The 288,358-nt window shown below is 39.1% G+C and overlaps 5 protein-coding genes, 1 long non-coding RNA gene and 1 pseudogene across 9 annotated transcripts; 6 read left to right on the plus strand and 1 right to left on the minus strand.

Moving 5' to 3' along the window:
• Positions 1-18,969: 18,969 nt before the first annotated feature.
• Positions 18,970-43,744, plus strand: LOC142102238 (cytochrome P450 2C11-like). 3 transcript variants are annotated; one of them, XM_075186971.1, is made up of 9 exons: positions 18,970-19,188; positions 23,347-23,512; positions 25,295-25,444; positions 28,143-28,303; positions 30,339-30,515; positions 32,095-32,236; positions 35,632-35,819; positions 38,214-38,355; positions 43,243-43,744. In XM_075186971.1, exons 1-9 carry the CDS (start codon positions 19,006-19,008, stop codon positions 43,422-43,424), a joined length of 1,491 nt encoding a protein of 496 aa, XP_075043072.1. In that variant the 5' UTR covers positions 18,970-19,005; the 3' UTR covers positions 43,425-43,744. The 3 variants fall into 3 exon arrangements, with proteins under 3 accessions (XP_075043072.1, XP_075043074.1, XP_075043073.1); XM_075186972.1 differs by lacking the exon at positions 18,970-19,188 and adding an exon at positions 20,555-20,650; XM_075186973.1 differs by lacking the exon at positions 38,214-38,355 and having other exon boundaries at positions 43,243-43,423.
• Positions 43,745-43,833: 89 nt separating this feature from the next.
• Positions 43,834-45,957, plus strand: LOC142101538 (protein FAM200C-like; annotated as a pseudogene).
• A 9,959-nt stretch (positions 45,958-55,916) lies between these two features.
• On the plus strand, positions 55,917-88,910 carry LOC142102239 (cytochrome P450 2C16-like). Of its 2 annotated transcripts, none has more exons than XM_075186974.1 (9): positions 55,917-56,112; positions 64,476-64,641; positions 67,272-67,421; positions 69,663-69,823; positions 69,899-70,075; positions 70,743-70,884; positions 73,979-74,166; positions 85,294-85,435; positions 87,487-88,910. In XM_075186974.1, exons 1-9 carry the CDS (start codon positions 55,930-55,932, stop codon positions 87,666-87,668), a joined length of 1,491 nt encoding a protein of 496 aa, XP_075043075.1. In that variant the 5' UTR covers positions 55,917-55,929; the 3' UTR covers positions 87,669-88,910. The 2 variants fall into 2 exon arrangements, with proteins under 2 accessions (XP_075043075.1, XP_075043076.1); XM_075186975.1 differs by lacking the exon at positions 55,917-56,112 and adding an exon at positions 61,188-61,439.
• A 9,757-nt stretch (positions 88,911-98,667) lies between these two features.
• Positions 98,668-105,234, plus strand: LOC142102258 (uncharacterized). The gene is made up of 3 exons (XR_012679230.1): positions 98,668-99,733; positions 100,702-100,753; positions 102,178-105,234. It is a non-coding gene; the product is annotated as an uncharacterized LOC142102258 (long non-coding RNA).
• Positions 105,235-105,260: 26 nt separating this feature from the next.
• LOC142102257 (cytochrome P450 2C11-like) lies at positions 105,261-116,062 on the minus strand. Its single transcript, XM_075186996.1, has 7 exons — positions 115,908-116,062; positions 114,527-114,676; positions 108,803-108,963; positions 108,511-108,687; positions 108,040-108,181; positions 107,118-107,305; positions 105,261-105,427 (listed from the first exon to the last, which is right to left on the minus strand). Exons 1-7 carry the CDS (start codon positions 116,035-116,037, stop codon positions 105,275-105,277), a joined length of 1,101 nt encoding a protein of 366 aa, XP_075043097.1. The 5' UTR covers positions 116,038-116,062; the 3' UTR covers positions 105,261-105,274.
• Positions 116,063-125,748: 9,686 nt separating this feature from the next.
• Positions 125,749-209,929, plus strand: LOC142101539 (uncharacterized). Its single transcript, XM_075185992.1, has 20 exons — positions 125,749-126,005; positions 131,196-131,358; positions 131,953-132,102; positions 133,024-133,184; positions 133,277-133,453; positions 133,804-133,945; positions 134,260-134,447; positions 143,053-143,194; positions 145,305-145,481; positions 161,675-161,711; positions 161,907-162,068; positions 181,642-181,817; positions 183,183-183,305; positions 190,613-190,762; positions 195,357-195,517; positions 198,159-198,335; positions 199,373-199,514; positions 202,777-202,964; positions 205,931-206,072; positions 207,945-209,929. Exons 1-20 carry the CDS (start codon positions 125,835-125,837, stop codon positions 208,124-208,126), a joined length of 3,111 nt encoding a protein of 1,036 aa, XP_075042093.1. The 5' UTR covers positions 125,749-125,834; the 3' UTR covers positions 208,127-209,929.
• Positions 209,930-226,859: 16,930 nt separating this feature from the next.
• LOC142102259 (cytochrome P450 2F3-like) lies at positions 226,860-267,563 on the plus strand. Its single transcript, XM_075186997.1, has 10 exons — positions 226,860-226,881; positions 230,710-230,894; positions 233,826-233,988; positions 235,512-235,661; positions 254,522-254,682; positions 260,448-260,624; positions 263,305-263,446; positions 265,419-265,606; positions 266,014-266,155; positions 266,765-267,563. The coding sequence occupies exons 2-10, from the start codon at positions 230,718-230,720 to the stop codon at positions 266,944-266,946; spliced, it is 1,482 nt and encodes a 493-aa protein (XP_075043098.1). The 5' UTR covers positions 226,860-226,881; positions 230,710-230,717; the 3' UTR covers positions 266,947-267,563.
• Positions 267,564-288,358: the final 20,795 nt, after the last annotated feature.

Raw genomic sequence — 288,358 nt, forward strand, 5'->3', positions numbered from 1 at the left:
TCTTACTGTCTCTGTAGCTCTACTTGGCTCTTACTAGTCTCACCATCAGAACTCAACCCGACTGTCCCTCGACAACACTGTAAGCATTGGTTCTCTACTTGGCACACAACCTCAGTCAGCTGCTGGACAATTTCAGGACTATCTCAAAGGCTTGGACTTAACTTGGCTTTTCTAGTTTCAGTTAAGGATGAGTTATTTGGCTAAATAAGGTCTGACTATTGTCTATCAGGAAGGACAACTATTCTCTTAGCATATATCACAGGAGTATATTGAATTTCTCTCTCTATACTTTTCTCTACAAAAGCTTTCAACTGGATTGGCTCGGTTGTATTTTAATTAGAGATGCTCGGGCGTGGTTCCTTGAGAACCGAACACACCCGAACTTAGGGGATCCGAGTACCGAGCCGTGCCGCTCAGAAATGTCGCGTGCCCTCTAAATTGAAAACGAGGCAAAACGTAATCGCGACGTCATTGGATATCGGATCTCGCGAGTTTTGAATTCATTTTAAAGATCCAACATCACATAGGGTGGGAGGGAGGGCAGACCCCAATTTATCTTTTCTGCCACTGCTGTGTGCCAATGTGTCCCAGATGTGCTAGGAAGTGCCGTGTGTTTGTGTCATTGCTCTGTCGCTTACCATCCAGCCAGGTTGCTGCAGTCTTTGTTTGAAAGTGTATGAAAATAATATTGTGACCTGTGAGGTGGTCTAAATTGACTTCAAATGACTTGAAATTAGGGTTATTGAGGTTAATAATAATGTAGAAACAAAAATAAGAGCAAAATTATGTGATTTTAGCATATTTTAGGATTTTTTCTAAAAAATCCAAAACCAAAACCAAAACACACGAGGGTGGTTTTACCAAAACCAAAACACGAAGCTAATCCAGAGCAAAACCAAAACCAGTTCATGGGGGTCAGTGAGCATCTCTAATTTTACTCCTCTGGCCCCACCACCTACTTTTAATTTTTTTTGTATTGTGCTGCTATCTGTCTATATTGCTATAATACAGGTATTGTCTCACCCAAGGGTGGTGTTAAGCAATGGAAAATATAATTGTCCATCCATACATATTTCCATTATTAGAATAGAGAGAGAATGGCCAAGGAAACAAGGAAACCTAGTTATATAGAATAATATTATGATAAAGTACATAAAAGTTTGATTGCACCAGGTATATTAGCCACATGAGATATCAATAAGTCCTAAATAAAAAGTCTAATAGGTTGCACTGCAGCAGAGTTAGAAATGCTCCATTTTCATCAGGGCGGTTGCCTCCTATATAAACCTGTTTTTCAGGTGTGGCACCTGTGCAAGAAAGTGAAATAAGAGGCACCAATCTAATGAAGTAAGTAAGTACTAATGTGATCAACACTTTATAAGTAAATTGCTTTTTACCGAATATAATAGTAGAGAGGTTTATCTGGAAACCATATGAGGGTAATTTTTCCTTGATTCCTAATGATGGTTGGATCTCCAGCACCCAAATCCCTCTTTATGGTATATCCCAGCGACTGGGAGTCCATGTAAAATATAAATTGAAAGTATAAAAATATAAAACACTTTCATTAGCATAAAAACATATGTTAAAAAATACTCAAAACTGTTTATCTGGACATTTGGTAACATAAATTACTCTGATGCTAGCCTTCTTAAGCTTTATTGACCCAAAAAAGCAGTTACTGGAGACACAGGCATATAGAAACTATAGGTTTTTATCAAATAGAGCTTTCTCAGAGGGATGTTCCTCATCAACTTAATAACCAGTTATGTCAATCTCCGCTACTTTCTGTTATGGCAACCAGAGCAGCGTAAACTTATAGAACTTAGTAGAAGTGGTCTTCCCCTTTAGCAGCCACCTTTCCCATAGAGACTGGTTATGCTCACAGGTACTCGGATGCCCCCAGGACTTATGCTCAGTGTAGTACAAGTTTATGCTCACACGGCGGCGCACAGGTACAGGAGGTAATACACAGAGAGGAGACAGGCCATAGATCTGCGGACTGGACAGAGCACCAGTGGAGATGTCAGATACCAGCAGGGTCAGGGTCACAAGCAATGGTTCGGAGTCCGGGTACGGGCAGAAGGTCAGGGTCCAGGCAATGGTTCAGAATCCAGGAACAGACAGAGGTCATACACGGAAAAAGCATTCTGAGGTTTAACACCAACACAGCAGAGAAGCAGGCAGCAATACTGAGAACAGAACGCTATAACCGGCAGGGAGGCTAAGCCCTCCCTGCCTTAAATACTAGTACTGGCTAATCAGGGCTTTGCCCTGTAACAGTTCTCAGGGGCAGACTAATAAATTGTGCAGCTTCATTAATTAGCCCGCAGACTGCCCTGAGATGCCGGGGTGTGCTAGGAGAATGCTTGGCCTCTGGTCGTTGTGGCCGCTGCCCTGGCATCGGCCGGGCCCGAGAAGCAGGAAGTGACGTCCCGGTCATCATGAAGACGGCCAGGATGCCAGCAGTAGGGAAAAGTGAGTCGCGGCGGTGCCGGCGGCAGCCGTGGCTCCTGCAACTTTCTGCCAGTCTAGCTATGTGTTTGAGTGCTAATGCTTGTCACACATGTTTATATCCTGTTAGCTGGCTGAGTGACGTGTTGGTGTTGTAGTGATGGGACGTCTTTCACCATAAAAAATGTGTCATGTGAATTGTCTTCCTCAGGATTGATATTCAGCAATGGAGAATGCTGAAAACAGCTTCGTCGTTTCTCCCTTAAGACCTTTAGAAATTTTGGCATGGGGAAAAGGAGCTTTGAAGAGAAGATATAAGAGGCTCATTATCTAGTAAAGAAATTTAAGGAAACCAGTGGTATGTATTCCCTGATATATCAACAGATGACTGAAGTTTCAGGACAGGTAAGTGCTATATGCACTAAAAAATGTTCATAGCCTTTAAGGTAATCTCAATTTTTCACAAGTACACCTAACTATAAACTTATTACTGCTTAATTTGTTTGTTTCAATTTAGAAAGGGAGATGGTAGAGTGACTACTTTGTCTCTGCACTTTTTGCCCTTATAGTTTTGCCCTTATAGCACTTTTGTTGCCAACATCTTCTCAATTACCTATAGCTGCTCAGGACAAAGGTTCCAAATTCCAGTACTTAACTTCAATTCTATCGGAATAAAGTTTATATATGTATACAAGTTAACCCATGCATGATACTCATGCATTCTAGTCAAATCAAGCTACTTAAGGTGTTAAAAAAGGTTCTTGTCATGCATTTGGGCCATAGCCCAGGCCTCAACCACCAACCACTCCCCACTGTCACCCCCGGCAACCACCAACCACTCCCAACTGTCACTTCTCCTTCAAGAAATATATATATATTTTTTTTAAATCTTTATAAACACTTTTAACAATTAACAAATTAAATTAACAAATTAAAAACATCTTAGTATACCAAATTTCAGCCCTTTCTGAGTTGTTTTTTCCACACACACTAAGAATTTAGTAGGTTAGTGTATAACTTCGCCCAGCAGGTGGCGCTGCAGCTTGGTTTTATTTTTTCCCCACACAGACACACGCCACTAGGCTTTTATATAGTAGATAGTACCTCCCACCCCCCGCAGGCATTTACAGGCACCTTGTTCCAGCTGTGGTGCGCATCTCATGTGACACCAGTAGGAGGCCACACATAGTGTAAGGGATCGAGCTGGTTGGATTCTAATGATCCGTGGCCAATAGGAAAAAGGTTGCTAGTCCCGGAGGAATAAACACTAGGGACCGGCCCAAAATAGATTTTATTTTTGTCCGACCCAGGGGGGCATATGCCTTTCCTGCCCCACCTGTATATGAGGTCACTACAATTCAAGTTTTTATTTAGTCGTTCAGGCAAAAAAATTAATGGTTGAAGTTTCAATCTCAAAAGGAGCTTTCTCAAGACCAACTGACATAAAAAGTCGGACCATATGCCACCGCCACCACACTTAAATTACCTTTGTTTGTTACCACACCATCATAGCATGCACTGCCCACCAGATATACCAATAATAATATGCGTAGCAACACTGGAACACACAGAAGTTCCTTACATACATGAGTGCTTGCATTCCTCAGTTGATCACAAGACAGAAGCAGATATATTAGCCCAAACATATAGCTCCATATCAAATATACATTGGCTAAAATGACTACTACATGTGTATATATGAGCGTGACACATAGGAACCAAAAATCAAGGCATAAGAACAACATTTTATCTTATTGGGAGGCTTACAATTGGATGGCATGGACACAATTCAAAGCTGTCAAGTAGAAAAAAGGGTTTTAAATAAAAAACACATGTAAGAGGCCACTATCTATCATAAGAGCACCAACGCCATACTAACTGTTTCTAAATGTTCAAACAGAAAGTAAAAGTTATTTAAATCTGTTTCAGATAAATGATTCCTTCACTTTCAGAGAAATAAATATAGCATAGCATAGCTGTTCATTTTCTTTATTTTCACACTGTGGAGTCCAGCATCCATATTGGTCTAAACAAGTGAGGGCTTGATTTAGAGTTAAACAACAAAATTGTGACTTCTGTCCATATATTTGTATCTGTTCAGCTGTATTTTTAGTTTTATGCATCACAATTTACTTTAAATATAGCGTCCATCATCATCATCATCATCGTTAACTTTGAATGTTGAACCAGGCTAAAAGTTGTGTCTTAAAGATATGTATAAGTCAAACTAAGATGCATTGTCATGTCAAGCACTTCTCTCTATTAAAATTAAATTCATACATCAAACTTGTTGGAGTCATAAGCACAACTAACAGTGAAACTTTTATTGCAGCATGTTTTAACATCTAAAGTTAATAAATCTTTCAAAATTCAGTGTGACATTTTGAAATACTGTGTTCATTTGAATAATCTATTGTGACCGGCAACAGGTTTCTTTATTCCTACCCACTTCCTTACAGATACACACTGATGAATGTTAGCAGAAAGGTAACTGAAATTGTCAGACTCTATTTGAAAACTTAAAAATGGGTATATAGGATCTGTGATATGCAAATGACTACATTGTGTCCCATATTCAATGCCGACAGTAATATTCTTGTGTTGCTGATTTTCTGACATAAGACCCACAAAGTCCACTATTACATTGTCATAGTCTTTCTCTCTCACTCGCTCTCTTCTTTTTATCAGGAAAAGCAGAATCCATCTACACAGTTTAATGTGAAGCATTTGTATGCAAACACTGTAAATTAGTTTTTGCTGGAAGAGAAACAGTGAGCTCAACAGTGAGACATGCATTTCTGCTTCAACTAAAACACCCCAACATCAAAAGTAAGAGACAAAGGGCTAGATTTACTAAGCTGCGGGTTTGAAAAAGTGGTGATGTTGCCTATAGCAACCAATCAGATTCTAGCTGTCATTTTGTAGAAAGTACTAAATAAATGAAAGCTAGAATCTGATTGGTTGCTATAGGCAACATCCCCCCTTTTTCAAACCCACAGCTTAGTAAATCTAGCCCAAAGTGTCACACATTGCACCAGCTAACCTGCATTTTGGTGACTGTTCTTTCCTGTTTCCCTTGGTTCTCACTCCCTACATTCACTTGCTGGTCTGAACTGAGCATGCGCACAACTGTTTTTTTCAAAACTTTCTACATTCTCTTGATAGGCTAATTGCCTGCCAGCTCTGCCAATTTAAAGTAAATGCTTCTCTGCTAAGTTGCTAGATCTTCAGGTCTCCTTACCTGTTAGGATGCTGTTCTCTCTGGCTTCTGTCTGCACATCGGTATCCTGTGCTACCTGTTCCACGATGAAGACCTGTGGTATTATTGAAAGAACCTTGTGCCTCATCATCGGTTCCGTCTTCAAGCTATTCACTTTCCAGGGATGTAAGTGCATCAGTTCTCTGCAGTTCCCCACCTCTCAGTTGGTATCCTGTGTTACCTGTTCCACGATCAAGACCTGCGGTATTGTTGCAGGAACCACGTGCCTCATAATCAGTCCTGTTCTCAGCTATTCGCTTTCTAAAGACCTCAATGCTTTGGTTCACTGCCATTCACCTGAGCCTCTCCATTTATCATTCAGCAGTCCTGCTCCACTCCACGGTTCCTTCTCATCCTGCTCTAATCCCCCTTAGAGGACCGCGACTTGCAGCTAGAGAGCAGTCCATATTCCCTTGTGGGGATCCTTGGTGAATACCTCTCTACTGTTAGGCTCTGCACCTCTCTGGGGGTAAGTCTATCTTGAGCGGGACTTCGAGGTCTATTCCAAACTCAGGCTCCGTGACACAAAGTCTGAGGAAGTCATGTTTGACAACTATTGTTACTGAGACAAAGCACCTGCAGAACTGTAGGTCAGACCATGATTGAGATGTGGGTGATGTGACATCCCACTCGATGTGCCTACACTTTATCCTTGCTTCTATTGTACCTTGTTGTCTCTTTAATAACAGCTTGCTTTGAGAGTAATTAAGGATATCTTAGTGCTGTCCAAGATATTAGCAGCATGTGCCAGTTGAGGTTTTTGGTCTCTCCACTTACTGTCCATAAAAGCAAAGTAGGAGACTAATATTGTCCTGTAATAATAGCAGGTGTTTTACCATGTGAATTAGCTGATCAATAGCCCATGCCTTATTGATGCCTTTCTGTAAAACACCATTGGAGTTATGAAGTCTAGGCATATTTTCCATCAACATTTGTGGCCTGTTCATAATAAGGCAAAATATTTAAACCAATGGATTTACTATGAAGTCTTCATAACAGGTAAAGTACAAGAGCAAATTGACCAAGTGATTGGCAGGCAGTGGGCCCCGAAACCAGAAGATTGTGAGTCTATGCTGTCGAAGTCAGATAATTGCTTATAGTCAATTCAATTAATATCTAACGACTTGATTGTCTTTTGTCTAAAGTAATGCAAATAGCACGCTATGGCGCGGAGGAGCGTAACTAACCGCAACACGTGGCAAACACTTATTTACACGCACACATACACTTATAATTAGCTCATAATAAAAATAGTTGCAACACATAGCTATTTATGAAGATATGTAGCAGAGTTTATGATTGATATTATAAAGTTCTATACACGTTAGTGAGATCTAAGGTTCAGGTCACAGGAAATATATTATGTCTGGTATCATTCTAATCCCCAATTTATTCGCAGACATCCGGTTCAATCGCCAAACGGATCGCACCTTGTTATAGATTGTAGGGAATTAATGATTAGAATGATATTGTCTGTGTAGTGCAAATAGATCAGTTTAATCCAGTTCTTGGCGGGAAGAATGGAATGCATCTCCAGGAGAGCTGACCCCCACCCTTGGATATTATTGTTTGAACTTGCCAATGACCTGCATTGCACTGGACCTTCCTGAAGCCTGAACCTATAGAAGCAAGCCACATCATCTGTATTGTTTTCACTGTGTCACTGACTGTATATAAGTGGGACCTCTGGGACCAGTGTCCAGTCTACTTGACCACAGCCTTCAGACACTGGATCAGAGCGCCTGCAAAAGGTAACGGCTGTACTTATTCTATTTATCACTTGTTACTCTGCTATCTTTGGCTAATAAATCGAATTGTGCTTTGGAACCACATCACTGGAAGTGGACAATCGTACGGTCATAACAATGCCATAAACAGATGTCGTCATCCATGAGATTCACCGATATGGCAATGTGCTGCCCACGAACCTTCCACATGCAGTTTCAAGGGATGTTAAGTTCCGTTGGTTTACCATTCCTCGGGTACTACACTTGCACCAATGTAGACAGGACAGAAGTACTGTAATAACCTCTGCACTAAATATATGTTTTGATATATTATACACTTTTATATAATTTCTGTGTGCTGGGTGGGGTATATTTGGGTGCTGGGTGTGGTTTCATGAATCAGAAAAGGAAGAAAAAACCTTTACCTTTTATTTTCCTGTTTAGTATTTTACATTTAATATGGACTGAAGAGAGTTCCCTTTCTGGGCTCCTAATTTCTTCATCCAAACTTCTCTGTTTCTACACCATCAACATCCAAGATTTACTAAATTGCATGCTCTCTCCCCTTTAATTTTCTAAAAGCCCAGACTACTCAGAATTTGGCCGATCTGTGAGTGGCTGGCAGTGAACATTTTGTGATTGGCTGAGCGGTGCAAGAGATGCTCCTGCCTGGCTGCTCGGCTATTATCTAGCCAGGCTCACTGTAACTTAGCTCATTTTGCATTTCATGCTCCTCGGGAGCAGTCTGATCCTTACATAGTTTTTTTTTTTATTTCTCCCCATGGATTACAAGATAATCATTGTATTTTATCTAAACAAGATCGAAAGAAGAATTTAGGTAAATATTGATATGGAGTCAACATGTATTAATTAATTATGGGTGCAAATAAAAATGTATTTATGATGTAGGCACTACTAGTTTTTAATTTCTACCTGGAGGTTCTACTATTTATTTTATGAATAACAAGGATATTTTTATTTACTTTATGAACATCAAAGGAACTATTTTTTTTATTTCTAATGGGGGCTGTAATATCACTTGTTTCCAGCAGGGTGAGGAAGAAGACAGCTGTCTCTATTTTTCACTATTGACAGCCTGCAAAATAATATGTATATTTTTCTGCATGCCTTACCATATTTTATTATTCTTGAGGCCTTATAGATTATAACATATTATAGAGCAATGCATAAAATGAAGAGGTGCATAATAACCAAGTTTAGTGAATAGTAAATATGACATGATGGGAGTTGTGGTGCTCCAAAACAGCATCACCTATAATAGGCCTAGATGCATCATCGTAAAATGATAGCAGTTACATTTTATGCTTCAGATACTGAGAGCTGTTCTTCCAATCAAAATCCCCAAACCAACTGTTTTGTTATAGTGTATTTAGAGTGTAAATTGTATTTCATGCAGTGCATTATTTGGATCCCTACATTAATATTTGAGAACAAATATATTCAGATTTGTGCTTTGGACACAGTCGTTTCTATTCCAGAGATTAGTTGTATCATGGGGCAATGAAAACAGACATCTGCCTTGATAATTAGATTTTCTGAAGTTGGAGTTCTCATTTAACACTTTCACTGCCATGGGTGTATTTGCATTGCTTCTCACAAGTAGCCCTAGATGCAAGATTATTATTATTATTATTATTATTATTATTATTATTATTATTATTATTATTATTATTATTAATATTTATTTATAATATGCCCTGCAGTTAATCCTATCTTGAGGCCATTTCATTGTTCATAGACCAATTGTGTCTGATAATTAACTTTTCAGCTACTGGTTCCAAAGGGAGGTTGGTTCACACTCTGGAAGCAATGTGACCACCTTCTGGTCATATGATTACTCGTCTGGGCCAGTCACTGCTGCTTACATTTAACCCACATGGAATCAGATCCAGCTGCCTCATGATGCTATGTGTAATGGAGGTTGTAAGGTGAATGTAGTTCATTCACTGACAATTTCTAATTGAATGTTTTCACTTTTACATGGGAGGGAGGCATGTAATAAAAGCAAATTGAAAATCAAAAAATGCATAAGAACATTGATCCTCTAATGGGGATTATATAAAAATAAAAAAGTGTCAAAGAAAAATTAGAGACACCAAAGTAAACTTCACATAGAGGTACCAAATCTCTAATAAATTAGGTATCGCTAAAAATGTAACAATTAAAAAAATAATTTTTGGCAATGAGTGTTGAAAATGGGAGTGAGTCAAAGTCAATTAATCCCTGTCAGTTCTCCTCAGTAGTATAAGAGAAGGTTAGGTGCAAATGCTAAAGGTTAATTCCAACAAAATCAGCTTTCACTTAACCTTTATTGGTGGACAAAATGGTGCTGAACAAGAAAAGTTTAGAAGATATTGCTGGACTGTCCTAACTCTTACCACCCTGTTATTTTTACAAATAGGCAGCATGCTGGTCACAGTAGTCAGCAAGAGCGTGTAGAACCATGCTGAATAATAACATGTGTTAGATGTTGAGGAGCCATTTCTCCAAACTTTGCCTTTTCTATAACCAGGACAGGGGTATGGTCACATCATAATGGGGGCATGGCCATGTAACGATGGGGGTATAGCCATGTCAGGATGGGGGCACTACCACACAATTACATGCATATGGTATGTTTACCATATAGAATATCAAATACTTGATAACTTATTTGTACACTGAAATTTAAAGTTTATATTTGTGTGCTACATGAAAAAACAGTCAGTATTTAACTTATGTGCAAAACAGAATACTAATTTGCACCCCTTGCATTGTAACATGGTTTTGTCCAGGAGACTGAAATAAGAAGTTTCTCAAGTTAAGATGCTTAATGAATCAGGCCCCAGGTGTTTAAACAAGATAGACCCTGCTAGAATCTACAGCCTGAAGAGAGAGAATGACTTGGATGGAGACTTTGCATTGAGAAGTCATGACAAGGTGGGATGACCCTAATCATAAGTTTTACCTCCTCTCTCTCCAACAGGTGCATTGAAGTGCCCAATGGTGCAGGGACTACATAGTTATACTGGGGTTAATAAATCTGTGCCATTAGAGCAAGCTGTTGAATGTCTGATATGAGCTGAACATTTTGTATTGTGCTGCTCAAAATAAACTCTTACCTATAATAACAAATTGTGCAGCCAAGTTTTCTTTCTTTTTTTGGTGGGTGTCCAAAACCTCGTGTCCACCTGGAGGCAGAAGATCATATTACTTAACTTTCCCTTTTACAATAAATAAATGTGTTTCACCATCTCTTACAGAACTGGTACTTTGTAATATGGAGAGAAGATCTTAAGAAAATCACAGCCTAGTGACTGAGCTGTGCAGAGTTAACTCAGGCATGTTAAACTGATGTTTTGGGAATCTTGGTGTGCACCCATCAGTCACTTGCATGAGAGACCCAATCCCATCTCATTTTTATAGGTGACCTTATCCTTGATAGCACTATTCACACTAATGTACCCTCACAACTATCCCAATCTCCACTCTGTGCCACACTTACTCCTCTTGTTTCAGCTGTGCCCTCTTCCCTTTAGAATTTAAGCTTCCTAATGAGCAGGGTACCCTTTGTTTTCATGTCTCCATTTATTTTGTCTGGTTCGTCTGTTCTTGTTTTATGTATGTACAGTTTTATGTATGTCCTTGTCTTCCCTACTGTGGAGCACTGTGGTGCCTGACTCATCAACGATAATAATGATAATAATAATAATTACAGCGTCTGTTGCTGTAATGGTTAAGCATCCAAATTCTTTTGACCCCTCTCTGTGATTTTACGTGGTCTTCCACTTTGTGGCTGAGTTGCTGTTGTTCTTAAATGCTTCCACTGTCTAATAATATCACTTACAATTGACTGAGGAATATCCAGCAGGGATGAAATTTCACAAACCATTTTATTGCAAAGGTGGCATCCTATCATAGTACCAGGCTTCAAGTCACTGAGCTCGTTATTTTGACCAATTTTATATCACAAATATTTGCAAATGGAGACTGCATAGCTAGGTGCTTCATTTTATACACTTCTGGCAAAGGGTCTGATTGAAACACCTCAATTCAATATTTAATATTTTTAAATATGATAATATATTGTAATATTTATGGCCAAATACTATCTATCTATCTATCTATCTATCTATCTATCTATCTATCTATCTATCTATCTATCTATCTATCTATCTATCTTTATATCTATCTTTATATCTATCTTTATATCTATCTTTATATCTATCTATCTATCTATCTATCTATCTATCTATCTATCTATCTATCTTTATATCTATCTATCTAATCTACACAGAAGATCTATTGAAGTATGGGGGAACAAAAATAAAAGATTTCTGCTTCAACAACAGGATTTTCTAAGGAGTTTCCTTTTAATTCTTAACTGCTATGGATGTATTCCACATTACGTCCTGCAAGAAGCACCAGACAGAAAAGATATACCCTGCAGTTATCCCATTTTAGCTTTTTCATTTCTCATAGATCAAGTATGGCCATCATCACCTATGATTTTAAAATTTGGTTGTACTGTTAGATTGAGGCAAATGCAGTCATTGATCATGGATAGACATTATGGCTGATCATTAACTTTTCAGGTGAATTTGGTTCACCCTCTAGATATAAGGTGAAGACCTCTCGGTCACTTTATCACTCCTCTGGACCAGTCACTGCTGCCTACATCTGACCCACATGGAATCAGATACTGCTCTCGTGATATGTGTAAACCAGGGTGAATGTAGTTCACTGTTGATCCCTGATAAACTTTTTACACGTTTACATGGAAGACATGTTGGAACCCATTGTAAAAGTAATTATGAAAAAATATATAAGATTAAATAAAAAAGATGGTGCTCATGATGGGTGTAATATAAAAATACAAAAAAACTTTAAAAGTAAACTTAGGTGCTAAAAAGCACATTGCTTATATAGGCACTGAACATCTAATAAAGCTCACAATATTGTACCCCTGTAAAAATAAGAATTAATGGAAGAATTCTCAACATTGTGTGAAAATAGCAAAAGAGTAAGGGTTTGAATAATCAAGCCTTCTATAAATGGAAAAGTGAAGGTGTAGCAGCCAATAAGATTCTAGTTATCATTTATGTAGTACATTCTAGAAATAGATAGCTAGAATCTGATTGGTTGCTATGGGCAGCAGTTCAACTTTTCCTTTTAAGAAGGTTTGATAAATCTACCCCTGAATTGTTGTTAATGAATAATTATTCAAAATGATTTTACATTTATTCTCTCCGATCCACCCACTCAGGAAAACCATAAATCTGTAGAGTTCATGAGCCTACCCTATTCCGGTGTTGTAACTCCATATTGTCCCACTCTGACAGCATTCACAAGGAGTATGCATAAAGTTCTGTTAGTGCTAGTGCTCTTTCTAACTTGTAAGTGTGCTAGACACTAAAACTGCATTATTTTGATTAGGGCCAGATTAAGGGCACAGGAAGGCGACAGTAACTCCAATAACCTCGAACCTTGAAGTTGATGTGCTACAGTAGCTGAAGACCATACAACACCCTTGTTAATGACACAATATAGAGCACCATTGGGACCACCACAGAATACATAGCACCTTTGTGACCACCATACAACACAGAGCACCCTTGTCACCGCCACACAATATAGAGGGCAACCTTGTCATTCCCACACAATAGAGTGAACAAAATATAATTTTTATTGATACATACAAACTGCAGTTAATGTGTGAGAACGTGTTTATCAGCTGTTGGTTACTTTCATGCCTCCTAACACTTAAAATGGCCAAAGATTGTATAAGATTTGTTATATATAACTATTCTTTCTTCAAGTGTTCATACATCTGAGCAGACTTCAAAGTACAAATAGTTAAACACAGTTAACTGTCAGTGGCCACAAAATATGATCTCCATTGAAAAAAATTGTAATTTTGTTATGAGAAAAGGAACTGATCCTTATGCTAATATACACGGGCTATTTACACATGCATATTATATTTCCACATATCCCCTGTTGAGCCTGTTGTCACATATCCCCTGTTGGGCCTGTTGTCATATATCTCTTATTATCATAGATCCTTTGTTGTCACATATCTCCTGTTGGGCCTGTTGTCACATATCCACTGTTGCCACATATCCCTGTTAAAAATAAATTATTCCTACCTGTTGTGTTGAGTGCCACTGACCTTGGTCTAGGACTGGGTAGAAGTTGGTACAGCATGGGTCACACACAGCCTCTGTAAGCATAGCTCCCGCTAGACTTAGCAACAGGCAGCCTCGCGATTGGCTGTCTGTTGCTCTCCAATGACTGGCCCACCCTCCCTGTCACACAGGGAAGCCGCCACCTCCCCAAACCCCACTCCCTGGGCCAGATGCTCTCACAGAAAACTTTTTTTTTCCCTCCTGGCTGGCCTGGGCCTATTTCTGTGGAGAGGCCTGGGGCTGAAGTCCCATCAGGCCCTTTGCTAATTCGAACCTGGGTCCTGATTCATTAAGGATCTTAACTTGAGAAACTTCTTATTTCAGTCTCCTGGACAAAACCTTATTACAATGCAAGGGGTGCAAATTAGCATTCTGTTTTGCACATAAGTTAAATACTGACTGTTTTTTCATTAGCACACAAATATCAACTTTAAATTTCAGTGTACAAATAAGCTATTAAGTATTTGTGTGGTACATGAAAAAACAGTCAGTATTTAACAGAATGCTAATTTGCACCCCTTGCATTTTAACATGGTTTTGTCCAGGAGACTGAAATAAGAAGTTTCTTAAGTTAAGATCCTTAATGAATCAGGCCCCTGATTTGGATTTTAACTTTCCCCGCGTTGTCAAAATCAGTAGAAGAATTGGCACAGTTCTGTCAAGAGCAAGGTCATCCAATCTGTAGGGTTTGTGACATGGTATCCTAATAGTTTTGCTAGTTTGGTGAAGAGAGTATGGGAAATAGTCTTTATTAAACCTTTGCTATTTTCATGGCTTTGCATGTCTGCCATTTTAGCATTTGTGCAAAACTGAAAGATATATGTGGGAATGGTAGCCATTTTGGGTGATGTTTTGAAGACATTATTTTGCTTTCAATACTTCAGAGGTCATAAAGCAAAGGACAATAAGCCATATTGCTGGCAATTTTGTTTCCACCAAGTATAGGGCTTTTTTTACTTCACCCCATACATGTATGGGATTACCGATGGCACTAAAATATAAATTTAGCTTTTGCATGGGAGAGACTGTCTATCAAGTAATGCAGTAGAATTAGTTATGTTGCGATACCTGTTCTGTTAATTCCATCTTCATCAAGGTTGAATTGAAAAAAGATTGGTGATTTTTTTTATTTTTTTACAGCAATTATCATCTTAAAATAATTGGACTATTACTCTGCCCCTAGAAAATAAAAAGGGGAAGTTGCTGTAATATAACATACTAGTTAAAAGCCTGACAAAATGATGGTAATAAATTAGAGTAAGATCATGTTGGACCAAACAAATTGATAGAAAATCAAGATAATTTGGAATAGCAAAGCTCTTTATAAATGGTAACTGCCACACAAAAAACATAAAAAAACAAACAAAAGAAGCTGAAGAAATTAGGAAAACCTAGTCAGTAGGAATAGTCAAGTGCACAAAAGAGTCATTTACAAATATTGTAACAAATTTGTGGAGGTGTGTTTGGTGGTGATGTGTGGAGGTGTGGGGGAGATAGGAGCAATGTGTGAAGGTGTCTGTGGGGGTGATATGCAGAGGTGGTGATGTGTGGAGGTGTGGGGGAGATATGTAGGAGCAATGTGTGAAGGTGTCTGTGGGGGTGATATGCAGAGGTGGTGATGTGTGGAGGTGTGGGGGAGATATGTAGGAGCAATGTGCGAAGATGTCTGTGGGGGTGATATGCAGAGGTGGTGATGTGTGGAGGTGTGGGGGAGATATGTAGGGGTAATGTGTGAAGGTGTCTGTGGGGGTGATATGCAGAGGTGGTGAGGTGTGGGGGAGATATGTAGGAGCAATGTGCGAAGGTGTCTGTGGGGGTGATATGCAGAGGTGGTGATGTGTGGAGGTGTGGGGGAGATATGTAGGGGTAATGTGTGAAGGTGTCTGTGGGGGTGATATGCAGAGGTGGTGATGTGTGGAGGTGTGGGGGAGATATGTAGGGGTAATGTGTGAAGGTGTCTGTGGGGGTGATATGCAGAGGTGGTGATGTGTGGGGGTGTGGGGGAGATATGTAGGAGCAATGTGTGAAGGTGTCTGTGGGGGTGATATGCAGAGGTGGTGATGTGTGGAGGTGTGGGGGAGATATGTAGGGGTAATATGTGAAGGTGTCTGTGGGGGTGATATGCAGAGGTGTGGATGTGTGGAGGTGTGGGAGATATGTAGGGGTAATGTGCGAAGGTGTCTGTGGGGGTGATATACAGAGGTGGTGATGTGTGGAGGTGTGGGGGAGATGTGCCTGGGCAAGATGTGCAAATGTGTGTGGTGTAGATGTGCGTATGTGTATGTGTGTGGGAGATGTGCTGTAAACTGATATTACCTGATATAATGGCCATTTCTTAGGAAAATATACCAAGCATTCTGCTTTCAGAACAAATAAATTATCCAAGCCAGGATGTAACTTCCCTAACACACAAAAACTTCCTGACACACATGAACTTATAACTTAAATATTGTAAACTAACAATATGTGATAAATCACATGATCAGGGTGCATCGCTGTACAGATAGCAACACTGCCCTCTAGGGGAGATGTACAGAAGTGTGTTATAAATGTGAGGAGCAGCATTAGCCTTTTATATATTAAGATAGTATAGTTATCTTTTAGTTGTTACATTATATATAAAAATAGTTTTCTTTTTCTAAAAAATATTTAAGTACTTTTTTTGAACCAGCAGTGGATCTGGAAGGTAAAGCCAATCTTCCATTTCTACGCATGTGCTGGGTCCCAATACGGTAGAAGGAGGGCATAAGAGCAATAAGCAACCCATTTTGCTCTGGATGATTTTCACCATGGTGGCTGAGTATTGTTCATCAGCCATGATAAATAAATAATGTTAAATTGCATCAAGTTACACCCATTAGTGCTGAATACAAAATATCAGTTTTAAAGTGTTTACAAAAATATATGATTAATCAATGGGGAGAATAGGGTGCAATGAAATTTGGATCTTCCTTATGTTTCATTAATGTACGCAAAATCAAGTGAAAATTGTCACGGCCAACTGAGATTTAAGAAATCAATAGACGCCAGCATTGAAAGGATTAAAGGATATTTACACCCAAAACTATAAAATGTAGCTGTGCCAATGCATACATAATAAAAACTACTGGTATTTACTTAGTTCATGGGTCCTCTTAAAGCAACTGCGTAAACACAGAACAACAAAAGCAAACCTGGAGATAACAATTAGGCTACACAGCTTCTATACAAGATATAAATTATACCATTTGTTTAGTTTCATTTTAAAATATACTGTAAAGGGATTCCAGCACCAGTTGACCGCTATGGAAAACTATGATAAAATTAGCAAAGTATGCTACTACATGATAAGTGAAAAAAGAGGCGGTATATACTCTATGTAAGGACATAGAGTTGGTGAAGGAATAATCTTTCTGTTTGCATCCCGTGCCTCAAATGTAGACTGCAGGGTTAAAGCGTGTATGGCAAAGAGAAAACATTTAAGCTATGAGCCACTGGGTCCACTCCCTTAAATTATGTTGATTTATAAACTGGCATGCTGTGAGATAGGATTAAAAATAAATAAGTAAAAACATCAATGGAAACTAGTTTTTCTACTGTTAGTAGAATAAAGTTTTTAAAAGAGTTTCTTCCAGACTGGCAAAGAGGGTCATCTCAAATATTTGAAGTTGGCTCTCTCATGCCAAGTCAAACACTAATTAAGTCCCAGTGATGAAATGCGTTGTTGTGTTGCTTGACCCTAGTTCCCCTGAGGGGAAACTCCTGAAAACAAGGATTGGCTCCTCAATGTGAACAACATCTAGCAGTGGAAGCTTTATTGTATGGACTTTTCAGTGAACGCTCTTGTACATTATATTTGTTGAAAGCATTACTAACAATCATTTATTATTACACTATTGCACACCACCTCTCTCTCTTTTTTTAAACAGATGTTGTGAGATCACACAGTCTGGACATTTAGCTACCTGAACAGAAAACACCAATTATCCTGATTGAGTAGGCTATACCATGATTTTTCCAGCCCCATTATAATCTTGTAACCAAGCTGTAAATTATTCAATATTTGGGGGACATTACTAGTTGACATACAATAACCATTTACAACATATTGGAGTGACTTTTACCCTCTTTATCATATATATTCCATATAAGTGACTATTGATTTGAAAATGTTGCTATGATGTAAAAATGCTTATTAATGTGTATTATTAAGAGTTTAATTACTTTGTTATGTTTGTATCTTTATATAGTAAGATGTGGTATATGTACATTTATAAGTATATATAGATGTGTACTGAAACCAAGTATATCATTTTAACCATATTCTTTAGTAATCCTAACACTAAATCCCAATCCACACAATCACACCTGCATATTAAAGTATATGTGTTTGAACACAATGTCATCATAGTCCCTGTTGGTTTAATGGTCAAGCATCTCAACACTTTTGTCCATATAGTGTATATGGTATATCCTATTCATTGAAGCTGGATGACAAAATTTGTCTACTGACGATGTTGGAATTGAAATAATTTTAAAATGACCTATTGATTTATCAGCAAACTTGGCAGAAGAATACCCCAAATTTAAATATTTTCTTGATACCCTTACATGGTCACCTATAGAGTGCTTCTTAGCAGATCAACAGTGTTCATCTGCTTTTCATTTATATCACTTTGAGCCTCCTTTAGGCAGATCACATTTCTCCAAATCCTAAATAGATTCCTATGAAAAAGAGAGACAGCTGGCACCATAGATTCTGAAACCGTACTGATACTGGATGAGGATGGTATCCATAAATTTGAAAGAATGGATTATGTTTTGTTGATCCATACACTGCATTATAATATACAGAGTCACAACTGACACAGTTTGTTACAATATTAAAGATTATACCTTAAACATGTTTGAGACTCTTAAAATTCCTGAATGTCAATTGAATTTCATCTCTAATGACGTTGAGATTAAATCACACATAAATAAATATTCTATAGACAATATATTATACACTATGATACACTTTAATTGGAATATCTAACAAGTTACCCCAGTGTAATATCATGTAAACATGTTAGATTAAGGGGAATTTAACATAAGTTTCATTTTTGCAGATGTAAATATGTTATTGAAGGTCCCCTTAATCATTTGTAGTTATAGTATGATGAATCACACTTGTGGCATTCATCTTACAATCACCACTGTTCTCCAGAGAATAGATGTAAGCTCGCAGTTGACAAATAACAAATAACCGAGGACCTGTTACAGAGGTCAACAGCTAGCTAGTTGTTGTGTAACCTAGTATCATGTGTGCCAAATTCAACCCTATTGATTGATCCTCAGTATAAATAAGACTGGTTTGTATTCTATTAGCTTCAATGTAAGAGTGCGCAGCGTCAGTATGGAAATCTTCGGAGAAACCACTGTGTTACTTATAGCCAGCATGGTCTTCCTGCTTTTAATTATAATTGAAGTTAAGAAACAGAAGAGTAATGACAGACTGCCCCCAGGGCCGACCCCACTGCCCATCCTGGGCAACATTCTGCAAATTAATAGCAAGGATGTTTTTAAATCCCTCAGTAAGGTAAGTTTATCCAGTGCCAATTGATGAAAAACTGACTTGATTAAATTTTGCAAGTTGAGTAGTTTCAATGCCACTTTGGAAGACAATTGGGTCTGTTTGGTTATTATTGTTTAGTGTAAACTGTGCACCTATGAACAATTTTAGCAAATGAGAATATATCAATAAAGATAAAGTTAGTGATGAATAAATGAGAGAATTAACATGTGTGTGCTAATGCGCAGCATTCTTGTCAGTGACATGCAAACATTTGTGTTTTGAAATATATTTAATCTTGAAATCAGAAGCAAACTTTTATTATCATCCTGTAATATAAATTGAAAAAACAATTCAGTAAAAGAATGTTTGAGTGCTGATGATATTACACTGAATGAATAATCCAGACCAAAATTTAAAACTGAGATACAGTAAAAAAATATTAACATATTAATCAGAATGCATCAAAAGGATTGCCTTACTAAAATACCAAAATATGATAAGCAAATGATATTAATGTTAATATTATAAAATGTATAGCTCTGATCAGGGCCATCTTAACAACATTATGGGCCCCCGGGCAAAGCAGTGCACCGGGGCCCGTATATATATATATATATATATATATATATATATATATATATATATATGTATAGAAATACAGATAAAGATATATAGAGATAGAGGTAGATAGATGTACTTGCTCAGTGACCCTTGAAGGTTTTTTTTGCAGGGTTTATTTTTTTGCAGGATTATTTATTCTAATTAAGAGCCCTGCCTATGGGGCCCCCTTTGCCCGTGGGGCCCCCAGGCACCTGCCCATCATGCCCAATGGAAAAGATGGCCCTGGCTCTGATTTCTCCTTTCCTTCACCCAACCTCATTCTATCTTAATTTCTACATATATTAAAACTTTACCAAATAAAGACACTGACACCAGATTATGATGTTGAAGAAAGATCACAGTTTATTGAATATAAATTGTCAAAATCAAAAAGGGTGGCAGCAAGAGCAGGGCAGCCAGCCAATTCATTTTCAAAATCAATAAGGTGGAAGGTCAGACCATTTCACCACCGACCCAGGATATACCTTATCTATTGGCCAGTGCTAGTTTCTGACAACAGAGTGACTACACCCCTTCTGGACTCGAAAGTGGTTTGTCCTCACAAAGCAGTCCAAGGGGACCTCCTCATAAAAGGACTAAGAGTCTGTTGACTTCGAAGTGGGTAGTGACCCGTGACCAATCCATATAAGCACCATATGCTATCTGATGGCTGACTGCAATGCTCTATTACCAAAAACTGTGCCTTACCTGTGTAGGAAAAAAAAAGTTAGCACAAATATTAAATCACAAATGCCGGGTGGGAGGGAGGTATCCAATGTAGAGAAAAGAGGACCAACAGCCACTACTGTAGCTCCTATATAGAAAAGACTGAATGCTCCCAGTGGATACTATTGACTGTTCCTTCTGGAGACTTAACCCCTAAGGGGTAAGTACTATGACAGATGCAAATGCATCATTTCAACTACATTTGGCTTATAGCCTCTCTTGCATTATTATTATTATTATTATTATTATTATTATTATTATTATTATTATTATCATCATGACTATTATTACTACAATATGTATAATCTATTAAAAATGATATATGTTTAAAGCCATTTGATATTATATACTCATAAAATACTTGGTGACTTCCAATATCCATAAAATTTACAATAGTTAGTGCATTATCTATTACAGTGCTTCTGAAACCCGGTTCTCGGGACCCCTAACAGTGCATGTTTTGCATATCTCCTTGCTGGAGCACAGGTGTATTCATTACTGACTGACACATTTTGATAAGATCCACAGGTGGTAATAATTGTTTCACTTGTGATCTGGAAAACATGCACTGTTAGGGTTCCAGAGGACAAGGATTGAGAAGCACTGATCTAGTAAATGGTAAATGAATTGTACACTTTTCAGTCTGTATATCTTGCACCTCCTTACCAATTTATGTGTCTAGGAATTTGTCACAGGGAAGGACTTACCTCCAGGCCTTTGGACTCTTCTGAGACATTTGTATGGCACTTGTCAAGGGCCTCACAAATGATTGTACAGGTGTGCCATATATAAGGAGAAACATCACATAAGAAGAATCAGTAGTTAATGTTTAATTGGCTAGTAAGAAGACATCCGATGAGAAGACATCAAATCTACTATCTATCCACTACCTAATGTAAACTGCTACATAAGCAGGAATTGCTGGGACAGCTTTTTTATTGTAATGTTGCAATACTGCAATGATTCATTCCATTCAGGGCCATTCTCATGCAGAACAAACAGCATAATAGACATATAATAGCACAGGGGATTTAAAGGATTTACATTTTATTTTTACATAATAACCAAAGTAAACAGCAAATGCTATACATGTTCCTATCAAGCTCATACATATTATGTTTGCATTGTGGAGTGGTCAAGTCTAGTCTTGTGGGAAATCATTTCATAGAATAAAGCAGGAAAAAAAGATAAAGTCTTGCCAAGATGCTTTTAATAAGCTTATGTACAGACCTAGCAGTTCAAAATTTGAATGCAAACCAAGAAAAAAATATTTTACAAATGATTATAAAGGCTAAACTACTTCATTATCATAGCAGGTGTTAACTTACAACAAAACTCTCCTTGCTAATTAATATCTTAGTAAATTATCAAACTCTAGGTTATAACAGATTAATGTATCAGCATATGTCTAATAAGTGGCTTAATCCTTACGTATATGGGATTAACCTGTAGAATTCGGTAAAACTTTTAACCAATAATATTCACACCATTGCACGTTTATTATGTAAAGTTTTATTGAAAAACAACTCTACTAATCAGAATCACATAACCTTGTTGATCTTGATTGCTTCTGGTCACAGTGATACAGAAAGTTGTACCACCACAATTTAAGAATACTTTCCTGCTGGGCAATCCTCGGTGAAAATCCCTTTCTGTACCAAAACATTTGTTTTGTTGCTGAAATGGACAAGCTCCATTGAACTGACAGAGTTGACTTTCTGCACATGTGTTGATGTTTCACATATTCACAGTAAAGTCAACTCTGTCCTAAGGACGGGAGGATCATGCAGCCAAACAAAGAGTATCCTCTCCGGCAGGACTGCACTAGATTGGAAAATGTAAGTAACATCATCCTGAGATGACGTTAAGTTTTGAGTACTAGCAGTGAAAAGCAAAGATTTTCACCTCTTGATAAATTGATTCACTTCGTCTTCCTCATAGAGGTCTATATGGACGGTGCTAAACAGCTGAAGTTTGCTTAAGGCCAGAGAAATCTCTGATTTCTTCGGTGTTAAGACTTTGATAAATGGGGCAAAGTGGTGAAAGAGATTTTTTACAACACTTATGCCAGATTTTAGGCTCTTTACCACTTCATAAATAGACCTCACAGTTTCTTTTTCCAACTTCTAGCAGTTCCACTTCCATAAATAACTTATCTCAATTATCAGAGACATCTATGGTAGGCAATTTCTTATAATTAACAACATATTTGTTACATAGTCAAAGTGGTCTCTCGCCATTTTCAGATATCATATAGTTTATTTAGCTATGTAGCTACAAAGTCCTTCAAAATCTTAAGTCAAGATGATTGGAAAAAGCACAAATCATCATTGTGGTGATATCAGGTGTTTCATAACATTTAACCTATGCTGCCCGTCCTGATCTTAAACATTTATCCCACTACATTTGTGTATTATCCCTTCATTTCCATTAATTTCTTTATTCTGTTACTGTACAGAAGGTCAAACTTGTTGGCCATGACTTGCTTGTGGGGGTCCTTGGCAGAGTTCAGACCTTCATTTTGCACCAATAGATAACAGAACAGCAGATCCAATCCCAAAGCCTGTGTTAACTCCCCAAGTCTGTGACAGTTTGTTTCTATATGACGTCAATTTTTTGTGCTACTTAAAAAAGGTTCCGAGCGAACTAAACCATTGCAGCATGTCATGGTTACCCTATCCCATTACATTTACATGTTTCAATGTCACCACCATTTTTTTTTATATTGTTTTATTTGAGCTGCAACTATCTCAGAAATCAGATTCAGTCTACAATTTATCATATCTGTGTTAAAAGTTAAGGCTCATGTATGATTGACCAAATAACAGTGACCTGTATTTGATTTCTCTCATGTAGTTCAGTGAAAAGTATGGCCCAATATTTACCATCTACATGGGTCAGAATCCTGTTGTGCTGCTCTGTGGCTACGATGTAGTGAAAGAAGCTCTCATTGACTGTGGAGAGGAGTTTGGTGCCAGAGGTCACATGCCTTTGGTAGACAGGATGACTTCTGGAGGTCACGGTAAGGTTCATTTGATGGCCTAGCCTGCAAACTTTTGCCTTACAAATTCTTATGATGAGAAGTCACTTTGCGGCCTCCAAAGATTTACCATGGTCAGAGTTTAATAGAAACTGGTACCAAGCAAAACATACTAAGCAATAATCGGCACAGAGCTAGAAGATTTTTTAAAATGTTTCCTTGCGATTACTTTACACAATTAATATATATTTTGAAAATTGTCCATATAAATATACACAAACCGACTCATTACAATGTGAATTATAAATATTGTACAGGTACTATACCAGTGATGGTACATGCAGCCTGAGTGCCCCTAACGCTGCCAATATATAGAGGAAGTCCTATGCACATGCAGATAGGGATAAAGCGAAGTCAGAGAAATTTCACCTGGATCCCATTGAAATTTACAGGTAACGCCATCCTGATATGGCGTTACCTTGCTGCAAAAAGCAAATATTTTCTCAGCTTAAGAAATTGGATAACTTTGCAGCAGCCATGTTGATATATGTGTTCTGTGTTAAGCACCGTTAAATGGGTTATGGCTGGTGAAATCTATGATAATCATGCTGTGTGCAATAGAACTGTTTTTCTTTTAATTGGTCAATTTTTAACCTCACATATGGAAATAAAATTAATCAATGCAACTACTTTTGTCAGTTTTTTTTTTGCATTCACTAATACACAGTTTTAAATATTATTTTTGTAACACCCCCTTATTCATTCTAAGAGGTGCACAAGTAAGTTCGCTGTGTGAATCACTTAATTCTTAATGCACAGTGCTTCCACCAAGTCTTCTTTTATGAGGTTGAGTTTGAGACTAACTATAGATATATTAATAAAATTGATTATTATAATATCTATGTAATATTAGTGTTTCCTTACTCATTCCTATTTTAAAAGGGTTTTTCCACACTTATGGACCGAGCTGTATTTCTATTATCAAATGCTTCTTCTCATAAATGATAAAATCACAGATCCAGGAGCGCACGAAGGGGGGGGTTTCTGGGTCTTCAGAAACCCCTCCCCTCCGCTAACGATGTGCCCCACATAGCGGCACTGTACTATACAGCAGCCGCAGCGCTGTCAAAGAAGCGTCCGTGGCGGTGCTGTATTGTATACAGCACCGCCGCGGATGCTTCTTTGACAGCGCCGCGGCTGCTGTATAGTACAGTGCTGCCGAAACGGAGCTGCTGTGCATGCGCGGGCACATGCGCAGCAGCTCTCTCTCGTGTTTTCTTTTCTTTCTTTTTTTTGGGTGGGGGGGAAACCCCCCCCCCTAGCAATCCTGCGTGCGCCGCTGAGATCTGTCTCCATTAGTTTTCTCCTCCTCACATAGCTTTGTCTCCTCTGTCCCTCGCCCTGGTTTTCAGTAAAACCATTATTTCTCCTCTCTCCACTGTAACTGACACACTCCCCTGTCAGTTCTGGGGTGATCTCCGGCCGCTGGGACTCTGGGATATGTAGTCCTAGCCAGGGTCGGCTTTTATTATTTTTTTAAATCTCCACTCGGCAGATGTTACATTTTGCTGTAATTATTAGTTTTTCTTCTTCATGATCATGTCCCCTCTTATTTAAATTTTCTACACCCATGCAAGGGAAAAATGTGTATATATTGTGCACTAGAAGACTTACTCCTGTTCTCCACAGCCTCTGTTAAAGAAATGCAACATTTTCATCCAGAAAGAACAAAAAACTTGGTACTTTCACTATTTTTAGGTTACTTTTGCCAGTCAAATGGGTTATAAAAATAAATATGATTCCCTAATCACATTATATTTCTAGGAGTGATAGGCAGTAACGGTGAGCGCTGGAAACAGCTACGACGTTTCACTCTGATGACCTTAAGAAATTTTGGGGTAGGTAAAAGAGGCATTGAAGAAAGAATCCAGGAAGAAGCCGAGCTCCTTACTGAAGAATTCAGGAAGAACAATGGTAGGTGCTTTATCTAATTCATATCGCTAAAGTATAGTTGCAGATCACAAACAGAATATTATTGTGTACACAGACATTGTCTGTGGATAAAGCTCACCCCCTAATGCCACTACACTCAATCACAGCAAACACTCCATGGGCAGGAGGTAATTTACAAAGTAAAAAATCTTCCTGCAAAAGCAGCTTTGGATCTATAATGAGCCTTAATCTTTTCAAGTGTACCTAGATTTCTGATTGGGTGTTTGTGGAGGAGGAATGGTTTGCACATGCCATGGGCAGGAGATGAGTGGAATGAGGGCATTCTCTGACAAGCACAGGGTAGGTGCACCAGTGTGCATAGTTTTGCAGAGTAAGACTATTGAAATTAGATGAAGGGGTGAAGAGGGTTTATATAGCACTTTGGAGAAGAAACGCATATCGCATTCTTTGCCCAATGAAAAACACACTTTCAAAAGAAACTTTCATAATCCTGTAAACCATAAGGTAAATTAATGATGATTTAAAATGAGTCAAATATTAGTTTACTGTGTGGAATTATTAATCCCAATAAGCGCTGTAAGACATTAAGTACTTGGGTTTGCTGGTGCTTGTAGAACAACATGTGTCAGCATATCCATGGTTGCCAGTTGCTGCCAGAGCATTCTGGTGCTTGAAAAGCTAAAAGTGCCAGCATACCCTGGCATCCAGGGCCTGCTGTAACATGTAGTTCCACATAGTAAACTAACAGTAAATAAACAAACAACACCATAAAAAATACTTTTAGAGATAAACTCACCAATGCCCTCATTACCATCCTTAGGAATCTTCTTTTTATCCATCCTGAAGTAATCCAAGAGTTTCAAAAATATAAATAAAAACCTTAAGGGATGATGCATGACTTGCCCCTAGTCACTATATGAATGAGATATTTTCAAATCTTTCCTCTGATTGGCTGGAGGGTGAGAAACGACTCTGATATGGCTACTTGCATATAGACACTACATGGGTTATGAATGGATTTCATTGATTTGTTCAGGATATGCTTAAATTGCAACCTACTCTAAATGTAATCTGATTTAAATATAATATAAAGGGAAATAGTCCTATCACATGACTATTACAAGGAATCACAGTGCCTTTAGACTGATACAAAATTACCAAAGGCTATGATGCACCAACGCGTTTCAACTTCTATTTCAAGGTGGACAAGGTGTATTGTGCCTGGCTCCATTTTATAGACCCTTGGCCAATTTGTATATACAAAAACTCAATAAATAAACCCAAGTTGTATTAGGTTACTAATGCAAACATGAGGTATCATTAAAAGTTTCATATTTAAAAGTTGAAAGGCATTTTTTAGAAGAATTGCCAATTAGAGTTTAAATAAAGATATCAAGATTGTTGTTGAAAGCGAAACTCAATCAATCCGCTTTGAGCTTTTATTTTTGCCTTATCGGAATAACTGAGACCCATATGAGACAACCATGACTTTGATATTACATTTATGAGAACACCTTTATAACTTTATGCTACAATATGGGGTTTGTTTATCAGTATGGTACCCTTCTCTGGGTAAAACTATTTTTTTTATCTCTGTTCATCGTAGCAATGAAAAAAATGTTCTCCAGTATTTACCAAACTTCTGTTGCTGGGACAGATGTATGTTCCCTGCATACCTGCAGGAGACTGCTGTGTGCGATCCAGATTACAGGACCTTAGCTCAGAGTTTGGGGCATATGAACAAGGGGAGAGGCCTGAGTGATCGGCTACAGTGGCTGCAATACTGATCTTAAAAGCAGACTTGCAGGCCAGAGAGAAAGTCGAGATGAGATAGATGAGTGGGTCAGGGCAATCTTAATCTGAGAAGAAATTTTAACCCTTAAACCTTTCTCTACTTTTTATTTTAAGCAGTTTTATCTGTTTAGCACACAGCACATTACAGTGAAAGGGTTAAAGGAGCTGCCACTGAGCTCAGGAATGAGGGGAGACGCAATCAGGGACCAGAATGCAATCCTTATATTTCTTGCTTATTGGTTCACAGTCTCCATAGAGGTTTATGGAGACTGCATTAAACAGGTTAAAGTAGGTTAAGGCAGAAGAAATGTCTGATTTCTCCTGCGTTAACCCCTTGATAAATTATGAAGATTGATGTGATGGCCATTCTCCTGTGAAATCCGCTGTTTTCTCTGAGTTTATGGCTGATTCTCTGTCATCAAAAGACCCTATGGGCCTGATTCATTAAGGAAAGTAAAGCAAACAAATGAGTAACTTTTCACCTCGGCAAAACCATGTTGCACTGGAGGGGGAGTTAAATTTAAAATGTGATAACAGATTTATTGGGGCAGGGAATGTCCTAGATCAACTTCAAATGTAAAAATAAAGCTATCAAGTATTTGTGTTGTACATACAAAACCACCCAGTATTTATCTTATGTGCCAAATAATAAACTAATTTGCATACCTTGCATTGTAACATGGTTTTGTCCAGGAGAAAACTTACTCATTTTTTTTTGCCTTACTTTCCTAAATGACTCAGGCCCTATGTCTTCTGAACTCACTGGAAAACCACACATTTTAGTCCAAAAGTTGAATCCATTTGACTTTGATCATTATTGAATGATAGACTGTCATTTCAATTGGACAAGCAAACAGTGCTGAATTCAGTGCTGTATTAAACACAGATGATAATGATTTTTTTAACATATCTTCTCTAATGACAGGCCAGCCACTTGATCCAACATCCTATTTTGGCAAAGCTGTTTCAAATGTCATCTGCTCTGTGGTATTCGGAGACCGGTTTGACTATGAAAACAAAACTTTCCTCCGGATGCTAGATCTCTTTGATGTAAACTTTAAATGGTTTAGCTCTTTTTGGGGACAGGTAAGAAAAACATGTTACCCAAACAAAAGTCCATGGAGTATGTTTAGCAAAGTGTGGCTTGGTTTGCGCTTTACAAACCGCTGCACATTGGATTCAGTTTTCAACCCCAGCTTGCAAACCCATTAACCACATGCAGTTTAAGCCAAACCACCTTGTAAATACAGATGGAAAACAATGTGTTTTGTCCTTCAGCTTTAGGCCTGGTCCTCTAGGCGGGGGCCCGAACAAATGATCAGTGCCTTGTATCCAGAGTATCTTGCATGCTGGCTCTTGTAGCACTAGAAGCGCCAATATACACATTGACATTAATACATATGGACACTTTTAGTGCTACAAGTTTGTACTACAACTGCTTGCCCAGTGATAAATATAATAAATAGTGTAGTCTCATTGATATAATGAAATAGTGGAGGTGGTAGTTTAGTGCTCCCTATGGCAGGTTATGGATGGTTTTGCCACCTCTCGGAGCGGGGAGGAAAAAAGAGATAGCTCAACCCTTGGCAGGTGATAGGATGTATAGCTCCCTGGGCGCATGAAACAAAATCAATAGATAAAATATAACATTTAATGGGTAATCACAATAGCAAATGGGTTGCAACCCAGTAGGTACAATACAGTACTCCAGTATATAAATAACCATGCATGCATATATAATTCACAGTAAATATAGGATATAACAGACCATAAATTTTTTCACTTTGAATGAACAGAGATTATAATTGATATACCGGTGTTCAGTGTAGACGTGGCCACGAACAGAGACTGAACAATTGTAACGGTGTTAGGCAGGTGAGGCTATGCTTCTAAAGCTAGCAAAGAGTCCACTGTCTCTAATAGGCGGCGAAGCAGAGCGGGACCTTGTATGGAAGTGCGGGTCTTGCAGTGTATCCTTTTTAGTAAACTGTGGCAGTGTTGTCCATCGGAAGATACACCAGAGAGAGCTTGTATAGGGGACTAACCCTTGTAAAAACAGGGCTATGCATTCGCTGGAGTTGTCCTCTGTAAACTTGGTAGCTCCCGTCTGTCCAATATTGGTTGCCGTGGGGACGGCTAGGTGGTCCTGCTGCCGGGCGTAAGTCGCGGTCTCCCTGTGAATGAGTGTGCACATGCGCATGCGTCTTAGAGTAATGCCGCTGATGAGGACAAAGTTTGAAAGAGTCCACGTTAAAATGCGGTGCCAAAGGGCAATGAAGGCAGCGTGTGGGCTCAATAAACCAAAGCGTTTCGCCCTGGGGCTTCTTCATTACTCTAAGACGCATGCCCACACTCATTCACAGGAAGACCGCGACTTCCGCCCAGCAGCAGGACGCCTAGGCGTCCCCACGGCAACCAATATCGGACAGATGGGAGCTACCAAGTTTAAGGTCTGTTCTATCCAATATTTATTGTGAAATATATATGAATGGTTATTTATAAACTGGAGTACTGTACAGTACCTACAGGGTTGCAACTCATTTGCTAGTGTGATTACCCATTAAATGTTATATTTTACCTATTGATTTTGTTTCATGCGCCCAGGGAGCTATACATCATCTCATTGATATAACGAATAAATGAATAGTTAACCGATTGATATAAATAATAAAATAAAGGTACCCACTAATATAAAAAAATTACCAGTGCTACTATAATAACATAATAATATAGTGCTTTTGCCTCATGATTTTTTTCAATGTAATTTCGCTAATAAATACCTTAAATCTTAATTTTTTGATCCAATGTAATCCATATGCAAATGAAAAAAAAGAACATAATCGAGATGGATGCCAACTGAGTTAATGTTTGGAAAGTTGCCTAATTAATAGCTGGGCAGCCTAAAAAGAGCAGTTTGTATTTGGATGTGTTTTTTTTTGTGTAATATAGTTATTAGGAAATAGTAATATTTTATTTAGGACATTTTCTCCTAGTCAAGGCTTCTCGCGATGTTTGTATAGCGAGTAATTTTGCAAAACTACACTTTAGTAAATGTGCCACCTTGTCTATTAAAAGACGCAAGTACACATGCCTTGATGCTGTTGCACAACTGTCTCTCCAGATGTACAATATCTTTCCCAAAGTTGTTGAAAAGATGCCAGGACCTAACAAAGAGTTTACAAAAAACATTGATGACATCCACAAATTTATTGCAGAAAGGGTGAAAATGCACAAGGAGACGTTAGATCCCAGCTCTCCCCGAGACTTTATCGATACCTTCCTCATTAAAATGGAGCAGGTGAGTTCCAAGGTTACCAACTGTCGAAAACATCTTTTGCTGACAATTTTATAAACTATCTTTCTGGCAGATAACATATTTGCTAACATATTATATGCAGAATTCTTAAATGTTTAAAAAAGTGAAAATAGTAGTACCTGAAGGCGAAAAAGGGTACAGGGACAGAAAACACAGGACTCGTCATCCCATTCAGACCTAGACCACTGGAGTGGTGAGTGCTATGTAAAAGGTAGAATTATCAGAGGGTGTAATATTTACTGTTGACATTTTGGGCTAGATTTACTAAACTGCGGGTTTGAAAAAGTGGGGATGTTGCCTATAGCAACCAATCAGATTCTAGCTTTCATTTATTTAGTACCTTCTACAAAATGACAGCTAGAATCTGATTGGTTGCTATAGGCAACATCCCCACTTTTTCAAACCCGCAGCTTAGTAAATCTAGCCCTTTGACTTTATTTAATCTTAGTCTCAGTAACATTTTTAATTGTTGGAAGCCATGGTGAGTTCAATGTGTATGACACATAGACATTATATTGAGGGTAGTTTCTTCTAGTTAAAGTTTTTGCACTAAATTTTTTACACAAGAACATTCTAGGCCTAATTCATTAAGGCACGCAAAAGGAATGTATTGTGCATTTGAATAGATTGTGCTTTTTTTTGGAAAATCCGCTTGTTTTAGACATACGTCCGTATTTAAGTATAAGCGGATCTGAAGAAAAGTCTATTTTTGAAATTGGCTGTATGTACACACAGAATGTATGACAGACACAAAACGCTGTAGGATACGTACAATACATATGCGCAATGTAAAGTCCCAGCAAAACGCACAGAAAAAGAAAATATTGTCACCTGTTAATAATATTATCAAAAATTAAAAAACATTATAAAAGAAAAACTGTTTTTTTTTTTTTTTAAAAAAAAACGTTTTCCATGAAATACATTTATCAGTATGTTTTTAATGTCTACTGTACATAAAATGCATGTTTACAGTGGCTCTTGTTTGCAAACGAAACTTCTAGCATACATACACCACTGTCATTACTATCACTCGGCGTTACACCTGAACTGCAGTTGGTGCAAGTGATAGGACTGAAAAACACGTACCTGAGGATGCACAAAGTTTAATTTGGATGCTACTGTACCTTGACAATGGTCTAATGCTGATTCCCCTGCCCATTCCGCCCATGAGCCTTGGCTGTCGGAAGTGTCCTTTGCATTCGAAGATTAATTGGATGTATTTGCGTTCACTGACCTTTAGTCCATATCTGGGCATGCGCAGTGCAATTTTATGCAAAATACATTAAGTATCAGCAATTACATTCCTAATTTTAATTTAAGTTTAAAAATGTGCTTCTTAGGCCAACCATTATGATACAGTATATCAGTAAAAACCTGAGTGGAGACTGATAGATCAATGTTACAGTGCTGCTGCCTATAAGATGGGTTGTGTAGTGCGTGAATTTTAAGTTTTTAATTAATGGTTTGGGTTTTTCCAGCCCATGGCGCTAGTATTCTTATGAGACTTCTTTGCTGTTTCTGCAGAAGCTGAATAGCATATTCCTGTGTCCCATTTCCACAGGAAAAAGATACACCTCAGAGTGAGTTTCACATTGATGCGATTGTCAATACCACGTTTGATATGATTTCTGCTGGTACAGAAACTGTTGCACTAACTCTACGTTATGGATTTATGATTCTCCTCAAACACCCAGATGTTGAAGGTTAGTACTGTGCTAGAAATGCTAATAATAATGTCTATAGTATTAGGCACACTGATATCCAACCTGAATTTGTGGAAAGGCCAATGCCTACTTTTAACTTTCTTTTGTTTTAAGGAATATTTGCATCCTTTGGTCAACATTTGAATAACTTATTATTATAAACATAAATCATATGCTTAATTAGAATTGAATCATTTATATATACAGTGGTCTTTCTTTTGCCACCCTCCCCTGTTATAATACCATCTCCACTTGTCAACACAGACACTTTCTCCAGACCAAAGTGCAATAAAATATATTAGTTCCATAAAACACCACCTCTATATAAAAAACACACTTATCGCCAGTGTGTGGAAATGTTTTCAAGAACATATATTTGTTTATACAGCTGGGATGTTGTGGCTTTTGGAACCTTGATAAGCTACACTAGTGGTGGTCTATATGTGTGTGTGTGTGTGTGTTTGTATGTATGTGTGTATGTGCGTGTGTGTGTGTGTGTGTGCGTGTTTGTGGGAGGGAGGGGGGTGTAGTGAACATAAAAGGTTCCATGGGGGCAATAATTGAAAATCCGGGCATTAATGGCATCTCAATTTGAGCAAACAGATTCAATATATTGTCATTGCAGTCTAGTAGAACATTACCTCACTGTTAAAGTCAACAATTTATAAAGGAAGCGGAGCAGAGGTGGCTCCAGAGAAATTAACAGTGAACGAGCGGTTAGAAAGGTAGGATGAGAACCAGGATAGAACAGTATATTGAAGTCCTAGGGATTGCAGCGTTTGTATGAGAAGAGAGTGAACAATGGTGGCAAATGCAGCCGAGAGATCCAGGAGAATTAGGAGAGAGTAATGGCGTTTAGTTTTAGCAGCGATCAGATCATTGACAACCTTGTTCAATGCAGTCTCTGTGGAGTGTTGAGAACGAAAGCCAGACTGAAGAGGATCCAACAGGTTGTTAGCGGAAAGGAAGCGTGTGAGGCGAGTGTAGGCAAGTTTCTCTAGAAGCTTGGAGGGGCATGGCAGCTGAGAGATGGGACGGTAATTTGAGAGAGAGTTTGGGTCGGAATCTTGTTTTTTTAGAATAGGAGTAATCACTGCGTGCTTGTATAGTAATGGAAAGATGCCAGTAGAGAGTGAGAGATTACAGATTTTAGTTAGAGGTGAAATGAGCACAGGAGACAGGAATCATCCTGCTTCAGGGCCTCCTCTGTATTATTTGTCTGAAGTGCAGTGTATCTGTCACGAACAACGGAACAGTCTCTAGTCGGTATTGGTGCTGCTGAGCAGGGAGGCATGGAGACTAATGCACCCCCGGTGTTCACCAGGGACCCCCACAAGGGAGTCTGGGCTTCACTGCAAGAGGTGTGCAGGTCACGATTCTCCAAGATAGTCACCAGCATAGTAACAGGGGTGGATAGGCATAGTCAATCAATCCAGTTCAGAACCAGCTGAATAGCGAGGTACAGCGGGGAGATCTGAAGAATGGTCAGAGGGAGCAGGAGTCAGAAAACAGTAACAAGCAGCAAAGTACCAAAACATTACCCACAGGGAAGTCAAGGAGATTACTGTCTGACAACAGGAGCAGTTACAGGATATGAAACAAGACACTGGAGCAGGTCAGTGAACTAATACTCTGGCACCCTAGTGGTGCCAGAGGCTGCTTAATATAGATAAAAGTGAGTCCTGAAAGGTGGGTGAGGAATTGGCGGTGACGTACACTTACTGACAACAGGTGGGGCAGAGTAGTGTTCCGTTGCCTAGCAACAGGATGCAATGTCCTACTGCACATGCGCGCGCAGCATGCCCCAAACTGGAACCAGGAAGTGTGAAATTGCTAGGCAACGGGACGTGGTGATCGGGGAAAGACAGACGACCATCTCCGGAACTTAGTTTCAGCACGGAGACAGCGCCTGACGGTATCTCTTGTGTACAAGCTCTTTTAAATTCAGGATATCATCCGGTGGGTCACAATTTAACTTAAATACGGTCTCCTCAACTGCATCTATATAGTTTAAATCTCTGTTCAATGCAGCATATTCCAACATGATGGATTCCATGCTGCCTGCATGTTCCATGTCACTTTATGTCTGAAGCAGATATAATGCCACTCCAGTTGTAATATCCATTCCTGTGTTTACATAAGTTGGGCAGTTTTTCAGGGATGAGATGGAGGCATCCAGAAAAGGAGAAGGACATTAAAAATGCAGCATGAGCAGATATGGTTTAATAATGTAGAGTTCATTGACAGCAATGTTGGGCTTAAGGCAGCTAAGCTATTGGTATCTTGTTTTGTGGGGGCCCAAACAAACCAAGCACTTCAGTTACAAAAGTGGTACTCCTTGTCGCTGGAGTGCTTGCTTTGTTAAACTGCACATGTCCTTTTCCATATCTTACATAATGGTTGGTGGGTGGGAGGGCCCAAGGACAATTCTATCTTGCACTACATTTCTTTTTTCTCTGCCACTGCTGTGTGACAAAGTTTCCTAGATGTGCTAAGAACTGCCACATTTGTGTCATTGCTCTGTTGCTTAGCATGCAGCCAGCTTGCTGCAGTCTTTGTCCAAAAGTGTATTAAAATAATATTGTGACCTGTGAGGTGGTCAAAATTGACTGGAAATTAGTGTTATTGAAGTTAATAATAATGTAGGAACAAACAAAGAGCAAAATTATGTGATTTTAGCATATTTTAGCTATTTTTCAAAAAAATACAGATCCAAAACCAAAACACAAACACGTGGGTCAGTGAATATCTCTACAATTTATGTTTAGATGTATTTTAAAACATATCAGTACATTTCAATATGCTTGATGGAACCATATGGAACAAATTGTATCTGTGTCTATTAGGTTAGAGTAAACATAAATCTTGTCTCGTTTTAATTTCTAAAAGGTTCAGAAATATAAAACATCTTTTTGAGTTTGCAAATATTCAATATCTAGTTAAAAGCCCATCAAAAAAATAAGTAAGATCATGTTGGACCCTTTTTTGGTAACAGTTCCGTGCATCATTTATCCCATGTCTTGTGGCTGTGTCTTGCTCAGTTACTCCCACAGCATTCATTTTCATTCAAGGTCCAATTGCAGCTACACTTTGATGCTTATATAAATGGTAAATGCTACACAAAAAACGTAAAAAAGCAAAAAACAAATAAGCCCCAGAAATGAGGGAAATCTAGTCAGTAAGAATAGCCAAGTACACAAAAGAGTCATTTGCAAACATTTTACCGAACTTTTTTGTGTTTTGTGCGTGTATTTATAAATTTGAGGAGCAGCATTAGCCTTTTATATAAATACAGCTTATCTGATGAGTGAAAAATTCTGTGGCGTCGTTTAACAAATTAAGAATGACACCAATCTAAGATTTTAAAGCTGTTATTGTTAATTTTATATCTGCAGAACGCATCCATAAAGAGATTGACCACGTAATTGGCAGAAATCGCGCTCCATGTATGGATGATCGCTCCTCTATGCCGTATATAGATGCTGTTATCCATGAAATTCAAAGATTCATTGACCTCATCCCGTTGGCGCTTGCACACAAAGTGACTCGGGATCTGTACTTCAGAAATTTTTTCATTCCGAAGGTGAGGCCACAATTATCCATTAATAAAGTGCATTCAAAAATCTTATTTTAGACTAGTGATGAGTGGAAATCACTTAATTAAAATCAAGAACTTATGCTGGTGGCTAATTAATGTTTTACCTAAGATACAGTAGTGCAATATATTTTATTTTTATAGTCTACATCAGGGTTGCAAGTGTGGCCCAGCAGGAGTTTTGGTTGTGGCAAGGGGGCAGCGCTGTTAATGGAAAAAAAAAATCCTGCAAAAAAAAGGAAAAGAAAATACTTACCTTGCGGTCACGTCAGCTGGTACTCCAGCTCCCTCCCTTGTCTCCTCCTCCGTTGCGTTGCTCGCAGTGAATGTCGGGCGTGATGTCATCATGCCCAACATCCATTACGGAGCGCAGCACAGAGGAGTCACCCATGTGAGAAAAACAATCAGCAGCACAGAATTGGAGAAAAGAAGAGAAGAGGACAGGAGAACAAGCTGATTAAAAGGTAAGTTAAGGGGGATTTTTTTTATTACTTCAAGGGACGCTGACTAGTGAATAAAAGTCACCTGGTCCTGGAGCATCATGGACCTTATCTCCCTGCTACATACTTCTACTTGTAATACTAATGGGGCATTATATATTCTTCTCTTTGGCCCATTATAAGTTGTTATCCCTTAACTAACATAGTGGTGCAATTAGCAAAACAGGTCACAATTTGGGGTCACAGTGGTGTATATGTCAGGTACCGCAGGCCTGGTCAGGGCACCCTGATATACAATGCCTGGCTTAAATGCACTTTATTGATATTGCTTCGAAACAATACAAAAAGTGATTATAGTATAATAACTAGAGATAATTTTTTTGAACAGGGCGATTGAAAGGTAAGTATAGGGGGATTTGAAAAAAAAGTGATATATATATATATATATCACTTTTTTTCTCATATATATATGTTAACTATGTTTTCTATGGTTTTTTGGATGATCAGCTATCGTTATTGTTAGTGTATCTTATTTGCGGCCCAAACCAACTCGTCGTCTTCCAATGTGGCCCAGGGAAGCTAAAAGGTTGGACACCCCTGGTTTACATGGTCATGACAAGGAAATACTTTTAATTAAACTATTGATCATTGGCACTTGTAACATGCCACTATAACATAAAGAAGAGAAAGAAGGAACAGAACTTCAATAAGTGTACCTTCAACTTAAACAACAGTCCTTCAGTGAAAAGTTCAAGTCAATAAAAACACTTATTTCACTTGTTTGTAGTCTTTATAAAGTCCCTCAGTTCTACCAAACTTTTGCAGGAGCAGAGTTTTGTTTTGGTTTTCTCTGCTTGTGCTTTGAAGAAGACTTGTTCTGTTTGACTGTACATCACAATTCTACCTTCTTCAATCCTTCCAACTTGACGAGTCCCCACTATTCAACCTTCTCCAACCCCTTGACCTAGGCTTTGTACATTAATATTCTACGTTCCCCAATCCCTTGATTTTGGTTTTGTCGATCAATATTCTACTTTTTCTAATCCCTTGACTTTGACTTTGTCCATCACTATTCTACCTTCTACAATCCTTTGACTTCAGTTTGTACCTCACTACCAACCCACTCATGACAAGAAGGCTTTGCCAGACATGGTGTGTCTCTGATTGCTACCCCATTCAAATGGTTCTTTCCTGGGAGCTGCCAGCACCATAACAGGTCGAAGGTATCCCAGGACACTATCACCACATGTGACATATTTAGATTTAACGCCTCAGCTTTAACGTGTGCCTGTAAAGAATTCAAAAGGTTGGCAACTTCAAAAGCACACTGTTGAACAGGATATAGATTACTGTAATGGGGAACAGCCTTCAGGGGATTGGGCTGTCTCTACATTTGGCCTCACTGCAATTTAAACCTGGTCACAAAGTGTGTTGTGTAATGAAAAGTACACAAGAGAAATCCGAAAAGAACAGAACTGTAAGATAAAATAGAGGGTTTTTATGAAAACTGGTGCAATGGACAAGGATATTTAATTTCAGATATTAGCTGCACTGGAAAAATGACAGTTAGATTCTGATTGGTTGCTTTTGGCAACACCAAATTTTCCTTTGAGTAGGTTTTCATATATATTCATATATATCCTTCTCTCTCTCATTATATATATATATATATATATATATATATATATATATATATATATGAATTCACCTAGAGACTGTGAAAAGAAACACTGTGAAGTAGATTTAATGAGACCATAATGAATGAATAAAAAGGTAAAACGTGATCAGATGATCAGTTAGCAAATATTCTATGTAACTAAAAAATGTAAAAGACTCAAAAGCTTCAAACTCTCATACAACTGTAACATTACAACTAACTTAGGAAAAAGGTATTCAGGGAGGAGATGGTTAACCCTGTTAAACACATTAACTGTACTTCCAGGACACCACTGTCTACCCAATGCTGGGTTCTGTTCTACGTGACCCCAAACTGTTTAAATATCCTGATCAGTTCAATCCAGGAAATTTTTTGGATGATAAAGGGAAGTTTTGTCGGAATGATGGATTTATGCCTTTCTCTTCAGGTATGTAGCTGTCAGAACCTAACTATCTATGAGAAAACTGCACTATTTCACATTAAACTTCACCAAAGGCAATCACTAGCGGAAACAAATTGCGTTATCTAAGCAACATGATTGTAAAAATCACTGTTGTAGATTATCATATTAGAATACAGGTAAACTATTATTCCTTAAACATCTACATAAACACAGTAAGTGCCTTGTGAGAGGGCCTACAGTCACTTAAAATGCATAGCGGGGAAGTTTTCCCCAAATAACACACACTGTGACATAACCTTTTACCAAACCAAACAAAGACACGGACACCAAATTAAAGTTGGAATGAATGACGGTATTTATTAATCTTTAAACTAATAGGACTGTAAGGCGGACGAGAGTAGGGCAGTCAGGAACGCAAAACCAATAAAGGTGGAAAGGTCAGACCATAGTACCACCAACCCAGGATCATACCTTATCTATTGGCCTTTGCAAAGATCAAGTCCAACGGCAAGACTACACCCCCTATTAACTCCGCCAGTGTAAACCATACAAAACTGGCCCAATGGTCCTCCTAACATACGGACCAACCATAGTATGACACCATAACCACAGAGGGGTAGTGACCTATGACAAGATCACCCGAGCACCATATGCACAGTTACCGACTGCACTGCTCTCCTACTCTAACCAACTACAACTCCAATGTTGCCCATGAACTTGCAGGGAGGGCGAGAGGAATCCAGAAGCAGGAAGAACTATATCCTGTCTGCACTGACTTATAACTGTGTATAAGTCCCAACCTCTTCCTGCTCCCATTGGCTGAAATTAAAGGAATCCACAGATAATAGGTTCTTTGGCCAGTCACTCACCCGCATGATTTTAACTGTGTTTAGTCTAATGGACACACTTCTCTTCTTCCCATAAAATATATAATTCTTCCTCCACCTAAGAAATTGGGTCTCTTTCTAAACTTATAAAGAAATGCACTTTTCCCTTTCCAATTACGCATTTCTAGGACAGTGCTTTGCTAGGCACATTTTGACCAATAAAGTCTTTCAAACACGCAAAGTGAAACATGTAATAAAGGCATGTGTATGATCCTTCTGAGTGATCGTTTTGATTAGGAAGGTAGGACACCTTTGCACATGTCTTACATGGAAATTTCCCCACTGAACACTCCAAACATATGACCACCGCATCACTGTAAAATTTTAAATTGTTTTCAAGTACACTGCTTGTTTTACTCTCAATCATATGGTCACCTTTATTTTAAGTGATACTATTGCAATGTACTTTTTTAAATAAATTGTTTGACATCCACATATAAATGTGGTATACTTCCATCTTTATGCCATGGGACATGTTTAAAATTTATGAAAAGTACTTACTTCTGCCACCTCCAAGGTAATGTAAATTTATAATTATTCTGAGCAGCCTAAAAGCCCAAATATACCTGCAAAATAAATGCACTTTCAACTCTGAATTCAACTTGAGGTTAAAACAAGAATATGGAACTTGAGCATAGTTTCCCTGTATTCAAATCTAAGCAGATCTCAAGATGCATTTCAATTTGAATCTGTGCGTAAGTACACTCTGCCTAAACGTTACTTGCCATATGTTAACATACAGAACAGAGTGCACTATACACACAAGCATATGTGCAATATAAGGTCACATCAGAACTAGGGATGAGCGGGCTCAGATTCCGCTAATCCGAGCCCACCCGAACAGTGCGGATCCGAACAGGATCCGAGCACTGTTCGGATATTTCCGGCGGGCAAAAAAATGAAAACGAAGTTCTGTCGTCCAAGTCTCGCGTCAAATCTCGCGAGGGGTGGGAGGGAGGGCCCAGAACAGTTCCATCTTGTACCTCTTTTTTTGGCATTATGTGCTCAAGCTACCTCGGTGCAACCTTTTGGCCTAAAAACAATATTGTGAGGTGTTCAGAATAGACTGGAAATTAGTGGAAATGATTGTTATTGAATGTTATTGAGGTTAATGATAGCGTAGGAGTGAAAAAAAACCCACAAAACTGGTTTTTAGCATTTTTTATGTTTTTTTCAAAATAAATCCGAATCCAAAACCTTAAATCCGAACCAAAATCTTTCATCAGGTGTTTTGCAAAACAAATCCGAACCCAAAACCTCAAGCAAATCCGAATCCAAAACACAAAACACGAGACACCAAAAGTGGCCGGTTCACATCCCTAATCAGAACACATGCAAAAAAATCAAATGATAAAATATATGAACAACTCTAAACAGTATAATTATTAATAAATATAAGAATTATTTAGAAAAAAGTTTTTTTTACATAAAATACATAAATCAATATACGTACTGTACCTGTGTTTATGTGGTCTGTTTTAGTTGCATACACATGTTCTATGCTAGCTAGTGGCATGCATATGTGTACTTTTTAAAAAAAGAAAATGCTATAACAGTCATCACTATCAGACATCACTATCAGTTGGCAGATATACCTGCCCTGTAGTAGGTGCGATAACTAAGCTTACTTATGAAAAACCCAAGACTTGAATGTGCTGTACCTGTATTTGAAAGCCCTTACTGTAAATTGCCTGCTCTCTTCCGCACCTTTCTTCCCCCATTCCCGCAAGTCGTAGGCAGTCTTAAGTGTCTTTTGCGTTAAGACAGGAATTGCATGCAGTTGTGTCAATTGATGTAAGGTCCATTTCTGAGTATGTGCAGAGCGTTCTCACGCAAATTATGCTATGCAAACAGGCATACATGAATCAGGTTGATAATCTCTCAAAATCTTCACCGTCTCAGCTTATTCCAATATTTTGTCCCAAAACATATTTTTTTGCTTGTTCAAATGTTAGCCACAGTGAGGTGTGTCAAATCCATGCAATTCTCCAAAACTATGGCATGCACATGATCCTGTGCAGAGTTTACTTTTACCTCTGGACAGTTCTGTAGTTATTTTCCATAAAAATTGGTACACAGAGCCCAGACAGACTTACATGATATTACAAAGACATTTGCAGTATACTTGTGCTATTCATCCAGTACGTAAATTATGTATTTTGTGTTGGCAAAAATCATTACACGTTGTCATAAAAATTATCATGTGACAACTGTCATAAATCAATTATTCCTATTTCAGACAGGTATATCAAGAAGTGAAAAGCACAAGTAGATTTCATCCAGAATGGCATACTAAGATATACCCAAAATGTCTGAATTTTATGAAGCCCCTGTCTCTTCATCTACAGTCATGGCCAAAAGTTTTGAGAATTACACAAGTATTGGTTTTCACAAAGTTTGCTGCTTCAGTGATTTTAGACCTTTTTGTCAGATGTTGCTATGGTATACTGATGTAATATTACAAGCATTTCATAAGTGTCAAAGGCTTTAATTGACAATTACATTAAGTTTATGCAGAGTCAATATTTGCAGTGTTGACCCTTATTTTTGAAGACCTCTGCAAATTGCTGACTGATGGTTGCCCATTCTTCCCTAATCAATGCTTGGAGTTTCTCAGAATTTGTGAGTTTTTGTTTCTCCACGCACCTTTTGAGGATTGACCACAAGTTCTATATGTGATTAAGGTCTGGGGAGTATCCTGGCCATGGGCCCGAAATGTCAAAATTTTGAGCCCTGAACCACTTAGTTATCACTTTTGCCTTATGGCAAGATGCTCCATCATGCTGGAAAAGGCATTGTTCGTCACCAAACTGTTCTTGGATGGTTGGGAGTAGTTGTTCTTGGTACCATTCTTTATACATGGCTGTCTTCTTAGGCAAAATAGTGAGTGAGCTCACTCCCTTGGCTGAGAAGCAACCCAACACATGAATGGTCTCAGGATGCTTTACAATTAGCATGACACAGGACTGATGATAGCTCTCACCTTTCCTTCTCCGGACAAGCGTTTTTCAGATGCCCAAACAATCTGAAAGCGGAATCATCAGAGAAAATTACTTTACCCCAGCAGTCTAATCCCTGTACCATTTTCAGAATATCAGTCTGTCCCTGATGTTTTTCCTAGATAGAAGTGGCTTCTTTGCTTGCCTTCTTCACCATGCAATCCTCCAAAAGTCTTTGGCTCATTGTACCTGCAGATGCACTCACACCTGTCTTCTGCCATTCCTGAGCAAGCTCTGCACTGGTGGTGCCTCGATCCCGCAGCTGAATCAACTTTAGGAGACGGTCCTGGCACTTGCTGGACGTTCTTGGGCACCCTGAAGCCTTCTTCACAACTATTGAACCACTCTCCTTGAAGTTCTCGATGATCCGATAAATGTTGATTTTGGTGCAATCTTACTAGCAGCAATATCCTTGCTTGTGAAGCCCCTTTTGTGCAAAGCAATGATGACTGCACGTGTTTCCTTGCAGGTAGCCATGGTTAACAGAGGAAGAACAATGATTTCAAGCACCATCCTTCTTTTACAGCTTCCAGCCTGTTATTCTAACTCAATCAGCATGACAGAGTGATCTCCAGCCTTGTCTTTGTCAAAAATCTCACCTGTGTTATCGAGAAAATCACTGACCTGATGTCAGCTGGTTGTTTTGTGGCAGGGCTGAAATGCAGTGGAAATGTTGTTTTTGGTATAAAGTTTATTGTCATTGCAAAGAGGGACTTTGAAAGTGATTCATCTGATCACTCTTCATGATATTCTAGAGTACAAGCAAATTGCCATCATAAAAACTGAGGCAGCAGACTTTGTGAAAAATAATATTTGTGTCATTCTCAAAACTTTTGGCCATGACTGTAAATATTGATCACTGTTACTAAAGACACCGACTTCTGGCATGACCCTGCCTTCTCTTAAGTATACTTTTCTCTACTCTGTTCCATCTCATCAGAAATCAGGTCTTTTTCACAACTGTTGATGATTGGATTTGTAGACAAATAGGTGCTGATTCCACCAGTTTTCCTTTTATCCTGTAGGGAAGAGGATCTGTCTCGGGGAAGGTCTGGCAAGGATGGAGCTTTTCCTGTTTTTCACCACCATTTTACAGAACTTCAGTCTCCGATCCCCTGTAGATATAGAAGAAATTGACTTAACACCACAAATAAGTGGATTTGGGAATATCCCTCATCCCTATCAGCTGTGCTTCATCTCCCGCTAATTATTGACATTTTCTATACATTTTAAATGAGTTGCTGTTTTAGATGTTTGAAAAGTAAGTACTACAAGCATGAAACTGTTATTTGTTACAGGAAACACATTTACATATTTGCACTATAGTGGGGAATACCCAGCTTTGTATAAGCAGCTGGATATTCAATATTATAGATGGGTACATATATAAGTAGATTATAGAAATTATGGTGATTACCAATGATGTAATACAATGGAGTCTAGATTTTGTTGAATGAAATGTATAGAAAAAGAGAAGTAATGATGTATCCTTGACAGAAAATAAATATTATTTTTATTTTAAATAAATTATATTGTCTTCTAAATAATTAGTGTGGCTGAGTCACAACTCATCTGAAACCACACAATGTAGAAATCTACTTAATTATGTATTCAAAGCAGTATGAACACATGAACACATTATTAAATATATTTCCACTGTGTCAGTTTAACTAGCAGCTAATGGGGGCCCTCTAAAGCAAGCAAAGAAAGACCAGTTATAGGAACTGCATCTCTGGGTTAAAGGCTGGGAACTAGACAACATTAGTGCTAGAGGTCCTCTCTGGAATGTTTTCTCCTTGAAGTCAAAGGAGGCCAAGTGCCACTATAGTTAATGTAAAATAACCAGTGTGGATAGATAAAGGGGTCAATCTGGTTCGGTATAGAGGAAGGCTGGTCTACTCACTCCCAGACCTGTCTAAAAATAATTGATGGCTGGCAGCCTTTGGAATCTGAACATACTTGTGGTACACTCATATGTTCTTGGGACAACTCTAATAAGAAATAATTGAGTGATGATACTAAAGGTAATGATCTTCATTCTAGGGTCCACTTTATACTTATCATAGAGGATGCAATGTTTTATTGCCCTTTACTATATAATGATTAAAAAAAACTGTGAAGGTTTTCACCTTGCCAGTGCTTAAGTTACAGAGATATGACCCTTAATAAATGTAGTGCACAAGTTATTTAAGTGCTATCACTTATGTGTTCCGAGTGAGTGTTATACAAATAAAACTCCTCCATTGGTTTGAACAGATGATCCCTTTGTTCTTCAGATGCTGGATGAGTCCCAGGTTATGCCTTTCCCTCACTTTAGTTCAGTGGTCCTTTACCTGAGTTTGATCGAACCCCAGGGGTTTGGTGAGTCAGTCTCAGGGGTTCAGCGAAGGTGTGTGTCCATTCTGTTCACCAGGGTTGCCAGGCTAATTAATATATTTTTGGCATTCACACAATACTTTTATGGCATTTTCAATGTTTCACCATAAGAAACTGAAGGCTATTGACGAATATTTATGCCAAATTCTAAAATTTGTTGCGCAATTTATGGCAAATAATGCCATACATGGCACGACCTGGTAGCCCTGCCGTTCACCCTACTCATATGATTCGTGAGATCACGCTCAGCATGGCCATAATTGGCTGCTCGTTTGGCCTTGATATCTGTGCTTCAGGGAACTTGGTGCACTCAGTAGTCGCCTTGTGACTGTCGTGATTGTAGGTCATTTGTGATTTCCTTTATAATAGTCCAATCCCTTTGTACTATGTCGAGCAAAATAAGAAAGTGGTCGGATGAATACGTACAATATGGATTCACGTGTATAACAGAATATGATGGAAGTCAGCGTCCTCAATGCATGACTTGCAATGCCAAGTTGAGCAATTCTAGTCTAGCACCAGCAAAACTAAGGGAACACTTCCTAAAGCTGCATGGAGATGGGAAATACAAGACCACAACACTTGCTGAATTCAAGGTGAAGAGAGCCAGATTCGATGAAAGGACTCTGCCTGTTTTCAGCTTTGTACTCATCGACAAACCGATCTTAATAGCATCATACTAAGTTGCGTACCTGAACCCAAAGCAGGGAAAACCACACACCATTGGTAAAATACTTATAAAGCCAGCTGCGTTGAAGATGGCGAATATGATGCTGGGAAAAGCTGCTGAAAATAAGTTGTCCCAAATTCCTCTTTCAAATGACACCATCAGCAGCAGAATAGATGACATGAGCAATGACATCTTGGCTCAAGTATTTGCAGATCTGATTTCAAGCCCAGCAAAATTTAGCCTCGAACTCGATGAGACCACCGATGTTTCCAATCTAAGCCAGCTTGTTGTATTTGTGCGCTATGTGAAATACGACATGATAAAGGAGGATTATTTATTTTGTAAGCCTCTTACAACAACAACTAAGGCAACCGACGTGAAGAAACTTGTGGATGACTTCTTCAGAAACAACGATCTTTTGTGGGATATAGTTTCTGCAATTTGTTTGGATGAAGCACCAGCCATGCTGGGACGAAACTCTGGTTTTGATGCACCCGACATCATTGTTACGCACTGTGTCCTGTTCATGCATGCATTAGCAACAAATACCTTGTCTCCAAAACTGGAAGAAGTATTAAAAATTGTAGTGGAATGTGTTAAATATGTGCGAAATAGTGCTCTGAAGCACCGCATCTTCAAAGAGCTGTGTAATGAAATGGGCTCTGAATTTCTAGGTACTTCTGTACCATTCTAACATTCGGTGGTTATCCCGGGGAAATTGTTGAATCGTGTTTTTGCCATGCGTGTGGAATTAGCCCTGTTTTTGCGAGAGCACCAACATTGTCATACAGAGTTCATTCTCATTTTGGCGTACATGGCTGATATCTTCGATGCTCTCAATCATCTCAATCAACAGATGCAGGGGGGTGGAGTCACCATCATCGAAGCGGAAGAAAACCTGCAAGCTTTTCAAAAAAAGCTACCTTTTTGGAAACGACAAACAGAGAATGATAACTTCGCAAACTTTCCCCTGCTGGACGACTGTTTAAGTAACATCGAAGATGAGTTTGGAATCGGAGATATTTCTGTACCTGGGGAAATGAAGCAAGCAATTGCCATGCACTTAGATGAGCTCGCAAAGTCTCTCGACGGATACTTCCCCACCAGAGAGTCATATCCAGCATGGGTGAGACAGCCGTTCACGTTTAGTGTTGCGACAGCAGATGTCAATGATGAGTAACTCAACGAAATCATAGAACTTCAGCAGTGCCAGGTTCATCAACAACTCTTTAGAACAATAACGCTCTCAACGTTTTGGTGTCACCAAATTGTACAGTACCCTGTTATTGCTAAGTAAGCCCTTGAGATACTCATACCATTTGTTACAAGGTATCTTTGCGAGCAATCGTCTTTGAGGATGGCAGACATAAAAACGAAGAAAAGGAAAAGACTTTGTTGCGAAAATTATATGAGAGTGGCACTGGCCAAGGTGAAGCCGCGCATTTCTGAACTTGTCTCTAAAAGGTAACAGCAAAAGTCCCATTGATTTGCAGTAAATATTTATTGCGTTATGTTTTTGTGTGACATTCATGTTTTGTTGGTTTTGTTCTTTGAACACAGTGATTTTATGTCCAACTGATGCATGGTTCATTTTGTGCACTAATAAAAAATATATATCTATGTTTTGAATTTGAAATTGAATTTCCAACTATGAAGGGTTCAGTGAATGCACGTATGAAACTTGTGGGGTTCAGTTCCTCCAACAAGGTTAAGAACCACTTCTTTAGTTGTTGTCTCTGTCATTGCTGTCCCTGTAGTTGCTGTCTTTGTAGCTGCTGCTCACAATCAAAACAGAAAGGAAAGGAATCAATTTATAGGTTAACAGCCGATGCTTGAACCGGTGGGGTTATCCTGAAAGGAGCAAGTACAGAGAAAAGTCCCCAGCACACAGCTGTTAATCAGTAACAAAGCTACTATTTCCACTTGTACATAAAAATGCAGAATTCTTAGTTACACATATTTGCAAATGCATAGTAAGTCACCCACCAAATCAGGCTGCTTCTGCTAAAAAGGTGGTCCTAACTCTAATCTGTGGGAGTCCTTATTTTTGAATCATACATAAAATGTGTTTTTAAATTGATAGTAAACTTACCAAGAGGTACCCCAAGAACCTCCAAATGGCAGTAAAGCACTAGAGCTCCTCCTGACCTATTGATACCAGAGCATGCCTCTCAGACAAACAAAACAGAAAGGAAAGTTACTCAATCAATTTATAGGTAAATTGTAGGTGCTCAAAAGGTTTGGGTTATCCTGAAAGGAGCAAATACAGAGTAAAATCCACCAGCATACCACTGTTAACCAGTAACAAAGCTGCTATTTTCTTTTGTACATAAAAATGCAGAATTCTTAGTTACACATATTTGCAAATACAGGATAAGCCACCCATCACATCACGGCACTTCTGCTAATAGGATGGTCTTTATTCTAATCCGCGAGAGTCCCTATTATAGAGATAATAGAATGATAAGATAAGCATGCTCAGACCTTAGTGGAATGCACCTGGAAAATAGACAGCTAAGAACTGTAGTTGGCCATGTTGTATTCCACCTTCTATATTGATGTTGCTGTTGATGTGCTGATGATTTTCTGCTGTAATATTAGCTGTTGTAGGGTTAAATATGTAATAAATTATATACTTTTTATGTTTATTACAGCCACTCTCACTGTCTACATATCTGTCTTATTTACTGTCTATATACTTTTGCTAAAAGCAGAACTATCTACACAGTTTCATACATACTTGCCAACTTTCCCGGAATGTCCGGGAGACTCCCGCATTTTGCGAGAGTCTCCCGGACTCCCGGGTGAGTGTGGCAATCTCCTGAATTCTGCCCACTTCACTAGGAAGTGCCCCACTTCCTAGTGAAGCGTCATGACGTCACAGGGGGCGGGACTTAAATGACACAATTTTGCCCGCCGCGCCATCCTCACGCCCACCTCCACTGGCTGGCTCCCAGAAGAGAGCTGAAAAAAGTAGGTAAGTATAGTTTCATATAAAAAAATCTTATACAAGAAACATTGGGCATGGGTTTATGCTTCTACTTAAAGTGTAAGAGAACAAGGGCCCTATTGTCTGCAAAAACAGGAATTTCACCAGAGATTGGGATCTGTATTTTTCCTATTCTTCCTATACATCAAGGGGGTTATCTCAGGCAATGACATTTCTGGTGATAACCCTGCAAACAGTACATTTTGATGTCTTTCTCTGTCTGTTAACAGCATGTCAGGAGGTCCTCTTCAGGGAACACAAGAGGTAGCTAGTGGAACAAGTTGTAGTGACTTCTCCATTTACAGTCATTGTTATTACTCAACCAGATCGGTGCCTTATCTGAGCACATAGTGGTTAGTCTGCTCATCATTCAATATTCAGGCCACACATGATACCATAACACCAGGTCCTCACATCCCCGATTAAATAAATTTAGTTTATAATTTGTGAGCTTTATAGTGAAACGGGTGGTGCACACAAAACATTTAAATACACAGAGGTTCAAAGAGAAAAAAATCATAAATGAGGCACTCTGTGAGCTGCTTATACCCAATAATAAAACTTAATCCTTTATTAGTAGTTAATTAAAAGAAAAGAGAGAATACCATTGGTTCCTGGATACCACAAGTAGCAAAATATTTAAAAAAGTCAAAAAGTGCTGTACAATTGTTGAAAAAATTAAGAAAGTGAATACAATGATAGAATAACTGCCAAGACTTGCTATACTGTATGATATATTAATTGTGTTACTTCCTTATATACTTGTTCTGATAACTGTCTATGGCTTCCAATAAAGCTCTCAGTTAAATAAAGATTTGTCAACCACCTGTGTCATTCACATTAGTAAATGATTTTCATTATTTAATAATATAAATCCTTCAATGTTCAAAGAATTACCTCTATCTCACATGCCAAGATAGGGTTATTTATCCAAGTATGAACAATGAGTGTTTTATAATTCATTTAACATTGTCCTTATTAAATAGACTGAACCAGTTTCATAAAATCTACTGGTATAATTAGTTCTCTCTACTTGTCCTAATATACTAATCAGAGGTAATATTTGCTTGAAACAAAAAAAAATAATCCTGCCTCTTCTAGGCTGCAAATTACTCCAGCTAGCCTCAGCTGATGTCTGTGCCTACCCAAGCGATGGCTATTGCATTAATCGCGGCAGCATGAACAAATGAATCCCCCTGCCGGATAATATCTTTCCCTGAAAGTGTCTATCCCTCCTATTTACTTGTGTCCCTAACTGTCTCACAGTGAGGACTAACTATTCCATATGAACGGGAATAGGGTGGTTGATTAAACATTCTACAGTATATGGATCACAACAATTTGCATAGAGAGACGAACACAGATATGCGTTTCACTTCTCACTTTATCAAGGCAACCTGAAGAAGTGATTTAACAGCTTTTTATAGTGGAAGAACATTCCTCTCCACTGCCGTCATGGTCATGCGGCCAATCAGAGTTTCATAACTAGTAAACAGCTCTTCTTAAGATTAACATATTGGTTGCCAAACCTGAAGTAAAAAAATAGTGTTGGCCACTCCTACTGCCTTCTGATTGGTGCACAGTCATGATAATTTCCACATCTGTTGCTATTTTTCTTCTAAATACCAATGTTTGCCAAATTATTTTTCTTGCTTTCCCTTCATGACATTATCTTTAGAACTAAATATTCCTTCACCCTAACCTGCAGCACACACCTCTGTCCACATTGCCCCTTCATTACTTCACTCACCTCTAGTTAACACTCATGAACTGTTGTCCTATTTAAATTCAATAGTTACAACAGCCTCACCCTTTTGCCAGAAACTAAAAAGACACATATCTTACAATCATCTTTCCTATGCTTCTTTCTCCCTGCTTCTATTAGCTGGTGATATATCACCTAATCCAGGTCCCCCACACTTCTCCCACACAAATATATCTGATTGCTACCAAAATCCAGCAAACCTCAAATGCATCACCTGTCTCTCCTCTCTTCCAAAGTCCTTTAAATGTGCCCTTTGGAATGCATGCTCTGTTTGTAACAAACTTACCTCAATACATGACCTCTTCCTCTCCAAAAACCTAAACCTTCTGGCAACAATAAAAACATGGCTCACGCAATCAGAGACTGCATCACCTGCTGCCCTTTCACATGGTGGTCTCCCTTTCACCCACACTCCCAGACCTGGAGGCAGAGAAGGAGGTGGGGTTTGGCTACTTCTCTCCCCACAGTGCACATTCAGTTCTACCAAATGTCTCACTCACTTTCACATCTTTTGAAGTACATACTGTTAGGATTTTTTACCCATTCTCTATGCCTATCACTGTTATCTATGGCCCCCCTGGACCACACCAACAATTTATTGAACATTTCTCTGCATGGCTCCCTCACCTAACCTAGATTTGCTCATGGATAGACATTGTGGCATTGTTAACTTTCAGGTGAATTTGGTTCACCTTCTGGAAATGAAACAAAGACATTCTGGTCACCTTATCACTCCTCTGGACCAGTCACTGTTGCCTACATCCGACCCACATGAAATCAGGTTCTGCTCTTGTGATATGTGTAAACCAGGGTGTAGAATGTAGTTCACTGTTTATATCCGATACACTGTTTACACGTTTACATGGACATGTCCTGACCCCTTGTAAAAATAATTTGAAAAAATATATAAGATTAAATTAAAAAGGTGGCTTCCATGACAGGTATAACATTAGAATACAAAAAGGTTTAACTGTCAACTTAGGTAGAAAAAAGTACACTACATATACAGGCACTAAACATCTAATAAAATGCACTGTACTGTACCCCTATAAACATAAGAATTAATAGAAGAATTCTCAACATTGTGTAAAAATAGCAAAAGAATAAGAGTTTCAGTAATCAAACCTTCTAAAAAAAGGATAAGTGGAGGTGTTGCCCATATCAGCCAATCAGATTCTAGTTATCATTTTTGGAGTACATTCTAGAAAATTAAAGCTATAATCTGCAATGTGCAATATTTCAACTTTTACACTTTAGAGGGTTTGATAAATCCACTCCTGAATCATTGTTAATGAATAATTTCTAAAAAATATTTAATTTATTCTTATCCTTCCATCCCTCTCACCCTCTTAGGAAAACTGCCAGAATTTCCTAGAGTTCATGAGCCCACCCAATTCTAGTCTTGTAACTTCATCCTGTCCCACTCTGACAGCCATCACATTTAGCTTTTGCATGGTGGATCCTATTTATGAAGTAATGTAGGAAAAATTGTCTTCCGCGATTTCTGTTCTGCTAATTCCATCTAAGAATGAATTGAAAAAATAGATTAGTGAAATACCGGTAAATGTTTTTTTTCCAGCATTTATCTTCTTAAAATGAATAGGGCTATTACTCTGCCCATAGAAAATAAAAGGGAGAGGTTGCTGTAATACAACAAATATTTACCATTTAGTTTTTACATTATTTTAAAAAATATATATATTTTTCTAAAAAAAAAAAAATTAAGACATTTTTTTGAACCAGCAGTGGATCTGAGGCAGAAGGAGGGAATAAGAGAGATAAGTAACCGATATTGCTCTGGATACTTTTCACCATGGTAGCTGAGTATTGTTCTTCAGCCATGATAAATAAAACTGTTAAAGTGCTGAATACAAAAATAAATATCAGTTTTAAAGTGTTCACAAACATATATGATTAATCTATGGGGAAAATATTGTACAATGAAATTTGGAATTCCTTATGTTTCATTAATGTATCCAAAGACAAGTGTAAATTGTCACGGCCACCTGAGATTTATGAAGTCAACAGACACCAGCATTGAAAGAATAAAAGAATAGTTACACCCAAAACTGAAAAATGTAGTTGTGATAATGCATACATAGTATAAACTTCTGGTATTTAATGTCTACTTAGTTCATGGGTCCTCTTAAAGCAACTACAAAAGCAAATCTGGCCATAACAGTTTGGCCACACTATTTGTATTCAAAATATAAAATGCTATCATGTATTTAGTTTCTTTTTAAAATATACTGTAAGGGAATTCTAACACCAGTTTTCCGTTTTGAAAAATGGAGATAAAGTTACGAAAGGATGTTACTACATGGTAAGTGAAAAAAAAGATGGGGTAGATATGGTAAGGACATAGAGTTGGTGGAGGAATAATCACATGCCTATTCAAGTCTGTCTATTTCGGTTTACATTCTGTCCCTCAAATGTAGACTACAGGGTTAAACCATGGATGGCGAAGAGAAAACATTTAAGCTATGAACCACTGAGTCCACTCCCTTAAATTATGTTGCTTGATTTACAAACTGGCATGCTGTGAGACAGGAATAAAATAATAAGTGCCAACATCATTGGAAATTAGTTTGTCTATTATTGGTAGAAAAAGTTGTCTAAGGAGTTGTTTCCAGAGTGCCAAAGAGAGTCATCTCAAGTATTTGAAGTTGTCTCTCTCATGCCAAGCCACGTCATAATAAAGTCCCAGTGATGAATGCGTTGGTGTGTGGCTTGACCCAAGTTCTCCTGAGGGGAAATTCCTGAAAACGAGGTTTGGCTCCTCAATGTGAAAGGCATCTAGCAGTGAAAGCTTTATTGTATGGACGTTTCAGTGAATGCTCTGGTACATTATATTTGTTGAAAGCGTAACAAACAATAATTTATTATAATACTATTGCACACCCCTCTCTTTTTGTGGACAGAAGTTGTGAGACCATACAAACTGGACATTTAGCTATCTGAATAAAAAACACAAATTACCCTGATTGAGTAGGCAGTACTATGATTTTTCCAGCCCCGTTATAACATTATAACCAAGCTGTAAATTATTTATTATTTGGGGGGACTAGTTGTCTAAAAATAACCATTTACAACATATTGAAGTGAGTTTGCCCTATTTTTCATATATACTCCAAATAAGTTACTATTATTTTCAAAATGTTGCTTTGATGTGAAAAAAAATATTTATTGTGTATTATTAAGACTTTAATTGCTTTGTTATGTTTGTATCTATACATAGTAAGATGTGGTATAGGTACATTTGTATTTAAAAGTATATAGAGTTAGGTGCTTAAACCAAGTACAACAATTTATCCAAGTTCTTTAGTAATCCTGACATGAAATCCCAATCCACACAACCACACTCTCATTTTATCAAGATTCATCCCTTTTGGCCATTATGACTAACCCAAGAAATCGTCACTGTTGGAGGGTAAGTTACAAAGTACCAGAATTGCCTTGATATTTACATTACATATGACTGGGCTTCTGAGCGTAAAACAGGGTCATGCCTGACACAGTTTGTGACAGTATCCCCCTCATCAAAGAGCCAGGTTCACCAGGCTTGTCAGGATTCTTTCTGTGAAAACTGTTAATCAGTCTAGGAGCAAGAATATTACCAAGCGGCTCACATGAACATTCATTAATGTGTAAAGTTTCCACTTGTTAAGGTATTGTAATCCTTCACGCTGAATTCAGGAATCTACCAATTTTTCCACAATTCATTCTTCATGCCCCTAAACATGGATGTGTTTGGAGAGCAGGAATATTTCAAATTTAACTTGAGAGGGGTTAGGTACGAATTCCTGATGGAAGAAATACACTTACCCTGCTAACATGAAAATGCCAATAAAGTAAATGCCAGTATTTCAATTTGCTCGACACTGATTAAATGTCGACATTGTGATTGCCAACAGTCAAAATGCTGACAGTCACAGTACCGACATTATATGAGCAATGACAACAGGTCCAGGGAATAGAGCCGCTGGAGCCGCTGGCAATAAACAGTGTTAAAAATAAACAAACAAAATTTGGAAAGTGTGCCCCCCTCTTCCCCAGTCATATTAACCCTAGTGCGGCTAGCCTAGTGTTGGTCGGAGGAAATTCGGGGGGACAAACAGCGTGGGGTCCCCCCAATTCTCCTCCAACCAGCCCTAGACTTTGCCAGCTGGTGCTGGTGACACTATAGTAGGGAAACCCACTGCAGGGACACACCAACCAAGGATGGTCAGCACCGGACTGGATTCTCTAGGGAGTTTGCCTTGGGTGTCAGGGCATGCTGGCACTCCTGTCTCCTCTAGCGACAGCATGCCCTGGCAGCCATGGGTATGCTGGTGCTTGCAGCACTTTCATGTCGGCAGGATAAGTATTGACATTTCTTCCATAGGGAATATGAGTTCCACCACTTGAGAGACATGAAATATATGGTTTATCCTATGGATTAAGGCTGGAAGGCAAGTTAGACTGCTGAAGATGTTGGAATTGAAATTATTTTAAATGTATCTTTAAATTTATCAACCAACTTGGAAAAAGGATAATCCAAATTTAAATATTTTGTTAATACCCTTACATTATCACCTATAGAATACCTCTTAGCAGATCTACAATGTTTATCTGTATGTCTTTTAAAAGATTTTTGGGTCTCTTTTAGGTAGATCAAATGTGTCCAAATTCTACATAATTTCCTATAAAAAAAAATGACACAGCTCCATTTTTCTGTGCCCTGGCTGCATGCCCTATCCACTTTTATAATTTGCAGACACAGTACAAACATTTGGTATTCCTATATTTGGGACAGCAAGTTTAGCAAAGATGAACAACATTTTCAAAATTGTTCTGTAAAATATTTACCTTGTTCCAACTTTAGCCACACAATTCCACATATTTCTCCAATGGAATTTGTCCTTAAATGTCCGAACTCTAACCCTACCACACAACATAGCAGAACAAACTGATCACCATAGTGCCAGCTCTTCTCCTATTTTTGCCTTTTTTTTTTACCTATATAATGACCACAAAATGATAATATATTTATTTGACTATTCTAACAGGGTAATTACTACATAAAATCAACTTTCTTACTCTATGGCATTAAACAGTTATCATGATAATAACTGGCACATCTACAAATGGTGATAATTGGTCATATAAATCAGTGCTCCGCAATCGGTGTGCCGTGTCACATCAGTGTGCCACAAGATGTAGCCAAGTGCGTTGAAGCACAACGCCACCAACAGGAGAAACAACCTCACCACCTGCTCCACACAATGATGCCCCCATCTACCCACCATTGTCTTTTGCCCGAGATTTGCGAGGACCGAGGTGGGAACAATAATTACGCAGGGATGTGTTATTTTGTGTTAAAAACAATTTATTTGTATACTTTTGCTTTTGGTGTGCCGTGGAATTCTGGGAAGGGCTTACATGTGCCGAGGGTGAGAAAAAGTTGTGGAGCACTGATATAGATGAACATCGCACAGTTACGACGTAGTTGCACAGAAATAAAACTTATATAGACAATTTATTTCAAGCTATGGTACACTTTAATTGGAATATCTAACAAGTCACCTGAGTGTAACATCAAGTATACATGTTAAATGAAGGGGAATTTAACATAAGTTTAATTTTTGCAGATGCAAACATGTTAATGAAGTTCCCCTTAATTATTTTTAGTTACAGTACAATGAATGAAACTTGTGGCATTCATATTAAAATCATCACTGTACTCCAGTGATTAGATGTAAGCTTGCACTTGACAAATAACTGAGATGACCTTTTAGGGAGGTCAACATCTAGCTGGCTGCTGTGTAACTTGGTATCATGTGTGCCAAATTAAGCCCAATTGATTGATTCTCAGAATAAATAAGACTAGTTTGTATTCAATTAGCTTCAATGTAAGAGAGTGCAGCGTCAGTATGGAAATCTTCGGAGAAACCACTGTGTTATTTATAGCCAGCATGGTTTTCCTGCTTTTAATTATAATAGAAGTTAGGAAACAGAAGAGTAATGACAGACTGCCCCCAGGGCCGACCCCTCCGCCAATCCTGGGCAACATTCTGCAACTCAATGGCAAAGATGTTTTTAAATCACTCAATAAGGTAAGTTTGTCCAGTGCCAACTGATGTTAAACTGACTTGATTAAATTATGCAACTTGAGTAGTTTCAATGCCACTTTGAAAGACAATTGCATGGAGTTTGTATGTTCTCCCCATGTTTGTGAAGGTTTCCTCCAATCTCTCTGGTTTTCTTCCCACACTACAAAAACATACTAGTAGGTCAAGCAGTATTTAATTAAATTTTGATGATGATGATGAGAGCAGCTCAAGGCCAAGTGTTGGGAAATAGGCATTAACATCTCCCCTTTAGCATTGGTCATGGAGGAAGGAGCTGTGTAAATGGGCATAATATAAACTCTCAGAGATGGAGGACAGCAATATTGAGCAAGGTTACATTGAAGCAGCACCAGTAGCAGAACAATGAAAGGCCACCCAGAGCAAAAGCCATTCTAAGAGCAACTGGTGTCTTCTTATTTGACACCAGAAGTAGTAGCTGAGTCAACAGAGACTGTTCTTACTCTAGTCAGCCTATTGGACTGTGGTGTGAAAGTAAATGATTCAGCAGAAAGTCATTTGATGATACAAAGGCTTCCACAAGACAGAAGGGGTGTGACAGGAGCAATTTAATTAATAAAACAAATTAAACATTTTATAAATTGAAATGTTGTTGTTGAATATATAAAACAATATATTCTAATTATAATGATCTACAACTCAAACAATATGATAAGTGAATGCTTTAGATGTAAAATTAATGGCACAAACTGTTCACAGCTTAGATTGAGTACTACTGCCATCTACTGTCCAGGGTTATTATTGTTGTTTGTGAAATACAATGGAGTCAATTATTTTTATTGAGACTTGAGAATTGCAGATATTTTTTGGAACCTCTCAGTTGGACATAGAAGTATTGTGCCAAAGTCTCCTTGATTTGAAGATGTATTGAAAGTGACACTTTCAACGTAGAGGAGGCAGAAGAGTTGAATTGGTGTCCCCATGCTTATTCAAGACTGTTTGTATGCCATCCTTTATTGAGGCTAAGTGAAAATGTTTATATTATATAATTTTTCTATATTACATATTTGGTGTCTGTTGTCATTCTTTCTATACACTATTATTTCAGGACTGTGTTCTTAGTAAGCTGTAACATGTTGCTAGCATTATTACAATTTCAATGGACTCTAACTGTATTGTGTTGAAGTTACAATAATGATATTTTAGAATTCCTTACTTCATTGTAGAAAACAAGGATTTTTTCCTGAAAATGTATTGTTTCTTTCTTTAGCTGTCTTGTATTGCAATCTCAGAAATTATGTGATTCACTTTACTCTATTGTGGCACACAGTCATGTTTCAATATGTGTGTTTATGACGTAGAGGAGAATATGAAAGTATTGTTTGTAGTGGTAGTGAGTACAATGTTGTCTCTCCATAGGTTTAAATATTCAACAAATAGTCTGTTCTTTAAGAAAATAGTACAATTTGTTTAAAAAGCTTCCAAATAAATTACTAGCAAAAGAGGAGCTTGCAACATGAATTTATGCTTGGATAAAAGCTAGCCCATGGTGCACTACTGCACAAGACTTAATTATCAAATCGTGATACTATTATTTAATCTTAAATACAGAGCTTAGATTTGATCTGGTACAAATGCATGGAATAGAAAGTGGCATTTATTTTGCTAGAGAGATTAGCAGGAAATGGGAGATCACCTGTATTACCAGACTTTGATGATAACAATTAAAATAACACCAGTCATGCACAATCACTGTCATAACAAATGAGATAGAATGTAGACAAAATCTCAGTGCTTGAGAGTTAAGTGATTTAGCAGCAAAACACAGACAAAAACAAGGAGAAAGTTTACCATCATGGTTGTTACATGCCTAAAATGTTGAGCCAATTAGGTGATTTTGAACATAATGAACAAAATGGGGCATGCTACAATCTTATTGTTAGACAAAATATAAAAATTAAGAAAAAAAATAAACACTTTTGGTTTCTTATAAAACTATACTACAAAGTAAAATTAAATGGTCTACCAACTAATGAATTTTTGAGAAGTGGAAACAAATGAGACAGAAAATTAAGGGATAAGAGACCCCAGCAAAGAGAGTGGTACTAAGTGTGTAAGAGCGCTCTCCTGTATTTCCTCCAGCACCTGTCAGTCACTATGTAGCGCTCACCTGTATTCTCTCCAACACCAGTCAGCTGCTAGCTCTGGGTTGCGATTAGGAACATCATGTGACCCTGTGGTGGGGAATCCAAAATAAAGGGAGGATCTGACATAATACCTGTGTCAGATCAACAGGTTTTCCTCCTGACTACTCTTGTGTTCCTGGAGCTCTCTGTAGCTACTCGCTGTGGTGTTCTGCTTGGAGTCCTGTTTTAACTCCTCCGTGAGGTCTCCGCATCTGAACAGTGTACCGACTTGGCGTGTTAACAAACTATTCTACTACTCACTCCACTGCACCGCAGACATCTGAACTGTGTATCGACCTGGCTCGTTTAACCAAAGGCTCTCCTGCTCCCTACATTGTACCGTGGTTATCTGAACTGTGTATCAACCATCTTGACTACATAACTGTCCACCTGTCATCCACCTTGAGTACCTCCGGTCCGCATCCAGCACTCCGCCTGCTCCGTTCTGCTGGTCCTTACTTGCTCATCAGTGATTACCACCGCCCTCTCAAAGGTATCTACTTCTACTCCTTGTATCATCAGTTTCACCTATCTCCCTCGTGTCTAGGGGCAAAACCAACGACCGCGAACTGCAGTTCCCTAGCAGCTAAATCCATCCCACCTTGCGGTGGTTCTTGGCGAAAACCGGGGGCTGTTAGACTCCGCGCCTTGCTAGGTTCTTGCCAATCTAGACCGAGTGCATCCTGAATGTAACAAAGTGTTGCTGAGTGAGTGGTAAAGCCTACCGCACCTCCTATAATCTGGCCAAATCATATGGTCGAATATGAGAGATACCTGAACCTATTGTATGGGGAACAGGCATTCAAATTATATTCCTCCTATCAAAGTCTATATGTTTAACACTGGGGACCAGAATTCCTACATTCTTGTTTCTTTTTTCTGGATGTGGATACATCCACCATCAGCATGTCTCTGTTGCATTAGCTATTGAAACTAAAATAAGTATCTTTCATGGATATATGTCTATAGCAAATAGTGTTATGTGCAAAGTTGCCTCTATTCCGAAGAAGGTTCAAATTGCATGAGTCTTTCCTTTGAGTGCTTGGGAAATTTAAGGGCTCAGGCAAGTTTGATTACAGGGAACATGCTCGATATGCTGGGTTATTTTTTAGACAGGTTTCTCAAAGTACAGGCAGTACTGATTTTTGCAATATACTTTGCATCCCTAATATTTTTTGGGAAGTGTTTGGACAGACACTGCATTTGATGCTGGGTATATTAGCAAGGTTTCCTGCATTGACTAGCACAGTCAGTTTTGTGGGGACCTCCTTTTGTGTTGGTGTGTAAACAGGCTAATGTCCCCACAAGTATAGGAATACAATGACATACACGTGTGATCCCTACATCATGATTTGCCAACATATAAACTCGGGTCTTTGTATTGGTTACAATTAATCTGTTATATCTAAGGGCAACATAAATAAACAAATCTGCCTCTCCTAAAGGATTTTATGTTACCATATATAATGTGGGATATACCGAGCGCGGGCTTGTTTTTTCTCTGGTTTTGTTTCAAAATATTGCCTTATTGTCATAGCAGCTGTCCATCAAGCCTATTTAAGGCACATTTGGGTGTGGCTCACAATCCAGCCCTTGCTAGATGTAAACCCCTATACCTGGGAGGTGAGTGCATCTGATTTTATCTGAATTTTAATGATGTTTAAAGCATATAGGTCAGTGTAGGACCTGCATATAATGAGGTGCCCTTGACGTTGGGATGCAGGCTTAAAGTTTTGATCAAAATATGAACTAATACCTCATGTTTTCATTTTGCTAGACACACACAGACATGCAGTGTAAAGGATAAGCGCTGACAACTTTCTTTTTGTTTTGTATACATATATGGGCATTTATATTGCCACGCAGCTGGTACCACATACAATATGGGATATACTGAGCGTGGGCTTATTGCCAAGCAGATGGTACCATATATAAAGTGGCATATACCGAGCGCAGGCTTGTTTTTTCTCTGGTTTTGTTTCAAAATATTGCCTAATTGTCACAGCAGCTGTTCATCAAGCCTATTTAATGCACATTTGGGTGTTGGTCACAAGCCAACCCTTGCTAGATGTAAACCCCTATACCTGGGAGGTGAGTGCATCTGATTTTATCTGCATTTTAATGGTGTTTAAAGATTTTATATTCGTAACCTTTCAAGGAACAACAGATAAGCTTTACACTCCGCACCATGAAATATTTATGAGTCTTATTGAGCTTATTGCTGCATTTTACACTGCTAGGCAACAAAAAATGTTCTTTTGAAAAATTTTGCCCATCTCTTGTCAGAATTCTAGACCAGTCCTTGACCCACAGGGAATGTGTGATGGTAGGTAAATTAAAGTTGAAATTTAAGGGCAGAAGTAGACTTTAATTATCCAAATATTGAAGCCTGTGTGAGGTTATGACACATATTTTTTTCAAACTACAAAAAAAAAAAGAAAACTATTGAAGAGTATATAAGAGCATCATGAAACTGGTAGTAAAATAAAGAATAGCAGAAATAAGTTGGAAAACTGCAAATCCTTCTTGGTTGATAAGGAGGGTGCCTCATCTTGACAGTGTTAAAGATATGTATGCCGAAAACGTAAAAAAAAGTTATACATTAAAAAATTGGTACATCAACACTGACCTAGTTGTAAAAGAACAAACACATCCAGGCAGAAAGTGGTAAACTATAGATAAATACGTTTAATTTTTGCAGATGCAAACAGTTAAAATAAGTTTCCATAATCCTTTTTAGCCATTGGAGGATGAGCAAATAAATCATGCTTGTGCCAAACATCTGACAGTCATTGTAGCTCTGCAGCGATTGGATGTAAGCTCTCCCTGTGGCCAAAGAACTAAATTAACCGGTTAGGGAGGTAAAAATTTACTTGTTGTTGTGTATCCTGGTATCAAGTGTGCCAAATTCATCCTTAGTGAGTAATTATTTGCATAAATGAGACTTGTAAGCATTTTCTTTGCTTCAATGTAGTAGAACGCACAGTTAGAATGGAGATCTTCTTTGCAACTGCTGTGTTACTTGCAGCCTGCGTAGCCTTCCTGCTTATAATACAAGGTAAGAAAGAGAAGGGCAATGACAGGCTGCCCCCAGGGCCAACCCCACTGCCCATCCTGGGTAACATTCTGGAACTCAATGGCAAAGAAGTCTTTAAATCACTCAAAAAGGTAAGTTTTTCCTTTACCAGCTGATGGTGTCAATACTAAGCTTGGTTGATAAAAAAGATAGGAGTTTAGAAGCTTAAATTGCACTTTGAAAGACAATATGGCTTATTTCCTAGCATTACATGTAGGTAAAAAATGTACACTGACCCATAGCAGCAATTAGCTGTATCTGCCTAGTGCAAGTTAGAAAGAAAGTAATTGATTGCTTATTACTATTTAATGCAAATTTTGTACCCTAATGAGCCCTACTGAAGGATCACATCTATACATATCTACAAGATATATGTACAGAAAGAATAATGTGAGGAAAAAGGGATAATTAAAAGTGAAATATGTGTCACATAGAGTAAAATCTTAAGTCCATATCCATAGTATATGTTACTGAAATAACGAACACCCTTTATGTTAGTGACTCAGACATGCAAACATTAGATTACAGAATGCATTAGTGGTTTGAAATATATTCCATTCTGAGATCAAAAGCAAACATTCATGACATATCATCCTCTAACCAAAATGGAAAATGCAATTCAATAGCTCAATGCTTGGATTCTGGAAATATTAGACTGATAATAATACAGACCAAATTTAAGACTTAGATCCAGTTCTAAAATTATAAGTCCATTTAAAAGTTCAGACTGAAACATTGGACCTTAATCATAAAAGTGGGCAGCACAGTGGCTTAGTGGTTAGCAATTCTGCTTCAGCACTGGGCTCATGAGTTTGATTCCCAACTATGGCCTTATCTGTGTGGAGTTTGTATGTTCTTCCCATCTTTGGTGGGTTTCCTCCGGGTGCTCCGGGTTCCTCCCACACTCCAAAAACATACTGGTAGGTTAATTGGCTGCTATTAAATTGCCCTTAGTCTCTCTCGATCTGTGTGTGTGTGTATGTTAGGGGATTTGGATTGTAAGCTCCAATGGGGCAGGGACTGATGTGAATGAGTTCTCTGTACAGCTATGCAGAAATAAATGATGATGAAATGCAAGGAGAGTAACATCTTACTATATCTTCATTATTTTGTGCATAACACAAAATAATACCCAAATGACATCAGTGGCAGATCCTGAGGTTTTGTAGGGGACAATCCCGGCTATCTCCCCATCTAGCAGGTGCAGGCTGTCTGTAGCTGCACACTATATTCTTGTTCCTGTCAGCTTGTAGGCAGATAGAGCTCTTGCCCGGCCGCTCACAATCAAAGCATCTGGGCAGCATCCTCTGCCTGGTCTCTGATGACAGGGGCATGTATATATTATTGTGCCACACATACAAAAGCAGGCGGGGCACTAAATCACCCCCTCTTTGGGAAAAGGCTAGGTCCGCCCCTAAGGGACATTAATATATGTGTAACTTCTGTGACTGATATCTGAAAAAAGCTTTGCGCTTTTATATTTATGTCACTGTTAATCTAGGAAGCACTTACATTGGGCACTTCTGAGACACTTAGTGGTGGACAGTATGGCATTTGTCATGGGACTCAAAAATGGTTCCACAAGGGTTCCACAAGTAGATATCAGAGCACCAGCATCGGTAGTTATTCTATAGTTGGCTAGTCATACTGGTGAGAAGACATCACCATCCAATGCAGAAGAGTAAACTGCTATGTAAGCACGAATTTCAGGGACAGCTTTTGATTTTAATGCTGCAATAATTCATTCAAGACAAAGCAGAACAAACAGCATAATAGACATATAATTGCATGGGTGATTTAAATCATCTATTGTATATATTACTGTCAAGCTCATACATGTTATGTTATTATTGTGGTGTAATCAAGATTGGGCTCGGAGATGTGGTTAAAAGATCAGTCACTAATTATTATTATTATTATTATTATTATTATTATTATTATTATTATTAATGATTTGCAAGGCACCACACTGCTCTGCAGTGATGGATATTGGGGAAAACAGGACATAAATAAGACAGTCACATACAAATAGCCAAAGTAAATGCAGAAATGAAAATAAAGGGTAAGGCAGGTCACTGTTCATGAGAGTTAACATTCTAATTGGAAGAGAGCACAGCTGAAAAAAGAGGAATGACTGTTAAGGGAGCAGCCACAAGGCCTGCCTCAACGCTCCCCAGGCCTATCTGTAATGGATGGACTGGAGCTGTAGTTCCATCAATCCCATTGTTAATCATGCCATGTGTATGCCAAGACCTCTTCATTAGAGTGTATTTAACCTACTTTCTAGCAGATGCAAAAGATATTCCCCCTAATAGGAGCGTATATGTGTGTTTCTGAAGGTCTGCATGAGCACCAAATCTTTAAATGATCTCTGAAAACCCATCATTTTATTAGAGCTTACTCTACTCCCACCTATATTATCCAGGGGCGGGCAGGCCATCTGGCAATTCTGGCAAATGCCAGAAGGGCCAATGGCTATATGGGCTAGTGTGGACTGGCATTACATAATTCCGGGACCTGAGAGCTAATGGGGACGGCCCTGAAATTTACAGGCTTCCTGTTGGCTGGCTCTTCCCCAGGAAACAGCCACCTTATTACATGTGCCACGGCCACGTAGATCAGGGCTGTTCCATCCCATCCCTCCCCTCTTCCTTATCTTCACCTCCTTCTTCCCTCGTCTTTTTATTAGAGCTTACTCTACTCCTTCCTATATTACCTATACTAATGCATCCTTACAATTGTCCTAATCTTTACATTCTAATTGGAAGAGGGCACGGCTGAAAAAAAAAGAATGAGTGTGACTCCGAGTGGAGATTGGGATAATTGTGAGGATGCATTAATGAAGATAATATCAGGGCCGGACTGGGAATAAAAATCAGCCCTGCTCCGTTAAAGCAATGTAAAATTTTCATTCACTTGATATTTTCACACATTGGACACCACTTTCAAGTTATTTGGTACAAGTCAGATGGAATATGCATGATATTATCTTTCACTGACTATATAGATTCAGTCTTCAGAACACTGACAATAATATACAATTTATTATATCTGTGTTTAACTGGTTGTCTTATTTACAATTAGATTAATTTAATTTCAGTGACTTGTATTGGTTGTCTCCCATGCAGCTCGGTGAAAAGTATGGTCCAGTATACACCATCTACATGGGCATGAAACCGGTTGTGGTGCTCTGCAGCTGTGATGCAGTAAAGGAGGCTCTTATTGACTATGGAGAGGAGTTTGGTGCCAGAGGTGAAATGCCTCTGCTGGACAGGATTTGTTCTGGAAATCATGGTAAAGAAACAACTTTTTAGCTCTGTCACAAAATAAATATGAATTTAAGATGTTTATTACATGTGTCAGAATAAATAAGAAAATATGAATCAATATAAGAAAGGGAGCATGATGCAAAACATAATGCAATGGAATGTACAAAATATAAATTAAAATAACAGCTACGTGCTGGAAAATAAAAAATGAAAAGTAAGTCCAAAATAATTGCACATAAGAAATAGAGAGAACCAGCCAGAACTCACTAGAACTCAAATGTAGAAGTCCAAGACAGGCAAGGAAGAAAACCAGAGAAAGCACCAGTAATACAGGAACAAGCCAGGACCATGACAAAAACAAGATGATGCACACTCAAGGCAGACGAGACAAATTTATCTGGCAAGGAGTGTTAGGCTTACCCATGTTATATAAATTCCTTGTTTCAGAGATGTTGAAAATACTAATGGCCAGCTGTAATGCACAGCATCATAACTGTGGTAAGAAGGAACACAGGCTCCTAGACGAGGGCTGTTCATCTAATGGCCTATTCTTCAAATGTTGACCTTGACAATTGTGTTTCAAATTCAAATTCAGCTATGGTTTAATAGAATCTGGTATCCAAGCAATAGATGATAAATAGCTAGTCAACACTGAGCTGGGAGATTTATAAACTAGTGGTTATATTTATTTGCATCTGATTGTCTCCATGAAAATGTTCATATCTCGGCATAGGAAATTAGTAATACACAATAGTGTCAGCGCCAGCTATTGTCAGACAATTATAGGCATATTAGTAGCCCACACTCTGCCAAAATAGAAAATAAAATGATTTCACATTTAATAGCAATTATTGTATATTTATTTATTTTTATTTTTATATTATATGAGTACTGTGTGTTTAAAAAATGCATTAAAAATAATCCTTATAATAATTGATGCATGTGCCATTGGGCATGTGCCCAAAATGTGCCCAGTTATTGGAGGTGATTTGAATTAATAACAAGGCAGGGGAGAGCTATTCCAAGGGTTTGCTTAGGATTTAGTAAGTGCAAAGGAGGCATGAATAATGATATTGTCAGTGCAATAGAGGCTCGCTATTTGTTCAACAAAGTGATCTGAGAATTGGACCATTGCAAGGTAGAAGGCAGGCAATGGAATCAATGCAAGAACCACTAACGTATCACCAGAGCCAGAATATAGCAGCCCCCTCCTTTACTTTACACATTATAGTACCCCTCCTCTGCTTTAATTCACACATTTTAGCAGCCCCCTCCCTTCATTCACACTTGATAGCAGCCCCCCCCTTTCCTTCATACATTATGGCATCCCCATTTCCTTCACACAATATAGCAGCCCCCCTGTCCTTCACCCATTATAGCAGTACCCCCTTTCCCTCACACATTATAGCAGCCCCTCTGTCCTTCACACATTATAACAGCCCCTATTTTCCCTCACACATTATAGCGGCCGCCTTGTCCTTCACACATTATAGCAAACCTCTTTACCTCACATATTTTGTTAGCCTCCTCTTTCATTCACACATTAGAGCAGTGCCCCCCTTCTCTTCACACATTATAGCAGCCCCCCTGTCTTTCACACATAGTGGAAGCCCCCCTATCCCTCACACTTGCTTTGTTACTACAGCACTGTGTTGAAGACTCTTCTCTTTGCGTCACACTGTGCATGCAAGGGACTGCACCTGTAACGTGGTGCACATCCCATGTGACCTCTGCCAGTACAGGGACTGGAGGAGGCCACTTTAAGAGGAGGATGAAGGAAGGGTCGGATCAACAGATCCACCCGTGTACGCACTCACAACTGTCTGCCCAACACTTCTGCCGATAGTTCTTTCAACATTACATATTGCAGCAGTGTAGGCAGATGTCTTTAGAGTGTGTATGGATTGATCTGAGGGTAAATTTTGCAGTTGTGCAAGCATAAATCAGCATGCTGATTGGGACTTTCAATTGTTGATGAAATCGTTAGAGACATTGCAGTATGATTGCATAGGTGTGTACCCAGCTTTACTGTTCTAGGCTCTCTGTAGATCACTGTATTGTTTCCACCACAAATTGACACAAGTTGATACATTTTACAGAGTATATCACAATTAACCAGTATTGGATCAAAAACTTGATGTATCAATGACGGCTCCAAACCTGGATTTATTCTGACCCTTACTTCCTGAATACAGTATTTGCTAATAGCCAATGTCCCTTAACTGCACTGCAATATTACTGTGTGGCTTAAGGGGAAACTATAATGAAATAAAAAATAAACTTATAATAGATTTATTGCAGCAAAATAATAATTTTTTTATTTAGTCATAATTCAATCACAAAAATGGAGACAAATTTTTTCTTTGCACTTTCAGTAATGAACAAATACAAATATATATATATATATATATATATATATATATATATATATATATATATATATATATATTTTATAATTTTTCTTTTTTTATCATCATCAACCCCCCAAGAATTCTCTATATTATTCACAGCCTCCGATAAAGCAATGTTACATTTTCAAGACCAAACACTTTGTTTTCACACATTGGACACCACTTTCAAGTTATTTGGTACGAGTCAGATGGAATGTGCATGATGTTATCTTTCACTGTCTATATTCTATTATATTATATTCAGGGCTGTCCACTAGTAATGGTGAGCGCTGGAAACAGTTACGACGTTTCGCAATGATAACCTTAAAAAATTTTGGGATTGGTAAAAGAAGCATTGAAGAAAGAATCCAGGAAGAGGCCCATTTTCTAACTGAAGAATTCAGGAAATGCAATGGTGAGACCTTTATGTAAATCATACTACTGAAGCATTATTGTAGTCTTCAAACAATATATTGCTGTGGACATGGACATTGCTCTCACCGTGATAGCACTACTTCCAATAAGAGCACACACTTCACTCATAGGAGATCATTTATGAACTGCAAAACATCCATTGTACAGTGTAAAAGCATGACTAGATTTCTGCCATGGTGCATAGCAAGATGGGGTGTTTCTTGAGGGGCAGAAGAATGCAGAGGCAATGGGGAACATTTGGGGCATTCATTGCATAGCTGGAGTTAGTAGAACCGGTGTTTTAGTTTTGCAGAGCAATGCGAAAATGAGATTGTATTTTGTAGAACAAGTTAATTGAAGTGAAATAAAGGGGAGAAGAGGGTACATTTTTAGGAGTTTTCATTGCTGCACAGAGAGCTGCACAACCATTTGCACTTCCCAAACAAAAATTACCTTTGCACTAGCCGTGTGTATTCAGGTATCATCTTAAACTTTTATTTATAACTCTATTGCTCCTACATGTGGCACTTTGCACTTGAGTATAACACATCTTCAAGCACACAAACGTGCCACTTGTAGAGAAGGAATCCCGTTGTCCCCTCAGTTTCTTGATTTCTTTAAGTTAAAAATTATGCTAAGCCAAGTAGGATTTTAGAAAGAAAAGTAAAAACATTTTATTTAATTTAAGGAGGAGGGACATTCAATATGATGTCTACAGGTTTGCACAGTGCGCTCTTCAGATTTTTAAACCTCTTTGAAGACCCAAATGACACATTTCTAGGAATAAAGCCAATCCAATGCAGATTACATAGCATTAATGGTGGCATTTAAATTGTTCAAATTACAAGGAACTGAAATTTAACTATTTAAAGATACGGTGCTGATTCAGAGTTGGTCACAAAAAAAGAGTAAATTACAATAAAAAAAAATGCACGCAAAAGTAATGAATTTCCACCATATGCCGAGCCGTACACATCTCGAGATGTGTCCAGCTCCACATCATCATATGCGCCTGCTCTACACCTTAATATAATCAGAATGTATGTGTATTTCTGGAAGATTAAGACAAATAATGCATTTGACCAGATGACTTTCACCCATGTGTGCTTAAGGAACTAGGTTCAGTAATACATGGGTCAGTGCCACGTAATTGGTGGAAAGCAGATGTAAGTGTCCTGGACTTGTTGTGGGTTTGGAATTTTCTTGGATTCTGACAGATGTAATTCTCAAATATATTGTAGAAAAAAATTTGCTAACACAACATCAGCACAGTTTCATATAGGACCGGTCATGCCTAACATATATGATTAGCTTTTATGAGGATATACAGTAGTGGCCAAAAATATTGACACCTTTAATTTGTTTCTAGAGATCAGCGATTCGGATTCAGAGATATCCAACACACACATAAAACACAATTTATAAATAGATTATAGCGAACAAAATAATCTGTTATTAAATGTGCACTTTCAATAAATACAGGGTTATAAGGTGCCCTTTAGACGAAAACATACATGAATCAATCTATGGTTCCTAAACATAATAATAAATCTATGGCTCCAAAAGATTTGATTCAAAAATAAGAACCCTATTATGTGTAACAGAAAAAAAGGAGTTCTGGAACTCACCACCTAGTATTTGTTTTTACATATATATATATATATATATATATATATATATATATATATATATATATATATATATATATATATATATATATATAGCTATTGGAGAGTAAACCATAAAAAAAGTAGTAACTTTGCACCTGGGCAAAAACATTTTGTATTGGAGGGACAGGTAAATTTAAAATGTGGGGACAGATTTATATTTGGGGTAAGGTATGTCCTAGATCAACTTTAAATTTCATTGTCAAAATAAAGCTATGAAGTATTGGTGTGCTAGATGAAAAAATAGTCAGATTTTTCCTTACATGCAAAATAATACACTAATTTGCACCGCTTGCATTGTAACATGGTTTGTCCCGAAGAATATTTACTCCTTTTTTTGCCTTACTTTCCTTAATGACTCAGGCCCTATATGGTTAAAAATCTCAAGTCTATTAAGTTCATCAAGTCCAATAGGGTAGGGAGTCATGTGAGTGAGTTCTCTGTACAGCGCTGCGGAATTAGTGGCTCTATGTAAATAGCTAAAGATGATGATGATATATAGTCCTACTCATACACTTTTTTGTTTTCTAAAATACAGATGATGATAATCAATACTATATCTTCTCTAATGACAGGCCAACCACTGGATCCAACATTCTATTTTAGCAAAGCTGTTGCAAATGTCATCTGCACAGTGGTATTTGGAGACAGATTTGAGTATGAAGACAAATCTTTCCTCCACCTTCTAAGTCTCTTAAATGAAGTCTATAAAGGTTTTAGCTCTGTTTGGGGACAGGTAAGGAAATAATTTAGACTCAAAAAAAACACATTGCCCATATGACATGACATTATTGCACATATGTCTGCTTAGATGTACAACCTCTTCCCAAAAGTTGTTGGAAAGTTGCCGGGACCTCACCAGAAACTTTTCAAATGCTGTGATGCCATTCAAGAGATTATTAAAGAAAGGGTGAAAACGCACAAGGAGACGGTGGATCCCAGTTCTCCTCGAGACTTCATTGACTGCTTCCTCATTAAGATAGAGGAGGTAAGTTCTAAGGTTTCCAACCCTTAAAAATATATTTCTGAAAATCTTGTAAAAAAAACTTTCTTAAAGAAAGTTAATGAAAGTGAAATTTGTAATATAAAAATGATGTAGGTACTGCAAATATGGAATTTTCATACTTATTCAGAGCCAAACCATTGGTGTGCTCAGCGCTATGTAATATGTAGAACTGTCAGTGTGTAACAAATTTTTTTGCGACCTCTATTTTGTTGATGGCCAAAAAATTTGACTGTTATGTTTGCCGACGGTTGACAACCATAGTTAGCGAAATGTGTGTCACATAGAAATTAGGAGATAGGAAACATTTTTACTGAAGATATTCTTTCCTATTCAACATTTTTGCACTCACTTTTTTCATGAAAATATTCTAAGTTTAAACTTGTGTTCCTTATGTCTCACCCTAATGAAATTAAATATCAATAAAAATATTAGTGGAGACTGAGAGATCAAAGTGATAGCACGATTACCTGTAAGATAAGTAGTTAAGCGGGTGATGTTTTTGTGTGACATGCATGAAGTTAGCAATAAATCAGTGGGATTTTACAACCCATGGAGCTAGCATGCCTTAGGAGCTGATTTGCTGTAAAATTAAATAGCAGTACATTTCTGCTGAAGCCAAAAAGTATACTCTTGTTTCCCATTTCCACAGGAAAAACACATACCTCAGAGCGAGTTTCACATGGAGGCAATTGTCAATACTGTGTTCGATTTGTTTGCTGCTGGTACAGAAACTGGTAGCACGACACTACGTTATGGACTGATGATTCTCCTCAAATATCCAGATGTTCAAGGTTAGTACTGTGATGGAAAAACTAATAAGAATGTGTATAACATTAGGCACAGTGACATCAGGTCTGGATGTGTGAAAGGCCAGAGGTTCTAGAGCAATAGGGTTATAGAGTTTTAGGGGTGGGACACTGGTCAATTCGGAGATTATTTGCTTTTATGTATTTTATAAATTTTTTGATTAGTATAGGAATAACTTCTTAATTACATCTTATAAGCATTACCCATATGCTTCATTAGGGTAAAATCATTACCATACACAGTGATCTTTTTTCATACCACCCTATCTTATAACGCTATACCTCTTGTCAACAAGTACTTTTTTTTCCGACAAAAGTAGAGTAAAATTGTTTAATTTAACTATAAGTCACCCTCTTTTTATCAACAAATAATAACTCAAGAGTTCAGGTGCTAGCAATTAATATCCACCTGGAGAGAATTCTTCCATAATGCAAAATACAAATGACATTAGCGGCTTGTCCCAAAAGGGAATATAAGTCTCAATCGTCCACTAAAAATCAATTAATTCTTTACAAATTGTAGGCCATGATAAAACAAACCAGATATGGCAGAAATAAAATGCTAAAAGGTATTGGTACTAAAATACACTCATAGTAATATATAAAATCATACGGAATAAAGAAGTCTCCAATATGATTATTTACAAACGTGCTACAAAAGGCCTGCAATGTCGTACATGAAATTTACAGTAGTAATCTATAAACAGACAGCAAAGATCCATTACACATTACATAATGCATAAAGAACTATATAATACAATGATCAGACATCTACTATTTAACAAATTATACACAGATACCTTGGTAATGCAGATCAAAGTTATTTACGGGGCAGTGAGGGAGAGTGATGGTAATGTCCAACGTGAAGTAGGCCTGGGCTCAAGAAAACAGGGCTGGAGAAGCAGGCCTAGATGTACAGAGGGGGATGCAATAGTAGAAGTTGAACACTAGGAAAGAGGGCCCAGCTAAAGACACAAATAGGATGGCACCGAGTGGAGAAGTGGAGGAGATAGCCAAGGGAAAGGAGTTAGGAGGAGACTGATATACTTCAATAAAGAAATTCGTTTTAAGGGCACGCTTCATGAACAATATAAATATTATATCTTCAAGGTAATACAACTGCTGAGATAGTGAAAGAGCATATACAGTACAATATGCTTCATAAAACCTTTGAACAAATTGTATCTGTATCTTTCTTCTGTCTTTGTTTACGCTAAACCAACATCATGCCTTTATTTCTACTTTCTAAAGGTTAAGAAAGAGCCTAACAACTTTGAGTTTGCATATATTCACTAATACTTAGGTGACTAAAAAAACTATTATCAGGGTTAATGCAATGTTTCTCAGAACTAGGCAAATCTTGAGCCTACTGCACCCCCCAATACTGACTTCCTGGCCCCTCACATACTTGACATTTGTAAAAAAAAAATATAACTCTTAACGCCTCCTGGCTGGTTGTCAAGGCTGCAGTCCAGATGCATTGAAGTCCAGAGGTACTGATGTCTGATGCAGAATGCTGTCCAGGCTTCACTGCTGCCAGAAGCAAACATATCGAGAGGAGTCTCCAAATGTTCAGTTTCAGGACAAAGGAAAACAAAGTCTTATATACAGACATGTTCCCTGTTGCCCACCAGCTTTTCTCACACATGCCCCCTGCCCACCAGTTATTCTGTCACATGCCACCCATACCCATCGGCTCTTGTTACACATGCCACTTCCATTCTACCAGATTTTCTCACATGACCCCCTGCCCACTAGCTTTTCATTCATATGCACACCTGCCCTAGCCAGCTTTTTTAACACATGTCCCACTGCCTATCAGTTTCTGTAGCCCTCTCTCCCCACATTTTCTGAAGCCCCCACTCCCCCCATTTTCTCCAGTCGCCTCTGTCCACATATTCTGAAGCCCCATCTCCCCCCATATGCACCAGTCTCTTTTCTCATTGTTTGCAGTAGCCTACTCTATCCATTTTCTCCAGCCCTCTCCCTCCATTTTAAGTTTTTTTTATTTGCTCCTTGTCCACATCTTCTTTCTTGCTTCGCATTTTCTTCCTGGAGCCTATCGGCTCTACTCCACCATGTGGCTGTGAAGTCTGAGAGGTTTCACAGTGTAGAAGAGATACAGCAGCAACAGAAGGATCGGACAGCTAGATCAAAGATAACACATAAGTAGTAATGAAAGATGGTTGGGAACTCACAGACACAGATTTGGGGGAGGGGGAAACCATGTGGATAGAGTGAGGACAAGTGTTTAGAAAGAATAAAAAAATCAAGCTTTCAAATTCCATTCACTTATATGTTCCATAGTGCCAATTCTAAATTTCCACTTGGACTACTCTATATACCCTAATCACTTAATACCCTATACCTTATAATATGATCAAAATCTATTTTTGAGTGAACTGACAAAGGAAAAATTGCCTAATTTTAATTGAAGAAAGTATATAAATACATAATACATAAATAATAATAATAAAAAATAATACAATACCAAATAATAATCATTTTACATTTCCTTTTTTGCCTCCATAGTTTTTTACCTCCCCATTACACTCCCTCAGTTTTTGCTTCTGGATGGAGCACCCTAGTTCCTCATTTTTTTAAAAACATTTTAAGAATTATATAGCATTTACTTATTGTTTTTCCCTCCTTGATGGTCAGCACAGCAGTCAGCAGTAGATGCAGGGGGGCTAAAACTGTGTCTCAGGTCTCACTCACCATTCGTTCAGCAATGGCTGCTCCTCACTTTCATCTCAGTGGGGGGGGTAGAGCAAAGCAAAACATGTTGGAAGGGGAGAGGGTGCGTTTGGCCCTGCAGATAACTTTATACACACTGTCTGTCACTGACATTACCGACAGACAGTGTGACTAGGTGCTGATTTCTATCTATACTGTGGGCGGAGACATCGCTGACAGTCACTGCCAGCATATTGAAAGAGTCAGCGGCCCCCACACATCAGCCGCCGGCCATAGCAATGAAGAAAGTCTATTAGAGACTGACTATTGTAGAATTGATTAACAAATGAAAAGTGAAACCTGTCTAAGACTGTTATATTTCCCTTGCTTTTCATTTATGCAGAACGCATTCATAAAGAGATTGACCACGTCATTGGCAAAAACCGAGCCCCATGTCTTGACGATCGCTCTAGTATGCCGTACATGGAAGCTGTTATCCATGAAATTCAAAGATTCATTGACCTTATCCCTATGGCACTTCCACACAAAGTAATTCAAGATCTGAACTTTAGAGGTTTTGTCATCCCAAAGGTGAGGCCACATGTATCCATTTATATCATGTGTTACATATTTTAGGCATATTGTACGTGGTCTTGGCAAGGAAATTAAACTATTGGTCTTTGGCATCCATAGACCTCATCCTAGTAGGAATTCCACACAAAATTGGTCTGCACTTTTAGAAATGCTTTCCTTCCAAAGGTATCCATTGATACCATGTGTTACCTATTTAGACTAGTGTTGCTTTGAATACACTTTGTAATTTTCAATCTAAGATTTTTTGCTGCTGGGTATTTAATGATTTTCTTGAGGTACGATAACTGCCACATATCTAGTGGACAAAATGGTCTTGGCAAGGAAATTAAACTAGTATTAGTATTTGGCATATTAAATTGTTAGAAACCTCAACTTAGACTACAACACAAAGAAGAGTATATAAGAGTACCTTCAACTGTAAAGCAATATTAAGTAAACTAGTGTATAACTTTTCACCAAATTATCTTTTTGACCACTGTGGCGATTTTATATTGCACCTAATTTTTCCCTTAAATATTCATGTATGACAATGTGTATATCTTATGTAACCTTATAATTTAATGTCAAAGTAGGCTTTGCTGACTGACATAAATGACCTGTGCAATTGACAAGAGTCTTTTGAAAGTAACCAGGCCCAGGGACAAATAGCATCTCTGGGGATTTACAGCGTATGTGTTAAACACCTGGCCAGCCAAGCAGAATAAGCAGAGGTGAGAAGTCCTCCCCTTTGAAATTCCAGAACTATCTCAGAACATCGATAACTTATTGCAAAACTCCCAGTATCATTATGGGATTCAACCTGCCCTGACATTGAGTGAGTTAATTTCCAAAGGTGAGGGTGGGAGCAGTAAAAATCCATTGCCTGACCCAGTAATATTGTTCATTTCTACGGGGAGACCTGTCAAGGATGAAATGGCCCCTGCTCCCAGAGTGTACTCCTCTCAAGTCTTAAACTAGTAAGGTAGTGACTCTGGTATTATTTCCTATTTTATTTCTGAAACTTATTTGTGCAACATATTTGTAAAGGGAAACATTTTTTGGATTAAATACACTTAATCTAGCATGTTCACCGTGAAACTTTGTGAACTTACAAAGCCAAGTGAGGCTCAAGCTACATGTGTATGTGATTTTAAGTTTGAAATATTAATAAGTGGTTTGGTGAATGCAAGGACTCAATATTAAATGGCAGAAAAGATGTATTCATTGGTAGGTGACCAAGGTTACTCCAGTCACGGCCAGCTTTTTCAGATTGCTGTATCTGAGACAGGCTGGGCATCCGTGATAACTACGTATAGATTGTAACAAGATCACAGTTCGCAACTGTACCTCATTGTTTTTGCCCCTAGAAGGTACCTATTATTCTCCAATATTAAAGAGCTGCACAATACAATTCTTTTCTCATTAAAAGTTGATTTTTTTGTGTTTTACAATCTGTTTTATTTCCTAGGGTTTATAAGTGAACATTTATTGATAATGAGCATTTTAAAGTACTGAAAATAATTTTATAATCACATTGAGAAACCATGACTTAATGGGGAATGTAGTGCTTCAAGGTCTGCCAAGACAGAATCACCACATGCAGCTTGCTTACATTCACTGGTTCAGATCAAATTGTACCTGAAAAATATTTTAAATGTTGACAACTTTGCAAAATTACATTGGTTTTACCCAGAGTTATATGATTTGTCAGAATGTCTGTTTCACCTAATTACAATTTACATTACAAGATATGTTTTCTTGTCTGGTGGGTAATTTCTGCCAGCACTGTCCAGAAATCCCAACTCCCATCAACGCTGGGAGCGGGAGGAATTTTCTTTTCTTGGGAGCTTAGGGCTGGGTTGGGACATCATAGCCCAGTGCCACACTCCTATTCCATTACAAACATATAGAAGCAGCAGCTCACAGGTTAGAAGCTGTCAGCTGCTGCCCCTCCCTGTTAGTGGCTGGCACTCAGTGTTAGGGTGCCACTATGCCAATCAAGGCACTGCATGAGTGATATTATGTCACTCACTCAGTGTTTTAGGTGCCCCTTAAACATGGTGTCTAGGCAAACGTCTACGTTCGACTCTTGGTAGCGCCAGCCCTAACTATAATGATAAATTGTTGTACATTGCATGTCTAAAAAATAGAATCTGACTGGTTAGTATTGCAGCAGGCTTTCATACATATCACCTGTATCTCTATGCGTTTACCCAAAGATTGTAAAATTGAGCGTATAGATGCCAAGATTATTTCCTATAAAAATTATGTATAAATGTATTATCATTGACTTCTGAACTACTCAGGCCAGATGGTCTGCGTACACGCAATAGAGTTAATAAGCGTAACTCTATTTCATTATCAATTCCTCTGACTCCTTTGAAAACAGTTACGACAGTTGGTGTTTCTGTCCAGTTCTGTAGGAACAGTGGGTTCAGAATTTTGACTGTAAACAAGTTAAACAGATAGCACATAATTTTGTAGCTAGTGTAAGAGAATCTTGGAGCAAACCAATAGGCCCTAATCAATTGAGCCATAGCAGTCTTTGATAAGTGTGTTAAACCATGACTAAGCTATGCCACATAATCTTTTAGTGCTGGATTCAGACTATTCAGCAATATTCTCTATCCCTGTGGCTTGGATTATCACTTCAATACATTTACCATGATAGTCAGTGGATGTGTCAGCTGCAGATTGGGTGGTTGTCATCATTTTTGTTAAATCTATTAGAGAGGGATTTAGTGCCTTGACTCTGCCATTGCCTTTTATAATCATCTCTAGTTTTCATCTCATCTGGTTTTAAATACGCTTCTCTGACCATAGTGTCTGTAACATTTACTCCAAATATCAAATTAAACAACTTTATTATATGTGGATAAGTAGGATTATGTACAGTATAAATCACATTCAAATATTTTAGAGCACTCCTAGAATCTATCTTAGGGTTGGTGCATCTCATAATAATTTCCCTTAAGTCACTGGGTGACCAGGGGACATGCACCGACCACTCCACTGGTGGGGAAGGTGGTTGTTCTTTCAGTGGATTTAGTGTTGGTACCATAACTACCATCTCTATCCTTAAGGGCATTTGATGTACCACTTCCTGACTGTCATCAGTGACATTTGTAACAGATAAAATATTACATATTGGGGTTACATTGAAGGATACAGAGGCAACATGACCTCTTGTGTTTGAAGTTAAAGGGTGGTCCGTTGCAATATCAGTATACAAAGTTATAGGTACGGCAGCATCTGGGACCTTGGAAGTCCACACTCCCAAATTCATTTCATGGTATCCTTGGCTTTTTGCTGAGGGTAATGTAGTCAGCTGAGAACTGTTCTTGTCTGCCTGACGCAAGCCTCCCTCTCTGCAGCTGCAGCAGCACTTGGCTGTGCCACGGGAGGGGCTGAGGCTGCTGAGCACATCTGAGTTGCAGCTACTAAAGAGTAAAGTATCCTCAGCACTTTGTCTAGCGTTTTCACCCATGTACATTTGTGGAACATGAGCGATGGATGTTTCTTGGTTAGTTTACTTTCTACAACCCACAGATTATATGACTTCCATTTATCAACTCTTTTTCTTTAAATATTTTTAAATTATCCCAAATTTCATCATCAAATGTACCTGTTATAGGGAAGGTTAATTTGCCTGAAGCCTGCTCATGCCAGCATTTAGGGTGTCACGGGCACTAGGAGTCTTTACCCAGGGATCACCAGATGGTAGGCTTACCAGAGCAATGTAGATGGTAATAGGGTACTCTGGTAGCTGGGTGATCACGGAACATGAAATGATGGCCGATGAGATGCTCAGGAAAGTCTATGACTAGCAACACTGGTAGTAATGAGGTAATAATACACAAGGAACTGTATGGACAAGGACACGTGAAGGTAGTCAGTGGTCTGCGATAGCAAGTTGTACCACTGCTATAGTGAGGAGGAATGTCCAACAGAAACAAGGAGGTGATGAGAGTCAGCGGTCTGCGGGTAGCAAGTTGTACCGCTGTCTGAGAGAAGGAATGGAATCCAAGTGGAGGTATCCAGGTAGTCAGTGGTCTGCGGTAGCAAGTTGTACCACTGCTATGTGAGAGAATGATGGAACAGGTGATACCGGAAACAGGGATCAGTGGTCTGACATCAGCAAGTTGTACCACTGAATATATATGTGAGGAGGTGCACAGGGGAAGACTGCAACACAGGATATACACAGGCACCTTATACACGATCCACAATAATATGCACAATATAGATATATATATGGATATAAATGACTGAGCAGGTCTGCAATCTAGAAAGTCTCTTGAAGTAGTCCAGGAATGATAACACAGTCAATGATGGCAATAGACTCAGCGGATAGCAGACTCCAGAGAGAACCAAACACAGTCCAGCAAGATATGCAATACACAGCACAGTCAATGAGAAGTATGCATACCGTGGTTCAGCAGTAGCAGTCAGATGGGATTGCAGCGGTACCTGAGCGGCTGCAGACCGACTGGATAGGAAGTCCCTGGATAGGTGAGGCAGCGGTCTAGCAGGTGCAGCGCACAGATGAGTAGACCGGCAGGGACACGAATCCACAGGAGTCAGCAACACGTGGAACTGGACTCATAGGGGACCCGGGAGAATGGAGATGATCCAGCAGAGGGTAGTAGATGAGATACAAATCCAATGCTGACAGGAGGGTAGAGGCCAGTGGAACACGTGAAGGCGTGGAGAGTGGATCAGCAGGAGATGGACGATAGCGCTGACCACAGCGGCAGGACTCAGCGGCACACGGAGGTAACCAGTAGCAACCACAGGAACCAACAGCGATGGGAAACAGGAGTGCAGCGCAGGGCAGGAGCTGTAGATCACGAAGTGTAGCAGATGGTAATGAAAGCGGCAGTCTCGAGGAAGTCACAGCAAAGATGAGATGAGACTGTAGTGCACGGAGGCAGCGGATAGTAATCAGCTGGCAGTCACGATGTTGGACACAGGCGAGTTGCAAGCAGGAGACTGCAGTGCACGGAGGCAGCGGATAGAAGCAGCTGGCAGTCACGATGATGAACACAGGCAAGTTGCAAGCAGGAGACTGTAGTGCACAGAGGCAGCGGATAGGAATCAGCAAACAGACTTGATGAGAAGCAGGTGAGTGAAGTAAAAGCTGGAGTGCCCGGAGGCAGCGGATAGCAATGAGCAAACAGTCACATAGATATAAAATAACGTTGAAGTGGTTTAGAAGACTGTAGTGCACGGAGGCAGCGGATAGGAATCAGCAAACAGTCCTGATGATACAGTTGATGGTAGAAGTGGTTTAGAAGACTGTAGTGCACGGAGGCAGCGGATAGGAATCAGCAAACAGTCCTGATGATACAGTTGATGATAGAAGTGGTATGGAGACCACAGGAATAGAAGTGGTTTGGAAACCACAGGAATCAGCAGCGCTGAATACACGAGGAATACAGGAACACCTTCAGAGACTCATGAGGAATGAGACTCCAAGATCAGGCCACGTGGTGTTGACCACAGGTGCTTAATATAGGGAGGTTGCCTGATCTGCCAATTGAGTTAAAGGGACATACACAGAAGTATAGGAAAGGGCTGCGCATGCGCAGACCCTCAGGATGGAGGACGGCCACGGTTCCTAAATGTCCGGGAAGAGGCACTCACGGTCCGGTGAGTGACAGTACCCCCCCTTTTAAAGGTGGGCACAGAACGCCTGGAACCGGGCTTGTCCGGATTTTTGGAGTAAAACTTCTTCAAAAGGGCAGGAGCATTAAGATCTTCAGCTTTGATCCAAGAGCGCTCCTCAGGACCAAAGCCCTTCCAGTGAACGAGGAAGTGGAGGACTCCTCGCGAAATTTTTGCATCTAGTACCTCGGTAATCTCAAAATCCTCCTCCTGATGAACTTGAACTGGCTGCGGAGCTGAGGGAGGAGTTGAAAAACGGTTGATAATAAGAGGTTTGAGCAAAGATACATGGAAGGCATTAGAAATCCGAAGACTCTTAGGAAGAAGGAGTTTCACACATACTGGATTGATAACTTGAATGATCCTATATGGACCAATAAAACGAGGGGCGAATTTCATGGATGGAACCTTCAAACGAATATTTTTAGTGGATAACCAGACACGATCTCCAATTTTTAGTGGTGGAATAGCCCGCCTCTTCCTATCTGCGGAAGATTTATATTTGATAGATGTCTTCTTTAAACAGGTTTTGACCTGAGACCAGATATTTTTAAAGGTCTGACAAACAGTTTCCACCGCAGGAACTTGGGTGGGCGGGAGGGCAGGAAATTCCGGAAAAGACGGATGGTGACCGTGAACCACCAGCACTTGACTTTTTGAAGATGACTCCTGAGATCCATCTTCAACGTCCGATGACGTCATGAACGCCCGATGAGGAGGAAGGCGTTCAGACTGAACTTTATCACACAGATCCGTAGATGAAGGATCTTGTGGAGGAGGACCTGGTGGAATAGACGAATGCTGTCTTTTGAATGAAACCACTTGGGAGAGACAACGATGATGACATTCAGTTCCCCAAGATGTAACTCGAGGAGTGCGCCAGTCAATCTGGGGAGAGTGACACTGAAGCCATGGAAGGCCTAAGACAATCGGACTTGTCGTAACAGGAAGGATCAAAAACGATATTTCTTCATGATGCAGGGCACCAATCTGAAGGGTTACTGGAGACGTACTCTGGGTGATGAGACCGTTGATGAGACGTGATCCATCTATAGCCGTCACAGTAATGGGTGTTTTTAAGGTAATCACTGGTAGAGACCATTGATTTACTAATGATTTGGAAATAAAATTTCCTGCTGCTCCGGAATCAATCAATGCCTGTGACTCAAAGGTTTTGGTAGCACAGGAAATCGTAACGTCAAAGGCGCAGACTTTAGATTTCATGGAAGATGGAGAGGACTCCAGGAACCCTAACCTTATCTCCCCAGTATTGGTTAGAGCCCGGCATCTCCTGGGACAAGAATTGAGCATATGCGTAGAATCGGCACAATAGATACAAAGTCTATTCTTTATTCTTCGGTCCCTCTCCTCTAAAGTTAATTTGGAGCGACCTATCTCCATGGGTATCACCGGAGATGAAGCTGGGTGAAATTGAGGATTTGAGAGAGGAGGTGTTTTAACCGAAGTTGTTTTCTCAGGTTCTCTTTCACGAAACCTCAGGTCTACCCGATGGCAAAGAGAGATCAAATCTTCTAAAGAGGAGGGTAGTTCTTGTGAAGTCAGTGCGTTTTTAATTTTATCGGAAAGCCCCTGCCAGAAGGCGGCAACTAGTGCTTCAGTGTTCCACTGAAGTTCAGAGGCTAAGATCCTAAATCGAATGACGTACTGAGCCACAGTGCGAGATCCTTGGCGAAGACGGAGAATGCTGGATGCAGCGGAAATGACACGACCTGGTTCATCGAATACACTTCGGAACGTGGAAATAAACTCGGCACTATCCTGTAACAATGGATCGTTTCTTTCCCACAGAGGGGAAGCCCATGCGAGAGCTTGTCCAGAAAACAATGAAATAAGATAGGCCACTCTGGAACGATGGGTAGAAAAATTTTGAGGTTGGAGCTCAAAATGAACTGAGCATTGAGTAAGAAAACCCCTACAAGTTTTGGGGTCTCCATCGTATTTTGACGGAGTAGGCAGGTGAAGCGTGGAAGCTGTAAACACCTGGGATGGCACTGGGGAAACGGAGGAAGGCACAGGAGCATCAACAGTAGTTGTGGCATCTTGTACAGACGGTCTTTGGGAGGCTAAGGCCTGGTAACACCGCAGTAAATGCCGTTGGCGAACTTCCTGTTGCTCAATACGAGTAACCAGATGCCGCAGCATCTCTTTGGCTGTAGGTTCCGTATCTGGGTCTGTCATGGCCTGATCTTACTGTCACGGGCACTAGGAGTCTTTACCCAGGGATCACCAGATGGTAGGCTTACCAGAGCAATGTAGATGGTAATAGGGTACTCTGGTAGCTGGGTGATCACGGAACATGAAATGATGGCCGATGAGATGCTCAGGAAAGTCTATGACTAGCAACACTGGTAGTAATGAGGTAATAATACACAAGGAACTGTATGGACAAGGACACGTGAAGGTAGTCAGTGGTCTGCGATAGCAAGCTGTACCACTGCTATAGTGAGGAGGAATGTCCAACAGAAACAAGGAGGTGATGAGAGTCAGCGGTCTGCGGGTAGCAAGTTGTACCGCTGTCTGAGAGAAGGAATGGAATCCAAGTGGAGGTATCCAGGTAGTCAGTGGTCTGCGGTAGCAAGTTGTACCACTGCTATGTGAGAGAATGATGGAACAGGTGATACCGGAAACAGGGATCAGTGGTCTGACATCAGCAAGTTGTACCACTGAATATATATGTGAGGAGGTGCACAGGGGAAGACTGCAACACAGGATATACACAGGCACCTTATACACGATCCACAATAATATGCACAATATAGATATATATATGGATATAAATGACTGAGCAGGTCTGCAATCTAGAAAGTCTCTTGAAGTAGTCCAGGAATGATAACACAGTCAATGATGGCAATAGACTCAGCGGATAGCAGACTCCAGAGAGAACCAAACACAGTCCAGCAAGATATGCAATACACAGCACAGTCAATGAGAAGTATGCATACCGTGGTTCAGCAGTAGCAGTCAGATGGGATTGCAGCGGTACCTGAGCGGCTGCAGACCGACTGGATAGGAAGTCCCTGGATAGGTGAGGCAGCGGTCTAGCAGGTGCAGCGCACAGATGAGTAGACCGGCAGGGACACGAATCCACAGGAGTCAGCAACACGTGGAACTGGACTCATAGGGGACCCGGGAGAATGGAGATGATCCAGCAGAGGGTAGTAGATGAGATACAAATCCAATGCTGACAGGAGGGTAGAGGCCAGTGGAACACGTGAAGGCGTGGAGAGTGGATCAGCAGGAGATGGACGATAGCGCTGACCACAGCGGCAGGACTCAGCGGCACACGGAGGTAACCAGTAGCAACCACAGGAACCAACAGCGATGGGAAACAGGAGTGCAGCGCAGGGCAGGAGCTGTAGATCACGAAGTGTAGCAGATGGTAATGAAAGCGGCAGTCTCGAGGAAGTCACAGCAAAGATGAGATGAGACTGTAGTGCACGGAGGCAGCGGATAGTAATCAGCTGGCAGTCACGATGTTGGACACAGGCGAGTTGCAAGCAGGAGACTGCAGTGCACGGAGGCAGCGGATAGAAGCAGCTGGCAGTCACGATGATGAACACAGGCAAGTTGCAAGCAGGAGACTGTAGTGCACAGAGGCAGCGGATAGGAATCAGCAAACAGACTTGATGAGAAGCAGGTGAGTGAAGTAAAAGCTGGAGTGCCCGGAGGCAGCGGATAGCAATGAGCAAACAGTCACATAGATATAAAATAACGTTGAAGTGGTTTAGAAGACTGTAGTGCACGGAGGCAGCGGATAGGAATCAGCAAACAGTCCTGATGATACAGTTGATGGTAGAAGTGGTTTAGAAGACTGTAGTGCACGGAGGCAGCGGATAGGAATCAGCAAACAGTCCTGATGATACAGTTGATGATAGAAGTGGTATGGAGACCACAGGAATAGAAGTGGTTTGGAAACCACAGGAATCAGCAGCGCTGAATACACGAGGAATACAGGAACACCTTCAGAGACTCATGAGGAATGAGACTCCAAGATCAGGCCACGTGGTGTTGACCACAGGTGCTTAATATAGGGAGGTTGCCTGATCTGCCAATTGAGTTAAAGGGACATACACAGAAGTATAGGAAAGGGCTGCGCATGCGCAGATCCTCAGGATGGAGGACGGCCACGGTTCCTAAATGTCCGGGAAGAGGCACTCACGGTCCGGTGAGTGACATAGGGTACTTCACAGCAGTTAAACCATGTTTACTGTACATGTAACTAGCTTCTGACCCCTCTGGTATTTTCAGGAGCACAGATGGTCCTTTCCTCATTTTAATGACATATTGACAAAACAACACAACGCTAGTTGTAATATTTAACTTCCTGTCTGGGTCCTGTAAACCATAGTTATAAAGGCAGTATAATTTTACCCTTGATTTAGCAAGGCTTTGTCACTGCGTCCGGTGAAAGGGTCACAACACAAAACCAGGAAATAAAATAAACCACAGAAGTTTGCATAATGACAAAATCAATAATCAATAAGCGCGATAAGGAAAATGACAAAGAACCTTCACCTTGTTCAAATCAATATACAAATGAAAGGAGTGAAAGAGAATAAGATGAGACTTATCAAACAGCACCGAATGTTGATCAGAGGCCATTTACAAGAGTTCAAAAGAACACATATAGACAGTTTCCAATGAGAGCACATCAGCAGAAAACCAGTTCAAACCTAGTGGCGGCCGCCAGTACTGTCACCAGTAGTACGTCTCACCCTGCAGGCTCTTGTACTCCTAAAAGATGGAACTTGATAACCAGGCACATAAACACCAATTGTTGTAGCTGTTTTCAAAGAAGGAGTTATAATGAAATAGAGTTAAGTTTATTAATTTGCGTGTGCATGGACCATCTGGTCTAAGTAGATCAGAAGGTAATGATAATACATTTACACATAGTCTTTATAGACATTAATCTTGGCATCCTTAGGCAGAGGAATGTTATGATTGACATTTGTAATGACATGTACATTGATTGAATAGCTATTTATTACATTATTATATGTGCCTCCACATTTAGAAAATGTGCCTCCCTGACCACAACATGTCATGGGGAGGCCGTAACTCTGATGTATAGAGACATAATTTCACTTATCAATGTGCCAGCCTTGCAAATAGTACATTTTGATAAGCATGATGCATGGTAGACATAACATTTTCATTTCTTGCAAAACTTAGCTGCATAAGACCTGAAGCATAGAAGTAAAATGTTGGCTGCTAGAATCCATTTTGTAACCCAGATTGATTATTCAAACTAATCTATATCAAGGGCAAAATAAAGTAATTTTATTAAGAACAATAAAATAATAAATACAAATTGTAACATGTACTTGATCTGGTGCAATGATAATAGGTAGATAACACTATACAACCCAAAATGTCAAACTACCACCAGCTCACAAAACACATAATCAGTAAGGAAATTGTTGGTCCTTTTTTAATACATTTCTGCATTCCTAGGACACCACTATCTATGTAATGCTGAGCTCTGTTCTACGTGACCCCAAACAGTTTAAACACCCCAATCAGTTCAATCCAGGACATTTTTTGGATGATAAAGGGAATTTCTGTCGGAATGAAGGATTTATGCCTTTCTCTGCAGGTATGTACTTGAAGTTAGAACTGAACTGTAAAATGGCAATCAACAGCAGTATCTCTATAAATAAATGCAGGAATATAATTAGAAATGTCTGAGCCCCGTAGAAAGAGCCCTAAATGCCCTAAATGGATCATAAAGTCATACCCACCACAATGCACCATCCCCAGTCTTTATCCAATAGGAAAGAATACTAATTGAATTAGTAACAAACTGGGACATTAGAATGCCATATTAAGATTATACTTAAAGGTACATATTTTCCACGTGTTCTTTGCTCTCTTCAGATTGGATCATTTAAAACTTTTTAATATAGATAGTTGCTTCAGTAGGAAAAAAGAAAAAAAAGAAGTGGTGGAAAAAATGGCAAGATAAAGTTATGCACCATGGGCAGCACGGTGGCTTAAAGGTTAGCACTTCTGCCTCACAGCACTGGGGTCATGAGTTCGATTCCCGACTATAGCCTTCGCTGTGTGGATTTTGTATGTTCTCCCCGTCTTTGCGTGGGTTTCCTCCAGGTACTCTGGTTTCCTCCCACCCTCCAAAAACATACTAGTAATTTAATTGGCAGCTATTAAATTGCCCTTAGTCTCTCTCAGTGTGTGTGTGTGTGTTAGGGGATTTAGATTGTAAGCTCCAATGGGGCAGGGACTGATCTGAGTGAGTTCTGTCTACAGTGCTGCGGAATTATTGGTGCTATATAAATAAATATATGATGATGATAATGATGATGAAAGAACTGCATTCTAAAATATATGTTAAGGCAAAATTAACATTTTCTCTTCTTTAATAGATCCAGAGTGACAATTACATAAAGAGGCACATATTAAAATGGACCCAAAGAGACCATAAAACTCATAAGAGTGCAGAAGTACAAACCCTCATGGTCATGTGCCTTTTTCTGTGCAAATTCATCTATGTTTTGTGTGGCAGTTCATGGCTTTACTGGGCCAAGATGGCTGCATTTACTGAGGGACACCTGCACTATTCCCCCTGATCATATCAACAAGATGAATAGAATTCAATATTTGGAATATTAGATATTGTCATTAAAATAATAATATTTAAGTGACAAATTAGTGATTCCTATGCAGTCAAAAATGACACTCTAGAACAGTGATGGGCAACCTGATGCACTTCAGTGGCTAAATGTGTGGCCCTTTAACCTTCAAAAGGGCCACACACCATACTTAATCTCAGGGTTAAATTAAAGCAATACATTTAATCAAAGAAATACACTCCGATCTATAATAACATTTCAGAAGGCATTTAAATTAGAGATGGTCACTGACCCCTGTGTTTTGGTTTTGGTTTTGGATCTGTATTAACTTTGTTTTGATCTTGGCAAAACCACCCTCACGTGTTTTGGCTTTGGATCTGTTTTTAAAAAAAACCAGCTAAAAAATGCTAAAATCACGTCATTTGGCTCTTTTTTTTTGTTCCTACATTATTATTAACCTCACTAACCTTAATTTCAAGTCAAGTTTTGTTAAGTGACAAGACCACTGCTATCCCTTCTGTTTATGAGCAATGGCATTCAGCAATGTCACTGGAGAATGGAGAGTGACAAGCACACTGCTACCCCTGTTTCTGTGTGAGCAATGAATCTCTCTGGAGTGCAGTACCTTATAGAATCCAAAACACGCGAGATCTGACAATGCAAAGATGACGCTTTGCCTCATTTTCAGTCCCGAGGTCGCTTGAAAGTATCAAGTCAGCTTGGCTCGGTACTTGGATCTGCTAAGTTCGGGTGGGCTCAGTTTTCAGAAACCGAGCCCGAGCATCTCTAATTTAAATTAAAAATAAACAAGTGGTAGCACCACCTGTTGCCATTCACTGCTCTAGAAAATATCCAAAATCTGTAAATACCATGATGTCCCTGTTCCTTTATTTAAACATTGATTGATTTTACTAAAGATGCCTACTTTCCATTCCTACCTACATCTTTACTCTGCCCCATTTCATCTGCTCAGAAATCCCCTTTACTTATAATTGTTTATGACTGGGACTGTAGACAACTAGATGCTAATTTGCCACATTTTTCTCTTATCCACCAGGGAAGAGGATATGTCTTGGGCAAGGTCTGGCAAAGATGGAGCTCTTCCTGTTCTTCACCACCATTTTACAGAACTTCAGTCTTCAGTCCCCTGTGGACATAGAAGAAATAGACTTAACGCCACAAATGAGTGGATTTGGAAATTTTCCCCATCACTACCAACTGTGCTTCATCCCACGTTAATTATTGACATTTTCTGTACATTTTTTAAATGAGTGGCTATTTCAGGTTTTTGAAAAGTAAGTTCTAAACACATGAAACTGCTCATTGTTATAGAAAAACCCATTTATGTATTTGCAAAGTATTGAGAAATACACAGCATCTGTAAAATTAATATATGCATATTTATGTATAACTTGCAATATTATAATACAATAGCAACTGTATTTAGCTGAATATAATGTATAGATGAAAGAGAAGTAATGAATAATCATTGAAAAATAAATTTACTAAAGAGAACATTTTGCTAAACAGATAATGTGACTGTGTTCATCCCTCCCCATGAGCCACACAATATGAGAATCTGTGTAATTTTGTTGCAGAAATGCACCTTATACACATAATTGAATAGTTTACTGTGGGCCTAATTCAAGACTGGACCATATATCCATTTGCCTAGTGTATCTTCATCATCATCATCATCATTTATTTATATAGCGCCACTGACTCCGCAGCGCTGTACAGAGAACTCATTCACATCTCTCCCTGCCCCATTGGTGCTTACAGTCTAAATTCCCTAATATAGACACACACTCACACACATAGAGAGGGAGACAGACAGACAGAGAGACTAGGGTCAATTTTGATAGCAACCAATTAACCTACTAGTATGTTTTTGGAGTGTGGGAGGAAACCGGAGCACCCGGAGGAAACCCACACAATCACAGGGAGAACATACAAACTCCGCACAGATAAGGCTGTGGTTGGGAATTGAACTCATGACCCTAGCGCTATGAGGCAGAAGTGCTACCACTTCGCCACTGTGCTGCCCACGTATCTTGCGCATGCCCATAAACCAAGCTGACGCAACTGCATGCCATTGCACGGAATTCATATTCACATGATCTAAAGCTTATGACACATTACGACTTGAGAGGTGGAAAGAGAGCGGGAAGGGGAAAATTAACGTTGACCTTGTACAGTAAGGGTGTGTTCACACAGAAGCGGCTAACACAAACCCTGTGTGTGGTGCAAGGTTACTTGTTTTCAGCCATATTTTGGGCACTTGGAACAGGGCAGGTGTAAATGCCGGATGATAGTGATGACCGACACGGCATTGTTTGCTGTCTTTCTCGCAAGCCTTTCGGCAGCTAGCACAGCACAACTGTACACATGGAAGATTTCTTTTCAATATGCATTGTGTACACTCTACGCTTTGAAGAGTTAATTATGTATCGCAAATATAATAAAAAAATTATATATTCATTTGTTCTTGTTTTTTATTAGTAGGTTTGCTATATTGTTACCAGTTGTTATTTTAAATTATTATCATTGTTAATACGCATGTAGTAAACATATTGCAAATGCTCTTTTAAAAATATTTCCGTCTGTATGTGTCTATGCTTATGGAAAGGTTGCACTGTTTATACAGAGCGCATTTCCATGCCTGCCCAAATCCTAACATAAATGTTATAAGTGTTTGGATTTGTATACGGACGTAAATATGCAAAAGTAGGGTACTCTTTTTAAACACGGAAATTACACTCTACTTGAAAATGTCACTGTGTGTGTACTTATCTGGTTCTCAAATGGGGGGCCACTGCAACCAATGAGGGATGACCAGGCGGCATTAGTCTGCTGCCCGCCAATCCCAAGTACACGGAAGCAGTAGCACCAGAGTTACATACAGTTGCTTTGGAAAGATTCTTGATGACAGTTTTAACATCTGCTCTCAATTCCTGTAGTCAGCGCTCTGCTAAGAACAGCAATTTAGTCTCACCTGGTCTACTGCACAGCTTTCTTTATTTTGCAATCAGATCTTAAGTGGAAAGGTCATTTCAATCAGAACATTTAGCTCACATTTTTGTAGCCTTTATAAAGCCCCTCAGTTCTATCAAACCTTTGCAGGAGCAAAGTTTTGATTCAGATTTCTATGCTTGTGCATTGAAGAAAACTTTTTTTTACTGTATATCACAATTCTACCGTCTTCAATCCTTTGACCTTGGCTTCATCCTCCATTACTCTGATTTCTCAAATCCTTTGACTTTGGCTTTGTCCATCACTTTTCCTATATCCTTGAAGTGGATGCATCAAAGAGTGGAGTGGGAGCCTTGTCTCCCAGACTGATTACAAAGATGTCCTCTGCCATGCACTTTCTTTTCTAAAACGTTCAACTCTGTGGAGGTTAACTATGAAGTGGGAGACTGCTGGCCATCATCCTGGCTCTTACTGAGTGGATGCAACGTCCAGAGGGGCCAGATTCCCTCATCTTATCCTTGTTGTTCCAGGCACGTGATACCCCTGTCCATTCCACAGAGGCCATGGACCCATGTATTTCATCAACCTTCCCAGCTTCCCACCTTACTGGTGGTAGTGGATCACTTCTCCAAGCAAGTCAACTTCATGGCTTTGAAGAAACTACCGTGAGCACTTCAACTCACCTAGATCTTCACCAAGGAGGTCTTCCAGCTGCACGGATTTCCTTGGAGTATCCAAATGAGTGGTTCAATTTGTGTCAAGGTGTTAAAGGTCCTCTGCAAGGGACTTGGAATTTCACTGCACTTCTCATCTGGGGATCACCACAAGAAGAATGGCCAGAGAGAGCAAGCCAATCAATCCTTTTAACAGTTCCTGCAGTGCTTTATTTATGATGCACAGGATGACTGGTCTCAATTGTTTGCATGGGTAGCGTTCTCAATGAACAACCTGGTGCAGGACTCAACGGGGATATCTCCCTTGTAAGTCAACCACAGGTTCCATCCTGTAGTCATCTCGGCTTCACATGCCACATGCATCTGGAGTCTGCTTCTAAAAGGCATTATGAGGATTCAGATCACTAACTCCGGATGAAAGCTGTCATAAAGCAATTCACAATCGAAGCTTCAAACACCTTCTCTCCATTCCTGTAATCTTTACTCTGCTAAAACCAGAAACCTAGCTCGTCTCCTCACATGGACTATTGCACAGCTTTTTCTACTGCAATCAGCCCTTCTGTGAAAAGGTCAGGTCAATGAGAACAATTTATCTCACCTGTTTGTAGCCTTCATAAAGTTTCTCAGTTCTACCAAGCCCTTTGCAGGAGCGAAGTTTGTTTTGGATTTCTCTGCTTGTTTTTTTAAGAAGACCTGTTTTCTTTGACTGTACATTATGATTCTGCCTTCTCCAATCTTTTGAAACTCTGCTTCTTTCCCCAATATTCTGCCTTCCCCAATTCCTTGACTTTAGCTTCATCCATCACTAACGCAACAGATGATGAAGACCCTTGTCTTATAGATTGGGCACTCAGTTTGGCTGTTGGTGGGACAGTTCCTCAGGGGGAGTGCACTGCTTCACCGGACTATATTTATGGACTGGTGGTTCACAACAACGAATCCTTCTGTCCAGGCTGATTCCAGATGGGTTGTCTGACTCGCTGGGGATCTTCCAATACCCACATCTGCCAACCAATGCCTAGAAAGATAATACAATCTCCTTACTTAATCTGTCCCTATCCTAACTGCCACAACACTCTCTAAAATGGCTTGTGCACAGACCCTGACAACTATCATATGTGCACAACTCGCTAATAAGAGATACACTGACCAGCAGTTAGGAGACAATAACAACAGAACAGATTTCATCAGCTACGTACATTACACAATCACAATACAGAGTGCAGATAACAGACAATACAGTGTAATCCAACACCAAACAATGCCCCTACTGGTGCTCGACTGGGGTAACCTACCTAGGAACTTCTGGGGTGTGGGATACAGACCAGGGGCCTGGTAAGCTGGGGCTGGCAGAGGTCTAGTGGCCTGGGGCTGGCTTGGGCGTAGTGGCATGAGGCTGGATGAGTCCTGCGGAGATCTAGTGACTGGGGCTGGCTGGAGCTTAATGGCCTGGAGCTGGCTGGAGCCTATACGCCTGGGGCTGGCTGGAGCCGAGTGGCCTGGTGATGGCTGAGGCATAGTGGCCTGGTTATAGCTGAGGCCTAATGGCCTGGGGCTGGCTGGGGCCTAGTTGCATGAGGCTGGCTGGGGTCTCGTGAATTGCAGCCTAATGACCTATGTGCCATAGCAGACTAAGCCTGATGGCTAGGAGGCTAGGGAAATTGGGGCCTGGGAACTTATTAAGCCTTTGAGATTGTGGCCTAAGATAGGGCCTGGGGGATGATTATGTTTGGAGCATTGCTGACCTGGAATTGGCACATACAGAAGGCTGGGGCACACAAACCAATGTGGTCAGGACCTATCACCACTGATCCTGGATCTCACATACAAATCATCTGTAGCTCCTTTTCCTTCTTCTAGTTTGATGAGGCGATCTACTAGTTGAGCTATGTCACTCTGAATGATAGCCCCTTTCCTATGATTTCTTTGACATTTTGTTTTGTCAGGAGAGTTTTCATGTATAAGAGAATCTCCCTCATCTCATTTCTGACAGTAGAGGACAAATGAGATTCTCTAACATCCGCCTGAGATGGTCTCTCAGGGAATGCTGAGTGTGGTGGGGAGCTCTGTGAGTTGGTGTTAGACTTTGCCTTGGTGTTCATGATTTCTAAGAAAATGCCTTTCTGGATGGAGTGAATCATACCTTGAATTCAAGGAAATTTATGAGTTTTGGGGCAACCCCTCCAGATGTGCTGAAAGGAGTGTTGTATGCTAATTGTGTGCATATAATCAGAAAATTTAATCAGAGCATGCCCAGAATCAGACCATATGCAGCTAAATGAAGGAAAGTTTAATTCATCTTTATACGCAAAGGACACTTGCTACAGCTTATGATTTCTGGGAGCAATGGGAGAGGAAGAGGTGTTCGCCTGTAGTCACTGTACAGTAAGGGCATGCCAAACTCGAGCGCACACAGACACATCCAATTCAAGCTTCTGGGCATCTCAAAGGTATTTGTTTTTCTGCCATATATCTTGCTCCACCTACAGGGCTAGTCTAAGTCCTGACTACTAGTGATGACATTTGCATATGAATGCTATAAAATGTGTTTGCAATCAGAAGCAACTATAATAATGTATTTTATGTTCAGTAGACAGTCGAAACATCTTAATAAATTTAAGAAATAAACACCTTTTTTTAAAAAACTGTTTTATCTTCAATGCCTATATTATTAACAGGTGACATTAATTGAGTAGTTTTTTTTCTCTGTGTGTTCCACATCTAAATTTCACATAGATAATGGACGTTTTCTTGTGTAGTAGAGCTGAGCAGACCTACAAATAAATTCATCGGTGCACATATCTTCAGGTCAGCTCCTTGTTGAATTCGGATATGCGTATATCTGAATTCCGTGTGTTTTAAAACAAATGCACGCTGAGTTCAATATGTGTGCTTTGATGAATCAGTCTTTGCAGCATCTGTCCAAGTTTGTGACATACATGTTATTTAATTGTCTTAGAACAAGATACCAACAATATAAAAGTTTTTACAGTGTTTTCATTAATCTTTACAGAAATTTTAATGGTACTTATAAATTGATTGATCAATTTCCATTTTGTGTACCACTGTTTGTGTGGCATGCATGACTTGCGAGTCCTTCTAGTGCCATTTTGGATATTTTGGGGAGTACCACCTAATAAGTAAGCTCTCAATATAAACACATGACCCAATATATTGAAAATATACAACTTAATATAGGGACTCTCAGAGTTTAGAGTTAAGACTTCCAAATAGTAGAAGTGTTCTAAATTTACAGGTAACTAATCATTTATTTGCAAATGTGTGATTTTACTAGTTGACAATGGTGTGTTGGGGGATTTTTGTAGTTGGCTGATGACATTCTAAGCTTGCCAATACTGACTAACCAGTTCTTTCAGCCTGCTCAATACAATCTGATATTTGGGGCAAAATGCTTTATTTTGTTGATACAATTTGGCTGAAAATTACCAATCTGGCTGACAGGATTGGGGTAAATGTGTCTTTAGCTTTAATCAGTCATGCTGTATAGGACCAAAGGTATAGGATGAGTGGTAATAATGGTCTAAAATATGTTTTAGAATTTGACGGCTTTGCTTGTTTTTTCTCTTTTCTCCAGGAAAGTGTATCTGCCTTGGAAAGGGTCTGGCTCATGTGGAAATGATCTTCATCCTTAGCCATTCTTCTGCAGAATTGTTATACAATTTTCTCTACAGATCTCAAGGACTTGAGATCTCACCACAAATGATTGAGTTCTCTGGCCTTACGAGATCAGTTTCAACCCACATTGAAATCATACTTGAAGGGCTATATAAAGAAATTAATATCAACCTTCCTATATAAACTAGTAATAATTGATAGGGTTACACGGATGACTACATCAGTATTTTCAACCAATGAGATGGTGCGTGACCAACATGTGGAGCTGTCACTAAATTACAATTTCACATTAATAATTATCGTTTTCATTTGTGTAGTCACATTTTGAACAACTCCTATCTAATTTTTCAATTTTTAAAATAAAAATAGATAGAGATAGAGAATGCATTATTCTAGAACCTATACAAACCCAAAAAGCCATTATTCTAGAACCTATAAAAACCCACTATCCAAAATATTATACAAACCTATACAAATATATACTACTCACTTATTCACTCACTTCCTTCTCCACCCACAAACATTCCACAATTCAAAACCACTATAATACTATTAGTTTCCAACGTGACACAGAGGTTTGCTTAAAGTGTGTCTTCCTTGCATAATAGTTAAGAACTGTTAAGAACTGATGATTATGGAAAGTCCCTAATTTTCAGTAATGTGTTTTCGACTGATCTCTCAAAATCAGGTCAATCTACATGTCACTTGTTCCCTGTCTCCCACCCAGATTTCCGCCCAGAGTAACTCTTAACTACAACGCTCTCATTGTCAATGCTTGGGTCAGCATAACTAAGGTTTACCTAGGCAAGGTCTAGATTACATCAATGAATTTGAACTTTAACTAACTTTACTTTTCACAGAAGGCAACATGTTGCTCACTGCTCAGATTAGGGACATATTCACAAGATGTTGTGGTAGAAAGTAAACAAGAATTTATTAATAAACAAAGTAGAAATTAATTATGTGCAAAATGAGTAGAAAGCTCCACCTCCGCCCTATGCCCAATGCCCTAGCTGCCTTTATGCAAATTTGAGCCTGAAGAGAGTTGTACGTAAGCACTTGCACATTGCTGTATGATTCAATGGACCTGAGTCTTTAAGGAAAGGCAAAAAAAGAGTAAATGTTCTCAGAGAAAAATCATGTTACAATACAAGGGGTGAAAATTAGTTTATTATTTTGCACATAGGTTAAATACTGGCTGTTTTTTCATATAGAGCACAAATATTTGATAGCTTTATTTTTACACTGAAATTTAAAGCCGATCTAGGACATGCGCTACCCCAACTATAAATTTGTCCCCACATTATAAATTTACCCCGCCTCCAATGCCCAGGTGCAAAGTTACTCCTTTTTCATGATTTGCTCTCCTTAATGACTCAGGCCCAATGCTGCATTTGACACTGTTGACCACTCTCTCCTCATACAAACGCTACAATCCCTAGGTCTTGAAGACACTGTCCTATCCTGGTTCTCATCCTACCTATCTATCGCTCTTTCAGTGTTCATTTCTCTGGATCCACCTCTGCTCCGCTTCCTTTATCAGTTGGAGTACCGCAAGGCTTAGTCCTAGGTCCTCTGCTTTTCTCTATCTACACCACTTCTCTTGGAAAACTAATAAGCTCCTTTGGATTTCAGTATTATCTCTATGTGGATGATACACAAATCTATCTATCCTCTCCTGATCTTTCACCATCTGTGCTGTCTCGCGTTACTGACTGTCTTTCTGCCATTTCATCTTGGATGTCTTCTCGCCAACTCAAACTCAATCTTTCAAAAACTAAATTAATAATATTCCCACCCAAAAACAGAAGCTTCCTGCCTGACATTTCTATTTCTGTTGATAACATGACCATAAATCCCACCCGGTAAGAGCGTTGCCTAGGTGTAATCCTTGATTCACAACTGTCGTTTATTCCCCACAACAACTCTATATCTAAATCATGTTACATACACCTAAAGAACATTTCCAGAATACGTACATATCTGACACAAGACACCGCAAAAACATTAATTCATGCACTCATTATCTCCCGCATCGACTATTGCAATTCCCTCCTACTGGTCTTCCCAAAGTCAAACTTGAACCCCTACAATCTATTTTGCAAGCAGCGGCTAGATTGATTTTCCTTGCAAACCGTTATTCCTCTGCTGAGCCACTCTGTCAGTCTCTGCATTGGCTGCCTGTATTTCAACGAATCCAATATAAAAATCTTCTACTAACATATAAGGCCATCAACAAAATTTCACCGACATACATTTCCTCACTTGTCTCAAACTATCTCCCAACTCGACACCTCCGTTCTGCACAAGATCTACGTCTCTCTTCCACTCTCATCACATCCTCCCATTCTCATTTACAGGATTTTTTCCAGGCTGCACCCACTTAGTGGAATTCCCTCCCACGCACAGTAAAACTTTCCTCTAGTCTTCAAACCTTCAAGCGTTCACTGAAAACCCACCTCTTCAGACTAGGTTATGATATTCCTCAACCACCATCTTAATTTCCCTAGATTACCCTATTACCATCCTCTACACTGCTAACGCAAGACAACAACCTTCTGACCAACATTGCAACACCCGCAGCCCACTCAATACTTTTACCTTTTCATTCTAGCTGGTCCACTGTGCAATATGATGTAGCACATGTCCTTGTGTTTCTAACTCCCATTGTCCTATTTGTATGTAGATTGTAAGCTTGCGAGCAGGGTTCTCTTACCTCTCTGTCTGTATGTATTACCCAGTATTGTCTTATTAATGTTTGTTCCCAATTGTAAAGCGCTACGGAATTTGCTGGCGCTATATAAATAAATGTTGATGATGATGATGAATGAATGCTTGCTACATCTAAAGAGTATCAAAAGTGAAGTTGAATGCAGTCCTGAAAAGTGCCTGAAAACACATTAAAAGGGCATAAAAATACAAAATTTTCAAGCAAAAAGAAGCAGACTGCAATACAGGGAAACTATTTTATAAAAATATATTTATTATCTGTATACCTAGGATTGGACAAAAATTAGAGCAATGTATATGAAAAGAACATACTAAGGGAGCCTCAATGGGCAAAATAATATATATCCTATGGATTAGAGCCCTATAGATATAATACAATATATCCCAATAAACAAATATTGGCCTGATTCATTAAGGAAAGTAAAGCAAAAAAAAATAGTATCTTTGCCCCTTGGCAAAACCATGTTGCATTGGAGGGGGATGTAAATTTAAAATGTTGACGGCAGATTTATAGTTGGGGTAGGGCATGTCGTAGATAAATTTTAAATTTCAGTGTACAAATGAGCTATTCATGTATTTATGTGCTACATGAAAAACAGCCAGTATTTAACTTGTGTGAATTAATACACTAATTTGCACCCCTTGCACTGTAACATGGTTTTGTCCAGGAGAAAACTTACTCATATGTTTTCCTTACTTTCCTTAATGAATCAGACCCAATATATTAAACAGGATACACAGATGGAGCAATTGCAGAAAATTCACAAAGATGATTAAAAGAAGGATATACAAAAAGGGGCTTATTGTCTAAATAAAGGAAAGAAGGACAGGCATATGTACAGAAATTATTTAATATAGGCAACAAGTTATTACATTGCATCAAAGAGTAAATAAAAATTCACTCACATGTTTTTTTAACATTATAATATTTGTATCTAAATTAAACTTATTACTTCAACTTAAATTAAACGTATTACTTAAATTTAAATTACAATTATTTGTGCCTAAATTAAATTAGCAGCGTTAAATGACGTATCATCAATTTAATACATTATAATTGTTAATATTTAATCAATAATAATCAATGAATATATATTTAACTAGCAAAATAAACTATGAAATAAAAGTGTTTAAGTAAAAATGTATTAATTTATTAAATTATGTATGTTACAATATATATTAAAATATATCTAAAATACCAAACTCAATGGATAGTGTTTTATACAGTATTCCCTTTATTCATGTGTATACAGAGGTCAATATTAAAATAATGTTCCTATAATGTTAATGTGAGTTTAAATTATAAAATATTAGTCAACCAATTAAAAAGTAAATGATATATGCACACACAGAGTTTGAATAAGGACAATTGGGACTTCTGAGATTGTGCTGAGACAGCGACTGTGAGATTTGAATAATTTCATGCATATCTTATTAAAGAGCTATACAGGCAATTAATATAATAGTACTGTCAGTATTGACCTTTATAAACCATATTGTACATATTTGTGTAGGAATATGTAAAGTATGTCACTCCCTTAGATGGGTTTCATTCACTATGTTTCTATATTGTGTAACACAATCCTTTAATGCTCTTTCTAGAGAGAGCACATCTACTCTGAATAAGAGAAGTCGAGACTTCAAACCAGGACATGGGCCCAAGAAATAGAACATGGCCTTAGAAGTGATTTATTTTAAGTGGAGCTAGGGAAAGTTGTAGGGAAAGGTAAATGTCGGGGCATTTTCAGGAAGTCCATTAAAGTTCAAACCAAATAATTTGCTTGATAACATTCAATTCTCAATTTTTCTCAGTGCAGTATGCAGACACTATTCTCTATTCCTATACATATTACACCACAAACAGCTATATAATTTACATTATAAATACCAATAAATAATCTAGTGTATTATTATAAATACTATATTAAATTATCTGTTAATCGATCTAAACATAATTATAGCTCAATCTTACAGAAGTGTGCAGTATTCAATCACATGTAACAGGTGACTCAGAGTCTACAAATTATCTGCAAATATTAGTTTTAATTTGTATATGTGTGTCCGTAGCCCTAGTTAAAAGATAATTTCAGTTTCTCTGTAGCTCCAAAAGGATGTAATGGCACCCCACATCAGGTTTCAACTTTTGTTACAACTGTTGCCCCTTAGTATTTTTTCTGTCTATGGTTAACTGAGTGTTAGTAGATTAGATGGGTTTAGTAGAATTCATTGTGGTGAGAGCAGAGCTGAGTGTTGGGCACATTGAAAAATAATGGTTAAGCCCACTTGGCATCCCCTCTCACCAGCATGTGCAGTATTGATATGTATTAGCTGATTGTTTCATATGTGTTTCAAATGTTGTGATATAACATTCTTGTATGTCACCAGGTGGGTTATTTAGGTGATGGTAGATTTCCTAGCAATTCCTCTAATTAAGCTACCATACCTGGAGGTCATAGAAGCACTCAGTCAATTGGTGACATCCCGAGTATTTGCACTGACCACTGGCAGAGACTTTGCCGGACTGTCTTCAGTAATGGACGGCCATGTTGTGCAGGAAGTGTCAGTCGGTCAACAGCACAAAATCACCTTAAAAGACTACATAGTATTTAACTGTGGCTTGGATGGAGAAATTCAGGTACTAATGGGATTATGCTTCATCAGGTTTCATAGGTGCTCATTGTTCAACTTCATGTCCTGCTAGACTGCCAGGATCTGTTCACTGCAGGGTGTCTCCTGTTACCTGTGGATTTGGGGGAGCTAAGTGAAAGCCCCTCTGATAAGCAGGCACAAATACAGAGCAGGTGTGTTATCTAAAGACAGGCCAGCTCAAACCTCAGACTTCCAGAATAAAAGGAAGCCTTCTCCAAAACAGAACTCTCCTTTGTGTGACAGTACTCACTATGGGTTATGATTCCCATTGAGCTGCTCTGGGATCATGCTGGTTCATGGGATTTTCTAAGTCTCTGTGGACCTTGTCACTTTGTGTACCTACCAAAGCAGAGAGATATCAGACTTGGTCCTTACCCTTCTGACAAAATAATGAATGTATTGCTCATCAGCGGATCATCGGTCCAAGAGGTACAGTGAATATAGTCCCTGTAGGATAGGGTTTTTTGGTAGTCTTATTATCGAGTATTTGTTCATTGAAGATTATAGCCCTAAGTGTATATTTTGTTATAGTAAAGCCTGTTTGTGTTTTTATCCAGCTGTTTTTGCCTAAGCGATTCTGAACCTCCTAGTGCAAGTACAAGGTGTGCCAGGTTGACGCATAATACTGCCTCAGCTGGAAAAGTAATATAGCTCAAATTTTACCAGTATCTAAACATTTACCTGGTCGGAACTTTCGGTTCTTGATTCATCTGCTCGTGTCTCCCCTCTCATCTGCACTTAACTTTATATTACTGGTTTTCTATTCAGTAATCACTAAGCATTTCCATGTGTTTCCCTCACTATGCTACTCTACTTGTCACTTGCTCTAAATAAACTTCATCTCTGACTAAAATCCGATATTAAGATACTTTAATTACTTTCACTCTCCCCCCTGTGTAAATTTTCTTTGTGTTAATAATTTTTTACCCCTCACTCAGACTAAGACTGTTTATCTTATTCTAACCACTGTCCTATAGTTCCTCACTATTTTAAATTTATTCTTTAAGTTCCTTACTTCATAAATGTATTTATTATTTTCCTGACTTTTTTATGTACAGCTGTTACTCCTGTATCTTTAAATTTCTCTTTCAAAATATTTATTTCTCACTGTTTCATCTCTATTACTCTCCTTCACTGTTTGCGGTCTCTGTTATCTCCTCGCTCTCACAATAATTTTGATTATACATATTCTGACCCCATGAGCTAGATTTACTAAGCTGCGGGTTTGAAAAAGTGGGGATGTTGCCTATAGCAACCAATCAGATTCTAGCGATCATTTATTTAGTACCTTCTACAAAATGATAGCTAGAATCTGATTGGTTGCTATAGGCAACATCCCCACTTTTTCAAACCCGCAGCTTAGTAAATCTAGCCCTATATGTTTTATGTAAATACTACTCCCATATCATGTAATTTAACAGCTTTCTTGAAGATCATTGTTGAAAATAAATGTGTATATTCTATGGCATGACAATACATATGTTACTTTCTGTAACCCCTCAGGGTTTGTGCTGTTTGCTCTGCCTTTATACCCCATTGTCCTACTTTATGAAAGGTTCATCTGTCATTTTATGTCCTGTTTACTGACTTGTACCCTATTCTCCCTGTAGAAGGAATATCGTCTCTTCTGTCCCATGAACTCTGCAGACTTTTACCTTTATGGTATGTACATCTCTAGTTAAGCAAAGTTAAGATACTACTTTTAGTTCTTTGCACCTCCCAACTGGGAAATATATAGTTGATGCAAGCCATAATTATAAAATAAGCAAATTCTGTATATGTTAAGAAGTTCAGGAAGAGAGTTTTGCTTCAATAATGATCAATATTTTTAATGACTCTCCTTCAGTTATATATATCACTGTACAATGATTTGCTTTCTGAAAAGTCTCATTACCCAAAAGGGCATATAATGTTGATCACATTAAACAGACATTAGAATTCAAATGAATTCTAATTCTAAATTCCAATGCTGAATTTGGATTCTCTTAACTCTTACAATAATTTGAGGATCTCAAACAATTCTTTTTTTACCTACAAGAAATGTATTGCATGTACTTTATTGGTGGGAAAAAATACCAAAATATTTGCGAATTAAACTTGGGATGCAGAATTTTCTCTGTGATGTAATTAATTTGTGTGAGACTCTTGCTGTGTCTTCTAATGAGTTTGTGGTGAGGTCTTGTTATGTTTAGTGATTGTTTGATATAGAGCATATTATAGAGCATATTAAAAATAGTGATTTCTGCGCATGGCAGTGAATGATCAGAAGTGGAACATGGTTTCCATTACAGCACAAGATAAACGACTGGCTTGAGATTAGCCCAAGACCTACATTTTCACTACAAATAATGTATGAAATAGTATGGATCTGCCCTGCACCCTGATTAACTGCACTTTAGAGTTTTCAGCAAATGGGCATCCATGACTATAGCTAGCCACCCACCACTGTGACTGTCATGTCAACTGCATACTAGTATGGTGTTCCTAGTGGTAGAAGGATAATGACTGCCTCCACCATGCTCCTTAACTAGCATCTGGAACTGTCCATGCTTCTTGAGCAATGTATATCTGCTGCAGCTTTGCTCATTGCTCAGGCTGAATCCACGCTTACATTTTACTGTGGATCGGGATTGCTTGATAACTGGAGTGTTGGGATCAATTGGGTTAGTAGTTGGGGCAGATTAAAGTGTGAGTTTAATCTGTTTGTCGCAGGAAAAAAATAGTGTAGTTATGGGAATCATTATAGCAACAATCTGGATCTAATACTAATTGCATTTATTGGCTTAATTAGCTGATATAAAAGTACATACAAGTATACCACCAAATATCACTGTGGATCAGGATTGTTGGATAGTTGTCAGAGCACTGACTCAGGAATTCTGGGCTTAATGAAGGACTGATGGGGGGGTGGATTAAAGTTAGAACTTTAATTTGTTGGTAACATGAATACAGCAGTGCAGGGATAGGCATTATTGCTGGAACAATCAAGATCTAATAGTAATTGCATTTATTGGTTCAATTAGCTGATATAAGAGTGTATGTACAGTTTACATTGATTTCTAACCCTCATATTTATTTTTACACAGATCTGGGATCAGACTTCAACCAACTTAGAAAATCTATACTGATCTCCTGATCTGGCCACATTGAATATATTGGCATTTGGCCTCTTGAATATTCCAGGAGGCAATGCTTCTTCTGGGTTTATGCTGCTGTCCTGTTCCTGGACTTAGACCCAGAGGTGTAGCAGCCTATAACCACCTGGTTCCCCTTAATTGCTGCAGTAGTCCCTCAATAGACAACCAGGTAAGTGTATATCATGGGAAACTATTTTATTATGTATTCAAAGCCCCATATTGCACCAGATAGATAATTTACTAGTTCTCCACGTTGTGTGGGTCAAGGGAAGGAGAGACCCAGTCACAATGCCTATTTAGTAAACAATATAATTTATTTTAAAAATGTGTTATATATTTTTACTTTTACAGTATCTCTATAAAATTGCATGGCCAGCTGTTGGTAAATGATGCAGTTTATTGTCTACTATTATCCAAATATGCAATTTTTTAATGTAATAATTAGCAGTTTGATGCTTGTACTTAATTTTCAAACACCTAAAATAGTTTTAATTATAAAAAAGTTAAAATATCAGTGATTAGCGTGGAATGAAGCAAAGATTGTAGTAACGGGGAAAATTCCCAAACCCACTCATTAGTGGCGTTAAGTCTATTTCTTCTGTGTCCACTGGGGACCGTAGACTGAAGTTCTGTAAAATGGTGGTGAAAAATAGGAAGAGCTCCATCCTCGCCAGACCTTCCCCAAGACAGATCCGCTTTCCTGTAGGATAAAAGTGTTGGCTGCTTAGCTAGTGTGTTTAGTTCAAAGTGTGTTAGTTACAAGTGTATTAAGACTGATATAGCATAATTTAGAGTTACATCAGAGTTCTTATTAGTTATCTCTACATCAGGCTATGAGAGATGAATAATCTCTTCATACTTTCTTTCATCAACAGTTAATTATCCATACCTTAACTGCACCACTATCACAACTGAATTAAGGAAGTGCAATTTTATTTCTTTACATGTTAGTTATTTACACCTTACCTGCACCAGTATCTGAACTGAATTTAGAAAGTGCAATTTTATTTCTTAATATATGGTATCTTGTCCTTTCACAGTTTGTTTGTTTAACTATATGTTATTGGAGGTTGATTGAAGTCACTGATCACAGTAAAAAAAATATACATTCAGGGTGTAGTGGCTGCAAGCAAGTGTTGGCTGCTTAGCTTTTATGTTTAGTTCAAATTCTGTTAGCTACAAGTGTTTTAAGAATGATATAGCATAATTAAGATTTATACTGGAGTTAAACAGGAGTTAAAAAGGAGGAGAACACTCTACCTGATATAACTGCTACAGGAGGACAAAATCCAACACTCCAGTGAGTCCTGTTACCTTCCACCTCAAGTACCTGCTTTGCACACCCATTCTTGATCTGCTAGCATTGGTGATAAGATCACTTCTGATTTAATAAACCACTTGCAAGCTTTGTCTCTCATTTAAATTCTCAGTATGTCCAATCTGTTCATCTATATTACCATGTTCTAACCACACTATGATAACTGCTTCCATGTCTATCCACACAGCAACATTGTCCTCTCCGCACTACCCACCTACCTCTCCACCCTTGTTCCCCATCTTCCAAGCCAAATATCCTCACCTTCGTCAACCTACTCTATCGCCAATTCAACCCACCCTCCTGTCAGTTCAACTGTTTAGCCCCCACCTCCTCTGCTACCCACCTGGACTGTTAAACTTAATGTCCGTTTTTGTTCTTATTGTTTCTCGCTACCCCCTCCCTCTAGAATGTAAGCTCTCATGGACAGTGTCCTCTACCCAATGTCTCATGGCTGTCCAATCTGTGTTCCTTGTTTGTCCCTTTCATATCTGATGCTGAATTGTTTCTGTATATCATGCAAGTTGTTCTGTTAATTGCATCCATGCATTTATTATTCTGCTCTGTCCACATGTACTTGTTATGTGTACTGGTTTCATGTATGTAATATTTGTACTATTAAGTCAGGCGCTACAGAATCTGTGACAACATACAAATACACAATAATAATAAATAACAATAATTTGAAAAAATTCTGGTAAGGAGCATCAAATTGTCTACAGCCCTAGACATGAGCTGTTGCTACATAAACATAAATAAATTGCTGATGAAATGAAACAGGGCAGAGAAGAGGTGTAAGTAAGAGAAGACAGGATCATGCCATAGTAGGTGTCTTATGAAACAGCGATCGCTATTTAGATGATGGGACAAGAGCTTCATGGCATTCACACATTTTGGTTATTTTCTAATGTTGCAATTTGGAATATATTTACATGGGGTTTTCATTCCTGGATGTACTTGTCTAAAATAGGAATCATTGATTTGTGACTGAGTAGATTTATTGCTATTTTAAAAAAGACAACCTGTGAAACTGAAAAAGTTAAAGGTTATACTTTTTGTAGCAACATAAAAAGGGTATTTACGCACCAGAGGAATAGTCAAGGTCTCCTGCAAGTGTCATCGCGGCATCATGAAAGTCTATTTGTGTACTGTGCACTTATTTCTATGGAACACACCTACAGACCTCTTCAGGGATAAAGTCATTTTTGCCCAGAATGAAGTGCTGGGGGTTAAGTTATACCTCACTGCAATATTTTAATTTGTGAGACAAATTTTGAAAAGATGTGAGGGATGGACATTGTGCGTATATGAAAGTGTTATTTATTTTCGAGTGCAACAGGGCTTTTAGGCCACATAAAAAAACAGAAATTTAGACCACCTTAGAGTTGGTAGACAATATCAGTACGTAAATTTCAACCAACTTCTTTGTGCCACAAAGTAGGAAGTACACCACATAGGTATTTGCTACTTGTAGTGAAGACAATCCTATGATTGAGGATCAATCAAGCAAATTATTGCTCAGAAGGGCCGTAGCCATTTTGTTATTACATATGTCATTTTTGTGTGTTTGAAAGTTTTTATTACATTAGTCAAAGTGCACCTAGATATGATTATTCCCAGAAAAGTGTAACTGAGAGCTACCAAGTGAATCCCATAATAAAAAGGAATTTGATTTTGAGCCACTTTAGAGGTAGTTGTTTTTTTGTGAAATTTAATGTTAATTACTAATTACTAGTACCTACCTGAAGAGAAAGGCATGAATCCTTCATTCCGACAGAACTTCCCTTTATCATCTAAAAAATGTCCTGGATTGAACTGATTGGGGTGTTTAAATTGTTTGGGGTCACGTAGAACAGAACTCAGCATTGGATACACAGTGGTGTCCTGGGAAATAAGTCAATGAGATTTATATGTAACAAGGTCAATCATTTCCTCGCTAATTATCTGTTTTGTAAGCTGATGGTATATTTACATTTTTGGTTGTATGAGAATATACATTTGTTGCAGTCTATTATATTTTTTATTTATCTATTGTATTTATTAATCCAGAATTAAATATATATTTAAGTATTCATTTTTTATTCTTGTTCTTAGTAAAACTACTTCATTGTGTCATTCATTACAGTCTTTAGGTGAAGTCATAACCCTACATTACAGTTGATATGCATGGAAACTGTGCAAAAAAAATGGTGTTGACAATATCAATGAGACAAATTCTGTTATTTTTCTAATGTATTACATAGGGAGGTTGTTAATCTGAACTTCCTATGCTTTTGTGTGGTTTTTGCTGCCAATGAGGTGAAAGGGGGAGACGGGGATTCAAACACTCTAATAATCAAGCTATTAGAAATAATTTTTTCCAGGATGCAAGGTGCTATGAAATTTGGACCTCTAACGACTATTAATAATAATTATTGAGTGCAATTTCTTATGTTGATCTGTACAAGTTTATGTATTTGATTTTAATTTTATTTATATTTACAATTTTCCTACAAATACATTGGTACCAATAATATATGTTTCACTACAATTTATTAATTGTTTCTACAATGTTTATTGGAGAATTTATGTGGAACACGTTATTAGGAAAATAACATTTTTATTTCAAGCACACATTTCTTACCTAATTATGACAGGTTTCCCTATTCAAAATTATATACAGGGGAGTAGTTTAGTCTCCTCCACCTGTGACATTGTCAGATGAGCAAACTATTTACACATAATTCAATCATACCTTGCGCCCTGGGAAAATGTATTTCTAATATTTTTCTAATGTAGTATTAAACTATAAGCAAACATTTCATTAGTTGATATGGGCAATGGTATCCTTTTCCATTGCACCATTGTTCATAATATCTCTCCATTGTATATTGCTATACTGCTAATTTCTGATTAATCTTGTATAATTTGCAACAAACAACAGTTCACCAATATATAGCAAGTGACCAGTGTTTAAACTGTAAAGATGCTGAATACATACACATTTTGGCCACCTGGTAAAGCAACAATTTAATTTCTTTGGGCAGCACGGTGGCTAAGTGGTTAGCACTTCTGCCTTACAGCACTGGGGTCATGGGTTTAATTCCCGACCATGGCCTTCTCTATGAGGAGTTTGTATGTTTTCCCCGTGTTTGCCTGGGTTTCCTCCGGGTGGTCCGGTTTCCTCCCACACTCCAAAAACATACTGGCAGGTTAATAGGCTGCTAACAAATTGACCCTAGTCTGTGTGTCTGTCAGTCTCTGTTGGTCTCTGGCTGTCTGTGTGTGTGTGTCTTAGACTGTAAGCCCCAATGGGGCAGGGACTGATGTGAGTGAGTTCTCTGTACAGTGCTGCGGAATTTGTGGCGCTATATAAATAAATGGTAATAATAATAATTTGCCAAGACCAGGTAAAGTATGTCCATAAAATAGAGGATATTTTATTGTGCCTCAATATAAACATTAACTAACCACCAGAAGTTGCTAAATTGATTTCTATTTAGTGAATGGCATAATTCCAATTACAACTATCTTCAATAGTGTAAAACAGTTTCAAAATAGATAACATGACATAAATGGATAAATGGGGCCTTACCTTTGGTATGAGGAAATTTCTAAAGTGCAGATCCCGTGTGACCTTGTGAGGAATTCCCATTGGGATGAGGTCAATGAACCTTTGAATCTCATGAATAACAGCATCCATGTACGGCATACGAGAGCGATCTTCAATACATGGGGCTCGGTTTCTGCCGATGACATGGTCAATCTCTTTGTGGATGCTTTCTGCAAAAATGAAAATGAATGGAAGATGTTCTAAACAGTAACAGCTCTTGATATGTTAACTGTAATTTTCAGTTATCTGAGGGTATTTGCAAACTCAGAAAGACATTGCATATTTATACTGTAAACTAAGAGACAGAAGACCCACATACACAATTTTACCAAATGGCTCCATCAGGCATATTGTAGTGTATTAATATGTTTCATTAAAATATCTAAAGATAAATGGACTGAATTTTATGGTGAGTTGATGTATTACTGGACTGCAGTGATTATACACAGAGTTTTCTTTGGTTACTAACCCTTACTGCATCAAAGTTGTGTAAAAATATGTAATGCCCCTTTTTTTAAAACTAGCTTAAACATAGGTACAAACTGGTTTTGTTACAAGGGTTTTGGTATAAAGAGATCATGTATAGTGGAATAAATGTTTATCCCCCTCCATCGAGAGAGCGGTGTTATAGCAGAGAGCTGTAAAATAAAGAGTACTGTACTGGAAATGGTTAAGCCCTATTTAAGCATAGTGTTAAATGCATATAATAAGTAAATAAGAAGCTATTCAAATACTGACTAAAATATAAAAAAAAACATAAAATAAAAAAACATTAAACAATGTGCTGATTCTACAACTCTATTGCCCTAGACCTGGATCCATATGGCCTTTTCACAAATCCAAGACTGATGTCAATGTGCTTAATGTTGCCAATGTCATTAACTGCCTTTCCACCTGTACTAACCTTCAACATCTGGATGTTTGAGGAGAATCATCAGTCCATAGCGTAGTGTTGTGCTAACCGTTTCTGTACCAGCACCAAACAAATCAAACGTGGTATTGACAATCGCCTCCATGTGAAACTCACTCTGAGGTGTATCTTTTTCCTGCGTAATTGGGGCATAAGAATATACTTTTCAACATTTGTGGGAATGAGTGCATTATTGCTATTATTCACAGAAAAGAAGACACTAAAACAGACCATCCACATGGGTTGTAAAATCCCTGTCAATGTATTTCTAACTTACTTTACATACTTCTACATTCATTTTTTAAATGTTTAATGTGCCAATATTTATTTTTCTAAGGTGTCCGTTAGTAGGTTAATAAAAATCAAGAATAAAATTACTCACCAACATGATTGAAGCAAAAAAAGTTTGTTTTATAAAAATGTTAGCCCAAAATTGGTTTAAAGGTTGGTCGATTTGGAACTCACCTGTTCTATCTTAACGAGGAAGCAATCAATGAAGTCTCGAGGAGAACTGGGATCCAACGTCTCTTTGTGCATTTTCACCCTTTCTGTAATAAATTCCTGAATGCCATCAATGGCTTTGAATAATTTCTGGTGAGGTCCCGGCATCTTTCCAACAACTTTGGGAAAGACATTGTACATCTAAAGAGACATTTGTAAACAGAGTTCATGGCACGTGAGCAATGTGTACTCGACATATTTAAAAATATCATGGACTATCATGGACTTTTTGCTTGGGTCCTAATTCTTTCCTTACCTGTCCCCAAACAGAGCTAAAACATTTAAAGACTTCATTTAAGAGACCTAGAAGATGGAGGAAAGTCTTATCTTCATATTCAAACCGGTCTCCAAATACCACCGAGCAGATGACGTTTGAAACAGCTTTACCAAAATAGAATGTTGGATCCAGTGGCTGGCCTGCAATGTACATACAAATTGTACATTATAATGAAATAAGAATGCCAGGACAGCACACAGGGTCAATTAAATGGTTATTATGGAGGCAAGAGCTGTGCGGGCCGAGGGTGCCCAGTATCAATCAGTGAAGAACAGGAGAGCACTAACAGTTTTGAGAATGGAATAATTTATTGACATGCACATGGATAACTTGACCTTGTCTATATGCTCATAAAGAACTTTGTATTCTGGTAGAAGGAAGAGTGGAAAGGTATAATTAGATGGATAAATTATTTAAAGCAGATTTCGGAAAAATAGACAACAATTATCCCCTAAGGGATCCCCCCGGCGCTAATAGTCAATAAAGAGTGGATTCCAAAATGAAAAATGGAAATAAGTAGATGACCCTGCAGCTAGAACACGGTTCACCAAACCATTAAATCAAAAGAATGCACATTGTAAGTCAAGCGCTGGGGCACCCACAATACAGATATTGCTCAATTCCTATCATAGGATACAATTTTCGATGAAGCCAAATTAAAATATTAAATTTGAAATTTTATTCATACACCATCTAATATAACAAATATATGAAAAATCTGAAATATCCTCAATTTGGAATACAAAGCATCACATAAGTTGGTAAGTTCCACTCAATATATGAAACAGAATATATTCCTTATCTCATGAGATCGTTGCAGAGAGGAACAATTACCTACACCTTCTATATATTCATAACAGGTGAGGCCAATCTTTATATAGATGAAGATATTCTTGCATATGGATCCAATATGATACAGATACCCAAATAATAATTAGAAATTAAAAAGTATACATTTCCAATATCCAGAAACCGAATACATGCATGATTCAAAAATTAAGGGATTTCGGAAAAAGACTGAAATCAATTACACTAAATAATAAAAAATATGAACTACTAAAGGCCCTTTGCTACATATAGAGATATCTAAAATGAATAAGTTTCACATGTATCAAAAACAACCAGTAGAAGATCATAAGAAAAGCCTGATTATTAATATCAATTGAAACGGTATGGAAACCACATAATAATTATTGTCTATGTCAGTGACCACACTAAGAGAAATACAGATTTATCTGACATACTCTCAAGCCTTATTTAAAGTGCTGAGCTGCAACGAAAATAATGATGAACCCAGCATGTATTCCAAGTGCAGACATGAGGATGAATAAGTGGGCTCAGTGCTTAAAATCCAAATTATATTCAAGTATCAGTGCAAGAAGCAGATACCATTTCTGGAAACTCATATGGTTAATTCATTATTCAGCTTTGTATATATATTCTACACATATCTTCAGAAGTGACTGTCTAAATGGGCTTCCCCAAGACATTATGTATTCATATATATATATATATATGAATATGGTTTTGCTTAATTGGGCACCTTGAAATGTTGTGTTTCATTATACATTTCTAAAGTTGGCTGGCCTTAATCAGCTGAGCTTGAATAAAACTTGGACTTTTAGATGTGAACAATGATCCATTCTCTTGTAGACTCTCACTAACAGATCATCATAATATACCCTGGTATAGCAAGTAATTAAAATTTCAGGTACAGCCTTATAACTATAGTTCAATGATCAAATATTTAAGGTATGCAAGTACAAACATAATAATAAAAAATCAAGTGCCCAGTGCTAGAATTATTGAGTTAATGTTGACTGATATCCTTTAGGAATTATGTGCAGCATAAGACAATTAGAGGGGAGATCTAGCACACATTAAGGTGTACATCTACTCTACAGTCACAGGAAATGTCTCCACAAATTAAAAGTTTGCTTAGGTCACATAATTACAGTTATAGGCTAAATAAGAAAGAGACACAGTTCCAAAAGATTTTAAACTTTTATCAAATTATGTTGATCTTTAGGAGGACCAAACATAAAATGATGTTGATCTGGAGGAGGACATAACATTATTACACATGCTAATAACAGGGGTGAAAATCTTGACCCCAAAAAAATAAACATTCTGGATCTATCACCCTCACAATGTTCTCTATTAACTATAGATGCAAAGACCATGTATTGTAAGAAAGGCATCCAATCCATTTTTCAATTCCTAACCTCAAGTGGTTAGGAATTCCACAGCTTAGTCACCCTTACAGAAGAATCACTTCCTATGCTAATGGTGAAACAGTTTTTCTTGCATTAGAAATTGATGACCCCTTGTCTTCTATATGGTCCTTGATACAAACATTGACCTAGAATTTATAGTGTTTATGCATAATAATTAGTTCAACTCTAAAGGAATCCATTTTCTAACCTATTTTTATCATTTGACCTTATCATTTTCTTTATTATTGAGGATACCAGCCTCTGTACCCTCTTGAGGCCTTTTATGTCCTTCTTACATTGGGGTGCCCATAAATATATATCATGTATTTAAGAAGATGTGGTCTAACTAGTGACTTGTACATTGGTAGTAATATGTCTGCATCACCTGCATTGATCCATCTTTTTAAACATCCTAGGATTTTGTTTGCTATTACAGCCACTGCCTGGCACTGTGTGCTGCCACTCAGCTTTCTGTTAACTAGTATTCTTCAATTCTTTTCCATCTTAGTTCTTCCTGGCTGTATTCTATTTAAGATGTAAGTAGAGTCTTTATTATCATAGCCTAGGTCCAGTATCCTATAGTTATGTATGATAAATTTAATTTTCCATTTAACAGACCACTCTGCCATTTTGCTTAACATTTCTTTCAACTTATTTTCTAGGCTTCCTACAAAGTAATTAATAAACACATTGAAAATCACCAGGTCCTGGATATTGGTCCATGTGTTACACCACTGGTAGCTTTAGTCTTGTCAGAAAACTACATTTTGTCTTCTAACATTTACCAAGATCTCGACTCGTACACATACTGTGCACATATTTGCACTAAACCTACTACTCTCACATTATGTACAACTGTAAACATTATTTTATTGTAAATTATTTACTAAAATATATTTCAGAATCCCATCAAACAATTTATTCACAACTGAAGTCAGTATAGTTTCCTGGTTCTGATTTTGTTTCCTTTTTAAAGATTGGTTCAACACCTACCTTTCAACAAAGTTGTGGCACAGATTCAGATATGAAGCAGTCCAAAAATATAAGAAATAACTTTAGCACACTTAGGTGAAAACCATCTGGGTCAGGTGCCTGGGCTGTATTAATCTTGTCTAGGCATAACTACAACTCCTCCTGTGTTAGACATTATAATGGTGGACATGGCTATAAAACCTTTTTGCTTAGCAATGTGTTTCTCAGCTTTAATTATTGTTAACCTTATTTCCTTTTTTCATATTTTGCTACCTTAACTTTCTTTAAATAATTAATTCATTTTTTTTTAGTGTAAATAATTTAAATGATCTCATTTTTCTGTTTATCACCTCTTTTTCAGCTCGGTCCATTGCCTAGCAACGGGACACGACTTCTGAGTCTCAACAGACAGCACTGTAGGAAGCAGATTTAAAAAAAACTGTTGTTGGTCAGTGTCATGTCACTGATCGCAGTATATTCTTTAGCACAACTTATTTAAGGCAGACCCTGGCACTAATCCAGTGCCAGAGCATTGAATCACTCCCTACTCTAATTCTGTTTGCTTTCAGCATCTACACCTTTGATTCCCTCATTTTGGACTTCCTGTTGCCGACTTGTTTGCTGCTGACCACTCTTCAACTTTTCGATTCTGGTCCCATTTGGATTCCTGACTTGAACTCAGCAACCTTGACTATTCTTCTGCTTCACTTTTTGGCTTTACTTGGATTTCCTGGTACTGACCCGAATAGTCCACTACACTCAGTCTGTGACTGCAGCTACCTTGCCAGTGACTAGCTCTGAGGGCTGTGACTTGCAAATCACATGCAGCTAAGACCAAACCTCATTGCAGGAGTCCCTGGTGAACACCAGGGGCATGTTAGATGCTGTGCCTCTTTGTTCAGAAGCGTCAACTGCTAACAGCTGTAATGCTCTAACAATATTAGTGACGTTATCAGAAATCACATATCCTCAGGAGAGTCCAAGCAGGATAAGCCATGTTGCAATGACATCCCTAAGTTTTTCAAACAGATTGTCAGCGGTATTACCTCTGACCGGCGCCTTGTCTCGTCTCTGATAACCACCTCTCACTCCCGCCTTTAACACTTCTCCCATGCTGCTCCCCACTTATGGAATTCCCTACCACGCTCTATCAGACTTTCCCACAGCCTTCAAATCTTTAAATGCTCTTTGAAACCCCATCTCTTTTTTAGAGGTGACCTTATCAGCTATAACACAATTCACACTAATGCATCCTCACAACTATCCCAATCTCCACTCTGAGCCACAATCGCTCCTCTTGTTTCAGCTTTGCCCTCTTCCCTTTAGAATGTAAGCTCTCTAATGAGCAGAGTCCTCCATACCCTTTGTTTTCATGTCTCCATTCATTTTGTCTGCCTTGTCTGTTCTTATTTTACATATGTCTTGTTTTATGTATGTCCTTGTCTTCCCTACTGTACGGCGCTGTGGAGCACTGTGGTGCCTTACAAATCTATGATAATAATAATAACAGACAGAAGACCTCAAGTAACTGTTTAAAACCAGCTGCATTAATAATGACTATTAGACGCAGATCTAATGCTAGCATAGTCGCCATGGCGTCTGTGATCCGTTTGCCACTGGGTGACAGCTTTCATACTCGCTTCCTCTTGCAAAGGATTGTTCAACAGTCAATTGGTGTAAACAACTAGTAGTCTTCTTCTTGGTCTGCTTTTGGGATGAAGATTCACCCCCAACAGCAGCAGAAGCAGTGGGAATAACGCTCAAGAATTCTTCTGAGACATCCAGAATAGTGGAGTAGTCATCTACCCTTAGCAACTTGGATGCAGGACTAACTCCGATCGCTACTGAGGATGATGAGGACGGTGTTGTGGGTGTAGTTTGCAGGCATCAGGATCTAGCTGAGAGAGGGGATCTAGCTGATGATGGACTGCTTGTTATTATTTTTTTAGCATAAGTTTCTAATTTTCCCAACAACTTGCCATGAACTCACTTCAAATGGTGTGACATGGAGGTTCCAAGATGGTTAAGGTCCCTACCTCTACTGACTGTGCCTCTAAAAAAGTACCATCTTCACCATTTATATAATTTAATTAGCCATGCTCTACAAAAGTAAACCTCATTTCAGCACTTCTCTGCAAAACTAGGCCAACAATTCCCCTACTCTATACTTAGTTAGTTATACTCTCACTCTGCCAAACTCCTGTCCACTCTCCAAGCAAACTTCTGCTCCCCTACAAGCTTGGCACTCACAGCTTAGAAAGTTAGAAATCTAATGACACTTGTGCAAATCAAGGTGCAAGAGTGGTTCAAAACTGCTTTTGTACAAGGCAGTAAACATTTTGAACATCGTAAGTGACCTCCTATGCATGGAGTGTGTGCTGTGATTGAATGTAATGATGATAGATATAGGGTTATATCACAAACAGTGTATGTCAATAATCCTGTTATAATCAATAATATCCTGTTTGTGGACTGCAACTCTACCTTTGTAGCGTGATTTACACAAATGACTCACAATTGCTTTTCCTGAATTCTTCAGTAAGGAACTGTGCCTCTTCCTGGATTCTTTCTTCAATGCTTCTTTTACCCATCCCAAAATTTCTTAAGGTCATCAGAGAGAAACGACGCAGCTGTTTCCAGCGCTCACCATTACTGGCGACCACCCCTGAAAATAATGTAATAAAATGTAGAAAGTACCAAGTGATTGGTATCTGGGAATGAAAATGTTGCATTGCTTTAATGGAGGCTAGTGGAAGCATAGATGTGATCTCCCTTGCATGACTATTGTGGTGAGTGGGTGAGTGTAATAATAAACGTAGCTGTGGATCCAATACTAGTTTGTAAATATTAAAATATCTGAAAAATAAATTAATATGAATCTGTCAATTTGTGGTGGGAACAATGCGGAGATCTGCAGATAGACTGGAAAAGTAACAAACTGCAAATTATCAGTAGAGGGGTACTGTGAGACTCTGGCTGTACACATTTAGAAAGGTGAGGGTTAAAGAAATGGAAAGGAGCATAAAGAATTGACTTGATTGAGGATAGAGGTGTGAGATAGAAGAGAAAGTGCCAATAGATTTGGACAGGTTTATTGAGCTGTAAGTTATGCTATCATTGAAGTGGAGGGACTGGAAGAATTGAGAAGTTACAGGGTTAAGGGGACAGGTTCATGGAAAATAGAAAGAAATGTTTGAACAGAACTCATCCTCAGTAATGGGAGAAAAATATCTGAGGATTTGGGAATGGAGCATAAGGTGGTTTTGGGGTACTGGATCTTGCAATAGGAGATTTTTTAAAGGATGTGTAAAATTTTGCTTTGAATTACAGTATGTGGCAAAGTCATTAATAGAAAGCAAAGAAGGGGGATTGTGAGTGTGGGCAGAGCAACAAATTGAAGGTGGCAAAGAAGTGACAGGGTTTATCAACCGGGTAGATGATAAGGACCTAAAGTACATTTGGTTGGTGAAAGATTGGGCAGTATAGAAGACATGATATATTTGTAGTGGAGAAAATCGGTGTTGGAGTAAAATTTTCTCCTTTGGCGCTCACTGGTACAAAAGCACTTTTGCAGATGGCAAGTCTGATTTTCTATTGCCAGTGTTGTGGTTTGGATCAGTGGAGAAGATGCGTGGGGGCCTTGTCAAGGTCTCTGGTAAGTATAGAGTTGTATGAAGAGACTGGTTCATTAAGTAAGTATAGGGTAGTAGTAAGATAGAGGAGTGAGGCTAAGAATGTAGTTAGCATATCTTGTTTGGGTACAAGTTTCTATTAAGCAATACCCATGGTAAATCTATGACTTTGCAAAAAACATTGCGAGAATATAAATTTGTCAAGGCCAAAGTTTTGAGAATAGACCATCAGACGAACAGACCTTGTTGTAGTTGTTTCCTTACCGTGACCTCCAGAACTTATTCTGTCCAGCAGGGGCATATGCCCTCTGGCACCAAACTCTTCCCCACAGTCAATAAGAGCCTCCTTCACTGCATCACAGCTGCAGAGCACCACAATAGGCTCATTACCCATGTGGATGGTATATACTGGACCATATTTTTCACTGAGCTACATGGAAGACAATTAATACAGGTCACTGTCTTTGGGGCAATCTAATCATACATGAATCTTAACCTTTAACACAGATATGCTAAACACAGAAATTATGATGCAATAAATTATAGATTAGTGTTGGCATTCTGAACATTGATTGTGGTACCTTTGTTAGTTGCAGCTGCTCCGGACTAAATAAAACAGCATTCAAAAGTTATGGCATGCAACTGTAAATGAAATTTGAAGGAATAGGAATGAAATCCAGACATTTTTAAAGCAGAACAAACAATCAATTGACTTCATAAAAAAAACAAATTAACTGTAATGGAGTGGGAGTGGAAGATATTACAGGCTGTGGGAGTGGATACACTCAAGTGGTATTGCATGGAGTCTGATCACCTTTGACAGAGAGTCTAAATAAGGTTCTGAAGACCACAAGGGGAATTTACAAGGATGTATTGTGCTTTATGGTGGGGCTCCCACAGGTCACAGCCTACAAGTGTGTCCTTTTAGGCTGCAGCTGACAGGAAGACCAAAAATCCCACATAAACATGATCAGAGACAAGACTAAGATCAACACAGATCCTATATCAGGAAAAATGCTGAAGGTCAGGGTCACAAACAAATATGAGCAATTAAAAGACAAGCCAGGTCAGACAAGGGAGATCAAGGAATATAAAAAAAAAAGTGAGACCAATGCTGGGAGCAAATTAGTTTTCATGGAGTCCACCAAAAACAGCAACATATAAAGGTAAAAATATCTATTATACATGTTCATGAGACTTGACCCACCCCTCAATCCATTTTTATGGGACATTAAAGAGTTGAGAAAATAATGTATACTAAGGAGGAGATTATTCGTACTAAAACTGTTTTGTCATAAATAGATGTATATAACCCTATTCTTTTAAGGGAGAAAATAAAACATATAGGATGTGGGTAAATATATTGTGCTACTTCTGTTGCTAATGAGGAGAGATCCCTATGACCATGCAGTGGATATGCAATCAGTTATGAGATCTTTCCCAGTAATTGCAGTGTTTAAACAAAGGTGACTCTGCTCCTTTACCACATATCTTGTAGTTTAGTCTTGATTCCTCTTCAATAGTACTAAGTGGCAGAACTGCCGCCACTGCAGAGGGTACGGCCGTTATGGGGCCCAATGTTGAGGGGCCCAGAAGAATGAAACTCCATCTCTGGATCCTCCTCAGAATTGATATGCACTGTTCCTACCTTGATATTGTTACTTTGTATCTTTTTTATGTAAATTAAGAAAATGACATGTAGATGCTCTAGATCAGTGGTCAGGGAACAGGGGTAAATTACCCCAAATGGGGTAAAAATTTAATTCCTAGGGGTAATGCTGCCGATTCACATGCTGTCAGTTGGATTGTAGACCCCTTTAAATGTGAAATTGCTGTTGTACCAGAAGAGCCTCAAGGGTTGGCAGAGGCACTTCTTGAGCTTCGATGCAATAATGAAGCTCGTATTGCATTTGAAAACAAAGCAGATCTGTCATATTTTTGGATGTCAACAGCTGCAAAGGCATCAAAATTGTACATGAGGAGGCAGTCAAAAAGTTGCTGCCTTTTGCAACAACCTACCTTTGTGAACAAGGATTTTTCACTCTAAAGGGGGTATTCAATTGTTAGCGTTAACGAAAAAAAAACGAGCGCTCCAAAAATATTACTGTTTATACGGTAATATTGTGCGCGAAAAGCGTTAATACGGTAGTTTACTCGCGGAAGTTCAGGGAGCGGCGAGCTAAAATTCCGCGAGTAATTACCGTATTAACGCTAAGATTTTTTGAGTGCTCGTTTTTTTTTGTTAACGCTAACAATTGAATACCCCCCTAACGAACATAAAAACAAAGCAGAGAAATCGATTGGACGCTGAAGACTGTATCCAAATTGCTCTGACATCAAAATGCCCCAATATTGATGCTCTCGTATCAAAAATGAAGCAACATCATTTCTCCAAAACCTGAAGTTTTGAAGTTGAAACTTTCAAAGAAATTTTGAATAGATTCAATAAAATTTTGTATTCCAATAATTAATAATATATGATTTCCTTCCTTTCAAATCAAGGGGGTAACGTCAGCGTATCTAAATATATTTTGGAGTAAAAGGTAAAAAAGTTTCCTGACCCCTGCTCTAGATCTCCTTTCTTATTAAGGGACTGATTTCAAATCAGACACAAATTGCAGTTCAAAAAAGAACATTGAACTTGAGTGTAGTTCTGACGCTATTCAAATCCAAGCGGATCTCAAGATGCGTTTCGATTTGAATCTGGGTGTAAGTACACTCTGCCTAAACTGTACTTGCCTCGCCTAGACACATAGAACAGACTGCAGTATACGGACAAGCAGATGTGCAATATAAAGTCACATCAAAACACATATAAAAAGATGTATATTATAAAATAAATTAACATCTCTAAACAGTATAATCATTAAAAAAAATGTGGTCGACTAAAAATTTGTTCTCAATGTGTAAGGTCTGTTTCTCTGTTTCTAATTATACACAAAGTTATTTCACGCAAATACTGCACACAACAACACTTAAGTTGAAAAAGGAATAATGTCTAATAGACTGTTTGCTCTGTTTGGAAATGATATATAATAATATTATGTGATACTTCTCCTTATATATAGAACACTACACGAATACTTTCCTCATGCTGCTCACCACTGTCTCAGAAGTGCACACAAGGTAAGTCCTCCCTTCTGGCAGCTTCCTAGCTAATAAAAACTATATTGATTTTGTACAGGTAATATAACTCTTTGGTGACTTCTAAAATCCATAACAATATATAGTATGTAGTGTATTATATATATAGACTTACCCTATCTCATAAATTCCAACATACTGCACTTTAAACAAGTATTCTAAATAACACCGAAATAATAGCATCAGAGCTTACAAATGAAAAGTAATGACATCAGGGGGTAAATGTATTAATCTCCGGGTTCTTCAACACCCGCGAGTTCGGCGTCTTCGGTGTTTAAATTTAAAGCGGCGCTGCCCTGTAGAGGGCCCTTTACAAGGCAGCGCTGCTTTAAAATTAAATGCCGAAGACGCCGAACTCGCGAGTGTTGAAGAACCCGGAGATTAATACATTTACCCCCAGGACTCATTGTTTATACAGATGTGTCATGAATATTAAATTGTGATGTTAGGATGGAATATATTTCAAAACAGTAATGCCTTCTGTCATCTAATCTTTGCATTCTGTTTTTGCGTCACCAATAACAAGTGTGTTCATTAATTCAATAACATACACTACTGTGATGGATATAAGATAATGTATGTGACACACATGTCACTTTTATCTTCACTGTTCCTCTTGTGGATATGTTGTATAGATATTTATAGTAGGGCTTATTTGCTAAAGTTGCATTTTATGAAGATACAGTTTACAACAAACCATAGCAACAAATCATACACTTTGCTTGGTTATCTAACTCGCACTAGGCAGATACAAACGAAATGCTGATTAGTTGCTATGGTGAAGAGCTACTTGTGCAAATACATGACATATTAGTAAGTGAACCCTATTGTCTTCCAAAAATGCCACTTAAACTCCTAAATTCGTATAACTTTATCAATGCAACTTATTATTGACACCATAAATTATCACTGGATAAAAACATACCTCATTAAGTGATTTAAAGACCTCTTTGCCATTGAGTTGCAGAATGTTGCCTAGGATGGGCAGTGGAGGAGGTCCTGGGGGCAGCTTGCTGTTGCGCTTCAGTTTCCTAGATATTGTTATACTTAAAAGAAGGAAGACAACACAGGCTATAAGTAAAACAGTGGTTCCTCCAAAGATCTCCATTCTGACACTGTACTCTCCGACACTGAAAGTAGTACAATGCTAATCAGTCATATTTATACTGGGATTTATCGAAAATAACTAAATCCGTCACACTCGATACCAGCTTACATAATCGTCAGCTGACTGTTTACCTCCCTTACAGGTTAATACAGTCCTTTGTCCACGGAGAACTTAAATCCAATCACTGGAGAACTGTGTTGAATATGAGATGAGTGGAACAAATATGACTCATCCTCCCGTAACTAAAAAGGATTATAATAAGGAAAACTTGTTTGCATCTGCAAAAATTAAATTTATGTTAAATTCTCCTTATTTTAATCTAATTATATTTTGTCACACCAGATGACTTGTCAGAAAATCCCATCAAAGTTTCTGGTGGCTCAAGGTTTAAAATAAATAGTCTATTAAATATTTATAGATAACCAATTTTCCCTATTGGCAATGTGCCGGTTTTGGGGGGAATAATTGTTTTATTACATACAAGCACATTTTGTATAGATTTAATTTTTGCATTTTATTGCCATTATATAGGGAAAAACATGCACAAGTATTAAAAGAAAATCCATTTTATTCCCCCCCTACTACTTTATACATTTAGTGCTATCCTAAAATGTAAATAGCAGATATGAACTAAGTTGCAAAAGTTATTTTGTGGAGGAACAGGGATGTAGCAGAGGGCTTCCTGCTTCTCAAGATCATGCTGTTATTTGAACCCGGTCAATTTAAAAGACTCCTGCTCTACTGGCTTTTGCATATCTCAATGTGCACCTGCTTTCCTGTCATTCCCTTTTGGGTCTTACAGCTATTTCTGTAAACTGGGCAGTTTAAAAGATAAGTAGGCTGAACAGGAGCTAGCTACCTTAATCCCAGATACAAGCTACAGATCTGAGGAGCTGCAGAAGTAAAAATGCACCCTTGTGTGGTAAGATGGTTGTTCTTAATAAATAAAAGTTCCTTTTTTTCGTTGTTGAAGATAAAGCTGTATTTATGTTTATCCTTAAACTGCAGAAGAGAAGCTGTATTTAAACTATGTTGCTGATTTGAACCTGTTTTCTCTTTTGTGGTCTTGTTTCTGACAACAAGGAAATAAACTTGCATTTATTTCAACAACTCTTTTAGACTCTCAGGGACTTCATATTATATTTGTAGCACCCCCTCACGTGGATGAGTATGAGATTTACGGTGTGTTGTATGCTTTTGTGTGGGTCTCTTACACACACTTCTCAAGATGCAGTGCCTCCACCCAAGTTTTCTTTATCTGCTCTCTGATGTAGATGACTTGGAGAGACCCCATGTACCAACACAGACCTTATAACAATGAGCACATTCAAATTTGCTGCCGAAAAACTACCACTGTGTATTTATTTATTGACAGTTAAAATAATCAACAGTGGTAGCTGTAAGTTGATATTATATAACCAGTGGACACAAATAGCCAAAAATGGCCATTACATAAATAAGTTAGAATAAAAAACAACAGTGATAGGGTATAATAGGCATATATTTGCGCATAGATAATGAGAGGTTAAAAAAATTAAATATACTTAATGTAACAGTTAATACATTAATAACTTTAGAAAGGCATAAATATAAATGTGCGAATAATATAATTAAAATAGCCCAACTCCACCACACAATACAATCTTAACACTAGCTATGTAACTTACAGTCCTTTTCTATACTAAGCTGTGAGGCCACATAAATGGGGTTGTGGGACTTTTGCGATTAAACTCACGCAACCCTCACAATCTACCATTCCATCTGCCTGGTACAAACTTTTGCATTCTCGCTGCTTTACAGATTTTATTATCATTTGTTACTCCAGTGCGTTTGGTTAACACATGCTATTGTATCTCTAGTAGAATAAGACAGAATATTCTTAAATATTGCCAGGAGGATTGTTAGTAAGTTAGAGATAGAAGAGGAAGAGATGTCTTAAATGGTTAGCATACTGTATGCATGTGTAATGTTATTGAGCTTATCATGTTTTGCCAACAATGTCATTGTTCCACCAGTAACAAGTATTATACTCATCGGCATCCTCTCCACAGGGAATTGATGGTCCCCAACCACTGTGGGGGAGGACACCTGGGTATAGATCTAATCACCTCTCCACCTATCATAGCCTGACTACCATCCTCAGTCAGCCTTCCTTTATCCACACCACTGTATAAATATTGAGGGAAATATAACCTGTGATTTTGGATTTGGAAATTTGTGTGTCTTGGTGACTAGAAACTGCCCTTCTGTCCCAGGTAGAGGCTGTGACATGATTTGATAGGACTCCATAGGTTTGGGACTTTGCATATCTGCCAAAAGTGGATGCCCTATGCAGACCCTATGCTCGTATCTAGGGGTAACTATGAGGCAGAGCGGCCAGAATCCTTGGAAGAGTCATCAGAAGACCCTGCGACTGCATGAGCAGAAGTGCTAACCACTAAGCCACCGTGATGCCCAATACAGACCTCAAATAAACAAACTGCACAATTAACACTAACATACAAGAAAGATCGAAACTTGAAAGATGAAAAGGAATTATACATTTTCTCAAACACCACAATCTAATAACATCTGTCGAAACGGAAGACAGTTGTCGTTTTACCCGACACATAAAAGACATTTAAACTTGCCTTCCTTTGCTGTTTCTGGTATGAGTTACTGCTAATTGATTTTGGATACTACAGTTTATTATTGGAATAATCATGTTTGATGTGCTCAAATGTGAGTTCATTTGATTTATTTTATTATTTTACTATTTTATTTAAGGGTATTATGCAAGATATTTTCATCTCTTTCCCCTTGTTATATGGATCCATAATCCTGTTTGGATAATCTGAGAAATCTAAACTTGTGAAGTAGCTTTGGGTGTATTACAAGAGCAAGGTGGAGTAGATTGTTACCATTGTTACTGTACATATAAAACTCTCATAACAGGCGCTTGTTTATCATAAACATATATTAGATGAATGAGAAATGTGTCCCTAATACAGACTTATAAATCTCTTGGTTAGAAAACATGCTGATAGTATAAACATTATAATCAGTCTCAAAAATCTTTACATTATTCCAACGGTCCATAAAGTGGTTTTCTCCAGTTAATGTGAAATCATAGAAAACAAAAGGAAACAAAAAAGACAATAGTGAAATTCTGTTAAAACATTCACCAAACACCCGTTTTGAGAAAGCAATTAAATCAGGGTGTATACTTCTCAGAAAGGTTTAAGCAGGATTATAGCAAACACACCCATATCCATATAAAGAACAGGGGCCTGATTCATTAAGGAACTTAACTTGAGAAACTTCTTATTTCAGTCTCCTGGACAAAACCATGTTACAATGCAAGGGGTGCAAACTAGTTTTCTGTTTTGCACATAAGTTAAATACTGACTGTTTTTTCATGTAGCACACAAATAATTGATAGCTAATACCCCATTCATACTGCACCAAAAACCCGGGATTTTGCAGAGGCACGCTGAAAAACCCGGGTCTTGGTGCAGTATGAATAGTCCAACCACAAAATCCCGGGTCTAAAATTCTGGGACTTAGACCCGGGATTTTGTGAGGGGTAATTCCCGGGTTGGACCCCGCTCGCCTGCAGTATGAATGGTGCAACCCGTGTAATTCCCGGGTCTCACCATTCATACTGTAAAAATAAAAATGGCAAAGTGTAAAAAAATTATTTTAATTAATAAAAAATACATAACAAATGTTAACTTAACTTATTTTCAGCCAGTGGTGTCTCCGGTGCGTTGCTGGCTGTCAGGGGGACCTCTGGGTACTAAAATGATGTCATTTCTAATGGACTATAAATGACATCATTTTAGTACCCAGAGGTCCCCCTGACAGCCGGCAACGCACCGGAGACACCGCTGGCTGAAAATAAGTTAAGTAAACATTTGTTATGTATTTTTTTTTAATTAAAACATTTTTTTACACTTTTTTTTTTCTAAAACCCGGGTCGGGCAGGTGCAGTATGAACCCGCCCGACCCGGGAATCTTCTTATCTATACTGCCCTGTGCCCCGGCAATATCCCGGGTTAACAACCCGGGATATTGCCGGGGCGGCAGTATGAAAGTGGTATTATTTGTACACTGAAATTTAAAGCTGATATTTGTGTCTATTTATAAACTTTCAAGTTTATAGATCTCCTCTGACGACCAAATAAAGGTAAAACACACCTCAACATATACTATATGACAAACACCCCATAGATTGTCATATAAGTTTCATATTATGGGGCTAATTTAGAGGTGGATGCATTTGTGCTCCGAACATACATAGGAAAAGGCGCAGGTTAAAAAAAAATTATGTACTAGCATAAGTTTATTCAAATGTTCAAGATGTGTCCAGCTCAAAACAGTAGCATTTATGCCAGGTGTATGTCAAAGGTAACAAGTGTGTATACTTGTGTTGCCATTATTTGAATAGGCACTTACTGTAGTTAACCTACTGTTGCCCACCCCTACCTATTGCCAATTTAAAGAAATGCTACTCAAAAATCTTTTGTGTGAATGCGCAAATGGACATTCATATTTTATTCACAAACAATTATGTTATGTTTGTTGAATTCTAAATGAGCCACTATATTTTTATGTTGCCCCCTCTTTCAAAATTTTGCCAGAAAACTGCCCTTTCTGACCCACTCAAAACCCTTATACATTGTTTCATTATCTCTTTCCTTGACTGCTGTAACCTCCTGAACTTTGATCCTCCTCACACCTCTATATTATAAATGCCCACTTTGTCAATATCTACATAGGCTCCCCATAGCCTCCACAATCCAATTCAAACTACTGACCCTCACCTAGAAAGCCCTCAGGAACACCCCCCCCCTCACAGATCTCAAACCATTACTCGCTCATGTCCTCTTAGATTCCCCCCTCACTCAACCCTGAAATTCATCAACTATTTTAGCCACTATAGCGCAATTTATTTTTCTCCTACTTTGCCTCTTCTTACCTTGTCTCAAGCATAGCTGAGGGATAGCAGTGCTCACATATATCATGCTACTGGCTACTGCCCATTGTCCACTATCCATAGGAGCAAAAAGCTGTGTAGTGATGTCACAGTACCACACTCCCAGCTGATCAATGAAACAGCAAAGCAGATGGCTGCAACATCACAGCACTGCACCTGACATCTCCTCTACACAGAGTAAGAAGACGAAGGTTGAGGCATGATGGAAAGTGATAGCCAGTCCATTTGGAGTGCATGTTCAAATGACTTTAAACAATTAAACACATCTTGGTCCTCCCCATTGTCACAAAATGAGAAAATGAGAATTAAAATGTCCAAACTTTCAAATGTTTTCTCTAATTCTACCTCATTACTTAAGCCTATCCAACTCCCATCTGATTTCAAATTCACTGGGTACAACCTTCTACTGATAATACTCTCACTGGGTAAAACCTAATACTGTCCTAATATCCTCTCTAATTCCACTAGCTCCTCCCAGAATTGCTGCTCTCCTCTAAATTGTGGGTTTTAAAGAGTAGGGCTAGTTCTACTGTTTATTCTCCCTACACTTTATTTTCATATCTGCACCTTTTTATCAACAATGTAAACTCCCGTTGTGTTCTCTATTTATGTTTCCCTCCCTATTCAGTGCTTTGGAGTATTGTGGTATACTACAAATAAACAATAATGATGATGATGATGATGATGAAGTCTAAAGTATACATAAAACTTTTGCTGGCAAGCAAGTCAAGTTGTTGCTTAAGCTTATTTATGTGAACTATAGTCACTGTCAGTTGAGGATACACTGCAGAACCATGGCATTATACCAAGCTCAATGAACCAATAACATTTGTAACTGTGAAAGATATTTGCTGAACACCAGTAGTGAAATGCTCAGGTTATATTACAGTCATAAAATTTCCTGGAATCAGGGTATTTAGTCCTCTGTCTATGCACTCTGCCAGCTTTTCTCTGGTTCACAATGGACCTCAGCGGAATTCTTACTCTTGTACTCATCATTCTCGTCACCACCATACTGCTTCTGTCTCGATGGAAGCTGAGAGGAAAGCTACCCCCAGGTCCCACTCCACTTCCATTTATAGGGAACATGCATCAAGTCAAGATGAATGACCTCATCAAGTCCTTGGTTGAGGTGAGTTGGACAGAGGTCTTCTCAGATCTGAATAGTTGCATACAAACCCTGATATGAATGTATTTGATTCATTTTGCTAGGACTTAGAATTGTGCCTCAACAAAAATTCTTATAATGTACCCATTAGTGGGTCCTAAAATGTAGACCCCAAGATAAGCCAGCAGACAGGCTTAGTGGGGTGTAGAATATTGTTCATTCAGATGTAACAAAAAATGAAAGTAATACAGAAATATGTTTGAACAGGTATAAAACATATACACAAGCAGTGGTCCACATTTAAAAACAATTCTCGTTTAGAAGTAATAAAGTTAAATAATAAATCCTAACTGGAATGGCAAAAATGCAAAGATGAATAAATGTAGACAAAAAGAAACTCACAGAGAGGCTACAGAGTGACTAAATTTACATATACATAAACATATGTGTAATCCATTAGAATATTCTCATGGAGCAATATTGTATGTACTGGTCATGAGCTTTGTGTAGACATGTAATGATGTATTTAATCTAGTATCCACATGGTGTAGTAATGTGTGTACTGAAGCTGGGTATCTACATGCCATCATATAGTAGTAAACCTGCACTATATGTATAGATGTCATAGGGCAGCAGTGTCTACACTAGATTTGTGCTGTGTTTATACAGTGTAGTAGAGTTGTGTGCATACAGTGCACTAAGCAATAGGCTCTTTATTTGTGGTGTACTGTGATGTCTGTTCTGGACCTAACCTTTATGTAAACAGGTCATGTTATATAGTGTGTCTGTAAGTATAGAACCAGGCTTGTGTGTGTAAATGTCATGGAATGAACTGCCCTTGATGTGAGCCAGTGAATCAATATACATCCAGATTAGTAACATATTTCCTGAGGTCATGACTCACTTGCATTTAACTTGGAGTTTAGACAAGACATTATGTGGACATTATGTACAGGAAATTAAACAGGGTGCCTGGGGATTATCTTAAACAATACTACTGTTTCTTAACAGAAATACAATCACAGCATTCACCTTTAATGTTAGCTTCCAATCAGTGAATAAGATTATACTCTCGAACATTGTTTTATTGTCCAAGAAGGACACCGAAGGGAAAATGTATTATCATGAAAAATGGTGGAATATTTGTATGTAGCTTTCAAGCTATAAATTATGCACAAAGCATCTCTCAGATAGGAGTCTACAACAGTTTAATGAAGCTAAAGAAATGTACCGTAGCACATAGAATAAGTCTAAAATGCTATTTAAGTTATTGGCTAAGCATCAAGTCAATCATCAGAGAAGAGCTAGCCAAATCTATCTCTATATAGTTCAATTAGCTCCTCCAACAGGCCTCTAAAAGACGTGATTCAAATATCTTGGGCACCAAAATTCTCAGATAAAAGTTTGACCATTGCCTCACTACTGTGAGTGCTGTTTAACACTGTTCCTTTTATTATAAATGTCTCAATTTGGGGCTTCGTACACTCGCCTTCTTTACTCTCATCAAGTCACTGCCCCTGCCAAAAACATCCCTATCCTCACAAAATCACACATATAAATATGTCACTGCAAGGGCCACTATAACACAATAGTAAGTCTAAGGCAAAGATCCTATCAGTGGTCCCTCCAATGTACTTTGTAAACTTTTGACTGTATCCAAAACAAACGTGTCAAGTTTACTTGAGAGTAAAAATGTTTTCACTGCTACAAACTGCTCAGTGTGTTTTCTACATTTTTAGCATTTCATGAGCAAAATCAGCGCTCTGTTAATTATTGGGGCTTTTGGTTAGTCTTGAACTAGAGCGCAGGCTAAATTAATAATAGATGTACATTTAAATATAGGATTTGGAGTAATGTAGAAGCTATGTCAAAAATAGTATTAGGATTAGGTTGAGGTATATTCAAATTCTCTTTTTATATTTTTCAATGAACTGGGAAACTTTGTACAAAAATCTGGAATGTGCATAATTCTGGAAAAATTTAAAAGCACTCCAAAGTTCAAGTAAAATAACTACAATAGACCACATTAGTTTATTTGGATAGCATGGTGGAAAAGTGGCAACATGGTTATCATTGCTGTCTCTTCGCACTTTGGCCATGGCTTTGATTCCAATCTGGGCCCTATCTGTGTGGAGATTGAGGGCCTCATTTAGAGTCGGATGCAATGTGTGTCTAAGACGTACACGAAAGAGCAGGAGTGGGAGTGTGCCGCAGCTTGGTAGGGTATTACAAGTGACATGCAACCCCAGTTGCGTCCCACTCGCAATACCCTACCAAGCTGCGACCAGTTCCCACAGCTAGCTAAGTACTTGCGCCACCTAATTCCTGCTGCACCTTTTCTGTCTTTTTTGACGTGTGTTCCACCTGTGCCTTGATCCGACTAGGGTATTTTTTGCGGGTAGACGGCCATAGTATCTAAATTTTTCATGGTCACGCCTACATAACTCCGTGTTCCGGACTTTCCCTCGTACTGAGGCGCAAGCTGTCGCAAGTGTACACTGCTTTTGAAAAGCAGATGGAACTGCTGATTACTGCGCATGCTCGTCAGTGGAAATGTGCAGAATGCACCTGAAACGGACTTTGCGTCCAACTCTAAATGAGGCCCTGAATCTTGTTTGCATGGGTTTCCGCCAGGTACTCCCATTTCCTCCCACACTCCAAAAATATATTGGTGGGTTAATTGGCTTCTGACAAAATTAACCCAAGTGTATATGTGTCCATGTGGTAGGGAATATAGATTGTAAACTCCACTGATGTGACTGATTAAATAGTCTCTGTAAATCGCTATGTAATATGTAGACTCTATATAGATAACTGTTAATAGATAACGGTTAAGTTTGTTAGCGCAGTATCTTCACGTGTTGGATCTTCCATTAAAAAAACATTACTGTACAGTTAAATAAAACTTGAGAATTTTTTTTTATCTTTATCTGAGCAAAAATATTCTGTCCTACACATTGTATGTGACAACCCTTTTCCAGGATCATCTAGGAACTGATGTATGTAAATGGAGTGGGTGTAAGATTTTCTCTCACCTTTCTTATTCAGTGGCTCCACCCAAATTTTGACACATGGCTTCTCTTCTGGGGACCACGATCACCAAGAGAAGACTTAGGGGACCCATTGCCCACTAATATAACTATGACTCCAAACATAAAAATCACTTTAGCTGGGCATAAGTATGGTGTAGAAGCCATCCTAGCGCATTTGTTCCATGAGGATAGGCAGCAACCACTTTTCTATGTTTTATAGCAAAATATACTTTTAAAATGAAACAAAGGCAGGGCATCAAACAATTCAACATACAATGATAATTGGAATGGTTATTTGAACATTAGCTAACTGTTTGTATAGCAACTCTAAAAATGTCATTGCACTACTACCTTTACCTCTCACTTAGTGCCTATAAATGGGGAACCTCTGGCACTCTAATTACTCTAGCTAGCTGCCTGGTGTTATATTGCATTTCACTAGGAATAACAGGAAAATGGATTGAATATACTCTGCCTGCAGCAGTACTTCCCTTCGTGATTTAACTTTTTAGACATGTTATGCAATAATTTCACAGTATTTTACATAGTTCACATGTAAAGGCACAATAATGATTTTAGTTCTCTTGTTGGTGCATAGTGGTGCCCTATGATCCTTCATGGACTATGTATATGCCTACACTAGGCAGATAATCCTTGAGTTGGACACAGTACATCACACAGGTGCCTTTGAATAAAGAACTCTTATGTCTCTGTTGATCCAGTTATCACTTTTCCCTAAAAAAAATAGCACAGTTGAACACTAACATTTTGTGAAGATATGCAACTTGTACACAGTCACTTGAACAAATGATTTGTAATCACACACAGCAGGTAACAGGATAAATCACTTGGCTCGTGAATAAATTAAGCTACAGATTTCTATAGCAAACAGCACAACTTTATTAGTAATCTCAAAATGTCTGCTCCTCATGGGCTAAATTTTATTCCCACAAAATGGTGGGTAGTTAATTTACTACTGTCTGTTCTGCAGCTTTATTTTTCTTGTAGTTCTACAACTTCTGACAGCAGTAGCAATTTGTTAGCTCAGCAAACATCTATATAATTTGCAGCCGGTCAAACTCAGTCACTCAAATCTAACCACCCTGTCTCCCTAATCTCTATTGCCCTTGAAAAATATATATCAGTCCAACACTAGCAAAAGGGCACAACATAAAACCATGTCTTCAGGACTCCCCACACTGTAATCTCTTCACTATCAAAATAGTAACTCACTCCACCAGCAAATAAGTAGTATAACTAGCTATAGTTATGTGGAGTTCCTCCACTCCAAAGCTCCTTGTTTGAACTCTCCTTCAATGGCTGCTGTTTTCTACTCTGTCCCAAATGGTAGCTTTAGGCTCATGTTCTTTCTCTTTCACAGTATCTCTCTCTCTCTCTCTCTCTCTCTCTCTCTCTCTCTCACTGCTATGTTGCTGTCTCCCAATGCTTCAGCTCTGTTTTATCTTCCTCCCTTAACTCCTCTGTCTTCAAACACTTCTCTCTCATATCTTGCACCATAGACTCTGACTCCAACACCCTTTTTTTAGCACCTTTTTCTCACCCTTTCAGCGGGCATATACACTGGGCCAGCTTAATTTCTCCTATGGCATCGCCCCAGATGCAGTGAAGCTTGCTGGGAGATGTAGTATTTCTCCTATCCTGGCGTTTGCACAGTTGCACAGCGGCATCTGCGCTGAGGATATAAAATGAGGGGTGGTTGGCTATATTTAGTTTGGTGAGTGTTTTTTTAACTTATTTTAACAGTTTGTTCAACTAGGGTTCTCCTGTTTTCATAGCAATTCATGGCACTGAGATAGAAGCCTCTCCAAGCTATGTCCCCTTATGATGTGAGGGCTTCCTTTCCTGGTGGTTAGAGGGCAATTCATCTTATGAAACACTCTATGCTGGTGTTAACTTTCTGATGATCTGGTAGGCTACTAGTTGATGCTCCTAAATACAACATCTGTCTCTCACCTTATTCTTCCACCAGAAGTGTTCAAATGCCAAAATACATTGTCACAGTAGTGGATGGCAGTAATAGTAGAGTTAGTAGATCCCCTGACCTCTTCACATGCATAAAAATAATTGTTATATGTATGTTTAAGATAATAATTGCATCCTTACTACTGTAATGATGATATATATTCTAAATTTATAATTATCTTTTTGTTAACTTTAAAAGCTCAGCAAAAAGTATGGTCCTATGTACACTTTCTACTTGGGGTCTCGCCCTACCGTCGTGCTCTGCGGTTACCAGGCACTGAAGGAGGCACTTATTGACCATGCTGAGGAATTTAGCGGGAGGGGGGATTTCCCAGCTGTCCAGATGTACAGCAAAGGAAATGGTAAGTACTTTAAATGTCTATTGTGAAAAGATTTTCAATATGGTACTGGATGTACACTTTATCCTAATAACAGCAGTTTAATCACTGTATAAAGAATATGTGGAATATTAGCTTTTTCTTCTCCATGAAATAGTTCCAAAAGATTGAACATATTTCACTGTCAGTCTCACAGCATCCTTCATCATGAATCAAAAGAGACATATGGGCTAGATTTACTAAGCTGCGGGTTTGAAAAAGTGGGGATGTTGCCTATAGCAACCAATCGGATTCTAGCTTTCATTTATTTACTACCTTCTACAAAATGACAGCTAGAATCTGATTGTTTTTAAACCACATAACAAATAAACTGATTTTACTTATCTCTTTTTTTAATCATAGAATTTTGTCTTAGACCAATTTTTTTTTTATTTAAATCACATTTTCACCAGTATGAAAACTTCAGATGTTGCTCAATTCTCCTGGTAAGAAAATTACATAATTCATGTAACACAACAGCTATGGCAAAGTAAATTGCATTGACAAAACAAATTATCCACACAATTTTCCAATTATTTTTTCCTATTCAACAGTGTCTAACTAACTTGCTCTGTCCAGGTATTGTGTATGGGACAGGAGAAAGATGGAAGCAACTACGCCGTTTTGCTATTACTACTCTGAAGAACTTTGGCATGGGGAAGCGAAGTTTGGAGGAGAGGGTGAAAGAAGAGGCCCAGTATTTGATAGCCGAGTTCAGAAAAAGTGAAGGTATCTTCTACACGGGGGTAACAAAGACTATGTATGATTTACAAATAGATTTGAAGGGACCTCTAAAACTCTATTTAACATTATTGAAACATTTTCAGTGTTCAAAACTTGTTGGGCGTGATTCATCAAGGCGCGCATACTAAGCGCAATTTGCGTTTTTTTTAAAGCGCATGAAAATCGGCTCTGCATACTCCCAAATTCAACAAAGAATGGATCTGAAGACACGTGTGCTGATGAATTCGGGTGTAGGTCTGCTCTGCTCTTCTACACAAGACACTGCAGGAAACGTCTCATATCTATGTGGCATATACATTCGCAAAAGAACGCACAGAAAATAACAACCTATTCAATGAATGTTACCTGTTAATAATATAAGCATAAATGTCAAAACAGTTAAAGTCATATTTTTATATATTGTTTCCCCCATGAAATACATTTATTAGAATAATCTTAATATCTACTGAACATAAAAAATATTTTTACAGTTGCTTCTGATTACACTGCACTGAAGGACTAAATTGTATTCTGTCTCAGTACTTGTCCGGGTCATGCTCTGAGTGCATAGTGGGTAAAAGCTTTGACTGAAGTACTTAACATCAAAATTGCTTTCCCAGAAGTCTCCCTAACCCTTTTCATTGTTTCAGTGAGGCTATCAACCTCAATTACAATTGACATCCAAACAGCTAAATGTACAAAACTAAAGGAATTAATGTATTATTTTTAATTTATCAAGTTTAATAAATAATCTGCGGAAGTGATAATCTTGACTGGAAATGCAATTTGGCTGCCACTTGACAAATCAAATCACCAAATCACAAATCATCCTCCCCATCAAATAAATTCAAGAAGAAATATATGGATAGAAAATCAAGGGTCTGTCCTATGTAAACCAATTCACAAGTTCACTTTATTTTTTGGCAGGAAAGCCCTTAGACCCAACTTTCGGCTTCAGTTCCGCTGGCTCTAATATAATCTGTTCTCTGGTGTTTGGAGACCGATTTGACTATAGAGATGAAGAGTTTATGACTTTGCTCTATCTGATCAACAACAGCTGGCACTTAATGAGCTCCACCTGGGGACAGGTTAGATCAAAGATTGAGTCATTAGCAGCAATTGTGAAGTGTTGAGGGTGTGGTCAACAGTGTTTAGCTTATCAATTGTCTTTTTCCCACAGCTTCTGTTTGTTTTTCCAAAAATCATGAAGCATATTCCAGGCCCTCATAGACAGATTTACAAAAACTATGTCAAACTTGGAGCTTTTGTGGCCAAGAGGCTCAGACTGAACAAAGAGACGCTTGACCCAAACAACCCACGTGATTTCGTTGACTGTTTTCTTATAAAAATTGAGCAGGTATGTGTTTAGCTCCTTTGTTTTATTTACCAGACGATACAAGAGTGCACTCTTTGGCTGCAAGATCAGCACAGTAAAGTGCTCAGTAAATATGTATAATTCACCCTCAGAAGAACAGCTATAATAGATGTTGAGGAGTCTGGAGTTAAAAATTAATTTTGTATATCAAGTTAAATGGGTTGAAAACTAAATACTTTTCTGTTAGATAAGTAAGTAATGGCGGTGTCGTAAAACTATTCACTGTCAAACAAATGTTCACTCTCACAAGATAAATGTTTCTTTTATGAATGGAACACAACTGAAGAATACATGGCCAGGTACAAGTAACCTTAAAATCACTTACTTTGTAGGAGAAGAAAAACCCAAATTCACACTTCAACTATGAGACGATGTTGAAAACTACAGTTAATGTTTTTTTCGCTGGTACTGAGACTGTCGGGTCTACTCTGAGATATGGTTTCCTAATTATGCTGAAGCACCCAGAAGTGACAGGTAATGTATCATATTTGTAGTATCTAAAATAACCATCATGCCCTAGCTGCTTCCTTAGTATCCAACATATATTTGAATCTATGCCTTATATGGCTCCGCTAAATTGTCCTAAATTGTATGCACTTAAGACAAATAAGACAAGAAACATAAAAGTAAGGTTCATATTTTATGTCAAAATTGATTAAGGACGGGTACAGTTATGATGCAGAATCTCACTCATTGAAGAATCCAACTCTCAAATTTAAAGTATGGCTGAAGTTATCGCAAATGATTCATGCATGCGTTTGAGAATACTAAACTAATGTTTTCATCAGAGAAAGTTCAAGGGGAAATAGATCGAGTGATTGGCCGGGACCGAAGCCCATGCATGGACGATAGAAGCAAGATGCCCTATACTGAAGCTGTCATCTATGAGATCCAGAGATATGCAGACATAGTCCCCATGAGTGTTCCACACACTGTAACAAGGGATATTAAATTTCGTGGTTACGACTTGCCCGAGGTACCTATTTACGATCGAGTATATAACTGGTTAAACAATAAGAACACTGATTACTTGCAGGGAAAACTCCTGTCCATTTGATCGCTACCTTCCTCCTTTCCTGCTCTATTCTTGTACCCCTCCAATTCTTCTAAGGAAGAGAACTATGAGTAGCTAGTGAGTGCAGTATCAGAGTTCTAAATTAAAGGCATCTTGGGTAATTGTTTACATCTATATGTACAGGCTTCACAAAGCCTGAAATAAAAAATGTCCCCCCCCAGTTTGCCCAGTAGAGGTGCAGATGAAAAGCACATACAGTCTGCTAATTATGGAGATTGTGCCATTTTTTTCAACATGCAAAGAAGGTTTTTTCCCATATAAACATTGTGACATTACTGAGCAAACTTTTAACTTCTTTAAGACATTTGAGTGTTTATAAATCTTACAACTCGTGCCAAAGAAACTACTTTATGTAACATACTTTTAGCACACAAACAAAAGATTTTAAATGAGAACACTGCTAGAACATTTTGTTCTACATATATCCATGTCACACCCAATTAAGAGTTGTAATGGGATAATTCCATTTGTCAATAAAACTCTGATGTGCTTTAAACTAAAGATATAATCATGAAGTATAGCAGGTTTGTGAGTTTACAGTCTGTATTGCTATGTCGTCAAAGAGACACAAAGTTTTATGTGCACAAGAGTTAGGACACAGTCAAGGACAAATATATGCCAAGCTTGTTTTTTAGTGTTCAGCATTTTTCCTTTCAGATTTATATTGTAGAATTTAACTGAAATTAGAGGAGGCGAATTTGGATAAATATATAGTATATACCTACTTCCCTAAATCAGCAACATGTGTTTTTGTGATATCACGCAACCATGATTGCACAAAGACACCCATTTTCACAGGAAAGTGCATAAATTAAGAAGCCAAGGGCTAGATTTACTAAACTGCGGGTTTGAAAAAATGCCGATGTTGCCTATAGCAACCAATCAGATTCTAGCTGTCATTTATTTAGTGCATTCTAGAAAATGACAGCTAGAATCTGATTGGTTTCCATAGGCACCATCTCCACTTTTTCAAACCCGCAGCTTAGAAAATATACCCCCAAGACTGCTGTGTCTGCAGGGGAACAAACTGTAGTGGATGATAAGGTCTGCATTCCTTTCCGTTATATTGTTATGGAAAAGCGTATTTGTTGGCGCACTTTGGCAATGTTAAAAAAAACCTTAAAATACAAAAACTGACATCTGTAATAACGAAAGTCACAATGTCCCCTAACACTCATGATTAACTTAAGAGATAAAAGCTCTTAATTTAATCATCAGCGTCCAATTTTAGGAGAAATAGTGAAAGTTTAAAATAACGAAGGTGGCACGGACACAAAAACTGAAGCAATGTAGGTCTGCATTTTTCATAAATGATCCTTAGCATCTGAGGTTTGGACAGACATTAGTTGCAACCTTGCTTGTACACGAAGACAGGGCAGTACAGCACTCAGTCAGCTATTGTCTCTTGTGCTATGGTACAAAAATGACTAATTAGATCACCAAGCAGGTGCAAAAATATATTCAGCTTCTTTCTTTTTTGCTGTGGTCTGATAATAATTGCATATAATATAGATATGAAAAGAGAATTGAACTTAATTCTCAGAATTATTGTTAAATTCCATGCAAGTTTATTTACTTGAATACATTAGTTCTCATATTCCTTATCCTATTGTTAGTCAACAGAATAGAGATGTGTATTTTCCCATGAGAGATCTGAGAATATGACACTCAGAATAACTTGTATTTACCTAAGTAAGGAGAAATAAAAAGGTGTTACAACTGCATATAAATGGATATAACATTCCAGTGCTTTTAAAGTATAACTAGGATGAGAGTGCTGATCTTGTATGAGGCAGTGACCTGTACGTTCTGGGCCTGAGTCAGACACACATACTGAGCGCATCGTGCAGTTGTTCTCAATCGGCTCTGCATACTCCCGGAGTCAGCAAGGAACGGATCTCAAGATATGTGTGGTATTGACTAGGGATGAGCGCGCTCGGATTTCTGAAATCCGAGCCCACCCGAACGTTGCGGATCCGAGTCGGATCCGAGACAGATCCGGGTATTGGCGCCAAATTCAAAAGTGAAACTGAGGCTCTGACTCATAATCCCGTTGTCGGATCTCGCGATACTCGGATCCTATAAATTCCCCGCTAGTCGCCGCCATCTTCACTCGGGCATTGATCAGGGTAGAGGGAGGGTGTGTTAGGTGGTCCTCTGTGCTGTTTAGTTCTGTGCTGTTTAGTTCTGTGCTGTTTAGTTCTGTGCTGTTTAGTTCTGTGCTGTGCTGTGCTGTGCTGTGCTGTGCTGTGCTGTGTTCTGCAGTATCAGTCCAGTGGTGCTGTGTGCTGTGCTCTGTCCTTCTGAGGTCAGTGGTGCTGCTGGGTCCTGTGCTGTGTCCTGTTCAGTCCAGTGGTGCTGTGTCCTGTGCTCTGTGCTTCTAAGGGCATAGTTATTTCCCCAATATTCCCCTGTGTTTAAAAAAATAAAAAAAAGTTTTTTTAAAAAATACCAAAAACTACTTTAATATTTTTTAATTACCACAAAATTTTCACAACCAATCCTGCAGTATAAGCCCATTGGTACTGCAATATTACCAAGTTCACACATTCAGCAGTAAAAGTCCAGTGGTACTGCAATATTACAAAGTTTACACATTCTGCAGTATCAGTCCAGTGGTGCTGTGTCCTGTGCTCTGTCCTGCTGAGTTCCGTAGTGCTGCTGGGTCCTGTGCCGTGTCCTGTTCAGTCCAGTGGTGCTGTGTCCTGTGCTCTGTGCTTCTAAGGGCAAAGTTATTTCCCCATTATTCCCAAGTTTTTAAAAAATAAAAAAAAAGTAAAAAATAATAAAAAATTAAAAAAAAAAAATATATATAATAATAACCAAATTTGCAAAACCAATCCAGCATTATAAGTCCATTGGTACTGCAATATTACCAAGTTCACACATTCTGCAGTATCTTGTGCTACATATAATGGAGAGCAAAAATTTGGAGGATAAAGTAGGGAAAGATCAAGACCCACTTCCTCCTAATGCTGAAGCTGCTGCCACTAGTCATGACATAGACGATGAAATGCCATCAACGTCGTCTGGCAAGCACGATGCCCAATCTCCTAGTACAGGGCATGTAAAATCCAAAAAGCCCAAGTTCTCAAAAAACAGCAAAAAAAGAAACTTAAAATCATCTGAGGAGAAACGTAAAGTTGGCAATATGCCAATTACGACAAGTAGTGGCAAGGAACGGCTTAGGCCCTGTCCCGTGTTCATGACTAGTGGTCCAACTTCACCCAAGGATCAAAGCCCTTCTCCCCCCCCCTACAAAAAATTTAAGAGAGTTATGCTGTCAGCAACAACAACAAAACAGCAAAGAACTCTGCCTTCTAAACAGATGACATCACAAATCCCCAAGGCGAGTCCAAGGGTGTTGTTGGTTGTGAACCCTGACCTTCCCATCACTGTACGGGAAGAGGTGACTCCATCCAGCATTTGCAGCACGCCCTCTGCATATGCTGGAAGGATCACCCACAGTCCAGTTACAGATTTGGCTAATGAAGGTGTGAATGTTGTGCACTGGGAGGAGGATATTGATGTAGCTGGCGCTGAGGAGGATGTTGATGATTATGATGCAGACAGATACCAAATTGCATTTCTCAATTTCTATTTATATTCTAGATTATATAACGGCTGAAAAGTTTTCTGTTTTACTCCTAGTGGAGAGGGGATCTGATGCAGACAGATACCAAACTGCCTTTGTCCATTTCTTTGTATATTTGAATTGCTAGTTCTACAGTCTATGCAGGCTGCTTTATTTATATTCAACTACAAGTGTAGGGCGGGGGGGGGGGGGCATAGATAGCCACCAAAGTAACGTGGTCCATTTAATTTCACTTTCTAGCTCCACAGTCTGTGCAGCCTGCTTTTTTTTATCTTCAAAGTATTTATATTTACAAGCCTTGCAATCTAAATTAACTAGAGGTAGTGACGTGGTAGAACTCCAAAAGGCAGTTTGGAAGCCCCTGTACAAACTGGCTCTATTTTTTAACTGAGTTGTCCCCCCTCCAGTGTGTACTCGGAAAGAGTTTTTAGTGCAGCGGGGAACCTGGTCAGTGAGCGGCGAAGGAGGTTGCTTCCTCACAACGTTGAAAAAATGATGTTTATAAAAATGAATAATCAATTCCTCAATGAAGTACAGCACTGCCCTCCAGACAGTACAGAGGGACTGTGGTTGTGGAGTCCAGCGGGGACGAATTGATAATGTGTGAGGAGGAGGAAGTACACACTGTAGGGGGAGAGGAATCAGAGGTTGAGGATAAGGACGACATCTTTCCTCAGTAGAGCCTGTTTAGTTTGTACAGGGAGAGATGAATTGTTTTATTGGTGTGGGGGCCCAAACAAACCAATCATTTCAGCCACAGTTGTTTGGTAGGCCCTGTCGCTGAAATGATTGGTTTGTTAAAGTGTGCATGTCCTATTTCAACAACATAAGGGTGGGTGGGAGGGCCCAAGGACAATTCCATCTTGCACCTTTTTTTTTGGCATTATGTGACCATTCAACAGTCGTTTGCCATGTTCAAAAAGTAAAAGAAAATGCCAACAAATTCAATAAATTAAATCAAAAGTTAAATGCCCTGTCATTATTTAAAACAAGAGGTTTTGACGTGCTAGAATTAGTGTAGTGTTAAGATGTTATAAACACTACACTTGGAAATTGGAGGAGGTAATGTGGCCCCGGTATCAAATTGGGTACCGGGGCCACCCCACTATGCAGTCCAGATACTTGTTTGGTGGAATTCCGACACGTGAAGGGTTTTTAAATTATATTGTGGCCTCGGTACCAAATTGTGTACCGGGGCCACCACACTACGCAGTCAAGATACTTGTTTGGTGGAATTCAGACCAGTTGAGGGTTTTATTATTATATTGTGTGGACCACTCTATCTATACCACACTACAACTCTATACCACTCTATTTCCTACTTTAATTCTATTTAATTCTATTTCCTACTTTAATTCTATTACTAATTAATTACCATAAAGAGGAACAAAAAAAAACAATTTTACCAAAAGTATAATATGACTTAGACTTACAAACACTACACTTGAAAGATCGTGCCTTTAAATGAAAAAGTCAGTCTTCATTGCACGACTATGTGCAAGTGCAACAGGGACATTTTTTTGGGTTTACAAAGTCAAACAATAACACTACGACCCTGTCTGTCTGGGGTCTGTCAATGACGAATTGTCTGGAGCATGTTTTGAGGAGGTATTGTGGCCCCGGTATCAAATTGGGTACCGGGGCCACCCCACTATGCAGTCCAGATACTTGTTTGGTGGAATTCCGACACGTGGAGGGTTTTTAAATTATATTGTGGCCTCGGTACCAAATTGTGTACCGGGGCCACCACACTACGCAGTCAAGATACTTGTTTGGTGGAATTCAGACCAGTTGAGGGTTTTATTATTATATTGTGTGGACCACTCTATCTATACCACACTACAACTCTATACCACTCTATTTCCTACTTTAATTCTATTTAATTCTATTTCCTACTTTAATTCTATTACTAATTAATTAACATAAAGAGGAACAAAAAAAACCAATTTTACCAAAAGTATAATATGACTTAGACTTACAAACACTACACTTGAAAGATCGTGCCTTTAAATGAAAAAGTAAGTCTTCATTGCACGACTATGTGCAACAGGGACAGTTTTTTTCTTTACAAAGTCAACTAATAACACTTGGACCCTGTCTGTCTTTAACATACTTAATGGGATCTCAATGACGAATTGTCTGTAGCATGTTTGGAGGAGGTATTGTGGCCCCGGTATCAAGTTGGGTACCGGGGCCACCCCACTACGCAGTCCAGATACTTGTTTGGTGGAATTCTGACACGTGGAGGGTGTATTTATTTTATTGTGGCCCCGGTATCAAGTTGGGTACCGGGGCCACCCCACTACGCAGTCCAGATACTTGTTTGGTGGAATTCTGACACGTGGAGGGTGTATTTATTTTATTGTGGCCCGGTATCAAGTTGGGTACCGGGGCCACCCCACTACGCAGTCCAGATACTTGTTTGGTGGAATTCTGACACGTGGAGGGTTTTTTAATTATATTGTGGCCTCGGTACCAAATTGTGTACCGGGGCCACCACACTACGCAGTCAAGATAGATAGATGCGTATCATAGATAAAGTACATTCAGTGGTGTGGGGCAAATTGAAAAATATTCAAAATGCACTGACATTATCAAAAACAAGAGGTTGTCACACGCTAAAACTCCAACATGTATATGATGGAGAGGATGGAGGAGCAGCCGTATGTGTAGTGTAATGCAGACCTGTTAAAGGTTTTTTATATATTTTATTGTGGTGCCCAGTGCCCACTCCTCTACGCAGTCCAGGTACATTTATTGGTGCGAATCAAACAAGTTGATGGTTTTCTTATTATATATATTGTGGTGACCCACTCCTCTACGCAGTCCAGGTACATTTATTGGTGCGATTCATAAAAGTTCAGGGTTTTTAAGATATTGTGGTGACCCACTCCTCTACGCAGTCCAGGTACATTTATTGGTGCGATTCATAAAAGTTCAGGGTTTTTAAGATATTGTGGTGACCCACTCCTCTACGCAGTCCAGGTACATTTATTGGTGCGATTCATAAAAGTTCAGGGTTTTTAATATATTGTGGTGACCCACTCCTCTACGCAGTCCAGGTACATTTATTGGTGCGATTCATAAAAGTTCAGGGTTTTTAAGATATTGTGGTGACCCACTCCTCTACGCAGTCCAGGTACATTTATTGGTGCGATTCATAAAAGTTCAGGGTTTTTAAGATATTGTGGTGACCCACTCCTCTACGCAGTCCAGGTACATTTATTGGTGCGATTCATAAAAGTTCAGGGTTTTTAAGATATTGTGGTGACCCACTCCTCTACGCAGTCCAGGTACATTTATTGGTGCGATTCATAAAAGTTCAGGGTTTTTAATATATTGTGGTGACCCACTCCTCTACGCAGTCCAGGTACATTTATTGGTGCGATTCATAAAAGTTCAGGGTTTTTAAGATATTGTGGTGACCCACTCCTCTACGCAGTCCAGGTACATTTATTGGTGCGATTCATAAAAGTTCAGGGTTTTTAAGATATTGTGGTGACCCACTCCTCTACGCAGTCCAGGTACATTTATTGGTGCGATTCATAAAAGTTCAGGGTTTTTAATATATTGTGGTGACCCACTCCTCTACGCAGTCCAGGTACAATTATTGGTGCGAATCATAAAAGTTCAGGGTTTTTAAGATATTGTGGTGACCCACTCCTCTACGCAGTCCAGAAAGATACCTTTTTGCAACGTTTTGGACTAATAACTATATTGTGAGGTGTTCAGAATACACTGTAAATTAGTGGAAATGCTTGTTATTGAATGTTATTGAGGTTAATAATAGCCTAGGAGTGAAAATAAGCCCAAAAACTTGCTTTTTAAACTTTTTATGTTTTTTTAAAAAAAAATCCGAATCCAATACCTTAAATCCGAACCGAGACCTTTCGTCAAGTGTTTTGCGAGACAAATCCGAACCTCAAAAATAACGAAAATCCGGATCCAAAACACAAAACACGAGACCTCAAAAGTCGCCGGTGCACATCCCTAGTATTGACCATGAGTGTAGGATCACTCTGCTGTACTAGACCAGACACTGCAGGATGCGGACAAGACGTATGTGGAATATGAAATCTCAAAAGTATCCACAGAAAAAAAATATATAATCAATTAATGTTACCTGTCAATAATATAGTCATTTATGATTAGAAATGGAAATTGTATAAAAAAATACATTTTATAATTTTTGTTTTACATTGATAAACATTAGGGTTAGGCTGTCCTTAATGTCTACCGTACATAAAATACATTTTTACAGTTGCTTCTCATTGCAGACACGTTATAGCATGAATACGATACTGACTCAGGACTTAGACTACCCTCTTACCTGGTGCAAGAGATATGGCAGAAAAACAAGAAACTTTCACAGACAGAGAGCTTCATTCCGACTTGGCTGCATTCACTTGAGTTTGGCACACCCACGTTGTGCATCGAGTATTGGCACACCCCATTCACGCCCCAAAATCGTAGACCATCGTAACTGTCATTTGCATTGGCATATGCGGTGGACCTGCTTTCCTTGATGGCTGAGTGTCCTCGGTGGCCGAATTCTCTTCTGGGCATGCGCAGAAGGGAATTGTGTACGATATGCACAAAAACAGAGATATGTTTCTTAATGACTCAGGCCCTCTGGGATTATATTATTGAGGATAGAGCTGATGGTGGCATTGGCAGTGTCATTATGTGAGGATGGGAAAGGAGGAAAGTAAGATACCACAGACTATGTATTAGATAATTGAAGGAGCTTTGTCCTCCCAACAACACACAATAGTTCCCTGTCACAAGGGGGGAGGTTGTGTTGTCAAACGCACCTCTATATGAAATGCCATTCTTACACCCAAATTGTTTTATTAAGCTTTACTTATATCTTCACTGTCTGAAATATATTTTCATACTCTTTTATTTTAGGGTCTGAACATCATGCCCCTGATATGCACATCCCAGTATGACCCAACAAAGTTTAAGAACCCCACTTCATTTGATCCCACACACTTTTTGGACCAAAATGGACTGTTCAAGAAGAACGAGGGATTCATGGCATTTTCAGCAGGTATCCAAAACCTTTCATCGTTAAAGTGTAACTAAGCAAAAAGAAAGTTATTGTGATGCAATATGTAACATCCACCACCGAGCAGAGAATAAAAATAAATATGGAAGCTGGCACCGGCTGGAACTACATATCCCAGAGTCCCTGGTGGCTGGAAATAAATTGCGCATTTGCGGGTGTTGCATCTTGTGCCGGAACTGACGAGTGAGTGTGTCTGTTACAGTGGAGAGAGAAGTGATAATGGTTTTTTTGGACACCAGGGTGAGGGAGAGGGGAGACAGGCCGATGTGAGGAGGAGAAAATAATGGAGACAGATCTGTGAGAAGCAAGATATATATATAATTGTGAGTGCTCTATTAGGGGTTGTATATGTAAACAGCTGTATTAGTGGAGATCAGCATTTATGAGAAAAAGCATCCGATAATAGAAATATATGTAAAGAAAGTTATCTATGAAGACAAAGTATCTGTGATGAGAAACATCATTGTGAAAAACACCCTCTGGAAGCAGAAACTGTGAGAACAGCATTAATTGTATAATCCAGTCCTGGGGCTTGATTCATTAAGGATCTTAAATTAAGAAGTTTCTTATTTAAGTCTCCTGGACAAAACCAAGGTACAATGCAAGGGGTGCAAATTAGTTTTCTGTTTTGCACATAAGTTAAATACTGACTGTTTTTCATGTAGCACACAAATATCAACTTTAAATTTCAGTGTACAAATAAGCTATCAAGTATTTGTGTGCTACATGAAAAAATAATCAGTATTTAACTTATGTGCAAAACAGAAAACTAATTTGCACCCCTTGCATTGTAACATGGTTTTGTCCACGAGACTGAAATAAGAAACTTCTTAATTTAAGTTTCTTAATGAATCAGGTCCCTGGTGTTTTTGAGTAAACCTGAGAAACTATCATATCCTAATATAACATTAATCTGAACTGAAAGTAAAGTATAGAGTAAACACCTGTGTCAGTAAAACCAGACTCTGTGCTTTAAATCCATTCAAATTATCATCTGTATCAGTATAAATGTTTATTTCAGAGACATGTGATATAGATCCATTCAATATATTCAGTGAGATTTAAAAAGCGTAGAAGGCCCATTTATGGTGACATTCATTGGTTTGTAGGTGGCTGCACAACCTCTCCTTTACTGAAAAGGAATTTGGTGCCCAGGAGGTGTCAGTAATTGGGAGTTATCTTCCCATGTATCATCCAGGTGCATTTGCTGCAGGTACATGCATTATATGCACCTATGTAATAAAACTATTCAAAGGTACAAAGGGTTACATATATTAAAATCAGTCTCACAAGCATGATTCATTTAAGAACTAAATTAGTTGGAAATAATCAGTGCTTTAGAAGAGAAATCGAAAAGTTTATTATAATGAAAGGGATCATACTAAAGAAGTGGTAGGTTGGATTTTAAAGTGACATTTTTATTCTTTCCTCCCTGTAACTTTTGCGCCAAACCAGCAATCCTGAAAAGGTAGGCACAAACTGATAGTATGGCGTCAATTCCAAAAAACAGAATATGAGTTGCATCAATCAAGGCACGAGGCAGGTATATAGGTGCATTTGTGCAATTAGAAATGTATTAAAGGGGCCAGTTGTACACATTTGTAAATGACCCCTACTTATATATCAATAAATAAATGACCCTTTTAGCGCAGTGTATGATACATATTCTGCTTACTTTAATAAAAAACAAATCGGAACTGAGCATGTTCATTACATGAAAAGTTCTTTGCTCTCAGCATAAAGCACTATATAGACTTCATGCTAGTCCCCAGTCATCAAAATCTAAAAACTTGGAACTGATAAAAATCAACATAATTTACCTCACTTGCTGCTATCCCATGTATGTATAGATGGACAAACAGGACTCTTACATGGACATATACAACTATTTTTTGATCATTTGGGTTTAGTTACACATAATGAAGAAACAATGTCTATAAAGAATCGCATTGTTCATTAAGTAAGACATAGATTTTATATTGGAAATTTGTTTTATGGTTGAGGGATGGGGAACTGCAGAATAATGTAGAGACAAGGGATGTGTTATGTTGTGGAGGTTTTTTTTCATGGCAATTCTTTAACATTCTTCTAGGAAAGCGTATCTGTCTTGGGGAGGGTCTGGCCCAAATGGAGCTGTTTCTTTTCTTTACCACCATCCTCCAGAACTTCAATCCAAAGCCTCTTGTGGACCCCAAGGACATTGATATCACTCCTGAAAGCAGCGGTTTGGGCAATATCCCACGACACTACAAAATGTGCCTTGTTCCCCGCTGAGGATGAAAAGAAATGGCTGGAATTAACAAGATAGAATAAAAATGAACGAGTAATGGTTAATAATACAACATTATTCATGTTGTAAAGCAGATAATACTAGAACAACATTCAATAGTGTAAATAACATTTGTTGGCCCTCTATAGATCAACTTCCCAGTTTCTTCTTCACCTTCTTTTGTTCTATTTTGTTTTTCTTCTCCGCACTCCCTCCAGACATCAGTACTTGTCTCCATCTCAACACAATTATCTCTATAACTGCCATGTAATTATTGTTCACATCGCCCCTGTGTACTTTTAATTATCCCAGCCCAAAGACTTAATTATCCTTTTCATTCAACATTATTTTACCTCTTGGTCCAATTGGGCCGAGAACTAATATAAGGAACAAATAAATAAAAAAATAATTACTGATTACTATCCAACATGTTTAATTCATATATCCTTATTATACAAATCACTTCACTTCATGAGTCGTTATCGTCCATAATAGCACATAATCACTCTCACTTTCTTTCACTTAGCTGTTACCAATCTCCTTCATGGTGGCTAGGATTTTATTATGTATCTACTGGGCTTTGTACTTATTACATAGGTCACTATTCTTACTCCACCAGGCTTACAGGTCACATAAGAATTAAGGGGCCTATTTCATCAAGGCACGTATCTGACAAATTTTAGCGTATCATATGCAAAACTATTCTGTGCATGCCCAGAATCGGGAGATACATCCGTGATCGCAGCCCTGTCCATGCATCTTAAAACGCAAAGGACACTTACTACAGCCTACGATTTTGGGGAGGGATCGGGGCAGGGAAGGGGCATTTTGCAGTAGTTAATTTACAGTAGGGGCGTGCCAAACTCAAGCGCATGCAGCCATGTCCGAATCCAGCTCTGACCATTTTAAAATTAGTTGTTTTTTAGCCGTATCTCTTGCTCCAGCTACAGGACTAGCCTAAGTCCTAATCAGTAGTAATGACAGTCTTGAATGCATGCTATAATGTGTATGCAGTCAGGAGCAACTGTAAAAATGTATATTTTATGATCTGTAGACATTAACAACATCCAAATAAATGAATTTCATGAGGGATTTTTTTTAAAGGAAAAAACAACACTTTTTTTAAAACTATTTTATCAATAAAGCCTATATTATTAACAGGTGACATTAATTCAATATATATTTTTTTCCTGTGCATTCATTGGTGCATTTATAATCCACATCGGTATTGGACGAATCCTGCAGTATCTTATATAGTAGAGCACCGCAGACCTGCCCCAATTTCAACAGCACATATATCTTGAGATCCGTGCCTTGATGAATTCTGAAGTACCAAATATATACTAAACGCCGCTTGCGCTCAGAATGTGTGCCTTGATTAATCAAGCCCAAGATCATTAAACAGGGGAACCTAAAAATTGGTGATTGCCATCACAAACATATTTTTGTTAGGATTTTGTCTTTGGTAATTAAATATGTTTGAAAACTTGTAAATCTCTGTCTTGTCATATTCCTCATTACCCATGGAAGATAAACTAAACAAAAACTTTTGAGTACTTTTCACAGAAAGAGAAAAATATTTCAGGAATGCTGCGATAAAGACAAGATCCACTTGACTAATCCATGCATCTAAAAGTCATAAGACATAGATACAAAAGTTCCATCATGAAAGTATAACAGACCAGGTGAAGCATATATCTGAATCATCTGCTTCACTCAATTGCTTTCCTCGGAATCACAATTTATCTATATTGAAATGGACCATTGCCCCACCATCAACAGAGGCTCCATTTTTAAAGCAGTGGTAGTCGCTTTCCCATCTACCACCACCCCGACACTACTTACCTCTACAGCATCATCATGAAACTGCCCTTCCCGACATCTTCAACTGGCCGACTCTTGGAAAAGTTGACTTTCAATAAATTAGAGACATCGAGTGTCCGGTGCACAGGAATGATGTCACAGGTTAAAAGCGACAGTATTGTCAGTGCTGTTGAAGGGACAATGACAGTATGCCGGCTGGACAATGCACATGGTTTATTAAAAAGCACGGGCAGTTGAAGATGTCGGGAATGGCAGTTTCGTCATCACGCTGTAGGGGTAAGTAGTCTTGGTTTTATCAGGATCGGAATTTAGTACCCAACCCTTTTAAAGATAACTGATTAATCCTAAAAGTTTCATCAAATATTTTAGTACATTTATATTCTTAAGTCCATCCCTATTTAGCCAGAAGTTGACAAATGGATATGTCATTTGCTTGGCTCTTCATACCAACAAACACTGGTCAACCGCAAACTCTGGCATTTGTCAGAAAAGCTGCTATGCCCAAGTTTAGTAGTGGGCTTTTCTTGGCTACCAAATGTTTGTTAAAATAGGCTAGTAGGCTCAGTCAGTCTTCCAGCCCTATATGTAATAGAATAGTCATGACTTAAGCTACTCTGTATGTTTCCCCCACTATTGTACTTGGTCAGTAATGGTGTCAAAATACATTATCCTAAATCACCCAAATAATTATGTAGCTGTGGTTCCATTAAGATGACCTTTTTTTTTTTTTTTTTTTTACTTCCAATGCATATACAAATGTGTGTTGCTTTTTATTTCAAACTGGCTCTGGTCACACAACCAAGGGAGTTGTATGCAACTTTTTCAATGGTGATCTGTCTAGATGAGAGTTTGTGATAATGCAATGAAGAAACAAGTTGCTTATATCTAGGTGTGTTTCCTATGTTTTTTGTATAGCAAATCTACAAAAGGCTCCATTTAGCCTTCAGGTTGTCAAAAAGTATTTCATGATCAGAACATTTCTCTTTAGCTACAAAATATAAAACATAATAGCTGTGGGTAGACATTTGACCCAGTAGAGCCAAATATATACTGTTTTGGTGAGAAAAAATTGCTTTCACATGGGAAATAACTTAATGAGCTTGAATAACCTCTCTAAATGTGATAGTAATTGGAGAGGTACTTCATGCATATCTTATGTTAAACCTCTCACATAGATGGACCTGTGAACACATATATCTAGGCCAAAACTTGTAAAATATTAACCAGGTTATGGGTGCCAGTATCAACACAGGATCAGGTTGATACTAGCAAGCAGATAGAGAGAAAACATGTAGAGACAGTAGATCTAGGAGTTTTAAAAAAATAATAAAGGGGGAACTGAAGACTACCTTTTTTAAAGAAAATCCTAAACATGATAGAGGTTGTAGAAGTAGTAGAATAAATCTATTTTACTTTCTTGCCCCCATGTCAAGAGGTCAGAATCCTCAACATCCCCTCTATCTGGTGTAACACACAAATAGGACTCATAGGTGAATGATGCAATGCACACATTGGAACTCATCCACAGTTGGGCGCACGTCTGTTTATTTGTGCACAACACAGTTTCTTAATGCGCAGGAAAACAAAGTAGGCCGCACGTTCATATAGAGCAGTATCTGAAAATGTTAGTGCCTGGGGCAAGAAGGATAATTGCCGCCCCCTAGCCCTCAATTTTAATAAAATTAGCCTAAAATGTTCATAATCCTGCCCCCCCTAAAATAAAACAATCTCACTAATCATGCAGAAGATGCTGTTAGAGATTGTTTGATGAAGGCATAACTATTGACGAAGTGCGTCAGTGGAGCACATCTCTACATCATGATCGGGTCCAGTTATGCAAGAGTTGCAATTCGTATGAACTTTTAAATTTCATCTTCAACGCTGCACAAATGAAGAGTAGTTTTCTTATATCATCTGGGAAATGTGGTATTTCAATTACGGATCACCACAGTGAAATCTAGTTTACTCCTTGTACTGTGAAGATGGCAATAGGAGTTTGGTCCTCTCTAAAAGCATCTTTTCCGTGACTGGTGAAATCATTTTACTTTCTCTATTACCTAATTGAAATGACAACAGCTATGATCTTTGAATAGAGCCTTTTGCCAGCAGCTTTAGAACTATATCGGAATTGCAACTAGAAACAATGTAGACTACTCATACCTACTGCATCTAAATAAGTGATATGGCCACTCACTGTAGGAAAAAGTTAGTTGTTTAGTCATTAAGCAACATAGGATTGTGACTTGGTTTTGGTTGGGGGCATTTGGGTAACAGTACCCATATAACACATATTTAAAATTGCCCACCCATCCTCTGAGAAACCCATGACTGATGTACTGTGTTGTTATTGTTTAATTGAGCACTTTTTCACTTCTATTCATATATATCTAATGAACATCTATTTATGATGGTGGTTATTTTAATTTTAAGCTGAATTATGTTGAACATATTTGTATATTTTTAATAAATTGAATTAGAAACTAATACATACAAAATCTGAGCATCTTCAGTTGGTTATTATTGTGTTGATTTTTACATTAAATAAATTAGTCTTTTGATGCTTTTTTCCTAGTGTTTTTTCCATGTTGTTGTATTTGGATTGTCTGACACGCCTTAGATAGGTAGCGACATCAGGCAACTTTGTGGAAAATATTTATTTTGCAAATCAGTTTCTATTGGAGTAGGAGCGCTTGGTGTTTATTACATATATATATATATATATATATATATATATATATATATATATATATATATAATATAAATATGGTCACCGATGACCAATGAATTTGCATTTTATAAAATCTGATTGTTTTCATACTGAGACAGTGTATCTAGTCTGTTGAAAAGGCTGCAACTACATAAAATCAAATTGACAACATTATAATTAGCCTATGTGGCCTCATCCTGGCTGAGACTGACATTTTTCAGCCCTAGGCCACCTTATTGTGCTTACCTTTCTCCACTGTGAAACTTTGGGTGTTTCGGGCGGAACTTTGCCTCAAGTTTTCCCCACCACACAGCAGAATTAATTGTCCATTGTTATCGCATTTCTGCAAAAAATCTTGTCTACTGCAAATCACAATTCATGCAAAATTACAACACAAATTTTCAGTCATCTCTACCCAATGCTTCAGCTCGTCATGGTTGTAACCCATTTTTCTAAAAAATAGATTAAAAAATACATGAACATAATTTAGCCCTAACTAAGCCCATGGCTAAGTGTTTAAAATAGGTAAGTAATTGGCTATTTATACATATTTTCATCAATGGACCAAAAGGACAATTGCACTGGACTCCCCATTACACCTCCCACTAATAGTAAATGTATAATGGAAGTCAAAGGAGCATATTTTTTTTTAATGATGCTCAACAAGGGATGCCCCCAATCTGCCAAACTACTATTGGACCACACATACTTTACGCATTAGGAGACTAGTCCTTCTTGGAACACCAATACATGCATTTACCAATAAAACTGGATGCAATTGCAAAAAGCAGACAAGTGACATCACAAAACAGCATTTTCATTGTTGGTTTGTTCTTTTGCAGTTTGTAAATGACCCATTCTGACACAAAAAACACAGAAATTGAGAATTTAGATTAAAGGGTAGGATGCCTTTCACTCTGTACAGATGCTTACAGAGCATTAAGCATTAATTTAAATTAACATTTAAATTAAAAGCAATAATAATCTCTAAATTGTCAGCATTATCAATTTGACACGGTTCACACCAGAACCAGTTCACTTTGTAATAATATACCTCTGTCCCTAAGCTCCACAGAGTGTCACATGGATCAAATCTAGTTCTTCAACAAAGATGGTTTCTAAAATTGAAGTTAAAAGAGGCCCTTTTGTCTCCCAGAACCTCCCCAACACACCCATTCTGCATGACTCAGCCATGTTGTAATTGTACATATTCACAGAAAAATATGTCATGCAGAATGTTGGTGTCTCTAACTCCCCAAAATAGACCTATGCCCTAAGTTTTCTCTATACACTCCCAGTCATATACTTCTTTACTCCCACACAAAGGATCTTCGAAAAAAGATGCAAAAATACTTCTAAAACTAAAATGTAAGATTCTGTTATTGGAACTTATAACCTCCTAAAGCCGTGAGAAAGTATAGCAGTATTGAGTATATTCCTGAGTTTTCTATCATTTCATAAACATACCCCAAAAAAGTCTCATTTTTTGTGGAACAGTATCAACTTGAGAAATTTTAAGGTAGCATAATAGTTGTGGGCATAATAACTGTAATGCTCACTTGATTGCTGGTGCAATAAACTGTCAAGAGCCTACAGGGAGACTGTGTTCCACGAGGGCTCCAGAACCCAGGGTGTATTTTAAGTGTATTGGTGGGACCGAGAATTTAAATAACCAAATGAAAGGAGTGAAAGTGCAGAATGTATGTCCACTACTTTAATCAGTTATATAGTAAATAGGTTGTATTAAATTAAGTTGTGGGACCTCATAAAGAAAAAATCCTAAATCTGTTCCCAAACCTGCTTAACAATCACATATAAAACCACATAAAAAGCATTATACTTTTCCCAGAAATTATTATAATCATGTTGCTTTCAAAGAAGTGATATCCTCATAATACCAGTAAATATTTAATAAACACTAAGTCCTCATTGCATAGGACCATAACGCTGCTATGTCTCATCTGCCACAATGATACAAATGAGAGACTAGCTCAGTCCCCACCATATCAACAGCAGCAAATTAAATAAAAGGGACTTGCGTAGATCATAGATAAGATCCGGCAGGGTTAAAATAAGAACTTGTTAGTGTATAAGATCTCCGTGTTTGAAATGTGCATCTGCAGTCAGGATCCAGTTTAGAAGGTGGTCATAATTAATACACCATGCATTGAGTTTGTAAGTTTCCACATCAATATCAATTCAGTCCAATGCAATTCAGCTGTTGCATCCCTTAATGAAGATTACTACTGCCATTTCTAAGAAAATCAAGTCCCAATATATGAGAGCAAAAACTACCGCTGGAAAATAAATAATAATAGTGCTGACACGTTTCTGTGGCCAAGTGACAGTTTCATCAGAGGATATTTCTCTAGATTAGATCCATTGTGTACTTATACTTATATCCAATCCCAAACTGGATATGAATTGTCAACCTGTATCACCGAATCACATATGTTTTATTGAACCCAAGGGAACATTTGCATTCTCACTTACTCTTCGAGATATACTCAATACGTGTGTGAAGAGACCGGGTTCTTCGATCACTCAGGTCGACAACGGATAACAGTGCAACAGAATTTTATTTAAGCAACTTAACAGTGCAGGAACGAGAACATCAACAATACGTGGTATAAGCTTTCCAAATAAGTAACAAAGTCCAACAAATGGCAGAATAATGTTCCAATAAGGTAACAGGATGGCAGAGTCCCAGGTAATAATAAATCCCCACGATTTCAGGTGGTGAGGTTACTCTGACCAGAATATGACCTCTTCAACCTGTCTCACAGAACAACCCACTCAGCCCTGATTTCTTTGCCTATTTATCCCCATTCTGACATGCAAGATATCCTCTACCTCCAGCCCCTTTCTTTAATCAAGGATGGTGCCACTGAGGATAGAATTCAACACCAGAACAATGGGGTGGCTGAGTGATGAAATTAACTGTAGGGTCTGTGGTTATTTACAGACAATCCAAATATCAATATACAGACTCTGAGCTGATGACTACCATTTACTACATCTGACAGTCTATGCAGAACCTGTCAATTTTTCTTAGGATACATATAACTCAAAACAATAACTTTTATGTTCTATAAATCTGCATGTGATGCAACCATCCCTATTGCATTTGAAACACCCTTTGAGTTTCTCCGGTAGCCATGACAGATATCAACCCCAATCCTTGTGGTAGATGTGTTTAATTCATTAACAAACAAACTAGTGGCCATTTTTTCTCTAAAAGTATTCACTCTCCTAAATATCACCACCGGTTTCTCAGGTAAAACAGATTTTAAATGTTTACATATCCACTCTGGTGCCTTCAGGAAGGACCCTTTTCTAGCCTTCAAGATCAAAGAAGTTACCTTCCCAATGTATGTCACCATTCTCATGAAGCTCACTGCTTAACAGAAGGAGGTTTAGCCTTTTTTTCTCACCACGATTAGCACCGGGTCCCTTCCTTAAAAAAATAAATAAAAAAAATTAAACCATAAAGAGCTTTTGTTGTTTTAAAAAATAAAATAAAATAAACACCTTAAGCGACCCCATAACCGACCTACAGGAAAACTTGTAGCCTATAGCCAAGACATAAATGAAAATAAACAACAAGGTTTACAGTTATTGAGAGATAAATCGTCACACTAGTATTATTTGTGAGAACTCCAACTGATAATCTCATAGTATTCATCATAATATCTCTATTTACTACAGATGTCATAATTATCTTTGGAGACTAAGGTGCAAACAGCCAGAGGGGACAACAGTACAAAGAAAACAAGCAAAAGACTGGACTAATTGTTGGTGCACTATAGAGTTCTACACACATAGTGCACCAACAACTAGTCCACTGTTTTGCTTGTTTTCTTTGTATAAATGAAAATAAACCAGGGGTATTTTAGAAGAAAAAGTGAAAAGTTTAAATGAATAAAGGGGGACATTTTACTCTTTCCACCATGAATATCTTCAGGTTCTTCCCCATACATTGGCACTTATTCGGAACATTAGGGGGCACATCTCCTACACTGAAAAAAAGTTGGGCTCACTGTACCAGCAAATAAACATAACTATCAACATATCCATCATATATCTTTTCTAAAATAGTAATCATTTCTAACAAGTGTATGCATGGCATGGAACATCCCTTGATATTTAACCCATGTGTTTTAAATTGGAACAAACACTATTCCTCCATTCCTCCCATATAAGCTGAGATATTTAATATAGGATTGTCCAAAACACCTGCAAGTTTCTCATAATATTTGGCTATTAAACACATATAACCTCAGTAATATATAATGAGAATTCCTTGTGGTATAATACAGAAGCACTATAAATAGATTTAACCTGACAGCCAATCACAACCTAGTACCCTGAGGCTCCTTATTTTGCAGTTAACTTTGAGTCCTGATATTATTGGTTAATTTAAAGGTAGGAAAACAAAATGTTGAGAAAGGTTTTGTTGACCCTAAGTAATATTGGGAAACACTGATTGCACAAACAGTATTTTGCACATACACATATTTCACAAAATACTTTTCCCCTTTGCTTGTTAGTTTTTCAAGGCTACCAAGTGGATATGTGATTTCACCCCTTGGTATATTGTTTTTAACATAATCTCCATCTGCTTCCATAATCAAACTGATTTATTACACATCCACCAAACATGCATGAATGTTCTCTCCTTCCAGGGGCGAACGGAGGATTGTCGGGGGCGGGGTTCCCCCCCGACCCAAAAAAAACCCCACCCCCCGCGAGAGCTGCAGCTCCGTTTCTTCAGCGCTGTCTATACAGCAGCCGCGGCGTGGTCTAAGAAGCGTCCGCGGCGGTGCTGTATACACTACAGCACCACCGCGGACGCTTCTTTGACAGCGCCGCGGCTGCTGTATAGGACAGTGCAGCTATAGCGGCCACTTAGTTAGCGCAGGGGGGGGGTTTCTGGAGACTCAGAAACCCCCCCTGCGTGCGCTACTGCCTTCCTGCATCATCTTTCACAGTTCAATAAATTATTGTTAACACAGTTTTAAACCTCTGGGGTGACACATGTGAGAAGAACGATACTGTACACAAACTCTCAACTCAGTTTATCCTCTGCAATGTTCCTATTTAAATATTTCAAATGATAGGGTGTATTGAAGTGTAATATGAACTGTGAAATTAGAATAATTTCTAAATGCATTTTTAATTTTTGCTTTGTTATTATGAAGAGGAGGTGCCAGCATTTGGCATTAGCAAAATAGTTGCATGGACAGAAGTATGGAAAGACAAAGCATAAAAACAAGAATGGTTCTTGGACAATTGCAAAAGGCACAAACTAATGAAGATAGATAAACTGCATGACAGAAGTCCTACCCATAATGTTTATGCTATGTTTATTGAGACAGATTAATTCATGTATGGGCAACTTAAGCTACACATCCAAAGAACAATAGGTAATAAGCCACTCCAAATTAGAAATATAGATCCCTGAGTAATACCTTTAATATGGTAATATTTTTCATTTAATCCATTACCCACATACCAATGAGTATTCTGATTTGCAATGCAGCAAAATTTGATGTATTAAGAATCATAATATTTCAACTTGAGAATCTCTTGGACTTAAATGTCAGTTCCTTGTGACTGGGAAAATGTTTGTATAAATGTGTGGCATAAAGGTAACTGGTTTCTTTTGACCTCTTGATTTGGTACACATTTTCTTCACACTGGGTTCCAACAGTAAGATCAGTATTCTTCAGATAAATCTCTCTAATCTTCCCACTAGACTATGCAGGTTTGATTAGGTGAAGTTAAACATAAACTTGGACAAAATCCAAAATAGGCTATTTGACCTTCTAATGGGCATTATATCACATGTACAACAGAACATTTAGATTCTGCAGAGGGTTCTGGTTAAAATTTGGTGCACTGTATTGAAACTCACGGACATACAGTAGGCAAATTTCATTAAGTGAACTTCTGCAGTTGAAATTTAATCCCACCAAGACCAAACTACAGCTGGAGATCAAGACTGAAGATGTTTCTTAACAGGGTGGCAAGTAAGGAGAATTATTTCACTTTTAAATAAGTAAAATTTTCAACACTGTTTTGCGAAATAGTTCTGTATTTTCCTGTGTGTTTTGCTTGTTTTGCAGGTGGAATCTGGCCTTAATTGTTCCTAGTCCTACCGTAACCATGCCACACAACAGAATGCATTGACTGTTGTCCTTCCAGCTCTATTTATACACTATAAGTTCTGCAAATGGCAACTTTACAAATACAGTGGAGAGTGGAATTCTGCGGAATGGCGAAGCAAAAGCGGAACTCAAAGATTGTATCAGACAACTCTGTGAAATAGCTTATTAAGCCTTGAAATTCAATACATGAAAAAATTTGAAGCAAAGTTGCTTATCTCTATTGGTGTGACTGCCAGAAACAGGATATAAAATATTTATGGGGCTTACATATTAACGTAGTGCACAAACATGTGCTGTAGCCAATAGCAACCAATCAGTTTTCAGCTTTTAGCCTAATGACATATAATAGCAACCAATCATGGTTACGTGCACTGTTTTATTAAATATGCCTTACATGTCTGCTTGATGCTGTGATATCTGGCTGTGAATCATGTGGGAGGAATCATCCTTCATCAGGGGCGGATTGGCCATAGACCTTACCAGAAAGTATAGGCAGCCCCCTCTTAGTATAGTATAGTATTGTCAGCCCCCCTTAGTATAGTATAGTATTGGCAGCTCCCCTTTAGTATAATATTGGCAGCCCCCCCTTAGTATAGTATAGTATTGGCAGCCCCTCTCTCACTTACCTTCAGTTGTTCTGGCCTCCGTCTCTCCTCAAATCAGGCAGACAGGAAGTGAAGTCAGACTTCCTGTCTGCCAAACAGCACTGTGGGAACCCTTACAGCTACAGGCAGCCTAGCAATTGGCTGCCTGTTCTGGATCTGAGGTGGCAGTCCTGAATTTTGGTGACTGTCTTGCTTAGTCAGGATTTGGTCAGACAGCTAGGACAGTTGGGGTTAAATCCTGCTTCACACTGTACTGCTCATGAAAACAGAGCTCCGTGTATCTAACAGTAGTGCACACAGTTTTGCCTATGTATTTGTCTAGAGTGTATCTAAAATGATAAACCCCTGTCTTAAGTGCCCCCCCCCCCCCCAGAGCCTTATAACAGCTATGGTGATACTTTAGTGGTTCTTACATTGATTCCAATGCCTCCTTCTACCTTGCACTGGTCCCATTCTCAGATCACTTTGTTGAACATATGGCCAGCCCCCATTGCACTGACAATATCATTAATCCTGCCTCCTTTGCACTTTGTATATCACCAGAAAACACTTGATATAGCTTTCCCCTTTACTTATGCCATTGTCTGTTAACCCTCCCTACACTGTTAATTCAAACCACCCCCAATCACTGGGCACATTTAGGGCTCATACACATTTGTTGCAAAAGAAGTGTTTTCTTGCAGATGCTATTTCACCTTTGTGATGATCGCACCTGGACAGCCATTTATTATAAAGATTATTATTAATGCATTTTTGAAACACACAGTACACATATTTATATTTTATATAGAGAGAGAGATTTAACTAGTAGTTTGCATCTCATGACATCAGGGAAACAACAGTGCGTGAGGTGCTCATATGCTGCTCTGGCAGACTGATCAAATACGATTGTGCCAAGTTTCGTAATAGTTAAACTTATTAAACAAAGTCAGGTATGTTTCTATGAAGGGAATTTTGTTAGGATGTATTAGTAGGCAACTAAACAAGTTGGAGCACAGAGGCATAAACCAGTCGCAGATAATGTAAAAGGATTCATGTAATTATATGACACAGGACTGGCAGCATTTGCCCTGCATTGCTTTAGAGATGACCCTCTGTGTGTATAGTCATCACATTTAGGTTTACCTAAATGTTACTACACCCAAATTCTAGTAGTTCTAAATCCCGCCTACTTTTGTGTTGGCCTCACCTACAGTTATTTTGGTCCCGCCCACATGAGGACACTTCAATAATTTTTTCCAGATCCACTTTAAGTTCCCAATCCGCCCCTGTCCTTCATATTATACTAGAATCCAAAATTGGACACCATTTGGCTCTCAGGCTGTTGGACTACAACTAAAATCTCTCACAAACAAGGATTTTGTAATTTAGCAATAGCAGGAGCATAAATGTTATTTCCTACTTAATCAGTGTAACTGTGGCTTCTAAATGTGCAATATCTGGAACTTATAAAAAGTGATCATCTAAAGGAATAGTCGAGATACTATGATATAATTCATCTGCATTTAAGAATTTGTAATACAATCTGTTATTTGTACGCTCCTAAAAATGGAATTGTCCTTGTATTTTAACATGAGCAGGCGCTGCAATTAAAAACACCACACTTCAGTGCAGTGAAAATCCCTATAGGAAACTTATCTCGATGTAGCACATAACAATCACATTAGTATACTTTCTATTCCATCGTTTTCAAGAATATAGATCACGCATGTATTTAATTGGAATAGCACTGAAACTGACTAATGAATGTGATTTACACAATTTAGTATTAATCAGAATTTATATCCTTATTTGATCCCTCTTTACAGGATAAGCATGCTATTTACAATTATACACTCCCAATGATTAACCTTGGTTACACAATTGGCTTTAATTTAAGAACCAGACTTATAACTACTGCATATATAACTAATGCCTATTATAAGGAGTAATTTTTAATTGTTATATCTTCCTGCTTCATTTCTTCTAATGGTTTAAAATACCTTATTAGACACACGCTGCTATGATGGAGAGTCAACGGTAGCGGATGTAACAAGTCATTTAGATACATGCTGCCACAATGAAATATAGTTACGGTGGTATAGAAGTTCTTTAACTAATGAACTCACAATCTAAGTGCATAATATAGCACTGGCTCTGAGTGTTATATCAATTCACTCACATCATAGGTACTATAAGATTGATTTGTGGACTACATTTACACTCCACAGAGAATAATTACAAGAATTATTAGAGTGTGGATAATAAGTTATTTATCTGCTTCAATATTATGGGTGGATGTTTAGAGATTCAAGAGATGTGACCAGCTTTTAGAATCACAATTTCACTTTAATTGTTTTAATTTTTGAAGATTCCGCTGCTTTTAGGAATTCATGATAATAAAAGTTATGTTTTAACATATCCAATCCTAGTTGCCCCACATTATTATTATATCCATGGAGTGTTCAGTGCGTCTTATCAACCTCCTTTCCTCTTCCCTTTTTTCTCAAATACGATTGTGCCAAGTTTCGTAATAGTTAAACTTATTAAACAAAGTCAGGTATATTTCTATGAAGGGAATTTTGTTAGGATGTATTAGTAGGCAACTAAACAAGTTGGAGCACAGAGGCATAAACCAGTCGCAGATAATGTAAAAGGATTCATGTAATTATATGACACAGGACTGGCAGCATTTGCCCTGCATTGCTTTAGAGATGACCCACTGTGTGTAAAGTCATCACATCTAGGTTTACCTAAATGTCACTACAACCAAATTCTAGTAGTTCTAAATCCTGCCTACTTTTGTGTTGGCCTCACCTACAGTTATTTTGGTCCCGCCCACATGAAGACACTTCAATATTTTTTTCCAGATCCACTTTAAGTTCCCAATCCGCCCCTGTCCTTCATATTATACTAGAATCCAAAATTGGACACCATTTGGCTCTCAGGCTGTTGGACTACAACTAAAATCTCTCACAAACAAGGATGTTGTAATTCAGCAATAGCAGGAGCATAAATGTTATTTCCTACTTAATCAGTGTAACTGTGGCTTCTAAATGTGCAATATCTGGAACTTATAAAAAGTGATCATAATAAATGACATTTTAGGATATATCTATGTTTAATGTTGGGGCACAGGAAAGAAAGGGATAGAAATACAAAAAGGAAACAAATAATATAATATTCAAACAAATGTATGTAATAATTATCATTGGTGAGGGAGAACATTTTGTTGTAGCTGGCAAATATATAAGTTATTATTGCCAGTTATTTAATAATAGCAAAATTATTATGGATTTCTGAATTTTCCTGTTTATTATTTAGCAATTAGAGAAAATTAGGATTCTCAGAAAAAAAACATAGAATTACATAGAAGTATCTTAGAAAGATATTGGGAGTTACTTCTACTAGGCAAACATAACGCAAGTAATTATCATTTTTAGCTCTCTTGAGCCTTGTTGTGCACTGTGCACCTAAATAGGGTTATGTCTAAAATGTGATTAAATGTGGTTGATCCAAGATGAAATTGTGATCAATATTAGTCCTCTACCTGTTCACAAACCATGAGTACAAACAAGGTTTAAGTGCTGCGTAATTGGAACTTTAACTTATCCCAACTCAACTGCCCTTGTTAGAGCAAGTGCAATTTTGCCGTTTATATTGGGTTGTGTTTCATTCATTGGTCTAGTATGTTGTTTTCCTTTTTTGTTACAACCTACTAACACTACTAATTTAACAATGTTAACTTTTATTTTTTTTTCTCTGAAAATAATGTTTACCTCTTAAATGAAATATGAAAGTGAATTTACATCAGGACAATCTTTATTATTTGAATGGAAAAATAGTTCAAACAGCATGTTTGAGCTATCAACCATTATGAAGCAGGTATTAAAACTGTCCTATCCTGTGTTTTGGATTGTAGTTTTGACCAAACTGTCGACGATTTGGACAAAATGGTTGGTGGTTTAGCTTTCTCAATCTGCCATACATCGCCATTTATTTTAAATTGAAGCCTTAAACCGCCCTATAGTAAATATGACGGTTTGGACCATTATATCGCCGGAGATGAAGGGCAGTTTCAAACCGCCACCAAACTCGATTCCTAGTAAATCTAGCCCCTTAACCCTAGTGCTGCATTACTAGTAAAATTGGAGGAACAAAAAGCATGGGGTCCCCCTGATTTTACTAGAACCAGTGCTAGGCTTTACCAGCCAAGGCTGGTGGCACTATTGCAGGTGAACCCGCTGCATGGGGTCCCCCTGCAATAATGACAACCAGCCCCAGTCTGATAAACATGGGGCTTGATTCCCTAAGGAGACGGGGTCCACAAAATGTGCCCCCCCTCCCCTGAAAGCACTAGGGTTCTTCCCACTTCCCTCAGGATGTGAGTGTGGGGTAATAAAATTGTTTTAATTTTTAAACACCATTTTGTGTTGCTGCACTACAGGTCCCAACAAGACTAGGTTGTTATTAACAGTCTGGGCATGCTGGTGCTTATAATACTACAGGCACCAGTATGCGCACTTCTGCCAGTGCATGCTGGCACTTGGGAAACCCAAAGTGACAGCATGTCTTGCCATCCATGTCCCTCTGTGTCCTGTAGTGTACCAATGGGTCCTTGGGGAACCACAAGTGCCAGCATGCCCTGACACCCTGGTCCCACTGTATTCAGTAGTGCATCAACCCAAATTTTTTAATAAGCACACTCTTAGTTTTACCGTTAAATTTATTGAAAATTTTTAAAAAAAACAGTAATCTGTGTTCTTCATCCACTCTTGTAAGCTTTGTTATAGATCCAATCTTGTAAGCTGTAACCCCCCAAAATATTCAAGGGTCCGTGGCTGTCTCTGTAAAGAAAAAGGAAATAAATTATTCCAAGCATGTTAAAATAAACTTTTTATCTTGCAGCTTGTAAAAAGCCAAATAATCTTCTGGAATATGCTTGGTAAAATAAATAACCCGATTCTAACGGCGTACACTAGTTCCTGTTTGCACGAACTCCCGCCGCATAATGAAGAAATGACAGGCGCTAGGCCTACTTATAAGCCGGGTTTTCAGCTCTGACAGCGTAAGATTCAAACCAAAGTTGCAAAACTGAGAAAACCTATGTTATAGTCAGAGCTGGATCTGTTTTTTTCAGTTCTGGATCCAGTGCCATGCCTACTATCAGACAATGTGAGGACCCTAGCTCAGTTGACATTTTGGAAAGAAGAGACAGAGAGCGGGGATGTTCTATGGTCAATAGTTGTCACTGTGTAGACATCACAGTAGAGGTCCACAATCCATTTGCAATTTACTACAGGTAACTAGTAAATGAAAAAGCTTATTTTTTAAAAACAACAAAGAGGGCATCACCGTTAAATACAGAGGTTCCACAGTGATGTTGCTGGTTATGTAACAGAAGAAACAACTGAACAAACCTGGGAGACGGCTCTTGTTCTGTGCAAAAAAGTCTGTATGAGCATTTTTGTAATTTTAGAATTTGAGGGCAATATTATTGATGTGTCCAAACCCACTATTTGAACGGGGACTCAGTTGAGCTAGTATTGGTCCCTGCTAGTTTATGGTAGGCCCTATGGGGCCTTTGGTTAATGAACATTTATTAAAATGACCAGAGAGTGATATAGATAGTGACATTTACTTGTTTGTCCTCAGTGATAAAACTCAGAAAACATTTTATGTTGTAATTTTGCTGGCTTCAGTCCCAGTTCAGATCACAACATGTGACAAACAAAAGTATGAAACACCGCATTTCTCTATCCTTTTGTGTCTACAGCTTTACAATGAAGGTATTAGTGTATGTCATTTTTGCAAGGGATAAATATTCATGAAATTATTCTACCTTTGTGCAAACACATTAGCTTTCACAATTTCCCACTCCTCAGTTGGATGAACGTGATCAGCATAGTAAATATTAGACCTGCAGACTAGATTTGAAACTGGATATTTTACTATTTAAAGTATAATCCTCTTAATCCAACAAACACCACAGGGCAGCAAAATCTGGAACAAAAAATTGCTTTGCCACCAACAATAAGCAAAACCTGGTAGACAGCTTCTTTAAAGTTCTTCTCATCATACATATTTGTAAATAAAATCTCAGTAATAATAAGAAAAGCCACATCCTGATAGTGTACTCAAAAAGTAGACCATCAGCAGGGGCATCTTAAGAAATGTGGACCTCAGGGACCAGCTGGGCAGGGGGGCATTGGGGCATCTGCTCCCCGGGCTGGTCCAGTAGAGGGCTGCCTTGGGCTGGGTCACTGGGCTACCTGCATTTTTTCTCTTACGATGTTCCTAATAGGCTGCTGAGCCCACCAGGGTAAAATTGTCCAGTCAGCCCCTTGTGGACCTGTGTGCAAGATTAGTGTCCCCTCCTCCATACATGCATACCTTATAACAGTCACATGCTGGTAATTGTGCATATTTAGTAATGAAATAACCCTGGAAATATCCAATTTCAGAGCTGGATCACATTATAAATCTGTGTTGTGTGTTCTTATAAATATCTCACAGAGGGCTGGCGCCACCATTAGGGAGCTACAGGCAGCTGCCTAGGGTGCCGGCCTCAGGGAGCGGAAGTGTGGGTGAGAATAATATTAAACTAAATATGAAATACAATAAGTTAATGCAGGCATTGCGGAGAAGGAGGGTAGAAGAGAGATGCTTCAGAAAACGGAAGGGGAGAAGACAGCATGCTATTGAAAATGGGGGGGAGAGGATGCTACAGAAGAAGGGCGGAGTGAGGATGCTACACAATAAGGGGGGAGGGAGAGGGAATGCTACAGAATACGGGGAGAGAACAGCAGATACTACAGAAGAAGGTGGGAAGAAGGGAGAAGAGAGAATGCTACAGAAGAAGGTGGGAGAAGAGAGGATGCTACAGAAGAATGGGGGGAGGATGCTACAGAAGAAGGGGGGAGAAGAGATGATGCTACAGAATAAGGGGGAGAAAGACGATGCAACAGAAGAAGGGGGAGAAGAGAGAATGCTTCAGAAGAAGGGGGGAGAGGAGTGGATGCTACAAAAAAGGGGGGAAAAGAGGATGCTATAGAAGAAGAGGCGAGGAGAGAGGATGCTACAGAAGAAGGGGGAGAAAAGAGGATGCTACAGAAGAAAGTGGGGGAGAAGAGAGGATACTACAGAAGAAGGGGGAGAAAAGAGGATGCTAGATAAGAAAGGGGGGAGAAGAGAGGAAGCTACAGAAGAAGGGGGAAGAGTGGATGCTACAGAAGAAGGGTGGAGAAGAGAAGATGCTACAGAAGAAGTTGGGGAGAAGAGAAGATTCTACAGAAGAAGGGGGAGAAGAGAAGGGTCTACAGAAGAAGGGGGGAGAAGAAAGGATGCTGCAAAAGAAGGGGGGAGAAAAGAGGATGCTACAGAAGATGGGGGAGAAGAGAGGATGTTTCAGTAAACTGGGGGTCTAGAAGAGAGCATGCTACTGAAAACAGGGGGGTGAGCATGCTAGTAAAAATGGGGGGGAGAAGAGAGCATGCTATTTAAAACAAGGGTGGAGAACAGAGCATGCTACTGAAAATGGGGGGAGAAGAGAGGATGCTGCAGAAAACAGGGAGGGGGGAGAGGATGCTAGAAAAGATGGGGGTGAGAGGATGCTACAAAAGACGGGGGGAGAGAGGATGCTACAGAAAACATGGGTATGATGAAGCACCACTGTAACTCACCATGCTGGGGCTACCCTAATAGCCCCGGCGAATTCCCCACGCCAGCACAAATTCTTTTCAGAAAACAGTTTGGCAGGGAAGCATGTTTGAGAAAAGCAGGTGGATGGGGGGGCATTTTAAAGAAAAGCTGGTGGGCAAAAAGCTGACAAGGGCACTTAGGACAGTGGTATAAGGAAGAGATAAGCTGGTGGGCATGTGAGTAAAGCTGGTGTTATGCAGCTAGTATATGTGACAAAAGCTGATTGTCAAGGGGTGGCATATGAGAGATTAGCTAGTGGGCAGATGGGCATGTGTGATAAAGCCGAGGAAATGTTAGTGTGCAACAGGTGAGTGCTGTCAAGCTTTTTGTTTAGTTTTGGTCTGAAATCTAACATTTGGAGCCTCCCCTCTAGATATCCTGTTTGCTCCTGGGCAGCACTGACGCCTGGACAGCATTCTGCATCAGACATCAGTACATCTGGACATCAGTGCATCAAGACAGCAGCCTTACCAGCCAGCCAGAAGGAGGTAAGAGTTATTTTTCTTTTTTAGAAATGTCAAGTGTGTGAGGATCTGGGAAGTGAGATTTTTTGGGGGAGGAGGGGCAGAAAACTTAACAAACTTCCTGACATTCAAATATTACATTTGATTTCTATTCATAAATGAAAATTATATAATGTGCATTGCTTTGGAAAGGTGCATGTTTATAATCCCAGCATGAGCACCAGGAAAATCAGACCTGGCCACACCAGAAATAAAACTAGGGAGAAGGAAGGGGGTGCCTAAGGGTAAAAGCAGAGTAAAGGTGAAAGAGAATCAATAAGAATCGCAGCCAGACTAATTGGTCTTTTGGGATTATCCTGCCAACAGGTACACATGGCAATTCTATTAAAATATGGGATAATGTCTATGGGGCTTATATGTCCCCCCCCCCCCCCCTATATCATTCTCCCTATGCCTCTTAACTCTTTTCCCCCTGTTGTTTCTCTGCCTCCATTCTTCCTCTCCTGCTCTATCTCTCCTTGAGGTGATAAGGTGGCTACCGGTCAGTGGTAGGCTGGGAGTGCACTGCATGGTGGTGAGGTCACTGTGCGACTCGCTCGCATCCTAACAGTGACTTGGAGCCACCGCATTGCTGCACAAAACCAACAGGTCAAGGTGCTGTGAGCTAACTTGTAATGACTTTCCAATTGAGAATGTTGGTCTTTTATTACATTTGTAGAGAACATGGCTTGACTGTGCATGTGTTGTCCTCAGAAGAGCAGATCGGGGGTCATGGGTAGATGAATTGGAATTTCTGGGACCCCATCACCTCCAGGCCCTGTATTGACCTCGCCCTCTGAAGTGGCAGTAGTTATGTCATTCAATGCATTTATTTTAAAGGTACCATCGCACTCATCCCTGATACGTTTGCAGCCCATTATGACATCATGGAGCAAGAATCTCAAATTTCTTAGTGCTTCAAAGTAAAAGATTATAGGGATTCTAAAATGAATTCTAAAATAAGCCAAACATAGAGCAATCATTTTGGGCAATTCAAGCAAATTGTCTGTGTATGAGTTTAAAACTAATATCAATCCTGATCAAAATCCAAATGGGATTAATCTTCATCTGTATGCTGAAAACCAGTCAATGATCACAATCTTATGGGTATGCTGCCCCAGCAAGCAGAGGTCTAGTACAGTAAGTGTGTGTTCATGTAATTGCAAGTAAATTAGAGGCGGACACATCCACAGATATACCTGTCAGGAGACATTTCCCTTGTGGGTCACAATGCCTGCATTCAGATGATGATGACTTGTGCAGTGTAAAAAACATAATTGAATAAAGAAATAAAAAGTGTGCCCACTCCCCTAAAAGTGAACTAAGCATTTTCACTAATAGCCTGAGCTGGAAACCACTAATGCAGACAGACAAACAGTGTGGGTTCCCCATGCAAAAGATACAATGAGTACCAGGCTATGACAGACTGGGCTAATCACTCTAGGCCGGGCTAGTCAGGAAAATCTGCAGCATTGGGTCCCCCTTTTATAATGGGACACAGTCTGTTCTCCATGGTGCTGAATTCACCCCCAGGAGAAAACAGCACCGTGCAGAAAGCCCTGGAGCTTCTCCTAACACCACTGGATGTTAGGGAATTAATGTATATTATTACCCCTGCTGCAGGTTTCCCTGTTATACTGTAACCAACCCAACCTTTCATACCCTGACACAGGCTGTGGCTTTTGTGGGGGGAAACCTGAATTGTTTGAAACATGGGAGGTCACTGTGTGAAGTCTGTTGACATCATAGAGTGTAATTTTGATTACACTCTAGCTTTTGATTATTTTCATCTTAGAGAAGTCAGGATGTATAGAATTAGAAACAACTCTACACCTAGGTGTAAATTCCAGCTCCCCTACAAATGCAAGGAGATCTGAGGCATGTTTAAACTCATCAAAAAGCTGCTTGCTGTGATATACAATATGCTTTTATAAGAACTAATAAACATCAAATATTTTTTTTAGGAATTCACATTTGGGAAGATCTCTATACATACAATGACCATCACCTATGTCAAACTTAAATGCTAAACTCATAATGAAAATTATAGTAATCCAGTAACTTCTTGAATATTAGACCAAGTAATGTTATATTTCATATAAAATTGTCTGAAAAGGTATAACTAGTTTATTAAAGATAAAATTATATTTCTTTGATGTGTAAGAAAATATATTGCATGTAGAAGTTGCTTGTGATAACATGTCATAAAAGTGTCATTAGCATACACATACCCATTTGTAGTGACCTCATAAACAGGGGGGGCTGCAGGCAGGAAAAATGTGTTTAAAATATCCTAAAATGCTCTAAGAGATTGTAATATTCCTGAGGACAATCTGTATTTGAGAGCTGAATTGACATACATGAGAACCCAAAATAATGTATTCAAGATAATGCAGCCTATTGATTTACTATAAAACAGCAAAAACATTTTGGGCAGTCACCTTGATAACCTAACCAATGTTGATGAGAAGGCAGGCTATCTATTTACTAAAAAGAAGTGGCATCATTCAGAGACAAAGTAATATCACTGTTCCTTGGTGATGTAACTAGTTCCTCTTCATTTGCAACTAATAATCAATAGGAAATATAAAACTTATGTAAGTAAAATCCAGATTTCATAGTGTGTCATTGCTTTTATTAACACAGGGATAGCATATTCCAACTGGGAAAAATGGAAGTCCCTGAGGCATTTTGCCCTTGTTACACTTCGGTATTTTAGTATGGGGTAGAGGAGTATAAAGGAGCACATTCATGAAGAAAGCACAATTGCTATTGGAAGAGTTCAGGAATACAAGTAGTGAGTATCAGGAGAAGTTATTATCTCTTCAGCAGTGGAATATTCCTGCTCATCCTGCTTACAAAAATGTAATTACATCCTAAATTAGTGATAGATTTTGTTGCTATAGAACATTTTAAAATGTTGAGACATAATCATGAGAATCAGACTCTTTTTAGGAGGTGATCTCTTTCCTCTCCATGACTACCACCTTATCACCTACAAGCTCTCACCACGTTACCCCCCTCTCTCTGACTCTAACAAGCCTTCTAATACCCATAGAAATCTCAGTTCTATTCATTTCCTTCAACTGTTGCTCAATTTCTCTTTCCAATTTCTAACTTATCGTATCCTTACATGGCAGCACCACATCTTCACCAAATCCTAACAATAACCCTTCATCAAGTAGCTTCAGCTACTCTTTACTCTCATCGTTGACCACATTCTCAGCCAAGGAACACTAAAGAAATGCGCTGCCTCCAAAATCTTTCTTACAATGACAATGGCAAAAGTGTCATACTTCTAATGATTTCCTCACATATACTGCTATCTACAACTCCTATTGAAATGCTTTGGACTCTGACAAACAAATATATTTCCAATCTGTCATCTCTGCTCAGACTAACACCAAATGCCTCTTTAATACATTTAAATCAATGCTCAATATCTTGTTTCCTATTTCAAGGACAAAATTGGCAAGATCTGGTATGAAAAGATATCCATTTCCAGTAATCAGCTTTATTCTTTTTCTGCACTCTCTTTCACTTTATCTTCATTTTATACCACCAATGAAGAAGCTGTATTTACTCCTTCCACTCTGCAACTTGTCTACTTTACATCATACCCTCACAAATCAATCACTTTCTCCAGTGCTAAACCCAGGCTTATCTAAAACTGTTATCTCTCTCAATCCACTAGTATCTTTCCATCATTACTCAAGCATGCAAATATTACTACAAGGCTCTCTCCCAGTCTACTGCTCCCTATATCTCTAACCTCCTCACCATTCACACTCCTGTCTGATCCCTGCACTCTGCTAATGACCGTCGCCTCTCCTCCACTCTAGTTACCACTTCCCACTCCAGAATCCAAGACTTCGCCTGAGCTGCACCCCTGCACTGGAATGACCTCCCTCGTTCCATCCGTCTCGCTCCCAATCTGTGCTCCTTGAAACGAGCACTTAAAACTCACCTGTTCCTCAAAGCTTATCAACCATCCACTTAACCCCTCATCTACACTGCTCGGCACTCCCTTTCTCCCCTGGCCCCTTTTTCTCTCCCCTGGCATCACCAGCTCCCTCTCGTGCCTGATTTTTCCATCCTCCCTTAGGATGTAAGCTCGTATGAGCAGGGCCCGTCTTTCCTCGTTTCTCCATACCTGTTCTTCTGCTCTGTCCTTACTCCATAGGTCTGTCCCGGAGTTACTGAAGCATTGGTACTTTGTGTTTATTGTTCTGTACTGTTTAACCCTGTATGGTCTACTGTTTGTACTATGTACGGCGCTGCGGAAACCTTGTGGCGCCCAACAAATAAATGATAATAATAATAATACTATTCTTAAAAAAAAAGTCCTAGCCCAAACTCCCTGTCAGATTTCCATCCAATCTCTCAACTCCCATGTTCCTTCAAGCTTCTTAAGAGGCTACATTCACCTCACATGCCTCATACAAGCTAGTCGACACTATCCAATTAGACTTTCATTCCGAACACTCCACAGAGGCTGCACTGATTAAGATGGTTAATTGTTTGAGCTAATTGGTTCTCATCCTTATCAAATCATTCTTTCAGTGTTCATTTTTCTGGATCCATCATCTCTTCATTTCCTCGCTCATACATACAATTGGAATACCATAAGGCTTGATCCTAAGCCTTCTGCTGTTCAATATCTCTACTACTTATCCTGGAAAACTAGAATTCTCCCTAAAATTCACTGTTATATCTGTGCAGATGGCACAAAAATGTATCTATCATCTTCGGATCACTCACCATCTTTTTTGGCTCGCATTACTGAATGTCTTTCTGCCATTTCATCGTGGATGTCTTTTCGCCACTGTGACAAAATTAATTTGATAACACCTCAACCATCCTGTCACTCGTTTCTCACAAAATGTGAATTATAAATAGCATGTACTTTTTATAGCCCTTGTTTTTGTTCCCCAGCTGAACAGAGTACAACTGCAGAGTCTAATTAAATGTGGATAAATGAACGTTGTAGCCATGCCTAGATAAGAGACTTCTTCATTCCATGTTACCCATTGTAAAAACATGTTGGTTGTTAATTCAGTGATGCTGTTATGCATTGTTCTCAAATTGAAGCCAGGTGGGTTATGGGCAAGGATCAGGTGGTGTCCAGGATAAAAGTGAGGGAGCTGGAGCTGCATTCATTCTCCCCCCTTTTTTCTCTACAGGAAGCATTGAACAGCTGGGGACCCTGTGTCATCACAAAGTAGTGTAAGGGGTTAATTTTAGGTGGGGCTGACTGCTATGCTATCTTTGGAGGTGGGGGGGGCAATTAGTATCCATTGTTCTCCATAGGACTAGTGCAGATATTTTGTCTGCATCCCAGCAGGGAGCTTTTGTGGAAGCACTGCTCATCTCCACTGCCCCCTGCAACCCCTGATCCAGCATGCACCAATGTTTGAAGAAATAGAGAGCCAGGAGGGGAAAACACTGTGGAAATTTAACCCTAAATATAAGGAGCCACTACAGGAAGGGAGATGATGTTCATTCTGTCGATTGATTTCTGGAAGGTGCCAGGTCTGGTGTTGAGTTGTAGTTCTCTACCAGAGACTACATATGCAGCTGAAAGAGATCCATGGACTTTGGATTCTGCAATTCAGGACAGCCAGGTAACTATAACTTCTTAATCTAGTGGTGTAAGGGACAGATAATGTGGTGAATCTGTCTGGCATTTATTTACTCTGTGTATATAATATTCTAGTGTTTTTATTACAATAAATGTATTGTTTTACTTTCTAACTGCATGTGCCTGAGTGACTATACAAGCCTTAGAAGGTACTTGGTAAGCTTCCCTGGCATAGTAAGGAACCCCTGGGTGGCCAGCCAGCATGAAGTTGGTAGAATTGAGCCAGAAAACTTGGTATCTTCACAGCCACCTCAAGCTCAATCTTTAAAAATCTGACCTGGAACATCAGAGGCCTTGCCATCGAAGGGACAGAAATTCTGTTGCTCAATGAGATCCTTCCTGTTCTGCAGTACACGACCCAAATGTGGACAGCATTGCAAAGCAATCACAATGACAGTGTTTTATTTCATCTGAGGTCCAAAATGGACAGAGTAAAACAGACAGTTATGAACAAGAGCACTTCAAAAGGTGGGAAAGGGATACCCGATATCTCCACCATGCTGTGAGCCTTCTTTGTTTAAAACTGTATCTGCAGAACTATTTCTGAAAAGTACAACAGCTCTGCGGGCAACTCTAAGTCTCGTCTTTTCCTTCTGCCTCTTTGCAGAGGCATTGGCTAGGACAAATGGGACAGCTCATTCCCTTACTGGGACACTCCCTGGTTTCACTTGCACATGCAAAATTTGTAAGGGACCATTGTGTTTAGTAGCTGCAGTTTCACATATTCTCAAGAATCATTTGCCGGGACCTCACAATCGCATATTCAATAATTTTGAGAATATAAAATCTTTTGTGCTGGAAAATATTACAAACCATGAAAAGACTTTGAAGCCCAATTGTCCATGAGACCTAGTAAATTGCTTCCTTATCTACATGAAGAAGGTAATTAGAAAATCCACACACAATTGAAATTCTAAATTAATATTTATTTTTTATTTCTGCTGTTTTAATTATCCATTATAACTATAAATACATTTGGCTGTTCAAGAAAAAGGGAATCTAATGTGCAACTTCAACAATGAAACTCTTGTAATGACTACAATGAACTTATTCTTTGGGGGGACAGAAACCGGCAACACCTCACTGAGATATGGTATCATTATCATGATGAAATATCCAGATGTTACAGGTATGGCAGCCTCAAATATCATCTTTTGTATAAATAGTAAATTCATAGAAATTATAGAGCATTGTTAATATAGCCATAGGATTAGTTACAGGTATGCCACCAATAGTATTCAGCAGTAGGAATGACTATGTAGATCAAGTGCTGCCATATAGGATACAGCCTGCTGGGGCAATTAAAAAAAACAATAAATGAAAAAAAAAGTTTCAGGATGTGGGGGCAAATCCTCCAGATATGGATTACTGCCTAGCAACTTTTCAACCCACATAAACCACAGTTTAATTGTCATTTTATTGACTGACCTACCATTTTTTTAGTTTCTATTCATTTTATTGGAAAGTAGCTGTTGTGGAGTTGACAAGAAAACATATCTCCAATTGTTTTCTATATGTTTTGTTCCCAGTAGTCCATCTAACACCATGTCAGCTTTGAGGTGCATTTCTAATCAATCTGAATATCTGAAAGACCAAAAAAGCCTCTTCCTTCACACAATAAAGATTTATATATTTGCATATATACTGTAGCTGTTGTTGTGAAACAAGGGGTAAATCCTGACTGACCCTTGATGAATTTAGTTTCCCACTAAGCCTTTGGTAGGAATATTTTGTATCCTTTGATCCCCAGGTATCCATCATAGACAAGGAAAGATGGGCACAAGTATGTTTAATAAGGTTAAGCACTCCCCAATATCCCCTCTCCTATTGGTAGCTGGCGACAGGATATCAATAATGTATACAATGTAATGTTATATATTAGTGTTTAGTGATGCAATGTATATGCACACTAAAATAGCAAAATAGCTGTAGACAATTCTATTACAAGAACTGATTTAACGGCATTTCTTTTCCAGGGTGCGCACAGCATCCTCTCTTGCCCCTAAAGGTCCAAGGACTATGCACGCAGATGGCCAACTAGCTATTATTTAAAAGGACCAAGACAAGATATGATGTCTGCAGCTTCACCTTTAAATTGCCTAATTTATATCTGTTTATCTAAAGAGAAGTAATAATGTTGGCATAATATATGGTCGCTTCTTGGGAACACCACCAACCTGCGCAACCTTCTTTGGCAAAAGGAAGCCAATGGAAGCTATTGGTCCACATTTTCACTTTCCCCCACCACAATACAACTAAAAGATGGGGCCAACTATCAGGGCCACCATTGGCCGTCCTCGCTCATTACCCCTGGCAATGTTATATAGTGGGCTGCATGCTAAAATGGGCAGATAAATGGCACTTCTTACATCATATGTATTTTCTGCATCTAATGAGTTACATCTTATTATACAGTCATCACTGAACATTTTGACAGCTCATAGTGTAGTTTAAAGTAATTAATAGCCCCAGGACAGTCATTATGGTATTATGGTGATAGACATAACGTAAACACACTTATAATGAAGTATACGAGACATACACAGCCTAGGGTGAATTGGCTGCAGTATAAAGAAAATGATCAGGGAGGAAAATAAACCTGTTTCCATGTGACTATTACACAATGGGCTTCATGTAGAGTTGAAAGCAAACGTGACCTGAACATTGCATAAAATCGCTCACATGAATAAATCTATGTACACAAGCATATGCCAGACTTATGTCAGGTGTAACATGCATGTATTCTTATGCACCATAATAGTGTAGAGAAAGCGTAGAGAGAAAGTAGGGATAGCATAGAGATGTGACTAGACAGCGTTAGTAGTAAATGCAGAATTTGCATCACCCTATTTGTACACAATATAAAGCTCTAATGAAGTGTCTTATATACAAGAAAAGAACTCTGACAACATACATACATTACACAACCATATTTGTCTCCAATGAGATCTTATATAGTTCAATTCTAATGTGTTGAGGTACAGGGGGTAACCTGCACTTTACTCCTTTAGGCAGATAGTCCTTACATACCATCAAAAGGGAGCGCATATAGTCACATGACTTTTCAATGACACCTTATGCCCGTTAGTGAACTTTTATGTCCATAATCAAAACCAGTGCCGCTTTTTTGCTACAATTGACTTACTGCTCTCTCAAGTGTGTTGAAGGGAGGTGATTGTGATAGATGATTTTAATGTGGTTGTCTATGGGACAATCGATCGGTCGGCCTCTCCTGCCCCTTCCACCAGCTGCTCTGAGTTCTACAAATCTAAAGCACTGGCATCCCTTTTCAAACATTACCATCTTTTCGACTCCTGCAGGATCAGCTAACCCACCTCTAGAAAATTCACGTTTTATTCCTCGGTTCGTAATACATATTCTAGAAGAGATATGATTCTCCTTAGCCAAGAGTGAACACTTAAGCTCCAATCGACCCAAATTCATGCAATGGTATCGTCAGACCATTCCCCAATTTTTGTGGACCTGTACGATAGAGCCTCCCACCCCCACCCCCCACATGTAGTCCTAATGAATCCCTCCTTCATCATTTCCATTTCACCTAGCAACTACAGAATCTTTTAACAGATGTCTTTTCTTCTTAATGATCTCCCCGATATCTCCCATACAACTCTATGGGAAGCCCATAAGTCGGTTCTGCAGGGCATTTTATCAGCATGGCCTCATAGCACAAGAAGATATACGCCTCAAAGCGCTTATCTCTGGTCATTCAACTTCAAGACCTGGAGCGCTAAAATAAGTTATCTCCTGAATTAACTACCTTAGCTAAACTCATTAAGATTAGGTCTGATTTGAATCTCCGTCTTTTCGAATCCACTGCCAAGGCTCTGAAACGGCTGAAGCAGATGTTTTATGAGAAAGGAGATAAGGCGGATAAAATCTTTGCTCTGAAATTACTTTGGGTACCCTTACCTTTAGCCCAGATGTGATCGTCCGAGAATTCCCGCTCGTTTTATTCTAAGCCGTACAATTTGGATAGTCATATGCCAGGCCATGGCCCATCAGAGGATGCCATAGTCAACTTTATTAAGTGTGCCAAACTTCCTATGCTCCCCCATTCAGCTGCCCAACAGCTATTAAGGACATGTCTATAGATAAAATTTCTGAAGTTGTTAAAGCTCACAAGACCTCTAAAGCCCCTGGTCCTGACGGTTTCTCTTCATCCTATTACAAAAAAATATCCCATATTCTGGTTCCCCACCTCCACTCCATGTTTAATGCTGTTCTACAAAGTACTACTCTTTCCCTAAGACCAAATTGGAGGCCCGCATTGTGCTCATTCATAAGGAAAGACCCTTGTGATTTTGCTAGCAACAGGCCCATTTCTCTCCTCAATTTGGACATTAAGCTTTTTGCTAAAATACTAGCCACATGATTGAACAAAGTTATCCCGGACCTGGTCCACTGTGACCAGGTGACAGTCATCCCAGGTCGCCATGCCTGGCACAATACCCGTAGGGCGATAGATAGTATCAAGATCATAAACTGCAGACGCTCTACAGCGATAATGCTGCCACTAAATGCCTAAAACTGATTTCACTGGATTTAATGGAAATTTATGTTTCATGCTTCGAAGACTTATGGCGTTTAAACGGAATTCCTAACGGACATTGATGTTCTGTATATATCCCCTTCAGCTATGGTTCTAATCAATGGCTTCCTCTCTGATTCAATTTCTCTCTATAATGGGAACAGACAGCGTTGCTCTCTCTCCCCCCTGGTTTTCGCCCTTACTATGAGCCTTTGGCTGCGATGATTAGACAGAATAATGCTGTACTTGAACTGAGGGTGGGCCCTGGAAATTTAAAATCTCCCTATTCGCGGATGATATCATTTTGTCCCTTACGCACTGTCTGACTTCTTTGCCATTCCTCTATCAGCTTATGGAAGAATACGGTATCCTCTTGGGTTATACAATCAACTTTTCTGCATCTGAGGCCATGCCGCTACATATTTCCTCCCCACTCAAGACCCGTCTCCAATCATCTTTTGCTCTAAAGTGGGAAAAACATTAGGTAAAATAGTGTGGGATAGTCATTACTTCTCTTTATGACCGGTTGTATCAAGAGAACTTCCCCTGACTCCTCTCCAGAATTAAACAGGATCTTCTCATCTGGAAGGGATATATTATCTAGCAGATGAGAAGGATCATTGCTATTTACATGAATCTGATTGCTAAACGCCTCTATTTGTTCCAGACTCTTCCTGTTAAGGTGCCAGTTCAATATTTAAGGAATTACAATTCTTTCTGAAATTAATTTGGAACGATAAAACTCCCAGAATCTCCATAGCTATTCTTAAGAAACCTAGAATCCAGGGTGGTCAGGGAATTCTGGAGGTCAATATTTATTACTTTGCATCTTTGCTGCCCCCCTATCATACTATCGCTTGGATGAACTTGAAAACCCATTTTACTGGAGTTCACTTCATGGCATATTATCTCCCCTCCCTTAGACTTTGATTATCTATCTGGGTCTTTTATAGGTGCTGATTCAAATTGTCCTCCCATATATCCCTGCTGATCCCGCTATAGAACAATCCTGATTTATCTCCTGGGAAGTCATCTCCTCACTTCAAACAGTGGATTCATGTGGAGATCAGGGTGGTCCATGACCTACGCATTAATAATACTTGGACCTCCATGTCAGATAAAGAACAGAAATATCCACCTTTCCATCCCCTGTTTTTTAATTCTTCCAAGTTCGTAATTTTCTCATGTCCCTTCACCCTGCGAGCCCTCACCTATTTTGAATGGCACTGGGGTATGATCTTCTCTATCCATAATTGGATGCTTGAGCTTACCATTGATTCTCAGGGTCGCTATGAGCGAGAATGGGAAAAGGACTTGGGATCTCCTCCAGATGAGTCTTGCTGTGAGGAGGTTAGAGAAGGGAGTGCCAATAGCTCTATTTCCAGGAAATAAAGGAAACAGCTTACAAACTTTATTATAGGTGGTATTATTCCCCAGACCAACTTTTCAGAATGTTCCCTACATCCTGTCCTCGCATTGTCCCCTTCTGGGCCATGGTCCTCTATGTCCTTAATTATTTATCTGAACAACCACTGTCCAAGGATCCCTTGCACATCCTCCTCATCCCCCCAATATCCGATGAGAGCACTTATTCTAAAAAATGGATATCCCATGTCTTCGCTGCTGCCAATTCTTTATTAGCCAACCACTGGAAGATCCTACTACTGCACTGGCACTTAAAAACTATGTCTGGCAAATCGCAAACATGAAATGTATTTCATACTATCAAAATGACAAACTACACATGTTTGACCTTGCCTGGACTCTCTGGTATCTTAAGGAAAAGCCGTCACTGTTTTCCTCTGTTGGCCCTACCCTTCACATGATGAGGATTCAATACTTTCTCTGTCCAGGTTTTTGAGCTGCCTCTGGATCCTTCAGGCTGGACACGGTGCCTTTTGAGGTTAAATAATAACATTTACTATAATCAACACAAAAAATGATGGAAAAAATTTGTGTGTTTGTATTATGTCATTTATTGCACATGTTTTCACCTGTTTCCCAAAGAGTTTAAAAAGTAAATAAAAAAATAACTGTTTTATTGAAACTTCCAGATATAGTTCACATTATCTTCAATCAAACAGCTAGATAGGTGATCTTCAGGCGGTCAAGATAAGGCTCTGTAATCTTCCCATTAAACTATGCAGGTAAGATTTAGTGGAGTTAAATGTAAACTTGGATAACATCCAAAGCAGGTGTAAATCTGATATCCTATCTTTAAAAGGGTATTGTCTCAGATGGAAAAAAGTGCATTTAGATTGGTCTCTGCAGTTAGTGCTAGTTAATATTTGGTTCCACTATTTTGAAACTCAGTGATAGAGACAAGTTTCACTGAGTGAACCTCTATAATTGAAATTTAATATCACCAAGACCCCACTACAGCTGGAGTTCAAGACTGAAGATGTTTCTTAACATGGTGACAAGTAAGGAGAATTCTATCACTTTTATAGCAGTGTGAAGAGATAATTAACATTTTCAATACTGTTTTGCAAAATAGTTCTAAATTTGCCTGTGAAATTTTGCATTTTTTCCAGGCAGAATTTGGTCTTAATTGTTCCCAGTCTTACCCCAACCATACCAAAATATCTTACAAACATGGGTGTTGTAGTTTAGCAATAGCAAGTAAGTAAATGTTATACACTACTCATATGTATAAATATGGGTTATGCACAATATTTGGGACTAATGATGTGTGATAATAAGACATTATATTTTAGAAAATATCTATGTTTAAAGGTTTGGCACAGAAACGAAAAAAGAGGAAAATACAAAAAGGAAAAACTAATACAATAATCAAACACATATAATAGTTGTCCTTGGTTAAGGAAAACATTTTATTATAACTGGCAAATACTTTCGTTATTATTGGTAGTTATTTAATAATAGAGAAATATCATGGATTTATGTATTTTGCTGTTTATTATTTAGCAACTAAAGATAATTAGGATTCTCGCAACAAAAACATAGTAACGTCTTAGAAAGACATTGGGAGTTACTTATATAGGCAAATATAACGCAAAAGTACTTATAGTTTTTATCTCTCTTGAACTTAGTTGTGCACTATGCATTTTAAAAGCTTCATGTCTGCTTTGCATTTAACTGTGATCAATCTAAGATGAAATAGTGTCAGATTTGCATTCTCTACCTGTTTGCAATCCATGTACTGTAAGTACTGTGTAATGGGATCTTTAATTCATCCCTATGTCTACCATTAGATCAACTGCTTTTTTCTTAAATATTTGGCTGCGTTTCATTCTGTTAGCTTCAGTGCCAGTGTAAGCCCTGGTGACATACTCAGTGATACCCACCAATTCAGAAGTGGCATCCCCACTGCAATGCTTGCTACCTTGTCAGGCAGGTGGTGATGGAGCAATACTTGGCTCCTCTGACTGGGAGTGTGGTATTTGGTGGTGACATCATAGGAAGCACCACAATCCTAGCATAACACTGATATAGAGCATACTTGCCAACTCTCCCGAAATGTCCGGGAGACTCCCGCATTTTGCGAGAGTCTCCCGGACTCCCGGGCGAGTGTGGCAATCTCCCTGATCGGCAAAATTCAGTTTAAACGCCGTGATTCAGCCGGAATCGTGGCGTTTAGCCCCGCCCCCGCTGTAAAATGACGCGATTTGCGTCATCACGTCAAGGGTGCGGGGCCAAAATGACGCAATCTCGGCGCCCAGCCCCCTGTACGCCCACGTCCCAGCCGGCATCTCCCGGAAGCCAGAAAACAAATGTTGACAAGTATGATATAGAGGAACAGCAACCAGCAGCTTCACATGTAAGAAGCTGCTGGCTGCTTCTCCTTCAGAGTACGGCACCCCAGGGGCATAAAAATGATTAAATGAGTGATATTCCCTAGTCATTGGTAGCTCCAACTCTTACTTTTTATTTATATTATCTTCCCATGTACAGCAACTTGTTTGCTCCTCAAGTGATGCACAGCTCCCAATCACAGCCTGAGTTTACACAACCTACATGTGAATGGTAAAATATAGGCTATATGCATTCTCAAAAACATCTGTAGATCCTTGCAATGCCACAAGCTGATACAAAGCACAAAATCAGTTGCTTATGCCCAATCTACCTGATTTACATTCAGTTACTTTAACACTGACATTTTTTTTTAGTCAGAAACAAGATGTACATTATGCTTTCCCTTTTTCTTTCCCATACATTCCTTACCAACAGGTTTCAAAGAATGTAAAAAAAGAAAAGTTTCTAGTGATACTTACGCTCATCACAAAAGTCTCCACAAGTTTTAATTCCTATTTCTCCACCATGCACTTTTCCTTGCAACTTCCCCCAGAAACATAAATCTGCACCTAGTTTTGCTGGTTAACTAATATAATTATTTTTCTCTTAAAATACTGCTCAGTTTATATCTTAAATTAATCAGTACAGTGATTGTACATCAGAACTATTTTCATTACATATCACCTTTCAATATTTTATTTACATGGATATTTGTGCACATAGGGGTTTCTTAACCAACAACAAATATGCCTAATTGGTACATTGAAATTATAGGATAATCAGGAAACGCCTCAGTAAATGACCGCTCTTAAATTTCATTTAAATATCTTGTCCCAGAAAAAAGAAATCTTGTACCTCCTGTGAGAAGACGCTAAATTTTACTTACACCCTTCCTGCCAATTTTAGCACAGATCCACGAGCTTCCATAAAAACTGATGCATTTGTAAAAAAATATGGTCAGAACAGTTTTGAACACTCGTAAGTGACCTTCATCATCATCATCATCATTTATTTATATAGCGCCACTAATTCCGCAGCGCTGTACAGAGAACTCATTCACATCAGTCCCTGCCCCATTGGAGCTTACAGTCTAAATTCCCTAATATATACACACACTCACACAAAGACAGACAGAGAGGGAGACAGACAGAGACTAGGGTCAATTTTTTTTTTTTTTTGATTGCAGCCAATTAACCTACTAGTATGTTTTTGGAGTGTGGGAGGAAACCGGAGCACCCGGAGGAAACCCACGCAAACACAGGGAGAACATACAAACTCCACACAGATAAGGCCATGGTCGGGAATCGAACTCATGACCCCAGTGCTGTGAGGCAGACGTGCTAACCACTAGGCCACTGTGCTGACCTTCACTTTTGGTTCAATTTAGTCAGCTTTAATAAGCATACAAAGCTACATATTCTCATTTTTTTTTACTAAACAAAAATACTTTTTAATTGTCCTTTTTTAGATCATCTACATGTGTAAAAGGGGAATGCAGCACAGACAGATTAAAACAGCCTAAGTGCACTAGCCCTTAATGTGCAGCAAATGCAGCTTACAGAGGACATGCTGGGAAAAACTATTTCCCTTTTTGCTCAAGTTTAATAGACCTTCAGCCACAAAAACTACAGAAAGGGTTACATTGTCTATTTTTCCACCTAGGGAATGCCTAGGTGCCCACCAATATCCAATTTTTAGAACTGTTACAGGAAAATTAAATTGCAGAGCTGGCTTTTGAGGGCCACTGCACATGGCCCCATGCTTAATGGCTCTTTTGGTCCCATGGCAATACCGCGGACACAGAGTAATAAAAAAAATGCAGAGCTGCGGCTACCACCTTACGTACTGCAGCGTCATTAAGGAGAAGTGGCGGCTCTGCTTACACGAGAAAGGAGCAACTGAGTGCGTAACAGAACTGTTGGGAAGAGGAGCGAGGTAAAAGAAAGAGAACCAGAGGTAGAAAGAAACAGTGGAAGAAAAGAGAGAAACAGTGAGTGGGGAAAGAAAATGCTCATTTACCAGATAGGGGTGTCCCGCAATGGATATGGGTCCCACATTTACTAAGCTGACTCTGTCAATCAATGGTTTTTTTTTTTTGCAGGATTTGGGTCCAACTGTAAATGCATATGGTGGAAAACGTTAGGACTTTATGACCTCCATCAACTTTTAATTAGAACTTTTCCTTTTCCTCCTAAAATAATGCCTCATTTATCCTTATTTATGCTCTAAATTAATTATGAGAGTGAACAGTCTTTGGGACTGTCTTTATTGAATGTCTCTTGGCATGTTTGTATGCTTTAATTGCATCCTAAAAGGGTGCACCTATAAGGTGCAAAAGTCATTAAATTAATTTCTGATTGCTGATACCACCTTAGTATTCCTAAAATTCATGTCCTTTTGCATGAAAACAAGCTCGGTGGAGTCCTCGCTAAACAAGGAACACCTATTAAAAGTGATCTCTCCACCATTTTACCTCATTATATAACCTTGTCCAAAATTAATGTGAATGCCAACATCTTGGCCCGCAAATACTTGTCCTTTCTAGTATAAATAGATGCCTGGTGACACATGTCAATGGATTGTAAAAAGCTACTCTTGAAGCAGTTAAACTATGTGCATGTCCCTAGTAGTGGCCCAGTGAAGTAATAGGTTCTGACAAGTGTTTTGCTTAGTTGTGACTTATGCGACAATTTTACTATCAAGTGTCTTATTGTTGATTTCTCAGCCTGGGACAGGATAAAGTTCTGCTCTATGACAATAGCGCTGGTTGTTCTCTGTCTGTCCTTTCTGACATTACTCCAAAAGAGGAAGAGGAAACTTCCACCTGGTCCTCGAGCCCTACCAGTACTGGGCAATCTTCACCAGTTGGACACCAAAGACTTAGTAAAGTCACTGAAAGAGGTATGTGATAATATTGATGTCTGCTGGCCAAGACCAAATACAAACAATTAAAATTATTTATGTAGCAAATAGTCCACTAAACTATTATTTATATCACTGGACAATCTAGTAGTATTATATTATGTATACGTATATACAGAAAATAGTGGAGTCATGCTAGTAGCAGGGATATAGTCTTAATATTTGGAGACTGGCCAAAGTAAATTTTGAGGGTGTCTAGTTGGATCAGGAGTGTGTTCATCATCATTATACGTTAGTTATTAGGTGCCATGGAATCTGCATTTTTTTTTCTAATTTTTGAATCGATAATGTTATGAAGCAGGATGTCTTGATCATCTGGTACTTGAAGTTTCTTTACTATTCTGCTGTTTTCTACCAAATTGGCCCAATATTGCTTTGCCTGATATTAATCCGATATTGATCACATTTTGATTGAGCCAAAGTGAACAATATGGAAGGCTGAAGGCCACAGTAAGCATGTCTGGCCTTTTACTGGGTGACAACTCTGCAGGAGCTCCTCAAAAAGTGTTATTCAGGTTTTGCAATTTGGACATATATGGGCCTGATTCACCAAGGCAAGCATTCTGGACGCAACCCGAGTTTAGAATTATACGCACCTATTTAGGCTTTGCGTACTCCCAAATTCATCAAAGCATGGATCTCAAAATATGTGTGCTTTTGAAATCGGGGGCCGGTTTACTCAAGACGCTGTAGGATACGTCAAATACCTTTGTGGATTATAAATTTTCAAATGAACGCACAGGAAAAACTGAACTAATGACACCTGGTAATAAAGGCATTAATGATAGAACATTTTTTTTTTAAAAAAAAAAGTAGGGGGGTTTTTTCCATTTTTTTTCCCATTAAATACATTTATCAGGATGAGCATAAAATACATTTTTGCCAGTAAATGGAGGAAGTGCTATGTACATGCCCATAGCGGTTCCACCAGTTAGGAATCCATTGAAGACAGAGAGGCAGAGAGAAAGACAGTTGATGTCATCTCAGGCATTTTGCAGTTTAGTGTATTGAATAATGCTCCTGTTGTCATAGATGTCTATGGGGATAGTGGTGAGCTCCGTTAGTTAGGGTAAGGCCATAGAAATCTCCGATTTCTCTGGTGTTAACCCTTTCTTAAATAGCAAAAAGCGGTGAATGAACCTCTTGCCAGTGTTTACGCATTTTGATTCTTCACCACTTAATAAATACACCCCTTTGCCTTGAATTATTTCATCACATTTATCACTTTCAGGTATTGTTTTCTAAAAATAATTTGGTGTATATATTTATCTCCTACATTCTTTTCCAATATATCAACAAAACAGCTGAAAAACATATACGGTCCAGTCTTTACCATCAACCTAGGACCACGACCCAATGTAGTACTCTATGGCTACAAGGCAGTCAAAGAAGCTTTGGTGGAACAGGCAGATAATTTCAGTGGTAGAGGGGAGTTTCCTGCATTTCACAGATTCACAAAAGGAAACGGTAAGTTAATGTATGATTTTTTTGCTAAATATGTAACTTATTCTATTCTATAGGGCAACACAATGAAGAAACATTTTGTAAAACAGACACCAGTGATCTCCAAGTAGATCTCATTAAAGAGTTCTTCCACACTACTTATATTATATACTGTACATTTCCTCTGGCTAGAGAATTGTGGGTATATGTTTGCATCGTGTTATTCATACACCTAACAGACATATATACACCTAACTCCTTCAGATTGGTTTCTGATTGCTTTCACCACAGAGAGCACAGAGGCAGATTACAGTTTATATATATCAAGATACCACTTTAGTGCCTTGGAATCCCATACAATTTAAAACTCTGTAGATAAAACCTTACATTTACACAGTAGTACACAAAAGACTGTGGGGCTCATGTTGAGGTGAATGCACATTTTTGCAGTATAATCCACTTTTTTTTACTTCTGCACAAGTGCACAAAGCACTAGTTCGGAAACTAGTGGTTTGTATATCGCATGCTCAGATGTGAAAAGGCATATTATACACCAAAAATTGTGTGTTCAACTCTTCATGAGCCCCTGTATTTGCAGTATTCTCTATATTTTTATAATTTGAGGACAAGATTATCCCTCTTCCCGAACTCACTATTTTGTGCCCCACCTAATGTGTACCAATTCATTACACATAAAAAAAGAGAAAAAGAGGTTAGAGAGGACCCAGTTCAGCTACTATTGGTCCCTGATATTTAATGGTAGGCCTTATGCTCTAAGGAATGGTAGGCCTTATGACACTGGAAATATCAGCACTTAACCAGCCAACATAAATATGTTGGCAGGCTAAATTCTGACACTTCCATTGTGCAGACAGGTTGTCAATGTCGATAGTGTGATTGACAACATTTACAATGTCTCCAATCACAATGCCGACGTTAAAAGAACAATGCCGTCGAGTCCAGGGTATAGTTGCAGGTTAAGTGCCGACATTTCGGGTGTCAAAATTAGCACCTGCATCGGTTTTAAAGTGCATTTGATAAATGATCATTTACTAAAGACTAGAACGTAAGATAGATAGTGACACTGGCCTGTTTGCATCAACCCACAGTGAGAAAACTCACAAACTATCTTGTGCTGTAATTTTGCTAGCTTATCACCCAGTTCCTCTCACAACACATGAGAAACAAAAGTATGATAAACCCCATTAAAATGCTTAACGGCTGATGTCTCTCATATCAAACTAAACCCCCTATTACTGTATTTAACTTATCTAACTAAAGGACACAATACTTAATTGTGGCAAATAAATTAAGGAGTTTATATGTTAAACCAATATGGTGGTGGAGAAAATAGCAGGCAGTACGAAACAGGCCCAAACCAGATATCCCAACTAGGGTAAACTTTCCCTTCGGATGTTCACAATGTGGGTGGTTTAACAAACAGCATCTAGGCGCACATATCTACCTCACCGGGATCCCTTTTCCCAGGCACTACAGAACCCGCAACCCATCTGGGCTGAAAAGATTGTAATCACAAGCCAACCCACAGGGGTGGTACTTGCACCAAGCAAAAATAGGGACCCAAGGCCTACTGCCTTATGAACCGGTGGGGGGAGCCTCCCTCATTGCCAACTGGTACCACTTGGTGGCACCATTACGCCCCCTAGCCATGTTGGTGACACGTGGCCTATTGACCCAGGAAGTGATGGGGTACTACCCCCTGACTGCCTTGCTGGTGTGTGCTGCAGCCTGGCTGTGTTGCAGCCTAGCTAGTACACCCCAAATCTTGGGAATGCTCGGGGAAGCGCTGATGTAATGGCCATGATTCCAGTTGGATGGCGCAAGACCCAAGTAGAAGTGTTTCCTTGCACTGTGGGCCTTGTCAGGGTCCTTGGGGTGTGCTCACTTACCTTCCTGAACAGAGAGTGGGGCACACTACACTCAGGCACAGAAGTCAGGACTTCCTATTAAGCTGGGTTTAACCAATCATGTCCTTTTACACAGGTGACTAGTGATCATAGCACAATTTGGATGGTGGTACATAAATAAACCCTTATAAATTAATTAATTATTAATTAAATTCTAAGTAATAACTTTTAAATTCTTAATTATGTTCAAAACATTTGCTTACTACCTCTTTATTTATACCAAAAAATATTAAATTAATTTGAAAATCAACCTTTTCACCCCTAATGGAGATTCAAACCAGTAGCCTTAATTCCCACAAAACACCTTCTAGCGTGCTGAGCCACAAGTTATCATATTGATTTTCCAGCTTTCAATTTTTACATTTTAAAACAATCACATTGAATACTTTATAAGAAAATATATTTCATAATCATTCAGGGTCTAAAATATTGTATCCAAAAAAAAAATCAAATAAAAAATAAAAATAAAATAAAAATCATTTAAGAAAACATGCAATAATCTTGAACACAATCATACCATATTTAATTCAATTCTCGCATTTAGCCTCCTAATAAAAATGGAGTCCAATGAGAATATAGAGAATGCTTCTCTTCTGCACAACAAAGCAAAATGCCCCTCCCCTCTAACTATAAATTTAACTTTTTCAATAGCAGATATCTTACTCCATTGTACAACTCCTCCATGATTCTGAATAATATCTCTTGCAAGTCTATGTGCCCCATTCCCTTTAAGAATGTTTCTTCTATGCTCAAGAAAGTGCATATGTTCTGGACAAACAAACCACATATTGAATACCGTTTATCACATAGATAACAAATGTTGATTGGCAATTTAAGAAATCCTTTATCTCATAATTTTCTTTTGAAACAAAAGAACAAAATGTTTCTTTTCTATGTTGTACAAATGAGCAGATGATACGTACTGAAAGATATCAGTGCTGTCAGCTCTGCTCCAAAGAGCAGAGCTGGACACCGCATGTGTGGAGGGATCACACGATCCCTCCCGGTCACTCATCGCTCGCTCTCTGCAACTGCAGTTGCAGAGACAGAGCGGAGATGTCTGTGCACCTAAGCCTGCTCATGTTTCTTTGTTCCTGGATTACCTGCATGTTTCTGGCTGCTACTGCAAACTGGTTTCAGCTAAGTTATTTGCTGTATTTCAATATCATTTACCTGTTGTTTGGCAAGATCTGGAAGTCCATTGTTTCATTCAGCCTGAACTGTTTTCTGTTTATTTTGCCTTCCCTGGACTATACCTTTTCTTCAATAAACAGTTTAAACGTTTTTATCACGTGTCTGGCTCCATGGCTGTATTTAAGGAATCGGTTTTGAACAGAACCATAACACCGCTAATGCATTTCTATCAACCTACTTAACCTCTGAAAATGCATTTCTTAGTAAATAGTCGGGATAGCCCAATCATTAAATGAACAAAGGAAGCATACTGCCTGTTTATAAAAAGTTTCATTAGATGTACAACTTCTCTGCAGCCTTAACAGCTGCACTTTTGGGATGTTGTTTTTTCAGGATTCCAAATGACATCTTTTATAATTCAAAAAATGATTGTTGTCTACCTTCTTATGATATGTTTCTGTAACATTTCAATTACCTAATGTGATGCTACTTGGCAAACTCATGAATTTTAAACCAAATGTTATAAGTTGCTCAACAAACAAATTAGATCATGAAAAATCCCCTTTCAAAGCAAATAACAAATCATCAAAATATCTTCCACCGAGCACTAGGTTTGCCCCAAAAATGCTATCCAAAATATAATTTTTCTCGAACAGTCACATATATAAATTGGTAAATTTGGCAACGTTTGGGCCGAACGCAGTGCCCATGGCTGTACCATTTATTTAAAGTTAAAACTGAGTGTCAAAAATAAAGTAATTATTTGATAAAAAAAAAAGCATAATAGATTCCAACATAAACCTACACCGTGCCCCTTTTAGGTCACCATCCATTTCCCCAAAAATGTTTAACCGCATATATACCACCCTCATGAAGTATATTGGTATCTAAAGACTCAACATCGCGCATCAAAAAATGATAATCTGCCCATTGAATCGGGGAGATGAGATTAAGAAATTGTGTCTTTGATACCATAGGTACATGACGTGGGCCTTTATTTTAGAATCTACAATAGAGGAAACGATTGGAAGTAAGAGGCCCAACACCAGAAATAATAGGCTGTCCTGGAGGTGATACCTGTGACTTATGAATTTTCTGTAAATAATAAAATGTGGGTATAGCAGGGTGAGCTATAAAAAGAAAGCACATATCTTCTCTGGATATTGCCCCATCTCTTACCCCTTTTGCAAAGAAAGATTTAAACTTCTCAAGAATTTGACTGATTGGATTGAACTTCAGTTTGAAATAGCATCCCTCATTATTCAACTGTCTTATTGCTTCATTAGGTAATCAATACTATTTAAAACTACAACTCCACCACCTTTGTCCACCGGTTTAATGATAATTGTAGAACCTTTTATCAACCTATTCAGTGCTTTTCCCTTTTGGGGATTAAGATTATCTTTCAAAAGTTCCTACTTAGCCTTCGTAGAGATCTTCTGAAAATCATTCAGTGTAGTGGTATAAAAGACATCTATAGATGCAGTTTTGTACTGCCTAGGATAGAACTCATTATATGTGTAAAAATCAGTAATTCTGAATTGTTAGACAGACCCATGTTTTCCTCCTGAAAAGATTCTAAGATCTTTGCCTGCAATATTATCCATTCTCTTATCATCTCCCGTCATAACTATTGCAACCTCCTGCTAACTGGCATTTCTTCACACCCATATATCCACACTTCGGGTGTGGTACGAATTAATGGCATAGGTGTAAACGACAGTGATTTTTTGTTATTCCCAACCCCAACCGTAACGCTAACCCTAAGTGTAAGAGTTAGGTGGTATGTGAATTAGCATTGCCTCTTTAAAAAGACTGATACAGAGGTCGCAATTTCAAATGATGTCAAAAGATGCTGCCATTCTTACTACTGATCGGGATTTGGTATGACACTGTCGGGGACTTCTTGTGTCATTGTTAAGGTCAGTCATCATTTATTATCAGTCAGGCAAGGGACTTTCGTTTTTGTGGGTTTGTGGCAGTCACTGTCTGTGTTATCAGCACCGTTAAAGTGACTACCACCGCACACTTCAATCCATCTTAAATGCTGCTGCAAAATTGATCTTCCTCTTTCACTGCTCAACATCTGCTGTACCACTTTGCAAATGCCTACATTGGCTTCCTGTGTCCTCCAGAATCATATTCAAATTTCTCACCCTTACCTGCAAAGCCCTCAACAACACTACCCCTGCATACATTTCAAATCTCATATCAAAATACTCTCACTCCTGCCCTCTTTGATCTACCTCTGACCTTCGCCTTGTCACATCTCTGATAACCACCTCTCACTCTCGCCTACAAGACACCTCCCGTGCTGCTCTCCACTTGCGGAACTCCCTACCCGCTCAATCACACTTTCTCACAGCCTTCAAATGTTTACCACCAAGTTGATTGTATGAGCAAAACAGGGAATGTGATGGAATCCCCCCCCCCCGTTATGTTCTAACAATATTGGTGGCTTTATCAGAAATCACATATCCTCGGGAGAGTCCAAACAGGATAAGCCATGTTGCAATGACATCCCTTAGTTTTTCAAACAGGTTGTCAGCGGTATGACCTCTGATCTGCGCCTTGTCTCGTCTCTGATAACCACCTATCACTCCTGCCTTCAAGACTTCTCCCGTGCTGCACCCCACTTATAGAATTCCCTCCCATGCTCAATCAGACTTTCTCACAGCCTTCAAATCTTTAGATGCTTTTTGAAAACCCATCTTTAGAGGTGACCTTATCCCTGATAACACTATTCACACTAATGCACCCTCACAACTGTCCCAATCTCCACTCTGAGCCACATTTGCTCCTCTTGTTTCAACTGTGCCCTCTCCCACTTAGAATGTAAGCTCTTTAATAAGCATGGTCCTTCATACCCTTTGTTTTCATGTCTGCTTTTATTTTGTCTACTTTGTACCTAGATAGCTAACTTGGGCTGACAGTTAGCTGTATTAACAGTGACTCAGACATTGTTCTGATTACTAACAGCATGGAGCTATGCCACACCTCATAACAATGGACATTTGAGACAAATTGTAATTACCGTAGCTAACACAACTTTCCATCCTGTCATGCAATATGGCTTCTGCTGCCCTGCTACTTTCACACAATATGGCAGCTGTCTTTATATTTCTTATAAATACAATATTGTAGGTAATAGCAAGGGCAAAATGTACCTAATAACAAGAAATAACAATACACATAATACACTGATGCTCTAGTGCATATATTTAGACTGGGCCAAGAATTTAAAGGTACAATAAACTGTGAAAAAAAAAGGGTGATAAATTAAAAGTCCTCAGTCCAGTTAGACCCAAAATGCCAACACATAGAGGTGGAAACAGCTCAGTATCAGGGACAGGGTTACAAGTACATAAAGAAACAGTGCATCTTTAATCTCGCTAACAGAACTCATGATTTCCATGTAATTTTCTAAATTTCTTAGCTGTTTAAGGTAAAAGATTATAGGGATTGAATAAAATATTCTTAAATGAGTCATACATGGAACAATCATGTTTGCAATTTGAGTGAAAGCAAACAAACTGTCTGGTTGTGAGTTTAAAACAACCAGCAATCCTGATTGCAATCTTATGGGTATGCTCTCATTGGCCAACTGTAATATTTCGGCCCTATGAGATGCAGGAATTCACAAACACAAATTTGGGGGGAACGGCAAAATAGACTCCTAAGTACATGACACAGTTTTATACATCAATATCTTTATTTTAATATTTTAATATCTGTAATACTGATAGATTCAAATACCTACCATAAAATATAAAGATCCATGATCTTTTTATTTCTACTCCAACGTCATTTATAGAACACACAGAAACAAGTCATGTATACTATATACATTTAATTTATATGCATGTTTAGGATGCAAATGTGTCGAACTCCAACCTGTTATGACTGTGCACATGAGTATAGTAGTCCCATCTAGGCTATTTTTCATTCACCTTGTGCTTAATACAACAAATAAGAAGCTCAGACCACAGATCATTTATCCCTACACTAAAAAGAGTCCGTAAAGCTCAAAGTTATATAACTAGCTCTTGTTCATGAATATTGCTTCGGTTCACAAAATACTGTTGCTACCTTTTCATGAATAGTTTCATGTTTTTTATTAGTTTTGGTCCAGCCCACAAAATTGTTTCCTCTTCTGTGTGTGTACGCTCCTTTGAATTTGTAGCTAATAAACAGTAGTAGACATAAAACTGTTAGTATATTAAGTAAAATTCAGCTTGCATAACGTGACATTGTTTTTCATTAACGCAGGGATAGCATTTTCCAACGGGGAAAAGTGGAAGGCTCTCAGGCGTTTTGCCCTTGTTACACTTCGGAATTTTGGTATGGGCAAGAGGAGTATAGAAGACCGCATTCAGGAAGAAGCTCAATTTCTGTTGGAGAAGTTCAGGAGTACGAATAGTAAGTGTCAGGAGAAGCGATTATCCTGTCTATTCTGCAGTGGAATCTTCCTACTTAACCTGCTTGAAAAATGTAATTGTTCAGCAACTGCGTCCTGAATTTGTGATAGATTGTTTTGTGTAGAACATCTTAAAAATATGGGTCTTTCTCTTGCTATATATATTTGGAATGACCAACAGTATGATGTGAATTATAGATAGATAGTGGATTCAGCTATTCTTTTGCTCTCAGCATCGACCATGATCTCAGCCGTGGCACAGTAAAGAAATGCACTGCCTACCAAAAACATTCTTGCAAAGTAAAAAGACAATGGCATACTTCTACAGACTGTCATATACTTCTATCTACCAGTTCTATCAAAATACCTTAGGCACTGACAAGCAAACATACTTCCAATCTCTCATCTCTGCTCAGACTTGTAATCACAAATGCACCTTTAATAGATTTAAATCACTTCTCAACCTTTCCAAATCAACCCCTCTGACCATCATTAATACCCATTATGTTGTTTCCTACTTCATTGACAAAAATTATAAGATCCAACATTAAATGGTATCCATTTCCCTGAGCAATACTTAGCTTAATTTATTTTGTGCACCCTCTGGCCCCTTCTCTTCATTGTATCCCACAAATGAAGATTAAGTATCTGCTCTCTTATTTCTCTCTCACTCTACAACTTGTCCATTTACTCTCATAAATCAGTCAATAGCTTTCTAATGTGCTCATCCCAGCCTTAGCTGAAATCTGTAATCTCTCTCTCCATTATTATCTTTCCTTCATTATTCCAGCATGCAATTATTACTCCTGTTCTGAAGAAAAATAATTATGCCCCAAGCTCTCTCAGATTACTATCCCATCTCTCAACTCTCATGCCCCTCCAAGCATCATAAGAAGCTTGCCTACACTCACCACATACAACCTAACTCTTAAGTGTTCATTTTTTCTGGATCCACCACATCTCCAAATTCTGTATCATTCCTTTATTTGGAATACCACAAAGCTTGGTACTAAGCCCACTGCTGTTCTATATCTAAACTACTTCTCCTAAAAAATGAATAAGTTCCTTGGATTTTAGTGTAATCTCTGTGCAGATGATACAGTCATGGCCAAAATTTTTGAGAATGACACAAAACTTATTTTTCACAACGTCTGCTGACTTCGTTTTTATGATGGCAATTTGCATATAATCCAGAATGTCATGAAAAGTGATCAGATGAGTTGCAATTCATTTCAAAGTCCCTCTTTGCCATGACAATGAACTTTATCCCAAAAACAACATTACCACTGCATTTCAGCCCTGCCACAAAAGGACTATCTGACATCAGGTCAGTGATTGTCTTGATAGCACAGGTGAGAGTTGTGACAAGGTCAAGGCGAGAGATCACTCTGTCATGCTGATTGAGTTAGAATAACAGACTGAAAGCTTTAAAAGGAGAGTGGTGCTTGAAATTATTGTTCTTCCTCTGTTAACCATGGTTATCTGCAAGGAAACACATGCAGTCATCATTGCTTTTCACAAAAAGGGCTTAACAGTCAAGAATATTGCTGCTGGTAAGATTGCACCTAAATCAACCATATATCAGAACTTCAAGGAGAGAGATTCAATAGTTGTGATGAAGGCTTCAGGGCGCACAAGAACGTCCAGCAAGTGCCAGGACCGTCTCCTAAAGTTGATTCAGCTGCAGGGGCATCACCAGAGCAGAACTTTCTGAAGAATGGCAGAAGGCAGGTGTGAGTGCATCTGCACGCAGAGTGAGACGAAGACTTTTGGAGGATGGCTCGTGTCCAGAAAGCCAGCAAAGAAGTCACTTCTCTCCAGGAAAACATAAGGGACAGACTGATATTCTGCAAAAGGTACAGGGATTGGACTGCTGAGGACTGAGGTAAAGTAATTTTCTCTGATGAATCTCCTTTAAGATTGTTTGGGGCATCTGGAAAAACTCTTGTCTAGCGAAGGAAAGGTCAGTGCTACCATAAGTCCTGTGTCATGCCAACAGTAAAGCATCTTGAGACCACTTATGTGTGGGGTTTCTTCTCACCCAAGGGAGTGGGCTCACTCACGATTTTGCCTAAGAACACAGCCATGAATAAAGAATGGTACCAAAACATCCTCCAAGAGCAACTTCTCCCAACCATCCAACAACAGTTTAAATGCCTTTTCCAGCATGATGGAGCACCTTGCCATAAGGCAAAAGTGATAACTGGCTCCGGGATCAAAACATCAAAATTTTGGGTCCATAGCCAGGAAATTCCACAGACCTTAATCCCATTGAGAATTTGTGGTCAATCCTCAAGAGGTGGGTGGACATGCAAAAACCAACAAATTCTGACAAACTCTAAGCATTGATTAGGCAAGAATGGGCGCCCATCAGTCAGTATGTGGCCCAGTAGCTGATTGACAGCATGGCAGGACGAATTGTAGAGGTCTTCAAAAAGAAGGGTCAACACTGCAAGTATTGACTCTTTGCATAAATTTAATGTAATTGTCAATAAAAGCCTTTGACACTTATGAAATGCTTGTCATTTTTCTTCAGTATGTCATAGCAACATCTGACAAAATGGTCTAAAAACACTGAAGCAGCAATTTTTGTTAAAGCCAATACTTGTGTCATTCTCAAAACTTTTGGCAATGACTGTAGATAAATTTATCAATTCTCTTCATATCTCTCGCAATCTTTGTTGACCCACATTGCTGAATGTCTTTCTGTTATATTATTTTGGATGTCTTCTCATTATGTCAAGCTCAATCTTTCAAAATCTGAGCAACTTTTATTCCCATCAGCCATGTCTAATTCTATTTACAACATGACAATAAATCCTACCCCTCAAGCTCACTGCCTAATTGTCTTCCTTGATTCAGAACTGTCCTTGGCTCCCCACACTTACTATCCGCTCCCACTCACAGTTTGTCAGGATTCCAACTCAGAGTTTCTGCCTCTGGAGACTGCTAATCTGCTGACTGAGCTATTCTGACTGCTGGAGAATTCCCTGCCTTTACTCTGTGTTCCAGCTCAGGTCAACTGTTCTTCTAATGTTCTAGCATGCTTTATCTCGACCCCCGACTTCCTGTATAGCCTTGCCTGTTCCTGTCTTCCTTGCCAGATTATTGTGCTCCTGCTAGCAATCTAGTTTCTGCTGCTGTTCATGCATTCTGCCTCCAGTGATCCTCTATGTGTTCCAACCTCGGATTACAACTACACCTTTGCCTGACCCCTTTACCCGGCTTCTGTTGACCATTATTTATTATATTATCCTCTTGTGGCCTACTTTCTTTATAACCACTGGACTCCAATTCAGTCTCCGGACCTTTACTCATGCCAAGACTTTTCCTTAGCCTTCAATCCTTCAAGCATTACCTGAAAACTCACCTCTTCAAACTCACCTCTTAAGTATACACACCACCTCTTAGCCATCCTAGGCTATTCTGCCTAATTACCATCCCTCTACACAATTCTTGTAAAACTTACATTTATTCTCTTTTGAAACTCAAATAATCTTCTGGACCCAAAATTAATTGTCTGATCTCCAGAGCAACATTACTGCTTGACTGGACCCTATATACCCTAATTAAGCACTTTTTTCCCATTGCACTCTGTGTGGACATATATGCACTAGGTGGCACATAAATTCATATATTAAACTCCTAGGGGTAAATGTATCAAGCTCCGAGTTTCTGACAGGTTTGAAAAGTTTCTAGGTATCATTTATTTAGACCATTCTACAAAATGATAGCTAGAATTGGATTGGTTGCTATAGGCAACATCTCCATTTTCCAAACACACAGCTTGATACCTTTACCCCTTATTGTCCTCTAAATTGTACGTTTATGATCAGGGCTCTCTTAACTCTTTTTGAGGTAAGTGTATGAAGCTGCAAGCTTAAGGCAGTTTGAAAAGTGGAGATGTGGCCTATAGCAACCAATCAGATTCTAGTTATCATTTATTTAGTATATTCTACGAAATGAAAGTCAGAATCTGATTGGTTGCTATAGGCAACATCTCCACTCTTCAAACCCGCCAGAAACTTGCAGCTGTCGGTCTACTAGTACCCAGCCTTGTTGTATTACTGTTTTTGATCCCTATTGAAAATCAATGCGAGTATGCTGACGCTATATACAAGCAAGTTTATAAATAGACTCTACTTTTCTTTACATATCAGCAAAGATCTATTAACTCATTAAATCATAATAAATAAGCTCTCTGCTTACTATCATATTTATATTGATATCATCCATTGTAATTCCCAAGCTGCTGACTTAGATCAGCTGTCCTATTAGCAAATATGTATGATACAACTTGTACTTTTACCATTATCTTTGCTACTTTTTACATCACAGTGCCAGTCACTTGTAATAATAACATTTACATTTAGCACTTTTAAATCTCACATTTATCATTGATCAGGATTAATTTCTCTTACATTGAATTTTAATATAGAAGTTTTCTTTTTCGATGTTAATTTTACTATGAAAAACATACGATTTATAAAAAAAAAAAGAAAAAGAAATACATTTCTAACCTGCTTAAATCAACTATTACATATAATCCTTTCTACATGTGAGCATATAAGCTTAATGACTTCTGTCTTTCTAAAGAAGCAGCCTTTGATGTAAAATTCTTCTTGAGTCGAGCCGTCTCCAATGTCATCTGCTCTATCGTGTTTGGGAAACGGTTTGAATATGGAGACCAGAAATTCCTGACACTTCTTGAACTCATCAATGACAACTTCCAAATTATTAGTTCTGGTTGGGGAACGGTAAGACAAGCCCCCCTTTTTCTATCACCCTATCTGCAGCTTGACAAAGTCTCCACAAAGTCCCATCAATCACTGCACAAATACTTGAACTGATTTCCTGACAGATAATTTGAAAGAAAGATATGGAATGGCAGTAGCTCACGTAAGGCCTGACTCATCATCATCGTTGTCATCATTCTGAGCACAACCTGCATTTTGTATTATATGCACGTATTTAGGCTTTGCATACTCCTGAATTCATTGGCTCCTAATTCCATGCACACACCCTTACTATGCTTGGCCTACGTTAGAATGCCCCATCCCTCAATTCAGTGCAAGTTGGCACAAGTGTGCATGCATGCAACTCTGCATAGTAGGTACTTGTCGGGTTTTTGTGGGCATATGCAGAGCAAAATCTCACAATTTACTCTGCACAAACAGGCATACATTGAACTCTGTAATAGTGATTATGGAGGAGAGGGATAGGCTTTGAAGAGATTATGTTATATGGAGGAACAAATTAGTTAGTCACTGCCTGAGCACAGAGAATCACTGGGAGGGTATTTGTGAGTGAGGTCAGGAATATCACTACGGCAGGAATTGTGGAGGGATTTGTAGGCATAGGACAACACTTTAGATTTTTTTTTCTAGAAGTTTTGGGAGGATTGACAGAGATAATAAACAGATGATACATTGCATGATGTATAGATGAGTTAAGTCATTGTATTCATGATTCATTGTAAGGGGATAGTATAGCCATTGAAAGACCAGATATAAGGAAGGTGAATTAGTGAAGGTGAGAAATCATAAGGTCATTCACCAGGAGCTTGGTGGCATCTTCAGCAAGGAAATTATTATGCTCATAAAGAGTTGGATGCATATTGCCATATAATACACTTTTATATTTCTGCGAATGCCCACACAGCACTAGATATGCTTGCAGCCATATGTAGACCGAGTTGCATCATATTGCAGCCTGCAACCCCTTGAAACTGAAGAGGTGGAATGGGGCAAGGAGGGGTGTGTAAGGGCATTGTGGAGCAAATGCGGCTAATGTAGACTGAGACTCGGATACATATGTGCCTGTCAGGAGATGGGAAACTTTCTGGTGCTCCATTACTGGTGTAAGTTACGAACTGATAGTGATGATGATCAGCTTAGATGTGTCTGGCTCAACATACCCCTGTAAAATGTGTCTTTTTTTTATTCCATTTCCGTATGTGTTTTAGATAGAAATTGCGTCCAATGCCCTATATATTCAGGAGATGTAGCAAAAATAGAAAGTGATTCTAACTGTTAGAGATATCAAGAAAATCTCTTCATGCCTGTGATCAGAATAACCCCCAGCTAAAACATTTATATATGTATTGTAGTCACTGAAGGCTTGCATGGTCCAATCTGTTGTCTTTTTTTCTTTCTTATGTGCACATAAAGTTACTGCAGCAAATTTAAAAAAAAAATGGATGGATGATGTCATTTGGTTCTTCTAATAGTATCTCTACATTTAACAGTCTATATACTAAGGCAAATTCTTCATCATTATCATCATTTTTATTTATATAGCGCCACTAATTCCACAGCGCTGTACATTCACATCAGTCCCTGCCCCATTGGAGCTTACAGTCTAAATTCCCTAATATAGACACACACTCACACACAGACAGACAGACATGGTCAATTGTGATAGCAGCCAATTAACCTACTAGTATGTTTTTGGGAGTGTGGGAGGAAACCGGAGCACCCGGAGGAAACCCACGCAAACACAGAGAGAACATACAAACTCCACACAGATAAGGCCATGGTCGGGAATCAAACTCATGACCCCAGTGCTGTGAGGCAGAAGTGCTAACCCCTAGGCCACTGTGTTGCCCCAGTAAATAAGAAGGAAAGAGTGGTACACCTCAACTCTTTCCTCCACATTTGGCTTAGCACTTAGACCTCAATGTTCCTCTTTGCTGATTTGCATGATTGTCTACCATAAGGAGTCAGGATGGAGCTACAACGCACTACCAGAGTAATGAGATTAATCAATACCATACAGCATGAATAGCACTCCCTCCCCTTATCCGTTTGCCTAACTCTAAGTCAGCTGTGCTCAATTTTTGGAGCACTATGGTGACTCAGGGGCTCTTTGTACTGTAGTTAATCATATACAATTGTAAGTTTCCTTCCAGGTTCATTATCTTGTTCTTGTACTTCTTTTTTGTCCAGCTAATTCCGCCACTGTGGTACTGTCTCTGCTTGCTAATGAAATGCTTTTCATATTGAAGTGGCATTGTTAACAACATGATGATTGTGTGAGAATTGTGTGAGGAGAATATTATGATTGTGTTTTGATGCTATAAGTGTCTCTGGGCCTGATGCTGTTGGGCCTGATAAGGGTCTTTGGATGTAATTTATGACAAAAAAAGTCGCCTGTAAAAATAGATTATTTATGCCCATGTGCTGAGTCACTTGCATCTCAGGCTAGTGCTGATTACTGTCATCATCATCGGCATGTATTTGCACCAGCCCTCAGGTGGCTTTTTTTTGTGGGCATACACAGTACAAATTTACAGATTGTACGCTAAGCAAAAGGGCATATGTCCAACTCAGCATCAGGCCCTTTGTGCTTATTATTTGTGTATCAACATATATACACTGTTCATTTGGCCCTTTGCAGCTTTACAACATATTCCCAGGAATCATGAATCATTTGCCAGGACCCCACAAGCGCATTTTCAAGAATCTTGAAAAGATGAAATCCTTTGTGATGGAAAATATTACAAACCATGAGAAGACATTTCAGCCCGATTGTCCACGAGACCTGATTGATTGCTTCCTTATCAAGATGCAGAAGGTAAGTAGAAAATCCACACACATCTGACATGCTAAAACAGGGGTCAGCAACCACCGGCATGTGTGCAAGACGTGGAACGCGGAACCATTTTCACTGGTACACCGGTTCCCAGGCCACGTCCAGACATCAAGGGGGAACATCATTTTCGGAAGCTCCGAGCTTCCGCCGCCGGTCTCTCTGGGGTACAGGTACTTACAGTTTGGACTGTAGTGCATGTGTAGTCATTTATACAGGAACTGCAGCGCAACATCTAGCGTCCGGCTACTTCTTCTTCCCCTCTTCTCCTCCCTTCAGACTCATTATTGGTCGTGCCTCATAGAAAGTGAGTGTCTCTCTTGCGGTGCACAATAAAAGTGGCACATGATTTAAGTAAGTAAGCTCTCCTGTCTGCATTCAAACCCTGCCTTTTCCGGTTTCCATTTTTCCCTCCCCATGTGTGTCTCTGCCCCAGGTGTGTCCCTGCTCCCCCTGCCCCATGTGTGCTTATGCCCTCCCTAGCCCATATGTGCCTCTGTCACTCCCAGCCCGTGTGCCTCTGCCCCTCCCCAGCTATTGTGCACCTCTGTCCCCACAGCCCATGTGTGTCCAAACTGTTTGTGTGTATCTGTCTTACATTATGGCTGCCTGTCCCTTTCTGTCTCCCTCTTTGTGTACTTGTCACCCTTGTCCCCCCATCCCATTTGTTCCTTCTTATTTTTTCCTATGTGCCCCCACAACCCACAGTCCTATTGCGCCACACCATCTTCCCCCTTGTCTTCCACTTCTCCTCTTTTCACACCTTTACTTCTCCTCTTCTGAATGTGGTGGGCAGTGTTGTTAGCTGCCGATCAGAAGGGATGTAAACGAACAAACACAAAACCGCGTCCAACGTCACATAACTGAACCGGAGGATGAAAATTAGACTGAGACTTGACAAGATTCTAGCCTGCACATTGATAGAGGAAAGTTGCCGATCCCTGTGCTACAAGGATATAGATTTATTTAATCTCTGCTTTTTTAATAATACATTATAATTATGGATACATTTGACTGTTTAGGAGAGAGGGAATCCAGTGAGCTACTTCAACATGGAAACGCTTGTAATGACGACATTGAACTTATTCTTTGGGGGAACAGAAACTGTCAGTACCACCCTGAGATATGGTATCCTTATCCTGATGAAATATCCAGATGTTACAGGTATGGAAGCCACAAATGTCATCTTTAGCATAATTAGTAAACTCACAGAAATTATAGTTGTTATTTTAGCAAATGGATTAGTTTATATCTAACATTTGATTTACCAACCTACCAAATGTTTCACTTCTACTAATTTTTTTAGGTAGTAGCTGATGTGTGTCACCACTGCCCACTTAACTGGCAGCCTTATAACGGTTAAAAGTGTCTAGAGTACAATCAGCTGTAATAGGCACCACCTTGCTCTCAGGTGGTTGCTTAGACAACACCAACCAGTGTCCCTTCTCTTTAACTGATTTTTCTGGTATGAAAAGCATAAAAGTAGTCATCAGTGGAAATGACTATAATATATCATATCCTTTAATATAGGAGGCAGCCCGCTGGGGCAATTCAAAAGTAAGATTTTGCTAAGAACGTTAATCTGTTCCAAAGTTTCAGAGCTGTGGGGGCTGGTACTCCAAATGTGGATTGCTGCGCAGCAACTATGCAATCCCCATAAACCACCATTTACTATTTGATTTACCAACTTACCAAATATATAACCTCTATTCATTTTATTGGATAGTAGCTGATGTACGCTAGAAACAGCAGCAGGTGACGCCGCTCACCTAGTCAGTAGCCTAGTAATGGTAACTAGTTTCTAGAGTTCAATCAGTGGCTATGTGCACCAAATTGCTCTTGGCTAGTTTCTTAAGACTTTGTTTTGGCTCTCTGCCACCCCTGACCCTATTCTGTTTCATGACAGACTACAGCCAGCCACTGTTCTCAACCTGTCTCTGCTTTTGGACCTAACCTCTGTACTCTGCACCACCATCCTCAGTGTTCCTGCATTTTTCCCTGCTGATCTCTGCTGTGCTCCGTTCACACCCACAAATACCCAAAGCTGATAAGCCCCTACTACTACGGGTGAAGTCCTGGTTACCGAGTATTGGTGAGAGCTATTAAATATGATGACCTTAAAAGGAGATTCTAGGGGTCTTATTAAATGAAGATATTCATAACAATATAAACAGCCAATACAAACTGTGGACCCAACTCCTATGTAAACTAGACCACCCACTCTAGCACAGGTGCTGACTTCTCAAGTACAGACCATGGCCAAGTAGTGAAAGAATTTTCTTTGTGGGTGTTCGTTCAGTAGGAGTTTTCTGTGGCTCTGCAAGCTGCCTCTCAAGAGGTAAAGGAACCCAGAATCAATTTGCCAGACAGATTTTCTAGTGACTGGAAACAATTCAGCAACTTCAGAGAAAGTTGCAAATTATATTTAAAATTAAAACCCACTTCTACTGGCTCTGAACAACAGCAAGTTGCAATAATCATCTTGCTCCTACAAGGAGATTCTTAAACATGGGCCTTTGATCTTGAACTTAATAGCACCGCTATTCTATTTACAAACTCCTTTTTTGACACCTTGGGCGTCCTGTATGATGACCCTGATAGGGTGTCTTCTGCAGAGTTCAATATTCGCTCTCTATTTGAAGGTCCACAAAACAGTTTAGGAGTCTTGTCCGATACTCCACAGGTGGTTTGCAGACTGTGAATGGAATAATCTGACTCTCAGGAGTTAGTTTCATGTTTCATGTGGGTCTATCAAAGCAAATTAAAGTCACTTCGGGACAATGTGCCTGAGACACTCAATAGTCTTATGCAATAATCAATCTGGATTGATAGGAATTTTGAGGAGCACTCTCAGGTGAAGCACTCTATGTTACGGGGTTCTTACTTCTCATTGTGCCAGTCTTCTTGGGATAATTCAGAGCCTATGCAGATAGGGGTAGCCAGGCTTACAACAGAGGAGACAGAACTTGATGTTTCCTCTTGGGCATACTGATTTTTCAGATCTTGTACTAACTATCCCTCTGGAAACCCCAATCTCTTTTGCTGGCCTGGATGGTAACACTCTTTCCATAGAACGTATTAAATTGAAAGTAGTAACAATGACACTTTCAATTGTATAGCTAGTCAGCTAGACGAATAATCTGTTGGGCAAGAATTATTTAAAATTTTGTCTTTCTCTTCCACTAAAAGTCTTATGTACCTACCTGCAGCTTACCAGGTGTTCACAGATGTTTTTGGCAAAAAAGCAGCAAATTCTTTATCACCTCATAGGCCTTATGATTGCTCCACAGGCTTGTTACCATCATCAAGGTTACCTAAAGGTTGGCTGCTTGCCCTTCCACTTTCAGAACTCAAGCTATTTAAAGACTATATCATCATCACCATTTATTTATATAGCAACACTAATTCCGCAGCACTGTACAGAGAACTCATTCACATCACTCCTGCCCCATTGGAGCTTGCAGTCTAAATTCCCTAACATACACAAACACAGTCAGAGAGAGAGAGACTATGGTCAATTTGATAGTAGCCATACTAGTATGTGTTTGAACTGTGGCAGGAAACCGGAGCACCCGGAGAAAACCCACACAAACACGAGGAGAACATACAAACTCCACACAGATAAGGCCATGGTCAGGAATTGAACTCATGACCATAGTGGTGTAAGGCAGAAGTGCTAACCACTTAGCCACCGTGCTACCCATAACAGAATACCTAGCTAGAGGGTTCATCAAGATTGTCCAGGAAAATGATGTATGCTTGATAACAATACTGGACAAGCTTTCTATAAGACTCTTGTCTATTATATATAAACTGAGATGACATTGGAGCTAGGCCCATTTAAAGGGGTAGCCTAGCTCAAATGCAACATTGTACATTTGCCAGTGGATTCAGCAACAGAGAAAATTATATGAATGGCTCATCCTACCCTGCCACACATTCTTCAGCCAGGTACTCCTGGCTCCTGCTAGGTCAACCACTCCAATTGCAAAAAATATTGGCTTGGGTCTTCCGTTTAAATTCCGTTTTCTATGCGCACCAGATTTATTAATGTATTGTATACTGAAAAAACAAACAAACTTTAATAGCTTAATAAAAGTCATTGCTAAATTCAGATGACAGATTTTATTGGTGTTACAAATAAAAATTTACTCTACTACATCATCTTTTTTATTTGATTGAATACAAAATCAGGGAGACTTTAGGGGCTTAATAGAGATATTAACAGAGAATTAGAACTTTTAAAAAGATATAAACATTTAATATAACAAACTCTGTGAACATAAAGGAACTTTTTGATACATATTTATATATAGCATTGGGTCAATTTGTATTTTAGCTTCAATAGTCCTTCAAATGTTGCACTTTTATAAGCCTATGTGTCCTAAACTGCACAATTCACATATATTACTGTGTGTCCATCCAGAGAAAGTTCACCAGGAGATAGACAAAGTGATTGGAAGAAACCGATGCCCAACAGTAGAGGATCGGAGCAAGATGCCTTACACTGACGCTGTGATACATGAGATACAACGTTTTGCCAGTATAATCCCACTGAGCTTGCCACATTCCGTCATCCGTGACACCCATTTTAGAGGATACATTCTGCCTAAGGTGAGATATGATGCACATAGCGAAACTGTGATGGATACATACGGACAAACTATAATTCAAACATTTATAATGGAAAGCTAAGAGACCTATCAGACATAATAATAGCGTAGTCCCCTATCCTCTTACTTCCAAAGATGTTTGTTCCCAATCATGTGAAAACTAAATGGGCAATTAAGTAAACATAATTTTAGAGAGTTGATTTAACAACTGAAGCGAGCAATAGTATCAGAGTTGGATAAGTGTTCAGCATGGTTTTCAATGAGTATAAACAGGGTCAGTGCAAGTGTTCTCAGTGCCGTAGGCAAAGCTTCAACCTACCACCCTGCCTCTTCCTCAACTTCTCACATCTTCACACACTTGACTTTTGTAAAATAAAAATAATAACGCTAATCTCCTCCTGCCTGACAGACAAGGCTGCAGTCCAGACGCACAGATGTCTGATTCAGAACACTGTCCAAGGGTCAAACACAGGATTTCTAGAGAGTTGTTTTTTTTGCAAATTTTAAATTTTAAAACAAAACAAAAAAGTAGCTTGTAACAATATGTCAACAACAGCGCCATCCATCTTCCCACACATTACACCAATACCACTCCCACCCTCTGCCCACATATTACACCAATACCATTCCACTCCTCTCCCCACAAATTACACTCATAACATGACCACCCCTCTTCCCACACATTAGCCTCTGGGTAAGCATATAGCACTGGCCCATGAGCAGTGGCACATTATAAATAACCCTCAAATCCTCATAAATAATCCCTCATCATAATTATACCTCTCATAATAATCATTAACCCCCTCATCAATCAATTACCTCAGCTATAGTCTGTAGCCTCTTCAAACTCATCATTATCATCAGGAAATCTTCATCAACATCAACCTACCCTTCATTAATTGACCAGAACATTACAAATTAACCCCCTATATTTATTAACTCCTACATCAACCCCCTCATCATTAATCAAGCCTGCCTTAAAATCATTAAATCCTTTAGTCTCATCATAACAACCCTGTCAACATCATTAACCCCTTTATAGTTATTAACTCCCTCATCCCCATAATGCATTAACCCCAACATCATTAATTAATCCCATATCATTAAACCTTTAAAGCAATACCTCCCTCAGCCTCATAAAAGGTACCCCATTAAGATCATTAACCCCATTGCCCTCATAAGTTAAAGGGAGGCTATTAGCCAGAACGTAGTTAAAATAATGCGGGGAGTGACAGGAGTATTTACTAGTCAATTGTTACTTACAAAAGCAACAACCAATAGAAGGAAGTGGAGGGTTTTACTGAATCACCAGTGTCTGCAGTTCTCCCTCTTGTTCCTGCATCCGGATTCCTACCGCCCTCCCTACAAGTTTTATTTAGTTAGGGCGATACCCGTGTTTATTCTGGTTACGTAATTCTAGTAGTGGTAGGAGAGCATTGCAGTCAGTGGGTTTGTATATGGTGCTGGGTTCATCTAGTCACAGGTCACTACCTCCCTTTCAGTGTCATCATATTGCTGGTCCGCCTGTGAGGAGGACCCCTCAGTTGGTAGGGGGAGGTTTATCCCTGCAGTTTCAGAGGGGGTGTAGTCAAGCTGTTTGGACAGATTTTAGCTCCATTCAGTCCTCAGTTATTTCAATAAATTAATTCTTCTTCCAAATGTTAAATTTGTGTCCGTGTCGTTATTTGGGTTAAGTAAGAAGGTTATATTTGGTTGAAATGGTTATGTATGATGGGAAACTTCCACGCTATACATTTTATTAACTTCCAATCATCATGCCTAACCCTCTCAATATTAATTTCAGACCAATTATATTAATTCCACCCTCCATCCTCACTTACGTGTTGCTGATCCGTCATCCCTGTTATAGTCAGAGGGGAACTGATCACATATTAGTTCCCTTCTGTGTACATTCGCTTCCACACAGCGAACCCTGTAGTCTGGAGCAGGGTAAGGTCCCACATCAGTAGGCTGCTGAGTCCCTACCTTGCAAAAAGAGCAGAGATTTTTCTTACTCTAGGCGGCAGCAAATCATTCAGTTTACAAACAAACTTGGCACCGGCACTCAGTGGCGGCCCCAAAAGCCTGGGCCCCTAGGCAGCTGCCTAAAACTATACAATTATAGAGTAATGTAGAGAATGTGAATGGCCAAAGCAAAATTAGACTCTGGATCACAAAAAGAGGTACATTATGTAAAGTATGACAAACATAATTTACTCCCATCAATTAATGAATCTTCCTGCTCATTTCTATCATCTGATGGTGTCACTAGTGTTGCGTAGCATGTCCTACTGTGTGGTAGGTGCTGTTGTAAAACAGTAAAGTGAAAGAGCAAAGTTAATACTCTCTTTAAAATTGTCTAATTTTTAGTCACCTATTTTTAATCATTTTCTTCATAATTATTTTATAGTCTGGAGAATTGTCAAATTATGAGTGTGTGGTAGAAGGTGCTGCGAATGGGTATAGGGACAGTATGGATAATGATAAAGATACAAGTGTGTTTCTACCATGAGGCGACATGAGACTCTTGTAGAGCATGGAGAGTGTAAGTAATAGGTACAAAGAGCGGGTTAAGGTAGATTTAGAGGATAAGCTGATGAATAAATGCAGTTTAGGGATAGAACAAATAATGATTAGAATACAATGGTCAAGAGTGAGCAGGTGGTGCTTTTAGAGTAGAAGGAGGTTCTGAGACCTTGAAAGGGTGTAGAGGTAATACTGATAAATAAAATGCAGATTAAGCACAGGGACACTTTGGAGAATGGCACAGTGATCAAATGGTGGGTAAGGAGTATATAAAGTACAAGGTGCTGAGAGCGAGTTGAGGGAAAGATGTTATACAGAATTAGTATTTAGTACATCGATGGGAAAGTTACTGCACAAAAAATTAGCTCTTGCGTTGACCAAGAAAAGAAGACAGAGGAAACAGAAGGCAAAAATAAATCTTCTCTACAATCCACTCTCTAGGGCACAAATGTTATCCCAGTGCTGACCTCCGTTCACACTGATCCTGAGAACTTCAAAGAGCCACATACATTCAACCCTGAAAACTTCCTGGATGAGAACAACCGCTTTAGAAGTAATGAGGCTTTTATGCCTTTCTCCACAGGTACAGATGTTATTTGTCTACAAATTAATATCTTCTGTTTTACAGAATAAATAAAATCCTTCAGATTTTCATCAAAAACATGTATTTAACCTAAATTCTGACGTTATGAATTCAAATAATGAATGTGTGAATAGATTAATGCGCTTATTTAAAGTTATATCCACATTTTTAATGCAATATGACAAGTTACAAAATCAAACCTGTGTTTTAAATTGCATTGCACTGTCATTTTGGAATGTTTTTATAACTATCATCTACAATGCACATATGCACATATGCACGTATGCAAGGGCTTGTAGCTCATTAAAAGTGTCACTTATCAAACAGAAGAGCAGCGGGTATATCATGTCTTTAACCCCCCACTTCCCCAATGAGGCAGAGTTTTTGTGTAAAATATGTGGAAAAGCTGTTCCAGAACCATTTCTCACACTAACGTACTTGTTCTAGATAATCGTTACAAAGCTGCTGTACAGCTTTGTAAACTTATCTGTAAATAATATAAACTTACACTAAATGTACAGTATAAATAGAATACTAATATTTTGGTAGAAGTCAAAGTTTAAATCTTCCCTGAAAAGAAAACTGCTCTTACCCTTGAGTAATTAGGTCACTTTACAGCAATCAAGTAAACATGTTACTGGCATTTGTTTATGTCAACCTTCCAACTAATTAATTAAACTGTATTGATTGGGGTTTGAATGCATGTAAAATGCATGCATATAGGCTACCGCAGGGTTTCCCAAACCCAGTCCTCAGGGCTCCCCAACAGTGCTGGTTTTCTGGATCACATGTGACATAATTAGGACCACCTGTGGATCTGTTACAATGTGTCAGTCAGTAATGAATACACCTGTGCTCCAGCAAGGAGATATGGAAAACCTGCACTGTTAGGGAGCCCTGACAACTGGGTTTGGGAAACCCTGGGCTACCTTGTTGCCATACCCACTAGAGATTTTTCCCTGCGTTGTGGTAGCATCTTTGCTTGTTCCATTTTTTTGCATTAATCACATGTAAACAATCAGGAAGCCTACAGTGAGCTTTAAAACAACCGATTTCAGCGGGACAGTCTCGATTTTAGGGTTCTGTCTCGCTGTCCCTCCCGGGGACATGTTTGTCCTGTGGAAGGGAATGTTGGGTGAAGAGAGGTATGTAATGGGCATCCTATCACTATGCAGTACTAGGCAGCCCTCTGGGGGCGTGGCCATGCCCTTCATGTTGTGGCCACACCCCGTTTGTGATGTGACCCCGCGGGGACAGACATGTTGGGAGCTATGATTAATACAGCATGATAGCATTAATCGCTGTGTCTACTGTACCACAATGCAGTCTCCTATAATCTCAAAAGCATAGCAGTGTTAGGAAATTCTGCTTTACAGAAAACCTTATGGATACGTGGAATATATGTAACAAATGTAATACAATTAAATACAGTAACCAGAAGGGTTTGTAAAAATACATCCCAATAATATGTTTTAATTGTTTGTGTTACTGTTAATGTAATTAGTAAGGATCTGTACATCACCATTAGTAATTATGTATAATTTTGTTTGTTTAGTAGAAATGCTATCCAGAGACTGACCATTTTTTATTTATTAAGTGAAGTGTGCACTACTGAGATTTTTTATATGATTTTAAGCTCATACGAGTAGGACCCTCTTTACGATTCTGCATCTCTTCATTAACTTTGTGTGAACTTGCTCTGTTTTTACATGTGATTTGTAACTCTCACTGTCTAGCGCAGTAGAGTTTTGAGGCACCTCACAAATGAACTATGATGATGATGAATTCTACAAACAGATTCATACATATTTCCCCTATATTACAGTAACTGTTTTGTTAATGATCTAACAACACTTTTTATTTTTATTACAGGTAAGCGAGTCTGCCTGGGAGAGAGTTTGGCCCGCATGGAGCTCTTCATATTCTTCACCACTTTGCTGCAAAATTTTAATTTCAAGCCCACAGTGCATCCTGATATGATTGATCTCACCCCATTATTCAGCGGCGTGGGCAACGTGCCACCTGCTTACCAGCTCAGTGCTACGCCTCGCTAGACATTCCTGTATAGTTAGTAAACATTTAGAATCCATTGTTTGCTTCACACCTCTCTTGAATCAACTGTGCAGATTACATATGAATGTGTCTGTGCCAGCCAGTAGTGGGCAGCATTGTAATTTATAGCTTAGATAGCAGGAGAAGCACTACAGTGAAATGCAGTAATATTTTTGAACTTGAATGATTTATAAAATATTCTTGTACGTTTTGTTCCCTGAAAATGATTATTAATACTAACCATATGCACAATAGCCATACTCAAGTTCAGTATCTTATGCTCTATGAATGGACAACTATCCTTTACCACTTCTCTCACCTGTGGCTTACCAGTGTGGTGGAACTATAAGTCCCAGCATGACATGTCAGGAGAAGTACCTGTTGGGATGTGTAGGTAAAAACCAGCTGTAGCCTACAGCCTGTAGGACACTCGCTGTAATGTTAGGTTTGACTTTAATATTAGTTCTCTGGGCATGAACAGTTCATCGCCTGACTTGGACCTGTCATGATTCAGATGAGGTAAAATTGGGTGCAGCTCTAAGAACCTCTATTGTGGCTGTTGATGGTATCAGTGTAAGATATGAGATATGCAAAATGTGATGTGCAATCGAAAAAAAAAGTCCATTTGCAGAGAGAAGACAGCTATGTGACGGCTGTGCACTAACTGAAGAACTAATTTAAACACCTCCAGGGTCTATGCACATTAGAGGGTCTAGCTATGTATAATGATCAGTATTATAGCCAATGACACCTCAACATGATATAACAGCCATGAGCTCTTGTGCATTATTAACCATCCAGTGGCTCCCATAGTACATATCAGCCATGTGGACTAATATTCAGCCATGTACACAAAACATTGTACCGGTAACATGTCCATATACTATATATCATGCTGTATACCTATTTTCCTAGTCATGTGCCTACACTGTTAAACTAGCTTATGCATAAATCATTATACTGTACTAGTTATTCATATTATCAATTAGTATTCACCCATAATGGGATGACTCCCCTTCACCGACTGGCCAGTCACATGCGGCCAGCAAGTTGTCTACTCTGTAAATCTACTTACCATGTCAAGTAAACCAGATTGAAAGAGCCCTTCTCAAACATCAGCTGTCTGAAGGTGTGCTGCTTAAACTGCAACTATTTGCATTTGTTTGTTGTCAATGCCAGCAACAGTGCTACCCATCTTCCCACACATTGCCCAATACCACTCCCACCATCTACGCACATATTACACCAATACCACCCCCACCCCTCTCCACACACATTACACCAATACTATCACCATTCCTGTTCACAGACATTACTCCAATATTAACCCCGCCCCTCTATGCACACATTACACCAATACCACCAATACCACCCCCACCCCTCTCCCTTCACATTACACCAATACTACCCCCACCCCACCCACATTACACCAATACCACCAAAACCACCCCCACCTTTCTCTCCACACATTACTCCAATATTATCCCCGCCCTTCCATTCATACATTACACCAATTCCACCAATACCACTCCCACCCCTCTCCCCTCACATTACACCAATACTACCCCCACCCCACCCCACCCACATTACACCAATACCACCCCCACCACTCTCCCCACACATTACACCAATACTATCACCATTCCTGTCCACACACATTTCTCCAATATTAACCCCACCCCTCTATGCACACATTACACCAATACCACCCCCACCTTTCTCCCCACACATTACTCCAATATTATCCCCACTCTTCCATTCATATATTACACCAATACCACCAATACCACTCCCACCCCTCTCCCTTCACATTACACCAATACTACCCCCACCCCACCCACATTACACCAATACCACTCCCACCCCTCTCCCCTCACATTACACCAATACTATCACCATTCCTGTCCACACACATTTCTCCAATATTAACCCCACCCCTCTATGCACACATTACACCAATACCACCAAAAAAATCCATAATGACACCTACTTTAAGTGAAAAACAGGTGTTTAGAAACCAGGGCATTTTCTGAGTGTATAATGATAATGTATATTCCATTGATCTGTAACCATACTTCTACGGTACTTAATTTAGTGAAAGACAGATGTTTATAAAACAGAAATAATTTCTGGCTGTAAAATGATACATTGTGTTATGATAATCTGGAACCACACTACACCCGTGCAATAGAGGTATTTATGAAACAGGCAATTTCTGTCTCTAATGTAATGTCTATTCCAAAAAAATTTATCTAGACATAATACGCTAATTTTATTGAAAAACAGGCTATTGAAAATCTGCATGGTGAACTGAAGATGAATCAAAGAATCCTGTTTCTATTTATAAAATGTAAATTGCATTACAGTTATTTACTACAATATACCTATTGAGGACAAGTTGTTTACAAACTGTGCAAACTGATTAATTTGTGCAGTATACACACTGAAACATTGAAACATGATTGACTTTCTGCATGACTTGATGGAGATACATAGAATACCTCATCACATAATTACTTGGGAATATAACTTACTACCGTAGGCTCTAGATCACCTTGCTTAATACCCACCATGAGGTCTCCAGCACTAATAAGCAACAAGGACTCAAGTAGAAACATCTATGATATGCACCAGTCAGCCTGATCTTTATTTAAGTCTTCTGGGTGCAACTTTGAGTCAGGGATGATTTTCAAGAAGGGTCAACAACATGACTCCAAAGTCTAATAGATCCTTCAGATTATATTAAATTATGAGTGAAGGCTAATAATTTTTTTCATAACAGATATTCACCCACATCCAGTTAATATCAAGTCCAACAAGGATCATGATAGTTGATAGAACTAGAACATAGACCATTATTCCTATTGTAGCAAATACATGCGTGTGCGTGTGTGTGTGTGCGTGTGCGTGTGTGTGTGTGTGTTTACAGTATTGCCTTAACTCTCATAGAAGAAAATGTTTTTATACTAAATATTCTCATTATTAATAAGATATTTTATCTATTGCTTTTCTCTTGGAAATGTTTGGTTGTATTTTCTGTGCAAGTTTAAGAAGTTTAATTATGGATTACACATATGAAAGTTCTCTTGAAAAAAGTATATGTTGTTCATCTGTACTTTGTTTTTAATTAATTAACCTCTCATCATTCAAGATTCGAATCTGTCTCTAGTGGCTAATTTCCGATTACAGTCTTAGCAATCAAGAGACCTCAAATGCACGGTCCCTTTCAGTCCTATACTCTACCACATGACTGTTATCCAAGTTGTTTGCAGATAGGCAGTACTGTGCTTACACTTCTGAGGAAATGTTAGTGTTTGGCAATGATGTTAAGAAAATAGTAGCACTATTGCCACAAATAAATAAATGGCATAGCCATGTTTAGTTGGACACTCACCCATTTGCTTAATGTAAAACAATATGCAAATTTGTGTAGTTCATATCCAGATTCAGTTGCATTTTACACTTGCAATTCCTTCCGTTGAGAGAGTCAGGGTGGGGGAGGAAGGGGTGGATAACCGTAGGCAGTGTACAGTAAAGGCATGATAACGTAAATGTGGCTGAGTCTGTCCTGGGCACAGACACCTATACGTCTCTCAGGCACAGCTGTCTTAACGCATGGGCACAGTGGGCAGTTGCATGGGGACCCAGGAGCATAGGAGCCCCATAGGCTTACCAATTTTTCATTTTGTTATTCCAAGAGATTTATTCAGATACTTCAAATCTTCTTTATTAAAACGTTTGGGTGGACTAATCACCTCAGTTTCAGCTGTTATCAGTACAGGCGATCTTTCTGTTGCCAATACACATCTTGACCTTGACAAAAACAACGAACACACCAATTTTTTGAAACAATTCTCTGCAATGACATTTTGCAAATGTTTGTGTTGAACACTTGATTAATAATAAATAATTGATAGTAAATTTGTACTTTGCCATCTCTGTCTGTATGATTTACCAAATGAGTACCATTTTTATGTTGAATTTCTTGTTTTTCAACCCTAAGGCTCCTGTTATATTGTGCAAATGTTTTTGTGGATTAATCTGTGCTGTACAGCATGTTAGTAATGTTAATACACTGATTTTGTTGGAGGGACCAATAAATATAAACTTAATTTTATCGATAATTGATATTTTTATTCCTGTGAGCGGTTGTGTAGATAGGGCCCCAGTGCACTGCTTTGCCCGGGGGCCTATAATGCTGGTAATCTGTATTAAAAAATACCCTATTAACTTTGTGTACTTGATCTGAAAGGAGCCACAATGCTACTGACAGGCCAAGGGCTTCATACTGATTGGACAGTGCATAGAAGGCTGTTCTGTATTGGTTGGGAGTGGTTAAACCCCACATGGGGGAAATCCACTATGAATTACGTTGCCTCTGCTAGCTCAGGCTATGAGTACTTGTGCTGGGGACACTTTATTTTAGGGGTGGGAGGCACACAGTTTTTAATTATTATTTATATATATATTTTATTACATTAAGACACAAGTCACCATCATCGTCATCATATCATTAATAGCCTATTATCATGCTTTAAGCATTCACATGCAATTATGTGTATATTCTGAGTTGATTGTGTGTTTTTGTGTGAATACATCAGGCCTTAGACTTTAAATCCTTTTAATCATCAACATCAACATTTATTTATATAGCACTAGCAAAATCCACAGTGTTTTACAATTGGTGACAAACGTAGTAATTGACAATACTGGATAATTCCGGCGGGAGTGTGGATGGAGAGGAGGTTAGAGATATAAGGTGCAGTGGAAAGGGATAGGGCCTTGTAGATGACAGTGAGGAGTTTAAAAAGGATTCTGAAGTGGAAAGGTAGCCAGTGAAGGGCATGGCAGAGAGGGGAGGCAGAGGAAGAGCAGCGTGAGAGAAAGTCTTGCAGCCGCGTTAAGAACAGAGCATGGAGGGGCGAGATAGGAGTGGGGGAGGCCGATGAGGAGAAGGTTGCAGTACTATGTGCAAGGTAATAATGTACGAGTTTAAGAAGCTGTTTGTTCTGCCTAACACTGAACATATGTCAGTAATGTGGGGTGCCATTATCAGTCAGTTACTTAAGTGAAGTATGTCAGTAAAGTGACAGCTTCAGGAAGATTTTTTCCAGATTAAGATTACAGGTTGATTTGAGTTAGGAGCAAATCCAGCGACTCGATACAGAAGTTGCATCTAGAAAAATCATTTTGTGCTGCAGTGAGGAAATGCACAATATGATTTTGAAATATGAGTGAGGCACAGTCTAACCAGACTCTAATATGCACTGTAGAAATAGAGATGGCCAATATGTTAGTGCAGCTAGCAAGATATCATAATATTCGCCCTGCATGCAAAAAAAGTTTGCATTTGCACCGCTCTCAGTACAATATGCTTTGTTCAGCTACAAATTCTACACCAAGAGCAAAATTTACAACTAACTTTAAATCAGCCTCAAAGTGTTGAACTACAGCCTTTAGTATGCTGGCAGTTAGTGGGATGGCAAAAAGAGCCTTCGTGACCTTCACTTTGACATAGTTTTAGGGAAAGTACAATAAATGTATGCTCAAGTTATCAGTGTAAAAATATTGCCACACAGAGAGAGTGACTACAGAAGTTGTGCTTATGAAATCTTGCCCCAAATCCAAAACCAACAAACGGTTTTACTATCAGTTATAAAATGCTTAACGATGGATACTCTTTACCTTACATAACCTCTCTTTAGCCAAAGAGAAAAAAGACATATCCGCACTAGGTATACCAGAAACCATGAATCCTAAATCATCCTAATAGTGTGAAGGCGTTTGACATGGAGAAGACTACATTAAATCTCAGAGGAGGTGATTTACAAAGTCAATTATTGAGAAAAGAGACCAGAAAAATCTTCCTGATGGGGCGTATGTCCCCATATGGGATGAACGATTATAATAGTCATTCTGCACTTTTATAATATGATTTTTCTTTTTGTATTTTTATGCTTATTATTTCATTAAATCAAAAAATATCAAGGTTTGATTTATGAATGTTTTATTGTCATCATGTATTATTTTTTCACCATATGGTGAAACTTATTCACTATGCTCATGGCACTAGGTTAATTCACTTACTATATGGTTTTATACCTCTTCCATTCAATTACACAATTTATTTTTTTCTATACACTTTCACTTTTTAAGTTTAGTTCCTTATATTATTTATTCACTTTATTGCACCATAAAAGAAGTGATACCACTATAATATTAAATGATTTTTTACATAATTTTTTCATATTATTATTGTTCATCAAACTATGTTTATTATTTATTATCACATTTATATTTCTCAATCATTTTTTCAACATATCTATCTATCTAGCTACATGCAAATATATATATATATATATATATATATATATATATATATATATATATATATAATCTCATTATCATTATTATTATTTATTTATTCAATTAATATATTCTTCATAATTTAAAATACAATATATTTAGCCCACAAACAGTTCCCTAGGGAACCACCTTGGCGTTTGTAGTCAAAAAATAAACCCTCAATATGGGAATATTCTCTGGGTAACCCTGCAGCTTGGACCATGATTCATCGGACCGTGTCACAGAAAAAGATACATCAAAAATGTCCAGCGCTGGGAATTAGCCCTCTATCTCTGTGTTAAAACGTTTCCTATATATGGAATCCAATGTATATATCTATATATGTCTGCGTTCTAAAATCATTATGGTTAGATATTTGCCAAACATTTTTTCCAATATACAAAGAATCTGGAGCATTAGTCCTATATTTTATTCCACTCTCTTTATTTAGAGATGGTGATAACAATTTTTAATAAACCGAATAAAATAGATATGTTTTAATTTAGGAATATTTATACCTATTCCTATATCCTCAAATGCCCCTTTTAGACACCATCTTTTCTTCTCCTTGTATAACCTCTCTTTACCATCTTATCATATACATAAAATAATTTGCACCAGACTTAAATTGTGTCAAAATAAAAGAGTTTATTTTGGCAAAAACTGTATGGTGGAGGAGAAAACAGCAGGCAGTGCAGCAAGGCCCAAAAACTGGATATCGCAATATGGGTCAAGTTCCCCTCTGGACATCAACAACGTGGGTATCAGCTTCACTCGAGCACACATATCAACCTTCATCAATTATCCCAGGCAATACAGAACCTGCAACCTCTCTAGGGTGAAAGGTGCGCTACCACAAGCCAACCCATAAGGGCAGTACTTGTACTGAAACTTTAGTCAGCTTTTTGAAGGGAAATGGGTTCGGAATGCAAACCACATTAATGTGTGCCCACCAATCATTTTCCGCCTTCTGCACTGCATTTTCCAGTCAAACCGCAGACCACCTAGAGCGTATAAGCCAGATCACCACTGAATTACTCATCGTCCAAACTTCGGGCCTGATTCATTAAGGTTCTTAAATGAAGAGGATTCTCATTTCAGTCTCCTGGACAAAACCATGTTACAATGGAAGGGGTGCAAATAAGTATTCTGTTTTACACATAAGTTAAATACTGACTGTTTTTTCATGTAGCACACAAATATCAACTTTAAATTTCAGTGTAGAAATAAGCTATCAAGTATTTGTGTGTTACATGAAAAAACAGTCAGTATTTAACTTATGTGTAAAACAGAATACTTATTTGCACCCCTTCCATTGTAACATGGTTTTGTCCAGGAGACTGAAATGAGTATCCTCTTCATTTGAGATCCTTAATGAATCAGGCCCTTCATCCCTAACCTTCCCCTCAGAAAATGACCGCCAGACCCTCCTGGGCACAATATTGGACCAGTACAGTAGAAGGGCAGACAAGGAGGTATGGACCCAAGCCAGGTCAGATTTAATCCGCAAAATCAATTCTATCAACGTCCTGTGGCCAAAATATTTAACCCCGAAATGGATAACCAATATATTGGCACTCCACGCTTGGATATTTCCAAAGATAGGAACCCCCTAAACCTAGGCCACCGGACACCCCTCCGACCTAACCAAAAAACCACTGCTGACCCCGAGAAGAAGGATGTATTCTTAGCTGCCTGATGCAACGCAGCCCAGTGGACGTAGTAGTGGTCCACCACCTATAGCTGCACTGTTGTGCTGTGTGCTGTAAGGCAGGAAAAGAAACAAAAAGTTGAGCAGACATAAAGCGGGAAGGGAAGGAGCAGGGACTCTTAATATAAGAAAGTGAAAAAGACTGACTGTGAACAGCCAGCACAGAATCAACAAGGTTTCAAAATGTCAGAAAAACAGAACATACCTACTGAACACAAGCTACATCAGCGCGAAGGTAAGCATAATTGAAGAAACATAAATAAAAGAAAAAGGGGTGAACAAAGAGGGAGCAGAAGAAACAAGCAAAGGTAAAACCAAAAAACCTTGTGGTGCCATGTGCCAATCAGGCCCACATGTAGAGGAAAAAGTAGGCAAATCTGTTCACACTCTGCCCCCAAAAGCAACAAACAGCTGAAGCCTTGGGTTACCACCTAAAAGAGAGCTAAAACAAGGAGAGACGAGAAGGAAGAAGAGAAGGTATGCGTAACAAATTCCAGAACTACTGCAACCGGGTAAACTGAAAACCACCTGTCACAATTGAAGTGTAGTGGAGGCTAGCTTCTGGTGTTGACGCGACTGAGCAGGGAGGCGCGGAGTCTAACACACCCTTGGTATTCACCAGGGACCCCCGCAAGGTGGTATGGGCTTGGCTGCAAAGGGTGCACAGATCGCAGTTCTCCAAGGCAGTCACCAGCGAGATAGGTGAACAGCTGATGGTCAGGCAGGCTGAGGTCAAAACCAGGAGGATGATGCAGTACCGAGTCAGAAGCCAAAGTGTAGTCAGGAAAGTCAAAAAGTACCAGAAGTACCCACTCCTGCCAGGCTGACCGGTAGAGTGGCAGGGGCAAGGGACAAATCTGCCAAACCTTCTAATCCAGTTTGACAATCTGCCAGACAAAAGCAGGACAAAGGGAACCCATAAGGGATGCCCCAGGTGCCAAAGTTCTAAAGCTATCCCAATGTCCCTGCGACAATGCAACCTGGTGTGTCCCAGCCACCAATCGGTGGCTATGGAAAGGGCCCCAAGAAGTTTCTGTACTGGAGCTCAAAATTTCTCTTGGAGGCTCTGAACAGACCCCTCATCTTGTAGCCCAAACATGCAACCACACTGCATTTAAAACTGTAAATGTAAAAAAGAAATAATAAAGTAGAGCAAGAAACTTGGAAAATTATTTCATTGAAAAGTGGTCGTGGATGGTGGATTAGGCCTTATTTTTGGTGAACTTAACGTTTGGTTTCAACAAATGTAAAAACTTATTCCAGTACTAAAGATGGCTGCTCAGACAAGGTACCAGCGCTGGGGATCTGCACCCCAAAAATGTAAATATAAACAACCAAAATATGCGGTGGTATAACCGAGTCTGCCACAAAGACACTCATGCACGTATTATACAATAAAAAAGTGGAATTTATTAAAACATTCTAAAAACCACATAAAAATGGTAAATACATTGTAAACACATGTGAAATAGTATCAGTACCAAATTGAATATATAGCAAAGTAGGTGCACCTACACAATGTTCAAAAATATTCAAAAATATATAGGTATATACCAGTCCAGCAACTGTACGCAACCACTCCTCTTTCCTTAATGTGCGCTATGTAGGTATGAAAAGCTCATCAAGACAGCGTTTCCAGATGCCATAAAACTGCAGTGTGGAGCTGTAAATCAGTATATTGATGGAGGATCAGCTACGTGAGTAGTAACATGATTCCGATTGATAGTATCAAAGGTATGACAAAGTCTCTTACAATGATCCCTGGCGACATATCACAAGACCAGTACCTTGGTTGTAAATTCCGAATCCTGAAGTGGAAATGATCCTCCTCTAGTTGGTAGATGTGCGAAATGGTCGGAGCTCCGATTACCGCTCCTATCCGCTCCACACTATCTGCAAACAGTAGCACATGGAATTGCGCACAGCATACGTCATAGAGGTGCGCACCCGTTTTCTACAGAACTCTCCAGAGATAGTCAGAGAGTAAGTTACTCTCTGTGGTGGTATTTGTATCCTTGCAATACCTATTCTATTATCGCCAACACAAGATGGCAATAATAGTCCAAAAGCATTATTCTTTTCTAAAGCATTTTTTAATGCATTTCAGTTTAAAAATGTATATATTTTGTAAATTAGTTAAACCTTTTCTTTTTGAAATGTATTTTTCAATATTTACTAAGTGGAGCGGAATCCCAAATCTGGACTTTCAATTTCAATGTGCATGCGCAAGCCAGCTACCACATGTGCATATTTGCATACACTGTGGCTCAGTGGTTAGCACTTCTGTCTCACAGCACTGGTGTCATAAGTTCAATTGCTGACCAGGGCATTATCTATGTGGAGTTTATATGTTCTTCTTGTGTTTGCGTGTGTTTCCTCTAGGGATGAGCGCACTCGGATTTATGAAATCCGAGCCCACCCGAACGTTGCGGATCCGAGTCGGATCCGAGACAGATCCGGGTATTGGCGCCAAATTCAAAAGTGAAACTGAGGCTCTGACTCATAATCCCGTTGTCGGATCTCGCGATACTCGGATCCTATAAATTAACCGCTAGTCGCCGCCATCTTCACTCGGGCATTGATCAGGGTAGAGGGAGGGTGTGTTAGGTGGTCCTCTGTGCTGTTTAGTTCTGTGCTGTGCTGTGCTGTGCTGTGCTGTGCTGTGTTCTGCAGTATCAGTCCAGTGGTGCTGTGTGCTGTGCTCTGTCCTTCTGAGGTCAGTGGTGCTGCTGGGTCCTGTGCTGTGTCCTGTTCAGTCCAGTGGTGCTGTGTCCTGTGCTCTGTGCTTCTAAGGGCATAGTTATTTCCCCAATATTCCCCTGTGTTTAAAAAAATAAAAAAAAGTTTTTTTAAAAAATACCAAAAACTACTTTAATATTTTTTAATTACCACAAAATTTGCACAACCAATCCTGCAGTATAAGCCCATTGGTACTGCAATATTACCAAGTTCACACATTCAGCAGTAAAAGTCCAGTGGTACTGCAATATTACAAAGTTTACACATTCTGCAGTATCAGTCCAGTGGTGCTGTGTCCTGTGCTCTGTCCTGCTGAGTTCCGTAGTGCTGCTGGGTCCTGTGCCGTGTCCTGTTCAGTCCAGTGGTGCTGTGTCCTGTGCTCTGTGCTTCTAAGGGCATAGTTATTTCCCCATTATTCCCAAGTTTTTAAAAAATAAAAAAAAAGTAAAAAAAAATAAAAAAATTTAAAAAAAAAAAATATATAATAATTATAACCAAATTTGCAAAACCAATCCAGCATTATAAGTCCATTGGTACTGCAATATTACCAAGTTCACACATTCTGCAGTATCAGTCCAGTGGTGCTGTGTCCTGTGCTCTGTCCTGCTGAGTTCCGTAGTGCTGCTGGGTCCTGTGCCGTGTCCTGTTCAGTCCAGTGGTGCTGTGTCCTGTGCTCTGTGCTTCTAAGGGCATAGTTATTTCCCCACTATTCCCAAGTTTTTTAAAAATAAAAAAAAAGTAAAAAAAAATAAAAAATGTAAAAAAAAAAAAATATATAATAATTATAACCAAATTTGCAAATCCAATCCAGCAGTATAAGTCCATTGGTACTGCAATATTACCAAGTTCACACATTCTGCAGTATCTTGTGCTACATATAATGGAGACCAAAAATTTGGAGGATAAAGTAGGGAAAGATCAAGACCCACTTCCTCCTAATGCTGAAGCTGCTGCCACTAGTCATGACATAGACGATGAAATGCCATCAACGTCGTCTTCCAAGCCCGATGCCCAATCTCGTAGTACCGGGCATGTAAAATCCAAAAAGCCCAAGTTAAGAAAAAGTAGCAAAAAGAGAAACTTAAAATCATCTGAGGAGAAACGTAAAGTTGCCAATATGCCATTTACGACACGGAGTGGCAAGGAACGGCTTAGGCCCTGGCCCGTGTTCATGACTAGTGGTTCAGCTTCACCCACGGATCTTAGCCCTCCTCCTCCTCCCCCCCCCTACAAAAAATTGAAGAGAGTTATGCTGTCAGCAACAAAACAGCAAACAACTCTGCCTTCTAAAGAGAAATTATCACAAATCCCCAAGGCGAGTCCAAGGGTGTTGGTGGTTGTCAAGCCTGACCTTCCCATCACTGTACGGGAAGAGGTGGCTCGGGAGGAGGCTATTGATGATGTAGCTGGCGCTGTGGAGGAACTTGATGATGAGGATGGTGATGTGGTTATTGTAAATGAGGCACCAGGGGGGGAAACAGCTGATGTCCATGGGATGAAAAAGCCCATCGTCATGCCTGGTCAGAAGACCAAAAAATGCACCTCTTCGGTCTGGAGTTATTTTTATCCAAATCCAGACAACCAATGTATGGCAATATGTAGCTTATGTAAAGCTCAAATAAGGATCTTGCCCACCTAGGAACATCCTCCCTTATACGTCACCTGAATAACCTTCATAGTTCAGTGGTTAGTTCAGGAACTGGGGCTAGGACCCTCATCGGTACAGGGACACCTAAATCCCGTGGTCCAGTTGGATACACACCAGCAACACCCTCCTCGTCAACTTCCTCCACAATCTCCATCAGATTCAGTCCTGCAGCCCAAGTCAGCAGCCAGAATGAGTCCTCCTCAATACGGGATTCATCCGAGGAATCCTGCAGCGGTACGCCTACTACTGCCACTGCTGCTGTTGCTGCTGTTAGTCGGTCATCTTCCCAGAGGGGAAGTCGTAAGACCGCTAAGTCTTTCACAAAACAATTGACCGTCCAAAAGTCGTTTGCCATGACCACCAAATACGATAGTAGTCACCCTATTGCAAAGCGTATAACTGCGGCTGTAACTGCAATGTTGGTGTTAGACGTGCGCCCGGTGTCCGCCATCAGTGGAGTGGGATTTAGAGGGTTGATGGAGGTATTGTGTCCCCGGTACCAAATCCCCTCGAGATTCCACTTCACTAGGCAGGCGATACCAAAAATGTACAGAGAAGTACGATCAAGTGTCCTCAGTGCTCTTAAAAATGCGGTTGTACCCACTGTCCACTTAACCACGGACATGTGGACAAGTGGTTCTGGGCAAACGAAGGACTATATGACTGCGACAGCCCACTGGGTAGATGCATCCCCTTCCGCAGCAACAGCAACAGCTGCATCAGTAGCAGCATCTACAAAATGGCTGCTCATGCAAAGGCAGGCAACATTGTGCATTACAGGCTTTAATAAGAGGCACAACGCTGACAACATATTAGAGAAAATGAGGGAAATTATCTCCCAGTGGCTTACCCCACTTAGACTCTCATGGGGATTTGTGGTGTCAGACAATGCCAGTAACATTGTGCGGGCATTAAATATGGGCAATTTCCAGCACGTCCCATGTTTTGCCCACACCATTAATTTGGTGGTGCAGCATTACCTCAAGAGTGACAGGGGTGTGCAGGAGATGCTTGCGGTGGCCCGCAAAATTGCTGGACACTTTCGGCATTCAGCCAGTGCCTACCGCAGACTAGAGGCACATCAAAAAAGCTTGAACCTGCCCTGCCATCACCTCAAACAAGAGGTTGTGACGCGCTGGAACTCCACCCTCTATATGCTGCAGAGGATGGAGGAGCAGCAAAAGGCCATTCAGGCCTACACAGCCACCTACGACATAGGCAAAGGAGTGGGGATGCGCCTCAGTCAAGCGCAGTGGAGACTGATTTCCGTGTTGTGCAAGGTTCTGCAGCCATTTGAACTTGCCACACGAGAAGTCAGTTCCGACACTGCCAGCTTGAGTCAGGTCATTCCCCTGATCAGGCTGTTGCAGAAGCAGCTGGAGAAAGTGAGGGAGGAGCTGGTAAGCCATTGCGATTACACCAAGCATGTAGCTCTTGTGGATGTAGCCCTTCGTACGCTTTGCCAGGATCCGAGGGTGGTCACTCTTTTAAAGTCAGAGGAATACATTCTGGCCACCGTGCTCGATCCTCGGTTTAAAGCGTATGTTGTGTCTCTGTTTCCGGCGGACACAAGTCTACAGCGGTGCAAAGACCTGCTGGTCAGGAGATTGTCCTCTGAAGAGGACCGTGACATGCCAACAGCTCCACCCTCATTTTCTTCCACATCTATGGCTGCGAGGAAAAAGCTCAGTTTTCCCAAAAGAGGCACTGGCGGGGATGCTGATAACATCTGGTCCGGACTGAAGGACCTGCCAACCATTGCAGACATGTCTACTGTCGCTGCATTGGATGCTGTCACAATAGAAAAAATTGTGGATGATTACTTTGCTGACACCATCCAAGTAGACATGTCAGACAGTCCATATTGTTACTGGCAGGAAAAAAAAGCAGTTTGGAAGCCCCTGTACAAACTGGCTCTATTTTACCTGAGTTGTCCCCCCTCCAGTGTGTACTCGGAAAGAGTTTTTAGTGCAGCGGGGAACCTGGTCAGTGAGCGGCGAAGGAGGTTGCTTCCTCACAACGTTGAAAAAATGATGTTTATAAAAATGAATAATCAATTCCTCAATGAAGTACAGCACTGCCCTCCAGATAGTACAGAGGGACCTGTGGTTGTGGAGTCCAGCGGGGACGAATTGATAATGTGTGATGAGGAGGAAGTACACACTGTAGGGGGAGAGGAATCAGAGGTTGAGGATGAGGACGACATCTTGCCTCAGTAGAGCCTGTTTAGTCTGTACAGGGAGAGATGAATAGCTTTTTTGGTGTGGGGGCCCAAACAAACCAATCATTTCAGCCAAAGTTGTTTGGTAGGCCCTGTCGCTGAAATGATTGGTTTGTTAAAGTGTGCATGTCCTATTTCAACAACATAAGGGTGGGTGTGAGTGCCCAAGGACAATTCCATCTTGGAAATTTTTTTTTTGCATTATATGACCAAGCAACAGTCGTTTGCCATGTTCAAAAAGTAAAACCAAATGTAAAAAAATTCAAGAAATTAAACCAAAAGTAAAATGCCGTGTCATAATTTAAAACAAGAGGTATTGACGTGCTCTAAAACTACTGTATTGTTGTTTATATTTTATAAACACTACACTTGAAAGCTTGAGTCTTTCAATAGAAAAGTAACTGTCCATTGCACGAATATTTGCAACAGGGACAATTTTAGGGTTAAGAAAGTCAACTAATAATAACACTTCGACGCTGTGTGTCTTTATAAACACTACACTTGGAAGTTGGAGGAGGTATTGTGGCCCCGGCACCAAATTTACTACCGGGGACACTCCACTGTGCAGTCCATATTTAGGTGTATCAGATATTAAACAACGGTGACAGTTGATGCCCAATTTTTTAATTATATTGTGGCCTCATTATGTAACCCCCTGTCACTGTGTGTAGTGTGGGGTGCAAAGGGTACACAGTGCACCTCCTTCTCAAGCCCTGGCTAGCTGATGGGCATGGGTGTAAATGATCAGGGGGTCCCTGCACATGCAGGTGTTTCTTTGTAGTTAGTGGGACACAGGTAATGTCACTTTGGTGCAGTGTAATAGAAGTCACAATAATTTGGGCGCCAGACCATCTCTATAACAAACTGAACTTTTATTTACACTCTTCCTCCAGCACGATAATCATAATGGTTGCAGAATATATACATCTCCTTACTCTCTCCAGCACAGTTATTAATGAGAAATACGAATATGGTTGCAAATATCTTATCACTCCTCCTGCACAGTTCTTAATGTTATCCAGATGTTAAATAACATAATTTACATGTCTCTTGCACTCCATACTCACTGCAGATCACCCTTTCTGCAGGGGCACATGCATGGATGCTAATAGGCAGGCAGCCTCTCCTCCATGCAGCTCTGACACACTCTGTGTACCTCTCAACTGCAGCTCATCCCTCCTCTGCGGGGATAATGTCTCCTGTGCTCTGACACGTCACTCTGTGTACTCTCAGCCTCAGGATCTGACACTACAACTACCATGCCTCTTGTAGCAGCCCTCACTCCAGGGCCTCTTCCATGTGCAGTGTCCCCCTCTCTCTTGGGTTCACTATAGTGGCATGGAGTTCTCCCCCTCATCCAGGGCACACATTCCTTGCCCTGGCTCAGTCACCACGCTCAGACTTCCAGGCAATGCTGGGGGAGCCTGGGAGCTTCCACCCCAGGTCCCCAGCTACAACTCTCCTCTCCTGTGTCTTCTCTCTCTTTCTGACACTTTAAAGATCGTGCCTTTAAATGAAAAAGTCAGTCTTCATTGCACGACTATGTGCAACAGGGACATTTTTTTGGGTTTACAAAGTCAAACAATAACACTTCGACCCTGTCTGTCTGGGGTCTCTCAATGACGAATTGTCTGTACCATGTTTGGAGGAGGTATTGTGGCCCCGGTATCAAATTGGGTACCGGGGCCACCCCACTATGCAGTCCAGATACTTGTTTGGTAAAATTCAGACACGTGGAGGGTTTTTTAATTATATTGTGGCCTCGGTACCAAATTGTGTACCGGGGCCACCACACTACGCAGTCAAGATAGATAGATGCGTATTGCGTATCATAGATAAAGTACATTCAGTGGTGTGGGGCAAATTGAAAAATATTCAAAATGCACTGACATTATCAAAAACAAGAGGTTGTCACACGCTAAAACTCCAACATGTATATCATGGAGAGGATGGAGGAGCAGCCGTATGTGTAGTGTAATGCAGATCTGTTGAAGGTTTTTTATATATTTTATTGTGGTGCCCAGTGCCCACTCCTCTACGCAGTCCAGGTACAATTATTGGTGCGAATCATAAAAGTTCAGGGTTTTTAATATATTGTGGTGACCCACTCCTCTATGCAGTCCAGGTACAATTATTGGTGCGAATCATAAAAGTTCAGGGTTTTTAATATATTGTGGTGACCCACTCCTCTACGCAGTCCAGGTACAATTATTGGTGCGATTCATAAAAGTTCAGGGTTTTTAATATATATTGTGGTGACCCACTCCTCTACGCAGTCCAGGTACAATTATTGGTGCGAATCATAAAAGTTCAGGGTTTTTAAGATATTGTGGTGACCCACTCCTCTACGCAGTCCAGGTACAATTATTGGTGCGAATCATAAAAGTTCAGGGTTTTTAATATATTGTGGTGACCCACTCCTCTACGCAGTCCAGGTACAATTATTGGTGCGAATCATAAAAGTTCAGGGTTTTTAAGATATTGTGGTGACCCACTCCTCTACGCAGTCCAGGTACAATTATTGGTGCGAATCATAAAAGTTCAGGGTTTTTAAGATATTGTGGTGACCCACTCCTCTACGCAGTCCAGGTACAAATATTGGTGCGAATCATAAAAGTTCAGGGTTTTTAAGATATTGTGGTGACCCACTCCTCTACGCAGTCCAGGTACAATTATTGGTGCGAATCATAAAAGTTCAGGGTTTTTAAGATATTGTGGTGACCCACTCCTCTACGCAGTCCAGGTACAATTATTGGTGCGAATCATAAAAGTTCAGGGTTTTTAAGATATTGTGGTGACCCACTCCTCTACGCAGTCCAGGTACAATTATTGGTGCGAATCATAAAAGTTCAGGGTTTTTAAGATATTGTGGTGACCCACTCCTCTACGCAGTCCAGGTACAATTATTGGTGCGAATCATAAAAGTTCAGGGTTTTTAAGATATTGTGGTGACCCACTCCTCTACGCAGTCCAGGTACAATTATTGGTGCGAATCATAAAAGTTCAGGGTTTTTAAGATATTGTGGTGACCCACTCCTCTACGCAGTCCAGGTACAATTATTGGTGCGAATCATACAAGTTCAGGGTTTTTAATATATTGTGGTGACCCACTCCTCTACGCAGTCCTGGTACATTTATTGGTGCGATTCATAAAAGTTCAGGGTTTTTAATATATATTGTGGTGACCCACTCCTCTACGCAGTCCAGGTACATTTATTGGTGCGATTCATAAAAGTTCAGGGTTTTTAATATATATTGTGGTGACCCACTCCTCTACGCAGTCCAGGTACAATTATTGGTGCGAATCATAAAAGTTCAGGGTTTTTAATATATTGTGGTGACCCACTCCTCTACGCAGTCCAGAAAGATACCTTGTTGCAACGTTTTGGACTAATAACTATATTGTGAGGTGTTCAGAATACACTGTAAATTAGTGGAAATGCTTGTTATTGAATGTTATTGAGGTTAATAATAGCCTAGGAGTGAAAATAAGCCCAAAAACTTGATTTTTAAACTTTTTATGTTTTTTTCAAAAAAAATCCGAATCCAATACCTTAAATCCGAACCGAGACCTTTCGTCAAGTGTTTTGCGAGACAAATCCGAACCTCAAAAATAACGAAAATCCGGATCCAAAACACAAAACACGAGACCTCAAAAGTCGCCGGTGCACATCCCTAGTTTCCTCACACACTCCAAAAACTTACTAGTAGGTTTATGGGCTGCTTACAAAATTAACCATAGTTAATTAATCTCATAATGATGATGACAGTAACATGTGTTATCAGAAATTATTTAAAATGCTGACAAGTATTTAGGCAATATGTAATACTAGCTCTAACCAAATTGTCATTCAACTGAGGTTTGACCTTCTGCCTCCCCCTTTGTACCTTTGTTGATTACATTGACTGAAGTCCAGCGGAAATCTGGCTGAACTGTATACTACAGTGTGACTGTATTGTGTAATGGTATGAGAATTGAAAGTTGCGTGGGACGGATTGGACCACAAAGAGAGAGTGAGTTGTATAATAGCATAGGGCTGCATTGTGTAGTTTCATAACTCTACAGTGGCACTGAGTATAGCACAAGGAGAAGGTGAGTTGTTAGTGGCATGGAACTGAATTGGTTGCCGATAGTGGATTGTGTAGTTGGGTGAGCCTTCAATGTATAGTGGCATGGGACTGCATTGTATAGTGGTGGGAGACAAGTGTAACACAAGGGCCCTGATATACTAATGGACGTAAATGGCGTTTTTGTGCTCTAATCTGCACAATTACTCTGAGCACACCCAGAACCAGACCCCAGAATGCAGAAACGCTCAATTCATCTTTAAGCGCAAAGGACACTTACTACAGAATACGATTTCAGGGAGAGAATGAGGCGGGGAAGGGGCGTATGGACATAGGCAATGTACATTCCAAACTCGAGCACATGCAGCAGCGTCCAATTGAAGCTTTGGGAATCTCTCAGGTACTTGCTTTTCAGCCGTATCTATTGCTCCAGCTACAGGTCTAGTCTATGCCAATTACTAGTGATTATGGCTGTGTATGCATGCTAGGACATGTTGCAGATAGTGTATAGAGATGAAAAAAACCATCCGCGCTAAATAATTTGTTATATGCTAGGACATGTGTTTGCAATCACGAGCAACTGTAAAAATGTATTTTATGTAGACATTCATAACAACCTACTAAATGTATTTCATGGGGAAAAAACGAAAAAAAAAGCCATTTTTTAATTTTTATTCTTGTTTTATTATTAATGCCTATATTATTAACAGGATACATTAATAGATTTTTTATTTCTGTACCTATACCCTATATATGTTCATCAAGCAACATATCTTCAGACCCGCTCCTTGTTGAATTCAGGCATGCGTATAACCAATTAATGTGCATTTTAAAAAAAATGCACATTGAGCTCAGTATGCGACCCTAATAAATCAGGCCCAAGAACGTGTTAGTTGTATAACAGTGCGATACTGAATTGTATAATGGTTTGTGACTCCATTGTTTAGTGGTTTCTGGCTGCATTCTGTATTGGCTTAATTGGCAAAGGACTATATTGTATAGTGGCATGGAAAAAGTGCAACACGAGTTGTTTAGTAGCATGATACTGCCTTGTGTACTTTACTGAGCACAGCACAAGGTTGAAGTGGGTTTATAGTAGTGTAGGGCTGCATTGTATAGTGGCATAGGGTTGCATTGTATTTTGGCATATGTTTTTTTTTGTATAGTAGCCTATGGCTATATTGTATAGTGTTTATGACTGAATTGTATAGTGGTATAGGCTGCATTGTGTGGTGGCATGGGACAGCATTGTATAGTTTCTATGTGACTGAGCACAGAAAAAAGAGAGAGTGAATTTGATAGTGGCATTGGTGTGAGTGTAACACAAGGAGAGGGTGAGTTATTTAGTGTCATGGGCCTGCATTGTAAAATTGCATGGGACTGCATTGTGTAGCAGGATACATTGTATAGTAGCATGGGTCTGCATTATGTAGTAGCATATAGCTGCATTGTAAAATGGCATAGAACTCAGTGCAACACAGGGAAGGGGTGAGCTGTATAGTGATATTATATTGTGGAGTGGAACTTTGTTATTTAGTGACATAGGGCTGCACCAAATCTGTGCTTTAGGATCATTTTATACCGTGTATGGAGCTGTATTATATATTAATCATGCAATTGTATGCTGGGTTCTAAAATATGCTGGTGGGGCAGAGGGCGAAGGGCAGAAGGGGCACATAGGTTACATTTTACAACAGCACCCATAGTCCAAGCTAGAGTCGTGATCAAAAATATTGACACCCATGACATGTTTTCTGATAATGCACCATTTCTTCCAGAAAATTGTTGAAATTAAAAAAATATTTTTGGTATCCACATATAGATTTCTTTGGTTTGCAGTGGAATACAACACACAAAGCAGAAATGTAGCTTATTTCACAAATGAATACTAAAATGGGTCAGACAAAATTATTGGCACCTTTAAGAAGTATTTTATAAATAATTAGATTTTAAGCTGATGATTCTCCTTTAGTTTGGAACTGAACTCACCTGTGGTGAGTAGCAGGTTCTTACAATATAAAAATAACTAATTAAACAAGCTTTAATAGAGAAATGGTCTCATTCTCCTATTTCATGTCACTGGGTCTGATTCATTTAGGAAAGTTAAGCAAAAAATTGAGAAAGTTTTCATACTCAAGTTTTCTGGGCAAAACCATGTTGCAATGCAAGGGGTGCAAATTAGTTTATTATTTTGTACATAAGGAAAATACTGTGTGTTTTTTATGTAGCACACAAATACTTGATAGCTTATTGTACACTGAAGTTTAAAGGACATACTCTAAAATGTGGGAAAATATTTATAATTGGGATAAATGTATCTCCCCCTATAATGCAACAAGGTTTTGCCTTACTTACTTTTGCTTAACTTTCCTTAATGAATCAGGCCCGCTGTGTGTACTGCACTGAGCATGGTAAAAAGAAGGAAAAGCAGATAATTATGTGATGAGGAAAAAACACAGACAAATTCCCCCAGCACACTGCTATAGCCAGCAACAGATCTGCTATTTCTACTGTAGATAAAAATGCAAAAGTCTCGGTTGCACACATTTGCAAATGTATGTTTAAGCCACCCACCTCTCCACGGTGCTTTTGCTAATAGGGTGGTCCTACTCTAAACAATGAGAGTCCCATATATTTGGGCCATACATATGTGTTTTTAAATTGAGAGCTAACTTACCAAAGAGGTACCCCAGAAACCTCCAAATAGCAATCCAATGTCAGTACTCCCCCTCAGCTACTGACACCAACATGCCTCTCAGACAAAAAAAAGAACTGGAAGTTGCTCAAATCAATTTATAGGCTAAATCAGGTGCATGAAAGGGTGAGGTTATCCTAAAAGGAAAAAACACAGACAAATTCCCCCAGCACACTGCTATAGCCAGCAACAGATCTGCTATTTCTACTGTAGATAAAAATGCAAAAGTCTTGGTTGCACACATTTGCAAATGTATGTATGTGATGAGGTCAGACAGAAAACTGTAGCCAATAGTGGACAATTTCAAGCTACAAATCAATCTCCGGAGATGTTGATGTTTATGTTTCTACAGTGCATAATGTTATTAGGAAGTTTAAGGGCCAGGACACTATAGGCAACCTCCCTGGATACAGCTGTAAGAGAAAACTTGATTGAAGATTGCAGCACAGGATTGTTTAAATGGTTGAGAAAGCACCTCCATTAACTGCCAAACAGATTCAATGTGACATTAAGACAAAAGATACAAAAGTCTTAACTTGCACTATCCATTGCCAAATCAATGAAAATGGTATATATTGTAGGAGGCCCAGAACGTCCTCACTGCTTAGAGAGACATAAGTAAGTCCAAATGGAGTTAGCCTGAACAAGCCAATTTCCTTCTGGAAAAATATCCTGTGGACAGATGAGACCAAATTAGCTCTTTTTTGTCAAATCACTTTGGGCCTGATTCATTAAGGAAAGTTATGTACAAAATTGAGTAAGTTCTCTCCTGGACAAAACCATGTTACAATGCAAGGGGTGCAAATTAGTTTTCTATTTTGCACATAAGTTAAATACTGTCTGTTTTTTCATGTACCAGCTTGGCAAAAAAAAAACCTGGCATAGACGACGAACATAGACGAACTTTGTTCCTGTATGTATGATGAAATATGAAAGACACAAGGTCTATTTATAACTTAGGGGCGTTTTCACTGACAGTGCGGTAAAGCCCCTAGGTTATAAAGAGACCTTGCGTCTTTTATATTTCATTATGCAGTGCATTAATATCATTTAGAGGGGGGACCCCACGTTTCTTTAATCCATCTGTCTTTAACAACTGTGTAGTGCTGCCGGGTCTGGCATTCTGCTTATACTGAATGATTATATTGTGTCTTGTAGGTGGAAGTATGGACTGGTACAGCACGTTTTTCCTTCTCTTTATCTTTTGTCTATCTTATATCATCCTGAGTTACATGAAGATTTTTAAGGAGAAATCAACACTTCCCCCAGGACCCATCCCTCTACCATTCTTTGGGAACCTCCTCCAGATCAACACAAATGACATTGTCAGCTCACTTATGAAGGTAAGTGAGACTATAGAGTAATGAATGGAGAATGTTAGTGTCACTGCATGACAATATAGTACTAATATAGTACTACATATATTAACATACACATTATTATATGTGCTTGTTTTATACGTAGACAAAATAACAATGTTTTATAACCTCATTTCAAAAGGCTTCACCAATATAGCTGAGTAAATACCATGCCAAAACTAGCACATTGTGTCCTCCTGTATTCTTTTCAAATGTTGGGAAGTGTGTTGTTGGTGTATATGTATATCTTAAAAGTAGATATCTTATAACCTATTGTGTCACGTTATCAAATACATTCCTACTATCCCTTTTCATATGGTATGTAATGGTCATTGTTTATTGTCCAACTGCAGTAACCAGTGCTGAATTTATGAATGTCTATAAAAAAAATACATTATCCCAGGCCTGAACCCATTGGGTAGATAGACCACACATGACAACACTCTCAGACAGTTGCAACTGATACCTATTAAATGCTCATGGAGGAGCATATAACCTGCACTATATAGCAAATCAGGCTGCTTAGTTTCTTTTATGGTAATTATATATATATATATATATATATATATATATATATATATATATCTATCGGGGGACATCTTACATCTGATATTAGTGTATTTAAACAATCTTCTAGTATGCAGTTCCTTATGCATTTGTGTGCATTTGTTTGTTTTAATGGGGGCATGTTCAGGATAGGGTAATACAAGTGGTAATAGGGAGGGTCATTAAACAGTGTACATGTGATTGTCTAACCATTTAAGTCTTAGACATAAGACTTCAGTGCGCAGTGTTTTTAAAATGTGCACTAATATTATTTAAGAGTTATACAAATGTTGAACAGTAACGGAAAATGGTAACATTAATTACAAAACCAATAAAAGCATCAATCATCCCCTCTTCTGTGTGTTAAGATTTAAATAGTATACTTAGAGTTATATAGGAGTTAAACAGGATAGAGCTGAGTCATTAAGGTAAGTAAGGCAAAAAAAGGAGTACATTTTCTCATGGACAAACTATGCTACAATGCAAGAGGTGCAAACTAGTTTATTATTTTGCACATACATATTGGCTGTTCTTTCATATTGCAAACAAATACTTGATAGCTTTATTTTTACACTTAAATATAAAGATGAGCTAGGACATGCCCTACCCCCAACTATAAATCTGTCCCCACATTTTAAATTTTCCTCCCTCTCCAAAATAACATGGTTTTGCCCAGGTGCAAAGTTAGTCCTTTTTTTTTGCTTTACTTTCCTTAAGGACTCGGGCCTGAGGTGTACAATCTACATGGATTTACTACTAAATGAGGACATAAGCCAACAATTCATACCTTTCATCTCCTGAATCTGCATTGTGCACTGCCTGGACATTCCGTATTGAACTATTTAATACCTATGCTTCCTAAAATTTATATTCTTATATTTATTTTTGATGCTCATAGTGACCTTATTTTAATCCTATGTCACTCCTTACTTCATATTCCCTTCTAACAGGTGCATACTTTCTGGTTTACTAAAATACTTTGCACTTTTTAGTGTATAATCTCTAACTTTTTCTGGCGCTCTTGATTAGTTTTCTCCCTATTTACTCTTCCATGTACTGCCTGAATCATCTATCCTAACGCAATATCTCTACTGTCTCAACACCCCTCCATGCATACATTATTCCTCCCAGCTGCCACTTACCTCCACCTCCCCTCTCTCCAACATCTCAACCCAACTTTTTTTTCTTTACATACCCACACTATACCTTTTTCACCTGCCTACACCTATACTCTGCTCCCTGTACCCTTCTCCTTCTTCTACACTAGCTGGTACCAAACTCAGATCCACATATCACCTTCCCTGGACCTCTTACGCATCCACCTACTCTTCTTAACTGCAGGCAACACCTGCCCACGACTGGGCCTCATACAATACCCATTAATCACTCACACTCCACCCCAAAATTTTTCACCCACCACATACCTCGAACTCTCTTAATAGAGCGTCGGAGAGGGTTCACTTTTAGGGATGTTCCTTGCTGCATGGAAGGGTACATGGCCATTTCCACTTTGCACAAAATAGTACCAGCTCAAAGCTGGCCATACATGGGGCTCGTCCTGTACTTTTGAAACTCCAGGTTGCACTTCAGTGAAGCACATTTCCAGTGGCATAAATTGTAACAAAGGCACACTCGATGTACCCTACTATTAAAATTAGCCATAAATTAGAATTTAATGCATTTACTGTATTTTATGTTAAAGAATGAAAAGTTTATTTCATTGAAATGGATGGTACTAAATGAGATTTTACTTTTGATCTACACTTTTCAGTGTGCCTCAGAATATTCGGCCTCACCACACACCATCGCCCACTTCAGATATCCTGACAGTGGAAAGTAGGAATGCACATTAAATTGTGCTGGGCCGACCATCCAGAGTGTTTAGTGATGCACTCCTCCCTTCTATCTTCACATTGACTTCCTCATGCTACCTAAAGCTCATCATGTCCAAAACAGCGCTCATCATCTATCTCCCAGAGTCACACCCTCCACTGAAATCTCCCTTACGATCAACAACACCACAAATTTCGTAGTCGCCCAAGCCCTCTACCTTGGTGTCCCCCTTGACTCTACCCTATACTTTAATCCTCACATCCAGTCTCTCTCCCAGTCCTTTCACCTCTACATTTGAAATACTGCTAGGACATGTCTTTTAATTACCCAAGCTTAAATGTGTGGATCAAAATAGAAGCCAATACTATATATTTCTATTGTGCTAGATATATTGAGATTTTTACTGGTAAGAATAAGCGCGGAGAAAAATTGATCTTTTTTCTTTTACTGAAAAATTGCTATCAGTTCATATTCTTAATAATGTAGTTCAGTGTTATCCTTAGAAAACATTTGATGTTTCCACTCACTTTCCCACAGCTAAAGGATAACTATGGGCAGGTATACACACTATATTTGGGACCTAAACCAGGACTGGTCATATGTGGTTACAACGCCATGAAGGAGGCTTTGATTGACCAAAATGAGATATTTGGCGAGAGAGGGGACTATCCCGTTTTCATGAACTTCATAGGTTTACATGGTGAGATTAACTTAACTTCACTAATGCTCTGTTGGATTATCTCTTTCAATTGTCTTATGAAAGATTTAGTGTGATAATTAGGGATACGCGAAAATCTTTTGGAGAATTATAGAATGAGAAAAGCAATATGAGGATTCCAGGATTCCATGATTCCATGATTGGAAGATGAAAGTAGACATGGTCGATGGGAATGAATGGTGGAGAGCATTAATAAGTTAAATGAAAGTGAGAACTCTGAATCAATTGCTTTAACTGTTTAGTTTAGTACAATACAAGTTACAATGAAAAACTGTTTCTGTTTTTTTTTATAAATAGTAAATAGCTTTCTGCTTCTTCCTCTATTACGTGGAGAGGATCATTATCGGGCATTGTGAAAAATTAACATGATGCCAATAAACCCTATCAGCGTAATGCAAGCAGTCATTTTCCGATTATCCTAACAACCTGCAGTAGAGTCAGAAATTATGTACTGTTAGACCCAAAAGGGCAAAACAGCTAGATCTTGTCTGATTTGTCTGATCTTGTCTTATCATGTATGTTGTGAAATCGAACAATCAATCTGTTGCTCCACAATTATTCCAAGAGGTGGTATCCGTCTGTGTGTGGCCAACTTTAGATTCGATAACAGGTGGTAAATGTATCAAGTTGAGAGTTTTCCGGCGGGTTTGAAAAACCAATCAGATGCTAGCTATCATTTATTTAGTACATTCTACAAAATGACAGCTAGAATCTGATTGGTTGCTATAGTCAACATCTCCAGTTTTCAAACCTGCCGGAAAACTCTCAGTTTGATACATTTATCCCCAGATCTGCTGGTTAATTAAAATTATAACGAATGAACAGACTTGACTTTACCTTTTGTTACCAATCACCATAAAAAAATATTTAGACATTAGAATTCTCTACCAATTCCAGAATTTGTTTAGGGAAAAATATCCAAATCCTAAAGGTTTTTTAGTAGGTATTACATTTGGGGGATAAAAGGCAAAATGGGCAAATTATATGGCATAAGTCTCATGGAGAGTCCCCTTTTTTTTTGCTGTAGAAGTGGACTTGCAACACAATTTTTAAAACTGATGGGCACATGCTTATTGCCTTCCTTCTTTGGAATGGAAAGGCCATGTTCTTACAGAGCCACATAAATTAAAGAACTTTGACTGCTCCACTCTCCTACATGTTCTTACTGCCCTCACCCTTTAGCAAATGCTTAACACTTGGCTATGAGATTACCCTGGAAGTCACTGGGCACAGTGCAGGGACAACCTGTGTCAGGTCTCTCTACTGCATTTCAGTACGTTCAGGACATTGACATTGCAATTAGTTTGTATGCATGCTGCATGTTTACTGCTTCTACTATGTTGACATTCAGCATACAAGTGAACTAATTGGAAAGAAGCCATGTAGCCATTGTATTGTTCATTTAGATGCCTCCCCCACCCACACCCGTTTATATTAACACTTATGGCACCTCCTGGAAATTTCAGCATATAAACCTGACCTTTTGTCACCTTTCACCATCATAGACTTGAGTTTCCTCAATGGTGAGAAGTGGAAGGAACGCAGGCGTTTCGCTTTGCTCACCCTGAGGAATTTTGGCATGGGAAAGAGGACCGTGGAAGAACGGATACTGGAAGAAGCACAGTTTCTCATCAAAGAGTTTGAGAAAACAAAGGGTAAAACTCATTATATAAATGTTTTGGGTGATAACTTTTAAATAAAAATGGCATAATATTGTTTTCATTTAAAGTTATAGTTTATGTGTTTATTTTCCAGGTTCTTTACTTTTTATATATATATATGTTCAGCATTGCAATACTTATTAGCATCTGCAGCTCAATATTACTTTTATACTCCAACCCCTATCACCTGTAAAACAGGTTTGGATATACATTGTGAGAGATTGTAAACACAGAAACTTTTTGATTCAGTGACCCACACCCCAAGCTGTCATGGATTGAAGGAGGTTGTAAGTGTAATAGGCACCCTCAGCGCGCCTAAGATATGCTCCCACCCTACTGCTACATACCAGTGTGGAACTAGTGCGGAAGGGGTAGTAGGCAGAGGGGGGGCATTTCAGTGCTCCAGGGGCAGTGATAGGCTGGGAATGTAGCACTAGGATGCAATTTTCAGTTACAGTTCCAGGTTTTCAAGACTTGAACATTATAATACCATTCAGTAAACATGACATGGGTGTTACCAGTGTGGACACACTGGCTCAGTAGCAAAGTGCCCGAGGAAAATATTTTAAAATGTTGCCAACTATGCTAATCTTACTCTTAATAATGTGTAATTATTAGCAGTGTCGTGCACAGTGGATTTTAGTATAAAAGTAGAGCACTTATTTGAAACAGATTGCATTAAGATGCTAGCACAAACATGGGGGTCACATATTATGGTCCCATTTGAGAAAAACTCCCTCCAACTGGTGCCCACAGTCATTAGATTCTACACTGATCACAGTTTGGAGTTTGATTGTAAAGTTCTCCGCAATGCAGATTGGTGATGTTGCTTAACAGCTATGTCAAATATCGCCATTTGCAGGAGATTAAAATCCTCTCTAGGCTTTAAAACTAGAGATGGGCGGGTCCGGTTCTCCGAGAACCGAACCCACCCGAACTTTGGGTATCCGAGTACCGAGCTGAGCAGCTCGGTACTCTCCCGCCAATTCCGAATCCAAATCGAGGCCGAACGTCATTGTGACGTCGTCGGATCTCGGGACTCGGTTCTCGCGATACTTCAACTTTATAAATACACGCCTCCACAGCAATCCATCGCCATTTGACAGAGGGAGAGAGCAGGGTGTAGTCATAGGCTAATTAGAGCAGGGACAGAGAAAGAATACAATATTGTTCTTGCAATTGCTCTAACCAAAATCGCTAGTGCAGAGAGGAGGATAGAGGTTTATTATTTTTTCTTCATATTTGGCACTCCCCAGCGCTTTTGGGTTGTCCCCCATAATTGTGCATTAATATTTCTGGCTGTCAAAAGTCATATCTGTCAGCAGTATCTACTCAATAAATGTTAGCACTCCTCAGTGTTTTTGGGGTGTCCTCTCTAATTGTGCATTAATATTTCTGGCTGTCAAAAGTCATATCTGTCAGCAGTATCTACTCAATAATTTTAAGCACTCCTCAGTGTTTTTGGGGTGTCCTCTCTAATTGTGCATTAATATTTCTGGCTGTCAAAAGTCATATCTGTCAGCAGTATCTACTCAATAATTTTAAGCACTCCTCAGTGTTTTTGGGGTGTCCTCTCTAATTGTGCATTAATATTTCTGGCTGTCAAAAGTCATATCTGTCAGCAGTATCTACTCAATAAATTTTAGCACTCCTCTGTGTTTTTGGGGTGTCCTCCCTAATTGTGCATTAATATTTCTGGCTGTCAAAAGTCATATCTGTCAGCAGTATCTACTCAATAATTTTAAGCACTCCTCAGTGTTTTTGGGGTGTCCTCTCTAATTGTGCATTAATATTTCTGGCTGTCAAAAGTCATATCTGTCAGCAGTATCTACTCAATAAATTTTAGCACTCCTCTGTGTTTTTGGGGTGTCCTCCCTAATTGTGCATTAATATTTCTGGCTGTCAAAAGTCATATCTGTCAGCAGTATCTACTCAATAAATGTTAGCACTCCTCAGTGTTTTTGGGGTGTCCTCTCTAATTGTGCATTAATATTTCTGGCTGTCAAAAGTCATATCTGTCAGCAGTATCTACTCAATAATTTTAAGCACTCCTCAGTGTTTTTGGGGTGTCCTCTCTAATTGTGCATTAATATTTCTGGCTGTCAAAAGTCATATCTGTCAGCAGTATCTACTCAATAAATTTTAGCACTCCTCTGTGTTTTTGGGGTGTCCTCCCTAATTGTGCATTAATATTTCTGGCTGTCAAAAGTCATATCTGTCAGCAGTATCTACTCAATAATTTTAAGCACTCCTCAGTGTTTTTGGGGTGTCCTCTCTAATTGTGCATTAATATTTCTGGCTGTCAAAAGTCATATCTGTCAGCAGTATCTACTCAATAAATTTTAGCACTCCTCTGTGTTTTTGGGGTGTCCTCCCTAATTGTGCATTAATATTTCTGGCTGTCAAAAGTCATATCTGTCAGCAGTATCTACTCAATAAATGTTAGCACTCCTCAGTGTTTTTGGGGTGTCCTCTCTAATTGTGCATTAATATTTCTGGCTGTCAAAAGTCATATCTGTCAGCAGTATCTACTCAATAATTTTAAGCACTCCTCAGTGTTTTTGGGGTGTCCTCTCTAATTGTGCATTAATATTTCTGGCTGTCAAAAGTCATATCTGTCAGCAGTATCTACTCAATAAATTTTAGCACTCCTCTGTGTTTTTGGGGTGTCCTCCCTAATTGTGCATTAATATTTCTGGCTGTCAAAAGTCATATCTGTCAGCAGTATCTACTCAATAATTTTAAGCACTCCTCAGTGTTTTTGGGGTGTCCTCTCTAATTGTGCATTAATATTTCTGGCTGTCAAAAGTCATATCTGTCAGCAGTATCTACTCAATAAATTTTAGCACTCCTCTGTGTTTTTGGGGTGTCCTCCCTAATTGTGCATTAATATTTCTGGCTGTCAAAAGTCATATCTGTCAGCAGTATCTACTCAATAATTTTAAGCACTCCTCAGTGTTTTTGGGGTGTCCTCTCTAATTGTGCATTAATATTTCTGGCTGTCAAAAGTCATATCTGTCAGCAGTATCTACTCAATAAATTTTAGCACTCCTCTGTGTTTTTGGGGTGTCCTCCCTAATTGTGCATTAATATTTCTGGCTGTCAAAAGTCATATCTGTCAGCAGTATCTACTCAATAATTTTAAGCACTCCTCAGTGTTTTTGGGGTGTCCTCTCTAATTGTGCATTAATATTTCTGGCTGTCAAAAGTCATATCTGTCAGCAGTATCTACTCAATAAATTTTAGCACTCCTCTGTGTTTTTGGGGTGTCCTCCCTAATTGTGCATTAATATTTCTGGCTGTCAAAAGTCATATCTGTCAGCAGTATCTACTCAATAAATGTTAGCACTCCTCAGTGTTTTTGGGGTGTCCTCTCTAATTGTGCATTAATATTTCTGGCTGTCAAAAGTCATATCTGTCAGCAGTATCTACGCAATGGATTCAAAGCAGTCCACATATGATCTAAATGAGCAACCAGGTTCTGTCACCAGTCCTGATGTTAGTGTTCCCAGTACGTCATCTGGCCAAGGCGATGTCAAACAACAGAGTGTTTTCAAATTAGTGCAAAAAACAAAAACCAAAAAAAAATTTACTGTATTGAAGCGAAAACGAAGTGTAACTGAGCAAAAGTTAAGTGACGATAAAAAAAAAATTGCAAGCATGCCATTCTACACACGCAGTGGCAAAGAGAGAATGAGGCCTTCACCTTTGGCTATTAGTGGCAGATCCCAAAAAGTTACCCAGCCTACAATTGGTGCACAACTACTGTTACGCGTCAAAGCTGAGCTGCAAGATACCAGTGAGGCATTACAGGAGAATATTTGCTCTGATTCACAAATGACAACAATCCCTGTGGAGAGTCCATCCAACAGTGGGATGTCTAATCGTGAGCATTCTGCTGATGTGTGCCTTAATAGCCCGAGTGTAGCCGGTGATACCCAAATTGAGGATGCCACTTTGGAATTAGAAGAGGATGAGGGGGAGATTTGTGTAGGCGACGAGGGCGCTAATGAGGATGTTGATGAGGATGAGGTTGTTTGTGTAAGTCCTGCACCAGTGGCAGCAGTTCTGGCACGTGACAAGAAAAAGGCCATTGTCATGCCTGGGCATAAAACAAAAAAATCCACTTCTTATGTGTGGAATTATTTCTACCCAAATCCAGACAACAATTGTATAGCCATTTGTAGTGTATGTGAAGCCACAGTCAGTCGAGGGAGGGACCTTAACCATCTTGGAACCTCGTCTATGTTACGCCATTTAACGAGAGTTCATGGCAAAGTGTTGGGAAAAGCTGAAAGTTCTTCCCAAAAGAATACAAGCACTCCCTCATCAGCTAAGACCCTCCGCTCACCGACATACCGACGGCTACAAAATACACCCACCACACCATCCTCATCAATATCCTCAGTAGCGCTCGGAGTTAGCCCGGCATCCCACTTAAGGCTGGATGACTCCGGCACTATTATTGATTCCTCTGAAGAAAGCGTTAGTCCTGCTGCTGCTGTTGCTGCTGCTGGGGGTGAATCGTCATCCCAGAGGCAGGTGAATAAAATGAGCAGTCCTACATTTCAGCAATTAACTGTGAAACAATCATTTGCGAGGGGAAGCAAATATGACAGCAGTCACCCAGTCGCCAAGCGAATCACAGACGCCATGGCTGCAATGTTAGTGTTAGATCTGCGTCCAATCTCCACAATAAACGCAGCTGGTTTTTCACAGTTAATTGAGGTTTTGTGTCCGCGTTACAGAATTCCATCGCGACACCATTTCTCCCGTAAAGCTATTCCACAACTATACCAAAAAGTGTGTAAAAATGTAGAGATTGCGCTGAAAAATGCCATTCTGCCCACTGTTCACTTAACCACAGATATGTGGACAAGTGGAAGTGGCCAAACCAAAGACTATATGACTGTGACAGCCCACTGGGTTGGTCATTCACCTTCACCAGCAGGAACAGCAGCAGCATGTACACCACTACGTAACATTTGTCACAGGCAGGCCACTCTTTGTATCACCGGCTTCACTAACAGGCATACGGCTGACAATTTGTTACGCAAACTGAGAGATGTGATTGATGCATGGCTTATACCACTCGGACTCTCCCCAGGGTATGTCATTTCAGATAACGCCAACAATATAGTGCGAGCATTACAGCTGGGTGATTTCCAACATATTCCCTGTTTTGCTCACACCATCAACTTGGTGGTGCAGAGCTTCCTACGAAATAACCGTGAGGTGCAGGAGATGCTTTCGGTGGCCCGTAAAATTTCAGGCCATTTCAGGCATTCAGCCACAGCATGTAGGAGATTACAGCAGCTCCAAGAGCAGTTTAACTTGCCCTGCCACCAACTTAAGCAAGAGGTGGTAACTCGGTGGAATTCCACCCTGTACATGCTTCAGAGGATGGAGGAACAGCGCAAAGCCATCCAAGCATATTGCACAAGTCATGACATTGGGAAAGGAGGGGGGATGTATTTCACTCTTGCACAGTGGGGAATCCTTTCAGTGCTGTGCAAGGTGCTGAAACCATTTGAAGTTGTGACATGTGAGGTCAGTGCAGACTCTGCTAGTTTGAGCCAAGTCATTCCTTTAATTAGACTATTGGAAAAGCAGCTTGAGAAAATGAAGGAGGAGCTGAAAGCAAGCAATTCAGCAAAGTATGTTGGCCTTGTCGATCAAGTACTTAATTCGCTTCACAATGATCCTCGAGTTATTAAGATCTTGAACTCGGATCAGTACGTTTTGGCCACTGTGCTTGATCCAAGGTTTAAAACCTACATTGAGTCTTTACTTGTAAATGAGCGAGATGTGAACTTTTGCAAGGAGCTATTGCTCAGCAAGTTGGCCGCTGAACTGGGCCTCGGCTTGACGACGTGTCCTCCTTCACTTTCTCAAGCTGTTGCTCGTAAAAAATTAAATTTCCAAAAAAGAAGCAGGGAAGACACAGGGGGCAGACGAGAACAATTTAACATCTGGGCTGGTTTGAAGGATTTTTCAAAAAAAAGTGTCACTTTGCCCATAAGTCCATCCAATATGAGTATAAACATGCAAAGGATGGTGGAGGATTACTTTCAAGAGGTAGTTGATATGGAAATGTCAGACAGTCCCTTTCCTTACTGGGAAGAAAAGCAAGCTTTTTGGAAACCCATGTACAAACTTGCTTTGCAATACCTAAGCTGCCCACCCTCCAGTGTGTACTCTGAACGAGTGTTCAGCACAGCAGGGAACTTAGTCAGTGATCGCCGTAGAAGGTTACTTCCCAAAAATGTGGAGAAAATGATGTTTATAAAAATGAACTACATCTTCCACGAGGAAGGCCTTCACCATCCAAGACATGCAAGCACTGACTGTTCTCTAATGGCGGATTCAAGCGGCGATGAATTGATAGTCTGTGATGATGACGATAACACTGATGAGGGTGAGGATGAAGCTGAAGATGATGCCGATAACATCTTTTTAAAACTTTCTATGTAAGTGTAGGGTGCAATCTACCCCCAAAGAGGAAAGGGACTTGTGGCATTTCCATATCACATACCATCTTGAAAGGCTGCTGTTAGGGCAATTTATCCTTAAGGGTAGGGTGTCATAGACAGAGTGACCCTAAACTGGCTTTGTCCATTTTTCATAATATTGTACAGTCTATAATGGCTGAATTTTTTAGTATTTTATACAAGTGGAGGGGGGCCTAGAGAGACAGAAACCAAACTGGCTTTCTCCATGTCAATTAATATTGTACAGTCTATAATGGCTGAATTTTTTAGTATTTTATACAAGTGGAGGGGGGCCTAGAGAGACAGAAACCAAACTGTCTTTCTCCATGTCAATTAATATTGTACAGTCTATAATGGCTGAATTTTTTAGTATTTTATACAAGTGGAGGGGGGCCTAGAGAGACAGAAACCAAACTGGCTTTCTCCATGTCAATTAATATTGTACAGTCTATAATGGCTGAATTTTTTAGTATTTTATACAAGTGGAGGGGGGCCTAGAGAGACAGAAACCAAACTGTCTTTCTCCATGTCAATTAATATTGTACAGTCTATAATGGCTGAATTTTTTAGTATTTTATACAAGTGGAGGGGGGCCTAGAGAGACAGAAACCAAACTGGCTTTCTCCATGTCAATTAATATTGTACAGTCTATAATGGCTGAATTTTTTAGTATTTTATACAAGTGGAGGGGGGCCTAGAGAGACAGAAACCAAACTGGCTTTCTCCATGTCAATTAATATTGTACAGTCTATAATGGCTGAATTTTTGGGTATTTTATACAAGTGGAGGGGGGCCTTGAGAGACAGAAACCAAACTGGCTTTCTCCATGTCAATTAATATTGTACAGTCTATAATGGCTGAATTTTTTGGTATTTTATACAAGTGGAGGGGGGCCTTGAGAGACAGAAACCAAACTGGCTTTTTCCATTTCTTTACATATTTAACTATAAGTGTAGGGTGTAATATACATTCAAAGACGATGGCTGCATTGCCAATATGCATAGATGGAGAGGAAGACAATCTGTTTTGTGTGTAGAATAGGCCTACCAACGAAGAATTAAACTGTTTTTTGGGATGATTTATTACCTCAACAATTAGATTACTTGTCTCTAAAACAGTTGGAGCACTAAATTGGGTTAATTTAGGCCCAAAAACATGGATTTTCCCAAAAAATAGCAAAACAAAACCAAACAAAACCAAAACCAAAACCAAAACACGCAATGGAGGTTTTGCAAAACCAAAACCAAAACCAAAACACGACGGTAATCCAGATCCAAAACCGAATCCAAAACCAAAACACGGGGGTCAGTGACCATCTCTATTTAAAACTAATGTATTATTATTATTATTATTATTATTATTATTATTGTAAAAAAAAAATCCTTTTGCACACAAGAAGGTGATATGAATAGGGAGTAATATTACACTACAGATATTAAGCTGGTATCATATATAACAAAGGCAATAAATAGACTAAGGTTCATAAATAAAAAAGATTGATGTAAATTGAGCTGCACTAAATATACATTGGTATACAATACTAGTATTTAGCTCATGGGAAAAATATATCTCAAGTCCCTGACTTACCGTGTTCACGGGTCTCATATGCTCAGCATTTATGGCTGTTTGCACGCAGGTGTCAATGTCTGAGGTCTTTTCCCTCATGACGGGGCTGCCACACTGCTGCAGACACAGGATTACCTGATACTACTAGAATACAGCTGCATTTTGCATCTCCTTTTGCATATATTCCATATCTTTCTGAGTCTTAGACACAGATTTTTCCTGCACTCAGACATCATTGACTGGTGACCAACTTTTAAAAACTAGGCTTTGCAACCACAAGTTGCCAGTTTATTCAGCTTGCCTCTGTGAACTGGCATTCCGGATCCTGCTATTTACTTGAGTGCCTTCAAGTGTGTTGACTTTAGTCTTTCGGATGACTACTACTCTGACTCTTAGCCCTTGGCTTTCAGATGACGCTTGCTCTGGTTCTATACTCCTGGCTCTGGATCCCAGGCTATTCCCTGGACTTCTACTGCTTGAGCCCCTCGACTCCTTTTCCATAGTTAAAAGTACAGTATACCATTCCCCTAAAGACTGTTCCAGTGGACTCCTGCCATTGGTATCTACCAACCCAATATCTGCCAAACAAATACTTAAGACCTAACACCAGGGGGTAAATGTATCAATATGCGGTTTCTTCAACACCCGCGTGTTCAGCCTCTTCCGCGATTAAATTTCAAGCGGCGCTGCATTGTAAAGGGTTAACTTCCCTTTACAATGCAGCGCCGCTTGAAATTTAATCGCGGAAGAGGCTGAACACGCGGGTGTTGAAGAACCCGCATATCGATACATTTACCCCCAAATGTGTTACATAAAAGCATTTAACTAATAAAATACTGGAAAACAAAATCAATTGGTCATAAAATGATGCACTTGTAAACAATGATATATATTAATAAATATCATAATCTCAAAGTGACACTGAATTTCATATCACAAACTTGTGTGCAAAAGGAATTTTCTTTTTATATCTTTAAATTCTCCTCCTAGCAGCACAGGTACATTAGTCTAGCACAAACCATAACAGTGCTATTTACATTTTGTATTATTATTATTATTATTATTATTAATAACCTTTATTCATCTACCACCAACATATTATGCAGTGTTTTACAGAGAATGTTTAATATTTATTCACTCATATTAGTCCCTGTCTCAGTAGCGTTTAGTCTAAATACAGTCTTCACACACAAACACACACACAGACACACAAACACATTATTTTAAAATGTATGTAAATCCGGCATGCACGTCCATATTCAACTAGGACTGGATCTGAAGATACGTCTCTTGTTGAATGCGGGTCTAGGTACGCTCTGTCTAACAAACGATAGATTGCAGGATATGTCTAATACATATGTGAAATATAAAGTCCCAAAAGAATGCACAGAAAAAAATTTAAGTATTTAAAGATTAACACCTGTTAATAATGTAGCCATTAATGACAAAATTGTTTAAAAAAAAATGTTGTTTTTTTTTCATTTTATTTTTCACTCAATGCATTTATCATGATGTTCTTAATGTGTTTTGTACATAAAATTAATTCTTACAGTTACTCCTGATAGCAAACATATAATCTAGCATGAATATACAGCTGTCATCACTAGCAATTGGCACTTACTCCAGACCTGTAGCTGGTGCAAATGATACGATGCCCAAAACTTGAATCGGACGCTGCTGCATGCACTGAGATTGGCATGCCCTTACTGTACATTGACTATGTGCATATGTCAATTCCCCTCCCAGGTCTGCCCATACCATTGTAGGATATCGTAAGCAAGTTGAGCTCGAAATTAATTGGATGTTGCAGCGTTCTCTGGTGTATTGTCCAGTTCTGGGTATGTGCAAGGCAATTTTAAGCAAAATACGGCACAAATCAGCATTTAAGTTCTTTAATGAATAAGGCCCAATAAGGTTAATTTCTTCAGAAGCCAATTAACCTCCCAGTAAGTTTTTGGACTGTGTTAGGAAACCAGACCACCAGGAAGAAACCCACATAAAGATAGGTGGAACATACAAACTTTACACAGATAATGCCCAGAATAAAATTGGACCAACGGACACAGGCTGCGAGGCAGCAATGCTAGCCACTGCACCACCATGCTTCCCAGGATAAGAGTTTATTTCTCAAATACCAATAGTTTAAATTTTCTTACCAGAAATAATCTACAACATTTAAAACAATACAGCTAAACATGTATAATATGTAAGGCTGCATGTCTTTAAACTAAAAAATGGGACAACCCTTTCACATAATGGTTTTCTTATGTGTTTTTATTTTCTTTTCTTTTTTAAAGACATACTTTTCTGTTTTGTTATGTACAAAAGGTGCATAATGACCAACTTCTTTCTGTCATACAATTTTAACATTATCTATAATGAAAACACATGTAAAGTGAATTCCATGTGCATTGACTGGTGTATCTGCAAAGTAAGACAGAGATGTCATCCTTAGTACAATCTCAAGAACCGCAAAGAGGGCGTTCTCCTGTGAATGCACCAGGTGGACTATTACATGCACCCGCACACATGAGGGAGTACTCCGGCCGCATTTTTTGTGGTTCGTAAATGACCCTAAATGGCTCCAAACAAACTTTACAGAAAGTCATGGATTGCGCCAGAGGATGTGAAAATTATCGAACAGAAAAGCAGTAGAAAAAGACAACACAATGCTTTATAAATAGTTTAAATATGAAGAAAGATTATGTCTGAAGAATGTACTTTGATTTGGTTTATAAAGTGACAATGAAAAATAGAAGTAAAACCGATTGGCACTTTTTAAAGTACACTGCAACAAGGCCGTCTTTCCCATTGGGCTCAATGGGCAGGTGCCCGGGGGCCCTGCAGCCTGGGGGGGCCCGTCGGAGGCAGCAAAAAAAAACCTGAAAGAAAAAAGACAATACTTACCTTGCGGTCAGCTGGTGATCCAGCTCCCTCCCTGGTCTCCTCCTCCGTGCGGTGCTCGCAGTGCATGTCGGGCGTGAAGTCATCACGCCCGCCCAACATCCATTGCGGAGCGCGACTGCAGGGCCCATATATATAATATATATTATTTTTTTATATATATATATATGTATATATAGGGGCCCCGGCGCACTGCTTTGCCCGGGGGCCCAAAATGTTGTTAAGAGGGCCCTGCACTGCAACTCGCTTTGAAAAATAGCCGAATAATGGCAGCATGATTTTTAGGGGCTCAAAGTATACAGGAACATCACATAATTTAAGTAAGCTCCATACACATTGATTTAGAGGATTTATTTATACACCCATGGCTAGTTATAACAAAAAAACCATAGGAGCATGTATGTCACATCCCTCTGAATCACTGCCCATGACCCAGTGCATACACATACCTGCCAGGGTTTTTCCGCAGACATCTACACAGGATTATTACTTACACATATTTTAATCTCACATAGTATTTTACTCTATTAGTATTTAAAGCAAAGTAGTGCCTGTGCACACACAGACTTAGGCTGGGTACACACTACAGAAAATTTCTTCCGATACGATATCGTTTTAGCAACGACTGGAAATGAAAAAGTCCTGATCAGCAGCCGATTGATGTGTACATACTAAACACATTTTACATGATCTACCTTCAGATCTGTGCTCTTCATCTGTCATAACCATTGGCTAAAAAGATCAGGATTCTGCACACTCCATCGTTGAACGAGATTTTTAGTCCAGTTTAAAAATCAAATGGAATGATACAATGTGCTTTTGAACGATAAACGTTCATCGTTGGAGCGTACACACCAATGTGATATCGGGCCGACCGGTCGTTTGTCGTGTGATTGGGTCAATAATCGTCTGAAAAATCTGTAGGGTGTAGCCAGCCTTGGTAAGTCTCTCTTACTCAACTGTACACTTAAACACATCCCTAAATTTTGGTTCTCGCTGTAAAACCAACGCTGGAAATTATCTTATTCATCTTTAAAACCTATAGTATTTTCAAAATCAGTGTTGCTACCCTTTATTATACATTATCCTGTCAGACACAAATGCAGGGCCGGATTAACCCGAGGTCTAACAGGGCTATAGCCCAGGGGCCTCGGGCATCCAGGGGGCCCTTCAAAGTCCGCAGCAGCATTATTGATCGGTCCGGGGGCGGGGGCGCCCCCAGCCCGATCAATGCTGCTGAGCACTGTCAGTCCAGTCCTCCGTCCCCGGCGCTCAGTACTCTGCTTACTGAGGAGATCTCGCGAGTGAACTCTCGCGAGATCTCCTCAGTAAGGAGCTTACAGCGCGCCTGGGATGGAGGACTGAACTGACAGGTAAGCGCTTTGGGGGGGCCCTCACGGGGGACGGGGGCGGCGTGCGGCTCACAATGGGGGCCTAACGGGGGAATGGAGGCTCCCTTAGCCCATGGGCCTCCATTCCCTTAATCCGGCCTGTCACGAACGCGCTCCCAGCTGCCGTGACGTTGGGGTGTTTGCTGTATGAGGTCACACACGATTTCAGCCCGCAGTCTCTCTCACCTATCACACAGGTTCTTAGACCTACGGAATCGCCCCCAAACACAGCGCTCTCACACCCCCAGACACTTCAGGTACAGCCACCACCTATTGGGTATGGGCAATAGGACCCCAATATACTATCCCACACTGGCACACAGGCTCCTAGTTCCACAAACTAGCAAGACTCCAACCAGCACACACAGGGTTAACTCTTCACACCTCCAGACTGTTACACAAATGTACATACAAGCACACACAGCTTGTTAATCAAATGTATCAACAAATCACACACTGGCATTCCAAGGGTTTACCTGGACGAGCAATCTCCTCTACAAAGGCTATGGATTATTTAGAGTATCAAGGACGCAACTTATTAAATTTTAGATTTAATATACAAAAGGTACAGGGCATTCAGATAAAAAGAAAAATAAGGAATAAACAAATAATAAATTTGACATAACAAGCAAAACAGTTTAAAATAAAAGAGATAACCTACAGAGCATTACTTACATATAATAATCTGTATGCCTGGGGCAGGCAGAAATAATGGACAGTCCTTCAATTAGATTGATCCCCAAAAGTCTGACAATTTGTTCCCTCAGAACACAGATTTTTAAGCAACCTCAAATGGGTGCGGCATTCACAGGGGCAGGGTTAATGCTAATCGGGGTTGTGTCCTGGGACACCTTTTCAAACCAAATTTACCTGTTGACTGATTTATTAACCAATTCTACAATGTGATATATTTGTCCTGGACAGCGTTACATCGATCCAATTTTATCATTAACCAATCCCCTATGACTTTGTACATCTTTTCATATCAAACATGCCTAAGTACAGGGCATTCGCAGAGCTTCCACTCCTTTTCTTCATTTCTCTGTGGGGCAGAATTCTTAATTTAACATATGAGCTGCCCTTCCTCATGCTATTGAGGAATAGGTGGTTGATCTCTGCTTTTATTAATTTTAAGTGGCATATTTTAAAACGGAATTCTTTCTGTCTATACAGTATTACATATAGGCTATGTTATCCCCTGGCCTCATTGAGCCAGACCACATGCTGAGCGGTACCTACAAGTCTATTCAAGTGTCACAAGCAAACAGTGCTATGTCCTGGAAGCTGCTAACAGTGGCAGGCTTATCTCCTCACACTGGGATGTAAAAACCTCCAAACACCATTACATCAGACTCTGTGTCTTTTACTGTTACACTAGCTTATCAATGGATTCATTTGATACAACCTATTTACCCTGCAGTTATGAATTATCCCTTGTAAATAACTGCAAGCTCTCTAATTTACACCTAGGGGTTAGTTTGTGTTTATACTACCTATTGAAGGGAAGTAAATTAGCTAGGGAAATACATGATCAAATACAATGGATGTCTGATCTGCATATCTAAAGCTGGTCTCTGCACAAAGGGTTTACCTAAATCAATTACCTGTTCCTGGGCTCATTCGGTCACACCTTTATCTGAATTGAACATCAGGTGAATTTAGGTATTCATGCAAAGATTTATTTGGGTCCTGACATCCAATATTCTATTTCAGCATATCAGATCTATGCTTTATCCTGACATCTCCCCCCTTCAAGAGATGGCATGGGCATTGACTGACAGGTCAGTGCCCAAGATCATCTCATCTAATTTCCCCCTGGGTCCACTGTAATAGCTGCTAGCTGGCTCTCACTGTCATTATGAGCCTTCAACCGATTATCATGAAAATTTCTCTCTATCATCCTGGCAGGGGAATCATACCACTGCTTCTGGCTGGTCTGGGCCTGCATCACGTTCTCATGTACCAACCCTGTTACAGTGTGCACTTTGTCTCTAATCCTCATGTCTTCTAAGTGAAAGCCTGAGGGAAAAATGGCCAGGAATTCCTGATACTGTACTTCTAAGTGGGAACCCCTTAAGGCTGGCACAGCAGAATACCTACTTCTACTCTGCCCTGCTCCCCAGTTACAACCTTCCCTGTCAGTGGGACACCCTATGCACTTCTTATCTTGGGGCCTACATAACAGGACACTCCCCTCCCCCTTGGACTCATCTATCTGGGGATGTAGAGCATACTTACCAACTTTACAATGTTGGTATCCGGGAGCCTGCGGGGGAGGTGGGCGTCATGGGGGGGCGGGCCTCCAAAATCCGTGTCATTTTGGACCCGCCCCCATGACGTCATGACGCAAAATGCGTCATTTGACAGAGGGGGCGGGGCTAAACGCCGCGATTCACCAGGAATCGCGGCGTTTGTGACCTAATTCTGCCCACTTCACTAGGAAGTGGGCAGATCCGGGATTTTGCCACACTCGCCCGGGAGTCCGGGAGACTCTCTCAAAATGCGGGAGTCTCCCGGACACTCCGGGAGAGTTGGCAAGTATGATGTAGAGTAGCCGGGAGTATGGGCCCCTCATCTATCTCCTCTAAGCCGTTAGACGGCTGGCCAAGTGAGTGTGGGCTAGCAACTGACCCCCCTGTCTCAATGGAAAACTCAGATGAATGGTCAGAACTCAGATGTAGATCTGAGTGGTGAACATTCGAACTACAGGTCCCAGCAACAAAGTAAGAATTGCTGTCACTCGCTACTTCCCGTTGGTCAGGACTATGTGTCTCCCCCACATGCTCAATCGCTCTGTATGCAGCTGGTTCAGGCACAGAACACACATCTTCACTCTGCCCTCCCTCCCAGTTACCTGGTACAGCATCTTTCGAGCACATTACCTGGGTAGAAACATTGTCTTTCTCTAGCACAACAGAATTAATCACATTGTCATCTGTCCCATTTCTAGTAAGCATATTATCTACACCAGTATTAATGCCAACATCTGCAATAACAATGTCCGCTGTCCCTATCCCATGACAAGATGTCAGTGTAAAAACAGGTTTGGATTCTAACACAATACTGTTATTGACATTATCCTCATTATAGGCAGTAGGTCCAATAAGACATTCTCTTTCCTTATCACATCCTGGCACCTCGGGTTCTTCCCGTAAATCATCATAATTGCCAGAGCTAACACTGGCACGTATCAGCTTCTCATCATCACATTTCACTCGCACAGCACCAGATGCAAAATGATTACAGAACAGTTCAGGTTCTTTACACAAAGTCACATCATTGGCAGGTTCAGCATTATCCCATACTACCTGGGCTGAGTCACACGGTGTAACAGAATTAGAGATAGTAGGAACAACATTTGCGGGAACATACTGAGAATTTAACCATCCAAGATCAGTAACTACTAAAACATTTGTGGGAATATCTTCAGGCACTTCCATTTTTCCCCCAGAAATAGTCTTCTCAACAATTATGTCCTCTTGAAAATCAGCCTCCTCCAATAGCAAATTCTGTGCAGCATCTGGTAGTATGCTGCTAGCATCATCACCTTCCCCCAGCAGATTAAAAGGGGCCTCTGGATGCAAAATCTCGGTAGCATATTCCATGTTATCTGTAGCTGGCAGGGGTAACTTTTCCTCGTGGGCCACCCCTACAGGCTGGGCGATTACTGCTCCAGCTTGTGAAAGAAGCTGCTGCAGGTGCTGCCTTTCGTCAGCCACCCGGCGACACTGATCTAGCCAGAATGGGGTATGAAGTCCACCCCTGAAAGATACCTCTTCCTGAGCGTATTCAAAACTCTCCTCCAGGTAGTCCAGCCGTTCCATAAGACTCATCGTGTAGCCCGGAATAAGGACCATCATGCGATACTCGCTGAAAGGATGTATCGGGCTTTCCTCTTCCCAGTCGAGGTGTTCGATGATCTCCCTGCGTGTCTTGTTGTGGCAGGAGAAACCTCGCAGCTGAGCTTCTTCAATTAGCTCTGCCATACTCATCATGACAAGTGGATTCTTTGGATTTATGAAAATGTACCTACTTGGATCCTCTGGTTCAGTGACATTATCCACACCTTGATCCTCTGGGTCTGTCTTGCTCCCCAGCTCAGGTTCCATATCACATTGCTTCTTTGCATCATCCTCCAATAATGCGTGAACCAGCTCCTTTTTAGTTTTATCTGTCCAGTCGAGACCTCGCTGCTCACACAGGGCAATTAAAACTTCTTTGGCTTTTTTCTTGTAAGCAGCTGCCATCCTTGCAGTCACTTTGCAAAATAAAAGATAGAAAAGAAAAACAAGAGAGAAGGGAAGGGAACTGCTTTGCACGTATGTCTTCAAAAATTATAGCCCTGAGTTTCGTCCTTGTAAAACTATTGTATTCCTCGCAAGGTTACAATCAGTTTATAAGTGCAAGGGTTAATTGCTTAAACCATGCACTTAATACTCTAAGAAATTAAATCATCCCACCGCTATGCCACCAATTTGTCACGAACGCGCTCCCAGCTGCCGTGACGTTGGGGTGTTTGCTGTATGAGGTCACACACGATTTCAGCCCGCAGTCTCTCTCACCTATCACACAGGTTCTTAGACCTACGGAATCGCCCCCAAACACAGCGCTCTCACACCCCCAGACACTTCAGGTACAGCCACCACCTATTGGGTATGGGCAATAGGACCCCAATATACTATCCCACACTGGCACACAGGCTCCTAGTTCCACAAACTAGCAAGACTCCAACCAGCACACACAGGGTTAACTCTTCACACCTCCAGACTGTTACACAAATGTACATACAAGCACACACAGCTTGTTAATCAAATGTATCAACAAATCACACACTGGCATTCCAAGGGTTTACCTGGACGAGCAATCTCCTCTACAAAGGCTATGGATTATTTAGAGTATCAAGGACGCAACTTATTAAATTTTAGATTTAATATACAAAAGGTACAGGGCATTCAGATAAAAAGAAAAATAAGGAATAAACAAATAATAAATTTGACATAACAAGCAAAACAGTTTAAAATAAAAGAGATAACCTACAGAGCATTACTTACATATAATAATCTGTATGCCTGGGGCAGGCAGAAATAATGGACAGTCCTTCAATTAGATTGATCCCCAAAAGTCTGACAATTTGTTCCCTCAGAACACAGATTTTTAAGCAACCTCAAATGGGTGCGGCATTCACAGGGGCAGGGTTAATGTTAATCGGGGTTGTGTCCTGGGACACCTTTTCAAACCAAATTTACCTGTTGACTGATTTATTAACCAATTCTACAATGTGATATATTTGTCCTGGACAGCGTTACATCGATCCAATTTTATCATTAACCAATCCCCTATGACTTTGTACATCTTTTCATATCAAACATGCCTAAATACAGGGCATTCGCAGAGCTTCCACTCCTTTTCTTCATTTCTCTGTGGGGCAGAATTCTTAATTTAACATATGAGCTGCCCTTCCTCATGCTATTGAGGAATAGGTGGTTGATCTCTGCTTTTATTAATTTTAAGTGGCATATTTTAAAACGGAATTCTTTCTGTCTATACAGTATTACATATAGGCTATGTTATCCCCTGGCCTCATTGAGCCAGACCACATGCTGAGCGGTACCTACAAGTCTATTCAAGTGTCACAAGCAAACAGTGCTATGTCCTGGAAGCTGCTAACAGTGGCAGGCTTATCTCCTCACACTGGGATGTAAAAACCTCCAAACACCATTACATCAGACTCTGTGTCTTTTACTGTTACACTAGCTTATCAATGGATTCATTTGATACAACCTATTTACCCTGCAGTTATGAATTATCCCTTGTAAATAACTGCAAGCTCTCTAATTTACACCTAGGGGTTAGTTTGTGTTTATACTACCTATTGAAGGGAAGTAAATTAGCTAGGGAAATACATGATCAAATACAATGGATGTCTGATCTGCATATCTAAAGCTGGTCTCTGCACAAAGGGTTTACCTAACTCAATTACCTGTTCCTGGGCTCATTCGGTCACACCTTTATCTGAATTGAACATCAGGTGAATTTAGGTATTCATGCAAAGATTTATTTGGGTCCTGACATCCAATATTCTATTTCAGCATATCAGATCTATGCTTTATCCTGACACGGCCGTGCACAAATGTGGCTATTTATTATCTGAAAAATGGTGTAGACAGAATATTTTATTTTGTATAAATGTGCTTTTTTTCCTGCCATGCACATATATTGTAGCATCACCAAATTATGAATCTTTTAATTTTTGTGGTCCACCTGAAATTACTGCTCTCATTTGGATTTCTTGCCTTCAACTTTTCTATTTTCACCTAAAATACTGGACATTTGACCATCTTTTATGTCTTATACAACTCAATACAGTAAGGGAGCTTTGGAGCTAACTTTGTTTAATGTTTTTATTAATATTAGTACATTTGTACAATTAATATTAGCAAATGTATTTGTTTGATCTTGATTGATAATCTAAGCTTTTATCACATAACTTACTTTTTCCCAGGGTCTCCAGTGGACCCCTGCAATTATTTAGCACGCACAGTTGCCAACGTTATCTCCTCCATTGTCTATGGAAGTCGCTTTGATTATGAGGACAAGAGACTCTTGGCCATAACTGACAGCATCTATAACAACTTCTGTATCATGAGCAGCACGTGGGGAACGGTAGGTATAAACAGATTTTTGTTTTTAATATTTAAATAGGCCAAGGTGCAGTGTTTTTCTTTCACCAAACACAAGTACAAAGTACAAATACCCTCCACCAAAGCAGAAGGGTCCCTTTGTTCTCCAAACCCTTGAGCAATTGTTGCGTCCGGTATTATCATTTAAAATAAAGATTGTCTGCTGCGATCCCTGTGGTTCCAAAGCACATAGGTTTTATTCGCAAAGTATAATAAAACAATGTTTGGTATGCATAAGCATGCGTCTACTAGTACTAGCACAAGCTTCTATCTGAACGCTCTGGGGTCCAAAACCAGAGCTCAACAATTTATTCATTGTACAGATGTAAAAGTAGTGACATCATAGTAATATACAGTTACAGTTGTAAGGTACATTGGTTGAAGGGTCTTGCACTCTCAGGTACTCAACGTGGTGTTGGTGGATTCATCTGGTCATTGTTGAACTGTGGACCCTCCTAAATGGGTCACTTGAAACTGTTTGGAATTTCACCATCTACTGTGCCCCTACATTTCTAGAGGTGGGGGTCAACTTTACATTGTGTGGCTAGGTGTCCTTATCCAGATTTCAGTCTCTAGATCTGATTAAACCATTTTTTATGATCCCTGTGTGCTGCCATTTTAGTGTATGAAAAAGATATATTATTTATAACTAGCATCCGCAAAGTGCACACTCTACACAAATAACACCGGAAATGTTCTCATGCAATTGTGGACAGATTGATACCAAACTCGTGTGATTTATAGGTTGTAAACATGATTTAGTCTTTTTACTACATTGTTTTATATTGAAAGATAAAAGATACATTATACAAACTTATATTATATATAATAAAAGTTACTTTGCATACAATTCTCATCGCTACTGATTGTAGTGTACAGAGATGAATAATTTACCAGCTTCATCCATTTATTTAACTTTTAACACAATAATACTACAAGGCTTGGGGGATTTCTTAATTCCCTGACCACTGGAGCCAAAAGGCAATTTAGAGGGCAAAGGTCTTCAGACTCACATTTTCCACAGGGCTATCGTAGTCCACTTTGCTCTCAGCCTGGTCAAAGCTTTCTTCAACTGCCAACTCTTTAGCTCCCCAAAAAGAGACAGCTTCTGAATGGTTCAGGATGGTGGGAACCATGTACGGTAGCCACACACACCTGTCCTAGATATGGGAAGTGGAAACCTATAAGTATCTGCCCTGCAGCCTCTGTCCAAACATGAGAACTAGGGGTATAAAGAACTTTGGACTTTTTGGCTAACTTGGTCAGAGGACCAAGTTAGTCTTTCCATTTACCCTGCAGTGCCTGTCTCACTACAGAGTTCTAATAAGAACAGATAATTCACTTTTTAATCAAAATGTTGAGAAATGAGTTGAAAGCTTTCTATTTACCATGGGTATAAAAAATGTGTAAAACACAAAATTTCACAAGAGTAGAGTTTTCAAGTCCTCTTCAAAAGGACAAGGGTGCAGTTTACCCAAACCATTGGGCTCTCATGATGTCAGTTGCGTTCAGAACTCTCTTTGTCGCAAGGCTTAGGGGAATCCTTTTACCTTGGGGTTCGCCAAAGTGTTCCACAGGGCCAAAACCTTTAGTTCTCCCCATGTAAAAACCTCCAAAATGTTCAGGAGAGGGGAAATGAAAAGGTGTCTTCACTCCCCCCGAGATCTTTAGGGACACAGTCAATAAAGGTACACTGCACACACACAATTGAAGGGGGGAAAACAAATGAAAAAGTGAAAAGTGGCACACCAATGATGACATTTTAAAATAAACAAATTAAATAGTGCCATGTACATACAGGCCCTGTCTTACTAGATATAAACAGGTAATGTTACAGTAAATTTTTGTTGAATTAAAATGTACATTAGAATAAAAATGAGCAATAAAAATAAATTTATACATAACATAACTAAATAATAATAATATAAATAATAGGATCAGGGCATCATATTACTGAGAATGTAAGATACATTAATAAATCATAAAACTATCTAGGGTTAAAAGATATTTTCAGGTTAAAATTGTATTTCCCATTTGCAAACACTACAGTACTACAAGTGCCAGTAGCCATGTGTATGCTGGTAATTCTACAAATGGCAGGATATCCAGGCAGTTTATGGCTGCCAGGGCTTGCTGAGACCCGGACCACCAGTGCCATATATTAAAATAATATTTATTTACATTTTACAATAATTACCTAATACCCACATCCCAGGGGTGTTGGAATAAGCCCCAGTGCACTGAGAGCCCAAGCTGCTCATATCCTTGTTATAGTGTGATCAGCCCATTCTGTCAAAATCTGGTGCTGGTTGCGGATTTTGCGAGACGTGGGGGGGGGGGATACTTTTTTCCCTATGCATTAGCTGTTTCCAGCCCAGGCTATGAGCACAGGTAGTCAGCTCACTTTTACAGGGGTAAATACTATTTTCCTTATTTATTTATTTCAAACACTGCAAAGATTCTTGTTGATGAAGATGACCTTACATATGTGCTTGTTGAACGTCTCATGCCAAAACCATGGACATTAATATGGAGTTGGTCCCCCTTTGCTGTGTCCACTCTTCTGGCAAGGCTTTCCACTAGATATTAGATCACAGTTGTTGGGATGCACATTCATTCAGGCAAAGAAGCATTAGTGTGGTTGACCACTCAATTTGGGCGATAAGGCTTGGCCATCAGTATGCATTCCAATTCATCCCAAAGTTGTTTGACGAGGTTGAGCGCAGGACTCTGTGCAGAACAGTTATGTTCCACAACAAAGTCGGAAACCATTTTTTATGGACGCTTTGTACCTAGGGGCATTCTCTTGCTGAAACAGGAAAGGGTCTTTCCTAAACTATTGACAAAAAGTTGAAACCACAAAATTCTTTAGAAATTAATTGTATGCTGTAGCATAAAATTAATTTGGAACTAAGGGGCCTAGGCCAAACCATATTAAACAGACAATTATTACTCCTCCACCAAACGTTACAGTTGTCAGTATACATTGGGATAGGAGGCCTACTCCTTGTATAGGCCAAACCCATATTTTTCATTCAGTGTGTCAGATGGTGAAGCGTTATTTGTCACTTCAGAGAACATATTCCCACTGCTACAGAGTCCAATGGCAGAGTGCCTTGCACCACGCCAGTCAACGTTTGGTATTGTGCATGTTGATCTGAGGCTTGTGAGTGGCTGCTCAATCATGGAAAGCCAATTCATGAAGCTTCAGACCAACAGTTCTTGAGCTGTTGTTGCTCCTAGACATTTCCACTTCACAATAACAGCACTTATAGTTCACTGAGGCAGTAATACCAAGGCAGAAAATTAACAAACTGACTTGTTGGGAAAATTGGCATCCTATGACAGTGCCATGATAGTCACTGAGCTCTTCAGTACAACCCATTCCAATGCTAATCTTTGACCATAGAGATTGCATGGCTGTAAACTTCATTTTATGCACTTATTATTAATAGGTATGGCTGAAATTGGCAAACACACTAAGTAGAAGGTCATGTAGTGCATATAGACACATCCTGCACCTTCACTATTTTACTGTCAATGCATTAAACTTATACAGCTTTCAAATTTTGTTGCTGAAACACTTTCCTTCTCTAAGAGCACCAATAAGTCAACCATAAGAAACATTTTTCTGCTTAATTGTGCCTAACAAAGGAAAATATACCAGCTAGATATAGTTTAGTCATCCATCTATGCAAACAGTCAGTGAATTCTGTCCGCTGTGGGCAATAAGGCTTAAATCATAACTGCAATGCAAATATGGTATATTAATTGAATTCATTGATAAGTTGAGCTACTAAACTGTAAAATGTGAAGTCAAAAAGTCTGTTGTATGAGTATTCAGGGACTCTGCACATCCCAGTGTAAAAAAGATAGCAGTGTCACCTGTGGCAGCTTCGAAGAGCCCCTGCTGTGAGCTTAACCCTGACACAAGTTTGTTTTTGGACACCAGAATAGACTTTTAGGAACCGCTCAGCAAGGTTTCTGGCTCAAAGAGGCCATGTGCTGACTTGACTATAATTTTACATAGACAGAAGAAGTCAGTTTTAAAATATGCCACTTAAAATCCATAAAAGTAGTGATCAACCATATATTCCTCAATTGCATGATGAAGGGCAGTTTGTATGTCAAATTAAGCATTCTGCCAGACAGAGAAGTTAAGGAAATGAGGGTAAGCTCTACTAAGACTCTGTATCTAGACCTGTTTGGTATCAAATGATAGACAAATTCATAGGGGATTTAGCAATAATGAAGCGTCACATGGTTCTGTGACGCTCCACAGAAACGTTAGGTCAGATAGTAGAAATGGGTAGTAAATCAGGCAACATGCAAATGCTGATTGGAAAAAGTATCACAGACCACAACCCCTGGGAGGTGGGAAAGGTGTAATGGTGTCTTTAAAAAGCTGAGACCAGTTACAACAACTTGTTAGTCTTTTGGAAAAAAATCAATCCACAATGAAAAATCTTCCTAGCCAATTTGCCATGGCACAGATTATACAACTCATGTAAACTATACTCTGAATTATTTTATTTTAAACTGTTTTGCTTGTGTATGTTATATCAATTGTTTATTAATTGTTTTTTCTTTATATTTGAATGCCCTGTACTTTTGTATATTAAATCTATAACTTAATATGTGGCGTCCTTGATACTCTAACGAATCCAATAGCTTTTTAAGAAGAATATAGCTCGACCAAGTTAACCCTTTTAATGCCGGTGTGTGATTTGTTGATACATTTGATTAACAAGCTTAGTCTGTGCTTGCATTTACATTTTTGTAACAGTCTGGAGGTGTGAAGAGTTAACCCTTTGTTTGCTGCTGTGGTCCTTGTTAGCCTGTGGTAGATAGAAGTCTTGTGTGCCACTGTGGGACAGTATATTGGGGTCCTACTGCCCGTATTTAATAGGTGGTGGCAAACCTGAAGTTTGTGGGGGTGTGAGCGCTGTCTGGGGGTGATTCAGTAGGTCTATAACCTGTGTGATAGGTAGAGAGAGACTGCGGGCTGGAATCGTGTGCAACCTCATACAGCAAACACCCAAAGTCACAGTAGCTGGGATCATGTTCATGACTCATATATATATATATATATATATATATATATATATATATATATATATATATATATAATGTGTGTGTGTGTATGTAAAACATCATTAGAGATCTAGGGTGAGATAAAGGGATTAGAAGGAAGGGAGTAGATACAATTTCAGCTGTACTGATTGGTGAGCTCATGAAGTTACCCTAAACCCTGGTTCTCCTGGTTAAAACAGCTGAATGGTGGAGTAAATTAATCTCACAGAAATGTCATTGGTCTCTATAAAGAACAATTGATGTACACACAAGCATCTTAATAAAGAAGGCAAAAAAACAGGGACATCAGAAAGTATAGCATGTTCTACTTTTATTCAGCCCCTGCTATGTCATCTGCATTGAAAATACAGCAGTGTACACTCTACCAACACCTCTCCATAAAGACCAAGTATACTAGCCAGAAAACTGTAGCTCATACAATAGATATTTCTGAGGTTCCAGTAATAAAATGAAAACTTTTAAGCATTTTTCTTGGGCAGATATTAACTTTATTGCAGATGGTATATAAAGATGAAATTACCCTTTAAATGGAAAAAAGAATGTTAAAAATGTATAACATAAAATAAAAGGGGATGAAATAAATATTCACATTGATGGTAAAACCCTTTAAAGATAAGGAATAAGAATAGAAAAATATATGTTATTTCTTTTCAGCTATACAACATGTTTCCAGACATTATGGATTATCTGCCAGGCCCACACAGGAAAATAGGAAAAAACTTTCAAGATATTTTTGAAATCTCAGCTGAATTCATCAAGCACCATGAGAAAACACTGGACCCGAACAATCCTCGTGATTATATTGACTGCTTCCTCATCAAGATCAGAGAGGTAAAAATATCTAAGAACCAAAATCATGGCTAATATAATACCTATTTAAATTTAAGCGCCTCTAATTTTAAGGGAAGGAGAGGCAAGGAATAAGAAAGCTAAAAAAACAATTCAGATTATAGGGAGATCAAAAATTTAATTGTTTGGAATGAATCTTGATATTTTAAGCAAGGGGAGAGCTGAGTGAAACCAAACTGGCTGTGTGATTACACCCACCATATTTTTTAGCTTCTGTACCATGATCTTTTTACCTGGCACTGGCTATGGTGAACCTGGAGATACCCACTTAATTTTGGACAATAGACCTAAATAAAGCAAACACATGATGAGTGGGGTGATTATGTGGTTCAATGTAGAAACATTTTAATCAAGATGAGAATGTGGACAACAAATACATGAATGATCAGTAGATAGTAAGAGATTAAGGACCTGATTCATGTTCGGACTTGGGTCCATTTGCCCTCTGCACATGCATCAGAATGAAACATACGCTAATGAACGCAGTTGCGTGCGATTTATGTCCGAACACAAATGACACTTGGGGGTAAATGTATTAATGTCCTGATTCTTCAACTCCGGCGCGATCAGCGTCTTCAGCGATTAAATTTAAAGCGGTGCTGCTTTGTAAAGGGAAGTTTCCCTTTATAAGGCAGCGCCGCTTTAAATGTAATCACCGAAGACGCTGAACACGCCGGAGTTGAAGAATCCAGACATTAATACATTTACCCCTTGAAGGGTGGAACAGGGGTGGGAAGGTGCTGCTGAACGTAGGCAATGTACATGTAACCCCCTGTCACTGTGTGTAGTATGAGGTGCAAAGGGTACACAGTGCACCTCCTTCTCAAGCCCTGGCTAGCTGATGGGCATGGTTGTAAATGATCAGGGGGTCCCTGCACATGCAGGTGTTTCTTTGTAGTTAGTGGGACACAGGTGATGTCACTTTGTGATGCAGTGTAATAAAAGTCACAATAATTTGGGCGCCAGACCATCTCTATGATAAACTGAACTCTTTATTTACACTCCTCTTCCTCCAGCACGATAATCATAATGGTTGCAGCAATAAAGAAATATATATACACAGCTCCTTACTCTCTCCAGCGCAGGTCTTAATGAGCAATACGAATATGGTTGCAAATATACCTCATTACTCCTCCTGCACAATTCTTAATGTTATCCAGATGTTATATAACATAAATCACATGTCTTGCAGATCACCCTTTCGCTGTAGGGGCACTCACATGGATGCTAACAGGCAGGCAGCTTCTCCTCCATGCAGCACTGACACACGCTGTGTAACTCTCAACTGCAGATCACCCCTCCTCTGCGGGGATAATGTCTCATGTGGGCTCTGACACTTCACTCTGTGTACTCCCAGCCTCAGGCTGTGACAATACAGCTACCTTGCCTCTTGTAGCAACCCTCACTCCAGAGTCTCTTCCATGCGAAGTGTCCCCCTCTCTCTTGGGTTCTCTATAGTGACATGGAGTTCTCCCCCTCATCCAGGGCACACATTCCTTGCCCTGGCACAGTCACCGTGCTCAGACTTCCAGGCAATGCTGGGGGATCCTGGAGCTTCCATCCCACTCTCCCAGGTCCCCAGCTACATCTTTCCTCTCCCTTGTCTCTCCTCACTCTCCCTCTTTTTCACAGCCCCTCCTTCTTCTCACTCAGTCTCACAGGCTGGGCTGGGTTATCACCATGGTATCCAGTTTATGTAACTTTTCATAAACTTCTAGCTTGCCCTCTAGGTGACCCCTCCTGTATTCACTGAGGTGCAGGTTTTACTAAAGCACCACTAGGGGGGTGGCGTTACATACAACAAGGACATTCTAACGCAGCCCTGCCTATCTTGTAATTACGCTGTTTTAGTCATTTAATTTGCTCCAGCTACAGGGCAGGTGTAAGTGCTGATATATCCTTGTATTTAAAACTACATGTATACATCCCACTAGCTAGCAAAGAACATATACATTCAAGAAAGAGAGACTATAAAAACTCATTGTGTATGTACACTATGCATTAAGAGCATGCTGATTTATGTATATAATGTAAAAAAATAAAAACATTTTTTAAAAAAGCACATCTTTGTATTAATATTGACAGTATAATGTGTTGTTTAATTATTTGCTAAAATATTTTTTTCACAATGCTTTCTAATGTGACTTTTCATTGCACATATGCATGTGTATATCCTGCACTCTGTTCTATCTCTCTACATACGGCATGTAACGATTACAAAGGGAATATTTACAACCAAATTCAAATAGAAATCATCTCAAGATCTGCATGGACTTAAATACAGGTGGAACTACGCTCAAGTTTTGTGTTCCTTTTTAAACCAAATGTTGTGTGCAAGTTGCATTCACATATGAATCAAGCCCAAAAGGAGAATCGGGCAAAATAAATTCAAGTGAGGCCTCATTATTAAAGTGAATCTCTCACCTATTTCTATCCTTCACTGTAAAAGCTCTCTATGTATTAAGCCTGCAATATATTGTTTGAAGTTATAATTGCATATTGTTATTTGTATATGTGAAAAAAATGATATATTAGAGTACAAGTTTATACTCTTTCAATAGTACAATCAGATTTTTGCTGCTTTTGCAAAAGGGAAATAAATCCTATATCTAAATAATATTACCTTTGTTCCTGTAATTATGTAAGTCTTCCACATTTTCAGGAAAAGGATAAGGCAGACTCTGCCTTTTACACTAAAAGTTTGCCATATACCATTCAAAATCTGCTGTTTGGGGGAACAGAGACAGTCAGTACGACTCTAAGATACAGCATCCTGATTCTTATGAAATATCCAGAGGTAGCAGGTGAGTTCTAAACATGAGTAAGTGAGTATATAATTCTGGTAGCATGGTGGCTTAGTGGTTAGCACTTCTGCACTTCTGGAAAAAGGGCTTTTTCTTGGCCCAGGGAACAGGTTCCATGGTTCATGGAACTTGTTTCTTGGGCCAAGTTATCCCTGCAATAGTGATAAGATATAGTTTACTAGAAGTACATAAGGTACAGAAAAGAAGTGTAGGGTAGTTTACATAAATAAAAATGAACAGTTCTGATATTCACTCTTTCTTTGAGTAGGGCTTGGGATTCTGTCAGATAAACTGCAACAATATTCAGAAATTTTAGATAAGGTGATAAATGAAATTAAAGAATCACATTCCACCATAAATGAAGAATTGGCTCAAATAAGGAAAGTGTCATTACTGTAACAGAGTAGCTGGATCTTGATAATAATCTCGATTGACACTGACTTACCAGAGGTGCGGAGTCTAACAAACTCCCTGGTGTTCACCATGAACTGCCGCAAGGCGGGATGGGCTTCGCTGCTGGGAGCCCGCAGGTCGCAGTCCTCTGGTCTGCCTCAAGATGTAGTGGTAGCGGAAAGGGTGAGCAGGTAGTAAACATAGTCGGACAGCAAGGACTGGTACACTATCAGGCAAATTCAGTACAGAATCAGCGGGCAGTCTCAGCTTGAGCTATTTCCAGGTTCACCACACAGACAGGCGGCAGAGGTACAAGACGGAAGACAGAACCCACGTCAAACAAGCCGGGTCAGGTGCACAAGCTAACAATGGAGGAGAGTCGGCAAGCCAGATCGGTACACTAAAGGCAGGAGAATTGGAATTGTCACTCAAGTAGAACTGATACGAAGGAATCTGGACCAGAACAGAGGAGTCACAGAGATCCACGAAGAATTAGGAGCCAGGAAGCATACTAGTTGATCTGACACTCAGAGAGTGTCAGAGTGAAGATTAAAAAGCCTGGTAAGTTTTAATTCCCCGCCCAGAGTTGCGGTCATGTGACCGCCGATACCCGGTAGCGCAGTGGCGCTGGAGCGAGGAGAGGCAAGTTTGTGACAATTACAGAACCGAGAAGCCATTGATGTGGTGTTAGCAGAGAGGGGAGGAGTATGTATATCTATAGGCCAAGGGGACTTTAATTTCAGATCAGCAGGATGTGGTTGATGGGTACAGACATGGGTTCCTTTCTCATGGCTAGCTGCATGATTAACCCAATGGATGTTACGTTCCTTCAGGTAAAAACTAATATTGCTGACAGAGCTGTATGAACCATTTAGGGAAACCAGGCACTTGGTTAGGGCAACACTGCTCAGGAGCCAGCACCAAACTGGGTTTTAGTTGATGTTATTTGTCATTTTCTTTTTACATATTGCTTTTTCTATTAGATGTTTACAGTTACATATTTTTTCTGTAAAAGCAATATAGGCGGGGCAGTTGGATAGAGGAATATAAATATGCAGTGGTGAACAATCACTTGTTCACTCAAGAGGTATTCACTCACTATACTTAGATATTACTTTATCAAACCTTGAGTCAACCATATATATGGTAACAGCTCTCCCTAGGAGCTGCAAAATCAAGAAGACTTTCTTTATCTAAAGGGAAGGGTGAGCCACTATATAGTTATTTTCTTGCTAAGTGCTATCAAAACATTTTATATTTAATATATGGAGGGTGCAAAAATACTTTAAGGGCGGTGTTTTCCCTACATCACCAGTTAGCCATCCCTGCTCTAGTTTCTTTCTGATGAATTTATAGAATTTATTGAGCACTAAAAAACAAATATTTCAAAGGCTTTATAGTATCATTTTTTTTACTTCAAGTGAATTTATAAATGCACTTACTTTGTTGAGTTTACTTGTTTTTTTCTAAACATTTAGGTTATTTCAAACACTCAGGTTTTGAAACACAAAGTTAGAATTAAGCTTTAGATTGCATATTTTAATCTTTCCTGTCTCCAACTCTCTTCACCCTACTCCAGAGAGAATTCAGAAGGAAATTGACAGTGTTGTGGGGAGAGATAGAAGCCCAACCATAACGGACAGGAATATGATGCCATATACTGAGGCAACTATCTATGAACTAATGAGATTTTGTGATGTTATACCTATTTCTCTGCCTCATAGAACATCAAAAGATACAGTTTTCAGAGGATACTCCATTCCAAAGGTCTGTGGGCTCCATTTATGTTACTTAGCAACAAAAATATATTTTGAAAGATAATCATAGTACATTATCCACTGCAAATAACAATTGAAATGCTTTCTTTGATCCTTCACCATTATCTCTGATGAAGAATGATAAATCTATTCAACACTAAAACTATTTTTATTAATGTCCCTATCCCACAAACGCACCACTGTAGACCCTGACCAATAAAAACAGTTTCCCCTTGCTATTATTACCATCATACGCTGATTATTAAATAAATAATTTTGATGTCCTAACTTGCTCCAAATTTAAGATATTACTTTATCAAAGCTTGCACACCATGCTAACATACAGTACTTGTTTTTGTGTTTTATACTTTATTTTATTTTGTTTTAACTTCTGTCTAAACTTTACTCATTTCTTAGGGCACACATGTCACCCCACTGCTGACCTCTGTCCACTATGATCCAAATTATTATGCCGAACCAGACAAGTTCAACCCAAACAATTTCCTGGATGACAATGGCCTCTTTAAGAAGAATGATGCACACATGCCTTTTGCTGTTGGTAAGCTGGATTTTGATTGCGTTCTTTATTTTATGTGAAAATTAAACACATTTAAAGTGCAACTGTCTCCTATACATAATGTAGACAGTCATGTTGTACTGGATCGGCATCCACAAAATGCTTAACTGATGTTACTGATTCCTGCAAAAGGACTATCTCCATTGTGTTTAGGTGGCAAGTGCACTTAAATAAAAATAAAATTATTATCATTATATTTATTCTTTATTTGTTCTTCTTTAGAATATTAGGAAACACTAGCTTATGGCCAGCGGGTGTCATTATGTGTTTTATTGACCATTACTGGATGCAAGCGGATTTAATGGACAAAGCTAATGTGCTGTATTTAGTTCCACCGATAATCATAGTAAACTCCTTGGAGGCGATTCAATTATGTGCGATGTGCAGACGCTAGGTTCGGCTGCATGCTTTACCTGGTACTATGGTAGCCAACATTGCATAATTTCTTGTGCACCTTTGTGCGGTGCGAGACAAAATCTGCGATATTACATCACTGTGGGGGGTGTTCCAGAGGCACTTAATTGAATCACACCCTGCATGTCTGAAAGAAATTTTCTCTGTTCTTTAGTCTAATTGTTTCTCTCTAACCAGGGCAACGAAAGTGTATAGGAGAGAGTCTGGCCCGGATGGAGCTTTTTCTCCTCTTCACATCTCTACTGCAAAATTTCAACTTTAAACCGGTGATTGGGAAGGATGAGATAGACCTCAGACCAACGGGAAGTGGACTGGGGAGAATCCCTTCAGAGTACAAGTGCTGTATTTTACCTCGTTAGTCTGCTGGTCTCTCTGAATCCAAGGCTATTCACCTGATTTCATCTAATCCAAGTTCTTTGTAGAGAATTATTAGCTGCTGTATAGCTCTGAATCCATTATCCACTCTTGTATTAACGAAAATAATAGACCAAGAGGCAAAGGAATTTTCGTCTGTATTCAGAGCCAGTATTTCAAACAAAGCATTCCCAATATCTGTTCTTATTATTAATGAATCACTGCTTAGATTATTGTTCATGACAGTGGATGGTTCCCAGTGTCCTCAAAATACTGATTTATGGAGAAAAAAGAGTTTGAGGCAATTACACATCATCTGCTTTTACCTGTAAGTGGCATGCCCAGTACTCCCATCATTTTGACAGAGATAACCAAGATACAAATAAGGCAAAAAGCTTGCCTAGCCAATGCAAGCTCCTCCTGCAGGAGGCAGTCACCTGCAGAGCTGACTCTAAAGACACACTTGTCATACTGGTGTCTTGAAACTTTGCTAGGCTCTCAAAAGCTCTGGGAACCACCCCCACTGCCAAACTTCCCACTGTTTTAATCACTCCTTCTCAGTAAAAATTATGAAGTTATAAGTGACACTAGTAAGATGGAAATAAATAAAACATATAATTATGTATAGAAAATAAGTTGCTTAAATCAATGAACAAATGTGATTTTTTTTTCTTTTAAATGAAACAGGACACTTTTCTTGAGTCTTGGGGCAATAGCAGTGCTCCTGCTCAAGCAGAAAATAAGCTGGATATGTTTTGTGCCTGTTCTGTATATCAAAGCATCATTAGATAGAGTGGGACCTTCGAACTACCAGATCATGTGGAGTCCGTTATCCTCCTGTGTGCCACTGACAGCACCTCATGTATTGGCAGTCAAATACTTTATCCTTTCTAGTATCTTGCAAAGATAATTCTGATCTCTGTTCAGGTCCATCATGTGCAGTTTCCCAGGTTCCATGCTTGCTACTAGAGTTCATCTAAAATTCATGGAAGCAACAGATATATGCTTCTACAATGCCATCTAAAACCTGCTTCATTACTACCACACTTACAACTGCAGTTTGACCCAGAGTCTTTAAAGCATTTTACTCTTTGTGCCTCAGCTGCAGAGTACTACCTTGACCAATAGCAAAGAGCATATGTTCCTTCAAAGTCCTTCTCTGAATATTTTTTTCTTAACTGAAGATCAGGTATAAGAAAACAGTTAGGGCCAGTGTATATCAGCCAGATGCTTGTCTGCTTCTTATACCTGCACATAGCAAGAATTTGAATATAACAAAAATAAGTGGGGAAACAACCCCTTATTGGTGCTCTAACAATCAAACAGTGTAAAAAGCAGCTGTTATTGGTTGAACTACTACTAATCCCATCGCTATTAAGCAAAAAAAACATCTAAAATAAGTATTTTTATAGGTTATTTCAGAATTGTGAGTGTATAACACACTAGGGGGTAAATGTATCAATCTGCGGGTTCTTCAACACCCGCGTGTTCAGCCTCTTCCGCGATTAAATTTCAAGCGGCGCTGCATTGTAAAGGGAAGTTAACCCTTTACAATGCAGCGCCGCTTGAAATTTAATCACGGAAGAGGCTGAACACGCGGGTGTTGAAGAACCCGCAGATTGATACATTCCCTTTACAATGCAGCGCCGCTTGAAATTTAATCGCGGAAGAGGCTGAACACGCGGGTGTTGAAGAACCCGCAGATTGATACATTTACCCCTAGATCTATAGCTGGGCACTGTCTAGAATACACCTCTATCAAATATAATAATGTAGAATAAGCAATGAATTAATTAGTCAATGAATCGTGTAAAAACTGAAATTCCTAAATCCAAACTACCGCCAATAAATGAAACTTCACTGCAATAACAAATATCTACAATAAATATAAATGAGATTAGTGTACTTTAAAACTAAAGACAAAACAATTGTTTATCAGAATTGATACATTAAAAACTACGAAAGCCCCAATCCATTCATATTGAAAATCAGTCATATGCTGATAATAAATTAAATTTGATGGAATAGCCACTATTAATGTTCAGTAAATGTCAAATGTCTGTAAGTCATAATAGAGCAGTTCTCCAGTGACTTGGGTTTCTGTAGAAAGCAAGTGTGTGATAACTTTAAAGAACACGCGTCCCAAAAGAAGTCTGAGTTGATAATAGGATATTAGTTTTCCTTTACTGGGGCCAATTACGACTTGTTTCAAAGATGTTAGATAGTGAGATGATAAAAAAGGGGACTTTTACAAACATCGCTCATATAGTTGTAACGCCTAACCATGGGGATAGATGTTCTGGTCTTTCCTTTATAGTAGTCAATGGCTACTTTACCCGAAGATCAGCCTGTAGTACGGAAATCATAATAAGTAAACTAACACCCCTCATGTGGTTTTAACATCAGACCTTAGAGATGAGTCTTCCATCCTAATGTATAACGTTTGAATCAGCTATTCAAAGCTGTTTCTATTTTTTTGCAGACTGTGATTAATAATATAAATATAAATAGAAACATAGATTTTGATGGTAGATAAGAACCACTTGGTCCTTCTAGTCTGCCCATTTTATAACCTATGATAACCTCAAACCCTAGTTGATCCTTAGCTCTTTGTAATGATATCCTAATGTCTAATAAAAGCATGTTTAAATTGCTATACTGTATTAGCCTCTAACGCCTCTGATGGGAGGCTATTCCACTTATCCACTACCTATTCTGTGAAGTAGTTTTTCCTCAAATTTCTTCTGAACCTACTTCCCTCCAGTGTCAGCGCATGTCCTCGTGTTTTAATACTTCTCTTTCTTTGAAGAATGTTTCCCTCCTGTACCTTGTTAAAACCTTTGGTATTTTCAAAAGTTTTGATCATGTCTCCCCTTTCCCTTCTCTGCTCCAAACTATACATAAATATTCAGTCATAATCCCACAGATGGTAGCTTCACCCCACCAGCCAAGCACATACACCAAATGTCTGAACCTGCGGCTCCTGTCATACTGAGCAGGATTACTGTGGCAACAACACATCATCAGTAGGGGAAAACTAGTCCAACGACGGTCTAAACCCAGCTCACATTCATTATTAGTGAGTGAACAATTACCTGATGAGTTTCTTCACAGACATAATAGAGAGCATTGAAAGTATATGACACAATCTGATCTCCAAGAGCAAGGAAAAGGAAAAGAGGTGTTTCAAAAGGGCCCCTCTGAGACAACTCTTTTCCTTTTCCTTGAGCTTGAACATAAACTAGGCGTAAGGGTGCACTACTCAGCAAATTCTATATGTATATGTACTCTGAGAAATAAGTTTTATATTTATAGACCTATTTGGATATATGAATTTGGATATAGCTTGTGTATATTAGGAAATTTAGACTGTAAACTCCAATAGGGCAGGGACTGATGTGAATGAGTTCTCTGTACAGCGCTGTGGAATCAGTGGTACTATATAAATAAATGATGATGTTGATGATACCTAGTGAGGTTGTGATTTTTCTTTTTTTGTTTACAATCTGATCTCCAGCAACTTTCTGGTGGTGAAAATATCAAGTCCTTTTGTAGGGAGGAAAAGTCTGTGCACCCTCTCACAAACTAGGGAATGCTCTGTAAATCTGCCCTCTTCATCCTTTTCCTCATTTAAATATTCCTGTTCCACAAAACAATATCTTGTTCTTATCCTAAAGTTCCTAAATTCTTATTCATTTTTATAAATACTCAGCAAGGAACACTCCTGAGCTGCCACACTCTACCTTCCTGACATTGCACTCCTGCAGTTGCTCTCATGTTGTACATCAAGTCCATGTGCTTCCTCATAACTTTAGGTGCAATTGCACAAAAGTATTTATAGGACGTCACAAACAAACATTGTGCTGTGGTTTTCAACCTTTATGGTTTGTAAATTACACCGACAGTTGAAATAAACTTCTCAAAATAAGTTGTAGGTTTGGTTACCTGTCTCGTTGTGTTTATGGCAAACAATTTAAGGAAAAGCTAATTAAGCAAATTGGAGAAAAAAATATTTATTGGGCACAGTATAGTATAACTTTATGGAGGGAAATAATAAGCTAATTAGTATGTTAACCACATTGGTTGATGATCTGATAAATTCCTTAAATTAGATAATTTGAGTCTTCTGACACTGTAATATTCTTCAATAAAAATCATATTATTATTTTAATTATGTTTCTGTTTCCATTCAGCTTTTTTATTTAGTTGGTCTTCAAATGTTTTAATAACAGGTCATGACAGAAAAGTGCCCGTAATCAAGAAATGTTGAGCAAAAAGCTTGTTTGGTCACAATTAGACCTGTAACCCCAGGACAAGCCCGTTCATGGGTCAGGACCAGATTGGGACTCAGAAGCACCTGGCATACAGTCCAAGCCAGGCCACAATTGTGTCTCGTGGACTGATGCAGAGTGGGAGGTACACCAGTTTGGGTAGCATATCTTGGGTGACCAAAAAGTAGCCACACACACATAATTGCCTATATTGCACGTTTCTGGAACTTACATGCGCCTGGAGAGGCAGGATGGGGTTAGAATCGGAGTTCTAACATTGCCTGATTATAGAAAAAGTAAGTTTACTCAAATGTGTCTCTTGCAGACCTGCAGAAATAAGCATATATGCATGTTAGAAGGGGTATCTTTCCACCTACAACAGACCAGATGCAGAGGTGGATGCATCATGAGATATCTACAGCTCTACTTAAAGGTGGTCTATTTTTCTGTGCTCTATTTTTAACAGTAATTTACTCTAACTAGAGATGGGCGGGCTCGGTTCCCCGAGAACCGAACCCGCCCGAACTTTGCCTATCCGAGTACCGAGCCGAGCAGGCTCGGTACTCTCCCGCCCACTCGGATGCGAAATCGAGGCAAGACGTCATCGTGACGTATTTGTTTTTCTGAGCTTGGTTCTTGCGAGATTTGAAAAGCATAAATACCTGCCTCCGCAGCAATCCATCGCCATTTGACAGAGGGACAGAGCAGGGTGTAATCACAGGTTGATTAGAGCAGGGCAGAGAATATACCTTATTCTTCATCCAATTCTGATAACAATTCTGATAACAATTCTGATTACAATTCTGATAATAATTGATAGAGAAGAAAAGAGAGGAGGATAGAGGAATCTTTTTTTCAATATTTGGCACTACAAGTGCTTTGGGGTGTCCCATATCCCCCAGTGTAAAACAACAATTTTTCTGGTGATGAAAGTCTTATCTAGCAGCACTATCTGGTTAATTTTTTGCACTCCCAAGTGCTTTTGGGGTGTCCCCCATTCTTTTGCATTAATATTTCTGGCTGTGAAAAGTCATATTCGTCAGCAGTATCTAAAACAATTTGTAGCACTACAAGTGCTTTGGGCTCATAATGGATTCAAAGCAGTCCACATATGAGCAGAATCAGCAACCAGGTTCTGTCACCAGTCCTGATGGTAGTGTTCCCAGTATGTCATCTGGGAAAGGTGATGTCAAACTACACAGTCTTTTGAAATCAGTCAAAAAAAAACACACCAAAAAAACATTTACTGTGTTGAAGCGAAAAAGAAGTGTAACTGAGGAAAAGTTAAGTGCCGATAAAAAAAAAACCATGCCATTCTACACACGCAGTGGCAAAGAGAGAATGAGGCATTCACCTTTGTCTATTAGTGGCAGATCAAAAAATGTTACCGAGCCTACAAGTGGTGCACAACTACTGTTACGCGTCAAAGCCGAGCTGCAAGATAACAGGAAGGCATTAGAGGATAATGTTTGCTCTAAATCACAAATGACACCAATCCCTGTGGAGAGTCCATCCAACAGTGGGATGTCTAATTGTGCACATTCTGTTAGTGTACCCATAAAGAGGGACCCTTTCAGCAGTTCTGCTGATGTGTGCCTGAACAGCCCGACTGTAGCCGGTGATCCACAAATTGAGGATGCCACTTTGGAAATAGAAGAGGATGAGGGGGAGATTTGTGGAGGCGACAAGGGTGCTAATGAGGATGTTGATGAGGATGAGGTTCTTTGTGTCAGTCCTGCACAAGTGGCAGCAGTTCTGGCATGTGACAAGAAAAAGGCCATTGTCATGCCAGGCCATAAAACAAAAAAATCCACTTCTTATGTGTGGAATTATTTCTACCCCAATCCAGACAACAACTGTATAGCCATTTGTAGTGTATGTCAAGCCACAGTCAGTCGAGGGAGGGACCTTAGCCATCTTGGAACCTCGTCTATGTTACATCATTTGACGAGAGTTCATTGCAAAGTGTTGGGAAAAGCTGAAAGTTCTTCCCAAAAAATTACAAGCACTCCATCATCAGCTAGGACCCTCCGCTCACCGACATCACGACGGCTACAAAATACACCCACCACACCATCCTCATCAATATCCTCAGTAGCGTTCGGAGTTAGCCCTGCATCGCACTTATTAAGGCTGGATGACTCCTGCACTATTATTAATTCCTCTGAAGAAAGCGTTAGTCCCACTACTGCTGCTGCTGTTGCTGCTGCTGGGGGTGAATCGTCAGCTCAGAGGAAGGCCAAGAAAAAGTGCAGTCCTACATTTCAACAATTAACTGTAAAACAATCAATTGCTAGGGGAATCAAATATGACAGCAGTCACCAAGTCGCCAAGCGAATCACAGACGCCATGGCTGCCATGTTAGTGTTAGATCTGCATCCAATATCCACAATAAGCGCAGCTGGTTTTTCACAGTTAATTGAGGTTTTGTGTCCATGTTACAGAATTCCATTGCGACACCATTTTTCCCGTAAAACAATTCCACAACTATACCAAAAAGTGTGTACAAATGTAGAGATTGCGCTGAAAAATGCCATTCTGCCCACTGTCCACTTAACCACAGATATGTGGACAAGTGGAAGTGGTCAAACCAAAGACTATATGACTGTGACAGCCCACTGGGTTGGTCATTCACCTTCACCATTAGGAACAGTAGCAGCATGTACACCACTACGTAACATTTGTCATAGGCAGGCCACTCTTTGTATCACCGGCTTCACTAACAGGCATACAACTGACAATTTGTTCCGCAAACTAAGAGATGTGATTGATACATGGCTTATACCAATTGGACTCTCCCCAGGATATGTAATTTCTGATAACGCCAACAATATAATGCGAGAATTACAGCTGGGTGATTTCCAGCACATTCCCTGTTTTGCTCACACCATCAACTTGGTGGTGCAGAGCTTCCTACGAAATAACCGTGGGGTGCAGGAGATGCTTTCGGTGGCTCGTAAGATTTCAGGCCTTTTCAGGCATTTGGCCATAGCATGTAGGAGATTGCAGCAGCTCCAAGAGCAGTTTAACTTGCCCTGCCATCAACTTAAGCAGGAGGAGGTAACTAGGTGGAATTCCACCCTGTACATGCTGCAGAGGATGGAGGAACAGCGCAAAGCCATCCAAGCGTATTGCACAAGCCATGACATTGGGAAAGGAGGGGGCATGTATTTCACTCTTGCACAGTGGGAATCCTTTCAGTCCTGTGCAAGGTGCTGAAACCATTTGAAACTATGACGTGTGAAGTGAGTGCAGATTCTGCTAGTTTGAGCCAAGTAATTCCTTTAATTAGACTATTGGAAAAGCAGCTTGAGAAACTGAAGGAGTAGATGAAATCAAGCAATTCCGCAAAGTATGTTGGCCTTGTCGATCAAGTACTTCATTCGCTTCACAATGATCCTCGAGTTATTAAGATCTTGAACTCGGATCAGTATGTTTTGGCCACTGTGCTTAATCCAAGGTTTAAGACCTACATTGAGTCTTTGCTTCAAAATGAATGAGGTGTGAACTTTTGCAAGGAGCTATTGCTCAGCAAGTTGGCTGCTGAACTGGGCCTCGGCTTGACCGCATGTCCTCCTTCACTTTCTCAAGCTGCTGCGGCTCGTAAAAAATTAAATTTCCCAAAAAGAAGCAGGGAAGACGCAGGGGGCAGAATAGAACAATTTAACATCTGGGCTGGTTTGAAGGATTTTTCAAAAAAATGTGTCACCTTGCCCATAACTCCATCCAATACGAGTATAAACATGCAAAGGATGGTGGAGGATTATTTTCAAGAGGTAATTGATATGCAAATGTCAGACAGTCCATTTCCTTACTGGGAGGAAAAGCAGGCCATTTGGAAACCCATGTACAAAAAAATTGCTTTGCAATACCTAAGCTGCCCACCCTCCAGTTTGTACTCTGAACGAGTGTTCAGCACAGCCGGGAACTTAGTCAGAGATCACCGTAGAAGGTTACTTCCCAAAAATGTGGAGAAAATGATGTTTATAAAAATGAACTACATCTTCTACGAGGAAGGCCTTCACCATTAAAGACATCCAAGCACTGACTGTTCTCTAATGGCGGATTCAAGCGGCGATGAATTGATAGTCTGTGATGATGACTTACACACTGATGAGGGTGAGGATGAAGCTCCAGATGATGACGATAACATATTTTTAAAACTTTCTATTTAAGTCTAGAGTGCAATCTACCCCCAAAGAGGAAAGGGACTTGGGGCATTTCCATATCACGTACCGTCTTGAAAGGCTGCTGTTTTGGCAATTTCTCATTATGGGTAGGGTGTCATATACACATTGAGCCCAAACTGGCTTTGTCCATTTCAATTAATATTGTACAGTCTATAACGGCTGATTTTTTTTTTATTTTCTACAAGTGGAGGGGGGCCTATAGAGACAGAAACCAAACTGCATTTGTCCATTTCTTTACATATTTAACTATAAGTGTAGGGTGTAATTTACACCCAAAGACGATGGCTGCATTGCCAATATGCATAGATGGAGAGGAAGACAATCTGGTTTGTGTGTAGAATTAATGAAGGCCTACCTAGAAGGAATTAAACTGTTTTTTGGATAATTTATTAGCTTTACAATTACATTACTTATCCAAGCAACAGGTGGAGCACTAAATTTGGTTATTTTATGCCCAAAAACATTGATTTTCCAGCAAAATAGCAAAACAAACCAAAACCAAAACACGCAATGGCGGTTTTGCAAAACCAAAACCAAAACACGACGGTAATCCAGATCCAAAACCAAAACACAGGGGTCAGTGAGCATCTCTAACTCTAACCAACTAAGCATCAGCCCCTATATGTGGAGCTAGTCATACTGTAGACTTTGTAGGGATGTACCGATTATCCTTGTAGTATGCACTTATTGTCTTAGTAGATCTCACAGTCTCTGAGTCTGTCCTGTAGAATTAGCAAAAACCAGGAAGGGGGGGGGGGGTGGTAAGGAGGAGTAAGACAACAGCTTCAAACATTTCAGAGCAAATTACTCCTAAACAATAACCTATCAAGCCAAACAAACCAAGGTGGTTTGCCCCGTAAAAGTAAGTCATCCCACCATAACACACACTCTTCTCATTTTCTATATAAACTTATTGCCTGGGTAGGGAAGGAATAAACTGCCCCGTGGGCCACTCTGGTTTTTATAGATAAGGGCACTTAGAGGTTATCGAGGGACCCCTCAGTGCTGCTAATATTCAACGTAGGTAGATAAAAGCATCATTCCTTTATACCTGGCTACATTCGTTGCCATTGTAGCCAATCATTGTAAATAGAAGCAAATGGTTATTTACATTTTGTGAGCTGTCACTAAATGGAAAACTAACATGCTGCCAACATAGTTAATATCTTTAAAGCACAGTTAGAGGCTTACAAAGATTTTTTAATATAGGCTTAGAACTATGTCATTATCATGTATAGCAGATATGACATGACCATTGGATATTGTACAATAATTTCCTTTTTTAATGTAAATAACCACATGCAATAAATCTCAGCATAATCTCAAATAAGAACACACTATAGACCCAGACCTCGTGTAGAGATGCAAATAAATTGTCAAAGGCTACTCTCTGACTTGCTAACAACTATTAAAGGAAGTGGATGGTCTGGTTACATGCACATTTGTACATACTCAGTATAGTGCAAGGCATATTAATTTGCATTTGCCTTATAAACTGCAATCTCTAAATATATCTTACAAAGCAAGCAGAAGGATGAATTATTCTGTGAACCAAAACAAGGAGACTAGTAAGAAAAGTGATACTATGAAGTTATTTATGTAATGGAGAGCATAAACATTAGAAATTCACCAGAAATCTTTTTTTCTAAAGGACTTAGAGCTATATAGGTGAAATATTGTGTGCATAGGCTGACGTCAACCACGCAAACTTCATTCGGGGCTCTAAGCATGACACAAGGAGCTCTTGCCCCAGATGTACATAGCTAACAATGCTACTACATGTGCCACTGCATGCCAGGCATTTGCCTGAAATAACAAGTGACCGGGCTAGCAAGTCCAGTTGTTTGCTTTTGGTGTCTCACTGTGTTCTTCACATTATGCCATAGTTATGCCACCTGCATCAGGCATTATCATGCTCTCCACATCATTCCTTTTATGTCCGCCCCACCTTATTTCATTTTTGTGCCACCCAAATCATTCTAGTACTATGTCCTCCACCACATGCCACTGTACACCTATTATGATGCTCCAACTCTTCCCCAAGCCATCACTGTGCTCGTTCACTTTGCACAATTTCATTACTCTGTTCCCTAATTTTACCTTATGCCATCACCACAGTCTTATGTGCCTTCTCAGTCTGACTTATAGCATGACTGTGTTCCTCACTCATGCGATCATGGTGACACAAGCAATCACTATGTCCAATGCCATCACTGTGCCCAACAACTTTGACTCACTGTCTTCCGTGAATGTACCTATTTCCAACACTGTACCTGCTCACTTTGCTTCATGCCATAATTATGTTCTCTAGATGTTCCCTGCTGCTGATGGAGGTCCAGACTTTGTTCCACATGAGCAGCAATGATTGAGATTTCTGCTTTAGCTGTCCCCTGCTCCTCGTCTTATAATTCTCTGTGTTACAGATGTGGCTTCTTCAACATGTGACCCCATGCAAATGAAAACGTTCTCCTGCAAAACTCCACCTGTATTTACTGACACAGGAGGCTCTTGCCTTGGATGTACATACATTATAAAGTTTTCAGTGCCAGACTGGCAAATCTTGGCTCTGGTCCATCTAGCATTAGCCAGAATTGACACATGGCCAGTTTGACCCTATTGTGGATAACATAATTCTAGTACTTCTGCTGTTGGGAAAAAATATGCTTGCCAGTGGTTGGCCAGTCCCCCTAGAAATCACTCAGATAAGTGTGTAGTGGAGGGTATCATAACAATTTGTAGGAGTGAAAGACCTTACAGTGAACCAGTCCTATTTAGTTATGAACAAAGGGAAATTGCAGTGAGGACACATGCTGTAGGTAGATACAAGAGGTGAGAGCAGTGCGAAGGGGGAACTGTCATGATTCCCATGGAAATTAAGTGGATCCCTTGTAACTGCCAGGTGATATTGCTCATTCAGGGGTGCGGAATATAACGGGTAGGTGGTGTTCGCCAGTGACCCCCGCAAGGGGGTATGGACTTTGCTGCCTCTATTCTGCAGGTCGCGTCCCCCTGGATGAGTGTTGGGCAGAGTAGTAGGCGGAGCCTGACACAGAGAAAAGATGATGGCAACTTAGAGGAGTACTGGAGAAGTAGCACTGAAGCTGGCTCGATAGTAGTGCAGAGCAACAGCAGGAAAGTGTCTGGGACAGCGGCAATTCAATGACAGAATGATGGCTGAGGCAATGATAGTGAGTTCAGAGCAACAGCAGGAGAGTATTTGGTACTGCGACGGGAGTTCAATGAAGGCAATAGAGGAGTGGAACTATAGCGATCTGGATAATGTAACTCAGCTTAGCAGCAGGTGAGTCACTGGTACAGCGGAAATTAAACAGAGGCAGTAGTGGAGTAAAACTAGCTGGTCCGTAGATGGTAATTCAGAGCACAGCAGGAGAGTCAAACCGAAAGGAGCCAGGTCCTTACAGAAAGTGAATGAACATGAAGAACAGGCATCGGACAGGAGGAAGTGGGAGGTTTAAATAGTGCTTCAATCTGCCAGGACCAATGGGGAACAAGTAGAAGGTTATGAGAGAGGGGAGTAGGCATGCACATGGTAGATGGTAGATGCATCCAAAGGTGTCATCAGGATACCAGAATCACCGCTTACAGGAGGAAGATAACAATGACGGTGCCCGTCCGTGGGGCCGGCGTGTGACAGGTACGGTGTTAGGTAGTGTTATTATGGAACAGCATACATTGGTTGCATATGGGGTTTTATGTGTGTTGGGTAGATGTTGGAGTGTTAAGACGATTGTGTGTGCCCTTGTAGTGAATAGTAGTGTGGATGGTGATTTGTAGAGAATTGATCACAACAGATTGGACCCATTGAGTTACACTGGGGTATATCTGTTGTTTCTCTGCACCACAGAAGAGATGTGACACCTGTGTTTGTATAGATTAGTGTAGGGGTGTGTGTGTGTGTGTGTGTGTGTGTGTGTGTGTGTGTGTGTGTGTGTGTGTGTGTGTGTGTGTGTGTGTGTGTACAGGTGTGTGTAAAGGTGGAGTTCTCCAGGAGATATATAGAGATTGAAGAAACCAGTGCAAAATAGTCACTGATGCTGTGATACATGAGATACAATGAAACACCAGTATAATCCCAAAAAGTCTTCCACTTTCCATTATGCATAACACCCATTTTAGAGGATATATGATGCCTAAGGAGAGATATAATGCTCACAATGAAACTGTAGTGGATAAATGGAGAATGTGAAACTAAGATATTTTAATGGATATTTAAGTGACAGAGTTGACACAATAATAACTCATCCCCCTATCCCCTCATTCCCTAAATTGTTTAATTCAAATCATTTGAGAACCTATTGATAAGCTAAACAAAAATAATTTGGGAGAGTTGATTTAATAATTAAAATGAGCAATAGGAACACAGATAGATAAGTGCACAGCATAAGTATTATTTTCAGTGAGTGCAAAGGTAGCATAGATGTAGAGCATGTTCAATGTGAAAGGTACCTAATCACAAACAGAGCACATGTTTGTACATTATGTATTTCCACCATAGTTACCACCCACAGATTGTTGAATACTGTATTTATTTGTGATATTAACAGTGATGTACTACGGTGTGACGGGTGCTGCTGTATGAAACTGAAAAGTGAAAGTACCCAATTAATGTTCTCTCTAGAAAATGTATTATTTTCAAGATTTTTTATTAACTATTTTCTTTAAAGGTCGCTCATAGTTTGTGTAAGTGTAAAATTAGGAGTGAGTGGAAGAAGGTGCTAAGAATGAGAATAGGGACAGTAGGAATGCTGAGGATGAGTACAGATACAGTAAACATGCTAAGAATGAATATAGAGACAGTAGAGATACTCTATATACAAGGACTTTCATACCATGAGTTAAGGTGAGACATAGAGTGAGAGCGGTAGTTGCTAAGAGCAGGTGGTTATAGTAGGTACAGATAGTAAATTAATAAAGAAATGATGGTACACTACACTACAGAGAGTACTCAGGCCAAACTTATTATTATTATTATTATTAACTCATATAGTGCTAACAAATTAAACAATGTTTTACAGATAATGTTTATAATCAAACCACACCACTCCCTAAAAAAGGAATAACCTAATAAACATATAAATATAAAGCAATACAAAAATGGAAAACAATAAATTAATAACTAAACTCCAGTTTTGTACATCTTGCATAAATGCACATGGATAAATATCATCTTTCTGTTGGCAGGTACTAACTGTATCACAGCCAAGTTATTCCAATACATTGATTTTCATTTGCAACCATTTGTGGTGAAAATCACATCAAGTATTATCTTCTTGGAATTTCAGAAAAGGTTTAATATAGTACGTTATAGTAACACCATGTTTTCTTTTCAGGTCTATAAAAGTAATTTCATCGTTTTCCAATAAGTATTGTCTAAGCGATTTCTTGTGGTTCCAAAACACAAACAATTTATTTAGCAAAAGCAAAACTTTTACAAGTTCAATAAACAATTATAATACAGTATAGCTGATGCCAAATACATGCATACATATGCTGCACCCTCTGCTGGATCCAGCTAGACAGTCCTTCAGTCCAGAAGACTGTGGTCAGTAATGACTCTTTTAGCTGGTCCCAGGGAGCTGTATATATACACTCAGTGATACAGAGAAAACAATACAGATGATGTGACTTGCTTCTATAGTTCCAGGCTTCAGGGGGGCCAAGTGTAATGCAGGTCATAGACCAGTTCAAACAACCCCCTCTAAGTGTGGGGTCAACATTCCAAGGGTGGGGATCTGCTCTCCAGATGATGACTATGATTTTCCCACCCAGAATCCAGTTTAAACTAGTCTATTCACATTACACAGACAGTATTATTTTAAACATTTATTCCCTAGCATCGCTAACTAGAGTATGCAATGTGCGATCCCTTCGGCGAATGAACCGGACAACTGCGGATAAATAGGGGATTAAAATGATACTAAACATGACATATTTCCTGTAACCTGAACCTTAAATATCACTAAAGTGTACATATAACCTTATAATATATATAACTATAAACCAAATACCATCTGCTCATAAACGACTGTGGAATGGAACCCTTATAAATGTGAAATATATAAAAAAATCTAAACTGAATTATGTGGTGACTCTATGAAATAAAACAGGCACTGGCTAGTAGTGTCTCCTATTATACCATTAAAGTTATTATCGTGCAACAAACATACAGTATTTCCTTCCAGGAATTGAAGAATAGGTTTAATATGGTACGTTATAGTAACACCATGTTTTCTTTTCAGGTCATTATGACAATGCCAGGCAAATAATACAGCAATAAAGGAATTACCACAATAATCTAACATCAGTCACAATATATTTAAGTAAAAGAGTTACATATGGGATTAACATACTAGCATATATCCGTTTGACAGAAGTGACATTATTAATATTTAGCGACATGTTATTAATTTTTATGTCAAAATCACCTACAGTTAACTCTACACCAAGAACAGTATTGGTTGAGAATCCCATATTGTTTAAACAGTCCATGAAATGGTTTTTACAACATTGAGGAAACATATGGATTACAGATCATTTTTTTCTTAGCTGGTTACAAAAAATTCCACATTTGTTTCTAGTGTTAATACCCACCAATAAGAGTTCAATAGTTTAATTGCTATAACAGCAATGAATGGAAAATATACTACTTGCTGATGACAAACATGCTCATTGGCCTGAGTGCTGTAATGACTAACATAGAAGTAGGATGATCTATGAGAGTCACTGACGCTAAGCAGTTTTTTGCAAAATTAATGGAAATTCCTAAAAATGCTGCTTCATAGAGTGCAGAGTTGGAACAAATTAATTCTGTTTTGGTTACTTTTTTCTCGATTTCTAGTAATTTTGACAGATTTTGAAAAAAGCTGGAAAATCAACCTTCAGCAGATTCCTACCTTAAAACAGAATTTCTTGTTTTCTTACATTTTTTCTTCAAGCTGCTTTTTATGATTTACAGTTTGTCAATTGTCATGTGACTACTATAACATCTGCAATATCATATAGTAATCAGAGATGCATGTTTGTCCACAGCTCAATCCTCTTCCCCTTTTTCTGCCCTAATAGAGGGCTCTAACTCAGAGATCAGTATTGTATGCCAGATGAGAATTTGGGCTTTTGGATCTATGTAAATCTCCTCTTTAGAGAGATTTTGCAAAGGGAACATCGAGTTATAGGAGTATATCCTATAAAACAATATTTTATATTATTGTTATTATCATGTTAAAAAGGTACAAAACTTGTTGTTTTAAAATAAACAATTATGTTGGATGCAAATACATTTTCAGGATCACTCCTGGGCTTTGCAAGAACAGAGGAACTGTAGGAGGATGCTTCAGTGGTGGAGCATGATTCTATTTAGGTGCACCTAGATATCCCCCATAGTTCCTGGGTTTCCAGTATGAGATGACTACATTTGTGGAACAGCAGAAACTTGCACTGGCCTATGGGAGGAAATGGGCGGAGTGAGTGCACATAGAGTTAAATGTGGAGAAGGTGCCCTGTGCGCCTAATTTTTCAGAGCCGTGTAAAAAGGAGATCTTATATTGCATAGCTAAATAATGGAAGCTGAAAGTCCCCGGGGCTTCCTTTCTTTGGCTAGCCAATCACAAGAAGCCAATATGCAAAAATGCTAGTGATTAGCTGGCCACTGAAGGGGAGTCCTCCAGAGTCTCAGTTTTCATCATATCGACTGGACACAAGCTCCACTGGGTAAGAGTTATTTCAAAATCTTGTCATTTAAAGGAGAGGAAACAGTCAAACATCCTGCCAAATGGCAGTGAATGCCAGTGAAAATATATCCTCTCCAACATTTTATTTTGTTTCAATAATCTTGCTCTGTAAACTAAAATCTCTTTTCTGCAATGCTCCACAAATTGAGGTGCACAAGTGTGTCTACTCTTCACTAGAAACACTTTTACTCCACCCAACTCCTCTGCTTTACCTTTGTAAACTGCAGCTCCTTTGCAAATACACCTATCATCTTCCACAAAAAAGTGCAGATGGAATCAAATGGAGGCAGGCAGTGGACCCATAGCTGCTTTTGTGCTGCTGAGCATCTGTTTTGTACGTTATAAATAACTTCCATTCAGTCCACAGGGTCTCATTGAAATTTAATAGCATTTCTGTTCCTCAGAGAAATATTAACTGGCCAAATATAGTATTTCCAAAGGAAAGCCATCTTTCTCTCTTTTTGGTGTGACCCATCTGAATGGGAGATAGGGGCTTTTTTAGCATTGTTTATCAGTTTTTGCTATCATTTAATTTACACTTTTTTGTATTTATGCTTCACAGGTTATTGTTAATAGTAAGATACTTTGCATATAAGTCTAATGTTATTATGTGGAATACATTGATTATATTTAAGTATTTCTAACCATACTTACTATATTATAATTGGAGAGGAAAAAAAGTGTTTATGAAACACAATTTTGCATCATAATTATAAAAAAGTATAGTAAAACGCTTTACACCAAAGCTACTGCAGAATTTATTACAGTGGAAAGAAATAGTAATTTATCATACAATTTATTATAGCAACTAAAATAAAGTATTGTAAAAGCTACACATAAAATGTGTGATGAAAAAGTGGTGAATATACATGTTTCTTTTGAGCTGCATGTATTTTAAGATACATGCAACTAAAAATACTATGCTATATGCGTCAAGATAAAGAGATGTTTAAAGCGCATCAAGAAATGCTTTAAATCAATCATGATATGGTCAAATACTAGAGACACTATTCATCATTATCAACTTAATGATTATTGTGAAGATACGTGGTTCCCAAATCACTCAGACACGGTATTAGAGGAAAAATGGAAGGATGATTTATTCTGCAGAAAAGGATTAAATACAGCACGGCTCTTTAGCGATAGCAGGTCTAACAAGTGAGGAAATCACTTCAAATAAATCCAGTGGGATAAGGACAGCACAGTCCCCTTAACAGTAGCAGGTCCAACAAGTCTTGATTGGTGGGCTGCTTAATATTTTTGGCAGAGTACAGTAAAGGTGTCTCCATGCAATTGTGAGGTAATAAGAGGTCAAAGCAGCTGTAGATATGATTGTCAGGAGCTTGATCTCTGAAGCAAAGATCATCATCATCAACACAATCCTTTGTAGTGTAAAACATTTTTTAAATAACTAAATAAGTAAAAATAGTGTGCCCCCAAAAGTGATCCAAGCAAAAAGCATTCAAAAAGTCTGAGCTGGTTGTGCCAATTGCCGGGGAATGAACAGCATGAAGCAACCCAGGTCCAGTGAGAACAAGTTGTTATAAAAGAATAGAAGGATGCAAGCAGTGTAGTGGTCTTATATCTAAGGAAAATGGATTATATGTATAGATTGAAAACAATAGAATACCAGCTAAAACAAAAGTTAGGTACAAGAGCCTTCAACAACAAGAAAATAAAAAAAAGAAATTAGTTTAATGAAGAAACACCTGCCCACACTAAAGTGACCAACAATCTACTCACTGCTATGCCAAGGTCACTTATTATTAGAGATGGTCACTGACCCCCGTGTTTTGGTTTTGGATTCGGTTTTGGATCTGGATTACCGTCGTGTTTTGGTTTTGGTTTTGGTTTTGCAAAACCGCCATTGCGTGTTTTGGTTTTGGTTTTGGTTTTGTTTGGTTTTGTTTTGCTATTTTGTTGGAAAATCAATGTTTTTGGGCCTAAAATAACCCAATTTAGTGCTCCAACTGTTTTAGAGATAAGTAATCTATTTGTTGAGGTAATAAATCATCCAAAAAAACAGTTTAATTCTTCGTTGGTAGGCCTTCATTTATTCTACACACAAAACAGATTGTCTTCCTCTCATCTATGCATATTGGCAATGCAGCCATCGTCTTTGGATGTATATTACACCCTACACTTATAGTTAAATATGTAAAGAAATGGAAAAAGGCAGTTTGCTTTCTGTCTCTATAGGCCCCCCTCCACTTGTATAAAATACCAAAAAATTCCGCCATTATAGACTGTACAATATTAATTGACATGGAGAAAGCCAGATTGGTTTCTGTCTCTCTAGGCCCCCCTCCACTTGTATAAAATACTAATAAATTCAGCCGTTATATACTGTACAATATAAATTGAAATGGACAAAGGCAGTTTGGTATCTGTCTCCATCAGATCCTCTCTCCACTAGGAGTAAAATAGAAAACTATTCAGCCGTTATATAATCTAGAATATAAATAGAAATTGAGAAAGCCAATTTGGTATCTGTCTGCATCATAATCATCAACATCCTCATTAGCGCCCTCGTCGCCTACACAAATCTCCCCCTCATCCTCTTCTAATTCCAAAGTGGCATCCTCAATTTGGGTATCACCGGCTACACTCGGGCTATTAAGGCACACATCAGCAGAATGCTCACGATTAGACATCCCACTGTTGGATGGACTCTCCACAGGGATTGTTGTCATTTGTGAATCAGAGCAAATATTCTCCTGTAATGCCTCACTGGTATCTTGCAGCTCAGCTTTGACGCGTAACAGTAGTTGTGCACCAATTGTAGCCTGGGTAACTTTTTGGGATCTGCCACTAATAGCCAAAGGTGAAGGCCTCATTCTCTCTTTGCCACTGCGTGTGTAGAATGGCATGCTTGCAATTTTTTTTTTATCGTCACTTAACTTTTGCTCAGTTACACTTCTTTTTCGCTTCAATACAGTAAATTTTTTTTTGGTTTTTGTTTTTTGCACTAATTTGAAAACACTCTGTTGTTTGACATCGCCTTGGCCAGATGACGTACTGGGAACACTAACATCAGGACTGGTGACAGAACCTGGTTGCTCATTTAGATCATATGTGGACTGCTTTGAATCCATTCTGAGCGCAAACCACTGAGGAGTGCTAAAAATTATTGAGTAGATACTGCTGACAGATATGACTTTTGACAGCCAGAAATATTAATGCACAATTAGGGAGGACACCCCAAAAACACTGAGGAGTGCTAAAAATTATTGAGTAGATACTGCTGACAGATATGACTTTTGACAGCCAGAAATATTAATGCACAATTAGGGAGGACACCCCAAAAACACTGAGGAGTGCTACAAATTATTGAGTAGATACTGCTGACAGATATGACTTTTGACAGCCAGAAATATTAATGCACAATTAGGGAGGACACCCCAAAAACACTGAGGAGTGCTAAAAATTATTGAGTAGATACTGCTGACAGATATGACTTTTGACAGCCAGAAATATTAATGCACAATTAGGGAGGACACCCCAAAAACACTGAGGAGTGCTAAAAATTATTGAGTAGATACTGCTGACAGATATGACTTTTGACAGCCAGAAATATTAATGCACAATTAGGGAGGACACCCCAAAAACACTGAGGAGTGCTACAAATTATTGAGTAGATACTGCTGACAGATATGACTTTTGACAGCCAGAAATATTAATGCACAATTAGGGAGGACACCCCAAAAACACTGAGGAGTGCTAAAAATTATTGAGTAGATACTGCTGACAGATATGACTTTTGACAGCCAGAAATATTAATGCACAATTAGGGAGGACACCCCAAAAACACTGAGGAGTGCTACAAATTATTGAGTAGATACTGCTGACAGATATGACTTTTGACAGCCAGAAATATTAATGCACAATTAGGGAGGACACCCCAAAAACACTGAGGAGTGCTACAAATTATTGAGTAGATACTGCTGACAGATATGACTTTTGACAGCCAGAAATATTAATGCACAATTAGGGAGGACACCCCAAAAACACTGAGGAGTGCTAAAAATTATTGAGTAGATACTGCTGACAGATATGACTTTTGACAGCCAGAAATATTAATGCACAATTAGGGAGGACACCCCAAAAACACTGAGGAGTGCTAAAAATTATTGAGTAGATACTGCTGACAGATATGACTTTTGACAGCCAGAAATATTAATGCACAATTAGGGAGGACACCCCAAAAACACTGAGGAGTGCTACAAATTATTGAGTAGATACTGCTGACAGATATGACTTTTGACAGCCAGAAATATTAATGCACAATTAGGGAGGACACCCCAAAAACACTGAGGAGTGCTAAAAATTATTGAGTAGATACTGCTGACAGATATGACTTTTGACAGCCAGAAATATTAATGCACAATTAGGGAGGACACCCCAAAAACACTGAGGAGTGCTAAAAATTATTGAGTAGATACTGCTGACAGATATGACTTTTGACAGCCAGAAATATTAATGCACAATTAGGGAGGACACCCCAAAAACACTGAGGAGTGCTACAAATTATTGAGTAGATACTGCTGACAGATATGACTTTTGACAGCCAGAAATATTAATGCACAATTAGGGAGGACACCCCAAAAACACTGAGGAGTGCTAAAAATTATTGAGTAGATACTGCTGACAGATATGACTTTTGACAGCCAGAAATATTAATGCACAATTATGGGGGACACCCCAAAAGCGCTGGGGAGTGCCAAATATGAAGAAAAAATAATAAACCTCTATCCTCCTCTCTGCACTAGCGATTTTGGTTAGAGCAATTGCAAGAACAATATGGTATTCTCTGTCCCTGCTCTAATTAGCCTATGACTACACCCTGCTCTCTCCCTCTGTCAAATGGCGATGGATTGCTGTGGAGGCGTGTATTTATAAAGTTGAAGTATCGCGAGAACCGAGTCCCGAGATCCGACGACGTCACAATGACGTTCGGCCTCGATTTGGATTCGGAATGGGCGGGAGAGTACCGAGCTGCTCAGCTCGGTACTCGGATACCCAAAGTTCGGGTGGGTTCGGTTCTCGGAGAACCGGACCCGCCCATCTCTACTTATTATAACACTTTTTTCATCTCTTCTCTGCCTCATTCAGTACAGTCTTTTACCTTCCGTTACTCACTTTGCCTTTGTAGCACTGTTCTTTCACTTTTTACCACCTACGCCTCTAAATGCTACTTTAATGTCTCTA

Source organism: Mixophyes fleayi, chromosome 9 (genome assembly GCF_038048845.1).
Source record: "Mixophyes fleayi isolate aMixFle1 chromosome 9, aMixFle1.hap1, whole genome shotgun sequence".
Lineage (NCBI taxonomy): Eukaryota > Metazoa > Chordata > Amphibia > Anura > Limnodynastidae > Mixophyes > Mixophyes fleayi.

Coding starts and splice junctions, on each gene's coding strand:
- LOC142101539 (XM_075185992.1), top strand. CDS start 125,835: ATGGACCTCAGCGGAATTCTTACTCTTGTACTCATCATTCTCGTCACC. Junction 132,103..133,023: donor CGAGTTCAGAAAAAGTGAAG/GTATCTTCTACA, acceptor ATTTTTTGGCAG/GAAAGCCCTTAGACCCAACT. Junction 206,073..207,944: donor TTTTATGCCTTTCTCCACAG/GTACAGATGTTA, acceptor TTTTTATTACAG/GTAAGCGAGTCTGCCTGGGA.
- LOC142102257 (XM_075186996.1), bottom strand. CDS start 116,037: ATGGGTAATGAGCCTATTGTGGTGCTCTGCAGCTGTGATGCAGTGAAG. Junction 108,964..114,526: donor AGAATTCAGGAAAAGCAATT/GTGAGTCATTTG, acceptor TGTACATTGCAG/GCCAGCCACTGGATCCAACA. Junction 107,306..108,039: donor CAAACATCCAGATGTTGAAG/GTTAGTACAGGT, acceptor TCATTTTTGCAG/AAAGCATCCACAAAGAGATT.
- LOC142102239 (XM_075186974.1), top strand. CDS start 55,930: ATGGAAATCTTCGGAGAAACCACTGTGTTATTTATAGCCAGCATGGTT. Junction 64,642..67,271: donor GATTTGTTCTGGAAATCATG/GTAAAGAAACAA, acceptor TATTATATTCAG/GGCTGTCCACTAGTAATGGT. Junction 85,436..87,486: donor ATTTATGCCTTTCTCTGCAG/GTATGTACTTGA, acceptor CTTATCCACCAG/GGAAGAGGATATGTCTTGGG.
- LOC142102238 (XM_075186971.1), top strand. CDS start 19,006: ATGGAAATCTTCGGAGAAACCACTGTGTTACTTATAGCCAGCATGGTC. Junction 28,304..30,338: donor TTAGCTCTTTTTGGGGACAG/GTAAGAAAAACA, acceptor CTGTCTCTCCAG/ATGTACAATATCTTTCCCAA. Junction 30,516..32,094: donor TCCTCATTAAAATGGAGCAG/GTGAGTTCCAAG, acceptor CCATTTCCACAG/GAAAAAGATACACCTCAGAG.
- LOC142102259 (XM_075186997.1), top strand. CDS start 230,718: ATGGACTGGTACAGCACGTTTTTCCTTCTCTTTATCTTTTGTCTATCT. Junction 260,625..263,304: donor TCCTCATCAAGATCAGAGAG/GTAAAAATATCT, acceptor CCACATTTTCAG/GAAAAGGATAAGGCAGACTC. Junction 263,447..265,418: donor GAAATATCCAGAGGTAGCAG/GTGAGTTCTAAA, acceptor ACCCTACTCCAG/AGAGAATTCAGAAGGAAATT.